Source organism: Bubalus kerabau, chromosome 7 (genome assembly GCF_029407905.1).
Source record: "Bubalus kerabau isolate K-KA32 ecotype Philippines breed swamp buffalo chromosome 7, PCC_UOA_SB_1v2, whole genome shotgun sequence".
NCBI classification, from domain to species: Eukaryota; Metazoa; Chordata; class Mammalia; order Artiodactyla; family Bovidae; genus Bubalus; species Bubalus kerabau.
In genome coordinates, this window is record NC_073630.1 from 50395427 (window position 1) to 50683784 (window position 288358).

General features: G+C 40.0%; 1 protein-coding gene and 3 long non-coding RNA genes across 13 annotated transcripts; 3 read left to right on the forward strand and 1 right to left on the reverse strand.

The window, feature by feature from the left end:
- Window positions 1-2141: 2141 nt before the first annotated feature.
- On the forward strand, window positions 2142-190815 carry STIM2 (stromal interaction molecule 2). Of its 7 annotated transcripts, none has more exons than XM_055588205.1 (12): window positions 2142-2392; window positions 78695-78825; window positions 124647-124761; window positions 155604-155715; window positions 159553-159668; window positions 164302-164479; window positions 164998-165175; window positions 170828-170995; window positions 171688-171788; window positions 172083-172321; window positions 184207-184480; window positions 189135-190815. In XM_055588205.1, the coding sequence occupies exons 1-12, from the start codon at window positions 2287-2289 to the stop codon at window positions 189610-189612; spliced, it is 2196 nt and encodes a 731-aa protein (XP_055444180.1). In that variant the 5' UTR covers window positions 2142-2286; the 3' UTR covers window positions 189613-190815. The 7 variants fall into 7 exon arrangements, with proteins under 7 accessions (XP_055444180.1, XP_055444179.1, XP_055444181.1 ...); XM_055588204.1 differs by lacking the exon at window positions 2142-2392 and adding an exon at window positions 5131-5733; XM_055588206.1 differs by lacking the exon at window positions 2142-2392 and adding an exon at window positions 8596-8644.
- Window positions 190816-197575: 6760 nt separating this feature from the next.
- Window positions 197576-210020, forward strand: LOC129657735 (uncharacterized). The gene is made up of 3 exons (XR_008717045.1): window positions 197576-198668; window positions 206204-206321; window positions 207900-210020. It is a non-coding gene; the product is annotated as an uncharacterized LOC129657735 (long non-coding RNA).
- Window positions 210021-238237: 28217 nt separating this feature from the next.
- On the forward strand, window positions 238238-248640 carry LOC129657736 (uncharacterized). Of its 4 annotated transcripts, XR_008717049.1 has the most exons (6): window positions 238238-239145; window positions 242899-242973; window positions 246216-246305; window positions 247262-247349; window positions 247756-247897; window positions 248059-248640. It is a non-coding gene; the product is annotated as an uncharacterized LOC129657736 (long non-coding RNA). The 4 variants fall into 4 exon arrangements; XR_008717046.1 differs by lacking the exon at window positions 242899-242973 and having other exon boundaries at window positions 248059-248636; XR_008717048.1 differs by lacking the exons at window positions 238238-239145; window positions 242899-242973 and adding an exon at window positions 243637-245095 and having other exon boundaries at window positions 248059-248638.
- LOC129657738 (uncharacterized) lies at window positions 242529-255390 on the reverse strand. The gene is made up of 3 exons (XR_008717050.1): window positions 253904-255390; window positions 246060-246154; window positions 242529-242740 (listed from the first exon to the last, which is right to left on the reverse strand). It is a non-coding gene; the product is annotated as an uncharacterized LOC129657738 (long non-coding RNA).
- Window positions 255391-288358: the final 32968 nt, after the last annotated feature.

Sequence of the window (288358 nt, forward strand, 5' to 3'; positions counted from 1 at the left end):
GACTTGGTCAAAGCTGCACTCCAGAATTCATATTCTTAAAGACATCATAGCTCAAAGAAGCCTCCAGTAAGGACCTGGCTTTCCTGGAACCAAGATACAGGAGCTTCTCTCTTTACAAAGAGTTTAGATTCCAAATGGCTATACTTACAGCCATGGCTTTAATTCATTCAAACTTAACACGAAGGGGTTTACATTTCCAGTCTCCAGATGAATTTCCCACAAAAGGAAAGGGAGATGGGCAACCCTTTTAAAAGATGTCTACTTTTCTCGTCTTTGCTCATATATGTCCTATGGCATCTCTTTCTTTTTTTCTGGCCACTCCATGTGGCAAGCGGGATCTTAGTTCCCCAACCAGGGATTGAACCCATGCCCCCTGCAGTAAGAGCAAGGAGTCAACCACTGGACCACCAGGGAAATACAATAGTGTCTCTTTCTAAAGGAGACATGTTTTCTATACTTTGAAATTGAGGGCAGGTAATTCCCTCCTAGATAATCTCTTCAAGTGTGAAGAGGAACTATTTAGCAGCTTTGTGCCCACAGATATTTTGAACATTTGATTAGTGCTTTGAGCCTATGGAACCACATTTTGCCCCAAAACACAAATTTTACCATCTTAAATTTTAGTTCTAGAACCAATACTTGGTTTTAACTAACTCGAGATTAGGTTAGTAAGCATCTGACTTAGAAGCTTATCTTTTGGATTATACTCCAAGGTTTTTCCATTCCATCAATCACTTTCCCAGTCTCCTACTGTCAAGAGCATAGGCATATCATGTTTTACCTGTTGCATGATTTGCTTTTCACCTTCAGAATTGTCAGTACTATCCAAGGAGTCATCTGTGTGCAAATGAAGCAATTCTCATTCTCATCAGTTTCAATTGTAAATATCTCCTCTGTTATCTCCATCACAATTCTATTCCTCTTTTTTACAGGACCTATCAGCACTACTACTGCTTTTGTATCTATCAGATACTATGTGATCATTATTATTCATGTAGCGCCTCAAATTAAGCAGTAGCAGAGCAAACATCTTTAATAAAAAATGACTCCAGAGCCTGCTGACTCTCGGGATTTTGGTGGGGAAAGATGACTTGCTTTTGCTCTGATTCAGTTCAGTTCAGTCGCTCAGTCCTGTCCGACTCTTTGCTACCCCACAAAAACTGCAGCAGGCCAGCCCTCCCTGTCCATCACCAACGCCCAGAGTTTACTCTTAAACTCATGTCAGTGATGCCATCCAACCATCTCATCCTCTGTCGTCCCTTTGCTCTGATGGGTGGCTTTTAAAAATATGTTAATAAATTAACAGTTCTTAGTTTTTTATTTTTCTACTCTGGATGCTTGACATCTTTTAGGAGGCTTCCTTCTTCCACTCAAGGAGAAAGATGTAATAAGGTTTACCACGTTCATTGAACTAGTTGAGTAATACTCCATGCCTTATTGGCTTATTGACTTAAGAAAGAAAGGATCTTGCTAACTAGTTATCTCCCTTTTTTATAGTGCTTTAATTTATTGATCAATTTGAAGCCCATGTTTATATGCGGAGGCGTCACTGATCAGATCCTGGGGCCATCACATAAGCAGTTATCACTTTGGACATGTTTCCAAAGTTCTCAGGACATCGAGTCCCTTGCAAGCTAGTGTGGGGAGTCGGTGGGAAAACATAAAAAAGAGTTGTTATGCAAAAGGGTTTCCACCAACGGAAACTCTTTGAATTTCTCTGAGGGGCTTAAACAGTATGAGCAAATGAAGCAAGCTCTCGGATGATGTTCAGTCAGTCCCCGATATTCCAGGGACAGGGAGTAGAAGCTGAGAAATCCAGATCACAGGCGGACAGGATAAATTCCGTGCGTGGAATGAGTCGCAAGACTAAGCCCCGCTGGGTGAACCACAGGCTGGAGCGCCCCACTTCTCCACCTCCATCCCTGTTCTCGCTCCACGCCCACCCACAGCCCGCCAGCATCGGAACGTCATCTCCGGGTGGCCGGGTGCCGGGTCGCGCAGCCCACGGCGTGGGAGCCGGAAGCCGAGCGATCAGGCGCGCGGCGTCCCGGAACCGCGGGAGTCTGAGAGCTCGAGCACCTGGGGAAAACCGGCAGGAGACAGCGGGCATGCGCGAGGCTGCCGGGCGGCGCAGGCGCGCTGGTGACCTCGCGTGAGGGACTAGATCTGGTTCTCCGGGTTGGAGTGCTTTGGGGCGTCGTGGGTTGTCGTGGCTGCGGGGGAAGAAAGGGGAGAAAAAGGAGATGCGATTGGAGCCAGACTCTTGAGACGGGCGGATTTACTTCTATGATGGGGAAGGGCCGAGTGGACGGATCCTGGTGTGCGTCTGTGCTGGACGCGCACTACAGAGTTAGGGATTTGTCGGAAGATGAAATCAAACTGTTCTGCAAAGGTGCGATGAGATTTTCCTAAGCCAGGAACACGCTCAGATTCACGCCCAGATCCTGGGGATAGTGCTCCTTCGGGTTGACTCTGTATCTGTGTGCCGGCACCGCGCGAAAGCTGACCTGTTATTTCAGTCTCTTGTCACCAACGACTGCGGGGCTGGCTTTATTACATTACTCCTCAGTTTCCCTTCTGGAAACCTAGGACAGATAAAAGTTGTCTGTAGGTCGCACAGCTGAAGTCATGGAGTTGCTCTTTCCACCAGGTTTGTCTCCAAAGCTCACCTGCTGGCTATTAGACGGTTGGAAGTCGTGAAGTGAAGTGAAGTCGCTCAGTCGTGTCTTTGAGACCCCATGGACTGTAGCTTACCAGGCTCCTCCGTTCATGGGATTTTCCAGGCAAGAGTCATGAATAGGTGATAATTAGACAAGAAAGACATTCTGTAAATAAGTGGTAAATCGTGAGGTTTGAACGTTAAAAGGTATAAATCAGGCTGTAGGAATAGTTAGGTGTCAGGGTAAAGGGGTCACAGTGGATTTTGAATAGAATTTGGCTGGAAGTAAGGAAAGGGAAAGCATAAACTTGGAGGTGGAACCGGAAACCGGAAAAGAAAAGGAAAGAATTGCCTCAACTGAAACCTTGTGTTTACATTTGGCTTGCAAATTATAGCATCTGTAATTCTAGAGATTCTTCCAAAGCAGTGGACTATCTCTTTTCTGTACCTAGATTTATGCTAGATACATAGTGCTAACTATTCCTCTGTTCAGCCAGAAGATGCATTACCCATTTAACAGTCGGAAACGTTGGTACCCATCACAAAAATAATAGGAGATGGAGGGTTTCTTGCTGAACTCTGACCTGCCTCAGAGAGGTCTCTTTAACGCTTGCAGGTTTTCTAGCTCCATAACTCTTTTGTGGCTCCAGTAAGAGGAATAAATAATCATAACTCCCAATCTAGTATCATCTCAGTGCCAACATCTATTTTTAAAGACAGGAAGAAGCCCATATCATCTTTGTTTAAAGAAGCTTGGAACCAGTGATTTGTTCATTTGTTCGTGGTTTCGTACTGCTGTTATTGCTCTAACAGCTTGCTCTGCCCAATTTAACAACTGATTACTACCTTGTCTTAACCTCTCATTGTTTAATGGGTATAAATTTTATCTCCCAAGCAAGACTGTAAGATTCCCCAGGCAGGAACAGTGTTTTCTATCTTATATCTGAATACTGACTTTAGCTTTGCCTTTCATTCCCACTACTGAGCACACGCGAGGCACTCAGTTAATAATGAATAAAACGTTGCCTTCTGAAGAGCAGGAAACAAGCCTGTTATGTCTTTATATTTTGCTGGCCCTCTAGCAGAACTATCTCCTTTTGGAGGACGTTCAGCAAGTATGTGACTTGACTGCTGTGCCTTTCAGCAGAGGAAATATAATCTCCCTGTTGCCCTATAAAGAATTGGCACCTAAACACCATGTTCCCAAGAAGTCTGTCAAGAAATCATTGTTGATAAATTGATTAGCCTCAGAGAAATTCTTAATTCCTTTCAGAAGTGTGCATCTGCCCTTCCACAGTGAAATTCATGGTCAGGCTGCCCAAGAAATTCTTTGGGAGACTGTGTAATTTGAGTATCTTCTTGATTGAGAAAATAAATAAACCAATAAAAACCCCAACCCAACAACGGAAACCCAATACCAAACAAGACCTTTGTGCTTAAGAACCGCATCTGCAAATCAAACAACTTCGTGCCGCTAGGGTGGGGGAAGGGTGCCGGGGGGGAGAGTGGGGCGGGGATGCGGGGGAGAGAGTTGGGGGAGCTGGGAGGGAGAGAGTAGGGAGTCGGCGGGGGGAGAGAGAGTGCATGTGTGTGTGTGTGTCTCGTGCTTCATTTGAGGTAGCAGAAGCCAAGAAAAATCTGAAACACCGTTTTTCTGTTAGCCTATTCAACTGACAGCAAAGACTCCATGGGGTGGGGTGCGGTTAGGGAGGCGATGAGTTCAGGTAATGTTTGAGCACAGGAGAGTCAGAGGCTAGACCAAATCCTTTTCAATATTTACATCCAGTGGCGCTAAATCTGGCCCTTTCTCCCATTTATTAGCTGTGGAAATTGGGAACATTTCTGAGCCTTAGTTTCCTCTTTTGTAAAATGGGCATGAAAACGATACCACCATTTAAATTTTGTACTCACAATGTGTAAATTTGTAAAGCGCTCAGGACAGTCCCTGACACACGAGTACTTAGCAAGAGCTTTAAGTAAGTAAAATGCGATGACCTCGACTTCCACACTGCTAGCCTCCTGTAAACCCCACCTGTACCAAAATACTGGAGACGCCGCAGTTTCGGATTACAAGGTTTTCTGACCCATGCAATTATTTGTCTGCCGTCTGCTCGGCTAAAACTCGCTCAAACGATTTGGGATGTTGGTACTCTCCTCCTCGCCTCCTTGGTTCCCGCTCCTAGTCCCCTGCCGTCTCAATCGCGGTGGGGGCGTGAACGGGGGAGGAGGACATGCCGGTCTTCCTCCCCACCCCCAATCTTCGCGGCTCTGCGAAAGCCTTGGAAACCACTCCGCGGCCCTCTTCCTCCCTGGAACGCCCCAGGGGCGGGGCTCGGGGGCCGCGCAGGCCCAGTGCAGCCGCTCCGCGCCTGCGCAGCGGAGCAGCTGAAGGAGGCGGGGGATTAGTATCCGAGCTAATGTGTGAGGGGAGGAGGCGTCCGGGCCGAGCGTGGTACTACGACGGGCGCGGGCCGGAGGGGGCGGGGGGATGCGCCGCGGCGGCGGCGGCGGCGCGGGCGCTGGGACTGGTGTTTGGAGGCGCCAGAGCAGCGGATCCCGGTCTCGCTGCCGCAGCAGCGCGGCTGTCGCGCGCGGCCTGAAGACGCCGTACCTTTTTGCTCCTCACCTTTTTTTTTTTTTTAAATAACCGGAACCAATGAACGCAGCCGAGACCCAAGCTCCAGAGGCCGCCGGTGCCGACGGGACCAGACTGGCGCCCGGCAGGAGCTCGCGTCTGGGGTGGCGGGGGCGGCCAGAGGAATCACAGGCGGCGGCGGCGCCTCTCGAAGCGGGCGAGTGGCCGGCGGCCGGGGCGCTGCCGCGCTTTCCCCCCGCTCCTCCTCCTCCTCGTCCTCATCCCGCCACGACGTCTGGTCCGGCCTCGGGCTGGCTGCGGCGGCGGCTCTGGGCTCCGCTGCTGTTGCTCGGGCTGCTGGTGGCCGGCGCGGCGGACGGATGCGAGCTGGTGCCCAGACACCCCCCCGGACGGCGGGCGGCGGGCTCTGCTGCGGCGGCCGCCTCCTCTGCCCCTGCCGCGGCGGCGGCGGCGGGCGACAGCTCGGTGCTCATGACAGGTGAGGGCCCGGAGGGCGGCGGGCGGGGCTATGCCGGGCACTGCGGGACCCCATCTTCAGGAGGGGCCCGCGCCGCTCCCCGACGCCTGCAGTTCGACGGCCCGGGTCAGTGTGTGATGCCCGGACGCCAGCGCCCTGGTCGCTGCTTGGTCGCAGTCTCCTGCACTCCGGATGCCTTCCCTCTCCCCCCTGACACCCCGCCCTTGCCAGAGCCTCCCGACGGCATTCGCTTCCCCGCCCTTAAGTCTGCTCCCCGGTGTTCCACGCTGAGCAATGCAGTGGTTTCTCTTCCGTGCTGCAGAAAGAGCCAGCGGGGTCTGCAGGGTACTGGGCTGATTCTTTTTTTTGAAGCTGCTAGAAGTCGTCAGCAACAGCAGTGCAGTATGGAGTTCGCCTCTGGTGCTGCTTTTGCAAAGGCAGCTGGCAGCGAGTCTCACCGGTTCAAAGCCCCGCTGAGCAAAATGTCCCAGGGGAGACTGCTAGAGCGGATTCTTTGAGAGCCATAATACCTAGTGGTATTAGTGGTTCCTTGTTAGTATGGCAAACCTCTAGTCTAATGTGGATTTCTTTCTTTCTTTTTTTTTTTTCTTTTTGAGTGGGAGGAAGACCCTTTTGAAGGATGGATAGATAGTATTTGCTGGTAGGATCTTCACAGTGCAAAGAGTGCAGAAAGCTCAGTAGCTAACCAGCAAGATACCGAAAATTTACCAGTGCAGGATATTCGGTGCTTGTATTTGAGCAGCATAGTCCTTACAGACTGCAATAGCACCTTTTAGAAATATGGAACGTTCTTGAAATTTGCGAACATGTATGGTAAGGTGAGGTACAAAATTAAATCCTTTAAAGCTTTCCGTTTTCGTGTGCTACTGATAGGTTGTGGTTTAAGCAATGATGTAAGGATCTTGAAATGCTTTCTTCTGGAAAAGTAATGGCGTTAAAGTGAGCTTTTTTGTGTGTGTGTGAACTTTATTTTTAAAAGTAATTTGTAGGTTTTCTATATAATTGCAGGACTAAAAAGGAAACAGTCAAGTGTAACAGAATGACCCATCATTAATTTAACCAAAGAGATAGTTGAACAGGCGTTTGAAAGTTACTAACAGCTGCTGTGAGTGGTGCTCAGGAGGTAGAGTTCAGAGCAAAGCAGCTATTCTCTGGGTTCTATGACAGGATGTTTACTATTCTAAAGAGGAGGGTGTTGGTAAACTTTCCAAGCTCTTTGGAAGTTTTATGAAACATAATGATCGGAATATTTAACTTGCTTTACCCTAAAGCTTATCAGGCCCTTTAAATGGAACTTCAAACATCAGATCTCCATGATTTGATAAAAAGATTACAGAATGGTCAGTATTAGGAGTGTAATAGAGTTTGAGTGAGAGAATAGATTGGATACTTTTATGCTTGAATAGTCTTAGTAATTATTAAGAAGGTAGCAAGATAAAACTAGAATGTGGAGTTTTAATGCCTCATGCAGGAAGGGAGGGGGTGAAACTCCTTGGGTTTCTAGAAGCTATAGGAGTGTGACTCTTAGTTTCTTGAGTAGAAAAGTTTGGTTAATAAATAATTGACTACTGTTTTATCAATATGTAGTTGGTAGAAAGGCATATGATTCAGAAAATTTAGAATTAACCGCTAATGTTGTGTGTCATGTAGATTACATCAGGAAAATTACTTAAGATGGGATTTTATTTTAATAAGCAGTTAATAATCCTTCCTTTTGAAGACCTAAGTTCCTGAGTTATTTATGGCATTGTGAAAAAGGCAAGGTGATTTGTGTTGGATGAAAAGTATGATATATCACACAAAAGGAGTTTGAGTGGTAGTGCTTTAAGTTTACTAAAATAATATTAACCTTGAAATTTGTTTTTAATATTCTTTCCCTTTGTTAGAATATTAATTTTGAAAAGTTGGACATTTCTGTTTAAACTTTAAGATAATCAAACTACACAGTGCACAAGTTAAATTGTCATTTTAATAAGTATGTAAATACAGTCAACAGAACTGGTAGCTGGGAAAAGGTAAATTGAAAGGTCACAGGAAGGTTAGAGAATATTGAAAATTTCATTGGTTTATATGGTCTGTATGGGGCTCCTTCCTATTCTTCTGATTGTATGAATAGTGCTGTCTTTTATGGTTTCCGTTTGTAAATGTTGTGCTAAACTCAGAACATAATTATTGCTATTGTACACTTCAGGAAGTAGAACCATAGACTGAAGCAAAAAAATACAGCATTATCATAATCTAGTCAGTGTTAATGGATAGAAATGGAGTAGAGAGTTTCAGTAGTAAAACTAAGTTTTATGTAACTTTTGAAAAGTGGAAAATTCTTGTAAGAATTTGGAGACAGTTGTTCTCTCTGACTCTGTATTAATGATGTCATGTAACTGTGAATTCTTAGTAGATCTGAAAAGGACAATCAGAGTCACTATCTTCTTTTCCTCTTCAGATTAGTATTTTAAATACTTAGCTTTAGCAACAAGATGAGTTTTTCTCTTACTAATAAAATCGAGAGAGCATTCTATTCCACTGAAGTTTTCCTCTCAAGAGTTTTACTTTAGAGGTTTAGTGTATTTTGAGAATAAATTGCCTTTCAATCATCTATTGCGTGCTTAGTTTTGAGTAAGCAGGTGTTCTTTTAAAGAGACTGTGTGTGCATGTGTGCTCAGTTGCTTCAGTGGTGTCTGACTCTTTGCAACCCCGTAGACTGTAGCCCACCAGGCTCTGCTGTCCATGGAATTTTCCAAGCAGAAGTACTGGAATGGGTTGCCATTTCCTCCTCCAGAGGATCTTCCCGACCCAGGGATCCAACCCCCATCTCCTGCTTTGCAGGCGGATTCTTTACTGCTGAGCCACTGGGGAAGCCCTTGAAAGAGAGAGACTATGTCAAATCATCAGGATAAACAGACCCATTGTCGTAAGAATATTGATTTTTCTTTTCTTTTTTTATATTACTGTTTTAGGATTTAGTGTGTGCAAATTTTTGATAAGATGAAACCATTAAATGTTTACAATGCTTTGTAGTAAGGGTTTAATTATATATGTGTATATGTATATGTATATATGTATGTGTGTATATGTATATATGTATGTTTATATATGTATATGTGTATATGTACATATGTGTATATATATGAATACATATGTATATATGTATATGTATATATACACACATATAACTTAAACCCTTACTACAAAGCATTGTAAACATTTAATGGTTATGTATATAAGATTTTAATAATAATTTTAACTTAATAACGGGATGTATGCTTAGGGTTCTTTGAAAGCGATTTTGAAATTTAAAGCAATTTAGGGATGCACTTGTTGATTATAATCTAAAGCCGTGCTTGAATAATTTAAAATATCATGTTTTTTTCTCTTTTGCCTAACAGATTCATAGTCAATGACTTGATCTCAATCAAGTCTGAGTGATGGATCTCATCCAGATATGGTCTCTGAGAAACAGTTTATGAAAGGGCATTGACAGAGGGCATATACGTATATATACACACATATATGTATGTTTGTGTGTGCATAATGTACATACATAAACATATTGCATGTATATAGAACACAATTATTCTGGCAAAATATGCAGAACAATTGAAATATTAGAACATTTTCAGAGTCTTTTAAAACAAATTTTATCTTAAAAAAATTTGCTTCTATCATTCTTTTATGAATTAATGTAACCCTTTTTAGTGTTTCTATAAAGGTTTTAACTGTAATACTTTTCACTAGTTTGGCATACTAGTAAAAATATAAAATTCATATTTTTAAACATGTCTTTTGGAAGTATTAACATTTCATTGAAAATTTAAAGTATTATTTTTTGAAAGTATAATACCATTTAGAAGAGCTACTACTACTTTGTAGTGTTAAACATATCTGTATTGTAGGGCTTTCACTTAGATGAAAATATCTCACATGAGCATGATTGTCTTTGGGAAAACATTAAACTTCACTTTTTTCACCTTGCCTCCCTAACATTTACCCAGCAAGTGCTGTCACTTTTTTGAAAATTAGCAGTTGGCTTGAGTGTAGTGTATATATGTATATATATTACTCTGAGTAATATTTTGTGAATTTACACGTGTCAGTGGTTTCATTGTGACAGTAGTTAAATTCATAGTGTAGCTCACATAGTAATAGAAAGTGTTTTTACTCCTTTTGTGAAGTTACTCTTTTTGGATTTAGGATTTCATGAAACCACTTTTTGATGGCTAGCTCTTCTGCTGTATCCTTTTTTTCCTTTCCCATGGTTAACATTTACTAGTCCCTTTCTTTACTAGTCTTTGGCCATAGCTCTAGGTTGTTTTTTTCTTTTTCCTGATTGCAGAATTAAAGAATATACTCATATCCCTTTGATCTAGTGTATTCTGACCATTTAAGAATTGGTAGTAATATCATTGATCTGGAAACACTGCATCCCTTGGTGCTCTTTGAGAATACTGTTGCAGAACTGATTGGTTTCTGTTGCGAATCCTGTGGTACAGGAAAAACTCAGAGGGCCAGCTGGAATAGTTCAGGATTTAGCTTAATTTTAACAGTAGGAGGATCCACACAGAAATTGTTTAATTTGCTAAAGGCTTGCTTTGTGACTGGATACATGCTGATATTTTTAGATTAATTAAGACTTTGGAGTAACTATATCAAGCATTTTAGATATTGCCCTGCTCATTGATAATAATGCAGCATGGAACACTTTGTGTATATGGTAGCTAAAGTATAAACTCATTAAGCTAATGTTAAAATTAACAACTAATAATATGATTAGCTGATTAGCAAGCCATTTTTGATTTTTGCCAGAATTTGGACCTTACCTGATTAAGACCTACCTAGGAGATTACTTCGGAATTGATCAGATTTCATCAACCAAGTAATTATCAAGCGTACGCAGAATACCACAGAGTCGCTAAGTCGTGTCCAATTCTTTTGCAGCTCCATGGACTGTAGCCCTCCAGGCTCCTCTATTAATGGCATTTCCCAGGCAAGAATACTGGAGTGGATTGCTATTTCCTTCTCCAGGGAATCTTCCTGACCCAGGAATTGAACCTGCGTCTCCTGAATTGGCATGTGGATTCTTTACCACTGAGCCACCAGGGAAGCCCGCCATGTAGTAGGAATGGGAAAAAATAGAAAAGAGAGTAAGACGTGGGTTTGCCCATTGGGAATAATACTATTATTTGGTGGACAGTATTTTGCTGAGTGCTTTATGTATATCACTGTTTTTGATTGTGAAATTAATTCTGTTAGATAATTGCTTTCTTCAAATAAGAGATGAGAAAATTGAAGCAGGGTGATCTTAAGTAAGTAACTTGTCCAAAATCACAGTAAGTAGCAGAGTTAGACATTGATGTGGGTTTCTCTGACTCCAGAGCTTTGTTTCTTAACTGATATGTTGTATGCATCATTGTATACTCAAGTAGGCATAATAATAGACTGTGATTAACTGTAACAGAATCCTCTCCAGTGTTCTTGCCTGGAGACCGGGGACCGGGAAGCCTGGTGGGCTGCCGTCTATGGGGTCACACAGAGTCGGATACGACTGAAGCGACTTAGCAGCAGCAGTAGGAGCAACTGGAACAGACTTCAAAATGTTGGGGAAAGTAAGGCTACTGGAGACTGTGCCTTGGAGCAGGGTTGGATTTGAGCTTGACCTTGATGTATTATAGATAGGACTTCTTGTGGAGATGAGTGAAAAGGCTTTCAAGAGGGAGGTGTATACAGGAATAACTAATAAGTGAAATAGTTTTCTTTAATGTTTAAGCATGACTCAGACAGTAAAGAATCTGCCTGTGATGCGGGAGACCCAGTCCTGGGTGGGGAAGATCCCATGGAGGAGGAAATGGCAACCTATTCCAGTATTGCCTGAAAAATCCCATGGACAGAGGAGCCTGTTGGGCTACAGTCCATGGGATCGCAGAGTCAGATGCGAATGAATAGCTAAAACTGATAGGGTGTGTGTAGAATAGTAGAAATGCAGGAAGAAAGAAGGTTTGCCAAATTACCAAGGACTTTAATATTCCCTGATGTCAGGACTTCTCTGATAACTCAGTTGGTAAAGAATCCCCCTGCAATGCAAGAGATACCAGTTTGATTCCTGGGTCGGGAAGATCCACTGGAGAAGGAAAAGGCTACCCATTCCAGTATTCTTGGGCTTCCCTTGGTAAAAAACCCACCTGCAATACAGGAGACTGGGTTTGATCCCTGGGTTGGGAAGATCCCCTGGAGAACAGAAAGGCTACCCACTCCAGTATTCTGGCCTGGAGAATTCCATGGACGGTATAGTCTGTGGGGTCACAAAGAGTTGGACACAACTGAGCAACTTTCACTTAATATTCTCTAGTTTATTCCCTGGCTATTGAAATGTCAAGACATCTAAAGCTGGGGTATGCAGCCATGTACTGGGGAGTATGGAAGGCCACAGGGAAGTTTTGATACATTTTCTTGGTATATTCATTTTACTAATATTTTGAAAACAAACATTAAATATTTAATAGTACTTTAAAACATTTAACAATACTAAACATGTATAGGTTATGGGAAAAATAGGTTTATTATAAATTTTGAGGTTGAAAAAAAGGCTTAAAAATGTATCTTGAACTTTCAGAATGTTTTGTTCATGAACTGAGTTCTAAATCTATCATCCTGTCAGGGGTTGAGAAGCCCTGTGGTTTTTAAACATGGAAGTGAGATGACCTCAGTGTTTGAAAAGCTAAGCATGGGTGGATGGAAGTGGGGAGATAAGAGAGATAAATAAAGAGGCCAATTAGTAAGCTATATAGAAGTGGAGGTCTTGAGAGTTTAAATGATGCAGTGGCTATGAAAATGTTTAAAGGAAATTTTATAAAATTTAATGTTAGATTAGAAAGGAATCTATTTATAGGAGGTCTGAGAAATAAGTTACCTTTAATCTTTTAACTCCTAGAACTTGTAGAATGATTTAAATTGGTACAAGTCCTTGAAAGTTGGGCAAGAAGAAACACTTGGTTGTAGAGGGTCTTCTTTATTTCAAAGAAGTATGCCTTTTTAATATAAAATTATTTTTGTATATGATTGGACTTATGTGTTGATTTCCTAAGTATTTATATGAAACTTTTTAGTATTCTGTATTTAGAAATGGATGTCTATTCCTTAACAAAGGATAACTTTATAGATTGAACTAACATTACAGTGCTTCAGAGTTGAACCTCCCCCGCCACCCTTCTTTGAATGAATAACAGTGCCTCAGAGTGCTGACATATTGTTTCAGAATTAATTTTTGAGTTTCATTGTGTGAATTACACATTTGATCACATGCCAAATCGAAATGATTTTTTTCCGTATTCTTCCAGATCTTTATATGAGTAGGTATTAGATATTCAGTCCTTCTTGACACTTGCTAATCCTACCTTCAGCAACTATTCTTGACTGGTTTTACTGTTGCAGATTTAAGGCTGGTTCTCTCCTAAGCCTGAGTGCCCAGTCCTGTGTTCCTCTGGTCTAGCTGAACATTTCCTCCTCAGAGAACTTCATTACTAGGAAAGCTCTAAATTGGGGGTGGGGAACCCCAAGCCAATGATTGATTTGACTTTTGACTTTATTTCATTTGGCCCTTGAGGTGATACTGCACAGTTATCATAGTTGCAGTCCTGAGAGTAATTTCCTTTTCTGCTAGGCTTCATCAGCCATCTGGTCTGAAATGAAACAACTTTTAGGATTAAGGCTAAGATTAGTTGTAGAACAGTGCCTTTTCAGTGTTTTCTTAAGATAGTGGCAACTTCCCCACCCCAGGACCAGGGAGCTAGCGTATGACAAAGAGAGTTTACTTGGACTGATTCATTTCAAAACCAAGTGCCTGTATGTGTCCCAGTATTTCCTTCTAATGAATTTGTGTTGTTGTGTTCTTCTGGATCTTAGCTTCTGTAATTTGCAGTTTACTTTTTTCCTCTAGTCATTTTCACTTTCTGTACCTCTCTTTGATTTCCCTAAATGTGACATTATATGGAACTGAAAATGTTGAAGACATTTTACAGAATTAAATAAAACTTAAAATTGACTATCTTATGTTTAATTAAAAAATACTGAGAAACCTCATCACAAACCCCCACATTAATGAAGATGATTTATAATTGTTTTTTAAGCGATTCTCAATAATTGAAAAGGTTTTTAAATCCTGATTTGATTTTTTTCCCCTGCTATCACAATGTACATGTTATTGTACTCATGTTTTCTTTACACTGTTGTTTTTCTTTCCTTTCAAAAATATACGATGTTGAGTAATAGATAATCTTAGTTCCCCTCCTTTTTTATTCCTTTTCTCCAGCAATAAATCTTTTAACTTTTCCATTCGTGACAAATACATTATTTTCCCTGTTTTCCTGTTCTCTGTCATCTTCAGCTGTTTCTACTTTGTCACACAACTTCAGACTGTATTAATTCTTGATGTTTCCTCCTTCTGTGTTTCTGGGTCCAAATTAAAAAAAGAAAACAAAAGACTACTCGAAATCTTTGTCCAACTGTGGTATAGGTATCCTTTGCTGTTTCTTGGCTGCCGTGAATGTAGGATCCTAGATCCCTGACAAGCAATGGTACCCTCGTGCCTTGGAAGCACGAGGTCATAACCACTGGACTGCCAGGGAACTCCCCTCCTTTGCTGTTTCTTGAATTTGCTTTTTAAAATATACCTTGTGCTATGCATCCAGTGTTTGGTTCTAGTTCTGTCAAAATGGATTCTGAAAAAACCCATAGAGGCTAAAAATGAGAAAGTCAGATTTCAGTGAATGTGTGTGTTCACATAAGTTTTGAACATTTTTAAGTGAGTGTTTTGTGCCAGACATGATACAAAGAACTGGGGATATAAAATTTGACCATTTTTATTGTTGCAAAAACAATGTAAACTTGAAAATTGCCAAAGTGTTGCATAATTTTAAAAAAATGTTATAAATGTTATATCATTCTTTAAAATTGAGGTATAGATGTACAGTAGTATATAAGTTTCAGGTGTACAGCACAGTGATTCACAATTTTTAAAGGTTATACTCCATTTATAGTTATTGTAAAATATTAACTGTATTCCCTTTGTATCCTTGTAGCTTATTTATTTTACGCCTAGGAGTGTGTACCTCTTAATTCCTCACCCCTTTTTTGCCCCTTCCTACTTCTGTCTCCCCATTGGTAACCATTAGTTCTCTATATCTGTGAGTCTACTTCTTTTTTTTTTTGTAATATTCACTAGTTTGTTTTGTTTTTTAAACTTCCACAAATAAGTGATACCATACAGTATTTGTCTTTCTCTGTCTGACTTATTTCACTTAGCATAATACCCTCCAAGTGGCAAAATTTTGTTCTTTTTTGTGGCTGAGTAGTATTCCAGTATGTATGTATGTATGTATGTATGTATGTATGTATGTATGTATATGTGTGTGTGTGTATACATGCCACATCTTTCTTCATTCATCTGTTGGTGGACACTTAAGTTGCTTCCTATCTTGGCAATTGTAAGCAATGCTGCTGTGAACATTGGGGTGGATATATCTATTTGAATTAGTGTTTTTTTTTTTTTTTAATGTATATAGGTGTGAAATTCCTAGATTATATGGTAGTTCTAGTTTTAGTTTCTGAAAAATCTCCGTACTGTTTTCTGCAGTACCCGCACCAGTGTGCATTCCCACCAACAGTGTAAGAGGGTTCCCTTTTCTCCACATCCTTGCCAACATTTGTTATTTGTATTCTTTTTGATGATAGCCATTCTTAAAGATACCTCATTCATAATGAGGTGATATCTCATTATAGCTTTAATTTGCATTTCTCTGATGATTAATGATGTTGAGGATCTTGTCATATGCCCATTGGCCATCTGCCTGTCTTCTGAAAGAATGTCTATTCAGGTCTTCTGCCCATTTTTTAATTGGGTTGTTTGCTTTCTTGATACTGAGTTTTATGAGCTGTTTATATTGGATGTTTACCCATTATTGGTCATAGCATTTGCAAATATTTTCTCTCATTTAGTAGGTTGTCTTTTTCTTTTGTTGATGGTTTCCTTTTTTGGGTAAAAGCTTTTAAGTTTAGTTTGGAACCATTTGATTATTTTTGGTTTTATTTCTTTTGCTTTAGAGGACAGAGCCAGAAATTATTGCTATAATTTATGACAAATTCTTCTAGGAGTTTTATGGTTCCTGGTCATACACTTTGATCTTTAATCTATTTTGAATTTATTTTGTATATGGTGTTAGGGAATGTTCCAATTTCAGTCTTTTCACTTGTAGCTGTCTGGTTTTCCTAGCACCACTTATTGTAGAGACTGTCTTTTCTCTCTTGCATGTTCTTGCCTCCTTTGTTGTAGATTGACCATAAGTGTGTGGATTTATTTCTGGACTCCCAGTTCTGTTTAGTTGATCTGTGTGTCTGTTTTTAATGCCAGTACCATACTGTTTTGGTTACTATAGCTCTGTAGTATAATCTGAAGTCAGATTCCTCTAGCTCTGTTCTTTCTCAAGATTGTTTTGTCTATTTGGGATCTTTTATGTGTCCATACACATTTTAAAACTACTTGTTCTGATTCTGTGAAAAATGCCTTTGGTGTCTTGATAGAGATTGCAGTGAATTTGTATATTGCCTTGGGTAGTACAGTCCTTTTAATAGTATTAATTCATCTAATCTAATCCATGAACACAGTGTATCTTACCATTTGTTTGTGTTGTCTTCAGTTTTCTTTCATCAGTCTCTCACAGTTTTTTGAGTACAATTCTTTTACCTCCACAGGTAGATTTCGTCCTAGGTATTTTATTTTTTTGATGCTATTGTGAATGGGATTGCCTCCTTAATTTCTCTTTCTGATAGTGTCTTGTTAGTCTGTAGAAATGCAACAGATGTCTATTTGTTTTTTAAAAGGAAATGACTATATATACTAGCTTATTTAGTAGCATGCCTGCATTTATTAAAAATATCAGAATATTTGTTACAGGTGCTTGTTATACATTTGCAGTATTAAGAATAAGCCTCCCCTTTCTTTGGGAAAAGTTATATAAAAATAAACGTTCTTTTTTGTTTACTCTTTTTTGTGTTACTTTTATCCTTTATTAACAAAGAAACTAAAAAATGCAAGCAAACAAAAAGCTTCAGTGAGTTTTATGTGCCACTCACCAAGGATTAATAAACTATCAATCCTTCCTGTTTTTCCAGGAGGGGATATACCCACTGAAAAAGTGATGCTCTACTGTAATGGAGGTATTTGAACATTTGGCTATGTACTATATTTAATAGAATTACAAAGATGGAGTTCCTAACTTTGATTTGGTGAGGTGGGTTATTAATGAAGGTGTTCCTGCTTCTCCACAGTAGAGGTATATCCTGAGAATATATGAGAGTTTACCAGATAGGGAAATTTACAGTGGTGTGAGAGGCATAAGCTGGGTGGAGGGGGAAATGACTCTGGTCATGGACATTGGCATTTGAGAATGCTACATGGAGCTTGTGAATTACCAGATACCCAAGATGGCAGAGTCAGTTGTGAGCCAGCTTGTAGTGTATCAACATTTGTATTTGAATGTGAGATTTAAATTTATACCTGGCATTTGTGTATTTTATCTCACTTAAACTTTACAGAAGCCTTGTGAAATTATGGTCTTCTCTATGATAATTATTCCACATAATGGAGAGATTTAGGATTGCTGTCAAATAGTTTATATGTTAAAAATCCTCTAGTGCGAAGGATTTTTATGATAAAGCCCAGGGTGTGATTAGAAGTGAATTAGAAAATGAGGCTGGAGAAGTAGTAGAATTAAACTTTTTGATTAATGTTAAATTCTAGATCTTTATTGTTTGAGGACTTTTATAAATTCCTTCTTCATTTATCTTTGGTTCGGTTCGGTTCAGTCACTCAGTCATGTCCAACTCCTTGCAACCCCATGAACTGCAGCACGCTAGGCTTCCTTGTCCATCACCAACTCCCAGAGCCTACTCAAACTCATGTCCATTGCGTTGGTGATGCCATCCAACCATCTCTTCCTCTGTTGCCCCCCTTCTTCCTTCTCTTCCTGCCTTCAGTCTTTCTCAGCATCAGGGTCTTTTCCATTGAGATGGTTCTTCTCATCAGGTGGCCAAAGTATTGGAGTTTCAGCTTCAGCATCATTCCTTTCAAAGAATACTTGGGACTGATTTCCTTTAGGATAGCTTCCCTGGTGGCTCAGACGGTAAAGCGTCTGTCTACAATGTGGGAGACCTGGGTTTGATCCCTGGGTTGGGAAGATCCCCTGGAGAATGAAATGGCAATCCACTCCAGGACTATTGACTGGAAAATCCCATGGACAGAGGAGCCTGGTAGGCTACAGACCATGGGGTCGCAAAGAGTCAGACACGACTGAGTGACTTCACTCACACTTACCTTTAGGATAGACTGGTTGGATCTCCTTGTAGTCCAAGGAACTCTCAAGAATCTTCTCCAACACCACAGTTAAAAAGCATCCATTCTTTGGCGCTCAGCTTTCTTTATAGTCCAACTCTCATCTATACATGACTACTGGAAAAACCATAGCTTTGACTAGATGGACCTTTGTTGGTAAAGTAATGTCTCTGCTTTTTAATATGCTGTCTAAGTTGGTGACAGCTTTTCTTCCAAGGAGCAAGCATCTTTTAATTTCATGGCTGCAGTCACCATCTGCAGTGATTCTGGAGCCCCCCAAAATAAAGTCTTGTCACTGTTTCCATTGTTTCCCCGTCTATTTGCCATGAAGTGATGGGATCGGATGCCATGATCTTAGTTTTCTGAATGTTGAGTTTTAAGCCAATTTTTTCATTCTCCTGTTTCACTTTCATCAAGAGGCTCTTTAGTTCTTCTTCACTTTCTGCCATAAGGGTCGTGTCACCTGCATATCTGAGGTTATTGATATTTCTCCCGGCAATCTTGATTCCAGCTTGTGCTTCATCCAGCCCAGCATTTTGCATGATGTACTCTGCATATAAGTTAAATAAGCAGAGTGACAATATACAGCCTTGACGTATTCCTTTTCCAATTTGGAATCAGTCTGTTGTTCCATGTCCAGTTCTAACTTGCTTCTTGACCTGCATACAGATTTCTCAGGAGGCAGGTCAGGAGGTCTGGTATTCCCATCTCTTGAAAAGTTTTCCAGTTTATTGTGATCCACACAGTCAAAGGCTTTGGCGTTATCTTTGGTAAATAACCAATTTTTCCTTCCTTAAAGTTTTGCTATTAAATATTCTGAGCTCTTAAAAATGCTCATTTAAAATGTACATTTCTGGGGCTTAAGACAAACAACTTTAAAAAAAATTGGTATTCTCAATAAGTGGGTAATTCCTGTTTGTGCTTTGTTTTCATGGCTATTTAAGGATGAAACGTAATTTTTAAGAAACATAGCATTTTATATCTTGAATTTTTATTTGGGCCATAAGTCAGTTCCAGCTTTTGTGAAGAGTAGTTAAGAGCATAGTCTCTAGACTACAGCATGATTTCCTGGGCTTGAGTCCCAGACTGACAGTGGTATTGTAATTTAGGGTAGATGGTTTAACCTATTAGTACCTAAATTTCCTTATCTCTAAAATGGGTTTTAAAGTACAAATGAGTTACTCTATGTAGAAGAGTGCTTAGAGTATGGCAAGGGTAAGTGTTCAGTTATTGTTGATTTTTTTTTTTAATCAATAGATAGAGATGTAGGAAAGTTGTAGAAATGTGCAGTGATATATTACATATTGTTAAGATGTTTTACATACATTTAGAAAAGTAAGAAGACATAGTTTGAGTCACTTCTGTAATCTCAACAACCATTAACGGCCTGTTGTTCTTCCATCGCTAAGTCATGTCCAACTCGGCGACCCTGTGAACTGTAGCATGCCGGGCTTATTGTCCTTCATGGCCTGAGATTAGTTAAAACTTTGCCGAAATAGAAAACTAAGTATAGACAGAGATTGAGGAGTACTATGGTATTTTTAAGAAGTTGGTTGTATTGTTAGCTTGAGTTGTTCTTTACCTTTATTTTATATAATTAAAAGATGCGTGTAACAGCTGAAATATTAGTCTTAAAAATCTTAAATTTCCGAGTGTAAAGATTTATTACAGGAAATTTAGAGCATGTTGAAAATTATAGTTAATGTATCTACCTCAATAACTAGAAATAATAATTGTAGCATCAGTTACACCCTTTTAAAGATCTGTATGTATGTTTAATAACAGGCTCATAGAATGATTTTTTCCTTAATGTGGAATTAATAAGTATTTAAATGTTAAGTATATAACAGGCATATGATAAATATTAGGGACATAATGATGAACAAGACTGATGAGGTCCTTGTCCTGATGGAGCCTGCATTTTGTTTGGGAAGATAGGGAAAAAATAGTTAATTAGAAATGCCATCAAGGAATGAAAGAGACAGAAGACAGAAAATAATGTGGATGATGTGGGGACACCTATTAATTTAGGTAAGCTGGTTAGGGAAGGCTTCTGAGAAGGTCACATTTAAGGTGACATCTGAAGGATAATGGAGAGCCAAGACTGTGAAGGATTTGGGATGAGCATTCCACGCAGGGGCAATAGAATGGACAAAGACCTTGAGGCAAGAAAGGATCTGAATTGTCTGAAGTGAGAGAGTATATTTTGACTGAGCATCTTGAAGGGAGGAGGAGAGTAGCCTGTGATCTGGCTGTATAAGCAAGAAGGACCAGATGGTACAGAGCCTCATAGACCTTGTTTGAAGTTTATCAGTGGGTGATAGGAAGCAGCTGAAGGATTTTAAGAAGAGTTAAGTGATAGGATTTATTTTTGTTTGGCCTGATGTGTGTGTATTTTATACTGTGAAAAGAATGCTTCACATAAAATTTGTCTTCTTAACCATTTTTAAGTGTACAGTTCAGAAGTGTTAAATATATTTACTACCATTCTACCTATTTCTGTGAATTTGACTACTTTTGATAGGCCCTGTAAGTGGAATTATGTTGTATTTGTCTTACTGTGACTAGCTTATGTCACTTAAAATAGGGTCCTCACAGTTCATCCTTTTTGTATATAATACAGAATTTTCTTTCATCTGAAGGCTGAATAATATTCCAGCGTATGTTTATTCTGCACTTTCTAAAAAGAGATTTATTTTATTTTTTGGCTGTGGGTGGGTCGTCATTGCTGCACATGGGCTTTCTCTAGATGCGGCCCGTGGGGGCTACTCTTGACTGGGGTGTGTGTGCTTCTCTTGTTGGGGAGCATGGGCTGTATGTGCCTGGCTTCAGTAGCTACAGTGTGTGGGATCAGTAGTTGGCGGCTTGTGGGCTTAGTTGCTCTGTGGCATGTAGGATCTTCCTGGGTTAGGGATCGAACTGGTGTCCCTTGAATTGCAAGGTGAATTCTTAACCAGAGAAGCCCTCTACTGCATTTTTTTTTTTTAATGTCCTTTCATCTGTTGGTTTTACCTCTTGGCTATTGTGAATAGTGCTTCTCCGAATGTGGGTATGCAAATACCTCTTTGAGACTCTGGTTTCAATTTTTTTGGATGTGTGTGTGTGTGTGTGTGTGTGTGTATATATATATATATATTAGTGTTTTGAGGAAACTAAACTTTTTTTCGTTTCTATGGTGATATCTTTTCGTTTGTACTCTTTTCTATGGTGGTTGTACCATTTTACAATCCCAGCAGCAGAGCGTGTGTTCAGTTGCTCCATGATTTATATTTTAAAGATTTCTTTGGCTGCTCTTCGGGGAATGAATTGTTGGGAGCAAGAGTGTCCACAGGGAGATTGACTAGGAGAGTAATTATTAGAGTCCAGTTGAGAGTTAATAAAGGCCTGGAATAGGATGATAGGAGAAAAGGGTTCATGAGATATTTTGTAACTAGAATTGATTTGACTTGGTGATGGATTGGAAAGCAGGGATAACTGTTAGATTGGTAGCTTCAACATCCGAAATGCTAATGCAGGTAGAAGAGTTCCCCAGAGCCCTCAACGTATTTCTTCTCATGCCTCATAGGTCAGGCCTGTGTTATTGGACAATGGAAATAGGATTTCCCTTGTTTAGAACAATCAGGATTCATTGTCCCTGGGCTAGGGGAGTGGCCCACCTTCCTGAGCACATTGCTGGCCCATATTTGAACAAAATGGAGGTTGTCTTAGGAAGGAAGAAGAGAGGGAGTGACACATAAGTAATTAGCTTTGTGAGTTTTGGGGAAGCCTCTTGACCTCTTTGCTCCATTTGTAAAATGGGAGTATAACTATCTCACAGAGATGTTTTGAAGACTAAATAAATAGTGTATTTGAAATGTTTAACACGGAATAAGTTCTCAACAAACGTCATTTTCTTTATGTGATTCTTCCTCCCACCCCTACCATCTTGTTTTGGACTTTGTATTTCCTTAAATTATCCTACTGTTTTTTGATCAGCCAAACTCAGATTCTTAGAATTACATTTCACCTTTCCCCCACTCCTTTCGTTCTTATTGCTACCACAGTGGTTCTGAACTAAATCGTTTGTGTTAGAGGAGGCAATAATCTTATAACTCACCTTGTATTCTCTTATATTCTAGTTTCATTCATAAAACTTATTATTTTTGGTTATACCAAATTAAGTTTAAACTTGTTTTGAAATTCATAGTGGACACAAACTCCTCCTGATCTTCTGCACGTTATAAATATATGCCACCAAAATTAGGCTAATTCTTGTTCTTTGAAACACATCTTTATTTCCTCCTTTATTCTTTTCCTTACATATTTCCCTCATGCTAGAGTGTTCTCTCAGTCTCTCAAGGTCCATTTTAAATGTTGTGTATTCAGTCAGTAAATATTACAATATTCTGTGTTCAGCGCACTGTTTTAAGAGTTGGAGATACAGTGGTAGGCAAAAATTGACGTGGTTCCTGCTCTTCTGCGTTTATTTAGTCATAAGTATTTTCAGAGTCATCGTCAATTTGAAGACATGACTTCTTCTACCTTCAAACTATGTTAGCATTCTTTATACCCTTCTTATTGCAATTCTTGCAGGCAATATCTGTCTGCTTACATTGTGTTAGAGTGGTTTTTCTTTCTTTTTTACTCAGTTGAGAGGCATCTGTTCTGGTATCTTTCTCTTAAGAGTTGTATCATAGTCTTGTAAATGCTTTTTGACTTGAAGCTTTGTCTTTGTAATCTGTTATAGTTGATTCTTTACATCTGTATAGTGATTTATGGTTTATAAATATCACTTTGCTACATTGTGGTCTAACACTTTAAAATATATGCATAGTTTGGAATACTGTATGATTTAATCATTGACACCTGATCTAACATGTATTTGTTGATATTGAAAAGTTTTGTGTATCAGGTATTTTTGGGCAGAATTATAGCACATCTTTATTTATGCCTGTAATTTCTAGTGGAAAAACATTAACAGGATTAACTTTGCTTTTCACTTTAAAAAACTGAGCAGTTATAATTAATATGTTACTCAGTTGTCTTAACACTTGAACTCTTTAATTGATAATTTCACATCTTTTTGAAAGTGTTTAGGGGAATTAAAATGATGTGGTTATTAAAAGGAATGGAATTTATTCAGTTTATAATCTTACAGACTTTAAAAACTTTTAAAAAGTGCTGATTAGAATGAAATTAAGAGTAGTAAAGTCAGTAAGTATTCGGCAGGGATTTACAGTGTGTTACTTAATTGGGGAGCATATTCAGCAGATGTTTGAATGCCTACTTCAAACTACTAGACATGTTTTACATGCCAGAGGAGTATAGAAAATAAACAAATGAAGTCTCTGGTCTCATGATTTCACTTGTCATGAAGCTGTAGTTTTGCTGTGTACAGTATCTGATCCTTGAACAGATTGACACTTTCCTCATTTTGTGATTGCCACTGATCCCAGTGTTCACTGGTTTCCACACTCCTTTGTAATCGAAGCTGGGTGGCACATTGATTTTATTTGTGCTCATTTATAATATCAGTTATACAAGTCATAATAAATCTCTTTTTGAGTTTTATGCAAAGCGTGTATAAATATATGTTTTCTGAAGTCAACTCTAATATAATATAATAGCTCTAGAACTGGAATTCAAAATCTATTAATTCCTGGTTCTGTGTTATTTTTTTGCCATATGCCATATCATATTTCTTTATGGGACCTATTTTTTCTCACTGTCCTCGGCTCTCCCCACCCTCCATCCCTCTGCTTCCTCCTGCTACAGTGCACCCTTTGCTTGATGCTGCCTCCTCTGCCTGACATGTCCCCAGTTGCTCTCTTCGTGCCTGCTCCTGCCCTCAGCTCATGCTTCTGCCTTGTTTAAAGGTGTGTACTAACTTCACTCTTGATGCCTCCTTGGGAGCCTTTTTCTGGGTAGTGCCAACTGTGTGTAAGCCTCAGGGCATCCACTTTTCTGAGCCTATCTTTGTCAATTTTTGTGTTTTTATTTGCAGCTCTTGGAGTTTACTTATAGATCTTTTTTTTTTTTTTAAAGCTTGCATTAAGCTTTTTTTTGTATTTGTATGTTTGTCACCATTTGTAAAATCTTAAAAATAACCAAAACAAAAATTCTTAATGTGTATTTTAAAAATTTTACATTTTAAAACTTTTAACCCCTAGAAACATGTAGATATGTTGGCCCTTTGAATTTAGTCGAAACACATATGAAAATCTCTGAAGTTTTTTAAACTTGTTTATAAAATTATCAACTGGCTTTTATAGTGTATTAAAATTTAGTTTTACATTTTGAAGTCTAAAAATTTTGTTTTTAGGTAGGTGGCTGGTGATTATGATATATTCATCAGAAGCCTTGAATATTGAACTGTTAGTAATTAGGACTTTTTTCCTCATACTCTAGATTAGTAAAGGGATAAAAAGTTGTTATATTCTAGGACCTCTAATTTATAATGAAATGACATGGGAATAGACTCTGCTTAGGAAATAAAAGATAAGTCATTTTTTTGTCTTTAGTGTTTCAAGATTTCCAGATAAATAGCAGCTGCTTTTGGTTAAATACAAATTCCAAAGCAAGACATGGTATGTTTATAGATAATTCTTTTCTAATGATGCAGAAGATGGTCCTGAGAAGTCTTAACCCTAGCACAATTTGAAATTGAACTAAAATCTTATAGGAAAAGTGGGCTTTGAAGTGAGGATCAATAGACATGTCAAAGTGTATTAGTATTTATGTTTGCTGAAAGAAAATACCATAGTGAAGAGTCGTTGCATGTTCTGACTTGGTAATTCAGGAAAGTGTCTTCCTTGGAGGCTCAGATGGTAAAGCCTCTGCCTACAATGCGGGAGATGCACGTTCGATCCCTGGGTCGGGAAGATCTCCTGGAGAAGGAAATGGCAACCCACTCCAGTACTCTTGCCTGGAAAATCACATGGACGGAGGAGCCTGGTAGGCTATAGTCCATGGGGTCGCAGAGTCAGACACCACTGAGCAACTGTCTTGAACACCTTGAATTTCCATTTATCATCTTTTCATTATGAGGAGGGTTCAGAATTTCCTTCTGTAGCTTGTGAGGTGCTTGAAAACTCGTTTTAAGTTATAGTAGACTATCTGGTAGTTTGTGTCACTAGTTGAGCTGGGTGTGCTTTCCTGTTACTAATGTCACCTTCAGTGCACCACAGACCTAAAATTTCCCCACTGGAGTATTGCTGTTACTTGGTGTTCTGTGTGGCCTGAATAATGTTCTGCTTCACTGGCAACTGTCTGCAGCACGACTGTGCTGTAGAGGGGGCCCTCTGTGTGTGCTGGGTTTGCGGTAGGAATGGAGGAGTTCTTGATTCTCCTGAGGGCCCTTCAGCTTTAGGTAGGGCTTGTGAGCCTGGGCCTTGGTAGTGGGTCTTTCTAAGTCTTCTCCCCTTTCTCCTAGTGGAAGCTAAACTCTGTCTTGTGTCTGAGGGAGTACTTAGGCTAGAGAGAGCTTCCTCTCTTTTGCCCCGTGATAGCTTACTGCTTGGTTGCAGCATGGGATCCTGGGCCAAGTGGGTTTCTTGTCTTTCTCTTAAGGTAGTGTGATTTTACTACTGCTCTGTCTTAGGAGCAGTGAATCTGCCTGGGCCCTGGGGATGGGAGGATTTCTCAACTATCCTGCTGGTAGATACCTACTTCTCCCAGTCTATGCTTATCTCTCAGACTCTGACTAATAGTGGTTTTTGGTATATGTATCTGTGCATCTGTGCTAATTCTTTCCTTCCAGGTTTTGGATTCTGTTCTCTTATCCTGGTACTCACTTGTCTTCCCTCTCTCTGTCCTGACTTCCTATTGATAATTTTTTGCTGTCCAGACCCTCATGGTCTAACTAAATTCCTAGTCTTGTGCAGTGTCTTCAGGTTGAGTCATCAACATTACTGAAGTAAGGTACTTACTGAAAAGCCAGGAAGTGTTTCAGTTAATTTTGTGATTCAGAAATTGCCAGTTATTCTATAGTTAATCCACTTGACTGTGTATTATACTTAGCCCTCTGGGCCTTGGACTGTTGTGTAATTTGTACCAAAAAGTCTCTAATGAGGATTCCATCCATTCTCCTTAGTTGATTTCACAATCTAACAGTTGTTACAGGTTTTATTCTTCATTGCTCACCTGTGGTATAGACTGTATGGTTTTGTAGAGTTTGAGTCAGATGACCTGGGTTTAAATTCCTGTTTCACCATTTCTTTTATCTGCCTGTCTGTTTATCTATAAAATATTTATTGACTACCTTCTTTATTCTGGGTGCAGAGTCATTACTGTGACTTCTGGCAACTTTAACTTATTGAGCATAGTCATTATGTTAAGTGCTTTTTATAGGTTCACATTTAATTTTCCAACAGCTCTATAACAGCAGTAGTTTTTTTTTTTTTTTTTTTGTAGTAGTAATTATTTGAGGATTTTTTTTGTAGTAGTAGTAGTAATTGTTTGAGGAAATATTGAGTAATTAATTTTAGGAAACTCAAGGCTCAAATAGTTAAGAATCATGCCTACTGCCTCTGGATAGTAAGAGAAAGCAAACCTTCCACAAACATTAGTAATGTTTATCTGATGGAGTCTTTCATAATATACTTAACTCTTCCTCTATTAGAAACACGCTGTTAAGTTTTAGTTTTGTAAATAATGATTCAGCCAGACTTCTAGGAGCTGTACTTGATTGTTCTGATTTCTCATTTCCCACATCCTGACCATCTGTCAGTAATACTATAGGTTCTGACTACCCACATAAGTTTTGAGTTTCTCTACTTTTCTCTATTCCCATTGCCGTCATTCTAGTCCAGGCCATCATTACCCCTCGCTGGGGTTCCTGCAGTAGCTTCCTAACTTCTGTTTATTGCTGTTAACCTTCGACAGTCTCTCCTCTCTGAAGCCTGTAAAAATGCACATAAGATCATTTCCTTCCCATTTCAGTGGCTTTCCTTTGTAATTACAATAAAATAGCAACTTTTTACCCTGGCCTGCAAATCCCTGCTTGTTCTGATTTCCTTTCTGCTGCTAAATATGCCAAACTCTTTCCCTGTTTCTGAGTCTTAGTACCTGAGGTTTTCTGCCTGTTCCTCATCAGCTTTTTTTTTTAAGTTTTATTTTAATCGGAGGCTAATTACAATATTGTAGTGGTTTTTGCCATACATTACAGTCAGCCACGGGCGCACATGTGTTCCCCATCCAGAACCTCTCCTCCCCATCCCATCCCCCAGGGTCATCAGTGCACCAGCCCTGAGCACCCTGTCTCAGGCATCCAGCCTGGATCATCAGCTTTTTGCATGGCTGACTTTAGTGTTTTGTTTTGTTTCTTTTTCCGTGACCACCTGTAGGATCAGCCTGTTTCCTTCCTCTCTTCAGTATATACACAAATCACTTAATAGTTTGATACACTTATAACTAGAAATTATATCTTAATATATTTATTAATTTGCAGTCTGTACTTGCCCATAGAAATGTAAGTTTCTAAAGAATTGGACCCTTGTCTGTCTTATTTGTATCCTAAGTAGTGTCTAATATGTTGTTGGTAATCTATAAAACTTTCTGGAAGATGAATGTCATGATTCATGCCTTTTGTGCATAAGTCTTTTTCTGTATTTTGATCTTTTCCCTTTCTGACGCTAGAAAGCCAAAGTAGAATTAAGCTAAGGGAAATGTTTAATGTATTTTTGTAACTGTATATGCTAATTTAAACATTCAGTAATAATTTCCTTTCTATTTAGATCTTATGATACTTAAAATGGGTGCTGTATTATCTCAGTTTTCATTCTTCTTTTAATACAGTTTTTTTTTATTATGAACTTGAGACAAGTGTAGCAAAGAAAATAAATTTCACCCTCAGAACCACTTTGTTATTGTTCTTTTTAAATATACGGAGTTACTGTATATATATAGTTGCAATTCTTTTAGATGCAATTTTGCATCTTGCTTTTAAAAGTCTTAACATATTCTGAGCTTTTCCTAACTGTTAAATGAAATAGAAGATATATTTGCTTGTTCTTATTGTCGGATAGTTTCCCATTTTTAAGTAGACTCTCTTCAGTTTTTCCATTAAAAATATTGTTACAAACATTTATGTGCATAAAGCATTTTGGCATTTTGGGCATTAAGGGTGAGTTCCCAAAGGCATACTATTAGATTAAAAGGTATGAATGTTTTAAGATTTAAAAAATATGTATTACTGGCAGTAATTACTGGCATATTTTTGCCTAATGCATATATTACTGCCAAATTGCATTTTGGAAGGATTGTGTTTTTGAGTGCCCATTGGTGTTTTCTGAAACTCCAATACTTTGGCTACCAGATCCGAAGAACTGACTCATTGGAAAAAACGCTGATGCTGGGAAAGATTGAAGGCAGGAGGAGAAGGGGTCGACAGAGGATGAGATGGATGGATGGCATCACTGACTTGATAGACATGAGTTTAAGTTCTGGGAGTTGGTGATGGACAGGGAAGCCTGGCGTGCTGCAGTCCATCAGGTCCCAAAGAGTCGGACACGACTGAGGGACTGAACTGAATTGAACTGATTGGTGTTTGCAGTGAAAAAGAATCTTTGCTGTTTGGGGTGAAATATCATGTTTCATTTCTATAATTACTAGAGTTTGAATGTTCCCCCACGGTGTATGTTTAACACTTTATCCCTTGTGAGGGCTGGGGTGGATTAGAGTGGTCCTGACAGCAGATCTCTCTTTTTTTTTTTTTTAATTTTATTTTTAAACTTTACAAAATTGTGTTAGTTTTGCCAAATATCAAAATGAATCCGCCACAGGTATACATGTGTTCTCCATCCTGAACCCTCCTCCCTCCTCCCTCCCCATACCATCCCTCTGGGCAGTCCCAGTGCACTAGCCCCAAGCATCCAGTATCGTGCATTGAACCTGGACTGGCAACTCGTTTCATACATGAAATTTTACATGTTTCAATGCCATTCTCCCAAATCTTCCCACCCTCTCCCTCTCCCACAGAGTCCATAAGACTGTTCTATACATCAGTGTCTCTTTTGCTGTCTCGTACACAGGGTTATTGTTACCATCTTTCTAAATTCCATATATATGCGTTAGTATACTGTATTGGTGTTTTTCTTTCTGGCTTACTTCACTCTGTATAATAGGCTCCAGTTTCATCCACCTTATTAGAACTGATTCAAATGTCTTAAACTAATGAGAGGATGAAGCTTGATTCTTTCCTGACATTCCATTATTGTGATTTTTGTAACAGTGTGATGTTAAAAAGGCTGAGCTTTCCCATAGATTATTTATGCTTCTTTTCTCCAATTTTGTTGACGTTTGAGCTCTTGGTAGTTTTTTTCCCCTCTTAATTCACATTTAATCCAGCAATTTAGTTTCTTGAATTTCTTGAATTTAACAACTTAAATTTCTTACCAGTAAGACCAGATCAGTCGCTCAGTCGTGTCCGACTCTTTGCGACTCCATGAATCGCAGCACGCCAGGCCTCCCTGTCCATCACCAACTCCCGGAGTTCACTGAGACTCACGTCCATAGAGTCAGTGATGCCATCCAGCCACCTCATCCTCTGGCGTCCCCTTCTCCTCCTGCCCCCAATCCCTCCTAGCATCAGAGTCTTTTCCAATGAGTTAACTCTTTGCATGAGGTGGCCAAAGTACTGGAGTTTCAGCTTTAGCATCATTCCTTCCAAAGAAATCCCAGGGCTGATCTCCTTCAGAATGGACTGGTTGGATCTCCTTGCAGTCCAAGGGACTCTCAAGAGTCTTCTCCAACACCACAGTTCAAAATTTTTGCATCAATTCTTTGGCGCTCAGCCTTCTTCACAGTCCAACTCTTCACATCCATACATGACCAGAGGAAAAACCATAGCCTTGACTAGAACCTTTGTTGGCAAAGTAATGTCTCTGCTTTTCAATACGCTATCTAGGTTGGTCATAACTTTCCTTCCAAGGAGTAAGTGTCTTTTAATTTCATGGCTGCAGTCACCATCTGCAGTGATTTTGGAGCCCCAAAAAATAAAGTCTGACACTGTTTCCACTGTTTCCCCATCTATTTCCCATGAAGTGGTGGGACTGGATGCCATGATCTTCGTTTTCTGAATGTTGAGCTTGAAGCCAACTTTTTCACTCTCCACTTTGACTTTCATCAAGAGGCTTTTGAGTTCCTCTTCACTTTCTGCCATAAGGGTGGTGTCATCTGCATATCTGAGGTTATTGATATTTCTCCCAGCAATCTTGATTCCAGCTTGTGTTTCTTCCAGTCCAGTGTTTCTCATGATGTACTCTGCATGTAAGTTAAATAAACAGGGTGACAATATACAGCCTTGACGAACTCCTTTTCCTATTTGGAACCAGTCTGTTGTTCCATGTCCAGTTCTAACTGTTGCTTCCTGACCTGCATACAGATTTCTCAAGAGGCAGATCAGGTGTTCTGGTATTCCCATCTCTTTCAGAATTTTCCACAGTTTATTGTGATCCACAGAGTCAAAGGCTTTGGCATAGTCAATAAAGCAGAAATAGATGTTTTTCTGAAACTCTCTTGCTTTTTCCATGATCTGGCAGATGTTGGCAATTTAAACTCTGGTTCCTCTGCCTTTTCTAAAACCAGCTTGAACATCAGGAAGTTCACGATTCACATATTGCTGAAGCCTGGCTTGGAGAATTTTGAGCCTTACTTTCCTAGCGTGTGAGATGAGTGTGATTGTGTGGTAGTTTGAGCATTCTTTGGCATTGCCTTTCTTTGGGATTGGAATGAAAACTGACCTTTTCTAGTCCTGTGGCCACTGCTGAGTTTTCCAAATTTGCTGGCATATTGAGTGCAGCACTTTCACAGCATCATCTTTTAGGATTTGGGATGCACTGGTCATAACAAACACCCTCTTCCAACAACACCAGAGAAGACTCTTACCAGTAAGTTACCATAAATATTATAAATGTTGATTGCCTTTATTTTCTGTTGCAAATTCCCCTTGATTGTTGACTTTTCTCCAGGTGGTAATGTCCATAGTACCTCATTGCATAGTCTGAAGTTTGTGTTATTCATCTCTTTTTATGGCTTGAAATAGAATATGTAAGTCTGGGAACTGTGTGTCTCTTTCACCATGGGAACTGGTGATGAGAGAAAATTGCAGAGTGAGAAACAGGGAGGGTAGGAAGTAAAGACAGGCTTGGAATAAAGGAAAAGCTAGCATTTACAGTAATGTAAACCTGCATTTTAATTGTGTCCCATTTACTGATTTGAAGTTTCGGTGCCTCAGTTTCTTTCTTGGGGAGAAAAGGAGATGATGATTTCTATCTTAGGTCACATTAAGGATTAAATTTTACACACACACAGCATGTATATTCCTGTGCTGTATAGTATGTTATGGCATTCAGTAAATAGCTGTTTTTTTCCCTTGGGAAATAGAGGGAGTGTCATGATGTCTGGGAAGACCATATTGTTCAAACACAGGTGTGAGTTGTATGAGCATGTGTTAAGACATTGTCTCAGATTCCGAACATATGCAGTAAGTTACATTGTGGTGAGCAAAACTCTTGAGCAGGTTTGTTCTCTGTAACCAAGCTGTAGTGGAAATGGAATTGTATACTTAAAATAGGGTATGAAAAAAATTTTAAACTTTAATTTAAAATGAAAACTTCCTGCTACATTTGTTAATTTTTTTGGAAGAAGACTTAATGTTTTATCAAATAATGCTCTTTTTATAATTGAAGAAAGCAAGCAGCATGTGGGATACTGGAATACTCTCGCCTTATGGTGAGTCATATAAATCTGCAAGATTGTGTCTTTTGATAGGATGTTGGTAATTTCATAGTGGATGCCCATCAGATGGATCCTCAGGATTTATCTTATTCTCTGAAAAGTAGTTGTTTAAATAGGATTATCAGATTGTCACCTGAATTAGCAATTGGCAAATGGATTGCCTTCTCAGTGAACCAAAAGCCTTACTGTATCTCCAGTGGGATTGGGATAATGGGATGAGATACCTGAGTTCTTTATATTCCTCTGGAAGAAAAGGTGCTGCTGTGGAGTTCACTTACATGCAGTTGGGCTTAAGAGTTACAGCTTCTCACCTTGTAATGAGCCAGTTCCTGGAGAGCACCCCCCAGTCCCTTCTTTGTGCTGTTCTCTGTACCAGCTCTGGGAATGGGGAAAGTGAAAGTCACTCAGTCGTGTCTGACTCTTTGTGACCCCATGGACTACACAGTCCATGGAATTCTGCAGGCCAGAATACTGGAGTGGGTAGCCTTTGCCTTCTCCAGGGGATCATCCCACCCCAGGAATTGAACCCAGGTGGATTCTTTACCAGCTGAGCTACCAGGGGAGCCCAAAAGTACTGGAGTTGGTAGGCTATCCCTTCTCCAGGGGATCATCCTGACCCAGGAATTGAATCCATGTCTCCTGCATTTCAGGTGTATTATTTACAGGTGAGCTACCAGGAGAGCCCTGGGAATGAGGAGTTGAGGTATTTATAACCTAGTGAGGAAGAGTGGATATAACTATGAGACACTGTAATTAACAGAGGTATATATAAAAATAATTGTGAGAGTAAAGTGAAGGAGATAAATGTAATAACATGGGCTCTGAAATAAAATGGACTTAGGAGAAGGCAATGGCACTCCATTCCAGTACTCTTGCCTGGAAAATCCCATGGATGGAGGAGCCTGGTGGGCTACAGTCCATGGGGTCACTAAGAGTCGGACACGACTGAGCGACTTCACTTTCACCTTTCACTCTCATGCGTTGGAGAAGGAAATGGCAACCCACTCCAGTGTTCTTGCCTGGAGAATCCCAGGGACGGGGGAGCCTGGTGGGCTGCCGTCTGTGGGGTCGCACAGAGTCGGACACGACTGAAGCGACTTAGCAGCAGCAGCAGGCTGTTTTAATTAGGATGAATAAAAATAAAATGGGCTTGTGTCATTTTATTTAGTGGAATTGTTTTGAATAAATGAGAGCAGTATAGGAAAAATGTTTGACATAGTGTTTGCCACATAGTGACTTTTATAAAGTGTTAGCTGTTAGTATTACTTTCAATTCCTTTTTTAAAAATAATATAAATTTATTTATTTTAATTGGAGGCTAATTACTTTATTTTTTTAATTTTTTTTATTTTTTAAATTTTATTTTATTTTTAAACTTTACATAACTGTATTAGATTTGCCAAATATCAAAATGAATCCGCCACAGGTATACATGTGTTCCCCATCCTGAACCCTCTTCCCTCCTCCCTCCCCATTCCATCCCTCTGGGTCGTCCCAGTGCACCAGCCCCAAGCATCCAGTATCGTGCATCGAACCTGGACTGGCAACTCATTTCATACATGATATTTTACATGTTTCAATGCCATTCTCCCAAATCTTCCCACCCTCTCCCTCTCCCACAGAGTCCATAAGACTGCCAGGCTAATTACTTTATAATATTGTATTGGTTTTGCCATACATTGACATGAATCTGCCACGGGTGTACATGTGTTCCCCATCCTGAACCCCCCCTCTCATCTTCCTCCCCATCCCATCCCTCTGGGTCATCCCAGTGCACCAGCCCCGAGCATCCTGTATCATGCATCAAACCTGGACTGGTGATTCGTTTCACATAACGATATTATACATGTTTCAATGCCATTCTCCCAAATCATCCCACCCTTGCCCTCTCCCATAGAGTCCAAAAGACTGTTCTATACATCTTTGTCTCTTTTGCTGTCTCGCATACAGGGTTATCGTTACCATCTTTCTAAATTCCATATATATGTGTTATTATACTGTATTGGTTTTTTCTTTCCGGCTCACTTCACCCTGTATAATAGGCTCCAGTTTCATCCACTTCATTAGAACTGATTCAAATGTATTCTTTTTAATGGTTGAGTAATACTCCATTGTGTATATGTACCACAGCTTTCTTTTCCATTTTTCCAGGCAATAGTACTGGAGTGGATTGCCATTTCCTTCTCCAGGGGATCTTCCTGACCCAGGGGTTGAACCCCGGTCTCCCGCATTGTAGACAGATGCTTTACCGTCTGAGCCACCAGGGAAGTCTGCTGATGGGCATCTAGGTTGCTTCCATGTCCTGGCTATTATAAACAGTGCTGCGATGAACATTGGGGTACACGTGTCTCTTTCAGTTCTGGTTTCCTCCATGTGTAATTCCTGTTGTTTCTTTCTGTGATGATGCATCTTAAAGCTATTTGGAGTAGAGAATTAAAAAAGGACTGGAATGGGACTGGAGTGTGATTTGTTGCTACTATCCCAGCTTCTTTAGGAAACTCAAATACAAGGAAAGCTAATAATTAATGATCCTGTGTTTCAGAAGGGCTTCACTGATAGCTCAGCTGGTAAAGAATCTGCTTCCAGTGCAGGAGACCCCGGTTCGATTCCTAGGTCAGGAAGATCCCCTGCAGAAGACATAGGTTACCCACTCCAGTATTCTTGGGCTTCCCTGGTGGCTCAGGTGGTAAAGAATCTGCCTGCAATGCAGGAGACCTGGGTTCAATCCCTGGGTTGGGAAGATCCCCTGGAGAAGGAAATGGTAACCCACTCCAGTATTCTTACCTGGAGAATCTGCATGGACAGAGGAGCCTGGCGGGCTATAGTCCATGGGGTCACAAAGAGTCGGACACGACTAATTATAGCTTTTTAGAAAGTACAGTGCATGCTGTTTTAAGAAGGGGCTTTTTGTTGTATTCTAGCCCCCATCTGTCATTTGACTGTGGTGGAAACACCCTGTTTATTTAGCATCATTGGAAGATTAAGTATGCCACTCGAGTGAAAAGCCAGGATTTATTGAGCATGCACTGTGTGTCAGGTGTAGTTCTGAATGCTCTGCATAGGGTACTTCATTTAGTCTTCACTGCAGGATTGCGAGGTAGAGCTCCATTTCACAGGTGACGTAATAGAGGCCCAGAGAGGTTAGAAAACCATTCATAGGGCTTCCCTGGTGGCTCAGTGGCAAAGAATTTCCCGGCAAATGTAGAAGCCACAGGTTCAATCCCTGGTCAGGGAAAATCCCACATGCAACGGAGCAACTAAGCCCGTGTGCCACAACTGCTAAAGCCTGTGCTTTGGAGCCTGGGAGCCGCAACTGCTGAAGCTGCACACTCTAGAGTCTGTGCTCCGCGGCAAGAGAGGCCTGTGCACCACAGTTAGAGAGTAGCCCCCGCTCACTCCAACTGGAGAAAAGCCCAAACAGCAATGAAGATCCAGCACAGACATAAATAAATAAGTAAAAAAGAAAACATTCACAGGGCTGCTAAATGGTAGAGACAGGATTCTACCAACAGCACTCATATCCTTAATCAATCCTCTTTTGATTCTTGAATAATTAATTGCACTTTAACTCTTTTGAATTATAAACTTCCTTTATTTCAAGTGTTTTGGAAGCAGATTATTTCTCAAATTTGTTACTTCTCTGCCTTGTACTGAATGTAAATCAACAGGCACATTGTTAGTGCTCACGCAGAAGCACAGGTATTTTTCAGGACTGTTGATTTGTATAGATTTGTTCAACTTTATCTTTCATGGCTTTGAACTGCTGTAGTATTTATTTCTTCATAAGCTTTTTGTTTGTTTTTTTTTTGTTAGCTGCTTAGGCTGGAATGCAAAAGGAGAAAGGAGTGGCAGAAGGTGAGATGGTTCACTGACTCAGTGGACATGAATCTGAGCAAATTCTGGGAGTTAGGACAAACCTGAATCTGAGCAAACTCGGGGAGTAGAGGACAGAGGAGTTACAGTCCACGAGGTTGCAAAGAGTCGAACGTGACTTACCGACTGAACAACAACAACAAAGGCTGGAAGATGGGTGTCTAAAAGCTTGAGTTGCCATAACTATTGGTAGTGTAAGGGGTCCTCTGAGTACAGGCTGTAGTTTTTACCGTGTGATATTTCTGATATCTTTTTCATTTCTGAGGATATATTTGTAGTTTTTCAGGTTTATCTGTGTTTTGCCTAGGTGAAATCAGAAGGAAGCTTTCATATAATTCTGCTTATAAGACTAAGGAGTTTAGGAGCAGAGAAGTGCAAAATTGGTAAGGTTCACTGTTACTTGCATTATGAGAATGTAGCTAAAATTATCACCTCAGATTATAGATAGGGTGTACATACATGTAATATATATATATATATATGTTACAGTGTTGACTTATCCTAAGTACTGAGAGATTTCATGATAATTTATTGAAAAATTTGTGTGAACTTTGCTTCATACCTGATTTTCAGATGCTAGATTTTTGGAAACTGATTACCATGGGCCAGTTCCTCTTATTTATCAAATAAGGAAGTTGGGACATTGAAAGCTCATAATTTGTGGTTAAGTGGAAAAGAAGAAAAATATGACAGGTGGAACATTCGCTTTCTTTTTATGTTCATTGTGAAACCAAATCGTAAGAAGTGTGGAAGAGTGGAAGGAGAGCTAGGAAAGTATATCAGATTTTCCTGCTTAAAACTTTTATTATCTAACAGCATATTCACATAATTGAGAAGATTGTTTTAAATTTTAATTTAAGGCTAATGTATTAAATCAACATATTTATTGAGCATTTATAGACATTGTTCTAGGCTCTAGAGCAAAGAATAAAAGAGAATAAAACAATGAGCTTACCTTTAAGTGGGTAAGACATAGTAAAGAAGTAGACAAACAAGTGTGTATTAAGTCAGTTCAGTTCAGTTCAGTTGCTCAGTTGTGTCCGACTCTTTGTGACCCCATGGATTGCAGCATGCCAGGCTTCCGTATCTACTACCAACTCCCGGAGCTTACTCAAACTCAAGTCCATTGAGTCAATGATGTCATCCAACCATCTCATCCTCTGTCGTCCACTTCTCCTCCTGCCTTCAATCTTTCCCAGCATCAGGGTCTTTTCCAGTGAGTCAGTTCTTCACATCAGATGGCCAAAGTATTGGAGTTTCACCTTCAGGATCAGTCCTTCCAATGAATATTCAGGACTGATTTCCTTTAGGATGGACTGGTTGGATCTCCTTGCAGTCCAAGGGACTCTCAAGAGTCTTCTCCAACACCACAGTTCAAACGCATCTGTTCTTAGGCACTCAGCTTTCTGTATAGTTCAACTCTCACATCCATACATGACTACTGGAAAAACCATAGCTTTGACTAGACAGACTTTTGTTGGCAAACTAATGTCTCTGCTTTTTAATAAGCTGTCTAGGTTGGTCATAGTTTTTCTTCCAAGGAACAAGCATCTTTTAATTTCATGGCTGCTGTCAACCATCTGCAGAGATTTTGGAGCCCCCAAGAATAAAGTCTCTTACTGTTTCTGTTATTTCCCCATCTATTTGCCATGAAGTGATGGGACCAGATGCCATGATTTTAGTTTTCTTAATGTTGAAAACTAAATATTAAGTCAAGCAGTATTAAATTCTTTGGAGGAAAATTAAGTACAGGGAATTAAGAATGCCAGGGCAAAGTCTAAGTGTATTTGCTGTTTTGTATACAGTGGTCAGAGAAAGCTTGGGTGACATTTGAAAAGAGGGAAGAGAGGGACAGAGTGATGTGAGTCCTACTTAGGTGGAGGGAACAGCAGATACCATGGGCCCTGAAGTGGATGGAGTGTGTTTGGATGTTGCAGGAACTTCCAAGGAGATCTCTGGACTGGTGGGTGGAGTAAGATATAGAGAGAGGAGTAAGAGATTAAGTTGGAGAGGTAGATAAATCTAGAATGTTTAGAGTCTTATAGATTGATGTAGGGGTGTTGGTTTTTCTGTGAGATGGGGACCACTGCAGGATTTGAGGAAAGTTGTGACATGGTCTAATTTGTGTCTTAAAAGCATCCCTTTAGTTACTTCATTGAGATGAGACTGTAGAAGATCCTAGTCTCAGGGAGCAGCGAGACCAGTTAGGAGGCTTTTGTCCTTGTGGGAGGGAGTGGTGGCGCTCCAGTGCTAGCTGTGGAGTTGGTGGGGGGTGCTGTGTTGCTGCTGCTGCTGCTAAGTGGCTTCAGTCGTGTCCGACTCTGTGCAACCCCATAGACGGCAGCCCACCAGGCTCCACTGTCCCTGGGATTCTCCAGGCAAAAACACTGGAGTGGGTTGCCATTTCCTTCTCCAATGCATGAAAGTGAAAAGTGAAAGTGAATTCGCTCAGTCGTGTCTGACTCTTACCGACCCCATGGACCGCAGCCTACCAGGCTCCTCCGTCCCTGGGATTTTCCAGGCAAGAGTACTGGAGTGGGTTGCCATTGCCTTCTCCAGGGAGTGCTATAGGTGGTTCTATATGCAGATACTAAATGCAGTGAAAGCCTTTCTGTTCTCCCGCCCTCAAAATCAAGTTCATGTAACATAATATTGTGATGTAAAAACATGAAAGCTTCTGCTGCTGCTGCTGCTGCTAAGTCGCTTCAGTAGTGTCCAACTCTGTGCGACCACATAGATGGCAGCCCACCAGGCTTCCCCAGCCCTGGGATTCTCCAGGCAAGAACATTGAAGTGGGTTGCCATTTCCTTCTCCAATGCATGAAAGTGAAAAGTGAAAGTGAAGTGAAGTGAAATTACATAACTGAAGGAATTAAGAGATTGCAACAAACTTTGTAGTTTTTCAAATGTTGTATATTAGCATTAATACAAGCCAAATAAACTTTTTTTTTTTTTTTTTTACTGTTCTCTATGTCCTTGATCCCTTTAAAACATAGTCTATTGTAGTTTTTCCCATTACTCTTTTTGTTGATATTGCTTTCATTTCTGTTGTTTCTGATTTTTAGCTTTCCTCTTCTGCGGTGGTGTAATTACAAATACCTCATCTTTTTTATTTATCCATACTTTAACCAGTATTCCTTTGGTAGTTTATTAGATTTTTGACTTTTCTTTCTTGATTTGGATGATCTTTTAAATTCTCTTGAACTTACATCATTGTCTCTGCTACCTAACCTGAAGTTATTTTGCTTGATCATATAATTGGAGTTTTTTCAATTCTGAAAAGGCGGTAGAGAGATAAATGTACTAAGTAAATGCTCAATATTATTTTGCTTGTTCACTCTATTAGTTGCTTGTTATTTGGTTCATGGTTTACTTATCTGTTTCAAACTGTATTCATTATGTCATGAACACACTTAAAAATTTATACATATGCCTATTTCAGTAATTATAGTCTGTGGTAAGTATCCAGGCTTTACAGTCAGGCCAGTATGAGTTAGAATCGCGGTTCTGCTGCTTATTAGACTTGCAGGGTATGCTAGGCCCTTCTTATACCTACCTGTGAAATGGGGAACACAGTGTCTTCTTCCAAGAATATGAAATGCATAACTGTGTCTGGCAGTACTAATAATAGTCCTTCAAGTGGTTATTGCCTCTTTTTTCTTTATAAGCCATTGCTGTTGCTTAGTCTCTAAGTTGTATTTGACTCTTGTGATAGAATGGACTATAGCCTGCCAGGCTCCATGGGATTTCCCAGGCAAGACAACTGGAGGTTGCCATTTCTTTCTCCAGGAAATCTTCCTGGATCACGGATTGAACCAGTATCTCCTGCATTGGCAGGCGGATTCTTTACCACTGAGCCACTGAGGAAGCCCTTATAAACCACTGGGGTAATTTTTAAAGAGTTAACAAGTGATAAATATGAAGTATTTTTTTTTTTTTTTTAAATTTTCTTTAAGCTGGAATTCCCTTTGCCTTCTTTCTTCTTTCCTTTTCTTTGTTCTTACCCCAGTGCATAGTCATCTTGCTAAAAGGCTGTGGATCCTTTTGGGAATGGCTGGGACAAAGATAAATAGAATGAAATTTTTGCTGTGTAGGAAGGTTTTTCCTCAAGGGGACCTATTCTCCCCTTCAGCCATGAGGTTCTAAGTCTGTAAGCTGGGAGGGCCTTGACTCTATTTTGGTAATTCAAGTTAGTCTTGTGTTCACTTGACCTAGAACTCTTTTGCGCATATGGATCAAATAAGAATTTAGTAGACAGCTGATATGTTTCTCTTTTACAGGTACCATGATCAACTGGCAAAGGCCATATACAGTTTTCTGAGTCAGACTATTGTGATTTCTGTTTTCACCCTGCTGTGCATTGTGGTAACCAAGTCCACTTTGTCTTTGGTGATTAAATACTGTCTAGGCCCCTGCCTCCCAGGATACACTTTTGCCCATTGCATTTGGGGAGCCCAGTTCAGTGGTGGAAGTTCCCACTGTAATTTCTGACCTGCAGAGAAGAGCAACCATGGAGTTCTTTAGTGATGCTGAGGCTCACCTCACACATTTATTTCTGACAGTTGTCCAGAAAGGTATGTCTTCTGGACTGTCCTGGGGTGGTTCAGTATGTTTTACATGATAAACCATTTTAAATGTTTCAGGTTCTCACAGCCTTTGAATACCACCTTCTACATTATATTGGTATTCTACCATATTATTATTATTCTACCAGTTGAGCTATTTCAAATCCTGAAAGATGATGCTGTGAAAGTGCTGCACTCAATATGCCAGCAAATTTGGAAAACTCAGCAGTGGCCACAGGACTGGAAAAGGTCAGTTTTCAGTCCAATCCCAAAGGCAATGCCACAGAATGCTCAAACTTCCACACAATTGTACTCATCTCACACGCTAATAAAGTGATGCTTAAAATTCTCCAAGCCAGGCTTCAGCAACACGTGAACTGTGAACTTCCAGATGTTCAAGCTTGTTTTAGAAAAGGCAGAGGAACCAGAGATCAAATTGCCAACATCCATTGGATCATGGAAAAAGCAAGAGTTCCAGAAAAACATCTATTTCTGCTTTATTGACTATGCCAAAGCCTTTGACTCTGTGGATCACAATAAACTGTGGAAAATTCTGAAAGAGATGGGAATACAAGACCATCTGACCTGCCTCTTGAGAAACCTGTATGCAGGTCAGGAAGCAACAGTTAGAACTGGACATGGAACAACAGACTGGTTCCAAATTGAAAAAGGAGTACATTAAGGCTGTATATTGTCACCCTGCTTATTTAACTTCTATGCAGAGTACATCATGAGAAACGCTGGACTGGATGAAGCACAAGCTGGAATCAAGACTGCAGGGAGAAATATTAATGACCTCATATATGCAGATGATACCACCCTTATGGCAATAAGTGAAGAAGAACTAAAAAGCCTCTTGATGAAAGTGAAAGAAGAGAGTGAAAAAGTTGGCTTAAAGCTCAATATTCAGAAAACTAAGATCATGGCATCCAGTCCCATCACTTCGTGGCAAATAGATGGGGAAACAGTGTCAGACTTTATTTTTCTGGGCTCCAAAATCACTGCAGATGGTGACTGCAGCCATGTAATTAAAAGACTCTTACCCCTTGAAAGAAAAGTTATGACCAACGTAGACAGCATATTAAAAAGCAGAGACATTACTTTGCCAGCAAAGGTCCGTCTAGTCCAGGCTGTAATTTTTCTAGTAGTCATGTATGGATGTGAGAGTTGGACTATAAAGAAAGCTGAGTGCTGAAGAATTGATGCCTTTGAACTGTGGTGTTGGAGAAGACTCTTGAGAGTCCCTTGGACTGCAAGGACATCCAATCAGTCCATCCTAAAGGAGAAAAGTCCTGGGTGTTCATTGGAAGGACTGATGTTGAAGCTGAAGCTCCAATACTTTGGCCATCTGATGCGAATAACTGACTCATATGAAAAGACCCTGATGCTGGGAAAGATTGAAGGCAGGAGGAGAAGGGAACGACAGTGGATGAGATGGTTGGGTGGCATCACCGACTCAATGGACATGGGTTTGGGTGGACTCTGGGAGTTGGTGATGGACAGGGAGGCCTGGCGTGCTGCAGTCCATGGGGTTGCAAAGACACGACTGAGTGACTGAACTGAACTGAACCATATTATATTGAGGCAGTCCTGGCATTTCAAGTTCTGTTAGTGTATACTTCCTTTTAGTACATGTTTTATCCCATTGAAACCAGAGCCTTTTCTATCCAGCCCCTTGAGGTACAATATTGAATCTAGAAGAGCCATTTGGTTAGTCTCATAACAACAAATTCTCCTCATACAAGTTTGTCATGTCCATATTAGCCCACATCCATAATATTAAATCCCACATGTATTACTCAGGTTTTTATCTGTATAAATTGGAAAAATCATACTGTTCTTTTTTTTTTTTTTTTTAATTTTATTTTATTTTTAGACTTTACATAACTGTATTAGTTTTGCCAAATATCAAAATGAATCCGCCACAGGTACACATGTGTTTGAATTGTAATACTAGGGGTGTAGACGTAGAGGTCACTCCTTGTATCACACCTTTCAGGGCCAAGGGCCAGTTGGGGCTTTTGGGTCTGGAAGGAAAGGGTCTCTCTAGATCCTGAAGAGAATTAGCTGTGTCTGGCAAGGCACCTACCTAAGGGGAAGTTATTACAGAGTCTTCATGCAAACCAGGGTTCACCTCTGTCAAGGGTCTGTGTCTTATAGCAAAGAAGACCCAGCAAAATTTGGAGGTTCAGTGTCCTCAGCTTCATTGAGATTTGTGTACATGTTGTCACTCCAGTTTGCAAGGCCCCATTTCTTCCTAGCCAGTGCCCTTTAAAAGACAATATCTTGTGAGGTTGAGAATTCAATTTGTGTTGGAATTCAGCCACTCACCGGATGACTCTGGGTTTGGTTTACAGAAATCTCAGCTCTGAGGCTTCAGTAGATAAGAGTTTCTTTCAGGGAAGACAAGAAACTTGTAGGTCATTTATATAGCATTTGAGCTAGGCATGTGAAATGCTGAGCTTATCCTTTTACTTCCCTATTTTACCCAGCACAGGAGTCACCCGCTAATCTCATTGTAATTTTTAGTTTGACACGTGTTGTAAAGTATCAGTTGCATGTTCACCTAGAACCTTGATTTCTGTAAGTATTTGATTAAGAGTATCCAGTGGTTATATATCTTTTTCTGTACATCTCTTTTGCTGTGTCACTCTATGGATTGGCAGTGCCTTCTTTGCCTGTCCACTGGAAATGGAGTCATTAGTACCTTTAAATTTAATCAGAGTAGAGAACCAATTTCATAAACCCCAGAACAAATTCAGAAAGCTCATGTTTAAGCATCTGTTCTTATAGAACTACTTTTGATACCCAGGTCAGTATCAGGTAGGGTTCTTTAGAGAAACAGAACAAGTATATATGTGCACACACATGTACAGATGACTTCCATGGTAATAATTTTCTTCCTTTTGTTAAGTAATATTAGTTTTGTCTTGAAGTATGTATAGAATCATGTACCTTTTGTCTCTCTTGCCAGTGCTGAGAAGTATATTTTGTTCATTTTATTCTATGTAACTTCATTTTATTTCTGTATTATATTCCAGGTGTGAATACTCCACAGTTTAACTTTTTAAATGAACATTTTTTCTTTCCAGTTTCTGCCCTTTTGCGAGCAGTGCTTCTGTGAATATCCTCTTATTTACATCTATGTGAGTTTTTCAGGGTGATGTAATCAAGGAGTTTGCTGAGTCAGATAGTATCATCTTTACTTGTTAATACCTAATTATTTGCCCAAAGAGGAAATGTTAGTTTATTTTCCCAGCATCACCAATATTGGTATTATATACACTTAAAAAAAAGTTTCTGGGGTGGATGTGAAAAATGGTATCTCTTTGTGTATTTAATTTGTTCATTACTGTTGAATGTTAGTTGCTCAGTCCTATCTGACTCTTTGTGACCTCATGGACAGTTGCTTGCCAGGCTCCTCTGTCCATGGAATTCTCCAGGCAAGAATACTGGAGTGGGTTGTCATTTCCTTCTCCAGGGGAACTTCTTGACCCAGGGATGTAACCTAGGTCTCTTGCATTATAGGTAGATTCTTTACTGTCTGAGACACCAGAAAAATTAAGCATTATTTCATATTGCCGGTTATTTCAGTTTCTTCTTTTGGAGATTGTCTATTCAGGCCTTCTCTATTTTTTTCTATTGGGTTGTTGTTTTTTTTTTAATAATGTTTTTGGAATTCTTTATATTTCTATCCTTTTTTACAAACTATTTTGTAATTCTTTGTATTTCTATCCTTTGGTTACAACTGCAGTATTTCTTCTCAGTTTATGGCTTGTCTATTTATTTACTTATGGTGGGCTTAATATTAGTTCTTATAGTTAGTATTGTCAAATTAACTGGGCTTTTCTTTTATTGTTAAATGCTTTTTGTGTCTTAGTTAAGAAATTCTTGCTCACTCTGATATATAATCTTACATTATCTTCTCAAAGCTGTGTAATTTGTATTTCAGTTGAGGATTTTAATTTGCCAAGAATTGATTTTTGTGTATTTTGTGAGAATCCAGTCTGATTTTCTTTTTTTTTTTTTTCTGAATGTAGATCCTCAGCTAATTCCAGAACCATTTATTTTACAAGTTTCAGTTTTCCTCATCAATTTGTATTGCTCATTCTGCCATTTATCAAGTGTCTATATACATGTGTGGATCTGTTTCTGAGCTCTTTATTTCTTCCACTGATTTGTTTGTCTGTTACTTTGATAATACAGTTTTTTAAGTTACTGTCACCTTAAGTATAGCAGGTTTCCTCATTTTTTCCCCCCAAACTGGCTATTCATTGTCATTTTGCATATTCATATTCATTTTATAATCAGCTTGTTCAGCTCTAGGGGGAAAAAAAAAACTGTTGGGTTTTGACTGGAATTGCAAATTGATTTGGAGATAGTTGACTTCTTTGTAACATTGAGTCTTCCAATCTGAAATTTTGGTATATATCTCTCTTTTAATGGCTCTCATAAAGCTTTATAGTTTTTTTCCTTAGAGGTCTTACATGTTGTTGTAATTATTCCTAGGTACTTTGTTTCATTCTCCCTCTTTTAAAAAAATATTCTAGTATCTATTTTAAAAATGTAATTGTCAGTTCTCCTGCTTTAGAATAGCAAATACTGTGGATTCACGGTTGTCTTGAGTTGGTTGTTTTTTTATTTCAAGAAGCATGAACTTGTAAATTTTCTCTTTTCCTGAAATTTTTTAGCATGGGTAGGAAAAGGCAAGAGTTAGGCCTTAAATTGGGTTTTGGAAACCCTTTGTGTATGAGAAATGTGAAAAAAACAAAACAAAACAGAAATTTGACTCTAACCAAATTTCATCAGTTTAAGTCTTCATTTTGCTCTGTTGTTCAGAGGGTCAACTGAAGTTGTAATCCCAACTAAGTAACTCCTTGGATAATTTATTCTTATGAAACTTTCAGCTAGGACATGAGGGCCTAAGGTTCAGACAAATTTTGAATTAGTTTGAAAAAGTAAGTGAGTCTATTTTAGGCTTTATCCACTCCTCAAAGTAATAGTCTTTTTAATCACTTTTGAGGAATAATTGTCAAACTCAGTGTATTATCTGTATTGCTGCATAGTGCATTACTACAAACTCATCTACTTAAAACATGTGAATTCATTATCTTAGAGTTTCTCTTGGTCAGGTATCTTGGCGTAGGTTAACTGGAGTCTCTGCTCAGTCTCCCAAGATTGAAATCAAGGTGTTTGTTGGGCCACATTCTCACCTGGAGCTTGGAGTCCTCTTCCAGGCTCATTCAGTGTTGGCAAAATTCAGGTCCTTGTGGTTATAGTACCAAGGACCTTGATCTCCTGATGTCTTTTGGCCCTTTGTTATTCTCTCCACAGCATGATGGTTTGCTCCTTCTAGGTCAATCTTTTTTACATGTTGTGTCTTTTTGACCTTTTTTTTTTTTTTTTTTAAATGGGCCTTTTTAATGTGATGAGGTTATCCTACCCCGGATAAAATCTCTTTTAAAGTGAAGTAAAAGTCAACTGATTGACTTAACCTTAAAGACATCTACAAAATCTTTTCTGCCAGGTATATAACAAATCACACTAGGGATATCTCATCATATTCATAATTCCTCACATTTGAGAGAAATGGATTATGTAGGTTGTATACACCAGGGAGACAGCTTAGAATTATGCCTGTCACAGTCTGACTCATACAAGAAGTTTCCAGTTTCTCGTATCAAATGATACCTTGATTGTTGTTCACACATGATTTATGTTCACACATAAAGCTTTTTTTAAAATGTGCTTTTATTTTGAACTAACTATAGACTCAAGTTGCAAAATTTTTACAAAGAGGTTCTCTGTATCCATTCTGATAAACTGAATTTTCCAATCTAAAAATTGAAAAAATTTCCCCAGTGGTGATGCCTTACATAAATACAGTACATTATCAAACTCAGGAAGCTGATACTGGCATAGTATGAATAAGTAGACTACAGACTTTACTCCAGTTTCAACAGTTTTTATGTCATGAATTTTTAAATTTTGGTATGTCTTTGTGCATAATTATATGTATAGATTCTTAATAACAATCTCATTCAAGACAGAACTGCTCTGTCATCAGAAAGGAATTTCCTTGTGCTCTAGGCATATAGTAACACATTACTTCTGAATCCCTGGCAGCTGTTCTGTTCTCCACTTCTATACTTTTGTCATTACAAGAATGTTATATAAATGAAAATTTAGATTATGTAATTTCCTGAGATTGATGCTCTTCACTCAGCATAATACCCTTAAAGGTCAAATTGCTGAATGTATCAATAGTTGATTTCTTTTTTATGGCTGAGTAGTATTCCACTGTATGGATATACCACAGCTTGTTTAGCCATTCATACCCATTAAAGGAAATACGTTTGGCCCTGTTAACAAATAAAATTCCTACAAATATTTCTGTTCAGGATTTTGTATAAATGTGTTTCTGTTTCTCCAGAATAAGTGTCTAGGAATGCAGTTGACCGGAGAAGGCAATGGCAACCCACTTCAGTACTCTTGCCTGGAACATCCCACGGGCAGAGGAGCCTGGTAGGCTGCAGTCCATGGGGTCATGAAGAGTCAGACATGACTGAGCAACTTCATTTTCACTTTCGTGCATTGGAGAAGGAAATGGCAACCCACTCCAGTGTTCTTGCCTGGAGAATCTCAGCGATGGGGAGCTTGGTGGGCTGCCGTCTATGGGGTCGCACAGAGTTGGACATGGCTGAAGCGACTTAGCAGCAATGCAGTTGATGGACTATATGACAAGTATGTGTTTAACTTTTTAAGAAACTGCCAGACTGATTTTCAGAGTGATTTCTGTACTGATTTCCAGAGTTCAATTTTACATTCTCAGCAGCAAAGGATAAGTGATACAGTTTCTCTGCATCCTTGCCAGTATTTAGTTCTATTGGTATTTTTTATTTTGAGTGTCCTAATAGATGTATGGTGGTATCCCATTGTGATTTTAATTTGCCTTTTTCTAATTGCTAACAGGGTTCAACACTTTTTCATGTGTTTATCTGCCATCTCTGTGTTCTTGTCTTTGCTCATTTTCTAACTGGATTTTGGTTGTTTTTCACTGTGGATCTTTTAAAATAAAGTGGAGACAGTAGTATAATGAATCCCTATTATCGAGTTTCAGCAGTTATTGCATTTTGTTCTTTTGAGTATGTCAAAGCAAATCAGGTATGTAAGTTTCATGTCATTTCACTTGTCTTAGTATCTAATACTAATACCTAATTGTATTAGTGTATACCTATTATATATTAGTAATAGTATATATTAGTAGTTAGTATATACTTAGGATATGTCAGTAATGTATAATATATATCTAATACCTAATACTTAGTCCATGTTTACATTTTTCTGTTTGAAAGATGTATTTTTAAAAATGGTGAGTCTGAATCAGAATTCAAGTAAGATCATTTAGTTATGTATTCTTTTTTGATCACTCTCCTTGCTTTTTTCCCCTCAAGCATTAGATTTGTTGGAAAAGATGGGTCATTTGTCTTCTAGACCAATTTGGATTTGGCTGATTTCTTTCTCTTTGTGTTAGTTAACTTGTCTTATCCCCAGTTTCCTCTAAATTGACAGTAAAATTTAGTGTATTCGTTAGATACAGGTTCAGATTTTTAGACAAGAGTACTTCAAAGGGCTATGGCGTATTCCCCATTGTATCACATCACAAGACACATAATGTTTGATTGTTCCGCTTTTCAGACTGCTAAGTTCGATCAGTTCAGGCATTGTCAGCCTCATGCCTCCATTTAAGCACTTCTCATTTATCTTTTACTTAATGGTTATGGCTTCCATTGAGGACTCTTGCCAGTATTTCATTTAGGGTTACAAAGTGATGATTTTCCAATTCAGTTGTTTTTGCATTTGTTTGCTGGATTGTTGAAAACTTTTATCAACTTTTTGATTTTCATGAAATACATTCATACAGGAAAGGTAGTAAAAAAAATGCTCAATTCCCCCCACTCCTCTTTAATTATCAGTTCTCAGAGTAATGACTTGTTGTCCAAGTCATCTACAGAAGACACCAATGAGGTGTTTCCCTTCCTGTCATTTTCTTTGTGTCATTTTGAATTTGTAGTTTTTTAAAAAAGTATTTTATACTTTTCAATGACATTTTCTTTAAAATTTCACTTTCTAACCATAGATGTTTAGAAGTGCAATTGATTTTTGTACACTGATCCTTTTAATCCAGGAACCTGGCTAAGTTCTTGTTCATTTAAATTTATTTTTAGATTTATAATTACAAGTTTTTTATTCTGCTTTTCACATCTTTATACCATTTTTTTGTTCCTTACTGTGGTAGTATAATACTCTATTATTGTTTGAATAGAAATGGATAATATAACCCTTCTGTTATTCCTTACATCAGGGGCAACATTTTGAATATTTTATTATTAAGAATGTGTTTTGCTATAGATTCTTTATCTGATTAAGGATGTTCCCTTATATACCTATTCATTTTATCATGTACTAGTGTCTAATTTTGTGAAATGTTTTACTGTATTTGTGATTCTATGAGTTTTCTGCCTTTAATCTGTTAATGTTAATATATTAATTGATTTTCATTAATGTTCAACCTTCTCCAGTGGACCACATTTTGTCAGAACTCTCCAACGTGACCCATCCATCTTGGGTGTCCCTACATGGCATGGCTGTTTCCTTGAGTTAGACAAGGCTGTGGTCCGTGTGATTAGCTTGGTTAGTTTTCTATGACTGTGGTTTCAGTCTGTCTGCCCTCTGATGCCCTCTTTCAGTGCCTCCTGTCTTACTGGGGATTCTCTTACCTTGGATGTGGGGTATCTCTTCACAATGCTCCAGCAAAGCTCAGCCGCTGCTCCTTTCATTGGATGTGGGTTATCTCCTTAGGGCTGCTACTGACCTTGGACCTGGAGTATCTAACAGAAGAGGAAGATATTAAGAAGAGGTGGCAAGAATACACAGAAGAACTGTACAAAAAAGATCTTCACGATCCAGATAATCACAGTGGTTTGATCACTCACCTAGAGCCTGGCATCCTGGAATGTGAAGTCAAAGTGGGCCTTAGAAAGCATCACTACGAACAAAGCTAGCGGAGGTGATGGAATTTCAGTTGAGCTATTTCAAATCCCAGAAGATGTTGCTGTGAAAGTGCTGAACTCACTATGCCAGCAAATTTGGAAAACTCATCAGTGGCCACAGGACTGGAAAAGGTCAGTTTTCATTCCAATCCCAAAGAAAGGCAATGCCAAAGAATGCTCAAACTACCACACAATTGCACTCATCTCACACGCTAGTAAAGTAATGCTCAAAATTCTCTAAGCCAGACTTCAATAGTATGTAAACTGTGAACTTCCAGATGTTCAAGCTGGTTTTAGAAAGGCAGGGGAACCAGAGATCAAATTGCCAACATCCACTGGATCATGGAAGAAGCAAGAGAGTTACAGAAAAACATCTATTTCTGCTTTATTGACTATGCCAAAGCCTTTGACTGTGTGGATCACAATAGACTGTGAAAAATTCTTCAAGGATTGGGAACACCAGACCATCTGACCTGCCTCTTGAGAAACCTGTATGCAGGTCAGGAAGCAACAGTTAGAACTGGACATGGAACAGCAGCCTGGTTCCAAATAGGAAAAGGAGTATGTTAAGGCTGTATATTGTCACCCTGCTTGTTTAACTTATATGCAGAGTACATCATGAGAAATGCTGGACTGGATGAAGCACAAGCTGGAATCAAGACTGCCGGGAGAAATATCAATAACCTCAGATATGCAGATGACACCACCCTTATAGCAGAAAGTGAAGAAGAACTGAAGAGCCTCTTGATGAAAGTGGAAGAGGAGAATGAAAAAGTTGGCTTAAAACTCAACATTTAGACGACTAAGATCATGGCATCTGGTCCCATCACTTCATGGGAAATAGATGGAGAAACAGTGGAAACAGTGGCAGGCTTTATTTTTATGGGCTCCAAAATCACTGCAGATGGTGACCGCAGCCATAAATTAAAAGATGCTTACTCCTTGGAAGGAAAGTTATGACCAACCTAGACAGCATATTGAAAAGCAGAGATATACTTTGCCAACAAATGTCCGTCTCGTCAAAGCTATGGTTTTTCTAGTAGTCATGCGTGGATGTGAGAGTTGGACTATAAAGAAAGGTGAGTGCCGAAGCATTGATGCTTTTGAGCTGTGGTGTTGGAGGAGACTCTTGAGAGTCCCTTGGACTGCAAGGAGATCCAACCAGTCCATCCTAAAGGACATCAGTCCTGGGTGTTCATTGGAAGGACTGGTGTTGAAACTGAAACTCCAATACTTTGGCCACCTGATGCAAAGAACTGATTCATTTGAAAAGACCCTGATGCTGGGAAAGATTGAAGGCAGGAGGAGAAGGGGACAACAGAGGATGAGATGGTTGGATGGCATCACCGACTCAATGGACATGGGTTTGCGTGGACTCCGGGAGTTGGTGATGGACAGGGAGGCCTGGCGTGCTGCTGTCCATGGGGTCACAAAGAGTCAGACACTACTGAGCGACTGAACTGAACTGAATGTTCAACCAGTCTTCCATCCCTGGTATAAACTCTGGTTTGTCATGATGTATTATTATCCCTTTTCTGTAGTTTGTTTAATTTGCTAATATTTTTAGATTTTTATGTTTTAAGTGAGGCTGGATTGTAATTTTCAGTTTTAGTACTGTTTTCTTGGCTTTGGTACTAGTGTTAAGCTGTCCTCATAAAATGAGTTAAGGAAGTTTCTGTTTTCTTTTTGTGTTAAAAGTAGGATTCCTTTTTCCTTGATTATTGTTAAAACTCAAAAATGAAAACAACTGGGCTTGGATTTTTCTTTGTGGGAAAAGTTCCTAGGTAGTTTAGTTTTCAGTTCTTTGAAGACTGTAAGGTTAAAGTAGTGTCTTTCTGTAGTGATAAGCTAGTAGTTAAAAGTGAAAAATTCCGTATTTTTATTTTAGGAGTTATTAGGCTTCCGTGATAGCTCAGTTGGCAAAGAATCCGCCTGCATTGCTGGAGACCCTGGTTCAATTTTTGAGTCGGGAAGACCTGCTGGAGAAGGGAGAGGCCACCCACTCCTGTATCCTTGGCTTCCCTTGTGGTTCAGCTGGTAAAGAATCTGCCTGCAGTCCGGGAAACCGGGGTTTGATCCCTGGGTTGGGAAGATCCCCTGGAGAAGGGAAAGGCTACCCACTCCAGTATTCTGGCCTGGAGAATTCCACGGACTGTATAGTCCATGGGGTCGCAAAGAGTTGGATACAACTGAGCATTTTTCACTTTCACTTTTTTATGTATATATGTATTTATTTAGCCTCCGTAGAGTCTGCCTGCAGTGCAGGAGATGTGGGTTTGATCCCTGGATTGGGAATATCCCCAGGAGAAGGAAATGGCAACCCGCTCCAGTATTCTTGCCTGGGATAGCTCATGGACAGAGAAGCCTTGTGGTTTACACTCCAGTTATATATTTATTTAAATTGTGGTATAGATGATCTACAGTGTATTAGTTTCAGATGTTTGAAAGTGAAAGTGTTAGTTGCTCAGTTGTGTCCAACTCTTTGCAACCCCATGGACAGACCCCATCTAACCCCACCAGATGTATAGCAAAGTGATTCAGTTAAACACACACACACACACACACAGAGTAGGTCTTTAATGGTTATCTATTTTGTATGTAGTAGTGTGTATGTGTTAATGCCAAACGCCTGCTTTATCTGTTTCCCCCTTCACCTTTGATAAACATGTTTGTTTACTTTGTCTCTGGGTCTAGTTCTGATAAGTTTTTTTCATTTTTAAAGATTCTTTTTTTAGAGTCAACATTCTTTGATTAATGGTTTGAGATATGCTGTTTTGTCTCCATTTTTTGAGGTATTGCTTGCATACTTTTTGTCTGTGAGTAACAGTTATTTTAAATAAAATTACATTAAAATTGATTATCTAGTATATTGTGCTTTAATACAGTTTCAGTTGAGTTCAGTTCACTAGCTCAGTCGTGTCCGACTCTTTGCGACCCCATGAATCGCAGCACGCCAGGCCTCCCTGTCCATCACCAACTCCCGGAGTTCACCCAGACCCACGTCCATTGAGTCAGTGATGCCATCCAGCCATCTCATCCTCTGTCGTCCCCTTCTCCTCCTGCCCCCAATCCCTCCCAGCATCAGAGTCTTTTCCAATGAGTCAGCTCTTCGCATGAGGTGGCCAAAGTACTGGAGTTTCAGCTTTAGCATCATTTCTTCCAAAGAAATCCCAGGGCTGATCTCCTTCAGAACGGACCAGCTGGATCTCCTTGCAGTCCAAGGGACTCTCAAGAGTCTTCTCCAACACCACAGATGAAAAGCATCAACTCTTCGGCGCTCACCTTTCTTTATAGTCCAGCTTTCACATCCATACATGACCACAGGAAAAACCATAGCCTTGACTAGACGGACCTTTGTTGGCAAAGTAATGTCTCTGCTTTTGAATATGCTATCTAGGTTGGTCATAACTTTCCTTCCAAGGAGTAAGCGTCTTTTAATTTCATGGCTGCAGTCACCATCTGCAGTGATTTTGGAGCCCCCAAAAATAAAGTCTGACACTGTTTCCACTGTTTCCCCATCTATTTCCCGTGAAGTGATGGGACCAGATGCCATGATCTTCGTTTTCTGAATATTGAGCTTTAAGCCAACTCTTTCACTCTGCTCTTTCACTTTCATCAAGAAGCTTTTTAGTTCCTCTTCCCTTTCTGCCATAAGGGTGGTGTCATCTGCATATCTGAGGTTATTGATATTTCTCCCAGCAATCTTGATTCCAGCTTATGCTTCTTCCAGCCCAGTGTTTCTCATGATGTACTCTGCATGTAAGTTAAATAAACAGGGTGACAATATACAGCCTTGATGTACTCCTTTTCCTATTTGGAACCAGGCTGTTGTTCCATGTCCAGTTCTAACTGTTGCTTCCTGACCTGCATACAGATTTCTCAAGAGGCAGGTCAGGTGGTCTGGTATTCCCATCTCTTTCAGAATTTTCCACAGTTTATTGTGATCCACACAGTCAAAGGCTTTGGCATAGTCAATAAAGCAGAAATAGATGTTTTTCTGGAACTCTCTTGCCTTTTCCATGATTCAGCAGATGTTTGCAATTTGATCTCTGGTTCGTCTGCCTTTTCTAAAACCACCCTTGAACATCAGGAAGTTCACGGTTCACATACTGCTGAAGCCTGGCTTGGAGAATTTTGAGCCTTACTTTCCTAGCGTGTGAGATGAGTGCCATTCTGCGGTAGTTTGAGCATTCTTTGGCATTGCCTTTCTTTGGGATTGGAATGAAAACTGACCCTTTCCAGTTGTGTGGCCACTGCTGAGTTTTCCAAATTTGCTGGCATATTGAGTGCAGCACTTTCACAGCATCATCTTTCAGGATTTGAAAGAGCTCAACTGGAATTCCATCACCTCCGCTAGCTTTGTTCGTAGTGATGCTTCCTAAGGCCCACTTGACTTCACATTCCAAGATGTCTGGCTCTAGGTCAGTGATCACACCATCATGATTATCTTGGTCGTGAAGATCTTTTTTGTACAGTTCTTCTGTGTTCTTGCCATCTCTTCTTAATATCTTCAGCTTCTGTTAGGTCCATACCATTTCTGTCCTTTATCGAGCCCATCTTTGCATGAAATGTTTCCTTGGTATCTCTAATTTTCTTGATGAGATCGCTAGTCTTTGCCATTCTGTTGTTTTCCTCTATTTCTTTGCATTGTTGGCTGAAGAAGGCTTTCTTATCTCTTCTTGCTATTCTTTGGAACTCTGCATTCAGATGCTTTTATCTTTCCTTTTCTCCTTTGCTTTTTGCTTCTCTTCTTTTCACAGCTATTTGTAAGGCCTCCCCAGACAACCATTTGGCTTTTTTGCGTTTCTTTTCCATGGGGATGGTCTTGATCCCTGTCTCCTATACAATGTCACGAACCTCATTCCATAGTTCATCAGGCACTCTATCTATCAGATCTAGGCCTTTTAATCTGTTTCTCACTTCCACTGTATAATCATAAGGGATTAGATTTAGGTCATACCTGAATGGTCTAGTGGTTTTCCCTACTTTCTTCAATTTAAGTCTGAATTTGGCAATAATCATGGTCTGAGCCACAGTCAGCTCCTGGTCTTGTTTTTGCTGACTGTATAGAGCTTCTCCATCTTTGGCTGCAAAGAATATAATCAGTCTGATTTTGGTGTTGACTGTCCGGTGATGTCCATATGTAGAGTCTTCTTTTGTGTTGTTGGAAGAGGGTGTTTGTTATGACCAGTGCATTTTCTTGGCAAAACTCTATTAGTCTTTTCCCTGCTTCATTCCATATTCCAAGGCCAAATTTGCTTGTTACTCCAGGTGTTTCTTGACTTTCTACTTTTGCATTCCAGTCCCCTATAATTAAAAGGACATCTTTTTGGGTGTTAGTTCTAAAAGGTCTTGTAGGTCTTCATAGAATTGTTCAATTTCAGCTTCTTCAGCGTTACTGGTTGGGGCATAGACTTGGATTACTGTGATATTGAACAGTTTAGATTTGTGTTTTAAGCTTCTTAAATTTGTAAGCTTTCCAAATAATGAATCTTCAAGGAATCTTTAGAGGACTTTGAGCTAGATATCTAACTTCAGCTTCTTCCTCTGCTACTTACAGTCATTGAATATATCTCTTACTTTTGGGGCTTCAGATTTCTCATTTGTAAAAATATCTACTTATGAGGAAAAACTGAGAAGTGCTTTATAACCATACACTTTTATATATATGTATATATATGTATATATGAAAAGTTTAATAAAAGATCATGGATATAGATAATATGTTTGAAGAGAGAGATGAGAAGGAAACTTTTTACTGAGGTATAGTTGATTTACAATATTGTATGTTACAGGTGTGCCACATAATTCACAGTTCTTAAAGGTTACACTCCACTTACAGTTATTATGAAATCCTGGCTGTTTCCCCTGGGTTGTGCAATATATCATTGTAGCTTATTTATTTAATGCATAATAGTTTGTACTGCTTAATCCCCTACCCCTGTCTTGGCCTTACCACCTTCTTCTTCCCACTGGTAACTACTGTTTGTTCTTCATAACTGTGAGTGTGTTTCTTTTTGCTATATTCACTAGTTTGTTGTGTTTTAAAATTCCACACAGAAGTGGTATCATATAGTATTTGTCTTTCTCTGTATGACTTACTTAACTCAGCATAATACCCTCTAAGTCCATCCATTTCACTCTTTTTTATAGCTGAGTATTATTCCATTTTGTATGTATATATATGGGTGTGTGTATACACACATACCATATCTTCATTATCCTTTCATATGTTGATGAACGCTTAAGTTACTTACATATCTTGAAAATTGTATAAATGCTCCTGTCAAGATTGGGGTGCATGTATTTGTTTGAATTAGTGTTCTGATTTTTTTTGTGTTTTTTTTTTTTTTTTTTTTTTTTTGCATATATATACACAGTAATGAAATTCCTGGGTCAAATGGTAGTTCCTTATTTAGTTTTTAGAGAAACTTCCATACTGTTTTCCACAGTGGCCGCTTCAGTTTACATTTCCACCAACATGTTGGGAGGGTTTCTTTTTCTCCACATCTTCACCAACATTTCTTATTTGTGTTCTTTTTGATGACAGGCATTCTGACAGGTGTGTGGTGATACCTCATTATGATTTTAATTTGCATTCTCTGAGTTTTACTGTTGGTGAGCATCTTTTCATGTGCCTTTTGGCCATTTGCATTTCCTCTTTAGAAAAATGTCTGTTAGATTCTGCTCATTTTTCATTTGGGTTGTTTTATTTTTTTGTATTGAGTTGTGTGAGCTGTTTATACATTTTTAATATTAACTCCCTTATTGGTAATATCACTTGGGAAATATTTTCTCCCTTTCAGCTGCTTGTCTTTTTGTTTTGTCAGTGGTTTCCTTTGCTGGGCAAAAGCTTTTAAGTTTAATTAGGTCTCGTTTGATTATTTTGGTTTTATTTCTTTCCCTTTAGGAGACAGAACCAGAAATTATTGCTGTGATTTATGTCATAGAGTATTCCATCTATGTTTTCTTCTAGTAGTTTTATGGTTTTGTCTTATAAGTAGGTCTTTAATCCATTTTTAGTTTATTTTTGTGTGTAGTGTTAGAAAATGTTCTAATTTCATTCTTTTACATGTAGCTGTCCAGTTTTCCCCAGAGAAGGCAATAGCAGCCCACTCCAGTACTCTTGCCTGGAAAATCCCATGGATGGAGGAGCCTGGTAGGCTGCAGTCCATGGGGTTGCTAAGAGTCGGACATGACTGAGCAACTTCACTTTCACTTTTCACTTTCATGCATTGAAGAAGGAAATGGCAACCCTCTCCAGCGTTCTTGCCTGGAGAATCCCAGGGGCAGTAGAGCCTGGTGGGCTGACGTCTATGGGGTCGCACAGAGTCGGGCACGACTGAAGTGACTTAGCAGCAGCAGTCCAGTTTTCCCAGCACCATTTGTTGGAGAGACTGTCTTGTATATGTCGTGTATTCTTGACTCTGCGAGTTTGTTTCTGAGCTCTCTCTTCTGTTTCACTGATCTTCTGTGTGTCTGTTTTTGTATTGGTACCATACTGTTTTGATTACTGTAGCTTTGTAGTATAATCTGAAGTCAGGGAGCATGGTTCTTCTAGCTCTGTTCTTCTTTCTCAAGATTGTTTTGGCTATTTGGCATCTTTTGTCTGTCCATATAGATTTTAAAAGTATTTGTTCTAGTTCTGTGAAAAATGCCCTTGATATTTTAGTAGAGATGGCATTGAATCTGTAGATTGCTTTGGATAATATCATCATTTTAACAACATTATTTCTTTCAGGCCATGAACATGGTACATTTTTCCTTCTGTTTGTGTTGTCTTCATTTTCTTTCATCAGCGTCTTACAGTTTTCTGAGTACAAGTCTTTTACCTCCTTGAAAGTGAAAGTGAAGTTGATCAGCCATGTCTGACCCTTTGTGACCCCATGGACTGTAGCCTACCAGGCTCCTCCGTCCATGGGATTTTCCAGGCAAGAATACTGGAGTGGGTTGCCAATTCCTTCTCCAGGAGATCTCCCCCACCCAGGGATTGAACCTGGGTCTCCCGCATTGTAGGCAGATGCTTTTCGGTCTGAGCCACCAGGGAAGTTCTTTACCTCCTTAGGTAGCTTTATTCCTAGATAGTTTATTCTTTTTGATGGGTTTGTTTCTTTAATTTCTCTTCTGATAGTATTTTGTTAGTGTTAAGAAATGTAAGATTTCTGTATATTAATTTTGTACCTTGCAACTTTACTAAATTCATTGATGAGCTCTAGTAGTTTTTTGGTGGTGTTTTTAGGATTTTCTGCTTACAGTATCATGTCATCTGCAAACAGTGATAGTTTTACTTCTTTTCTTCCAATTTGGATTCCTTTTATTTCTTTTTCTTTTCTGACCACTGTGGTCCAGTATTACGTTGAATAAAAGTCCAATATTATGTTGAATAAAAGTGGTGAAAGTGGGCATCCCTGTCTTATTTAGATCTTAGAGAAAATGCTTTCAGCTTTTCACCATGAGTATGTTGTTTGCGTGTTTGTCATATATAGTCTTGATTATATATTGAGACATGTTCCTTCCATGCCTGCTCTTTGAAAAGTTTTTTTTTTTAAATCATAAATGGATGTTGAACTTTGTCAGAAACTTTCTATGTCTATTGAGATGATCGTGTGGTTTTTATTCTTAAGTTTGTTAATGTGGTGTATCAAATTGATAATCTTCAGTTATTGAAAAATCCTTGCATCTCTGGGATAAATCCCACTTGACAATGGTATGATCCTTTTAATGTATTGTTGGTTTCAGTTTGCTAGTATTTTGTTGAGGATTTTTGTATCTTTGTTCATTAGAGATATTGATGTGTACTTTTCATTTTTGTGTGCACTGTCTTTGTGTGATTTTGGTTAAAAAAGTAACCTTTGAGATCTGGTTGAATCCCTCCATTTTTTAGATAATAGAAGGTACTAGAGGATGTATAGAGTTCTCTGCACGGCCTGGGCTTTTTGTTTCCCAAATTATTGGCTTTTTCTATTTTGTCTCCCCTCAAATTAAATACTGGGTGCTTGAGAGAGACTGACTTCTTCAGGCACATAGATGACTGTATCATTCCTAAGAGGTCAGGTAGAAAAGTACACTTGATATTAGGGAGAAAAAGGAATGTTAAGACTTTAGTTTCTTGAGTTACAAGTAATTAAAACTGCTTCAGAGGAGTTATTGATCTTTTTTTTTTCCACCACAGTTTAGACAAAGAGAACCTTGTTATACTTTTCAGGGATTAAAATTGATGTAATTCAGTAAGAAGTAAAGCTCTTTGTGGTTGCTGCATAACTTTGTACTTGAAATTCAGTTGAAATTTTACTTAAAAAACCATTACTTCAGAATAATTTTAGTAAAATTTTACCTTATGTTTAACATGACTTTCAAATCAATTGTGTTTATGAGATAGTTTCTTGAAATCTAATTTGTCTACTTGATTCTTTATTCTCACTAAACGTGCTTGTGCTAAGTTGCTTTAGTCATGTCCAACTCTTTGCAACCCCACGGACTGTAGCCCACCAAGCTCTCCTGTCCCTGGGATTCTCTAGGTAAAAATACTGGAGTGGGTTGCTGTGCCCTCCTCCAGGGGATCTTCCCAACCCAGGGATCGAACCTGTGTCTCTTACATCTCCTGCATTGGGAGGTTGGTTCTTTACCATTAGCTCCACCTAGAAAGCCCCTCACTAAATATAGTCTTGAAGAAAATTGTTTCCTTCAAATTTAAGTTGAAACTGATGGTGGGAAGGGTTTGAGCTTTGAAGATGCCGTATATTGTATCCCATTTGTGGGCTTCCCTTGTGGCTTAATGGTAAAGAATCCATCTGCCAATGCAGGAGACATGGATTCCATCTCTGGGTCGGGAAGATCCCCTGGAGGATGTAATGGTAACCCACTCCAGTATTCTTGGTGGGGAAATTCCACAGACAGAGGAACCTGATGGGCTATAGTCCACAGGGTCACAAAAGAGTTAGACACGACCTACCAACTAAACAACAACAACAGCATCCTGTTTGTGGGGGCTTTTTCCTCCCTCTCACTGCTGCAGTAACTGAAGACCCCAGACCACTCTCCTCTCCATTCCTCCAGCTTAACCTCCTCTTGCCCCATTGTGTGTGCATGCTAAGTTGCTTCAGTCGTGTTGGACTATTTGCAACCCTATGAACTGTAGTCCTGTAGCCAGGCTCCTCTGTCCATGGGGGTTCTCCAGGCAAGAATACTGGAGTGGGTTGCCATGCTGTCCTCCAGGGCATCTTCCTGACCCAGGGATCGAACTCACGTCTCTTATGTCTCCTGCATTCTCAGGCAAGGTCTTTACACTAGCGCCACTTGGGAAACCCCTCTCCATCATTAGTACGGCACGTATTTCAGTTGCTAATTATTATCTCCAGTTCCAGCTGTCTGTTCTTGTTTGAGAATTTCCTCTTTCCTTCCTTTTTCACCCCTCCTTTCCCAGGAAATTTATTACTTGTGAAATGATGAGGTACATGGGGACTTGTTAATGGGAGGAGTCCAGGTTTGCTAAGGCAACTTTAAAATCCCGAATGTCTTGTAGAAAATATGTGACCCATATTTTAAATCAGTTACATGCTAGATTTGTTAATAGTTATTTTGAGTAAAAATTTTCTAGAAACTGAGGCTGTGTTGCTTATGTATGAATAGAAATTTCTCTGAGGAGTTAGGTATAGTTGCTTAGTTGTGTCCGACTCTTTGCAACCCTGTGGATAGTATGCAACCCTGTGGATAGTAGCCTGCCAGTCTCCTGTGACCGTGGAATTCACCAGGCGAGAATAGTGGAGTGGTTTGCCATTTTCTTCTCCAGGGGATCTTTCTGACCCAGGGATCAAACCCAAGTCTCCCACATTGCAGGCAGGTTCTTTACTGTCTGAACCACCAGGAAAGCCCCTGAGGAGTTAATAAGGATTTGTATAAAGTTAATGGTAATTTTGTTTAAAGTAACTTTGATTTAAAGTTGAAGGTGACATTTAACACGGCTTATGACTTCTTTGTTCTGAAAAACAAGACATTTTATTCAAATAAAACTCATTACATACACCCTGTCACAAAGGTAGTGCTTATACCTCCATAGAGAAGGTTTATTTCCTTTATGTAATAAATGTGAGTTTCTTTTTAGGTTTTATGAGTGTTATTAGCTGCACTGTAGTTCTTCAAGTTTACTAAAGTGAAGTATTGCTTTTTACTTGTATTTTTCAATGCTACTCATAAGAAGTCATGAGGATGAGTATTTTATGCTAATTTTGTAGCTAGGGAAACTAAGAACCAGAGATGTTGAGGTTTGCTGAAGGTTACATGGTTATTGTGATAAAATTGAAATTACGGCTTACGTCTGATGCCGAAGTTGAAGGTATTGTGATTATTTAGGAAATTTTGGCGTTGATAGGTAGACTACTACTTGTAATTATAATAGTTAATGTATAAAAATGCTAAAAGACTGAAGAATAGGAAGTACCTGTTATGAAATCAGGGCGTCTTTATAGAGGAAGGTAATCACTAGTGAAGAGATCCTTCAGGGATCAGAATGTGTCTTCTATTTTGTGTTGTGGAGATTGGGGAGTCTGGGGAGTCTCTATGGGAGACTAGGAAGTACTGAAGGATTTCAACAGGAGGGGAAGATGTGACCATTATCTTATCCTAAAGATGTGGTGACCATAAAGGAAGATACATTTGTAGCGCGGTGGTCCTGGAGATAGGGACCATTACAGGAAGGCTGTGGGTGAAGCATTGAGGTTCTGTCTGATGGCAGTGATGGAGAGGTAGAGAGGCTGGAACTGGATTTGTGCTTTTTTTAAAAAAATTATTTTTTATTAAAAGATAATTGCTTTACAGATGGATTTGAACTTTTGATAGACTGACGACATACAATTGTTGTTCACACTTATTCTACTCCCCTCCTCACCACCAGTGTCAAAAATAGAGCTAAAAGTTTGTGTTTAGAAAACTGACCCAGTTCTGCAATCTTCAGATTGCTAATTTGCAAAGAGCCTTGCTGTAAATTGTTAAGAGTATAGCTACATTTAGGATAGAAATCGTCTTTTAGTGACAAAGCTGTTTCTTTGGATGAAGGCTAAATTTATGCCTGGATTATGGTAATAGTGCAAATAAGACTTCTCAATATAGGATATACACAGTCATTTCAGGAAGCAAAGCTCATATTACTTAAAGTGATCAGTATTATTTTATGAATGGCTTCTTTATTCCCTTCTAGATCATTTCTTAGAAATATCTGATTGAGTTCTGTAGGCAGGAAGAATGCAGTAATTGTCCATCTTTTTGACATCATATCCTTCTAAGCCAGATTCTACTTAATTGATGCCATCCTGCATCTTGTCCTTTCTTCATATCCTGAAGTGCAAGGGACCTGTTGCAGTGTTCCAGCCTGTCATGTGGTGGAGTTTTCTGAGGTTTTCTGTCAGAACAGTCTTCCTGTTGTTAACTGTGCCAAAAAAAAAAAAAAAGGTTTATATGAGCTTAGTTTTTAGTCTCTAATCATTCAGAAATTTAGGTTATTCATCTAGAGTGTCTTTCTGTAAAATTATGAAGTACAGAGGAAAATGATTCATCGTTATCTTTGTGCTTGATAATCAATAAAGTCTTTTATTTAATGGAGACTGCATACCATAGTGGAATTATTAATGAAAGTTCTAGGAATTAATACAGTTTATCTTTTAAACACTTTTGTAATCTGCCTCATTCTGTCTCACCTTATAAGCATAACCTTAGTTTAGACCTTGTGGCTTGGGATAATAAAATAACTTGTCTCTCTGCCTCTAACTGGTTGTCCTTACATCCACATACTGGAGCTACCTGAGTATTCTATTCCAAACAAATCTGACACCATTCCACCAGTGTCTCTATGAGTTTCTCATTGCTGTTGAGTTTCGCTAAACTTTTGAAGTTGTGGTGTAACTAGAGTGGTTTCTTGAATATTTAATTTCCATGAAGTCTTGCTATCTCTGATGGTTTTACATGTCCCCCCCCACATATTTAAATTTTTGTTAAATATTTTAATGTATATATTTCTTTTCATGTTTTAAGTACTATTTACTTATTTACTTAATCACTTACTGGTAGTATTTATTAAAATACTTGATACAGGTTAATGTTAGTTGAGACAGGGGTATAAAATTATGAAAAGATAGAAAATAGGACACATAGCTGATAGTAAATAAGAAAGTGGCACAGATCTCTGGCAACCATCTTCATAGTTCTTAAAGGCCAAATTTAGCTGAGGATTGCCAACCCTGCTAAGAATAATAAGAGACATTTTGAATGTTTGGAGAAAAATCCCACTCCAGTGTTCTTGCCTGGAGAATCCCAGGGATGGGGGAGCCTGGTGGGCTGCCGTGTATGGGGTCACACAGAGTCAGACATGACTGAAGCGACTTAGCAGCAGCAGCAGATTATTTCTGACCTTGTAATCAAAATGGATGACACTAGAGAGTCAAACTCTTCACCACCCGTTTGACTCTCTCTTTTGTTAGTAAAGTAATTTGATTGAAAACGGTAGATCCAAGTTATTTTGAGAGAATAGGATGGGAAAGGAACTAACTGTTCTCAGTGGCCGGGATATTTTCATTCTAGGGTCTAAAAACAACTTTAATAATCCTGTTGTCATGATCTCTGAGCAGTCTGAGAGACCAGAAATAGTATGTGAAAGCTGACGGGGTTTTTTTGAGGTATAATTGACGTATAATAAATGGTTTCTATTAAAAGTGTACAGTTGGCAAAGTGTTAGTATATGTATATATACTTTGCCACAGTTAGAATATGTATATAAATCTTTGCCACAGTCAAGATAATTTACATAGCCATCAGCCCCCCAAATTTCCTTTGCCCTATGGAAGAGAAGACAGAAAAAGCAGTCCATGAGGAGGAGAATGACAATACCATGTTGTCCTGAAATCTGGAAAAAGAAGAGACTGATCAGCTGTGGCAGATACTTACTGATAGGCCAAGTAATATGAGAACTGAGAATTGACTACTGAATTTAATAATGTGGAGATCACTGGTGATTTTGACCAGGACTGTTTAGCTGAAGTGGTAAGAGCACAAACCTGACTGGAATGTATTTTAAAACATTTTATAAATTCAATTTTTTAAAGGTTACTTTCCATTTTCAGTTATTACAAAATGTTAGCTATGTTTCCTCTGTTGCACAGTATTGGGTTGGCCAAAAAGTTTGTTTGGGGTTTTCATTACATCTTACGGAAAAACCTGAATGAACTTATTGGCCAACTCAATACATGCTTGATCCTGTCTTATACCCAGTAGTTTGAACCTCCCATTTCTCCACCCATATATTGCCCCTCTCCCCCAAGCACAGTTTGCTTTCTATATCTGTGAGTCTGCTTCCTTTTTATTTTTCATTCTATTCACTAGTTGTATTTTTTAGATTCCTCACGTAAGTAGTATCTTATAGTATTTGTCTTTTTCTTTCTGACTTATTTCACTCAGTATAATACCCTTCAAGTGTATCCAAATTGCTGCAAAACTTCATTCTTTTTTATAGCTAAGTAGTATTCCATTGTATTTATATACCATATCTTTTGTTGGTGGACCCTCGGGTTGCTTCCATTACATATATTGGCAATTATAAGTAATGCTGCTTTGAACATTGAGGTGCGTATATCTTTTTGAATTAGTATTCTGATTTTTTTTTTTTTTGTCTTTTTCAGGGAGATATATACCCAGGAGCAAAATTGCTGGGTCAAATGATAGTTCTGTTTTTAATTTTTTTAGAAACCTCCCTACTGTTTTCCATACTGGCTGCACCAGTTTACATTCCCGCCAACAGTGTATGAGGGTTCTTTTTTCTCCACATATTCTCCAATGTTTGTTATTTGTGTTCTTATTGATGATAGCCATTCTGATAGTTATGAGGTGATAATCTCATTGTGTATTTGATTTGCATTTCTCTGGTGATTACTGATGGTGAACATTTTTTCATGTACCTACCTGTTGGCCGTCTACATTTCCTCTTTGGAAAAGATGTTTGTTTTCTTCTGTACATTTTTAAATTGTTTGTTTTTGATGTTGGGCCATATGAGCTTTTTATATATGTTGGATATTAATCCCTTATTGGTCATATCATTCGCAAATACTTTGTCCGATTTGGTAGATTGTCTGTTGAGGGTTTCCTTTGCTATGCAAAGGCTTTTAAGTTTAATTAGGTCTCATTTGTTTATTTTTGCATTTATTTCCTTTACTTTATGGAGACAGATCCAAAAAAATGTTGCTGTGATATATGTCAAAGAGTGTTCCACCTATGTTTTCCTCTAAGAGTTTTATAGTATCTGTATCTGGTCTTATGTTTCGGTCTTTAATCCATTTGAGTGTACTTTTGTATATGGATTGGTGAATGTTCTGATTCCTTTCTTTCAGATATAGCTGTCCAGTTTTGCTAGTATCACTTATCTGAGAGACTGTCTTCTCCATTGTATATTCTTGCTTCCTTTGTTGGAGATCAGTTGACCATAAGTGTGTGGGTGTATTTCTGGACTCTGTGTTTTGTTTCGTTGATCTGTATGTGTTTTTGTGCTAGTACCATATGCTGTTTTGATTACTGTAGTTTTGTAATATAGTCTGAAGTCAGGAAACTTGACTCTTCCAGTTTTGTTCTTTCTCCTGGTTGTTTTGGTTGGAGTGTATTTTAACAGAAAGGGAGGAGAGAAATTAGAGATGGTATATTAACAGTGTTTTCAAGGAGATTTTCTGAAAGAGGAGTAGTGAAGTGAAATTAAAAGAAAAATATTTTGCCTATTTTTTTTTAAGAATGAGAGAAAAGGATGTTTATATTCTGATGCTAGTGATCTGCTGAGAACAAAATGTTAAAATGTTAAGGATGAATACTTGGAGTAGTGCTATTGAGGAGTTCATTGAGGTGAGATTTAGTTCACAAGGGTAGAGATTAACATTATATAGAAAGTTGGATAATTCATCTGTGTCAGTAGATCAGAGGCACAGTATGAGGTGCAGACACTGGGAGGTTGATTGGTCATGAGAGTTTATGGAAAATCTCTTTTAATTGCTTCATTAAAATTTTTTTTTTTCAGTGAAGCATGAGAAGCAGAGTCATTGCCATAAATAAGGATGAGGATAAGACATTAAGAGTTGAGGATCAGGAAGGTGTGAAATAAACTGGGAGAGTGAATAGACCAGATAGTTACAGTATGATTACCTGACAACATTAGGGTGCCATTGAAGTCTGTGGTTATGAATTTCAGGCATCATGATCAGCCTTGTTTAGATGCATGGGTATAGAGGTACAGTAGGTGGAGAATTAGATTTTTATCAAGGTTGTGGCCTGGCTAACCAAGTGAGATAATAGAGAAGGAGGTGAGGGTGTTTACAGAGGGGTGATTATCGTGGGTGGCCATGGATTTAACAGAAGGAGACAGAAGACATTAAAGATGAGGGACAGTAATCCATGCAACAGATAGTGACCCTGAATAGGGCAGAGTCTACATAATGTTTCAGAGGGAGAACCAGCAGGTTTCTTGAGGTCAGATGTGATGTGTATGAGTGTCGTCAAGAATGACTTTAGAGTTTTTGACCCTTAGCACTTGTTAAGAGTGAAGTTGCTGTCAGCTCAAGTGCTCAGTTTGGTATCACATTTGGTGGTTTGGTCATACTTTGTTGATATGATTATTCCATATAAAAGAGAAAGTTTTCTAGTGTAATTAAAAGTTAGGCAAATATAAATATAAGCCAGTCTACCCCATGACCACTCATTAACTTTCTGTATTGATTCACTCATTCAGTATATACTTACTGAGTGCTTGTTATGTTTCAGGTGATGAGAATATTGCACAAAATATTCTTTTTGGGTATTTTTAAAACTGAGAAGTCTTTTTCTTTTGACAGATTGTGGGATATAGGGGAAAAATTAAGTTCTTTGGATTTGGACAGATCTAGGTTGAATTTCAGCAAAATGATTAAAACTTTTGACCTAGGAGTAAATTATTTTACATATGAGAGTCTTGGCTAATTCATCGTGAGAAGCTCTAGTGTGTTTCCAACTTGGTAGGGTTGTTGAGAGAAGTAGAATTAGCCAAGCAAAGCAACTGGCATGTAAGTTATCCAACAAACTCTCTATTCCTTCTTTATCTTCTCTTTTTATATTTTAGGGTGTATTTGGTTTTGGGATCAGGCAAAAGATATTCAGAGTTAAGTCTAATTAAAAACTAATGCTTTTGCTGTCTGTTAAGGTAATAGCAGTATAATAGGAAGAGTACACTTAGATTGCAAGAGACTTGGCATTGAATTCCTGCTGTGCTGTTTACTTTCAACGGGCACTTTACCTTTCTGGATAATAATAAAAGGTATCTATTGCATGTTGTTTGTTGAGTTCTAAGTATGTGCCAACATTGTGCTAGATGTTATACATAGATATCTCATTTAATCCTAACAACAATCTTGTAAATATACTGTTATTCCCATTTTATAGATGAAGTAGTTAAGGCAAAGAAGTTAAATGACTTTCCTGAGGTTGTATAAGTGACAGAATGAGAATGAATTGAAAGTTCTTTTTTCCCCTATAGAAATGCTCAACCTTTCTCATCAGTAAAATTGGGATACTGTTTTTTTCTTATTGTTGTTGATTTCTTGTGCTGAGAAAGAAGTGAAACAGTGTCATGCTCTTTGCAGTACCAGTAATGTTCTTTATTTCCCAAAGTGTTGATATAGACAGAATGGTTTTAATAGTCTTTGTTTTCTACTTGTTTTGCTCATAGCTTTTTAAAAAATTGTAAAATATATATTACATCAAATTTATCATTTTAACCATTTTAAGAATATGAATTAGTGGCATAAAGTACATGCACAATGTTCTGGTTGTAATTTTGAATTACCATTTTCTTCCTTCAAAACAAACGAAAATAAGCAAAGCTATTCCATTGCTCTGTGCACATAATATTGCTAATCGTCATTAGTGTTCATAGCATCCTGGGAAACCAGTAGTCAGTAAATAAGTGTATACATGCACCTATTTACTTCTGTTTTTTTCCACCTAGTCAGCAGTATTTTCCTGCATATGACAGATACAACAATGTCATGTACAGATATAGTATTGCTTTCTAGGAGGTTATAGTATAAAATACAATTGGAAAAATTAGGCAGCTGTCAGTGAATCTAGAGATAAATACAGCTGCATAAATACTCCTGCTCATTTATTAATATTTATTAATATTAATATTTTAAAATTGATTATTAAAATCAAAGGAACATATTGGTTAACTATGAATATAAGTGTAGATATTTTTGGATTGAGGAATGTTTGGTAAATGAATTGCATATTAAGAGTTTTGAGGCAGAGGGGATTACCTTCTGTCTCCTACGTTTGAGAAGATTAGTGGGAACTTCTTGAGGTGACAAGGACAATATGTTTTGTGTGGGCGGGGGAATAAGTGGGAGTAAAATAATCAGAGATGGTAAGTTGAAAGATGTCCCTGGAAAGTGAAAAGGGACCTAAGTAACTGAGTTTGTATCCAATAGTCTGTTTAAAACATTTGGAAGGTATTTTTGGACTTAGCAGTTTTTAAGGGAAATTTTTAGCTAACAGATTGGGGAAAGTTTTTTCTCTTTTCAAGAGTCAGAGTACTTCTTTGTCAACAAAGTCAGTCATTCAGAGCTCCAGTCATCAGTCAGAAGAGATTTCAAAGAACAGGCCCTTTATTTTTTGTTCAGTATAACACTTAAGCCATAATTTGATAATATCAATGGATGTTTCTCAAAAAAATAAATTAATCCTCCTATATGGCAGGTTTTGGTGATATGCTTGACACTGGGAAAATAAGGGAAAATAGACTCTGCCTTAAAGAGGATATCAAAAAAGAAAGAAGGCATTATTCTCTTTCTTTTTGAATTTGAATCAGATTGTTGGTTTATTGGAAAATGACACTGAATGGTAATCTCTGAAGATTTTAGAGAAAATGTCTCAAAATACTCTGATTAAAGTATTTGATTTGATAAGTGGCTTGAACCATTAATGAAAGTACTAAGTATGAACAATAGTTGTTTAAAATTTTTCTCTCAGTGGTAGTAATTAAGAAAATCCTAATCATGAGACTCATAAACAGTCGCCAGTGTGGTAAGTCAAGTTCTTGGCAATATATGATGTTACACATTGTTAATGGGCTTCAGTCATTGGTTTGTGATTAAAAGTCAGCTGGCTCTCCTTCTTAGTTGTTATGAAATTGCTGACCTTCAAGGTTTTGTAGGAGGGAAACTAGCTTTAAAGACTGGATTTGCTTTTTCAGGTTCATTTATTTCTTAAGTTCTTATTTTTCTTACATTTCTGAACTGTACCCCTACCTGTATCAATTGACTGGGACAAAAAAATGAAGAATATGGCATAAACATTGGTTTCTAGTAAAGGCTTAATGCAATCACTTTTGATGCATTTTGTAACTATGTTGTTTGGTTACACTCAGCCAAATAGAAGTGTACCTTTGTTTTACCTAGACTTGTAGTTCAGAAATGTCAGTCATAGTTGCCTCCTTTCTCTGACTACATTTCAGTTGTCACTTCAGTCTGACCTTTTCCATCCGACCAACTGCTGTGATGGTGGTTTATGTTCTGTTACTTCCTGCCTGCAGTTGGAATAGGCATTCAGTGGTGACAAGCATGTTAACTGAGACTGTAGTTTTCCTCTGTAGATTAAAATGAAACTGACTATATAGGAAAGCATTTTTTTAAACTTGAAAGCACTATACAAAATATAAACTGTGACTTATCTCTGTTATAGTTACCAACAAGTCACAGTTCAGTTCAGTCGCTCAGTCGTGTGACTCTTTGTGACCCCGTGGACTGCAGTACGCCAGGCCTCCCTGTGCATCACCCGAGTTTACTCAAACTCATGTCCATTGAGTTGCTGATATGATATGATATGATATGAGGTAGTCATCCAACTACCTCATCCTCTGTCGTCCCCTTCTCCCACCTTCAATCTTTCCCAGCTACTTAAAACTTTATCAGTAGTTTCTTGAATATTCTATTAAAATTTATTTTAATTCTTGGTTCCTTGTCATTCACTAACTAATAGCTCCAGGCCACCAGATTCACATCCTACTGCTTCTCCGCTTGCTAGTGTTTCCTTCCTCCTCTTAGGGAGGAGTGTTGTCTAGCAGAGGACAGTTCCTTGTACTGTGGGACTGACCTCCCTGCCCCACTCTTGTGAAGGCCAGAGGCAGCATCTGGGAGAGGTGAACAGGGAGGAGCACTGAGTAGCACTCTCTGCTGAGAGCCAGTCTGCCAGCAGACTGCTCTTTGTGGGTCCCAGATCTTATCTTACTTCCTCTTTGGGTTTGTTGTTTTCTCTTTTTTCAAAACCCTGCTTATTAAAATCCAATTTCTTTTTCATAATACCACCAAAAATGCAATTGCTTGCATGTAAAAACAGTCAGGCATAATTATTTATTAGGAGTGCTGATCCCTTGGAGGAAGGCATGGCAACCTACTCCAGTATTCTTGCCTGAAGAATTCCATGGACACAGGAGTCTGGTGGGCTACAGTCCATAGGATCGCAAAGAGTCAGACACAACTGAAGCAACTGAGCATGCACACACTGTATAATAATAATATACATACATCATAACATATATAATAATAGTAATGTATAGTAATCAATAAAATGGGGCTTCTCTGGTGGCTTAGTGCTAAGGAGTCTGCCTGCCAGTGCAGGGGGCGTGGGTTTGATCCCTAAGTTGGGAATATCCCCTGGAGAAGGAAATGGCAACCCTCTCCAGTATTCTTGCCTGGGAAATCCCATGGACAGAGGAGCCTGGTGGGCTACAATCCATGGAGTTGCAAAGAGTTGGACATGACTGAGTGACTAAAACAACAATCAGTAAAAACAAGCTTAGGCCTTGCCTTCATGAAATTTTATCTTTACTGCTCAAGTTTTAGAGCCTTGAATCTTAAATATTTTAAAGTTCTCTTTCCATTTTTTTATAATGTGTTATATATTTTGTTCATTAAGTATTTATACAGCTGTCTTTGACAGTGGATAGATAAGATTTCATACTTCAGGCTCTTGGAGGCTACTGATTAGTTTTCATGAAAGGAGGAGTAATATTAATAGATTTCAACTAACTGCTTAGACTAACGTCAGTGTCGTAAAGAGGTAAGGGATTTTTATTATCATTTTCTACATCTTAGTTTTCTAAGCAGCCAGGTAATTTCGTGAAAAGTTTTTCTCTTCCAAACATTTGTATTGGAAACCAGTTAGGTAAATAATTCAGTGAACACATTTTTTGAGTGCTGACTGTGTGCCAGGCCCTGTTCTAGGCACTCAAGGAAGAGCAGTGCCTATAATCTCATGATTGCATTATAGTGGAGGAGTGGAAAGTAAGAAAATAAATACATAATATATGCACTGTGATTAAGTGCTGTGAAGAAAAACATAGCAAATAGAAAAAGCGAGGAATATTTTAGATGAGGAAAGAAGATGACCTCTGAGGAGAAACATTTGTGCTGGAATGAAAAGAGTTACCCACAATGGGTGTACTTGGGAAAAAGAGCTTTGCATGTTGGGGAAACTGCAAATAGGGGGTTTCAGTGAGTAATCTATTAATATTTTTTCCCCTTTTTGGCACTTTATAGTAATCTGTAGATCCCTCCATAATCTGGCCTTCATTGATACTGTCAGTCTTATCTCTTAATTATCTTGTCAAATGGTAATAATAGTGCCTATTTTATAGGCAAAGTGAAATGTATAATATATAACAGATTTATGTGATGTGTAATAGATACTCCATAATTGCTAGCTATTGTCATCATTAGTTTGTTAGTATAATAACTATTAGCAGCTTATGTTCTTGCCTATTGATGTCTTCCTAGAGAACACTTGCTCATCTTTCAAGATTCAGTGTGAATATAACTTTCTTCTCAAATCTTTTTCTTGCTGTACAGGACTACGTTCTAAGTTTTGCTACCATTATGTATTTATTACATGTCTGTCATTGCATTTGCCATGTTTAACTTGGTTTTTACCCTTTATGTACCTGGCTTCTAACCTGAAGCCTGGCATTCTACATTTTTCCAGGTAAATAACTTAACTTCAGAAGTTTATTTGGCTTCTGATATTTATATATGTTTAAGCTTTCAGTTCTTCCCTGGTGGCTCAAATGGTAAAGAATCTGCCTGCAATGTGGGAGACCCGGGTTCGATCCCTGGGTCAAACAGATCCTCTGGAGAATGGAATGGCAACCAACTCTAGTGTTCTTGCCTGGAGAGTTCTGTGGACAGAGGAGCCTGGTTAGCCACAGTCCATGGGATAGCAGAGTCAGACACGACTGAGCAACTAACACTTTCATTTTCAAACTTTTAATATATGTCTATCACTGTGGTAATATAGTAAAGGTTTGTTCAAGGGGAGTGTGAGTTAAAGGTATGTTATTATCAAAAGGAGAAAGCTAAGAAGTGTAGGTCTGTATTTTAGATTGTGTCTGTCATTCATGAGGTGTCTAATGATCCTCTTCCATGGGACACAATTGTGTTTCTTGGTTTTCTCTGCTTCTCAGCCAGGTTTGGGCGTGATCTATGATAGCGATTCCTTATTCTTCTCTGACACGGGAAACACTGATGTATTTATATTCATTGTACTGACACTCAAACATGAATTTGAGTCTTGAAGACTGGTGTGAATCCCAAGTCTGTCATTTCTAGGGGTGTAATCTTTAGCAGGTTACTCATAAGTCTCATTTCCTCATCTGAAAAAGGAATATGTTCTTCACACAATGTTGTAGGGATTATATTACGTACATAAAATAGCTTTGGCTTCTAGAATATATTAGATGCTTCTTATTAGGTAAAATCATTTTAATTCATTAGTTATTTCTGCAGAATCAGACTGAGCTTTTGTTTGGGTAAAGGAAAGCAAGATAGAACTTAACAATGGTGTTGATTGCTGACTTTGGTTGGTTAAATCTTTCTCTGTTTCAGCTGATTTCTTTTTTATTTTTTTCTCACTGGAATGTGCTGCTCTTGATCCAGAGAAGAGAAAGGAATGCTCAGCATAATGCTGAAAAGATACATTGCTTCATGTTGCTTTTAACAGAAGATGAGGGCACTGAAAGCTTCCCAGGTGGCGCTGGTGTTTAAGAAACTGCCTGCCAATGCTGGAGACAGACACGGGTTCATTTTCTGGGTCGAGAAGATCCCATGGAGAAGGAAATGGCAACCCACTCCAGTGTTCTTGCCTGGAGAATCCCATGGACAGAGAATCCTGGCAGCCTACAGTCCATAGGGTTGCAAAGAGTCGGACATGACTGAAGCGACTTAGCGTACACACACACACACACACGAGGGCACTAAGGGGAGGAAATTTATTTTCAGTGGGTGTCTGCACCAAGCACAGGGCCTTCCAGGGACAGGCACTCCTTATCATGTGTAAATGAACAGGTGATTTTTGTTTAAGTGAGAAACTGGTTATAGAGTACATGGTGCATTTTGGGTAGCTAAGGTAGATGTCTGTATGATGTTGGCAAAGGATACAGATTTTGGTATTTTAGCAGTTGTCTTTGAAATTTGTCTATTAATCCTGATTCATTAACTGGATAGTTCTTTTATATCAGTTTGTATATTTTAAAAGAAATTTAGATCACCTACTTTGAGTTAAAATGGTCAGTTGTGCTGAATTAACCTAGAAGGAAAAACAACTGAAAAAAAAAATGAAAAAGACGTTGGAACAGGTTCAGTTCAGTTCAGTCACTTAGTCCTGTCCGACTCTTTGCGACCCTATGAACCGCAGCACGGCAGGCCTCCCTGTCCATCACCAACTCCCAGAGTTCACCCAAACCCATGTCCACTGAGTCAGTGATGCCATCAAACCATCTCATCCTCTGTCGTCCCCTTCTCCTCCTGCCCTCAATCTTTCCCAGCATCAGGGTCTTTTCAAAATTAGTCAGCTCTTCGCATCAGGTGGCCCAAGTATTGGAGTTTCAGTTTCAACATCAGTCCTTCCAATGAACACCCAGCACTGATCTCCTTTAGGATGGACTGGTTGGATCTCCTTGCAGCCAAGGGACTCTCAAGAGTCTTCTCCAATACCACAGTTCAAAAGCATCAATTCTTCAGTGCTCAGCTTTCTTTATAGTCCAACTCTCACATCCTTACATAACTACTGGAAAAACCATAGCCTTGACTAGATGGACCTTTGTTGACAAAGGAATGTCTCTGCTTTTTAATATGCTGTCTAGGTTGGTCATAACTTTCCTTCCAAGGAGTAAGCGTCTTTTAATTTTGGCTGCAATCACCATATGCAGTGACTTTGGAGCCCCAAAAAATAAAGTCAGCCAAGAGGCTCTTTAGTTCTTCTTTCTGCCGTAAGGGTGGTGTCATCTGCATATCTGAGGTTATTGATGTTTCTCCCGGCAATCTTGATTCCAGCTTGTGCCTCTTCCAGCCCAGCATTTCTCATGATGTGCTCTGCGTATAAGTTAAATAAGCAGGGTAACAATATACAGCCTTGACGTACTCCTTTTCCTATTTCGACCTAGTGTATTGTTCCATGTCCAGTTCTAACTGTTACTTCCTGACCTGCATACAGATTTCTCAAGAGGCAGGTCAGGTGGTCTGGTATTCCCATCTCTTGAAGAATTTTCCACAGTTTATTGTGATCCACACAGTCAAAGGCTTTGGCATAGTTAATTAAGTAGAAATAGATGTTTTTCAGAACAGGTAATGGAATTCAGAATTCACAACTCATCTAAGTTAGAATTCAAAGGCCGTAAGACACTGTACCAAACGGAAACAGAATTTCATGTGGAAAATGGATCACTCTTGCCGTATCCTCAGCTCCTGTCTTTCCTTTCTTTCTGCTGTTCCATCATGGCAAAACACCAAACCTTAGCACAGTCTTTGTCCTTTACCTTCCCATTCCTTGGGAGCATGGGCTCTTGAGTGCTGCCAGGATTCCTGCAGCACTTCCTGATGATTGTGCCTCCCAGTCTTGTCTCCATTTGTCTTCCACTGTCACCAGATTGATCTCTCTATATGAATCTGATTTTGTTGGTCTTCTCCTTGAAATCCCTAGTGGGCTTCTCATAGTTTTCAGAGTAAAAAATCCAAATTCTTTAGTATGGAAAAACTACTTTTAGAGTTTTTATCCCTTCTTACCAATCTCCTATTTGATCTCTTGTTTATTGATTTTCCCCCTCTGATTGTAATTTGTGCTAGTCATATCAACCAGTTGCATTTCTGTGAGTGTTTCGTGTTCTTTTCATGACACTGAATGTATGATGCATGTATTTTTCTCCTTCCCAAGGTCATCAATACAGTTCTTTAAAACTCCCTGTTTACTTCTAGAAAAGTTCTGCCTCTTCTTTCCCAGTCTGGATTAGGTGCCATCCCTCCATGCTCTCACAGCAGTCTACAGTTAATGTTCTCAGTGCCAACAGCATGCCTTTTTCCCTAGACTGCGAGCTTTTTCAGGTACAGGATACTCTTATTATCTCTTTAATGCTGGCCAGTGGTTTGCACAGTACAGAAGACTAGAACTTTGTGATTTAGTTAATGTATGAAATAGCAGAATTTACAGAGGTCCAGAATGTGTCCAGCTAAGTTGTGGGTATTATGAGCATGTGAGAAATGGAAGAACATGGCCCCTGCCCTTTTCATAAGCTTAGTCATATGGACAAAATCACATTAAGCAATTAGAGGTTAAAGTGAAAGTCGCTCAGTCGTGTCCGACTATCTGTGACCCCATGGACTGTACAGTCCATGGAATTCTCCAGGCCAGAATACTGGAGTGCGTAGCCTTTCCCTTCTCCAGGGGATCTTCCCAACTCAGAGATCAAACCCAGGTCTCCTGCATTGCAGGCGGATTCTTTACCAGCTGAGCCACAAGGGGAGCCCAAGAATACTGGAGTAGGTAACCTATCCCTTCTCCAGCAGATCTTCCTGACCCAGGAATCGAACCGGGGTCTCCTGCATTGCAGGCAGATTTCTTTACCAACTGAGCTATCAGGGAAGCCAAAAGCAGGACCTGTTGTACCAGAAGTGGGTTCAAACTCATGAGGATATAAATCCATTGGATCTTAAGTCTAACGCCTTAACCACTCGGCCATTCTGGTACAACATTAAAGAATGATTTGAGAATAAAGATACAGTTGAGAATTTCAAATTCCTTGACATTTCATTATCTGCTTTGTTCTGTTGTTCCTTAATACTTACCACTCCTGACATGCTATTCCAGAGAAGGTACTGGCGACCCAGTCGAGTACTCTTGCCTGGAAAATCCCAGGGACAGGGGAGCCTGGTGGGCTGCTGTCTATGGGGTCACACAGAGTCGGACACGACTGAAGTGACTTAGCAGCAGCAGTAGCAGCTACTAGTAAAAGTTGAGGTTGTTTCTAATATTTTGTTACTAAAAACAACATGCTATTCATTTTGCTTATTTATCTTGTTGTGCTCATCTCCTCCATTAGAATGTAAGTTTTGTGAGAAATTTTTCTCTCTATTGTTCACTGCTATTTCCAATGCCTGACATATGGTAGTGCTCAGTAGATATTTGTTGAATGGATTGAATGGCGTTCAGAGAAAGAAGTACTCAGAAGTTGGTTTTTATGAAATACGTCATGAAGAAGTTACATTCAGAGGTAGATTCTGATAGTGTTTTATTAATTTAAGTTAAAAAAATACAATTTTGTTTACATATGAGTTTTTTTCCAGATTCTAGGACTTCCTCCTTTTCTCTGCTTTTGAACATTTCTACCGTCCTCACTGTTGACTTTGCTTAGAGAGTTTAACAACAAAGCCTATTTAATCAGAGTGAGTGATGCTGAACCTTTCCTTATGTGCTAGTTACAATAAACTTTAACTTCACATGCTTATTTGCAAAATAAAATATGTATAAAAATATGTCTGAGAGGCAATAACACATTTTACACATAATCTTCTTTATGCCATATGTGGTGGTGATACCTGAGAGCTTATATTTTATTTTGCATCCATTCAGGAAAAGTTGGGGCATCTCAGGGTTCTGGATTGTTTTGTGAATTAGGGATTATAATTGACCATTATTTTTATAAGTTCTTAGATTTTTAGCAAATGTTAATCAAAGTTTTAAATATTTACACATTTATGTCAGATAACTTATAATTTCATTTTTTTATTTTTATAGGCTTTTCTGTTTCCTTCCTTTTCAAGACTAAAGGAATGAAAATTAGGTTTTGATTTAAAACTGTTAAAAATGTTAAATTGCCAAAATGGTCTGTAAGTAGAACATGTAGGTAATAGAGGCTTAAATTATTTTGTTTTGTTTTTAAAGGAAGTTATTAGTTGATCTCCACAACTGACTTCTTGTTTTTTTTCCTCAGTGCAGAATTAGATACTCTTAGGCCATTATAGTGAAAGTGAAGTCGCTCAGTTTAACTTTTCACTTTCATGCATTGGAGAAGGAAATGGCAACCCACTCCAGTGTTCTTGCCTGGAGAATCCCAGGGACGGTGGAGCCTGTTGGGCTGCCGTCTATGGGGTCACACAGAGTCAGACACGACTGAAGTGACTTAGCAGCAGCGAGCCATTATAACTGCAATCAGTTCAGTTCAGTTCAGTCACTCAGTCGTGTCCGACTCTTTGCAACCCCATGAATCACAGCACGCCAGGGCTCCCTGTCCATTATGAACTCCCGGAGTCCACTCAAACTCATGTCCATCGAATTGGTGATGCCATCCAGCCATGTCATCCTCTGTCTCCCCTTCTCCTCCTGTCCCCAACCCCTCCCAGCATCAGGGTCTTTTCCAGTGAGTCAACTCTTTGCATGAGGTGGCCAAAATATTGGAGTTTCAGCTTCAGCTACAGTCCCTCCAGTGAACACCCAGGACTGATCTCCTTTAGGATGGACTGGTTGGAATAGAGCTTAGTAAATATCTAGTCTACTTGCTTTATTTTAGAGGAGATGTAACTGAGACAAAAGGACAAGTGATTTGTCCACAGTCAGTTAATTTGTAATAAGACCAGATGATAAACTAGGTTTTTAACTATTGTTGATAACCATTTTAAACTGTTGTTGTTGTTCAGTCACCAAGTCATGCCTGACTTTCTGCAATCTCATGGACTGCAGCACACCAGGCTCTTCTTTCCTTCACTGTCTCCCAGAGTTTGCTCAGATTCATGTCCATTGAGTCAGTGATGCTATCTAACCATCTATCCTCTGCCACCCCTTTCTCCTTTTGCCTTGAATATTTCCCATCATCTGGGTCTTTTCCAGTGAGTCAGCTCTTCACATAAAGTGGCCAGTATTGGAGCTTCAGTTTCAGCAAGAGTCCTTCCAGTGAATATTCAGGGTTGATTTCTTTTAGGATTGACTGGTTTGATCTCCTTGCAGTCCAAGGGATTCTCAGGAATCTTCTCCAGCACCACAATTCAAAAGCATCAGTTCTTTGGCTCTCAGCCTTCTTTATGGTCCAACTCTCACATCCATACATGACTACTGGAAAAACCAAAGCTTTGACTTTAAAAACTTTAAGACCACACTATTTGTGGAAATACATGTGGATTTGATGACATTTTAAGAGGATATTATTTTACTATTTTAGTGACTTGGTATAAATCAGTTCTTGGAATTTGTCAATCTACCAGTCAGCCAGATTGGGTATGAGTGAAGCTTTGATAGTACTTTTCCATTTTGGTGTATAGGCTGTTTACTATTTGAGGTCAGCAAGAGGTAATTTTTATTAATCTCATTTTAAGTCATGAAAAATTACATATTCTCTCTAAATTGTTATTTTTTGACAATCTACATGTGAGGATTCACTCATTTCTGTACAAAATTATTTAGGCAATAAATTTATGTTAAGAAAAATATGAAGAACAAGGTTTTTAAAATTCAGTTTTTCCTTGTTGAATCTAAGAAGTTACACATTTAGATAGTCATATGATGGACTCTTAGAATCTGTTAGAAAAATGATAAAGACATTTCTAAGGATCATGTCAATGTTCTACATTTCTTTTTCTTGTATTCTTTGTGATGTTGCCCTAAGGACTTACATTTTAAACTGGCCTATACAAGAAAACCCCTTGTGCTCTGTGATTTTTTTTTTTTTAGTTTTTAAGGAGGGAGTTTATCTGTTTTATTGAGGGGGTTAATTTACAAATATCATGAGTTGAATAAGAAGATGATTATTGAAGATGTGTAAGAATGTGGACAACTTGAATTTAGTATTGGTTGTAGTTTGATATCAATTAAGTTGGATTATTTATTTTTAGACAGTATGTTCATATACTATACTTTTGATGTGAAGAATACCCTACTAGATAGAATTCTTAAAGCATCTTAGTTTGACTTAGTCTGAAATTTAATTTGTTGGTTTTGTTTGAAATTCAACTGTCTTGACTATAGCCTGTGTTTGGGGTGGCAGGTTAGTAATTGCCCTTTGTTTTATTTCAGATCCGTGCATGTCACTGAGTCCACCATGCTTCACAGAAGAAGATAGATTTAGTCTGGAAGCTCTTCAAACAATACATAAACAAATGGATGATGACAAAGATGGTGGAATCGAAGTAGATGAAAGTGATGAAGTAGGTGGAGACCCTTTTCACTGATACTCTCTTGTAACAGCGTGACCAAGTTTATAGTCTTGAATTTTCCCATTATTCCTTGTATGACTCAACTCCATTTTCCTCGTTTTTAGTTTTTCTTTATGCTTTAATTTTACCCTTTGTATTTAGCATGATTTTTTCTTTTTTTCATGCATATATGTCTTCCTAGTCTTATAAGAATCCTTGGCCTCATGTACTTGCATTTCTCAAACATATATTCTGTTCTATGTCACCTATTTCTGTTTTATAAACCACCACCACATTTTGTCGTCTAAAACAACAACAATTTGTTATTTGTCCTGGTTCTCTGGGTTGACCGGGCTTTGCTGGGTACATTTTCTGTTCCCATAGTTATGGCCCAGCGTCATGGTGGCAGTTGTATTCAGTTGTGATCTCTTTTGGGCTGAAATATCTCAAATTACTTTTTTCCCTTCAGTCTCTCCATTTGGCAATTACTAATGTGTCATCATTCAGGGGTCTAGCTCAGACTTCCTCATGACATGACAGCTGGCCTTCCAGGTGGCAGTGTTCCAAGAAAACAAGTTCCCGTGTGAAAGTGCTTATCATACCCCTGCATGCCAATACCTGTTAATATCAAATTGGTTTAAAACAAGTTAATTGACTGAATTCAGAGTTTGTGTGGGAGAGGATTATATGAAAATATGAATGCCAGCATATGTGGTTTATTGGGGGTCACCGGCGTCATAGTCTACTGTAACCACTGTACAAATAAATAATGCTTTTTTTTTTTTTTGCTTTTTTTTTTTTAAGGATTCTCACCTTACCCCTGCTCTGGTGTCCCTTTTAGTTTTCTTCATAGAAATTGTTTTCTTTATTTGATTGTGATCTCATTCTTACCAAATTTCCTGGTCATCTTTTAGGTCTGTTCAACCTTTTTGTTGTATTTGTCACTGTTGACACTGCTTCTTTTTTAGTTTATATAATACTAAATTACATTTTTTTCTACATTATTGTCTAATGTTGTATAACAGGGACATCTTCTCATCACACTGTTGTCTAATCACATTGTTATGTAACAGTAGCATTCTCTAAAGATCAATTTTTGACCTGCTGTATCCCTGGGTGCTTAAATGGTAAAGAATATGCCACCAGTGAAGGAGACCTGGTTTCGATCCCTGGGTCAGGAAGATCCCCTGGAGAAGGAAATAGCAACCCACTCCAGTGTTCTTGCCGGGAGAATTCAATTCACAGAGGAGCCCCGAGGGCTACAGTCCATGGGGTTGCAAAGAGTTGGATATGACTGAGCAACTAACACTTTCAGTACTCTCATAAAACATTTACCTTGAAACTCCTCATCTGTTTTTAGGTTACTCTTATTTCCTTCATCTCTAAGTCAGTCCAGATTCTGACCTACATGTATGGCTTTCTGCCTGATGTCTTTTGAGGACTCGTGTTTTCAGCTTAGTTTATCTAAAACAAAATCCCAGATCTTTGCTTTGAAATCCTCAATGGCACGTGTCGACCTATTTCTCCTTTTTTTTAAGTCTTCTAAGTCAGGAGTTGGCAGACTTTAATGTAAAGGACCAGGTTAAGGGTTGAAATGTATCCCACTCCCTAAATATTTTGAAGTCCTAACCCTCAGAACCTCATAGTGTGACCTTATCTGGAAATGAGTTTGTTTCAGATGTAGTTATTTAAGAGGAGCATATGGAGTAGCATGGGTCCTTACTCCGGTATGACTGGTTTCTTTGTAAGAGAGGAGAAAACCATGTGGAAAGGCAGGTGTGGGGGGAAGATTATCATGTGACAGTGGAGGCAGAGATTGGAGTTATGAAGTTAGAAGTCAAGGAATGACAAGGATTGCTGATGACCCCAGAAACCAAGAGAAAGGCATCAAACAGGTTGTCCCCTAGAGCTTCAGAGAGCATGGCCCTCCTAACACTTGATTTCAGATTTATAGCCTCCAGACCTGAGAAAGAATAAATTTCTGCTATTTTAAGCCATTTAGTTTATGGTACTTTATTACAGCAGCCCTAGGAAACTAACACAGGCTAGCTAATAAATATTTCAGATGTTTGTGGGCCATATAATCTCTGTTGTATCTACTCATCACTCCCATTGTAGTGCCAAGCAGCCACAGACAGTATGTGGAGTAATGGTCATGGCTGTGTTTCAATAAAACTTTGTTTGCACAAAAACAAGTATCGGGCTGTAGTGTGTCAACCTCTGCTATAAATGAAATTTTGTGTTTTTAGAATTAATTCCTCCCCCCCCCCCCCACTTATCTGTTATAGTTATTGTTCCATTTTAATCTAGGTATTTATTATTTTATGGATAGATTATCACTCCTACATTTTTCTGCTCTAATTCATCATGCATATCACTTTGAGAATGTTTTTCTCTAGCTTAGAAGTTTAACAGTGATTTCTTAGTACTTATTAGATCAGATATTAACTCTTTAGTCTTTTTTTTTTGACTGTCTCTGCATCAACTGATTTCTGCTTACTAAGATAATAATCTCTTCTCATTCGGTTTAAATCATTTTGAATTGAGTTCAGTTCCAGTAATACCAAAATCATGGCTTCAGTTCAAAATAGTCAAATTTATTTGTTCACTTTTAGAACTACAGATGACAGGATATTCCTATTTTACATTGTTCTCAACTTAAAAAGTATCTGAAGTATGTAAATATATTCTATTGGTCAAAAAGTAGAGTAAATGAAATGAAGTTGATGGATTGTTAGTTTTACTTACTAGAATGTAACAAAGTAGTTGTCATTTATTAAGGGTCACTTTATTATACTGAGTAATTCATTCTCTCAGCATCACCATTTTTTCTCTCTTCCACTACAAAGACGCACAATATACACAACAAAATTAAGCTATAAAACTACTTTTAGTTTTTTAGTAAAGCATTGAAAAGTAATGCTCTAGATTATTAGTGATCAATTATTCATTCTAATCCTCTCAAGATTGTCTAAATGGTTTATTTAGTTGCCAGTATATTTACTTAGGATCTTGAAGATCAGTATTCTAACATAAGTTTTATTTACTCCATAAATTATTACTATCCACATGAATTATGGAATAAATAGCATTTTATGTTCATATATTTGATACTCTTTGTAAAGGAAATTATATTCTCTAGACTGAATAGATTTCCTAAAAATATTGTTGTACATTTTCTTAATCGTTTTACAGTATTCGTTTGATCAGACTCAGTGTCAGCTCAGAGTGTCTAGTGTTAAGTAGATGAGTGCCCTGTTCAGTTTCATAATTCAGTCCATCAATTAAATTGGAAATAACTTGTAACACTAAACCTTGTACTGTGTTGAAAGGTTATAATTTTAAGTTATTACACTAATGGTGCTGTTTTCCTCTGATTTTTAGTATTACTGAGGAACTAATAATTGTTTAACAGTGTTTTAGTTTAAGAAATATATTAATTCAGAGGGATTATTTCAGGGAGAGTGAGAGGTGGGACTAGAAGAGCCTATGTGGTTAATTTGGAAAGTTTTGGTATTATAAAATGTTTCATAAAAGATTAGTGTGCACTTTCACTTTTTAAAACTAGAATAGTTTTATATAGCTACATTTCAGAACTTCTAAATTAAGATTGGTTCATTTTTAGCTTAAAAAAGGTTAGATTTTTTTATATTAAAAATCTACATAATGAAATTAGTCTTGTTATTAATTGATATATCACATTATAAATATTATTACTCTGGGGTGTTTTCTGACACCAAGCAGTTTTTCCGTTTTCTAACACCCAACTGCATTTCCAGGAATTCAGTTCTGACACTCTCTACCTGGAGATAGTATCAAATCCTATGAGTTAAAGGACTCAGTCCCATTATACTGCCCTTACTTCAGATGCCAGCCACAAATCTCTGGTTATGTTTATGAATTTTAACTGACTGGCCTTGAATCTGAGATTCCCATGGCTCTTTCCTCAGATTTGAAAATTTGCTGGGTATGTATCTGAATAAAACGAAAACATGAATTCAAACCATACATGCACCACAGGTTCATAGCAGTATTATTTAAAGTTGCCAAGATATGGAAGCAACCTAAGCATCCACCAATAGATGAATGGGTAAAGACGATGTGGTATACAATAGAATATGACTTAGCCGTAAAAAGAGTAAACTTTTGCCATTTGCAGCAACATGGATGCACTTTGAGGGTATTATGCTGCTAAGTGAAATAAGTCAGACAGAGAAAGACAAATACTGTATGATACTGCTGACGTGTGAAATCTAAACATACAACAAATTAGTGAATAATACAAAAAAGAAGCAGAGTCACAATATTGAGAGCAAACTGTGATTACCAGTGGGGAGAGGGAAGTGCTGGGAGGGGCAAGATAGTGGGCATAGGGTACTAAAACTGTTAAGCTACAAGGATATATTGTACAACACAGGGAATATAGCCAATGTTTTGTAATAACTATAAGTAGACTAGGGCCTTTAAAAATTGTTAGTCACTATTGTACACCTGTAAGTTAGATAATATTGTTTATCATCTGTACTTCAATAAAAAAAGAAAATTTGCTTCAATGGCGCACAGAACTCAGGAGAACACTTTACTAATGTTTACTGGTTTATTAAAAAGAATACAGCTCTGGAACAGCCAAATGTAAGAGATGCACAGGACAGGGTTTGATAGAAGGGGCATGAAGCTTTCATGCCCTCTCTGGGCATGCCACCTTCCCAGCACCTCCCACACCGTGATGTGTTCACTAGCTCTCTGAATCTCTAAGTTCAAGAGTTTTTACAGAGCTCAGTTTCCCCAGAGGTCAGGTGAGAGGTACTAAAGTTTCCAATTCTCTAATCACTTGGTCCTTTTGGTGACCAGCTCCATCTTGAGGCTGCCTGGAGGCCCCACCCTTACTCATCTCATTAGTGTGAACTCAGGTGTGATCAAAGGAGAAAAGAACACTGTCACTGAGGAAATTCCAAGAGTTTTAAGAGCTCTATGCCAGGAACCAGGGATGAAGAACAAATATATTTGTTATTCTATCACAATTATAAAAATATTTAAATATGAAAAAACAGCAAAAACTCATTTAATTATTAAAAGTGCATTCAATGGGAAAGATCTATTCTAGTAGTGTGTTATATATAGGCAGGTATTAAGTAAGCTTATGCAGATAATTGACAGCCTATTTGAATGTATTTGATTGCATAATAGTTTCTAGAATTACAAGTTATTTTAATCTTTTTACCTCATCATAAGATACTAAGTGCTCTAGTGTGTGAGGTGTTATCATTATCACTGTGCCAAACAAAGTAAGCATGCATGGCTGTATAATTTATACTTCAGTGGAATTCTTATTCAGTCTTTTAAATTTTAATGGAATTCCAAATATTTTGTAATGAAAATAAAAACTATAAAACAAAGCTTACGTTTAAAGAACCTAGAATTCTATTAGTGTGATAGTTAACCTTTAATGTTTAAAAACAGAAGATGATAACTTTCTCTTTGTATTTCTTTTAATATTAATATTTAAAAGCAAATATAGCATGCTTCTGTGTTTTAATAGTACCCAAAAGAATCTAGAAATTCATTGTACAGTATGGTAGCTACTAGTACGTTTGTGTATTGAGCACTTAAAATTGAAGTGTGTTATATGTGTAAAATGTACTTCAGATTTGGAAGATTTATATAAATATAAAACATTTAAACTTTGAAATCTTGATTACCTGTTGGAAATGGTTATATTATGGACATACACACTGAGTTACATGAAATACAAAATTTGTTTTACTTGTTTCTTTTTACTTTTTAATGTGACTCCTAGGAAATTTTAACTCACAATTTATTTCTATTGGACAGGACTGATCTTAGAGACTATAATGTATTGTAAATGTTAAGGAATAGGTTTTAAATTCTGAGTTTTTGGACCAGTTTGCTGTCTTCAGTTCATTACAGCCGTGTCTTGATTTGTATTTCTTCAGTGTCTCTTTTTTAAAGTGAATATTAATACTATTATACATCTCCAGTGGGCATCATTAGGAAACTTCCTGAGTTTCTTAGGGAACCTTACTCAGAAATGTTAAAATACTTGATTTCTTGTGATTTTTTGAATCAAAGTATTGCTTTTAAAAGTATTTTGAATTAAAGACTTTTTACCACAGTATAGTTTCTTTACAATGTTGTGTTAGTTCTGCTGTACAGCAAAGTGAATCAGTTAAAGTGTACATAGAGCCACTCTTTTTTTGATTTCCTTCCCATTTAGGTCACCACAGATAATTGAATAGAGTTCTTTGTGCTATACAGTAGGTCTTCATCAGTTATTATTTTACACGTGTGTGTTAGTTGCTCAGTCGTGTCTGACTCTGCAACCCATGGACTATAGCCTGCCAGGCTCCTCTGTCCATGGAATTCTCTAGGCAAGAATACTGGAGTGGGTTGCCATTCCCTTCTCCAGGGGATCTTCCCAACGCAGGGATTGAACCTGAGTCTACTGCACTGTGGGCAGCTTCTTTACCCTCTGAGCTACCTGGGAAGCCTGTTTTATATATAGTGGTGTATATATGTCAGTCCCTATCTCCCAGTTTGTCCCATCTCCCCCTTCCCTTCTGGATAACTGTAAGTTTGTTCTCTACATCTGTGACTCTATTTCTGCTTTTTTTCATCTGTACCGTTTTTCTATATTCCACATATAAGCAATATTACACAGTATTTGTTTTTCTGACTTCACTCTGTATGACAATCTCTAGGTCCATCCATGTCTCTGCAAATGGCAATATTTTCATCCCTTTTTATGGCTAAGTAATATTCCACTGTTATGTATGTACCACATCTTCTTTATCCATTTCTCTATAGATGGGCATTTAAGTTGCTTCCATATGCTGGCTATTGTAAATAGTGCTGCAGTGAACATCGGGGTGCGTGTATCCTTTTAAATTGTGGTTTCTCCAGATATATGTCTATGAGTGTGATTGCAGGGTCATATGGTAGCTCTGTGCACCTTAGTATCAAAAAAAAACCTAATCAAAAATGGGCAGAAGACCTAAACAGACATTTCATCAAAGAAGACATACAGATGACCAGCAAACACATGAAAAAATGCTCAACATCACTAATTATTCCTGGAGAAGGTAATTCTTTAATTTTTAGAGAAATGCATATCAAAACTACAATGAGGTATCACTTCACACTGATCAGAGTTATTAAAAAATCTACAATAAATGCTGGAGGTGAGGAGAAAAAGGAACTCTCCTACACTGTTAGTGGGAATATAAATTGGTGCAGCCACTATGGAGAACAGGATGCAGGTTCCTTAAAAAACTAGCAATATTGCTTAAAAAAAAAAAAAAAAGTTTAGCATAATATTTAGCATTTGAAAATGCTGATTGGAAGCTTAATTTTTTTCTCACATGCCCTTTGTTTTTGGTCATATGAGAAAGCATTTTCTTTTCTAGTTTATTCATTCATTTGATATTGAGCTAGTGTTGGATATCTGCTGTATGCCAGATACTCAAGTAGACCTTGAAATACATTAGGAACAAAACAGACAAAATTATATAAATCTTCAAGCGCTTGCTAACATTCTAATGGGGTTTGTGGGAAGGCAGACTAAACAAACTAAGCAGGGAAAGGGGGATCAGACAGGTAGATAATGGATAGCCACAGCTGTAGCTTTAAATAGGATGTCATGGCAGAACTCATTAAGAAGGTAGCACTTAAAGTGTATACTGTATGCAGTGCTTGGACAAGAGAATAAATATCTGGCAATTTTCCAGAGCTGTTCTAAAACTGAAATTGGAGGACTGGGGATGTTTTAGATTAGGAACAGGATGTATGGCTTTTGCTGTCTAGGTCATTGTCTTCTGACTCAAGATCAAGGAGACTAGGTGTCAGTATATGCTGAATTTGTGATCTGCTTAGATTGACGTGTTGATTACAGTTAAGTTTGCATGTTCTGTTAATACTGAAGATATTTTGGACAGTGAAGGTACTTGATTAACAGGTAATTTAAATGAAATTATTGAATGATTTTGTGGCCCTGAGCTCATCAGTAGCAGGCAGTGAGAATTGACATTATTATTGCCTATTAAGTGGCTGGAAATTTTATTAAATTTCTAGTGTATGTGAACTTTGTTTTCTGTTTTTACTTTTCCTCCTCCTCCTTTTATATTTTAAAAAGTTTTTTACCTTTTTCTACTTTCTCTTCCTTTTTATCTATTCTTCCTTTCATTCATGTGATTTTGACTAGTTTCAGTTTTTGTTCTTAATCAGTTTTATATGTATATAAATATAAATAATTTATATATATATAAATTTATTTCTTTGAAAAATCTGATTGTACCTTGTATTTCAGTTTTTCTTAGCTATTCTACCTGAAAAACACCTTTGTCATCATTTATCTGTACCCCTTTCAGAAGACTTAGTTTTAACTACACAGATATATCTGTCTGAAACAAGGAGAGTCACCTAAGAAAATAGGCAAAAGTAGGGTCAGAAAAAAATAGTAGATAATACATTTTAAAAAAGGATCACTGAGTTTTGAATTTCATGGAGTACTGTTTCTAAAGGAATGTCGTTGTTGGTGGTGTTTAGTTGCTAAGTTGTGTCTTACACTTGCGACCCCATGGACTATAGCCTGCTGGCGCCTCTGTCCATGGGATTTCCCAGACAGGCATACTGGAGTGGTTGTCCTTTCCTTCTCTAGGGGGTCTTCCTGACCCAGGGATCAAACCCACATCTTCTTCATTGGCAAGCGAATTCTTTACCACTGAGCCACCAGGGAAGGTCTTCTGAAGGAATAACTGCATGCATTCTTCTTAAGTTTTCTAAGTTAAAATTTCAACTTATGTATTATTATCTATTATATAATACATTTTCCCCAACTTAATGGTTTACTAAGTCGCTCACGGTTTTACCATCTCACAGTTTCCATGCATCAGAAATCCAGGTGCAGTTTAGCTGGGTTTCCTGGCTCTGAGCCTTTCACAAGCTGCAGTTAAGATGTCAGCTGGTGTACTTCCTGGAGGTCCAGTGGTTATGACTTCATGCTCCCAATCCTGGGGTCACAAGTTTGATCCTCGGTCAGGGAACTAAGATCCTGCATGCTGAGTGGTGTGGCAGGAATAAAACAGAAATAAAACAAAAAGATGTCAGGTGATATTGCAGTCATCTCAAGGCCTGATTTGGGGAGGATCCACTTCAAGGCTGACGTATGTGGCTGTTGGTCCCCCAGGTCCTCACTGGTCATTGGGTTGGAGATGTTGGTTTTCTGTTACATGGCTGTCTCCATAGGGCAGTGGGTTTCGCTCATTGAGTGAGAGGGGAGCTGAAGGGGGCAGGGAGAGTGTAGGGTGGGGAGAGAGAGGAAGCAGGAAGAGTGGACAACATGGAAATCAAAGTCTTTTTGTAACCACATCTTGGAAGTGACGTTTCATCCCTTTTTTGCTTTGATCTGTTTGTCTAAAATGAGTCCTTAGGTCTAAAATGAGTCCTTAGGTCTAGCTGATCCTCAGGGGAGGTGGTTACATTGGAGCAGAAATAAGAGGATGTGGGGACTATTATGAGCCACGTTAGAGGCTGCTTACCATGGTTTGTTTTTCTTTTCTGCTAACTAGAGATATTTGACAGGAACTTCTCAAGCCACAGGATTATAAAAACAATAAAATTATATAACTTCCTTCAAAAGGCTTCGTTTTATAAGCGACCCACAATAAGACTTTTCATGTTTATCTTTGTAATGTGTGTGCTAAGCTCACAGTTGTGTCTGACTGTCTGCAGCCCCATGGACTGTAACTTGACAGGCTCCTCTGTCCATGGGATTCTCCAGGCAAGAATACTGTAGTGGGTTGCCATTCCCTTCTCCAGGGGACCTTTCTGACCCAGGGATTGAACCCTGGTGGCCTGCATTGCAGGCAGATTCTTCGCCATCTGAACCACCAAGGGAAGCCCAATTTTGTAATAGGATACATCTAACATTTTAGAGCATGTTAAATTTGATTAAAATGATCTATTGAGTAGCGCTTTACGTGCACAAATGTACAAGTACAACATAATTTGACTGAAGGATCACTTGGCATTCACCCAAAAGGACAGGTGGGACAAAGTAAACTGAAGAGAGTAGGTGCGAAAGAATTCTTGCTGTTAAATTATAATTATTGAGGTATTTTCCTGTATGTTGAGATTTTTCATAGTTTCATAGTTCAGTTATTTAAAGACTTGATGCTGTAAAAACAAGCTTTAGTTCTTTCTGGAAAATAGTAGCAATAAGCATACAACTAGAGTAGCGGAGAACATTAATAGTTATTCCATAGAAAAAAGTTTTTCTATGGAAAAACTGGGAAATAGCTAATTTGCTTTTGTTACTGTAGGACTTCTCAAGCTTCTATTTGTGGATTTATATACTAAAATAATAGAAAACATTTATTTAGCATTTACTTTTTCTTGCACAATTGTAAGCACTTTGCACACACTCTGGTATGGACTCCTCATAGCAACCCTAGGAGCTAAGAATATACAATAATTATCTATTTGCAGACAAGGAAGTCCATTTAGGGAGATCAGGCAAATGCCCCGGACCACTGGCTTAAAAGTGATAAAGCAGACTGAACCCGTGTTCTTGATTTCCAGTCTGTGTTGCCTTTCTGTGTTAATGTGTATCATTAATCTCTATCATCAAGCCCTCCCTGATACAATTTATAAATAAATAGCTGTATATAAATAGTGTGTGTATAAAAATATTTTTACTATACAATATATACATACATGGGCTTCCCTGGTGACTCAGTGGTAAAGAATTCGCGTGCCAGTGCAGGGGATGTGGAATCGATCCCTGGGTCAGGAAGATCCCCTGGAGAAGGAAATGACAACACACTCTAGTATTCTTGCCGAGAAAATTCCATAGACAGAGGAGTCTGGTGGCCTGTATATAGTCCATGAGGTCACAACAGTTGGACATGACTTAGTGACTGAGAAACATATACATACATGCTACAATATCAGTGTTACTGTTTTTAAAAGGTTTACAAAAATATAAGTTAAAAATGATATAAGATTAAATACAAATGGAAGCTCTAATATTTCCTTCCTTTAAAGTGGATTAGATTTTATATCCCTTTGGTGTCTGGGCAACCAAATTTGGAGACCACTGCAGTAATGAATTGTAAAGCAGTGTCTGTTATCTGTCACATAGGCTTCACTCCATTTTTGTAAGTACCAGCAACTGTGAGAATGTTTCACAAAAGCAAGTTCCTGAACACCAATAATGCTAATATTCTTCTCTAATTTCCCACTGTTCATTGTATACAGGTCTCCTTACTATATAGCACATCAGTTACTGATATTCTTATGGTGACTGCCCTGTTTCTTATGATTGAAATTAGCTCTGATACTATGATACCTTTCAGAAATTATATTGTGACTGGGCTTCCCTCGTGGCTCAGCTGGTAAAGAATCTGCCTGCAATATGGGAGACCTGGGTTTGATCCCTGGGTCGGGAAGATCACCTGGAGAAGGGATAGGCTACCCACTCCAGTATCCTGGCCTGGAGAATTCCATGGACTGTATAGTCCATGGGGTTGCAAAGAGTCGGACACGACTGAGCGACTTTCACCTCACTTCATTGTAAGAACGGAGGAGAGGTCACACTCTTTATACTAATTTAGAAAAAGGCAGAGGATGATTGAGACAGAAAATTTAGATATCGTTTTGATGAGTGAATCAGTGACTAAAATCTATACTTTATTTCCTGTGAACAGTATGCTTTTTGTAAATTTATGATTTTTCATTTTAGATGCAAATTCTTTTAATTTTTAAATTGAATTTTTACTTGGCATGTGTCTAATTATTGATCTGTAGAGATCACAAAAGAAGTAATGATTTTGAACGCCTTTGAAGAGGAGTCTGTGCAAGAAATACCCTTCTCTTATCAGGAAGAAGTCATCTGTTTGGGTTTTTCTGCACAGTACTGTTTGGGTTTTATGCACAGTATTGTTTTTAAATTTTATTTTAAATTGGAAGATAATTACAATATTGTGATGATTTCTGCCATACACCAACATGAATCAGCCATAGGTTTACATATGTCTCCTCCCTCTTAAACCTCCCTTCCACCTCCCTCCCCATCCCACCTCTCTAGCTGGTCACAGAGCATGGGCTTTGGGTTCCAAGTCATACAGCAAATTCCCACTATCTGCTTTACGTATGGTGATATACATGTTTCAGTGCTACTCTCTCAAATCATCCCACCATCTCTCTGCTTCACTGTGTCCAAAAGTCTGTTCTTTATGTCTGCATCTCTATTGCTGCACTATAGATAGGTTCATCAGTATCATCTTTCTGTATTCCATATATATAATTAATACAGGATATTTGTCTTTCTCTTTCTGACTTACTTCTCTTTGAATGATAGGCTCTAGGTTCATCCACTTCATTAGAACCTACTCAAAGCATTCCTTTTTATAGTTGAGTACTATTTCATTGTGTATATGTAAGATGTTCAAGCTGGTTTAAAAAAAGGCAGAGGAACCAGAGATCAAATTGCCAACATCTGCTGGATCATCGAAAAAGCAAGAGAGTTTCAGAGAAACATCTATTTGTACTTTATTCACTATGCCAAAGCTTTTGACTATGTGGATCACAATAAACTGTGGAAAATTCTTCAAAAGATGGGAATACCAGACCACCTGACCTGCCTCTTGAGAAATCTGTATGGAGGTCAGGAAGCAACAGTTAGAACTGGACATGGAACAACAGACTGGTTCCAAATAGGAAAAGGAGTACGTCAAGGCTGTATGTTGTCACCCTGCTTATTTAACTTCTATGCAGAGTACATCATGAGAAATGCTGGGCTGGAAGAAGCACAAGCTGGAATCAGGATTGCTGGGAGAAATATCAAGAACCTCACGCAGATGACACCACCCTTAAGCCAGAAAGCGAAGAAGAACTAAAGAGCCTCTTGATGAAAGTGGAAGAGGAGAGTGGAAAAGTTGGCTTAAAGCTCAACATTCAGAAAACTAAGATCATGGCATCTGGTCCCATCACTTCATAGCAAATAGATGGGGAAACAGTGGCTGACTATTTTTCTGGGCCCCAAAATCACTGCAGATGGTGACTTCAGCCATGAAATTAAAGGCCCTTACTCCTTGGAAGGAAAGTTATGACCAATCTAGACAGCATATTAAAAAGCAGAGACGTTCCTTTGCCAACAAAGGTCCATCTAGTTAAGGCTATGGTTTTTCCAGTAGTCATGTATGGATGTGAGAGTTGGACTATAAAGAAAGCTGAGCACCGAAGAATTGATACTTTTGAACTGTGGTGTTGGAGAAGACTCTTGAGAGTCCCTTGGACTGCAAGGAGATCCAACCAGTCCATCCTAAAGGAGATCACTCCTGGGTATTCATTGGAAGGACTGATGTTGAAGCTGAAACTCCAATACTTTGGTGAAAAGTATTGACTCATTTGAAAAGACCCTGATGCTGGGAAAGATTGAGGGCAGAAGGAGAAGGTGACGACAGAGGATGAGATGGTTGGATGTCATCACCGACTCAATGGACGTGAGTTTGGGTAGGCTCCAGGAGTTGGTGATGGGCAGGGAGGCCTGGCGTGCTGCGGTTCATGGGGTTGCAAAGTGTCGGACACGACTGAGTGACTGAACTGAACTGAACCACAACTTCTTTATCCATTCATCTGGCAACATCTAGGTTTCTTCCATGTCCTAGCTATTGCAGATAGTGCTGCAGTGAACATTGGGGTGCATGTGTCTTTTTGAGTTATGGTTTCCTTAGGGTATATGCACAGTAGTAGGATTGCTGGATCATATGGTAGTTTAATTCCTAATTTTTTTAAGAAATCTCTTTACTATTCTCCATAGTGGCTGTATCAATTTATGTATGATTTTTGATACCTTGTGACACATCAAAATCTGTTAAGTACCAAATATGTTTGTTACTTTGCCTCATCTCTTCTCTGTTCTCATGTTCCTATAGCCTGTGTGCTGTGCTGAGTTGCTTCAGTTGTGTCCGATTCTTTGCGACCCAGTGGACTGTAGCTTGCCGGACACCCCATCCATGGGATTCTCCAGGGGATCTTTCCAACTCAGGGATCAAACCCACGTCTCTTACATCCCCTGCATTGGCAGGCGGGTTCTTTATCACTAGTGCTACCTGGAAAGCCCCAACTATAGCTTGCTATTCAAAATGATTTGGAGGCTATAGACATGTTTTGGAAACAAGGCAGAAATGAGGTTGGGGCACTCTTCTATACTTTGCATTTAGCCTACAGAGTGAGGAAATAAAGGCAGTGAACCCTTAGGACAAAGGGATCACTGCAGCCAAATCTGCAGGCCTCAAGGGAGAGAAGTGGATTGAAAACATTTTTTTATCTTTTGAAAGGTTGCTGTAAGGAATAAATAGAAGGGTGTCCCAGGATAAGCAGGAGCTTGTTAGAAATGCAAAATTACAGGCCCCATCCCAGCCCTCTGGATCAGAAACTTGGGGATAGAGCCCAGAAATCTGTTTTAACATGTTCTTCCTTGATTCTGATGCCCACTCTGTACTTAATAAATCTTGATAGTTTTTGCACTATGCTTTTTTTTTTTAACAGTTTTTATAATATCAGGCATTATATTTGGCTGCTGTGATAGTCTTGGTCCCTGAACTTTGTGATTTCACTTTGGCCACGTTCCACCTTAAAGAAGTTACAGACCTGCGGTTACTATGAAACAGGGCTGTGTGTGTTTTTTTGGGGAGATTCTTTGCTTTTGTTAAGGTAAGGTGGTTCTATAGACTACAATAGTTATGAATCATTGTATAAATTATTTGGACAGATCTTAAGAAAACGTCTCATTTTATAGTTATATAAATATAATTACAATGTTTCTTAGGTTCTAAATTTTCTATCCTGCTGCAGCGTGTGTTTACTTGAGTACCTGGGCTCTTATATCTTTTCTTGACCATTATATTAATATTACCTATTTACTAGACTTCCTCTTCTGTCTCTTACTTTTGCAGTTCATTTACCAGCTGCTGTTGTTATCTTTTTATGATAGTTGATAAGAACTAACTCTCCTGCTGCTGCTGCTAAGTCGCTTTAGTCTTGTCCAACTCTGTGCGAGCCCATAGACGGCAGCCCACCAGGCTCCCCTGTCCCTGGGATTCTCCAGGCATGAACACTGGAGTGGGTTGCCATTTCCTTCTCCAATGCATGAAAGTGAAAAGTGAAAGTGAAGTCGCTCAGTCGTGTCTGACTGTTAGCGACCCCATGGACTGCAGCCCACCAGGCTCCTGCATCCATAGGATTTTCCAGACAAGAGTACTGGAGTGGGGTGCCATTGCCTTCTCCGACTAACTCTCCTAGAATGTTTCAGTTCACAAACCTCCTTCTCTTTCAAAGCAAGTGCCATAGAAACCAGAAGACTTCTCTTTTATAATCATCCAGACTGTCTCACCTCTGTGCCTTCCATCTCTGATTTATTATAGTAGATTCCCTCTTGATGATTCCTTAGTCACAGGTCATTTGAGAATACCATTGGTCCTATGTAGTTCAGTTATATATAGATTGAATATTAGGCTTTGTTGTACGACCTTAAATACAACAAGAATTTCTGTGGAAAGGTGGGTTTCAAACGGCAAATAAATGCTCTTACGGCAAATAAATGCAACTGGGAATTAATAATTTGTGGCACGAGATCTGTATATAAAGAACACGAAACTTCTGAATTATTTTATGGTTTATGGTGTTGAAACTTCTGAAATTTTTGTCTCTTTCTTGGAGTTCCCACAACTCCTGCTTCAACTGGTAAATATTTTAGCCTTTTCCTCCAAATAATATCTGCTTTAGTATTCCGTCATACCAAATGATAATTATGTGTTTTAATTTAATTGACTTCTCATTCCTGTTGATTAATTGTTAAAGTGCCTTGCAGAGGGTTTCGTGTTGAGTACTGTTACAGACTGGAAGGGGGCAGCAGCGTGGGAGTGTGCATCAGGACCTGCATCTGTGCTCCTTCAGTTCCAGCCCGACTGTACTGCCAGTCCTGCTCTCTCGTCCCCCTCCTTTCCTGGGCACTCGCTGGATCACAGCATGGCACTGCATTTATGTAAATTTTTTTTTTTTTTTGAGAGTTTAGCATCCTTCACATTATTGTAGAAGATCTCTGAGTTCCAGTGGGTACAGAACCTATTTATCCCCATTTCACAAATGAATTAGATAAAATTGTACCTTTGCTGGAACATTAACTCTGTCTGCTCTGTATATGACCATATGATTCATCATCCACACTGGAATCCTTTTCAGAATGAAAGGAGGTCATATGAGTGAACTACACGAGGATGGCAGTTGTGAGCGAGGGGTGCCCCTGGCAAGTGGGGCAGCGTAGTCACCTCACTGTGTGTCTTATCACAGGTTCCCGTTGTGCTGCTTATCTTTATCTTCGTTTTGCTCCTTTACTAAGTTGTTGTTAAGTTGATCTAAGTTTGTGCCAAGGTTTGTTCTGTTAGCAAAGCTTGATTGGATCTATTTCAGTTTCGTTTATCATCTTAAGTACTTTTACATGGGTATAATTTGTTTTCTAGTAACATGGCAGAGACTTGGGCGTTTTTCTATTACTTTTTCTTAGAATTGCATGATTTCTCTCTCTCTCTCTCTCTCTATTCTTTAGAAATAATGTAGTGTAACAATATTTTCTGTATTAACTTAGTACTTGCTGACCCTTTCATTGCTTTTTAGTTATTTTTTTTAGTAGTTTCCTGGCTTTCCCTCATTTTTATATGTGAAGAATTCAGTCTAAATTCTCATATGGACTTATCCAGTTTTCAGCCTGCTAGGCAGAAAGGAGCAGAACAAAAATGCGGATTGGTTGTGTCAAGGTCGCTTTCCTTTAAAAGGAGACAGTAGGTGTCTGTCAGACAGCTTACCTCGGTAGTGCTGACTAGGTGACTGACTGACTGAATTAAGATTCCATTCCTGGGAGAGGGTGAAACGGGAATTAAGTATTGTCTTGGTTTAGTGATGTGGGGGTTAGTGTAAGTGACTCCATTATGGGCCTGTTGTCTTTGTTTTTAACAGTTCTCCCCTTTTGATCAGACCTTCGGCCTGAGAGGTGTAATCAAAATTTAAGGTATTAGTAACCCTGCCAGCTACTGCTCTGAAATTCTAGCTGTTTTTGCTGACCCTCTGTGTGGTGTTGATGGGTCATGACTTCAGGTTCACATTTTTTAAGTTGGTCATTCTCTTCATTCCTTTTCTGATACTCCAGTCTTAGGGAGAGCACTTGTTTAGTGGTTAGTAGCTATGAACATTCACTTAAAGCTTTTGAGAGAATGCAGCATACCAGGGAGACACTATGGTTATTATAAGGATAATTCTTAGTATCTGGAGTTCATTTTGAAGCCATGGTCCGCAAGACCCAAACCACTCAGATTCAAATAAGTCAAAGACAGACTTGGTTGAAAGAGTCACTTTGTTAAGCCTAGTGGCTTGTTCAGTGATCTTATATTGTTGAGTTTTAGCTCCCCCAGGAGTGTTAACCCAGGTTCAGCAGGTGGTGTTAGCCACAGCACAGGCACCTTCTTGCTCAGCTAAAAGATAACCAAGGGCTATCCCATTACCATGAACAACTTGGGCCAGAGAATTAAGGATTTTTGTTGGACACCTTCAATCAAACAACTTTGGCTAGAGAGTTAAGGATTATTGTTGGACACCTGCAGTCTGCTTTTGCAGCAGATTCTGTAGTATCTTCAAGAGTAAAGGAGAGGTTCCTGATCAGAGCGTCAGATTTGCACTCACTTCTAACCAAGGTGGCTCAGACAGTAAAGGGTCAAATGAGGGAGACCCGTGTTCGATTCCTGGGTCGGGAAGGTCCCCTGGGGAAGGAAATGGCAACCCACTCCAGTACTATTGCCTGGAAAATCCCATGGACGGAGGAACCTGGTAGACTGCAGTCCATGGGGTCGCAAAGAGCTGGACACGACTGAGCGACTTCACTTTCACTTTCTAACCAAGGAAGGAAGTAGGGACCTGCCAAAGGAAGCAAATCCTGGCTCATGAATGCCTCCTGTTAGATTCCTTCTAACTTGATGTAAATTCAGGGGAGTTGACCAATGAGGTATTTCACTTTGACTGTGGACGGTTAGGGCTGCAGTTAGATCACCTAAGGGGCATTGCTAAGTTATGTGCCAGCCATCTAGGCTTTCATAAGTCTAAGGAGAATGATAACCACCACAGACAAAGATAAATCCTGTCAAGGCACAGACTACTCCTGTGTAAGTGGTACTGTTAATGGATCAGTTTGTCTGTTGCAAGCCATGGGTCAGTTAGGTTTCCAGTGAATTTGAGACGTAAATCTCCTAGCCTGAAATTAAAAAAAAAAGTTCTAAATTCCTTGCAAAGGTGGATGCTGCTGGTAAGATTTTTTCTGTGATTGAGAGTAGGTCCAGTTTAAATGATCCTAAGAACATGCAGGTGCAAATGTACCGTGATTTGTATAGGTATTTGTGTCTAATTGAGAAAGTACAGTTTTAATTGGAGAAAGGTTAGAACACGGTCGTGGAGGTTAGAACACGGCCGTGGATGTTCTGGCTATAAAATGTGCACTCTAACTTCCAGGGGGTTTGATTGTAGTTTGTTCGTTCCCTCTCTTCTTCCCTCCTTCCTTCCTACCATCCTTCTTTCCTTGTTTGTAGTTTATGTTGACATTGGGAATAGACAGAAAATTGGGAGGACAAGGGGATCTCTAGCATCATGGACAAATTGGAATTTTTTGATATGAAATTCAGCAGTCTGAAAGGTTACCTCTCTTAGCAGTGGCTTGGGAGATATGGATGATGGCTTTATCTTTCCAGGCCAGTACCAGAGTAAAGGAAAGAAAGAGAAGAAGAAAGGGTTTCATGTTTAGTAAAGTATGAAGTCTTGACCCAGCAGCTTGGATGGAAGTAGTCTACCTTGATGTTGGCAACTTCTCTAACTGGTCAGTTTGATTTGTAGATCTCCGGTGCTTGTACAGGACCTGATGTCAGGTGGAGCCTTCAGCCGTGAAACGTGTACCCACGTTTTAATGCTTTCTAGTTTCACTGTAGTGTCAGGGCTCAGAAGCACTTGGTAAGGTCCCTTCTAGTGGGGCTCAGAGGTTGTCTTCCTCTGATGCTATTTCCAAAATACCCAGTCATCAGGCTCCAGACTATGACCTACAGTGTCCTTTAAATTGGGATCTGGGAAAGCTTTTTTAACCTGTTGATAATAGGCTTTAGCATAAGATATTATAATAGGTAATCATATTTGCATGTGATAAAGGGGTCAAGAAGTTGTATACCAATAGTTTATATGGAGTAGTTTGTTGCCTAAAAGGAGTACAGAAGCAGACCCTGACCGAGAAGCAGTACCTTAGGCCAAAGGAGGCCAGTAGTTTCAGTGAGTTTTGCAGTGTTTTTTGTTCAGGGTTGTATAATTTGCCTAGTGAAGTGAGTTCCTTGATCACTGGAGGTTGTGGGAGGTAGACTCAAGTGGGACACATGTTTTCTAACAGTTTCTCTTCCACTGTGAAGACCTTAGCCTTGTGGCTAAGAAAGGCTTCAAGTCGTCTGAAAAACATACATACACTAACACAAACATACTGATAAGTCATTCAAGGCGGCAGTTGAGTTGTTTTCCCAGGAGTGGACCTGACGGGTCCGACACTGGTGGTGAGCTGTTTCCACAGTTTTATAGAAGTGTCCTCATGCATGTTTGTTCATAATTTGAGTCACCATAATTGTACCATGGTTGGTAAAGGGATGTAAAAACCAAAAGATGGGGTTTGCCAGGGAGTCAGGAAGAACCAAGCAGCTTTGCTTCTTGGTTGGGTTTCCATAGCCCCAACTAGTCATTCAATTTGTAACCATTATTTGCCCATTGTGGTTTCTCCTATTTAGGAACAGATTGTTTCCATGTTGCAAGGACATCAGGGTGGCAGAAATAGGGCAGCATGTGGTCAGTTTTTGCATAAACAGAATGGACTTGATCCACATGTACCGTGACCTTTATAGACCTTGCTGCTGCCTGTACATGAAAATCAGCCAGAACATTTCCCCAATAGCCAGGTTTAGTCCTTTTAGTGTGAGCCTCAATTTTGATACAATTTAGAAGGTAAGAGAATAGTAGCAAGAAGGTCATCTACTTGTTGTCCATTTTTGATTAAAGTCTCAGTGGATATAAGAAAACCCCTTTGTTTCTATAATGTCCTCAAATCATAGATGATCCTAAAGGCACAGTAGCTGTCAGTATAAATATTAATAACTTGTCCTCCTGATAATTTGCGTTTTTCTGGTAAGGGCGTGGACCTCTGCTTGTTGGACTGATTTAGCCTGTGGGAGGTTTCCCCTCTCAAGTAATTCGTATCAAGTAGTAATAGCATAGCCAGCTGGGAAATTCCCGCTTTCATTTTTACAGTATGATCTATCAACAAACAAAATTAGATCAAGATTAGTCAAAGGAGCATCTCATAAATTGCTGTCACAAAATGGGATGTTATTATCTCATCGTCATGGGGTTCACTCTTGTCAGGCAAGGGTAGTAATGAAGCAGAATTAATAACACTGTAGCATTTAAGATGCAGATTAGGTGATGAAAGCAGAAGGCTCTTGTAAACGGTTAGACTGCTTGCAGAGAAATGCTGAGTCAATTCAGAATTAAGAAGACTTTGGACAGCATGTGGAGTTTGTAAGTAAATGTCATTTCCTAGGATTAAATCTGAGGCTTCTACTGACTTTACTTCTGCAGCTGTACCCTTAAGGCAGTTGGGAGAGGCACGAACAACTGAATTGAGTTCTATACTATAATAGGCAATAGGCCTGTGTTTATCGCCTTGGTCTTGCACGAGCATTTCCAGGGCTTGGTTGTCTTGTTCATGTACAAATAAGGTGAAGGACTTTGAATTGTTAGGTAGCCCTAGGGCAGGTGGTTCTTACAGGCTTCGTTTAAGTCTTATGATGGCCTACTCATGGTTATCTTCCCAAAGAAGGAATTTAGAGGTTGAAATTTTAGTTCATAGAGTGGGAAAGCTGATAGAGAAAAATTAAGAACCCATAGTCTACCCGTAGCCAGGCAGGCCTAGGAATCCACAAATCTTTCCCTTAGTTGTGGGCCTACGAAATAATTTGTGTAATTTAGTTCTTTTTGAAGATAGCTGGAATCCTTTAGCACTTAAGATTATGACCTAGATGATGAATAACGTTCAGGATCTTTTGCAGTCTGTTCATTGTCTACCCTTTTCTCCTTACCATTTGTCATGCAGCTTCTTTACACACTCTTTACTCTTGCCAAAGTGAGCTATTGACAGACAGCTGTCTTGTACACATCCTGTATTCTTATGCTTACAAGGCACTTCACTCATGATTTTTCACAGTCTCTTCTTGTTCTATTTTATTTTGTTTGTTTGTTTTAATCTTTTGGCTCCACCACGTGGCATGTGATATCTATTTCTCTGACCAGGGATCGAATCCATGCCTCCTGCATCGACAGCACAAGAATCTTAACCACTGGACCGCCAGGGACGTCCTCTTGTTCCATTTTGCATGTCAAACTATATCCAGTTTCTTAAGATTAGTTTTAAGATTTAGCTGAAATAGGACTTAGTCCGTATAAAGTCTTTCCTGTTCCTTTTCTTTTTTTTCGTATTTTTTCCTGTCCGTTTTCTAAGCCAGAATAATCCCTTTCATTGCACTGTGTTTTTCCCTTGGGGGTACTTGTTGGCTTATAGTTTAGCTTGATCCTTATTTTCATTTTATTTCCTTCTTTCAGTCAACTCTTTGTGTTTTACCTGTCCCATATTAATTACTTAGCATATGTCGTTGAGGGAAATTGAACTCTTTCTGTAGGCTATTAAAGGATGCCAAAAAACCCAACATTTTCTGAGTACTAGTATAGGATTGTCTTCATCAAAAGAAATGGATTACAGTTATGACCCTGAGTCTCACTGATGGAAATATTTTTACCTCTTCCTCTACTCTCTTTTCTACAGTTGAAAACCACAAATGATAGAAAAAGATGTTTAAAAATTATAATATATTGCAAATTAATGAAATCTCTTAAAGGTTGGTTTTCTTAATGATCCTGAGATATCAGAAGTACATTTAAATCTTTTAAGTGAGTAAAATTGTGCATATAAATATAAAACAAAGAGTTTCCTAACATTCTTGATGGTTTAAATATTTGAGGTATGTTTTACATTCAGTTCAATGCAGAGATTTTAAATATACACTTTGATGATTTTTGACAACTGTGTGATAACCCAGATAACCATGGTGGTGTGGTCACTCATCTAGAGCCAGACATCCTGGAGTATGAATTCAGGTGGGCTTTAGGAAGCATTACTACTACCAATAAAACTAGTGGAGATGATGGAATTCCAGCTGAGCTATGTAAAATACTAAAGGACGATGGTGTTAAAGTGCTGCAATCAATATGTCAGCAGATTTGGAAAACCCAGCAGTGGCCACAGGAGTGGATAAAGGTCAGTTTTCATCCTAATTCCAAAGAAGGGCAATGCCAAAGAATGTTCAAACTATCATACAATTGCACTGATTTCACATGCTAGCAAGATAATGCTCAAAATCCTTCAAGCTAGACTTTATCGGTCTGTGAACCAAGAACTTCCAGATGTACAAGCTGGATTTAGAAAAGGCAGAGGAACCAGAAATCAAATTGTCAACATTTGTTAGATCATAGAGAAAGCAAGGGAATTCCAGAAAAAACATCTACTTCTGTTTCATTGACTATGATAAAGCCTTTGACTATGTGGATCACAACAAACTGTGGAAAATTCTTAGAGATGAAAATACCGGACCATCTTGCCTGTCTCCTGAAGCCTTATATGGGGGTCAAGAAGCAACAGTTAGAACCTTACATGAAATTACTGACTGGCTCAAAATTGGGAAAGGAGTAAGACAAGACTGTATATTGTCACTGTTTGTTTAACTTATATGTAGAGTATATGATGTGAAATGCCTGGCTGGGTGAGTTAACAAGCTAGAATCAAGATTGCTGGGAGAAATATCAGCAGCCTCAGATATACAGATGATACTGCTCTAACAGCAGAGAGTGAAGAGGAAATAAAGAGCGTTTTGATGAGGGTGAAGGAGGAGAGTGAAAAAGCTAGCGTAGAACTCAGCATTCTAAAAACTAAGATCATGGCATTTGGTCCCATCACTTCATGGCAAACAGAAGGGGAAAAAGTGGAAGCAGTGACAAATTTTCTCTTCTTGGGCTCCAAAATCACTGCAAATGTTGACTGCAGCCGTGAAATTAGAAGATGCTTGCTTCTTGGAAGGAAGGCTATGACAAACCTAGTGTGTGGGTGCTTAGTTGCTCAGTCGTGTCAGACTCTCTGCAGCCCCATGGATGGTAGTCCACTAGACTCCTCTGTCCATGGAGATTCTCCGGACAAGAATACTGGGGTGGGTTGCCATGCCCTCCTCCAGGGAATCTTCCCAACTCAGGGATTGAACCCAGGCCTCCTGAATTACAGGTAAATTCTTTACTCTCTGAGCCACCAGGGAAGCCCAAGAATACTGGAATGGGTAGCCTATCCCTTCTTCAGGGGATGATCTTGACCCAGGAATTAAATTGGGGTCTCCTTCATTGCAGGCGGATTCTTTACCAGCTGAGCTACCAGGGAAGCCCACGACAAACCTTGACAGTGTATTAAAAAGCAAAGACATCACTTTTCCCACAAAGGTCCGTATAGTCAAAGCTATGGTCTTTCCACTAGTCATGTACAGATGTGTGAGTTGGATCATAAAGAAGGCTGAGTGCCAAAGAATTGATGCTTTCAAATTGTGGTGCTGGATAAGACTCTTGCAAGTCCCTTGGACAGCAAGGAGCTCAAACCAGTCAATATTAAGGAAAATCAACCCTGAATACTCATTGGAAGGACTGATGCTGAAGCTGAAACTCTAGTACCTTGGCTACCTGATGCAAACAGCTGATTCATTGGAAAAGATCCTGGTGCTGGAAAGATTGAATGCAAAAAGAAGAGGGTGGCAGATGATGAGATGGTTGTGTGGCATCACTGATGCAATGGACATGCACTTGGGTGAACTCTGGGAGATGTTGAGGGACATAGAGGCCTGGCATGCTGCAGTTCATGGGGTCCCAAAGAGTGGACACAACTTAGCAACTGAACAGTAACAGCAAAAATACACCCATGTATTTACCATCCCATTTGAGATACAGAACACTTTGATACTCAAATTTTGGAACTCAGTTTCTTTTGTAGAAGATGAGAAATCTTTGTGCTGCTTTAAATCTATTAAGTGTAATTGGCCAGTAATTTTCCTTTAACTCCCCATTGCTAGTTTATTTCCCACACTTTGCAGTATATTTGAAATCTCATTCTAGCAATTCAGTGATTAACCAAAGATATTAGAAATCATGTAGGGAAGATTTTTCCTCTCTCGTCAACGACCACATAACATAGGGGGAGGGTTCATCCACCTGCATTCATATCTACAAACTCTATCTCTCTCCTATTACTGTGGATTCACTGTTTGTGCTCTTGGAAAAAATTGAATTTGTGCACTTAGGCATTCAATCTCATCAACTCTTTCTCACTCTTCAGCATTTTTCTCTCTTCTTCAAGAACCGTATTTTCCATTTTCTACTGGATTTTTCTCATCTGACTCAAACCTGCCGTTATTTTCCCACCTTATAACCACAGGAAAATAAAAACTTCTCTTGACTCTACTTTTCCCTTTGGTTACTGCTCAATTACTTTCTCCTTCGTTTACAACAAGATCCCATGAAAGGACTTGTGTAGTACTTCTCTCATCTTGTTGTTTCTTGAACTCATGTAAACTTTAACCTCTTGCTCACCAGAGATGTCTATATTGCTATGCAGTGGTCAGTTGTCAATCGTTACATCACTTTTTGGTATCATGATATAGTTAAACATGCTTTCCTTTTTAAACATGAAATTTTCACTTGCTTCCATGAAGCTATACTTTGCTTATTTCGTTCTGTATTAGTTGCTTTTTTTCACTTTCTTTGCTGATTTTCTCTTCATCTCCCTGACTGCCTAATGTTGGAGTGCTCTGAACTTAGTGTTTATACCTCTTTGCCTGTTCATACTTATCCCTTGGTGGTAAAGTATACTTACTTCCTCATTTCAAGGCTTTCAAATACCTTCTACTGATTGGTATCCTAAGTTCTGGTTTTATATATCCGACTGCATCAATACCTTTATTTGAATGTCTAATAGTACATTCAGACTTACGTTTTTGTTCAGTTGCTAAGTCGTGTCTGACTCTTGTGACCTCATGAACTGCAGCATGCCAGAATTCCCTGTCCTTCACCATCTCCCTGAGTTTGCTCAAACTCACGTCCATTGAGTCAGTGACGCCATGCAACCATCTCATCCTCTGTCGTCCCCTTCTCCTCTTGCCCTCAGTCTTTCCCAGCATCAGGATCTTTTCTGATAAATCAGTTGTTGGCACCAAGTAGCCCAAGGATTGGAGCTTCAGCTTCAGCCACAGTCCTTCCAATTAATATTCAGGGTTGATTTCCTTTAGGATTGACTGGTTTGATCTCCTTGCTGTCCAGGGAGACGCTCAAGAGTCTTCTCTACCACCACAGCTGGAAAGCATCAATTCTTCAGCACTCAGCCTTCTTTATGGTCCAACCCTCACATCCATACGTGACTACTGAAAAAATCATAGCTTTGACTATACAGACCTTTGTCAGCCAAGTGATATCTCTGCTTTTTAATATACTGTCTAGGTTTGTCATAGCTGTTCTTCCAAGGAGCAAGTTTATTTTAATTTCGTGGCTGCAGACACTGTCCCCATTGATTTTGGAGCCAAAGAAAATGAAATCTGACACTGTTTCTACTTTCTCTCCATCAATTTGCCATGAGATGATAGGGCCAGATGCCATGATCTTAGTTTTTTGAATGTTGAGTTTTAAGCCAACTTTTTCACACTCCTCTTTAACCTTCATCAAGAGGCTCTTTAGTTCCTCTCACTTTCTGCCATTAAAGTGGTATCGTCTGCATATCTGAGGTTGTTGATATTTCTCCCGGCAGTCTTGATTCTAGCTTGTGAGTCATCTGGCCCAGCATTTCTTAGACTTCAGTTGTTCAAAATTTATTACTGATTTTCTGCTTGACTCAGATCTTTTCTCAGTTGTCTTCATTTCTAACAATGAAATTATTGTTTAAGCAGTGTATATAAGAAGCATGGACTGGCCTCCCAGAATTTGCATCATCTTTAATGTTTTGTGATTTTTTTCACTATCACTGTTCATATTTGAGATCCTTTAACCTATTAGAGGCTGCAGAATGCTGATTATTTTAATGCCATTCTCCTTTCTTGCTAGCTGGAATACTTCTTTAGAGAAAAATTTCAGTATATCAGTTATTGGAATTCCTGTTTATGTGGGAAAGGCTGGATAAATCCTTGATTCCTTCCTCTTATTTATAGATTTTAAAAATAACTAGGTATTTTCCAAGAGTTCTCCAAAGGAGATAAAAGAGAAGTATGTGTGTGTATGTGTGTGTGCATATGTGTGTGTGTAGTATCATGAATTCATAGATTTAAATGAATTTCAGGCTGTTATTATTGTTATCATTTGTTTTATTGTTTAAATTGTGCCAATATTTGACCTTATAAATATTTGAAGCTTATTTAAGCTTGCATTGGGTCTTTTTGCCCCAACCTGAGTAGGCTTCTCAGGTGGCACTAGTGGTAAAGAACCTGTCTGCCAATGCAGGTTGTACGTAACAGGCATAGGTTCTGTCCCTGGATCGGGAAGATCTCCTGGAGGAGGGCACGACACCCTATTTCAGTATTCTTTCTGGAGAATCCCATGGACAGAGGGGACTACAGTCCGTAGGGTCGCACAGAATCGGGTTGACTGAAGTGACTTAGCACACGTGCACGAGTAGACTTGGATAGGTTTTTTGTTTTCTGCTGTAATTTGTTCCAGGCTCTGCTTGTACATAGCTGGTTCCAGAGTTCCACTTTCTTTAGCCATTTCTTTAGGGGACTTGATTGTTTTTATTGGAAAACAATTTCTGACAGACCATAGTTAAGGTGCTAGCAGTGCCGTTAGTCATTGTTCCTAAATGTTCTTTCAGTGGACAGAGTAAGAAACATTTTATTGTTTTTTTTTTTTTTTTTTTTTTTTGCTAAAGGTGATACTATGAATTCAGCCTGAGACTTAAGATTCAAATTTAGTACTACAGGGTTTTTATTTTACTTTATTGATTTTACCCCTGTAATCCCATTGAAACTCTTTGTGCTTAATACCAGCATAATTACTCACTAGAATTAATCCACAGTAGGTACCCACCAGTCTCAGGATAATAGTACTAATATTAACTCCAAGATGTGATTACTAAAAGCAGTTTAAACCCTTTCTCTTTTAATTCTTGTTTTTGTCCATAAGGTATATCCCACTGGAGATACATGATTAAAATCATTGGAAGATAGTTCCTATGTTGTTATGCTACTAACTAGATATAATAGATTCGTTTTATTTTACTTGTGATTTTTGGGTTTACATTTTAAAAATCATTTTTTAATAATTATAAAAGACATTTATTTGATTCTACAGTAATATCTGTAAAACAAAGTTTATACAAAAAGTATAGCTTCTATCTCTGTGTCAAATATCATTTTTCTTTCTTTTAGAGGTAACCCCTCTGACTTTATGGTTTACTTGCCCTTTAATTTTTTAAAAATAAGTAAATATTTACATATTTTTCTTCTCTTCTTAAAAAGTCAACCTTGTTTCAAGTAACAGTATACTTTTAATTTTATCTATTTATTTCTGGGTTCCATATGCTAGGAGGTATATTCTTTGAGGGTAGGGATTTTTGGTGGTTTCAAACCTCTATGTTCTCACCACTCAGAACAAAGTCCAGTTCATAATAGATACTCAATAAGTATTTATGTGAATAATTGTTTGCATTGTGCTTTCCTGGTGTTTTATCTTAATACAAATTAAAATTTCTGTGTTCATTAAAATACATTACTTTATACTCTGTTTAAGAGTGATAATATACTTAAGAGCTCAAATTAGTATTCTGAAAGTTTATTTTTACTTTTGTGTAGTAATTTTTCCCAGTAACTAGTGAAAACAGTTTCTTAATAAAAGTAACAGGACATTGTTTGTAAGTAACAATCACTGAATATGTTTTTCTCATTGATTACCCAAATAGTATTTCCCCTCGTAAAGAATCTGCCTGCAGTGTGGCAAACCTGGGTTTGATCCCTGGGTTGGGCAGATCCCCTGGGGAAGGGAAAGGCTATCCACTCCAGTACTCTGGCCTGGAGAATTCCATGGACTGTATAGTTCGTGGGGTGCACGACTGAGTGACTTCCACTTTCAGACTCTGTTAACTCTATGCATGTGTGGTGCATATGTACTGATTTGTAATATTTCTCAGTATAGATTTTTAAATCTTAACAATGTATGGAGAATGTTTAAATGAAAAAAAGCATGTACTGGGACTCCCCTGGTGATCCAGTGGCTAAGAGTCCGTGATCCCAGTGCAGGGGGCCCAGGTTTGACCCTGTTCAGGGAACTAGATCCCACATGCTGGAACTAAGAGTTTACATGTAGCAATTAATAATCCCAAATGCTGCAATGAAGATCGAAAAGCCCATGTACTACAACGAAGACCCAGGGCAGCCAAAGAAATAATTGAAAATAAATATATATATATATTTTAAAAGTATGTACTACAGGGGCAGAGGTTATTTGGGAACTCTATACTTTTCTGCTAAATTTTCTGTGAACCTTAAACTGTTCCAAAAAATAAAGTCTTAAAAAAAATAATGTACTATTGTAGTACTACTACTACTATTTTAATTGGAATCCATGGCAGATTTTAAAAGCTACAGTGACATCAATTTTGTGCCAGGAGCCATGTATAAAATAGTTGCATTTGTCTATGATATTATTATAAGTCGCACATGCAAAAATCATCATTTTTCTATTAGTATTAGAATGAAACAAGTAATGCATTAATAGACTAAGTGTCTCAGAAATAGAACCATCTATGTGTATGATTAGTTGAACACTGTGAAAATACTGATATTTAACTGTTTGCATTATATAAAGGTAGCATTGTAGATCATTGGGAATATTAAAGTTATTACAGTAAGTTATACTTGGATAACTAAGATTTAGAGAAAAATAAAACTAGATTCTAACTTTTCACCTTACATCAAAAATAAATCAAATTAAAAAACTTAATAAAAGTGAAACCACTTTGAAATTAAAAGAAAATATAGATGAATACTTACCAGAAGTCACTAGAACTTATGACTAAGAACCTGTCACTTCCCTTAATTAGTCTGATTAAAACTTGGTTTTTAAGTTTGACAAGGGAGAAAGAATATTAGATGGAAGGAACTGTTCAGTTTATAGCACTGACTTTTATCTCTACATTTTTTTTTTTCCTTAGAAAGGTCTCACTGTTTGCTGCTGTGATTGCCTGGCATGCTTGTATATGTGTATGCATGCATACTTTTGTGCATTTGCACTTCTCTGCACTCCTCTTTTTTCCTTTTATCTAACTCTAATATTGGAGAAGGCAATGGCACCCCACTCCAGTACTCTTACCTGGAAAATCCCATGGACGGAAGAGCCTAGTAGGCTGCAGTACATGGGGTCGCTAAGAGTCGGGCATGACTGAGCAACTTCACTTTTCACTTTCATGAATTGGAGAAGGAAATGGCAACCCACTCCAGTATTCTTGGCCTGGAGAATCCCAGGGACGGGGAGCCTGATGGGCTGCCGTCTATGGGATCGCACAGAATCGGACACGACTGAAGCGACTTAGCAGCAGCAGCAGCAGCAGCAACTCGAATATGGAAATATGCCTTTCTCAGGTGGCACTAATGGTAAAGAACCCGCCTGCCAGTGCAGGAGACCAAGAGACGCCAGGTTCGATCCTGGGTCGGGAAGGTCCCCTGGGGGAGGACATGGTAACCCACCCCAGTATTCTTGCCTGGAGAATCCCATTAACAGAGGAACCTGGCAGGCTACATTCCATAGGGTCGCAAAGACTTGGACACAACTGAAGTGAATTAGCATCCACAAGTTCCCCCAAAGCTGAAACAAATATGGCTTCATGTCTCTTAATTAAAAGAATATTGAGATACAGTAAAATGCAGTTGGATAATCAGTTTATGAAGTCAGTTTTCAGTTTAATTTTGTGGTTCTTTAGAGCCAGACATCCTGGAATGTAAAGTCAAGTGGGCCTTAGGAGGCATCACTATGAACAAAGCTAGTGGAGGTGATGGAATTCCAGTTGAGCTATTTCAAATCCTCAAAGATGATGCTGTGAAAGTGCTGCACTCAATATATCAGAAAATTTGGAAAGTGGCCACAGGACTGGAAAAGGTCAATTTTCATTCCAACCCCAAAGAAAGGCAACGCCAAAGAATGCTCAAATACCGCACAATTGCACTCATCTCACGCACTAGTAAACTAATGCTCAAAATTCTCCAAGCCACGCTTCAGCAGTATGTGAACCGTGAACCTCCAGATGTTCAAGCTGGTTTTAGAAAAGGCAGAGGAACCAGAGATCAAATTGCCAACATCCGCTGGATCATGGAAAAAAGAAGAGAGTTCCAGAAAAACACCTATTTCTGCTTTATTGACTATGCCAAAGCCTTTGACTGTGTGGATCACAATAAATGTGGAAAATTCTGAAAGAGATGGGAATACCAGATGACCTGACCTGCCTCTTGAGAAACCTGTATGCAAGTCAGGAAGCAACAGTTAGAACTGGACATGAAACAGCAGACTGGTTCCAAATAGGAAAAGGAGTACGTCAGGGCTGTATATTGTCACCCTGCTTGTTTAACTTATATGCAGAGTACATCATGAGAGACGCTCGGCTGGATGAAGCACAAGCTGAAATCAAGATTGCCGGGGAAAATATCAAGAACCTCAGATATGCAGATGACACCACCCTTATGGCAGAAAGTGAAGAAGAACTAAAGAGCTTCTTGATGAAAGTGAAAGAGGAGAGTGAAAAGTTGGCTTAAAGCTCAACATTCAGAAAACTAAGATCATGCATCTGGTCTTATCACTTCATGGCAACTAGATGGGGAAACAGTGGAAACAGTGGCTGACTTTATTTTTTGGGGGCTCCAAAAATAACTGCAGATGGTGATTGCAGCCATGAAATTAAAAAGATGCTTACTTCTTGGAAGCAAAGTTATGACCAACATAGACAGTGTATTAAAAAGCAGAGACATTACTCTGAAATTAAAAGATGCTTACTCCTTGGAAGCAAAGTTATAACCAACCTAGACAATGTATTAAAAAGCAGAGACATTACTGTCTAGTCAAGGCTATGATTTTTCCAGTGGTCATGTATGGATGTGAGTTGGACTGTGAAGAAAGCTGAGTGCCGAAGAATTGATGCTTTTTGGAAGTGTGGTGTTAGAGAAGACTCTTGAGAGTCCCTTGGACTGCAAGGAGATCCAACCAGTCCATCCTAAAGGAGATCAGTCCTGGGTGTTCATTGGAGGGACTGATGTTGAAGCTGAAACGCCAATACTTGGGCCACCTGATGCGAAGAGCTGACTCATTTGAAAAGACCCTGATGCTGGGAAAGATTGAGGGCAGGAGAAGAAGGGGATGTCAGAGGATGAGATGGTTGGATGGCATCACTGAGTCAATGGACATGAGTTTGGGTAAACTCCAGGAGTTGGTGATTGACAAGGAGGCCTGGCGTGCTGCGGTTCGTGGGGTCCCAGAGTCGGACACAATTGAGCGACTGAACTGAACTGATACACCAAATTCCTTGTATGTCTCTTGCTTTATTTCCTGTGTCAGAAGCCACCTTTGCTTATTATTGGTCATTAAATGAGTCTACACTTTGGGTAATAGGGACCTGCAAGCTACAGAAGTTTTGTTATTTGAGGACTGTATATTTTAGGGTGATGTAGCCTCAAGTTATTCAATACCTGAATTAAAGTAGCTGTAAAAACAAGTGTTTAGTATTCAGAATTTCCATAAGTCTCAGACCAGATGGTATCATGGTTAGTTCACAAGCTCAGTGATGTGTAGCTCCGAGCTTTGTGTGTCCTCCCATGGTAATATCAAGAGTGAGGAGGTTTGTCCCAGTCTCTCTTTGTTTTATGAGAGAGGAGTCTAGTACATATTCCCTTGTAAATTATACTTGTAAATTAAGTATATAATATTTCATAAGATAAATACAGTGGTTAATAAACATATGAGAATTTTAACCTCAATAAGATTTTGGGAATGCCTAATTTAATTGTGTTGTTCTTGGGAATTATCAAACACTGCCTTGGTGAATCTAGGTTAACACCTTTCTGCATCAGGATAGGAGTTAAGAGACACTGTGAAAATGTCATCAGAAGCTCTGATTGATTTGTTATAATTATATTTTTTAATATATTCAATATATAGCTTCTAGTCAGTATAAAAAATATACAAGGAAATCATACTCAGTGGACATAATTTTATTAAATATCAGATTTATTAAATGTAAGCTGCTTTTTTTTATTAAGGATAAATATGCCTCATTTTAAGTTTTGCCATGGTAGTGCCATAATTTGTGTAATAATTCTAATTGTTGACAGTTTGGGTATTTTCAAATTTTTATTATTGGTAACAATATTGTAATGAAAGTTCTTACCTTTCCTGAAAAGTGGAAATTCTGGTATAAAAGCAGTTACCATTTAACATTTTAATTGTTTTGCTAAAATTATCCTCTAAAAAGGTTGTACTAGTTTTTACTCTTTTTTAACAGATGTGTGAATGTGCCATTTCCTTTATGTCCTGTAGACTATGTATTTTTTTCCAGCCAGCAGCTTTATTGAGGTAAAGTTGACCTATCATAAATTGCATGTATTTTCCCGTGTAGTTTCATCTCCAGCAATCTTTATTCCTTTATAAAGATTTTGATTTTCAGCTGGTGACATTTTTCTTCTGCTTATAGGGCTTTAAAAACATTTCTGATGGTACAGGAACAAGCTCTTTTGGTATTTGTATATAGGAAAATGTTTTTTTTTGCCTTCATTTTTGAAAGATGCTTTTGCTAGGTGAGAATTTTAGGTTAAGAGTTTTTTTTTTTCCTCTTCTTATTTCAAATATGCTGCTGAAGTGGTCTCTGGATTCTTTGTGTCTGATGAAAAATCTGCTGTCTTCCTTTTCTCTGTCCCCCAGTTGTACTTAATGTGCCCTTTTTTCCCTCCTCTGGTTGCTTTTAAGATACTCTGTTTATCCCTGATTTTAAGCTAGTTGACCATGATATGGATTGGTGTAGTTTCTGTCTCTTGTCTTGAGGTTCACTGATCTTATGGAATGTGTAGGTTCATAGTATTAGTAAGAATTGGAACAATTATGACCATCATTTCTTCAAATAAACTTTTTTGTTCTTCCTTCTTGGCTCCTTGGGGACTCCAGTTATACCTGAGTTATAGCTGCTTGAGGTGGGCCCACAGCTCATTATCCAGTTTGGGTAGTTTCTGATGCTTATTGTTATAAGTTTGCTGATATTAGTCTGTCATGTTTAATCTATCATTAATTTCATTTAGTGTGAGATTTTTCATTTCCTTCATTATAGTTTTAATGTTTAGAATTTTGATTTGGGCCTTTAAAAAAGAACTTTAATTTTTCATGTCTCCATTAACGTGTTTAATATTTACCCTAACTTTGAATATCTAGAATACATCTGAAATGACTATTTTAATATCTTTGTTTACTAATTCTCCCTGCCATGTTTGGATTGGTTTTGATTGATTTTTATCCTAAATTTGGGTTTTAATTTTCTGTATCTTTGCATGCCTGGTATTTATTGGATGCTAGACATTGTAGATTTTACCTTTTTGGGTCTGAGTATTCCTATTTATGGGCTTCTCTGGTGGCTCAGACAGTAAAGAATCTGCCTGCAGTGAGGGAGACCAGGGTTCAGTCCCTGGGTGGGGAAAGATCCCTTGGAGAAGTGAACGGCAATCCACTCCAGTATTCTTGCCTGAAGGATTCCATGGGCAGAGGAGCCTGGCAAGCTACAGTCCATGGGTTACAAAGAGTCAGACCTGACTGAGCTACTAACACTTAATGCTGTTCCTGTTTATTCCTGTAAATGTTCTTAAGCTTTGTTCTAGGTCAGGTTGAAATTACTTGGAAACAGTTTAATCTCTTTGGCTGGCACTTTTAAGCTTCTTTCCAATGAATATTCAGTACTGATTTCCTTTAGGATTAACTGGTTTGGTCTCCTTGCAGTCCAAGGGGCTCCCTAGAGTCTTCTCCAGTACCACAGTTCATACTGTTCATGGGGTTCTCGAGGCAAGAATACTGAAGTGGTTTGCCATTCTCTTCTCCAGTGGACCATGTTCTGTCAGAACTCTCCACCATGACCCATCTGTCTTGGGTGGCCCTACACGGCATGGCTCACAGTTTCATTGAGTTAGACAAGGCTGTGGTCCATGTGGTCAGTTTGATTAGTTTTCTTTCATTGTGGTTTTCATTCTGTCTGCCTTCTCACTGATAAGAGGCTTATGGAAGCTTCCTGATGGGAGAGACTGATGTGGGGGAAACTGGGTCTTGTTCTGATGGGCGGGGCCACGCTCAGTAAATCTTTAATCCAATTAAAGATTGATATGGTTGGATGGCATCACCACTCATGGACATGAGTTTAAGCAAGCTCCAGGAGTGGATGATAGACAGGGAAGCCTGGCGTGCTGCAGTCCATGGAGTTGCAAAGAGTTGGACACAGCTGAGTGACTAAACTATAAGCTTTAGACAGGACCAATGTGGTGTTTAGTCTAGGGTTAATATTTCCCAGTACTGAGGCACTCTTAGTATTCTATATGGTGACTCACATATTATGGTTTTCTACTCTGTCTTGTTGGAACAAGCACCGTTCCTTGCCCTGCATAATCTTTAGGGATTGTTTTCTCTGGTTCTTTGGCATGTCTTTTTTCCTTGCATGCATGAGCTGATTAGTAGTCAGCTAGAGACTCAAGGCACTCTTTTGAGATGTCCAGGCTTCTCTCCTCTGTGCAGCTCACTCTTCTCTGGTACTTAGAGCCCATATTCTCTAGCTTCCCTTAGTCTCCCCAACTTTCTACTTCCATCTCTTCAACTCAGAACTGCTAGTCTCTGCCTGGGTTCTCTCTTCCTGTACCTTTTCCTGGAAGTTCTCTCCAGGAACTAATTTAGGGCAACCATAAGGTGTACTTTGCTTCTTGTCTCTCAGAGATCACTGTAGTTTGTTGCCTAATGTTCAGTGTCCTGAAAGCTGTTGTTCCTTATGTTTTGTCTTATTTTTTAGTTGTTTGGGGAGAGGATGGTAAATCTGGTCTGTATAATTTCATCTTGGCTGGAAATATAAATTCTGACTTACTAAGTTTTAGCCAATAAAAACAGAATGTGATTTTTTTGTTTGTTACGTCTTGAATGCTTATCACTACTTAAAGTGAAATTCACATATTTATGTTAAATTTGAATGACTGGCCTGACGTATTATTGATTTTATGCTGATTGTATAGAAGTTTAATTTTTGTGGTCTTATGAGTATTGGTCACACACAAATTCATGGATGACAGAAAGATGTGTAAGTAGCTTTTTGGGTGTTCAGAGTTCTGGAATCTGAGACCATATCCTAATGGTAGATACTGACAGAAGAAATGAAGGCCAAGACTTGGCTTTGGTGATCTAGTTGCCACGAAACCTATCTGTTTTAACTCCAGTAAAAGCAATAAGTTTTCACCATATATTTGTAAAGCTGTCCTCTTTTCTTTTTTAAGTCATTATAATTTGTGAAATAATTTTTACCTTTTATTTCCTAAATGAGGATCCAAAAGGTGAGTCATTTGGACCCTATCTTAGTGTTCTTTTAAATGATAGTACAGTGCCTTTTCTTTTTTTTAAACTAGTGGACAGACTGATAGAATCATGCATAAATACTTTCGTTAGAGATTTTTGGATTATAATCAATAATAATACTGAAGAGTAACCAAGATACAGGTCATGCATTGGTTTCTGTAAAACAAATGGCAGGCCGACTTCGTTCACAAAAACATTGGGTTTCACAAGTTTCTTTGTAAATTACTTGTTTGGCTCTCTCCGCCTGTCATTTCTCTATTAACTGATCAGTCAGTTGCACCAGTATCACAAATAATGGTTAAGTTCTACAATTATCTTAAAAAAGGCTGTGATCTAGGTTAAATGGTGTTGACAGTAATTGTGCAGCTCAATTGAACCCTGGAGTTGTTCAGAAAACAAAATCCTAAGGAGGTCACTGTTGGATTTACTGTAGGTAAACTGGGGATTGCTGGATAGATTTTTGATGTTGGAAACTCGGAATGGGATTAAGGGCCGAAGTGGTTCTATAGCAGTACTGCAGGGAGTTACTGTGGTGGGGGGTGGAGCCAAAGTGTGAAGTTACGCTTGTGTAAAATGGAGACTCTTTTCGAGGTCAGCTTGCAGTTTTCATTAGCATAGAATTTAAATTTTTGAATTTAGGATCTGAAGAAATTTTTTCAGATGTTACATAGTTTACCTTTAAAAAAAATTCTTAGTTGCATGACAACATGCTCCACTTTGCCTGTATTCTCTTGTGTACTTTATGTCAGTGTCATCAACCATCTTAGATAATAAGATCAGTTTTTAAAACAGGTTCTGTCTTCAGTACTATAAATGGCTGACATTGTTGAGTGTTTACTATATGCCAGGTACTGTTCTTTGCACTTCATATGAAATAAATTAATTTCACAACCCTTTGATATATGACTTTTATTACCATTTGCTGATGAGAAAGCAAGAGCACAGAGGATAAAGTAACTTACTGAGGTCAAATGACAAATGGTAGATTTGGGATACCTGCGTGCTCTGGGGACCCAGGCTGTGCTGTCATCCACTGTGCTGTTTGCTTTAACAGTTTTGGGAAGAAGAGAGAAACATAGGCAGCTCATGCTTAATTAGCATGAAGGGAAAGGCTACCCACTCCAGTATTCTGGCCTGGAGAATTCCATGGACTGTATAGTCCATGGGGTCGCAAAGAGTTGGACATGATTGAGCAACCTTCACTTTCTGAGACATTATTCTAAGCTATTTTAGTATTATTTTCAAGACAGGAAGACCCTGAAATTTTTTTTTCAAGGAATGAATCCGCTTTGACTGACACATATCAGACCTTGGACTCTGTTGTTTTCTTGACAGGTGTCATTTGGGGAAGTCTCTGCTTATATTGTTATGAAAAAACTATGGTTTTCCTCTTCATCTCTAGGTTGTGTGTTTTGTTTCAGTATGTCTGAGATGGCGCTTTAAGAGTACTGGGCTTGGATAGGAGGTGGGAGGGAGGTTCAAGAGGGAGGGGGTGTATGTATACCTATGGCTAGTTCATGTTGATGTATGGCAGAAACCAACACAACATTGTAAAGCAATTATCCTTCCATTAAAAATAAATAAATAGCATTGGGCAGTCTTTTCCTCATTAATGTCCGAATTCCCCAAAATCCTAACATATAGTCAGGATGAAACGCATTTGTTTAAGCTTTAAACAACAGTAATAACATTGACATATAAAAATCAGTCATTTTGGGTCAGAAATATTTTTATTGTCTAACACTTCTGTGTACTATGAATGCCTTTTTAATTTATTCATTTTCATGGCTGTATATAATGGGCAGTTTTGTTTTCCTCACTGTATAGAGGAGAAATTTGAGATCAAAGAGAACATAAGCAGTAGAGCCAGATTTTGAATATAGTCTGCCAACTTCGAGAGTCTTGAGTGCTTAACTGTGATGGTAAATCACCTCTCCTGGGGTTTGAGGCCTTTAAGTGGTGCATTTAAAAATAAAAGAGAAAACACAGATCTGTCATTGTATGTCATAGAAATCAGGGCCAGAGCTGTGTAGCCCAGGCCTCCTGAGACACTGAGGCAGTCCTGGCACTATTTCTTTCTGTCTCTGTGTTCAGTCCTGTCTCTTTCATCATTTTCTTTCTCTCTCTGCATTTTGGCTTCCTCCTTTCTCCTTACCACCTGGCTCACCTTGACTGTTCCTAAAATGATACCTTCAACACAAGTGTCTTTACCACCTTGAAAATGCAGACCCTTGGCCAAGTGACCCAACTTTTCATGATCAGATTTATAGTTTCTCGTGAGATAGAATTCTGTCGTCCTGGTCAGGCTCTGGATTATTTTCTTCAGGGCCAAGTGTCCATCCTTCGATCACGTATCTGTGGTGGGGCTGATATGCTGCAGGACGAGTGAGTGGACAAGACAGTCAAGGATCTGTCTACACGACCACTGGTAGGTAGTTCTCAGGGAAAGATTAGTACCCCAGAATATGTCTATACTAGTACATATTGGGTTTTATTAAAGCAGTATCATAAAACTAACTATACATATATAAATATCAATACAGATGCAATAAACACATCATAAAAATTAAATGAAGCGATAAAAAGTAAAACAAATAACTTCACAAATATAAATATAAAATGCAAAATAATATATATGTTATAGGTACAAGTTTTTTAAAAGATGACTTCCTTTTAGGTTGTGAAAATCAAGGAAAGATTGATGAATTGTTCTAAATTGAAGAAGACAAAAGGACATCTGGGGCTTCCCAGGTGGCTCAGTGGTAAAGAATCCACCTGCCAATGCAGGTGATGCAGGATTGGGAAGATCCCCTGAAGGAGGAAAGGGCAACCTAATCCAGAATTCTTGCTTGGAGTTCCCATGGACAGAGGAGCCTGGTGGGTTCCTGTCCATGGAGTTACAAAGAATCTGACTAGACTTAGTGACTAGGTGTGATGCAAAGGGACATGTGGACTAAATGTAACACATGGTCCTGGATTGAATCCTTTAGCTGCAAAGATTTTCATTGGGACAACAGCACATATGGAATGTGTTCTGTGAATTAGATAGTGCAAAATAGAGACTATCAGGATTAATTTCCTAATTTATATGGTCATACCAATACTATACAGGATGAAATCATGTTTATAGGAAAACATGCTGAATTATTCAATGGTAATGGGACAACATGCCTACAACTTATTACTAAGTAATTCAGTTGGGGATAGGGGAAAGCTTTTTGTTCTGCAATTTTTGAAAATATTTCAAAATAAAAAGTAAGAAAAGATAACTTCCTGCAACTGCACATATAATTTCTTTAATGGTACATGCTAGAAGAATTTATATAATAGAATCATCTGATAAATGTTTTTGAAAAGAATATTTGAGTCATTTATTTGCTGAGCACTCCTTTATTTGTATTGTCAATGCAGACTTTCCTGAAGTATGTTTACATAATTGGATAGGTTTACCAAGAAACTCTACATTATTTGCTATATGTTATTTGAGGGTTTACTTCATAAGATTTCAAATTCTGTTTTCAGTTTTCAGATTTCATAATTTACTGGTCTTACTGAATAAGAAGTACCTCCCTGGTGGCTCAGTGGTAAAGAATCCGCCTGCTAATGCAGGAGACTTGGGTTCAATCCTTGGGTCTAGAAGATCCCTGGAGTAGGAAATGGCACCCATTCCAGTATTCTTGCCTGCGATATCCCACAGACAGAGGAGCCCGGCAGGCTGCAGTCCATGGGATCACAAAAGAGTCAGACACGACTTAGCAACTAAACAACAACATGTATTTTCACTTACTGGTGACTCTTTAAATTTTTTTCTTCTAGCATCCCCCATTTCGAAAATACACAGTTTTCTGTGAAGTTTTAGAAAAGTGTGAATAGTCAGAATTGTCTTCTCCTCTCTAGGATATTGAGGAGTTAATTGAAGCTGTTGGTTTGTAATTTATTTGTTTTATTTTCCAACTTAGTGTCAACATAAAGTAATTCTAAATATAGTACTTTCTCATCATCTTTCATGATCAAAATGTTGAAGATATATGAAATGTAGAATATACTTTTGTTATATGAGTATACTTTTGTGTTATCCTGAAGGTCATATTTTAAAGCAGAAATATATATATATATATATTAATTTTTGAATGATAATTCCACGGAAAACATAATTCAGTGTTACTTATTCAGTTTTTGCCCAACTTAGGAGCCAGATAGTTTTTTTACTCCAGATAGTTACTTTAAATTTATAAGCTTTTTTAAAAATTACATTTTGATACCTTTATTTTGTTAAGCACACATTTTGGTAGATATCTATACACTCATTTTAGGCTTTCTAAAATAGTTTAGTATTTGGAATGTCACATCTAGTTTATATGTGGTAAATAGCTTTATTTTCTGAAGTGTATTGATCCTAAAGCCACTGAACTCTTTTTTCTGTTTTTTTTTTTTTTTTTTTTTTTTTTTCTGGGTTCTCTGTGTTCATTGTGGTAAGAAGAATTTCCTAGGACATTGTTTTTTTAATGTATCACATAAATGAAACACTTGCCATTTGTTCCAACTGACTGGACCATTTCCAAGGCAGGCTTCCTCTCTGCCATGTCAATCATCGTATTTTTCAGTCTAGAATTTCTCTCTAGCTCTTGGATCTCTTCCAAGATAGGGAGGGTTTCTGAGCATCTCAGCAGCAGTGATTTTTGCAGGTATATCCACAGGATTCTGAAAATGTCAGTCAGGAAGAGGAAGTGGGATGGACAGAAATTGGGAAATAGAAATAGACAAGAGAAGTAGAGGCAATGAGGCCGGTCGCTTTAAAAATAACTTTTTTTTAAAGGAGCATTTAGAAAAAAAAGAGTAAGGCACTGTTTAGAACAATAGAATATACAAGTGCTAGAGTGGACCTTCTAGAATAGTGCTTTCCAGATTATCTAGATTAGTGTTAACCTGTGGTGAGGGACCAGATTTTTTGTTTCCAATTCATTGTGGATAGGGTCTATCCAGTAAGTCCATTTGCCACATGATTGGTTAGGATTCTTTGAACACATTGTCTAATTGCTATAATGGATTCTAAATTCTGAAATTTCTCCATTTCTGTGTGTATTGAATGCAGCTATCAATTTGCTGACTGATACTAGTCTGCTGACCACATGTTGAGTAGTGATTTTTATTTTCCTAAAACTTTGTTTCCTCATTTTACACCCAAGGTTATTTAACTCAGAAAAGTGAAATGATTTTCTTTATATTATATAGCTGTTAAGTTTTCTTTTGTAGTTTCAGTAGACAACAGTTGTACTCAGAAGCAAACGTTGGCCTTTGGTCGGAAGGCGATATTCACAGTCAGTACATTGCTGTTGTTCATTGTCAGTCCTGTCTGACTTTGTGACACCATGGACTGCAGCATGCCAGGCTTCCTTGTCCTTCATTATCTCCTGGAGTGTGCTCAAATTCATGTCCTTTGAGTGATGCAGTCCAACCATCTCATCTCTTTTGCACCCTTCTCCTCTTGCCCGCAGTCATTCCCACCATCAGGGTCTTTTCCAATGACCCAGGGTCTTTTCCTGCTCCTCACATCAGGTTTCCGAAGAATTGGAGCTTCAGTTTTAGCACCAGTTCTTCCAATGAATATTCAGAGTTGATTTCCTTTTAGGATTGACTGGTTTGATCTCCTTGCTGTTCAAGGAACTCTCAAGAGTCTTCTCTAGCACCAGAATTCAGAAGGATCAATTTTTTGGCACTCGGCCTTCTTTATGGTCCAACTCTCACCATCATACATACATAACTACTAGAAAAACTATAGCTTTGATTATATGGACCTTTGTCAGCTAAGTGGTGTTGCTGCTTTTTAATAGGCTGTCCAGGTTTGTCATGGCTTTTCTTCCAAGGAGCAAGCTTTTTTTAATTTCATGGCTGCAGTCACTGTCTGCCATGATTTTGGAGCCCAGGAAAATAAAATTTGTCCCTGTTTTCACTTTTTCCCCATCTATTTGCCATGAAGTGATGGGACCACATGATTTGATCTTAGTATTTTGAACGTTGAGTTTTAAGCTAGCCTTTTCACCCTTTCACCAAAAGTCATAAATATATGCCTCTGTGGTTTGGGGCTGTAAGAGATTTCCACTTTCTGCATTATGGATTTCTTAAATAATCTTTTGTATGCCATTATAATTTTAGAATCAGGAAAAAAATCAATAAAGATGCCAAGTAAACAATACTGAACAAGAAAAATCAGAAATATTGAGATAGAAAAAGCATCAGTTCAGTTCAGTTCTCAGTCGTGTCCGACTATTTGTGACTCCATGAATCACAGCACACCAGGCCTCCCTGTCTATCACCAACTCCTGGAGTTCATTCAAACTCACGTCCATTGAGTCGGTGATGCCATCCAGCCATCTCATCCTCTGTTGTCCCCTTCTCCTCCTGCCCCGAATCCCTCCCAGTATCAGAGTCTTTTCCAATGAGTCAACTCTTCGCATGAGGTGGCCAAAGTATTGGAGTTTCAGCTTTACCAGCAGTCCTTCCAATAACAACCAGGACTGATCTCCTTTAGGATGGACTGGTGGATCTCCTTGCAGTCCAAGGGACTCTCAAGAGTCTTCTCCAATACCACAGTTCAAAAGCATCAATTCTTGGTGCTCAGCTTTCTTCACAGTCCAACTCTCACACCCATACATGACCACTGGAAAAACCATAGCCTTGACTAGATGGACCTTTGTTGGCAGAGTAATGTCACTGCTTTTTAATATGCTATCTAGGTTGGTCATAATTTTCCTTCCAAGGAGTAAGCGTCTTTTAATTTCATGGCTGCAGTCACCATCTGTAGTGATTTTGGAGCCCAAATAAATAAAGTCTGACACTGTTTCCACTGTTCCCCCATCTATTTGCCATGAAGTGATAGGACCAGATGCTATGATCTTAGCTTTCTGAATGTTGAGCTTTAAGCCAACTTTTCACTCTCCTCTTTCACTTTCATCAAGAGGCTTTTAAATTTCTCTTCACTTGCTGCCATAAGGGTCGTGTCATCTGCATATCTGAGGTTATTGATATTTCTCCCGGCAATCTTGATTCCAGCTTGTGCTTCTTCCAGCCCAGCATTTCTCATGATGTACTCTGCATGGAGTTAAATAAGCAGGGTGACAATACACAGCCTTGATGTACTCCTTTTCTTATTTGTAACCAGTCTGTTGTTCCATGTCCAGTTCTGTTGCTTCCTGACCTGCATATAGGTTTCTCAAGAGGCAGGTCAGGTGGTCTGGTATTCCCATCTCTTTCAGAATTTTCCACAGTTTACTGTGATCCATATAGTCAAAGGCTTTGGCATAGTCAATAAAGCAGAAATAGATGTTTTTCTGGAACTCTCTTCCTTTTTCCATGATCCAGCGGATGTTGCCAATTTGATCTCTGGTTCCTCTGCCTTTTCTAAAACCAGCTTGAACATCTGGAAGTTCACTCTTCACGTATTGCTGAAGCCTGGCTTGGAGAATTTTGAGCCTTACTTTACTAGCATGTGAGATGAGTGCAATTGTGCAGTAGTTTGAGCATTCTTTGGCATTGCCTTTCTTTGGGATTGGAATGAAAACTGACCTTTTCCAGTCCTGTGGCCACTGCTGAGTTTTTTCTGGCATATTGAGTGCAGCACTTTCACAGCATCATCTTTCAGGATTTGAAATAGCTCAACTGAAATTCCATCACTTCCACTCGCTTTGTTAGTAGTGATGCTTTCTAAGGCCCACTTGACTTCACATTCCAGGATGTCTGGATCTAGGTGAGTGATCACACCATCGTGATTATCTGGGTCATGAACCTCTTTTTTGAACAGTTCTTCTGTGTATTCTTGCCACCTCTTCTTAATATCTTCTGCTTCTACTAGGTCCATACCATTTCTGTCCTTTATTGAGCCCATCTTTGCATGAAATGTTCCCTTGGTTTCTCTGATTTTCTTGAAGAGATCTCTAGTCTTTCCCATTCTGTTGTTTTCCTCTATTTCTTTGCATTGATCCCTGAAGAAGGCTGTCTTATCTCTCCTTCCTATGCTTTGGAGCTCTGCATTCAGATGCTTATATCTTTCCTTTTCTCCTTTGCTTTTTGCTTCTCTTCTTTTCACAGCTATTTGTAAGGCCTCCCCAGACAACCATTTTGCTTTTTTGCATTTCTTTTCCATGGGGATGGTCTTGATCCCTGTCTCCTGTACAATATCATGAACCTCCATCCATAGTTACATAATAATCTATAAAAACTTTTCTTTTTGCATAGAGTAATGGGTTTATATGTAGAAATTGTCAAGGGATGAGGCCTAAAAGATGGTCAGAAACAAGATTAGGAAGTAGTACATAATTCGTAAAAATTTGCTTTTTATTTGGTAGACAGTTGAGGGCAATTGAAGAATTTTATATAATGAGGCAATACAGACTAGGTTGGTTTTTAGCAAAGAAAATTTTGGTGTTTTCTTACTATATATTTTAAAGTCAGATTAAGTTATATCCAACCTAGATAGCATATTGAAAAGCAGAGACATTACTTTGCCAACAAAGGTCCGGCTAGTCAAGGCTGTGGTTTTTCCTGTGGTCATGTATGGATGTGAGAGTTGGACTGTGAAGAAGGCTGAGTGCCAAAGAGTTGATGCTTTTGAACTGTGGTGTTGGAGAAGACTCTTGAGAGTCCCTGGACTGCAAGGAGATCCAACCAGTCCATCCTGAAGGAGATCAGCCCTGGGATTTCTTTGGAAGGAATGATGCTAAAGTTGAAACTCCAGTACTTTGGCCAACTCATGCAAAGAGTTGACTCACTGGAAAAGACTCTGATGCTGGGAGGGATTGGGGGCAGGAGGAGAAGGGGACAACAGAGGATGAGATGGCTGGATGGCATCACTGACTCGATGGACGTGAGTCTGGGTGAACTCCGGGAGTTAGTGATGGACAGCGAGGCCTGGCGTGCTGCGATTCATGGGGTCGCAAAGAGTCGGACAGGACTGAGCTAGTGAACTGAACTGAACTGAACTTCAGTTTTGTAAAATACTTTAGTTCTAAATGCTGTAATTGAATGTCTTTCAACTAGAAGAAATGAATTAAAATGTAGAAGAACAAAAATACGATGTAGTGATTCAGGCTGTTTACTGTGTTATGAAATATCCCTGTCACTAAGTATTTGGTCAGATTGTGGCAGCATATTATACTGTTGAGCATAACCAAACTGCTTGGGCTGGAATCTCAATGCTCGTGTTCTTTTTTCAACATTGGAAAATTACTTAACCTCTTTGGGTCTTGGTTTCTTCACCTATAAAATAGCGATACTTGATACTTTGCTTATAGAACCATCATGAAGTTAAATAGTTAAAAGACTCTGTGTGGATGTGTGTGTTGATGTGACATGTTTATTCTATAACGTACAGCAGTATCTGATAAATGTGTGTGCTTAGTTGCTCAGTCGTGTCCAATTCTTTGTGACCCCATGGGCTGTAGCTTTCTAGGCTCTTCTCTCCATGGAATTCTCTAGGCAAGAATACTGGAGTGGGTTGCCATGTCCTCCTTCACAGGGGAGCTTCCCAACCCAGAGATCAAACCCAGGTCTTCCACCTTGCAGGTAGATTCTTTACCGTTTGAGCCACCAGGCAAGCCTAAGAATACTGGAGTGGGTAGCCTGTCCCTTCTCCAGGGAATCTTCCGGACCTAGGAATCAAACGGGGGTTTCCTGAGATGCAGGCAGGTTCTTTACCAGCTGAGCTACCAGGGAAGCCCACCTGATAAATAATGAGCATTCAATACGTACTTTTAACTGCTGCTGTTGTTGTTACAATTAGAAGATATCTTATTAAATAAATTTGATAAGCATTTGAGAATAATATGAGTGTAAAATACCGAAAATATGCCAGTTGTTATGAGAAAATTACCAACTGCTGGACTTCAAATTTTACTTTTTTCTGTTTATAGAGAAATGTGGAAAACTATTCTATCAATGCTCAGGATTTTTATTAATGTGTGAGAAGATTTGCTTATATTTTTTGTTTTCATTTAAGTATACTTAATATTTCTCTTTTACAGTTTATCAGAGAAGATATGAAATACAAAGATGCCACTAATAAACACAGCCATCTGCACAGAGAGGATAAGCACATAACTGTTGAGGATTTATGGAAACAGTGGAAAACATCAGAAGGTAAGGCTGTTTTAGTGATCTGGAGCTCTCAGCTGCTTTTCTGCACTGCTCACCCATTTTTAACATATGATTTACAAAAAAAATCCAAATAGTACTTTTGTGAGGATGTTTATATTTTAATAAATACTTGTTCCAGTTTTGGTTTTGAAATATGATTTTCATTTTTCTTAGGATTAAAGGGTCAGCCTGTTTTCAGATAATTTGATACCTTATACTAGAATAAAAAGATAATACATGTCTGAGAGCTTAAAATTTTAGAGTGTTGTTTCATCTATTAAATGGCATTATTATAAAAGGTTTGTCAAATAAACATATGGATCACAAAGTTTTCCTTTTACTTATGGAGGACAGTTCATAAAGTTTTTAGAAGGCACAGAACTTTTAAGCTTTTTCTTAAGGAAACTGTTCATGAAGTCATCTAATAGTTGCTTGGTAAAGTGTAATTTATATTTTATTCCTTTCTCTACACTTAAGTCCTCAAACTGTCTTATGGATAGTAATTGTTTAGGGCAGAAAAGATGTGTGACATAAAATTTCAACTAGATCTCGAGTATTGGAAAGCTACTTTAAAAAAAAGTCTTCCAAGTTTTTGTCTTTTTTTTTTTGGTAACAGAATTCAATAAAATGTCTTTTTTCTAATGTTTCTATTCACTTATCAAATCACAATTATATTGTAGTTTATTTTTTCTCTTCAAGTTTGAATAGTGAAATGAAATTAAAAAGAAGCTAGGACAGAGTGCCAAGTAGGAATATGAAGAAATTATGAAGCTTACTAGACTGTCAGTGGTAGCATTTGGAAATCAGAAAATACAAGAAACTATTTCCATCAGTGCTTCATATTTTTATTCATGCTTAAGATTTGCTAACATTTTTGTTTTCATTTTTTAAAAATAATTCTGATGAAATACTCTGGGAAGAAGAAAATGAAAGAAGGGAAAAAATACTGTTGACCTCAATGAAAGATACATAGATTTTAAAAAAAAACCAGTTTGTCTCCATTCCCCTTTCCCATACCATTTTAAAGTAATACAAACTTGAGTAGGAATAGGAATGAAAGTGAAAGTGTTAGTTGCTGAGTTGTGTCTTACTCTTTGCAACCCTGTGGACTGTAGCCCATCAGGCTCCTCTGTCCATGGAATTCTCCAGGCAAGAATATTGGAGTGGGTTGCCATTCCCTTCTCCAGGGCATCTTCTTGACCCAAGGTTGAACCCAAGGTCTTCTGCATTGCAGGAGGATTTTTTTTTTTTTTTTTTTTTTTTACTATCTGAGCCACCAGGAAGGAATAAATGAGTATAAATTTCATGGGCAAAAGTGCTAGAATGGTCAAACTCAGTAAGATTTAATCAATTTATATGAGATATCTCAGTAGTACATAGATATTAGTAAAGGACTTGGTGATCCATTAGGGAGTTGATTGCTACTAATATCTTTTAGATTTGGAGTTTGTGGTAAGTTGAATGGAGCCCACTTAACTATGTTTGAAGGAAGGAAAAAAAGACTTGACCACTTCTCACCACCTGTTGTGCTCTCACCATGGTTCAGCCCCCATCTCTTTCCTAGATATCACAGTAATTTTCTGATAATGGTGGAGGGTCCTTAAGCGTCTCCCTGTGGATGCTTGTGTTCTGTGGTAGTCTGTGCTCCACTTGTAGAGTAATCGATTTACCATATAAATCAGATTTGCTCAATATCCTGTAATGGCTCAGTCAGTTCATTTCAGTTGCTCAGTCGTGCGACCCCATGGACTGCAGCACAACAGGCTTCCCTGTCCATCACCAACTCCTGGAGCCTACTCAAACTCATGTCCATCGCGTTGGTGAAGCCATCCAACCGTTTCATCCTCTGTCGTCCCCTTCTCCTCCCGCCTTCAGTCTTTCCCTGCATCAGGTTCTTTTCCAATGAGTCAGTTCTTTGCATCAGGTGGCCAAAGTATCGGAGTTTCAGCTTCCGCATCAGTCCTTTGAATGAATATTCAGAACTCATTTCCTTTAGGATGGACTGGTTGGATCTCCTTGCAGTCCAGGGGACTCTCAAGAGTCTTCTCCAACACCACAGTTCAAAAGCATCAGTTCTTCGGCACTCAGCTTTCTTGATAGTTCAACTCTCATACATGACTACTGGAAAAACCATAGCCTTGACTAGATGGATCTTTGTTGGTAAAGTAATGTCTCTACTTTTTAATATGCTGTCTCGGTTGTAGAAGGAACAAGCATCTTTTAATTTTATGGCTGCAGTCACCATCTCCAGTGATTTTGGAGCCCCCCAAAATAACATCTCTCACTGTTTCCATTGTTTCCCCATCTGTTTGCCATGAAGTGATGGGACAAGATGCCATGATCTTCGTTTTCTGAATGTTGAATGTTAAGCCAACTTTTTCACTCTCCTCTTTCACTTTCATCAAGAGGCTCTTTAGCTCCTCTTCACTTTCTGCCGTAAGGGTGGTGTCATCTGCATATCTGAGGTTATTGATATTTCTCCCGGCAATCTTGATTCTAGCTTGTGTTTCATCCAGCCTGGCATTTCCTGTGATATACTCTTCAGGTAAGTTAAATAAGCAGGGTCACAATACACAGCCTTGACATACTCCTTTTCCTCTTTGGAACCAGTCTGTTGTTCTATGTCTGGTTCTAACTGTTGCTTCTTGACCTGCATACAGATTTCTCAGGAGGCAGGTCAGGTGGTCTGGTATTCCCATCTCTTGAAGAATTTTCCACAGTTTGTTGTGATCCACACAGTCAGACTTTGGCATAGTCAATAAAGCAGAAATAAATGTTTTTCTGGAACTCTCTTGCTTTTTTGATGATCCAACAGATGTTGGCAATTTGATCTCCAGTTCCTCTGCCTTTTCTAAATCCAGCTTGAACATCTGGAAGTTCATGGTTTACATACTGTTGAAGTCTGACTTGGAGAGTTTTGAGCATTACTTTGCAAGTGTGTGAGATGAGTGCAAATGTGTGGTAGTTTGAACATTCTTTGGCATTGCCTTACTCTGGGATTGGTATGAAAACTGACCTTTTCCAGTCCTGTGGCCATTGCTGAGTTTTCCAGATTTGCTGGCATATTGAGTGCAGCACTTTCACAGCATCATCTTTTAGGATTTGAAATAGCTCAACTGGAATTCCATCACCACCACTAGCTTTGTTTGTAGTGATGCTTCCTAAGGCCCACTTGACCTCGCATTCCAGGATGTCTGGCTCTAGGTGAGTGAGTACACCATTGTGGTTATCTGGGTCATGAAGATCTTTTTTGTATAGTTTTTCAGTGTATTCTTGTCACCTCTCTTAATATCTTCTGCTTCTGTTAGGTCCATACCATTTCTGTCCTTTATTGTGCTCATGTTTGCATGAAATGTTCCCTTGGTGTCTCTAATTTTCTTGAAGAGATCTCTAATCTTTCCCATTCTATTGTTTTCCTCTATTACTTTGCATTGATCACTGAGGAAGCCTTTCTTATCTCTCCTTGCTATTCTTTGAAACTCTGAATTCAGTTGGGTATATTTTTCCTTTTCTCTTTTGCCTTTAGCTTCTCTTCTTTTCATAGCTATTTGTAAGGCCTCGTCAGACAACTGTTTTGCCTTTTTGCATTTTTTTTTCTTGGGGATGGTCTTGATAACTGCCCCCTGTACAGTGTCATGAGCCTCCATCCATAGTTCTTCAGGCATTCTGTCTATCATATCTAATCCCTTGAATCTGTTTCTCACTTCCACTGTATAAGGGATTAGATTTAGGTCATACCTGAATGGTTTAGTGGTTTTCCCTACTTTCTTCAATTTAAGCCTGAATTTGGCAATAAGGAGTTCATGGTCTGAGCCACAGTCAACTCCTGGTCTTGTTTTTGCTGACTGTATAGAGCTTCTCCATATTTGGCTGTAAAAGCTAAAGTCTTTAGGAAGACCTCTAAAGGTCAGTGATCTGCCCTATCCTAGACCCTCTTTTCCATTTTCTGTCCTGTCCATCTCATTCTCATTGGACTCTGTCCCAGATGGACTTCTTGCTGCAGGAATGCAGATGTCCTCCTGATTACCTCTTTTATTGGGCTGTTCTCTCCTTAAGGTCTATCCTGACCACTCTGTTTAAAACAGCAAATTGCAAACCACAACCTCCATTGTCTCTACCCTTGTTGATCCCTCTTCGGTAGTTTCAGACTTTCTCCACCACCATGTATCAGCTTCCAAGATATAATTGATTAATTTGTTTTGCTTGTCCTTTTCCTTCTCTCCCCTGCCCCCAAAAAAGTTAGCCGCAGAGAAAAGGGGTATCGTGGTCTATTTTTGTTTATTATTGTGTCCCAGATTTGATGGGTTCTGTCCCTAAACCCTATTTTGATTTCTCACTGTAGTGAGGGATCTTTTGTGAGAAATGAGAAATGTCTGTTTGGTTTTAGTTGGAAGATTTTTTTAAGTTTTGAATAGCCTCTTAAATCTCTTTTTCCCTAGGCTTTCAACTTAATTTCCATGCCCTGAGATTTTATCATCATGGTGGTGTGAAGATTGTCCCCTTAACTCTTCAAAGAGTTGGCCCAAATTATCTACTCCATGCTTCTTTTTCTCTGAACTCCAGTCTCTCACATAACAACCTCTTAGGGGTTAGGGTTTGGGAGGAAGAGTCTTAGGTTCCTACTGCAAGAACTGCATGGGAGGGAAGAGAGAGGAGCTAAATGAAAGAAATGTTTATTAGAAGTTCCGTAGTGACCGAATTGATTTTTTCAGTGTCATTTCTCTCAGTTGATTTGACCATGTGTGACTCTTTCCAGTTATTAAAGTGCTCATGTGAAAAGGCAGGGCATTGTTCTTAAGTCAGTGATTTTAATCATAACCTGATAGGCCCCTGGTTTCCTGGAGGCATCTCGGGGGACAGGGCATGCTAAATGTGTAGGGTTCTGCTTTTATCTGGTGTATTTTGTTTCTCTTAAAGATTTCTTTTCTGAAACAAAAAGTAATTCTTCTGAAAAGATTTGAAAACTGCTGATAAAGTGACTAGAATGCAATAATATGTAACTTAAGTTTGTTTACTTGAATATGAATATAGATACATACACACGCACATGGACATACACACAAACATCCAGTCATACCTGTGCCCATCCTTGTGTCTCCAGTGCCTAGAACAGTGCCTTAATTACCTTGATATTGAGTAAAGATCTGTTGAATGAATGAGTGTATAATGTCTGATGAGTGCTGGATACTCAGTAATTCAGTTCATACTTTGAGTACAGGCATTTCTGTTGTAATGAAATATATGCATTCCTGGAAAACTTATGCTATTCAATTATTATGCTTAATGATTGGAATTTATGGAAGAAAATTGGGGTTGGAGCCAACTACTCAAAACCTATGCAGCTTTGTAATCAGAGCACTAACAGTACTAATAAAAATACTAGCACAGGTTAAAAGAGATGTTGAATTTCAAACCAGTAAATACTATGCTTACTGTAACTTTACCTTTAATAATACATAAAGATAACTTAATAAAAGGAATGTTAGATAGGGCTGAACTTGCTAAATGACGATAAGGGCAATGTATGCAAAGATGAGAACTAAACAGCAGGCATATCTCAGAGGCTGTGGCCAGGCTGAGCTAAGAGGAAGAAGGAATGGCAAGCAGACATCATTTTCATGGCTTTGTTGTTCTGTCTTTATACTTTGTATCCAGTTCCTGTTACTTGGTGGTGTAAAATGATAGCATGTGAGGAAAAGTCACCTGTGAGATGATATGACTTTTATGTTAACACGATTTCTTTTTATCAGTTGCAGGTAAGCTAATTCATTCTACAGAAGCAGTGTAGCCTAATAGGTTATATCTATTTTGTGTTAAGCAGCCAGTGGATCCTGGGTATTAAAGATAACTTAAATGCATTCTGTGCTATTAATATGAGAAGTAAGTAGCTGAGTGGAAAAAAACAAAGTAAAGAAATAATTACAACATATGGTGATAGTGTATAATAATAGAAGTAAGTGTAAGATATGAGGTAGCTCATTGGAAGGTCTAATGAACTCTCTGATAGAATTATACCCAGAAGCGGGTGTTTGTAATCAGCTGTGAAGATTGACCGGGAGTTCTGGAGGGGAATAAGGAAAGTAAAAGTTGTTCACTCGTGTCTGACTCTTTGTGACCCCATGGACTATACAGTCCACGGAATTCTCCAGGCCAGAACACTGGAGTGGGTAGCCTTTCCCTTCTCCAGGGGATTTTCCCAACCCAGGGATCAAACCCAGTTCTCCTGCATTGCAGGTGGATTCATTACCAGCTGAGCCATAAGGGAAGCCCAAGAACTGGAGTGAGTAGCCTGTCCCTTCTCTAGCAGATCTTCCTGACCCAGGAATTGAACTGGGGTCTCCTGCATTGCAGGTGGATTCTTTACCAGCTGAGCTATCAGGGTAAGGAGGTAGACCATATATTGGAGCTCCCTTATAGCTCTTCTTTCAATTACCTGACAATTTGCTATAAGTGGAGGTAGCCTGCTTTAGGTGGTGTGTGGGTTTTCAAGCTGTATAAATATACATCATGGCCCTTCTGTTTATAAACATTAAGACATCTGGCACATTTTAAAATGCACTTCAAAATGGGTCTCTTGTGTCATATAAATGAGTAATGTAGTAAAAGTGCCTGGCATACTTCCTGGCAACACCTGATAGGCACTTAATAAGTGTTGACTTACTTACGTTTGTAATAATGCTGAATGAACAAAAATGTTCAGCCCTATTTAAAGTTTTGTAAGGTTTTTTGCTTCAGTCTCATAACATTCATCAGTAAAATGAACAGATATATTAGACTAAAGACTCACCATTTTAGTGTACAATTCTCTGGGTGGTGAAATGTAACTAAGATCTTTATGGAATGTTGTCAAATGGGGGAAAAGGTAGAATTGTGTTCCTCAGAAATTGATACTGATCTCATATAGAAAAATTTCAGTGTGACCTGAATGTACTGGTGAGTGTATATGTGTGTGTGTGTGTGTGTGTGCAGGTAGAGAATCCTTGGTTAGCTTGCACATGGCAAAAGTCCAATATAAATAAAAGTCACTTAAAAAACTAATATTAGATTTCAGACAGATTTTGATAAACTGGATCAGTTGTTAAAACTAATGAATGCAGCAGTTAGATAGTAGCTAGATACCTAATGAAGGAAAATATATATAGAAAATTATTGATTATGTATGAGATCTAGGGACTCATGTTAGATATAAAACTGATTAAGTAATATACTGTTTTTAAAAATAACTCATTGGGTTAAATAGTTATTTTAACATGTGACAACCATGAGGTAATCTTTCCATCCTGTTCATGTTCAGTATGGGTCTTATCTTACATAAGGTCATTGTATAATTTTGGTCTTTACACATTGAATAGACATTTGGAAATTTTGCTGAAGGTTTAGTGTTGTTTTTTTGACTAGGAATTTAAAGAATCTGAAATTGCTGGAGAGAATGAAAGCTGTCAGCCTTTAATAATGTATGTTTTAAAGTGTGTCCAAAATCTAGCTAGAGAGAAATGAGCAAGAGCATTTTCCTTCTGTTTAGCTAAGAAAGCAAAAATGTCAGTGTTGCATGAAGAAAATATAAAGGAAAAGAATTCCTGATGATAGGTGTTAAATTTCTAAAAGTAAGGAGGATTTTAAATCTTTCTTTATGTAGATCCTTGATATTCCTAAGGATATTTTTCTGGGTGTAAAAGTACAAATGGATCTCTAAATGTCAATAAAATTACTTTTTCGTGTGTATGCTGTTGGTTGCAATGAGACTGGAATGAAATAAAATGTAAAACAATCAATGCATATTGTTTGACATTATCAGCAGAGTAACTCAAAATGTAGACCTTGTGGATAGTAAGGTAGCCAGTTATCTTTGTGGCATCCATCAACACAATATTGTACGTTTACAGTATGCATAGCACTCACTATGGCAGGATACAAGTATAAGATAAGGCCTTTTTCATCCAGAAGTTTACAGTATTGTTATATGTGCACAGATGAAATGTTAAACAACAATACATGAAGATTTGATTAAATAGTAGGTAAGTGGTTCTATTGTGGGACTTTAAAAGAATGGATAGATTTATTATGAGGAAGTCTTCATTAGAGGATGACTCTTTTGCAAGATTTTGAAAGATAAAATTTTCCTAGAATTGAGAAAAAGAGGCATATACATACAGGTTAGCATATTAAAATGAGTACTTGTAATTTCCATTAGTCCTAAATCCCTCAAATAAGCATAGTTTTCAAGTCAGAAATGTAATTTTTTAGTGTATGAGATAGAGTAAATCACTGTTTTAATATTTGTCTTTTGCTATTAACATGTAGTGTTTAACCTTTCTGTGTCTTGGTTTTGTCATCTGTTAGATAGGGGTAAGGCTGTCTACTATCAGAATGTTGAAGATGAAATGAATTTGTAAATGTAAAGTGCTTAGAATAGTGCCTGCCACCTCGCAAGTGCTCAGAGACTAAGATAAGTGTGAGCACAACACATATAGAGGACACTGGAGATTAACGTTTCTGAGTTGGGGGCCGTATCACTTAGTAAATGATACTGATTACCTGGAGCACTTATTAAGGATGTTTGATGTGTGCCTGATCTCAATAGCAAAGGAGGATATTATTGTAGAAATTATGAGTTGGCAGTGTTTACAATATTTTAACCTTTTTAACATCATTATACTAATTAGGAGCTACTACAGCTTCTTGTTTTAGAAAGTCATATAATATAGAAGAGATATAGGACAATGAATTCACTATAGTCAAGAAACCCTGCTTTGAGTTTAATGTAATGTGGATTTGAGTAGGAGGAATGATAATACACAGATACTGAAGATACACAGGTTCTGAAGAAATACAGATGAAGAATGTGTTTTCTGTTCTCCACCTGCCTACAGTCTGCTATTGGAGGAAGTTCTATTGACAAGTAATTAAAGGATGTGCTACTGTCTACTATCTATAATCATGATAGGCAGTAGGCACTGTGAGTTAATAGAGAAAGAAGTATGCTGGTCTGCCTGCAGAAGTCAGGTAAGGCCTGAGGAGTTAGTTGCATATAAAGGGACATTTATCTTTTATCTTTTGTCACTCTTTCAGTGGGAGGCACTCTGCTGGATTAATAGCTTTCAGGGTGTTTGTAATTAATATAGCACATTTTAAAAACGTAAGACTCTTAATATGCTTCAAATGCTTATCTGTTTTATTAATCCAGGTGTGTAACACTTCAACTTTTATATCATACTTTTAGTTCTAGGAGTTGTTGTTGTTAACTATCTATAGAGGTACTGGGTTTTCATAGCCCACAGAAAGTGGTTTATACAAAGGAAGCCCTGTTCTTGAGGTAGAGTCTAGTTTCAGAATGACAAATGTCATTATTTGCACCACTAACAAAAGTCTTTTATAGTCAAAGTTTCTTTTATGTAGAGAGTAGGTAAGACAAGCATATTGTTCATTTATTCTGTCAACCAGCATTCAAGTGTGTTAACATGGGCTTTTTCTATAAGAATAGAATAAATATTACTTGATCAGTGTGTAAATTACTTGATCATTTTGCAAAAACAGTTTTGTATTCATCAGAATGGATTTTTATACTTTATATAAAGTGTGGTTTTATTCTTTTACAATCAGATAGCTTTCTTTGTATTGTGTCCTTATCCAAATGAGTTCAGAGCACAATAAATTGCTAATGTTTCTTAATCTTATCCTGTGTTAGTATTTCGGTCTCTGTTCTCTGAATTTCAGATCTCTTTCAGGGATAACTATTTTAGTTATTTTAGTTGTCTTCTATTTCTCTTTTCTTGTTGGGACTCTCTCTTTTACTTCAGGATACTTGACCTCTGGAGATTTAGTCATTGCATATGCTGATTTGCTAGGATGAATTATGACTTTTTAATGTATAGTGGATACTTGACTTTGAGACAGCTCTGTGTTCCTTTATAGTTCTTTCTTGGTTTTGTTCTGAAATAGAGACCACCTCTCAATATGAGAGGCAGAGACCCACTGCTTATTACATCTCTCTCTACACTGGGCTCTAGAAAACTTGATCGTTTCTGTTCTGTGCGAACACGTGCATTAGATGTATTGTGAGCTTCATTTTTTCCTCAAATAATGAACTTTTATATAGTCATCATGCAGCGGAGCTTTTCTTATCATTTAAGGAGGTACTATTCTAAAATTGTTTGTGAATTTGCCTTGTTATGGTTTTTTATATACCTGAAATATTCTACATTTCTCCTCTGCTATGTTCACAGACTCAAGGGATACCTCACGTTTGGAGTACAGTAACAGAACCTTCTGCAGAAGGTAAACATAAGGGCTGTCCACTTTTCACTGTGATGGACTATCTAGAAAACAGGCTTTCTTGAACATCTTACTGTTCTTTCTTTCCTTACCCCACCAATTGGGAACCAGTTCCATATGGATGTGTATTAAATTTTGCTTTACTAATCTTTTGGGAAAGGGGTGGGTAGGAGGGACTCTGGTTCAAGTTCTGGTTGTTAAAATTACATGATTATGGAAGACTCACTATGTCAAATTCTGCTTTAGGTGGAACAGATGTTTTGTTCCTGCTCTTTTGGATACAGAACTTGTTCATTGGTAATAGTATATTCTTCAAAGGTGGCTAGTTTTACAAAATCTTTTTTCAAGCAAGTCTTAGGTTTACTTGGGTCTCTTTTTCAATTCTAGTGAATATTAGCAACTTAGAAGCAACTGTAATAGAAATAATGCAAATTATAAATACAAAGAAAATAAAGATTTCAAAGATACTAGATAACAATTTCAATTTGAATATGAACATGACTTATTTCTAAAAATTCTAAACATTTCTGTAATTCTGGAACATATGTATATACATATATTACATATATAAATATGTTTCAGAGGGAATGTATCATAAAACACAGGATAAATCACATACCACTTACGTCTTATGCTTAAAAATCTTTACACTATGAATGGCTATGCTATTGAAATGGAGTACTAAGTACAAATAATGTTAATTGTCTAACTTTCTCATCTGGTTAGGGTGCTCTTCAATAAGAGGGCCTTAATACACATTCTTCTAACATTTGGCTAGTCTTCTGTTTCTCTTTCTCTTTGTATCGGTATTAATTCTTCCAGGAAGTTGAAAATGATGGATCATTTAGAAACTTTTGATTAAAATTGTTTAAAATCAGCTGCATGCTTAAGTTATTAAACTAGAAGGTCATTACATTTCTATGTATCTTCACAGAAGATAATGTACAAAAAAGATTGAAGATTCACATTTGAAAATAAAATATTTCATGGTTGAGAAAAAGTCTCGATCGATCTGACAAAATGAAACAGCAAGTGTCAGTTGCGTTGAAGGAAATTTAATTTTTACTTCCATTATCAATTTTCTTACCATGTAATCAGCTAAAAAAAAAAAACTATCAAACAGGTATATATCACTAGGAACTTATGGCTGCTTAAGGGCTATGTTTCAGAACAGAATTAATGATGTAGAGTTGTGCTTCACTCATATAAAGGTATCATCGTTAGAGTCATATGAATTAAGAGTTCACCGAGAGAAGGAAAAGGAAAGAGAATAGCTCCTTGGGAATACTGCTAATAAGACAAAACAAATGCGTAGCTAATGAAATAAATATGGCCATCAAGACATGGGGGATGAATCAGGAAGGTACAGTTTCTTGGAAGTCTGTAGAGGAGAGTTTTCAGAAAGTGACAGATGGTTGTATAGTTGAGGGCATAGTCCACCTATGCCACCAAAGGATATGCTGAGAGCCTTCATGAAGAATCCTTTTTTTAGTTCTCTGTAACGAGAACAGTTGTACTTATGAGGAGATGATTTGTGCTTATTTTGTGAACCCTTTCAGTGATTTCATTTCCTTCTTTGTCTACTTTTTGTAACTGTTAAGGGTCCTCATGTATATTTTGTGTATCCTTTTAGTTTCATTTTATTTCTCTAGTTCACTGATGTCCTTCATGTTTTATGTCTTTGCATTATATGAATCTTTGTAAGTAATTTCTTCTTTCTCTCTGGGGCATAGAGAGAGGAAATGAAAAGTGGCCAGTAGTACTAAATAGAGAAATGTGATGTATTGGAAAAAAGCCATTAAATATGGTGAGAAGACAATCATTAACCTACAGATAGCAATTTAAACATTGGTATGGGAAATTGACTCACATTTGCACACAAAATAAATCTTAAAGAAGGTGTAAGTAGAGCAGCCCGAATGGTTATCAACAGATAAATAGATAAACAAAATGTGGTATACAGGGAAATACTGTTCAGCCTTAAAAAGTATGGAAATTCTGACAAATGTTGCAACATGGGTGAACCTTGAAGACATTATACTAAGTGAAATAACTCAGTCACAGAAAAGCAAATACAGTATGATTCTGCTTACATGAGGTACCTAGAGTAGTCAAAATCAAAGACAGAGAGTAGTATAGTAGTTGCTGGGGGCTAGTGGGAGGCGGAGAAGGCAATGGCACCCCACTCCAGTACTCTTGCCTGGAAAATCCCATGGACGGAGGAGCCTGGTAGGCTGCAGTCCATGGGGTCGCACAGAGTTGGACACGACTGAGCGACTTCACTTTCACTTTTCACTTTCATGCATCGGAGAAGGAAATGGCAACCCACTCCAGTGTTCTTGCCTGGAGAATCCCAGGGACGGGGGAGCTTGGTGGGCTGCCATCTATGGGGTCGCACAGAGTCAGACACGACTGAAGCGACTTAGCAGCAGCAGCAGCAGCATTGGGAGGAGACGGAGAAAGCAATGGCAGCCCACTCCGGTGCTCTTGCCTGGAAAATCCCATGGATGGAGGAGCCTGGTAGGCTGCAGTCCATGGGGTCACACAGAGTTGGACACAACTGAGCGACTTCACTTTCACTTTTCCGTTTCATGCATTGGGGAAGGAAATGGCAAGCCACTCCAGTGTTCTTGCCTGGAGAATCCCAGGGATGGGGGAGCCTGGTGGGCTGCCGTCTATGGGGTCGCACAGAGTTGGACACGACTGAAGCGACTTAGCAGCAGCAGCAGTGGGAGGAGAATGGGGAATTATTGGTTAATGGATACAGAGTTTAAATTTTGCAGGATGAGAGTTCTGGAGTGGATGGTGCTGATGGATGTACAACAATATGAATACTTAATACCATTGATCTATACACTTAAAATGGATAAAACGGTAAATTTTATGTTATGCATATTTTGCCACAATAAAAACTGATTTATGAGAATAAGTAGATATGACATAGGTAAATGAGTGACTTCTTATTTAAGGCGTAGGTAAGAAAATGGAGGAAACTAAATGGCAGTTACAAATGGGTAGTTTGATGAGGTAAAAGGCTTTCTTAAGAAACTGGTAGATCTGATTATGCTTGAAAAAAGGAAGTACTTTACTGACATGTTAAAAAGTTGAACATTTAAAAATTTTTAATTCAACAAGGATTTTGTTCAAAAAGTAGTACCACCATGTATTAACATAAGAGTTGGAAGTTGGTATTACACCTTATTACATCTTTTTTATCCACAAAATTTTATTAGAAATATTATACTCTTGACAATTATATAAGCAAGCAACAGTCTATACCTTATTACATCTTAATGTAATATGTATTTCTTTCTTTATATTTATGTTGGTTTATGGTTTGAAAACATAGGTTAATAAAAAATGCATTTAGTGTGGGCAAGAAACTGGTTGACAGACTAATTTTCCATTGCTAGATGGCACTATCACTAGCCATTTTCAAGCCCTTTATAGAATTACTTCCTATGAAGAATTTGAATGACAGTTCTCTTAAAACAATCCGCTGAACTTTTTGGAAGGCGATGGAGATGGGCTGGGCTGGGGAAAGGGAAGATGAGAGGATGAGTAATGAGAGAGGGGAGATGCAAGAAATTCTTACCTTTAAAATATGCTTATTCGTTTGTTTGGTTTCTGAAGTATATATCGTAAGAATGTAGAATTCTAACATCCTTATTTTCCGTGTTTTGACCAGTACCAAATATTTTGTGGCAGGATTTTAATGATAGTGCTACAGCTGTACTACAGTGAATAATAATAGGTTTCTGTGTGCTAGCTGCATACCCACTGATCCAGAGCCTGTGGCCCTAGCAAAGGTAAGCAAGCATATCCCAGATTGCAGTGTGAGATAGTTGAAGACTGATCTGCTTTGGTCGCTGTTAAATTTCTCTCATCTGTTTTTAATGAGCATGCCCAATTGCATGAATCTGACCATGACTTTAGACTGCATTTTCTTTTAGATGTGTAATTTTGAAAAAGAGAAGATTAAGTTTTAAGTTAGTCGATATATGTTTTTAGGCCTGTGTCTAGATTCTTTGAGTGGTTTTAAAGAATGTCCCCTCAAAGTAATCACTCTAGTTTCTAATGGAACCTGCACTATATTAAATATTGGAGGCTGAATTTATCACAAGACTAAACGCTTAATAAATTACTGTGCATAACTGACTGTTCAACATGCTTTGTTGATTGGCTTGAAATTACAGTATACCATGTCTTCTTCTTTACTCTAGAGCTTTCTTTTAAAGTTTGAGCAGTTGATATGTTTTAGTTAAGTCTTTTTTTTAGTGGCAGAAGATAAAGAGACTCAAAGTACTTCAAGTAATGGGAAATTTGTTGTAAGAATGCTTATCATCAAAGATGTTATTTATTGCAAGTGACAAAAGCATACCCATTTGCTCCATTCATTAAGTCATTAAAAATTGATTCAATTCCTCCTGAAGACTGGCGTTATTCCGGGTTTTGGAAATAGAGCATTGATCAAAATAAATATCCTACCTTCATGAAGTTAGCAGTCTTAGGAAGACAGGTAATGAACAGGTTTGCATGATCTCAGAAGACCTTGTAGGGCCTAATAGAGTTCAGGATTTAAGTATAAAGTCATTATACTTACTGCAATTCTAGCTCCATTTAGGAGTTTTGAGCTAAGCAGTGAGGTGTGATCTGTCTTTTGAGAAGATTATGTAGTTACTGTGTGGCTGTTAGACTCTGGAGAAGAGAGGAGTAGAAGTAAAGGGTCTGCTCTTGGAGTGACCTGGGAGAGGGAGGTAGCAGAGGGGTCTGATTCCTGGTATAGTTTGAAGGACTAGCTGACAGGATTTGCTGTTGGATTGGATTTAGGAATTTGATGGGGGGAGGGGGGTTGGAGACAGGAATTAAGGATCATGCAGTGCCTAGGTTTTATGTACCTGTGGTGTTAAAATTTCTTGGAGGCAGTTAGGGGAAAAAAGGTTGAAAAAGGCTCAGTTGAGGGATCAGTAATGGTCACATTTCAAAGAGGTGAAGAACTGAGTGCTGAGAGGTCAAGATGCAGCGAGGGATCCTGGAAAGAAGAAAGAGAAGTGAGCAATAAGCTTATGAGGGGAACTGGGAGAGTCTAGGGTGCTGAAGTATATGAAGGAAATATTTTTTTTTAAAAGGGCATAGACAGTGTCAGATGCTCCAGAAGTTTGAGTAAGATCACAACAGAGAACCACCCTTGGGTCAGCAAAGTAGAGGTTGAGGTTGTGCTGTAATGGTGGAAGTGAAAGTCGCATAAGAGTGGATGAAAGAGGAAGTGAAGACAGTAAATACTGACTTTCAAAAGAAGGGGAAGAGAAATGGGACTATGATACCTGAAGATAGATATGATGTGAGGGGCAGTTTTTATTTTTTTTTTAAAGGTGAAAGATTTTAAATGTGTTTACATATTAATGGAATGACCCAGTTGAGATATAATTGATGTAGGAGAAAATCAATTAATGAAAGCCATCTTTATTTAAGGAGAGTATAGGTATGTAGTAGGGGCTTAATCCACTCTGGTCATCTGTATTTCTGTCTGTTTCTTTCTGGATTTTGCTTTTATTTTCGCCTACTGTATTTCCTAAAGGCTAACTCTGTGGCTGCGGGCAGTTGTAGACTTACCTTTTCCCAGGGTCATGACAAAAGAGAAAAGAATTTTTCCTGCCTCCTCTAGTTAGAAAAATTTCAGGAAGTAACTGGCTTTAGGTCATGTGGCCATAACTAGACCTGTCAGTGTGACCTCCAGAATGATGCCCTCTGATTACTTCCTTCTCCGACCCCCTCTCCCTGGTGATTATGAGTCTTGTCTCAGAAGACAGCAGAGAGAAAAGGGGTACCTACTTGACAAACAGCTGTAACAGATAGATGAGCAAGAGAAGGTAGATGTTGACAAGAGTAGATTGAAGAAAAGCTTAAAAGGTTATTCTGGATCCAGAAGTAGGTGAGTGAAGTCTGGCAGCCTGGGTCACAAGATACAAAATATAGTTACTCCTTCAGAAAATCTGATACTTTCTTGACATTTTCAGTCAAAAACTTTTGGATTACAAATGGATTTTTCTCATAGACCTCTTTTCTTCCCACTCTGGATTTTATGGTAAGAGCATGTTATTTCCTAAATGTAAATGCTTTATTAAATCCCATTTTGGTATTTTAATTAAATGAGCTAATATAACTCTCAACACTGGACACTATCATTAAAGTTTGCTTCACCTCTACCCTTTCCAAAATTTTTCTGGCTGTTACAGATTTTCACTATTGCACAGCAGTTTTTTCATTGATGAGGTGAAACCCTGACTGTGTTCACCTAGGATTGCTAGAAATGCCTATACCGTGCAGGAGGAAACATAGGTGTTTTTAAAAGCATCATTGGAGGATCAAAGAAGTGAATTTGAGGTGTCAAAAAGTAGGTGCTGTCCATTCCGCGTTAGTTTGGAAATGTTGAGAAAGTGATGCCCTCCAGATACTTGTCAGTGTAAGGAATAATATGATTCTTGGAGCATGACACACTCCCTAAAGGCAAATAGTATTCATCACACTTCAGTAATATCTAAAAATACCACCTGCTGTTTGCAACTACTGTAAAGAGCTTGAGAATATGGAATACTTTTCCCATGCTGAGTCTTCATCATGTCCTGGAGTTCTTGTCAGTTGTGTTACTCATCAATTTTTGCCAAGTGAGGTCTTCTCAGCAGGGAAAAGAACAGACATAACATTAGAGAATCAATGAATATAAAGTTTATAAAGTCATCCTTAGTCAGTTGTCTGGAAAGATACGCTTTTGTGAAACTACAAAGAGTTATTAAATTAGTAGTAGTTATGGGTAATTTCCTGCTGTTATCAATTCTAGGAAAAGCAATACTTGTATGAGTTTAGGCTACTAGAAGAAATGGAAGTTTTATTTAGTTTACAATGCTGTTTTCATTTTCTGTATTTTCTAATGGAAAATTTGGACAGCTTTTTTTTTTTTTTCCCCAAAAATTGTCATTTTGGTTGTCTTTCACTTCTCTTTATATTAATAGGAAGCAAGGAGCAGAACTCTCTGAAATAGCAAATTGGTGTAATATTTTTACTAGTAACATTTGTGTAGACTGAAAACGTGTATAAGCTACAAAATAGATAATGTATTGTCTTCAGGAATGTAAGAATTCATTTGAGGTCACTTCTAGGGTTTTGGTTTGTCAACAATTCCATTGAAATAAATTATCATTACTTACTAGATAATAAAGTATTCTGTTTATGTGGAATAAGAGGGCAATTTATAATTTAAGAAGAATTCTGAATTTAATAATTTGGTAATAACTGTTCATTTGTCTTCAACACTGTTTCACCAGAGTGAGCAAAATTACTTTTTTCCCCAGTGACACAGCTGGGGCCTGAAAAAAAATTAAACAGGAAAGCACTTTTGGATCTTGGAAATAAGTCAATTGAAGAGAACAAGGAAATATAAATGTGAATTATTGAGTAGACAATTAGAAAAGTAAAAAAAAGAAAGGTTATTTCAATTCTAGCTGTGCTTTTATAGTAGAGCAATATGTATGGATGTGAAAGTTGGACTGTGAAGAAAGCTGAGCGCTGAAGAATTGATGCTTTTAAACTGTGGTGTTGGAGAAGACTCTTGAGAGTCCCTTGGACTGCAAGGAGATCCAACCAGTCCATTCTAAAGATCAGTCCTGGGTGTTCACTGGAAGGACTGATGCTAAGGCTGAAACTCCAATACTTTCGCCACCTCATGCAAAGAGTTGACTCGTTGGAAAAGACTCTGATGCTGGGAGGGATTGGGGGCAGGAGGTGAAGGGGACAACAGAGGATGAGATGGCTGGATGGCATCACCGACTTGATGGACAAGAGTTTGGGTGAACTCCAGGAGTTGGTGATGGACAGGGAAGCCTGGCGTGCTGCGATTCATGGGGTCGCAAAGAGTGGACACGATTGTCCCAGATATGACTGTTGGTAAACCTTTCAAGCAGACTGTTGTAAACCTTTCAAGCTGGCTTTTCTATTCTTTTATATGTGTGTCTCCATAGTTTTTTAAGCCTTCCTTATATTCTGGCACAAAAAGTTGTTCTAGGCTTATTTTGTTATTTCTTAGCTCTCCCCCTGGAAACAACCATTACTCCAAGGAGTTCTGGTTACTTCTAGTTGAGGTAGTGTTTAGAAACCAAGATTTGCACACTAGGTCTTCTCATTGCTATTAAGGTATTATTCCCAGGCCCTCTCAGTAGCGAGACTTAAGAAACACACTCCTATATTTACTTCTCTCTGTATATTAAAAGTCATGAACTGAATTGAATAGTAAATCTTGTTTTAAAAGTGTCAAAGACATTTTTGCAGTAGTTTATTATTAGTTTTTTTTATTTTTCTAAATAAACAGCATAAATCTGTATGGCAAGCTTTCCAATATTATGAAGATAGGATCTTAGATCTTTTCAACCTGGTACTAAGTGAATGTTGAACAATTAGCTTTTTTAAAGATTCTGAGTCTTTATAATCACTGAGTCTCTCACCTTTTGGATACTGATATCTTGAGAAACTCCAAGGTACAGCTATCCTTTCCTAGACAGACAGTATTCTAAAGAAGGTGTGGCACTTGACTGCCTGGATTCAAGTCTTTGTATAGATTTTTTCCCCTTGGGCAAGTGTATTAATCTTTTCTGTCTTTAACTTTCCCCATCTGTGAAATGTAGGTAGTAATAGTACCCTCTTTAGAAGTCTCTGTTAAGGATTAATCAATCAATATACAGCTTAGAACAGGACTAGACAGCTAATAAGGACCTGGTATTTGCTATAACCATTGTTAGTGTTAAAAGATTGCCATACTTTCTCGAAGAAAACCACAAACTACAAAGTAATGAAGAAGTTAGCAATTATTAGAAGTCTATGCCTATATAATGGAAAAAGAAAGATTATTAATACAGTTTTTAATTTCTTTAATTGAAAGCAACTTCAAATTTAGTGAAAATCTTCAGGACCAAAACACTTTGCCTCGAGGCCCTCATTCCAGCTTTGCTTTTGGTCCTGATAATGAGTATGCAAGTATACCCAGGTGTCCTCACTTTGTAGTCTTCTTTAATCTGGAACAATTCCAAAGTATTTCCTGGCCTTGCATGTCTGTGGCCAGTAACTGTTAACAGTGTCATTTTGTAGGTTGTATCTAAATTAGGATTTGTTTGATATTTTCTATGATTAGATCCATGCTAGGCATTTTGGGCTGGACTGTCACAGAAATGATTCTTTTCATTAGAGCCTTTTGAGTGCCACCTGGTGTTAGTTTGTTATGCAGTATTACCTGTGATCACTTGATTAAGATAATGTCTGTTCTGCTTCTGTAACTGTAAAACTGCGTTTTTCCCCTTTGTAGTTAGTATTTTTTTATGAAGAGAAACTTGGAGGCTTTGTAACATCACATCCCTCATCTCTTTTCACCCACTGATTTTAGCATACATGACTATTTTTTGCCTGAATTAATTGTTACTCTGATGGTTGTCAAATTATAGTTTTTAAAATCCCGTCATTCCTTCTATTTATTAGTTGCATTCTAATATAAGGAAAAATTAAACAGAGTATATTAACATCTTGTCCTGTGAAGATGGTGGGAGATAAAAGGCATATCTTGAAAATAGAAGTGGGAGAAATAATGAATATCAAAATCTTATGACTGATCTGAAAATTGATCTTCTGTATTTATTCATTTATATCAGCATGGTGCCTGGATATCAACGTTATTCAGTGAGTTTGTTGCTTTGGTTATTTTGATGCTTTAATTGTCCCAGATATGACTGTTGCAAACCTTTCAAGCTAACTTTTCTATTATTTTATATGTGTGTCTCCACAGTTTTTTAAGCCTTCCTTATATTCTGGCACAAAAAGCTGTTCTAGGCTTATTTTGTTATTTCTTAGCTCTACCTCTGGAAACAACCATTACTCCAAGGAGTTCTGGTTACTTCTAGTTGAGGTAGTGTTTAGAAACCAAGATTTGCACACTGATATTGAGGTATTATTCCCAGGCCCTCTCAGTAGCGAGAGTTAAGAAACACACCCCTATATTTACTTCTCTCTGTATATTAAAAGTCATGAGTTCTCACTGATACCTGATACTAGTTCACACTGATAGCAGTCTAACACTACTGGATTAATTCTAGCTGGTTTATTTAGTTGACTTCATGTCCTATTTATCTCTCGGTTATGTCCGACTCTTTGTGACCCCATGGACTATACAGTCCATGGAATTCTCCAGGCCAGAATACTGGAGTGGGTAGCCTTTCCGCCAGGGATGGAACCCAGGTCTCCCGCATTGCAGGCAGATTCTTTACCAGCTGAGCCACAGGAGAAGCCCAAGAATACTGGAGTGGGTGGCCTATCCCTTCTTCAGCAGATCGTCCCAACCCAGGAATTGAACCGAGGTCTCCTGCATTGCTGGCAGATTCTTTACCAACTGAGCTATCTCTTTTCACCAATCACGAAAAAACTAGCTCTGTTATCATCAATGTATTTTCTAGTTAGCTCAGTCCGCCTGTACATTTTCAGTCTCTTGACACCATTGGGCTGTTACCTCACTGAGGAGCTTGCCTTGTATGGACCTAGTATTCCCATGTCCTCATATGCAGACTCTGACCACCAGTAGTCTACCTTCCCCTCCTCATATGGAACTCAGCTACTGTTGGGCAATATGAGAGTTAAAAAACAGACCTTGGAGAGAAGTTGAGTGAGCACTGTACAGTGACATGGTGTTCAGGAGTCCATCTTTATGAATTTATTTTTATTATTGAAGCACATTATTTTCTTTATGAATTTATTTTTATTACTAAAGCACATTATTCACATTTTTCCTTTATCACATAACTCTAGCTATTGAAAAAGTCCCCTGTAAATGGGGGTGCCATTTAGTATTTTAATGTTTTAATCATTGTGTCAGTAGTACTCAAAAAACAAGTAAACTTTTCCTAAAAGTTGTTTTGGTGTTAGTAATGTATATAGTAGATGAAGCCTAAATTGGAAAATGCTGTATACCAAATGCAGCTAATATAATTTGTGAACTGTTTCAGATGCTAGATGTCCTAGAAAGAGTCATATCAAACAAATTTCCTGAGTAACATTATCTTGAAAATGCTTTTACCATGGAAATTGGTGAATTTTTCTATTCTGGAAGAAATAAGGATTAACACGTTTCTCATGTAATGTCTCTTCTTGCCCAGAGATGTGTGACATGAAACTGTGAAAGCTCAATTTTTATCTGACCTTTGATTTAATACTCTTTAGAAATAAAGTATGTATTAACTGGACGTTGTGTTCATCATTTGTTGAACTCCTTGAAGTCAATACATTTTCTTACATTAAGCTTTACATTAGTCTTAGTAATAATTTCTTGTCTCTGATGTTTTATCTAGTGCCCGCTAGTAATTACTGTGCACTCAGTAAATATTTGTTGAATAAAAAAATCCCAAGTCACCTGTGCAGGTAGTCTTTTGAAGAGACTTTCAAATTCCAAGAGAAAAAAAATGTGAGCATTTTTGAACTCTTAGCAGAAAATAAAGCAAACATTTGTAAAGCTGTAATTTAGAATTGTTTTTGTTATTTTGTTATTAACATATTCTTTGAAAGTATCATTCTCTCTTTTTTATGAAGTTTAACCATACTTTTGAAAAGTTTGTTGCTTTATCTAGAAATGCCACTCTAAGAGTGAATGCAAAGGTGACATTTTCCTGGCAGCTTTGGTTAATAAATCATTTTATTATTCACTCACTTATCCAGCAAGCATTAATTGAGTTCCTAAGAAACACCTGCCATTCCACATTTGTTAGTGCGTGTTATATTTTTGGCATTGTATAGCGTGTTGTGAGTATAGAAATGAACGAGAGGTATTGTTTGCCCTTAAAGAACTTGTTTTCATTTGATGTGAATTACTCTTTATAGCCTCAGTTTGGGGTTTAAAAAAAAAGGTCAAGGGCTGAGTGTAAAATGGAAGATACGTAACTAGAAATTCATCCACTCAGTCCCTAAGGTGATGTCTTCAATGATGCCATAATGAGATATTTAGGAAAACTTGACTAAACATTTAGTTCCTTTATAGCCATTGAGTCCACTATTTTATTGACTGATACATAAAGTAAGTAGACTCCTTGAACTTACTTATTTGTTATAAGTAATGATACTTACTATTTACCATTCCTAAGAGTTATTTCCTCATACGTTTTGTTAATTTTACAGTCATACAATTTTGAGATTCAGTGTTTCTGCAGTTTCTGTTTTTAGATATGTCTTTGTTATCTTTCATAATCTTCATGAAAACAGGTGTTGATGGCATATTCTTGTTTAAATGATAAGAATGCACTTGACAATACGAAAAGTATTAAAATCTTCTCTTAGTGTCCATTGTACCACTGTTGGGAAGAGAACAATACCCTTGTAATTTTTGAACTCTGAGCATTGAGACATTTACCAATATTTATCTAGGATGCCTAAAAATTACATGTAATTCTTGAATGATGAAAGGTAAGGAGCTCCTGAGAGAAAGTGTGTAGTTATTTCTCTTGGATACAACTACTGATATTTAGGCTTCCCAAGTTCAGGGTGTGGCTCTTAGGTGTCCAAATATAGCATAGTGCAGGAATTTAGTCCATGTTACAGAGACATGCCCCGCTGACCACCATGCATCCGAGGCGCTCACATGCTTGCTCTGTTCTAAAGATAAGCCTCTCTTGATGGTCCTGAGCAGCTGATCAGCTAAAATCTCACTCTGAGCTCTGGACACCACAAAGTCTGTAAACCGCCTGAGTTAAGATGGAGTGTGGAAGGCTTTACATTTTTTCATTTTTTATATTTGAAAAACTTATTTTTTATGTTTATATTATATTTCATTAAAGTTGCTTTTCACCAAAGTCTTGCTATGTTGAACCTTCAGTCAGTTGCATTTTCCCATAATAAGTTATGACTGTCACTATAAGAACTTCTGAGTCTTTTGTAACTTGAAATTCTTAGTTGAAATAGACTTTGGAAAAGTTGTGAATACGGGTTGCACCTATATTTTAGAAATTAGCACTTCACATAAACATGACAATAATTGAGATATTTTTCAAATGACAATAGTTTTTAGGTTGTGTATCTGGGTAGCTTCAAAATATAGAACTTCTTTCACTAACCATTTCATATAGCCAGCTTTAAGGATAGTTACTTTCATTAACAATATTTTTACTTTCTCCTTCCTGACCCTCCTACCATACCTTTTGATACTTACAAAGAAGTTTTCATACTTTATTAGAAAGTAGTACATGTGTAGTAACTGTAACGTGTTTAGCTGTACAGTACTGTATTAGGATATTAGGAATTGATTTTTCTAAAATACGTAGTTTGCCAAAAGAAACTGTTAAGCCAGTTGCTTTCTTAATATTAAGAACGTTAGATATGGTATCATAAATTTAGAATGTAGGACTTTTTAAAAAGTAGTAAGAAAGAAAGATATTAAGAAATGAAATGCAGAGTAAATGTAAATGATGTGTTATATGTATTATATCCATGGTGTAGATATAAATATATCCAAGGTGTGACACAGCTAATTGTGAATTTGGAAAATTTTGAAATATTCTCATTAATACAGAGGAGAGGAGAACAAGGAGTGTAATGGTGAAGAGCTGGGGCTTTGAAGTCAACAGATACTGTTTTGAATCCTATCTCCACTGCTTACTTTGTGTGTGAATTTAGACAAGTTACTCATACTCTCTGAGCCTCAGCTTCCTGATCTGTAAACCAAGATTATATTACTCCTAAAACCTACTTCATAGGATTTCATGAGATAGTTCACATAAAGCATTTAGCCCAGTTGCTGGAACTTGCTAAGTGCTTATAAAGTGTTAGGTGCTGCTGTATTAACATGTCTCTACATGCACACTAATGCTTTGTAATTAGTCCCCCGCCCTCCCCCCCACCCCCCAACAGAATTGAGGTGATTTCACAAATCATATTTGAAGGCTTTTAGGACAGCTTGTACTTATATTAAATATAACAGATGAAAACTTAGGTGGTGGTACTTCACAAAGCTGTTTTGTATTTTTAGGCCTATAACTTAATGAACTGAACTGAACTGAACACAAGTATATGGCTAACTGCACTGGGTGCATTCAGTTCAGTTCAGTCACTCAGTCGTGTCCGACTCTTTGCGACCCCATGAACTGCAGCACGCCAGGCCTCCCTGTCCAACACCAACTCCTGGAGTCCACCCAAACCCATGTTCATTGAGTCGGTGATGCCATCCAACCATCTCATCCTCCATCGTCCACTTCTCCTCCTGCCCTCAATCTTTCCTAGCATCAGGGTCTTTTCAAATGAGTCAACTCTTCACATCAGGTGGCCAAAGTATTGGAGTTTCAGCTTCAACATCAGTCCTTCCAATGAACACCCAGGACTGATCTCCTTTAGGATGGACTGGTTGGATCTCCTTGAGTCCAAGGGACCCTCAAGAGTCTTCTCCATCACCAAAGTTCAAAAGCATCAATTCTTCTGCGTTCAGCTTTCTTTATAGTCCAACTCTTATATCCATACATGACCACTGGAAAAAGTTTTATAAGATTGCATTTTATAGATGAAATGAGCAAGTAAATACATGTATTTTAATCTCCTGAAGTTTCTCTTTCACAGTTTTTGTTTCTATCACATTTGCTTGAGGCAGGAATGGACAGGAAGCACACAAATTCTTACCTCATCCTAATGTCACATACATGGCTATAAACTGGCACCTTCTAACTTCCAACATGTTAAAAGTTCCTATGATCTTCTTTTGGAGTCAGGGATTCTCCATTGTTACTTTGAAATGTGATATTGTGAAAACAGTATCATATGTCTTTCATACAACTATGGGATAGCAAGTGGACACAATTAAAAACAAAACAGGTTCTTTAAGGAAGAAAAAAGTCAGTTATATATTCAGCTAATACTTAAATGGCAACTTTATGCTGAGCTGCTGGAAACTTACAATATGGTAGGAACATAAGATGTAATTAAGCAAATAGTTACAAAATAAGGCAGCACATATGATATGCCATTTGGTAGGAATAGTAAGTACTATAGAAATTCAGGGGAGGGAGACATTGCTTTCAGTTGGTGTTTCTTCTCCTTATAAGCTCATTTGTTCAATTGAGGATGTACCTATGCATGACTCATGCATCTTTTTTGGAAGCCTGCTTTTGTTAAATGGCCACAGGAATGTTCCTTTCTTTACTCTGTTGCTGGGTATTTCTAGCCTTTCCTATCTCTTCATTCTCCTCATTACTACAGCTCCTGCTGCTGTCTAAAAGCTTTCTCTTCTTAAGCACAGTTATAATTTTTCTCTTTAAAGTGCTGATCCAAAATAATTATGTGGAGGTAGGATTGATAATAACAGTTAGGATAAGGGGAAGAAAGGGAAGCTGTTCTGGTACAGAACCAGGAATCTCATCCCTTATTACAGAAATAGCTCTTTAGCTAGCAGCAAAGGGAGATAATGGAAAGGAGAATCCTCATCTTGCCTGTGATCCTGTGAAAAATCCATAAATGTGCACCCCCCACACCCTCTTATCTCCTGGAGATTTGCTTCTAGTCACCATCCTGTCCCCATTCTCCCCTGTCTCACAGTACTTCCTTTGGTCCAGAGCCCTGCTGCAGCTCTGAATCTCCTGAAATCTCTTTGAAATCTTACCCTTCAGCCTGGTAGAGCCCCCTTTTCAAGTGGTAGAAGCCAGTGCCATGATGAAGAACTGGCATAGCTCCACTGGGCTATTGTGTTACTATTGCCGGGCCTTCAGTAGGCCCTGGTGCTTACTTGATGTCTCTAGTGGAATCCTGACTCCATTAACACAATTACCCGTGGCAGATTGCTCATATGTAATGTTTAACTCTTGAATTACTATTAATGCTATATGTTCAGAAGCTTTGATTCTAAGAGAAAATGTGTTTTGAGTTTTAAAGTTAAATAATGAGCACTTCTTTTAAATCAGGAGCCACCTATATTGTCAGTGAACTTGGGGTCACAAGATTAGAGTCAAATTCTAGCTGTGTGACTACATTACAGTTATATGGCCTCTATTGGCCAAGGTTCTTGCATAGACTGTAGAGAAGCAGCTGTCTCACAGATGTGGTTTGGAGATGTTAAATATAGTGTATATTAATATGTAAAATCCTAATCAAAGGGATGTGGCATTATGGTGTTAATAATCACTGTGTTAGGCAGAACAAGTTCCTGCCCTTGAGGAACTCATCAGCCAGAGGGTAACACAAGCACGGACGATTTCATTAGAGCACATGGATAAATCCTATGGCAGATATATGTACATGTGATCAGGGGCATGAGGAAGAGCAACTGTAATCTAGAAATGGATAGACAGGGAAAACTTCATGGAGGAGTGAGTTCCTGATCTGGGTCTCAAAGGCTAAGGAAGAGCAGCCTGACAAGGAAGAAGATGGGCATGCCGTTCCAGGTTAAAGGAATGACATGTGGGAATATGGCAGATTTAGAAAGCTACATACATGGTTGCAAGTGTGGAGCATAAACTGTTTACTTGAAGTGCCTAATTTGATTATGAGGGCCATTTACCTGACTCTAAAGAGGTAACGTTATTGTACAGTGGTAAACGATTCTAGACATGGACTTGTTCTGAAACCTGGTTTGACCATTTAGTAATCTGTTTTAGCTAATTAAGAACTTCACCTTCATAAACTAACAGGTTCAGTATGATGATGAAAGTACCTACTTCAAAGAGTTGTTGCAGTGGTTTTGGAAATAAGCTTTGCAAATCTCCCAGTGTTTAATAGGAACAGTTTTGTTGCTGTCCTGAAAGTCCTTAGAGTTAATTTTCCCCCTCTCATCATTCTATAATCTACTGTTCTAGGTTAACAGTCTAGCAGTATTTTAAACATCATCTTTTGTTCATTATAATGAAATCAAAAACAAAGAATTTGAATGAATTTTAAAGATGGTCTAGCTCAGTTTCATTATTTTTTGTGCTGAGAAATTGAGTTCCTGGGACTGGAATCAGGTCTGTTTTAATTCCAGAGTTCTTTCTGTTGATATTGGGATAAATTGTCCTAGATCACTCAAAGACAACAACCTGTAGCGCTGGTCGCAGTTTCTAGCAGAAACAATAGAATTTTAACAGTGTAGAAACTGACATTTCCATAGCTTTGCAGATAGACTAAAAGAAAAAAATCTATATTTTTAAAGAAATACATTATCCTCCTCTGTCTGCCCTCTGGTGGAAATACTGTTTAGCAAGAGCGCATGAGGCAGTGAGACTTGGATAATAAAGAACTGGATAATTTTTTTAAGTTTACTTTTTAAAAATTGAAGTATAGTTGATTTCCAGATAATTCTTAATAACTCTTTTGCCAACAAAAATTTCTTACACAGAAAAGTTCCTCTTTCTGTTTGAATCTCCTTTCTAAAATGTAAAAATAGATTTTCATAGTAGTTGTCAATTACAAACACAGTCTGCTTCATTTATTTGAGAGAATCTTGTTGAGCACCTTTTGTGTACCAAGTGCTAGGGATAGAAGAGTGAGCAAGAAACTTATGCTTGAGAGGTATAAACAGATGTTAAAACAATAATCATAGAAACAAATAATCATAAATGCTATGTTAAATGCTACGCCTAAAAGTACAGTGTGATGTATGATCGTATAGCAGTGTTTGAGAAGGTTCCCCAAGGAATTAAAGTTTTATCTGCAATATGAAGGCTCAATAAAGTAAATAGGTAAAGGTGAGTCAGAGGGGTGGAGAAAATGAAAGAGGAAACGCCATGTGTGCAAAGACCCCGAGGAAGGGCATAGTATTATCTGTCCTAAGAATCAAAAGACAGTTACTGAATTTGGAGCAGAGAAAGCTAATATACATACAGTACAGGTCCTGGTCCTGAGAAGATACTTACCGGACATTACCAAAGAAACCAAAAAGCATGAGAAAAAGACAATGAAATGAGCCCCCAACCCCCCGCACCCCAAAGCAAACTGTGTGCTCTGTGTTAGAATTTTGTAGTTTTACAGATTCATTGTAAAGAAAATTACTTTAGCACCAGTGTAATTCTCTACTTAGCAGATGGAATAATACTAGAATTTGGGTACTTTAAACATGTCTTCTTCTTCATTTGATTTTTCTTCTTTTCTGTCTTATTTCATTGATAATTGAGAGAATATTTTGATGCACTGGAGTGTTTAGGCTTTTGCTGTTGATCAGATGAACAGCCATGGACATGACAGCATCTTATCCTGTTATCTTGGCTGAAGTTTTCGTGTGGGTGTGTGAGGTGCAGCTGTGCTGTCGGTTTCTTGGCAGAGTCTCAGACCAGGCAGTTCTCAGTGCAGTTCGTCTTGAATAGGAAGAAACTTAAAAAAAAAAAAAGCTACTTTGCATGTATTAAATTCAGTGGAGAGCACCCAGGGCCTGAACCTTTGGCTGATATTTATTCTAAGTTATTTGGCTAAATGGGTACAGCAGCCTCAGGCACATGCCCAGTCTTAACGGCAGGAACACAAGAAGGAGAGCTCATTTAAAAAAATTGTCAAAGCTGTCTCAGTATAAAATTATCAAATGTTGTATGTTATTTATGAGTTAATTTTTGTTAATGTTTTGTTTCTGATTTACTTAATGAAAAATGCAGATTGTGAACATCCAGCCTTGCTTGTAAAAGTAAGTTCATACTCAGGAAGATCTCATCTCAGGTTTATCACAGATGGATTCCCACATCTGCTTTTATTGCTCACTTTTTTCCTTTCCTCTCCTTTGGCCTTTTCTGTGATCTGTAAGCATTTTGTTTTTCCACATCTTCAAAGTATGTATGAAGACGAATATGGAGCTCTTCTTTTTTCCAGCACATTCATATCCTTTCCTTTGGATAAACTTGTCTTTGTTCTTCTTGAAGTAGAATGTCTTTAGCTGCTTCCAGTATTTAACTGCTTGTTTATCTCTACTGTTATTTAATATTATTCCTCTCACAGTAGCATAGAATCAGGTCCTGAGGTCAGTTGGCCTGAGTTGAGATCCAGTTCTGCTATTGACTGTCTCGATCCCATTAACTTCTCAGTTTCTTATCTCCAGAATGGAGATAATCATGTTGTGTAAATTTTTGTTTGTTTCTTTATTTTTAAGGCTTAAAGGGAAAAATGCATATAAAGGGCTTAATTCAAAGTAAGTGTCTAGGAGAAGAGATGTTAGTTGTCCTTTTCTTCATGATTTGGAGCCAGTCTCTTAGAATCCAGTAATAGCTATCTTTAGCTCTTTTGGGTGATCTCATTCAGTCTAAAGACCATCTGTATGCTCATGACTCCTAATTTATGTCTCTATTCCTAACCTTACTTTTCTGTAAGCTCAAGATTTGTATATCTGACTGCTCTTGTCTATCTGCGCTTAAATATCTGATACATACTTCAAATGTTTAGACATGTTATAATGTCTAAAAGTAGAACTTTTGGTCCCTATCACCTGCCCCTACTTGCCACCCAAGTCTAGTCCTCCTCACTCTTTCCTATCTTAATTAGTGGAAGCACTCTCTGTGCTTCTTTAGACTTTCTTCTGCCTACCAGCTTCCATCCATTTCATCAGAACATCTAAAAGCATTTTCCCCAGAATACGTCCTGAATCTGGCCACTTGTCACTATATCCTCTATTAGAACCTTGGTCCAAGACAGTAACTCCTTTTGCTTGGATAAGGACTGGTCTTATTTCTCTTTGTTTTCAGTCTTGTCTCCCACAATTCATTCTCCACAGTGGAGAGTGCTATTTTAAAAGCATAGATTATTTACTTCTTCCTCTTCTTATTGAAAGATATCCAGAATTCTTGAAAATCTTTTTTGGACTGGCCCTTCTGACTGCACTCTATCCCTCATACACAGCTGGTTCATTCCGTAAGGTTTTTACACCAGCTTTTAAGTCTGTTTGGATTGTTTTTTCTCCAAGATCATCACAGTGTTGGCTCCTTGCAGTTTTTGGGTCTTAAATCAGGTAACAGCTCCTCAGAGAAACTTACCCTGACATCTTTCCTTTCTTTTGTAATAGCTGATCATTATCTGAAATTCTTCCTCTTTTCTTCCTCCTTTTATTAATTGCCCCTGCCTACTCCCAAAAGAATTTGTTTTATGAAGGCAAGGAGTTTATCCGTCTTCTTTACTGCTATATTCCCAGTGCCTAGAATGGAATCTGATACTGAGAAGGTTTATAATGTTATGTGGATGGATGGTTAAATGAAAGGAAGAATGAATATATATCTGGTAAGTTTTTTTACAGCCAGGGAAATAGTAGATTATTTCATCCTGTTCAAATTTGCATAGATGCTTATTTTAGAATTAAACATGCTAATGTTTTGTTCTCTTTTCCTTTATGTGTCCTCTCTGTTCTAGATTGTAAGCCCTTAAGGGTAGGAGGTATGTCTCCATTGTTTTGAGCTTCTCATATAATGCCAAACATTATTTTAGTACTTATTAGTGATTAAATTGAAAATTCAGTCTAACATCGTTATTTCCTGTGAAGTTACAGTAGTGTTATATATGTATGTATATACATATATATAATTTTTATAAATTCTGAAAGCACATGTGTTTAAAATATTCTTTGTTTTTATCTTTTGTAGTTCATAATTGGACCCTTGAGGACACACTTCAATGGTTGATAGAATTTGTTGAACTACCCCAATATGAGAAGAATTTTAGAGACAACAATGTCAAAGGGACAACGCTTCCCAGGTGGGTCTTTATTATCCAAGTGTTTTTTTTTTTTTTCCTACTCCTCGAGAGTAAGGTCACTTTTCAATTAAGTTACTTCTGTGGCTAAGGACTCAAAGAAAATATTATAAATATATCCATTCTTTGACACATGTAAGGTATGAATTTGTAAGTTTTAATCAGTTTTTCTTGCTTGAATAATCAGGTCTTTGAAGAAAATTATTTCTAGAGAAAGTAATTTGAGAATTAGAAGATGGGTCAACTATATCTTTTTTGCTGCTGCTGCTACTGCTAAGTCGCTTCATTTGTGTCCGACTCTGTGCGACCGCATAGACGGCAGCCCACCGGGCTCCCCCGTCCCTGGGATTCTCCAGGCAAGAACACTGGAGTGGGTTGCCATTTCCTTTTCCAATGCATGAAAGTGAAAAGTCAAAGTGAAGTCGCTCAGTCGTGTCCAACTCTAGTGACCCCATGGACTGCAGCCTATCAGGCTCCTCCGTCCATGGGATTTTCTAGGCAAAAGTACTGGAGTGGGGTGCCATTGCCTTCTCCTTAGATAAATCAAAGAACCAACCTCTGAACCTGTGGTAAAAGTAACAAAACTTATTCATTTGATATGAGAAAACCTATTTGAATGGATTAATATACAGATATCTCTTAATTGTTGTTCTTTTAATAACGGCAATAACCACTTAATATTAGAGACAATAAGTTAAATCTCAAAAAAAAGTTTTATTAAACTTTTTAATTTAAACTAAACATTTACTAAAGGTAAATGATAGTAATTATTTTTGAATGTATATTACACAGAGATGCTTTGTATTATCTCATTTAAGCTTCAGGTTAAAATTAAGTATGTACTATTATTCCCATTTTATAGATTGAAGAAACCAAGTCAGAAAGAATTTAGATATTTTGCCCAAGGTAGTATTTGAACCTGGATAGATCTGATACCAAAGTATAAGATGCTAGTTTATCCCTTAGATGTCTGGAATTAATTGTCACTACTTTTCTAAATTATATTTAAAAATTCCGTTAGTTAACCTAATAATCACTAAAGATTTAAATGTTAAAATTTGCAGAAATTTCACTGAAATTTGACCCTTACAAGATTGCTCATGTTCCATTCAAACTTAGATTGTTTCTGTATCAAAAAAGACTTTAATAGTGTTGTCTATTATTATATGCATATTTCTAATCAATTTGCCTGCCTGTATCTTATTTAAGTATACAGCTTTTTTTTGCTTAGAAGTTGGTATTTTAGATCGAGTTGAAAGTTTCCATATCTCCTTAAATGTATTCTGAGCATCAGTATTTCTGATTTTACTGTGCACATGACTATAATGATGAAATTAATGGGGTTAAGAGTCAAATCAGTAAGTTTATATTAAGTATTTTTTATATTCATGGTGCAACTAGATGCTGGAAAGAAGAAAAAAAATTGAGTTCTTGCTTTTTAAATAAGACACATTTCTAAGTTAAAACAGAATAGTAGAGCATTAAGGTGGGATTAGGGTTTTTTAAGTTGTTTATGTTAACCCTGTGACTTATACAACTTTTCTTATGTGGTCCTTTGGAAAGTTTCTTTACATAATAACAACATGAAATAAACAGGCTGCTCAATATTTTGACTGTACATGTTATGGCCACTTTTTTTGTTTTAGTGAAGTAAACATTTTCAGTTTTTTAGTCACTAAGTCACGTCAGACTCTTTTGTGACTCCATGGCCTGTAGCCTACCAGGCTCCTCTGTCCATGGGCTTTCCCAGGTAAGAATACTGGAGTAGGTTGCCATTTCCTCCTCCAGGGGACCTTCCAGACCCAGGGATCAAACCTGCATCTCCTGCATTGCAGGCAGATTCTTTACCACTGAGCCATCTGGGAAGCCTGAAAGTTATCAGAGATAACCTCAAATTCTGGTAGAATTGTTGAGATAACATCACACTTAATCAAGATAAGTTTTTCAAAATAGTGAACATGTTACTACAGAAGAAAACTTATAAATGTAGAAGTTCAACTTTTAGGTCAGCCTACTGGTGCCTTTTTGAATGGAGGGGAAAGAAAAACTGGCATAGTCTTCATCAAGCCCCTTTTATGTGGTGATAGAGATTAGAGGAGTCCATTCAAAGGGGCAGTAGCAATTAATTACCTAAGTCACAAAGCTTTTTGTAGTGTAACTGTAGATATAAGAGCTGTTTGTAAGAATGTATAAGAAATGTATTACACATTCCAGATGTACACATACCTACAGTAATTCATTATTTTGTTTCCTTTCTGTGACCTTAAAATACTATTACATGTGTAGTAGGTAGGTAAAACTATGTTCGTTTTCATGTCATGGTTATCTTAAGCCTTTTACTGTATTTTCTATATTCTGTAATTCTGTTACCAGAGCTTATACTAAGGCTCTCTTCACCTGACACATGCCTCCTCATTCCTTTCAGACCTGTGTGAACTTCCCTGACATCCTCACCCACTCAGGTAGAATCCCTTCCACCTCTGGACTCATATTGAACTTTGCATAAAATTCTCTTTTATAGTTTCGTTTTTACTACATCTCATTGTCTCTCTTAAATTTTGTGTACTGATAGTATTGCTATTCATTCTTGCCCCCATCCATGCATTCATTCATCTATTACATAAACATTTATCAAGCATCTACTTTTGCCAAGCACCATGCTAGGTTTGGGGATAAAGAGATAAGACACAGTTTGCCTTCAGGCACTTTAATAAGTGTCATATTAAAGATGTGACAAGAGCTTACACACAAAAGGTTACCCACAGAGATGATGAATGTAGGCATTTTCTATAGGGAAAGTTAGAGTTCTTTACTCTCTAAAGTTTTGTGGAAACCTCATAGGAGTTCTGTAACCTGAAATCTTCCTAAATAAAAGGTTCAGAGTTCAGTCATTGGAATCATAGATAATTGGGATTGTCTTACTTACTAATTGTCTTCTTACTAATTATGTCATCTTGGGCAAGTTACAGCTGCCATAGTTTCCTCATTTATAAAATGGCAATTTTACATATATTATAGAATTTTTTGAGTTTGAAAAGTTCTTGGCACAGTACTCAGCACATAATACATGCTTATTTTTTTAATTGTCATTGTTATTAACAGTTTTATTATTATTATTATACTTTGTGTCATAAAATTCGTCTTTGTATCCCACTTGGTTGATAAGACATCTTAACTACTGGCCTGCTTGGATTGGAAGTCCAAAACAAAGAAATTTTATTTCCTTATTTCCCCTGAGCCTTTTGGCACCCTGCAGACTTTCTTCATTGCTAGTGAAATGGTTCTATACTTCTTATTACAAATATTCCTCAATTTATTCCCCCAACCAGCGATGACTTTTTACTTTTCATTTATGACTTCAGTGAACTTTTAAATAGTTTAAATATTAGAATGTAAAGGTACAGGTTTTTAAAATGATATTTATAAAGAAAATGAATATGATCTAAATTGAGAATGATTAAGTCTGCTGTGTTAATAAGTAAATTGCTTACAATTTTCTTGTTGTTTATGAAATGATGGTAAAATGCCAGAGGTAATTTAATAATCATAAAATATTTTGAATTTGATAAATTTCTGAATCACATTAATTTATAGCATAAAGAAACCTTAGAAAAACAAAAACATCAATATAGCAATGAAATTATTGACATACAGAAGTCTTTGCACTGCTGAGCTTGCACTGAAAAGGTTTTTGTTGCATATAGTAAAGTATTAAATTGCACTTGGGTGAACTCTTAAAGTAATCATCACTAATATATATAAGTATTAAGTGTGTTGCGGAAATATTTAAATGTACCTCCTAGTAATATTTTTAATATATATATTTTTTTAAATGAACAGGATAGCAGTACATGAATTTTCATTTATGATCTCTCAGTTGAAAATCAGCGACCGGAGTCATAGACAAAAACTTCAGCTCAAGGCGCTGGATGTGGTTTTGTTCGGACCTCTAACGCGTTAGTATTCTCTCGCACAAAATATGATGAAAAAGAGTAATCAGATCATCTGTTGTTATTTAAAGAAGGAAAAAGTAAGAAAGGTAGTAGACCAGAAGAATCCTCTGTTGGGTATAAGAGTATAATACTATCTTAAAAGATTTATAGGATGAGATTTTCTGTCATTGAAATATCCCATGTGGTATTTTCAAAGCTGGTTACTGATGTAGAAAGTTGTAAAACTGTATGTAAGTTGATTAAATTTCTAGATTTAAAACTCTATAGCAGTTTTAATGTTTGTTATTATAGTTCGATATTCACTAGAGTCCTTGTTTTAAAAGGTGCATTCCCACTATCTTGATGACATGAAATAATAAATCCCAACTGGATTTGATTAATTACCAGGAAAAGGATTTTTAAGATACAGATCAAAAACAGTGGCCCTAGAGGCCTGCTTGAAACTGTATAAAGGAACAGACTATTCTGGCAGAAGCACAAGGTGGAGAATATTCTTTGATTGTTCTGAGGAAGAACATTTAAGAAATTGCTTTGTCATATTTGTAAGGAAAATAAGCCTTCTTCTTTACCTGACAGGAATACTTTCTTCCCAGAAGGGAAGTTTAATTTGTTTACGTCATTTAATTTCAGATTTCAGAAAGCTTTGGGGGAAAATTGTTTGAAGAGTACACATTTTAGAGGAATTTTATTTTTCAAAACGGAACAACTGAGTTAATTCTGGAAAAATGGTTTTCACAAATTATAAATGAAGAAACTAATGTTTATTTTACCTCAGTTTTTAGTTAAGAGGCTTATAGATTTCTATGATACTGCATTGGGGGTGCCCCTGCTAGGGTTACTGGAGAGGTTTGATGCATTCCATGAGTTTACTGGTGGTTCTGTTTTGGCTCAGGCTAAAAGAGCAGCTGGTGAAACAGCTGGAACCCCCTTTGTGAGAGTTGGTGGAAATGCACTGTTGGTGGGAATTACAAACCCTAGGAAATAGAACACTATTGAAATGCCAAGCATTCCATGGAGATGACACCCTTTCTAACCTTTTCCTTGTCCTGAGTTTTCAACTGAATCTATTGGGGATTGTCTTCTGTGAGAGTCACTCTAGTTTTTTCATGTGAATTATTGGTTAAAATAGGAATTAAACTATAGCATTTGTCTCTATATACAGGTTGATTGGGGATATTTTTATTTTATTGATCCAAGAACAAACTATTCTGTAAGCCAAACAGTATTATCATTTGTAAAGAAACCAAACTAGTCTCAAAGAATGTTGAAAACAAATGTATTAATAAACAAACCAGTTTAGAAGTTAATGATGCATTACCTTTTTAATGTGTTTGTCTTAGAATTATTACTTGAGTGAATGAACCTTATGGTTGGAACACCCACATTAAGATTATTTAAAAAAAAAAAAAAAAAAAAACTAGCAGTATCCAGTGAATAGAGATACATTTTAAAGGAGTTTTCACTGAAATCCTTACCAGTTCATGGTATTTGTTGTATAGTTTGAGACTTGTCCCTCTTTTTATTATTATTTCTGGTGATTATAGTTCAGCCTGAATAAGTCTCATATTTGAACCGGAGCCTGAGCTGAACCTCTCAGCCTGAGGCAGAATAAAAACAAATCCTTTTGAAACTTTAGCCTTCTGCCAAAGAGTGAAGAGAGAATCTCTTTCACTGTAGGTGAGGGTATGAAAATATGTAGCGCTGAGGATCTCTGGCATGGAGCATGCTGTTTATCACACCATGTAAACATACACAAACCCTAGGCTTATAAGCATGAGAACTTTTCATTTCTGTGGAGCTTGTCATCTTGTCGAACATGGAAAATATCTCCTTCCTGCCAGAGGTATGGGCAGCTAGGCAGTTTTTCACTGAACACCTATAATCTCTTTGCAATACATCAAATAATACATCATGTTTTATTAGTTACCCTGCATCCCTCAATTGAGCCCCTGCATTCAGAGATAAACTAGGAAATTATTTGACTAGTGGTTTCTGTGTTTTGTATTACTGAAGACAATAGGCCCTGGCTCCTTGCTCCTTACTTTAGAAACAAGTAAGTGTGGGGGTTACATCTATCCCTGGCACCTGTTTCCCTCGAGTCACCCAGATCTCTCTGGCAAAAAACCACCTAAAACATGGCTTGTCATGATCATTTGACCCGTGATTTCTCAACCTTGCCACTATTTGCATTCTAGGCTGTATAATTCTTTGTTATCACCAGAGTGGGAGCAGGAAAGAGATTATCTTGTACATTATTGGGTGTTTAGCAACATCCCTGGCCTCTACCTACTGGATACCAGTAGCAAATAGCCCTACTTCCACTTCCTGAATTGTGACAAGCAAAAATTGTCAAACGTCTGCTGGAGGGAAGTGTCCCTCTCAGTTGAGAATCACTGATTAATCCTAACTAGTTATGTGGCTACATGCTTGGGAAGAAAGCTTTCTGGTGAATGATTAGGGTTTCAGTTTTTGTATTAAAGCATGGCCACTACCTAACTGTCTGAAGGAAGGGAGTTGGGCTGGTGATGGTGATACTCGTTATGACTCTTTACCCCATAGAGGACCATTCCCTGTGTATGTGATTGGAGATACTGTGCTTTTTCAGAATGCCCCAGGATTTTTGTCACTAACTCCTGTACCAGCAGGGGCATAGTGCATCCATGTGGGGTTATCTCTGCCCCCTGTTGTTGTGGTTTAGTTGCTCAGTCATTTCCAGCTCTTTTTTTTTTTTTTTTTTAAATTTTATTTTATTTTTAAACTTTACATAATTGTATTAGTTTTGCCAAATATCAAAATGAATCCGCCACAGGTATACATGTGTTCCCCATCCTGAACCCTCCTCCCTCCTCCCTCCCCATTCCATCCCTCTGGGTCGTCCCAGTGCACCAGCCCCAAGCATCTAGTATCGTGCATCGAACCTGGACTGGCAACTCGTTTCATACATGATATTTTACATGTTTCAATGCCATTCTCCCAAATCTTCCCACCCTCTCCCTCTCCCACAGAGTCCATAAGACTGTTCTATACATCAGTGTCTCTTTTGCTGTCTCGTACACAGGGTTATTGTTACCATCTTTCTAAATTCCATATATATGCATTAGTATACTGTATTGGTGTTTTTCTTTCTGGCTTACTTCACTCTGTATAATAGGCTCCAGTTTCATCCACCTCATTAGAACTGATTCAAATGTATTCTTTTTAATGGCTGAGTAATACTCCATTGTGTATATGTACCACTGCTTTCTTATCCATTCATCTGCTGATGGACATCTAGGTTGCTTCCATGTCCTGGCTATTATAAACAGTGCTGCGCTGAACATTGGGGTACACGTGTCTCTTTCCCTTCTGGTTTCCTCAGTGTGTATGCCCAGCAGTGGGATTGCTGGATCATAAGGCATGTCTATTTCCAGTTTTTTAAGGAATCTCCACACTGTTCTCCATAGTGGCTGTACTAGTTTGCATTCCCACCAACAGTGTAAGAGGGTTCCCTTTTCTCCACACCCTCTCCAGCATTTATTACTTGTAGACTTTTGGATCGCAGCCATTCTGACTGGTGTGAAATGGTACCTCATAGTGGTTTTGATTTGCATTTCTCTGATAATGAGTGATGTTGAGCATCTTTTCATGTGTTTGTTAGCCATCTGTATGTCTTCTTTGGAGAAATGTCTATTTAGTTCTTTGGACCATTTTTTGATTGGGTCGTTTATTTTTCTGGAGTTGAGCTGTAGGAGTTGCTTGTATATTCTCGAGATTAGTTGTTTGTCAGTTGCTTCATTTGCTATTATCTTCTCCCATTCTGAAGGCTGTCTTTTCACCTTGCTAATAGTTTCCTTTGATGTGCAGAAGCTTTTAAGGTTAATTAGGTCCCATTTGTTTATTTTTGCTTTTATTTCCAATATTCTGGCAGGTGGGTCATAGAGGATCCTGCTGTGATGTATGTCAGAGAGTGTTTTGCCTATGTTCTTCTCTAGGAGTTTTATAGTTTCTGGTCTTACGTTTAGATCTTTAATCCATTTTGAGTTTATTTTTGTGTATGGTGTTAGAAAGTGTTCTAGTTTCATTCTTTTACAAGTGGTTGACCAGATTTCCCAGCACCACTTGTTAAAGAGATTGTCTTTAATCCATTGTATATTCTTGCCTCCTTTGTCAAAGATAAGGTGTCCATATGTGTGTGGATTTATCTCTGGGCTTTCTATTTTGTTCCATTGATCTATATTTCTGTCTTTGTGCCAGTACCATACTGTCTTGATTTTGTGACCCCATGGACTATAGCCCGCCAGGCTTCTCTGTCCATGGCATTTCCCAGGCAGGAATACTGGAGTGGGTTGCCATTTCCTCTTCCAGGGGACCTTCCTGACCCAGGGAACGAAACTGCATTTCCTGCATTGCAACCAGATTCTTTACCACTGAGCCACTGGGGAAGCCCCTGCCTCCTATAGGTCTAGTATATCAGGTAGTTATCATAAACTCATTGATTATTTGAAGAAAAAAATTTGTAAAAGGCTGGGGCTTATATATGGGAGGAACATCTTCATATTTTGTTTTTAGATATCTACTACTTTTTAAATTAAGTGGCCATGTGTATTGAGATTTTGTGATACTCAGATTAATTTGCCATCTGTAATTCTCTTGATAGGCCCTCCTCATAACTGGATGAAGGATTTTATCCTTACAGTTTCTATAGTAATTGGTGTTGGAGGGTGTTGGTTTGCTTATACGCAGAATAAGACATCAAAAGAGCATGTTGCAAAAATGATGAAAGACTTAGAGAGTCTACAAACTGCAGAGCAAAGTCTAATGGACTTACAAGAGAGGTGAGTAGATAAAAAAAGCTATAAATCTTATGTGGGACCATACAGTTTGTGAATATGTAATATGGGCATGTGCTTATGCATTTGTATTTAGATTGATATATATATCAGGAATTGTGCGTACACTTCATTTCACATTTTTAGAAAGGTCATAATTACAAATTTATTAAAAAGGTATGCATTAGGGAATAAATGGGTAGAAGACAAGTGGAAATCAAATGTAGGTAGAATTACATGTGTAGTTAAATTTTATTTTAAACATGACTTAAATAATTATCAATTTTTGAAAAGTCTTTTTCCTGAAGAGTATTTCCATGCTATTTCTGTATTTTTAGGCCAAGATAAACCAAATAGCTATCTAGTACGTTACCTGATTTTTTTTGTCCAAATTTAAGATTAATAGAAATGGCTGTGAATTTTGATCAAAACATGTATATTATTACTTGATACATATTTATTCTTCACTAAAATAATGAAATTTTGGAAACTTTTGTGAGGAATTTTCATGTTTATTCTGTAAGGCTTGAAAAGGCACAGGAAGAAAACAGAAATGTTGCCGTAGAAAAGCAAAATCTGGAGCGCAAAATGATGGATGAAATCAATTATGCAAAGGAAGAAGCTTTTCGACTGAGAGAGCTGAGGGAGGGAGCTGAATGTGAACTGAGTAGACGTCAGTATGCAGAGCAGGAATTGGAACAGGTATTTACATTTTTAAGAAGAGTTTGTGAGGAAATTTGTATTGTTACTCTGAGGATTTTTTTTTTATTTTGTTCAGTCTCCTACATTTTGTTCCATCATATATTCTTTCTTGGTCAGTAATAGGGTCACCTGTTCATATTGTTAGCATTGGGCAGAGTTCATACAGCAAAATACAAAGAACCAACTAAAAGATAAAGTTAGCATTATGTTCACTCATTCATGAAGTCCTAGCCCTTGCCATGTTGTCTTGAGTAAACCCAAGATGTTTATTTAACATCTGTAGTATGTCTCAGTTTCTGACTATAACCTAGTAGTAAAGTATTAGTATGTGTAATGTTAAACTTCTCTGCTCATGTTAATAATCTCTATTAAAAATCCATTTGAATCCTGTTAGATGGTTTTAGAACATTCTGTGCTACAGATTTTGAAGTTGTCCAAAAGGTATCCTTTCCAGTATCTGCTTCTACTGTGCATTTACTCAGGATGGAATTCAGGCGTTGCACTATCCTTCAGAGAAGGTGGGGAGGTTGCAGGAGAATATCTTCATAGGTAGATGTATTAGTTTTCTAATTCTGCTACAAAAAATTACCACAAACTTAGTGGCTTAAAACAACACATCATTATTATCTTAGAGTTCTTGCAGTCAGAGTCTAAAATAGGTCTACAAGGCTGCATTCCTTCTGGAGGCTCTGGGGAGGATCTGTTTCCTTGCCTTGTCCAACTTCTAGAGGCTGCCTGCATTTCTTGGCTCATGGCCCCTTCCTTCCTCCTCAAAGCCTGTCCCTCCAACCTCTGCTCCATAATGTCATCTCCTTCTTCTGACTTTGACCCTTTCTTTACTGATAAAGAATCTGAGGAACAAAATGAAGACAAAAAAGTGTGTTCAAGTTTAGAGAGTGACTCGTAAGACAGGGCCAAGAACTTAGGTATTCTGCCTCCCACTTTGCTTTATCCACTGTTGCCTTCTCAGTCAAGTGCTAAATATGAAATAAAAATTAAGTAATGAATGAGTTTTGGTTTAAACTAAAACTCATCAGAAAATTTTCAGTGTATGGTGCTAGTTCCTTCAGGATTGTCATTTTTGGTAGGACTTCTCTGACTGAATGCAGCTATCTCTTTTGTTAACTGTTAACTTTTCTTTCTCTCATACCCTAGACATTGTCTTTTGAGTCTTTTCCCTGTAAGGAGTTTGTTCTCTAAAATGACTCCTAGACTTATTTTTCAGTCTGGTCCTGTTTACCTGACAGAACCTTCTTTCTACAGAATGTAGTAAAGAAGCAAGGAGTTCACAAAAAAGGCCTAGCTAAAATTACCCTGTGTTTGAGAATTAATTTTATGTTTTTTACTTCTGTGACAACTCCATACCTCTTCTCAATGAGAATTCAAGTCTTGGTTTGTTCCCAGTGCTAAACTAAAAAGTTTGTTAACTATTTTTCTGATCTTTGCAGATAAGAAAGAACAAATCAGAAAGCAGTAGAGGGAAATCTTCTATAGAGATATAAACTGATAGCATATTATAATGGAGACTGCCTCTCAGTGAGAGGAAAAGACACCATGTAAGGAAGGACCTCTTAATCACAAGTATTCTAGTCTGGGGCTTGGAGCCTCGAGGCCTTGCACTCCATGGCAGAACCTAAGATTACCAGGATATTACAACCCAGCACAAACTTAATGATCCTAATGAGATCCTCAGTCAGTAAGTGTAAAGGAGAGAATTGGGTATTTAAAAAGAACTCTATCCAATATGATTATAGTAACAAGAAACACAATTTTATGAGTGCTTACTGTGTGCCAAAACTTGATGCTGTGTACATCATTGCAAATGGTTTGCTCATAAATTTTAATCCTCACTGTACATAGATACATTCTCATTTACAGATGATATGTGTACGCAGAGAAGTTAAATAACTTGCCATAGGTAACACAGCTATTATGTGGCAAAGGGAAGATGATTACATGCGTCTTATTCCAAAGTCCATGTTTTCCCATACTGCTATTAAAAGCTTTGTTTATATAAGTAAGTTTAACTGGGAAATTAATTTACATATTATGTCACATAATCCACAATTCCACATAGTTTAAAGCTTTATTGTATTTTATGTGATGGGTAATGAACTCCTCAAAATTAAAAGGCAGAAAAACTGGTACATATTTTGTTAATTTCCGTTAAACAAGAGCTTTTGGATGAATAATAGTACCACTTTATATTTTGTGTGGTTTAAATACATAAATTATTTTGTTCTTAAAGTCTTAAGAAACTTAAAATCAGGACAAATCATAGTACCCCTGTTATACACGAAACAATAAGCCTCAGAAAGGAAAGAAAGAAGCTCAGTTCAGTTCAGTTCACTCGCTCAGTCATGTCCGACTCTTTGCGACCCCATGAATCGCAGCATGCCAGGCCTCCCTGTCCATCACAAACTCCCGGAGTTCACTCAGACTCACGTCCATCGAGTCAGTGATGCCATCCAGCCATCTCATCCTCTGTCGTCCCCTTCTCCTGCCCCCAATCCCTCCCAGCATCAGAGTCTTTTCCAATGAGTCAACTCTTCGCATGAGGTGGCCAAAGAACTGGAGTTTCAGCTTCAGCATCATTTCTTCCAAAGAAATCCCGGGGCTGATATCCTTCAGAATGGACTGGTTGGATCTCCTTGCAGTCCAAGGGACTCTCAAGAGTCTTCTCCAACACCACAGTTCAAAAGCATCAATTCTTCGGTGCTCAGCTTTCTTCACAGTCCAACTCTCACATCCATACATGACCACAGGAAAAACCATAGCCTTTACAAGATGGACTTTTGTTGGCAAAGTAATGTCTCTGCTTTTGAATATGCTATCTAGGTTGGACATAACTTTCCTTCCAAGGAGTAAGCGTCTTTTAATTTCATGGCTGCAATCACCATCTGCAGTGATTTTGGAGCCCAGAAAAATAAAGTCTGACACTGTTTCCACTGTTTCCTCATCTATTTCCCGTGAAGTGATGGGACCAGATGCCATGATCTTCGTTTTCTGAATGTTGAGCTTTAAGCCAACTTTTTCACTCTCCTCTTTCACTTTCATCAAGAGGCTTTTTAGTTTCTCTTCACTTTCTGCCATAAGGGTGGTGTCATCTGCATATCTGAGGTGATTGATATTTCTCCCGGCAATCTTGATTCCAGCTTGTGCTTCTTCCAGCCCAGTGTTTCTCATGATGTACTCTGCATATAAGTTAAATAAGCATGGTGACAATATACAGCCTTGATGTACTCCTTTTCCTCTTTGGAACCAGTCTGTTGTTCCATGTCCAATTCTAACTGTTGCTTCCTGACCTGCATACAGATTTCTCAAGAGGCAGATCAGGTGGTCAGGTATTCCCATCTCTTTGAGAATTTTCCACAGTTTATTGTGATCCACACAGTCAAAGGCTTTGGCATAGACAATAAAGCAGAAATAGATGTTTTTCTGGAACTCTCTTGCTTTTTCCATGATCTGGCAGATGTTGGCAATTTGATCTCTGGTTCCTCTGCCTTTTCTAAAACCAGTTTGAACATCAGGAAGTTCACGGTTCACATAATGCCGAAGCCTGGTTTGGAGAATTTTGAGCATTACTTTTCCTAGTGTGTGAGATGAGTGCAATTGTGCGGTAGTTTGAGCATTCTTTGGCATTGCCTTTCTGAAAGAAGCTCACAGAGGTATAAATCATAAAGTCAGGTCCAGAAGCCATGTTTTCAGATACTTAGGTTGTTTTTATGTGTGATACCATGTTTTTAGTACTGTTTTAGTCCTAAGACACAAAAATTATATAATTATTGTATTTTGAAAGAACTTAGTTTATTGTTGTAAAAACTATTAATTATTCAATTTTCACTGCATCTATTTCCCTCTTTATTGAGCTCTTTGGGGGAAATACATTTATGGACAGAACTTTAAGGAAAATCTTAATGAGAAAAACATGAGTGAATTTGTTCAGATTATCTGTATACTTACCTGACAATGAAAATGTACAGAAATTTTAGCTTTATAAGAAAACGGGCATGTGACCTTCACTTTGTAGTGTTACATGGAACTCTGTGTCACAGGACCTGAGCTCAGCTTCTTTCTTGAGAGATTAGCAGGGACGCCGCAGGGCTCTGCCAGCTGTCTTATTAAGCACAGTATTGTCCCAAGCATATTGCATAGCTAATCGCGTCAGGCAAGTGTTGCTTATGATTTGTCTTAAGTAAGTGTTATTTTACTTTCCCTGTTAATGTCTATATTTTGAATTATTTACTTCCTGTCTGATGGTTTTAGAGTTTTAGAAAGTTTTTAGGAAACTTGAAAAAGTTTTTAAAAATATTTTTCTACATTTTTTTTCTTGTAGTATCTGACAGCTGTTCTCTTTATCAGAAATTTGTGTCTAGTATTCTAGTTTACTCTGGCATGTAAGATTTATTTAAATAAATTAGATTTTATCAGATCAGACATTCCTATGCACGTTAGTTTAGGAATGAAGTTTCAGTTTACTTAACTTTGGAAAAGTTAATTTGCAGTTTTGGTGCTCCCGAAGGATGTCTGAAGGTCTTGAATATGTGTGCATAATTTCATAAATTCCATCATGTATCTTTACACATCCTTAGCTTGAGCTCTTGCTAGTTTTTAAATGAATCATTCCTAGAATAGCTTATCTCTTCCTCTGTGTCATTTTCTTAGACTGTCCCTAAGAGGTTTTTTGTTAGCACTTGATGCCACCTCACAAACTCACACACTAAGCATTTTAGTTTTCTGTTTGTTGTCTGGCTTCCCTAAAAGTTGACTAGAAGAAAAACTTGCACATTCTGACACTGAAGCTATTCATAGTTTTACTTGGAAAAATCAAGATGAATCTCACTCACAGTCTGTTTTCTTGAAATTTACATTTGGTCTGCAGGTGTTAATTTATCTACTTTTTGATATGTCAGAAGCAGGAAAAAATTAAATAGAGGTGATATAAAACAGACTATAAGAGTCAGATGTGCTCATAACAATGAGAAATAACTGGCATAAAGAAGATTTCTGAAAACCTTTTTTAAAATGGTATAATTACTTTAAAAATGAGTGTATAATTATAGTTTATAGTTCCCAGCAGAGTCTATATAGTGTATAGTTCCCAGCAGAGTCTTCTGGGAACATTAGAAGGGGTAATAGGACAAGTATTCACCCTTTTTTGGATACTTCTTCATATCCTGTCCATAAACAAACAAAAAAAACATGTTATGAGAAAAATACTATCCATTTCAGTTGGTACATGCCCTGGGTTTTTGTCTCTCACTTGAGTCTGGCTATTGTAAAATGTGAAAATGCAGTATTGCAACCTAAGAGAGATGTAAGCTCCCTTTTACCCTCTGGCTTTTTACAACCTTGCTTAGTGAGTTTAAGATGTACTTAAACCTTTAACTTTTGTTTTAATGTTAGAAATATCATTTTAGACTGTGATTTTACAAAGAGTATAATTCAAATTGCTTTTTTCTTTTAACTCTGGTACTTAAAAAAAATCTTAATTTCTTTTTTTTTTAAACTTAATTTAAATAGTTTTAAAAAAGAGAAATTTCTCTTTCTGTCTCCAACTTCTGCCACTTGCCTTTGCATCTCTTTCTACCTCCCTCTCCTCCGCTCCTCCTCCTCTTTTTTTTTTTTTTTTTTTTTCTCCCTCCCTCTCAGGTTCGAATGGCTCTAAAAAAGGCAGAAAAAGAATTTGAACTCAGAAGCAGCTGGTCTGTTCCAGATGCACTTCAGAAATGGCTTCAGCTAACACATGAAGTGGAAGTCCAGTACTACAATATAAAAAGACAGAATGCTGAAATGCAGCTAGCTATTGCTAAGGATGAGGTACTCGACTATATTGACTAAACTTACTAACATTTCTAAAGGGATTAACCAGTTGGTGTGTAAAGGCCTGAATAAAATTTTTAGTATCACAGATTCTTTCATGAATTGGAACTTAGTGGGTAGATTGACTCTTGTAATCATAGGCTGAAGAGTAAAGTTACTTTTTTGAGAGAAGGGTAGACCTTTCTGAATGACCTTAGTATCATTTAAAAATCATCCCTACTATCATGATCATAAATGTTTTATACAGAGCTTTTCTCCTCTAGGTTGCTGCTTCATATCTGATTCAGGTTAGTAGTTACTAGAAATTAATGTCTGACTATTAATAATTGTGTGAAATTATTGAGTCTTATTCTGATTTCTAGTGAAAAAGAACAATAAAAAACTCAGTGCATTCACTAACACCGCCATTGCAGTAGGATATAGTTTATTTTCTTCTAGTTTTAAATAGAAGAGTCAGGTCTTTCTGATCCATGGAAATAAAGAGAAAAAATTCTCCAGAACAGAGTTTGGCTTAGGAAAGCATGCTTTCTCCCTCATCTGTTTTCCTTTTTTAGAAAATAGGGCTATGTCTTGGCTAATAATTCTCTATTGATTTTATAATTATTAATATATTCAAGACAAAATAAACCTTATTAGTGTGTGTTTTTTTCCCCAAACTGAGCCTTATTTTTCTCTCCTTGGGCTTGTAGGCAGAGAAAATCAAAAAGAAGAGGAGCACAGTCTTTGGAACTCTACATGTTGCACATAGCTCCTCCTTAGATGAGGTAGACCACAAAATTCTGGAAGCAAAGTAAGAATCTTATTGCAGTTATCTGTCTGTCTATTGTGTAGAAATAGAATTTATAGACAATTTGTTTTAATTTGTAATTATAGACAATTTTTCATTTTAATTTGTTATATATAGACAATTTATGTTTTAATTTGTCATTTAATCATGTTCTATTATATCCTTTATGCTCATTCTAAGAGGGGATAATTTCTTCTGGAAATTGGTTAACTGCCTCTGCTGATATAGTTGCCTGTTTTCAGTGCTGTATTAAAGACTTTTTGATGCAAGAAGTAATTCCTATATTGGCTTTTCCAGGAAAGCTCTTTCTGAGTTGACAACTTGTTTACGAGAACGACTTTTTCGCTGGCAGCAGATAGAGAAGATCTGTGGCTTTCAGATAGCCCATAACTCGGGACTCCCCAGCCTCACCTCTTCCCTTTATTGTGATCACAGCTGGGTGGTGATGCCCAGAGTCTCCATTCCACCCTATCCCATAGCTGGAGGAGTAGATGATTTAGATGAAGATACACCCCCAATAGTGTCACAGTTTCCGGGTAAGTGGTTAGTTCAAAAAAGAGTTGATACAATTTGACAATTAACTTTGTACCATAGCTTTTATGAATCATTTGCTTTGAAATCTGTAATAAAAATTTAGTTAATTCTTCATTTTTTTTCTTTTTGTTCATTGTGTTTACTGTTTGAGAATACTGTATAAGGTATGTGTGGTATGCATATGTATGTACACATATATAATAGCACATCATACATGCTAAGTCATTGTATGAATGAAATGCTGAACTTTGAGGCAAAACATCCTTTCATATGATAGCATTATCTATAGTAGAAACTAAAAATTAGTGGAAGGCCTTAGAAACCTAAGTTCCAGTCCTAGCTCTGCCACTCACTAACCAACTCTGTGACTTTGAGCCAGTCAGCTTATTTTAAATTGAGTTGCTGTCCCAATAGGCATGTTTCATAGTATTTTGTTTTGCTTTTCCAATTCTGTCTTTTTATTTGAGAATATTATCCTGCTGTATTTAACTCATAAAGCACTAAATCCATTCAACTTTAAACAAAGTTAAATGTGTTTATGTTTATAAAATATATCTTTTTGTTGCTAGAAAGTGGTGCTTCTCCCAGAGGTGGTTTTAAAATGTACAATTTTCATTATAATTGCTTTGTTATGCTCTTTTCTTTGAAGATGCTTACAATGTTTCTACATTTTGGTAGAAAGGTGAAGTTTTAATATTTTATAATTTATTAATATTTGGAATTTTTGCAAAGTTACAGAGATTACATTTAAAATATATATTTCTTACATTAGAAATTATTTGAAGAACTATTTATCCTTATTATTGCTTGTCTGATACATTTTCCCAATCTTTGTAACCCTTTTGAAACAGTATATATAGAACAAGATTCCAAAGAATGGAGCACAAAATTTAATCATTGATCAGTTGAAAACTTACACAGAGATTTGAGACAAATCATGATATATGACGATTTTCCAGTTTGAATTTTTCTGTCAGTTGTTAGAGCTTTCCTAAAAGTTAAGATTTAGAAAGTGTTCTAATTTTAAAGCAATTTTATGAAATTGAATTTTTCTGTCAGTTGTTAGAGCTTTCCTAAAAGTTAAGATTTAGAAAGTGTTCTAATTTTAAAGCAATTTTATGAAATTGAATTTTTCTGTCAGTTGTTAGAGCTTTCCTAAAAGTTAAGATTTAGAAAGTGTTCTAATTTTAAAGCAATTTTATGAAATAAAGCCCTAAATTTGCAAATAATTAGTGACCTATTTGCTTGTGTTCATATCTGTGATTTTAATTATCTAGTTTAATGGTAGACAGGTAATACAAGCAGACTGGAGAGACACTAACCTCTTACAAGAGGAACAGGGGAGAGGGCAGATTGTATGCAGTATTCACTGCACTTACATACTGCAAGTGTGTGACCTCAGTCACTTCACCTGCCACATGCTGCAGAATAGTGAGGATTGCAGAGTTTTATCTAGATGTGGGCCCCTCTGCTGTCAACTTGTGTTTATCAGAATTATGTTCCCTTAGGCTGCCTTTAAGCTTGCCATATGCCATACTGATTTGTAAGTATATGGTTTTGTTTGAAAATGATAGCTTTTTAGTTACAGTTCTCCTTAGAAACATTACTCAATATCAGAAGTATGTATATATGTATTCCCTAAAATTAACCAGTTTTTTTCTTTCCTTTTTTTTTTAAAGTATTTTTTGATTAGGACAAGATATCTACATGTGCATTTAAAACAAAACTTACAACTAAATGTGAATAATTTCTTTATGATTGTGATATACAGGGAAATCTGAACTTTTAAAAATAAGAAAGTACAAGAACTGATTTTAAATTCAGTATGATGTTTTAGAAATGCTGAATTTTATTATCTGTGAAAAATAAGTTATACCAGAGATTACACTTTGAGAGCTCTGTCTCCACCCAGTGGCACAAAAGTAATACTTTGTTTAGTGACAGAAAGCATAATTTCTAGACCTGATAGATAAACTTGGCAGCAGTACTAGGGTCTAGGGTAGAATGAAGGATCTTCATTATATATTCTTTAAAGCAGTTTTAAATCTGCACCATGGATGTGTGGTAAATTGTCTAAGTGTGAAGTAATGACAAGGAGACCTGCCTATGGTATGTTAAGTGCCAAATAAAAGATTATAAAACCATATACAGAATAATATTGTATATGTTTAAGTATGTACAAATAAAAAAACAAAATATTATCAAAGGTTAGCTCTGTGTGGATAGGAGAACGGGTAATAGTTGTTTTCCTATGGCCTTTATAGTATCTAGTAAATATTTATAGTAGGATTGTAGTAGCAATTTATTTAAAATTTCTTACTATAAAGCTCTTCCGATATGCTTAAAAATGCTGAAAATAAATTACTTATTTACTATGAAGATAACATTTTGCTTTATTCATCTTTCTTTTTCTCTGAAAAAAGAAAATAAGTCATCTCCCCTTCCTACTAAAGTTGTTATGTGTTTTCTAAAGCCTTTTGTACTTTTATTACGTGCAGCTATAGCTGTAAGCAGTAGATACAATTGGTTGTTTAAAAATGTACATAAATATTATCACGCTGTAGGTATCATTTCACAACTTTTTGCTCACCAATATGTTTCAGAGAATTTCCATGTTTATATACAGATTAATTAAATTCACTAAAACGGTTTAATATGAGTTAACCACAGTATATTTATTTATGTATTGTAGTAATAAACTAAGATTGCGGCATCCAGTCCCATCACTTCATGGCAAATAGAAGGGGGAAAAGTGGAAGCAGTGACAGATTTTATTTTCTTAGGCTCCAAAATCACTGTGGATGGTGACTACAGTCACAGAATTAAAAGATGCTTTTTACTTGGAAGGAGAGCTGTGACAAACCTAGACAGCATATTAAAAAGCAGAGACATCACTTTGCCAATAAGGTCCCTGTAGTCAAAGCTGTGGTTTTTCCAGTAGTCATGTACGGATGTGAGAGTTGGACCATAAAGAAGGCTGAGCGCTGAAGAATCGATGCTTTCAAATTATGGTGCTGGAGAAAATTCTTGAGTCCCTTGGACTCCAAGGAGATCAAACCAGTCAATCCTAAAGGAAACTAACCCTGAATATGCACTGGAAGGGCTGATGCTGAAACTGAAGCCCCAGTACTCTGGCCAGCTGATGTGAAGAGCTGACCCATTGGAAAAGACCCTGATGCTGGGAAAGATTGAAGGCCAAAAAAGAAGAGAATGGCAGAGGAAGAGATGGTTAGATAGCATCGCCAAATCTATGGACATGAGTTTGAGCAAACTCCAGGAAACAGTGAAGGACAGGGAAGCCTGGCATGCTGCAGTCCATGGGTTTGAAAAGAGTCGGACACACCTTAATGAGTGAACACACACAAGGTAGTAAACTACAGTTTATCCATTTTTCTGCCAAGATAGGTTCTTTCTGCTAAGTCGCTTCAGTCATGTCCGACTCTGTGAGACCCCATAGACGGCAGCCCACCAGGCTCCCCCGTCCCTGGGATTCTCCAGGCAAGAGAACTGGAGTGGGTTGCCATTTCTTTCTGCTCTTACGCTCTTGCAAACAACACTGCGGTGAGTATCCTTATCTCTGTCTCCTTCTTCCTGACTTGGAGAGTTTCTCTGGGTGGACACCTAGAAATCTCTTAAGTTGTTGGGAAGGCATTTCTTAAGAGTTGTTGCCAAGTTGTTTTCAAAATGGTTTATGAATTTTCAGGCCTCCTATTTTGCTAATATATGATTTTATGGCTATAGATTTCCCTCCGAGAACCACTTTAACTGAACCCTACGAGTTTTGATATGTGTAGTTTGATCATCATCTAGTTTTAAAAATGTTTCCAACTTTTAACATGTCTCTTCCTTGAGATATTAATTACCTGGGAGTATATGTTTTCATTTCCAAATGTAGTGTGTTTGTTTAGTTGTTTATTTGGTCCTTAATTTTTTAAAAATATCTTCACTTATCCATTTCTAATTGTATCCTGGTTAGAGACTTGCACCTTTATAACATTTATTCTTTGGTATCTCCTGAGACTTGGTTTATAACCTAGCATTTATTTGATTGAATATTTAAAATTTTGCACACATATATGAAAACTATTTTCCTAGCTAGTGGAGGTGATGGAATTCCAGTGGAGCTATTTCAAATCCTGAAAGATGATGCTGTGAAAGTGCTGCATTCAATATGCCAGCAAATTTGGAAGACTCAGCAGTGGCCCCAGGACTGGAAAAGGTCAGTTTTCATTCCAATCCCAAAGAAAGGCAATGCCAAAGAATGCTCAAACTACCGCATAGTTGCACTCATCTCACACGCTAGGAAAGTAATGCTCAAAATTCTCCAAGCCAGGCTTCAGCAATAAATGAAGGGTGAGCTTCCAGATGTTCAAGCTGGTTTTAGAAAAGGCAGAGGAACCAGAGATCAAATTGCCAACATCTGCTGGATCATCGAAAAAGCAAGAGAGTTCCAGAAAAACATCTGTTTCTGCTGGATCATCGAAAAAGCAAGAGAGTTCCAGAAAAACATCTATTTCTGGTTTATTGCTATGCCAAAGCCTTTGACTGTGTGGATCACAATAAACTGTGGAAAATTCTTCAAGAGATGGGAATACCAGACCACCTGACCTGCCTCTTAAGAAACCTATATGCAGGTCAGGAAGCAACAGTTAGAACTGGACATGGAACAACAGACTGGTTCCAAAGAGGAAAAGGAATACGTCAAGGCTGTATATTGTCACCCTGCTTATTTAACTTCTATGTAGAGTACATCATGAGAAACACTGGGCTGGAAGAAGTATAAGCTGGAATCAAGATTGCCGGGAGAAATATCAATCACCTCAGATATGCAGATGACACCACCCTTATGGCAGGAAGTGAAGAGGAACTCAAAAGCCTCTTGATGAAAGTGAAAGAGGAGAGTGAAAAAGTTGGCTTAAAGCTCAACATTCAGAAAACAAAGATCATGGCATCTAGTCCCATCACTTCATGGGAAATAGATGGGGAAACAGTGGAAACAGTGTCAGACTTTATTTTTTGGGGCTCCCAAATCACTGCAGACGGTGACTGCAACCATGAAATTAAAAGACGCTTACTCCTCGGAAGGAAAGTTACGACCTGAATAGCATATTCAATTATGCTGAATAGCATATTCAGTTATGACCTAGATAGCATATTCAAAAGCAGAGACATTACTTTGCCAACAAAGGTCTGTCTAGTCAAGGCTATGGTTTTTCCAGTAGTCATGTATGGATGTGAGAGTTGGACTGTGAAGAAAGCTGAGCGCTGAAGGATTGATGCTTTTGAACTGTGGTATTGGAGAAGACTCTTGAGAGTCCCTTGGACTGCAAGGAGATCCAACCAGTCCATTCTAAAGGAGATCAGTCTTGGGTGTTCTTTGGATGGACTGATGCTAAAACTGAAACTCCAGTACTTTTCCCACCTCATGCGAAGAGTTGACTCGTTGGAAAAGACTCTGATGCTGGGAGGGATTGGGGGCAGGAGGAGAAGGGGGCGACAGAGGATGAGATGGCTGGATGGCATCACTGACTCGATGGACGTGAGTGTGAGTGAACTCCGGGAGTTGGTGATGGACAGGGAGGCCTGGCATGCTGTGATTCATGGGGTCGCAAAGAGTCGGACACAACTGAGCAACTGAACTGAATTGAACTGAGACTTGGTTCATAACCTAGAATTTATTTGATTGAATATTTAAAATTTTGCACACATATCTGAAAACTGTTTTCCTAGTTGTTAGTTATAGGGCACTACATTGTTAGTTAAATCATGTATTAGTTATGAAAAATCTTCTATATACCTACATTTTTGTCTACTTTTCTATCAGTTACAGAAAGATGTGTTAAGAATGCTCATATTTATCAGTTTATTCTTGTGATTCTGCTCATTTCTGTTTTATATAGTTTGAACCAAGTTATGTGGTAAATACAAGTTCACTGTATCTTTTTAGAAGATCAGCTGTTCTTTTATGATTATGCAGAGACTGCTGTACAGCTAGCTAACAGTACTTTTTGCCTTCAAGTTTGTATTATTTGATATTAAAATAGCTAAAGGAGCTTTCTTTTCATTAATATTTGCCAACATAATCTTTTCTCTTTCTTTACTTAATCCATCATCAGACTCTAGAATATGTCTGTATAAGAAATAGCAGTAACTGTTACTTCATTGCATTCTCTTTGAGGATTTCTGTTGCCAGCTGTGGTCAACTTAATCTAATTACATTTAATCTGCTTGTTGATCCATTTGGATTTATCTCAGGCATATTATTTTGTCTATTTTCTACACCTCTTCTCAGCTTGTCTATCTTCAGATCCTTTAATTTTAGACATTCCCCTCCCCATCTTATATATTAATGTTGTCTAGTATTTTCTTTTGAATACCCTGCAAAAATCATTTTTTATTGTTTTATTCCATCATTGTTGAGAAATATTTATGTGTTTCTCTGTTCATTGTATTTTCTTCATTCTTTCCTTTTTTCTTCTTCCTTAAAAATATATTTTTTGGTAAAAGTTCTTTCAGGGAGTGACTGGGAGTGGTAAATTTTTTCTTAACCTGAAAATGTCTTTTTTTTTTCACTCTCACTTTAGAATAGTTATTTAATAGGATATCAAATTCTAAATTAATAATTGTTTCTCCCATAGTATTTTGAGAGCATTTTCTGGCCCCTTATTGTTACTGCTGAGAAGTTCTAGTAAGGTAGATTGTTCTCATTTCTTTTTAGTTAATCTCTTATTTCTCTCATTGCCTAGAGAATGTTTTCATTTTCTTTTATAATATAGTTCTATTGTAATATAATTAGGTATAGAATTTTCCCCAGATACTTGGTATGCTTTTGAATCTGAAGATGTATATCTCTCTTCAGTTACGGAAAATTATTAGTAATATTCTCTTTGAATATTATTTTTTTTCTGTTTACTCCTACTTTAATATTAGCTGTATAGAAATATAAGACTAATATTAGCCTCTAGTTACATGTTGGATTTTATTTTATATTCCATATCTCTTAACCTTTCTTTTTATCTAATTGTGCTGCATTCAGAGAAATTTCCTTAGATTTGTCTTCTAGATTACTTATTCTTTCTGCAGCTCTAATTTTGTTTAACCTGTTGCTTGAATTTTCAATTTCAGTGAGTTTTCATTTCTGTTCTCCTTGATTCTTCATAAAATCTACTTGTTTTTTAATGCTTTTACTTTTCTCATATTTTCAGTTTTTATTTTATAATTTAATGATCTTAAACATCTTATTTTTTAGTTTTTTTTGATAATTGTATTACTTGGTGTTCTTGATGAATTATTGCACCTGTTTCTTGAGTTTGCATAGCAGATGGCTTCTCCTGTTTTAAAGTGCTTTACTGAACTATCTTAAAGGGATTTGCTTTTTTTTTTTTCTTCCTCCTGGGAAACATTTGTGAGGAGTAGGAGTAAGAACTATCTTAAAGGGATTTGCTTTTTTCCCTTCCTCCTGGGAAACACTTTGTGAAGAGCTCCTCAATATGATTTCTTTTGCTCTGGCAGTAGTTTCAAGGGCTTCACCTACTCAGAACGATCCTTTTTTTTGTTTGTTTGTTTGTTTTGGTTAACTTCTTGAATTTGAGTTTCACAGACTTTTGTGGTAGTAAAAACTTGGTCTCCAAGGTAGTATGAGTTAGCTTGTACTGAGTTTGAGTATTGAACACCCAGAGTACTGATGTTTCCACAAGAACCTTTTTAGATTCCTGTATCGACAGAACTTGCATTGAAGGAAGTTCCTTTGTTCGTTGGTCAGATTTTTTTTGCAATAATACACCCTCCCACTGAGGAGGGTGGTGGCCCTTCCAGGACCAGGCTTTTATCCAGAACATTCACTCTTGATTCCTTTTCCTCCCCTTATGTGGGCTCTAGCTGTCACTTATAGCCCCAAATTAAAACCCAAAGCCTTAAATTACTGAGACTGAGCCCCTCCCACCGCAGTTCCCACATCACTCACAAGCCTGTTAGCTCTGGCTTTGGTCTTTCTGTTTGGCATCTGAGAATTTTCTCTTCTTCCTTTCAAACTCAGCTATGCACTTAAAACTATTGTTTTATTTTATTCCACGTATTGAAGTATTTGAGGATATTTAAAATGTGTGGTTAGGGGCTGAGGGGTTGGGAATGGTGGTCAGGTTATCTTTGACTGCCATATTGCTAGAACCAGAAATCCATATATTACTTATTATTTTTGGTTGGTGGTAGGGGGATCCCCTTATTCACAACAGAGTTTTACCTTCTTTGTCATAAGGAAATACAGTTTGCAAAATAGCGTCATATTAAACCGCTTTGCTTCTGTATGTAATTACTGATATTAGAATGAAAAATTATCTCAAATAAATTTCTGTATAGTAAACTTCAGTGTTTCACTCAACTACTCTGATAAATCACAGGATGGGATGGCTGTAGACTTTCATTGAGAATTAATAATTGCCTGGAGATATTAAACATACTCACCTATGTATAGAAGAGTTTGTTACCAAGGTCAAAGCAAACTGCTTTTTAATTCTCCTTGAGTTTTACGGTGTTAGAACTGAGTGCAGGCTTCTGTAGACCTCATTAAGCCACAAGGAAGAAGGACCCTCAACTCGGTAAGTATATATACCTCTAATGGAAAGATTTGTACATTTCTTTAAGTGAAAGAGATGGCAACATATGTGAGAAGAAAATTTTTCAAAAGAATTGTAGAGTTGTAAACAATTCCATATGTGACCCATGTACTGGTTCTTATCTTTGTGTTATATTTTTTATTGGATTACTTAGAATTTTCCTCATGTAATATATTTCATTTTTTTCTTAAACCTTCTTAGAGACACATCTTTCCATATTTGTGAGTAATACTCAATTTTTGTAAGCAAGGAACCCTAATTCTTCCCAGTCTTTCTCATCACTCCTAGTCATGGCTGAATGTGGCTACATTTTACTGTATATACCAAATAAGCAGTGGCTGATGAGAATGGCTGCATCATATGCTAAGAGTTGTAGAACTTAATTATCTGTGTCAGCCTGGATACATTCTTTTAGTATTTGTAGGATGTTCTTTCTTCTTTGGCGAAGTGATATTGGACTTTGGAAGATTCCGATATTGCAAATCTTCTAGTTCTGTAATATATGAATCATAAGTAAGTAAAATTCTAACTGTTGGCCTACTAAATTATAAGTATTTCTTATTGTATGATTTGTGCTTCAAAAAAGCCTTATATGGAGGTAGTCCATTATGGAGGTAGTCAAGTATTATGAAAATAGTCCCTTCAATTTCACCTTCTTTTTTTTACTCCATCAAGATATTTCATTGGCTGTTTCTGTTTGAGTTGTTCATTGATTCATTCACTGAATTCAGCTTACTGATTCACTCAGTAAATACTTATTGTACATCTGCTTTTTTGCCTGGCTCTGTGCTAATTGTTGTGATGCAGTGCCGAACATTTTACACAGTCAGTTCTTTCATGAAACATGCAGTCTAGTGGAAGACCTACAAGAGCAATGCAATGTGAAAAGTTTTATGATGCGAAAATACTCTGTGGTATTGCCATGTGAGAACAAGGAGGGAAATGCTGACCTTAAATTTGAAGGGGCTAGGAAAGTTCCTGGAGGAGCTGCTTTTTAAGCAAAAACCTGAAATAAAAGGTCAAGGGAGAGATGGGATGAGGAATGGAAGTGTGAAATGAATATCTTTCCCTAGTATTCCTATAACAGAGAAGAGGGACACCAGTTCCAAATTAGAGGCTAGATAAATAGGGCATTCTAAGCCATGTTAAGGTGTTTGGCTTTATCCTAATCCTAGAATTAATGGAAATCAAGTGTTCTAGGCAATAAAATGTCATATTCCTTTTCCATCATAAAGAGATTGTGCAGGCTGCTGCATGGAGAGTAAGTTGGAGGAGAAAGATCAGTTATTAGTCTGGTACAGTAGTTCAGCATAATGCAGTGGTGGTGGAGGGTGGAGTGGACAGATGTGAGAGATATTGAGGAGGTAGAATTAGAAACACTTTATGATTAACTAGATGTAGATTATGATGAAGGAAGAAGAGTATCAAGAATATCTGGTTTGTCCAATTCATATAACTAGGTGAGGTGTAATGGCTTTTTTTTTTTTTTTTAAACCAAGGTAAAGAACAGAGAAGGAGGAGTGTGTTTGGGAGGAAAATGTTGAATTCAGTATGGACATCTGTGGAATACTTAAATGTCCAGTAAGCAGGTGAATGTGAAGTTCCAAAGTTTAGAAAAAAGATGAAAGCTGGAGTCACAGATTTGGACTTCTGTTGACTGCAAAGGATAGTTTGAAGTAATGGGAGTGGGTGAAATTCGTTGAGAAGAAAAAGTGGAACAAGAATAGAACAAGGCCTAGAATAGAACTTTGAAGCGGTGAGTAAAGGAAGAGGTGAGAAGATGGTTGGAGAAGTCGAGGAAAGGACAAACTAATAACGTCACGCGCTGATTCGATGGTAAGAAAGGGTGGAGATACTCACTGAACCTAGCAGTGAGGACGTTTATCATAACTTTGTTAACAGTAGTTGTAGCGAAATCATATGGGAGCACTTTACCATTTCTTTCCTGAGTGAGTGAAGATAGAGTAGAGGAGAAAGCAACTCTGATCATTTACATGAGAAGGAATAGCGATGTTCATTGAAAACAGGCTGAGCGTAGAGGAGGCTTTGTTGTCACTGTTGTGGTTTATCTGTTTCTCGGGTTTGTTTTTTCAACTTTTATTTTTAAGTGCTGATGGGAACTGGAAGAGAAGATGAAAATAAAGTCAGCAGAAGGGACAACCAGTAGAATAGGCTTATGGAACTGAGGGACAGGTAGTGGAAGAAACAGGACGTGTGAGCTTGAAAGGTAGAAATGTGATCAGAGTCTAGATTATCTGGTATCTTAAACTTACTATTTCAAAAATGGGAGTTTTGAATAACAGTAAGAGCAAGGCCTGAGAGTGGGTGGTGGAGTAGAATAGAGGTGAATGTCTGGTGAAAAGAGATGAGAAGCATGATTGGTTAAGATGATGGTCTTACAGATGAGATGGCTCAAGTTGATGAGAGGTTGGATGAACTGGGAAGAAAATGACTAAACAGCAAGTGCCTAGTGAGTTGGAAGTGAGAAATTCATGTGTGAGCTGAATAGTGTGAGCAGTGAAGAAACACGTTTTTATACAAGGAGTGAGAGTTTACAGACAGTATTGGGGAATGAGAAGGCCATCAGTGTGATGTGCTGATGCCACAGATAGGAGTTGTGTAAGAAGGAATAGCTTCAGCTTGAGCAGGGTGTTCTTAGGAGAGCTCTGCTTCCATTAAGGCAAAGAAATGAGGTGCCCATTCAGTGAAGATTTAAGCATATAGGGGAAGTTTGTCTACAATCAGCATAGGTCTAGACTGAGACTAGGAGCAGGTAGAAGGTAATCTAAGACTTCTGGTTAGTTCCACAATAGTCAGTGTTTAAGAAACAAGTTTTTATCTAACCTTTGTCTAAAAAGTAGTGAGACTGTATATACAGTATTTAATGATTCTTGATTTAAAATGTCTCAGTGTTCAAACAAGTTGTGCTGTCTTTATGCTATGCTGATTTTTAAATATAAGGATTTGTTATCATAGGTAAATATTTAAGCTTTTATGTTAGTAATGCCAATCATTATATTAAAACCTCAAGTGTTTATGTTCACGTCTGTTTATTTTTCAGACCTGTTTTTATTTTTGTTACATTTTTTCACTCCTTAGCTTTCCTGAGAATCATAGGTGAGCGAGGATGGCAACATGGGTACAGTCACTTCCTGCAGTGACGGTAGATTCGCTGCTGGCAGTGCCACCAGCTCCCGTCAGTGTGTCTGTGTAGCATGCAGGCAGGGAGCAGTGGGCTTTATGAGCATTGCCATTTGTTTCTGCTTGGTTTTCAGGGACCATGGCTAAACCTGCTGCACCACTGGCCAGAAGCAGCAGCTTGTGTCGCTCCCGCCGCAGCATCATGCAGTCCTCCCCCCAGTCTCAGCGAGCTCAGCTTCCTGCACACACTCCACATCCGTCACACCCGCGGCACCCCCACCATCCACCACACACGCAGCACTCGTTGCCTTCCCCTGACCCAGATATCCTCTCCGTGTCAAGTTGCCCTGCTCTGTATCGGAATGAAGAGGAGGAGGAGGCCATCTACTTCTCTGCAGAAAAGCAATGGTACTGGCAATGAATGAAGTACAGTCTGTGTCTGGCTGGGTGGGTGGGAGGAGGTGGGTGGGAAGGAGTGGTGTGTGGTATTGATTTTCTGTTGCTGCATAACACATTACCACAGGGCTTCTAACAACACCCCATTTATTAGCTGTCAGTTCTGCATGCGAAAGTCCAAGCTTGGTGTGGCTAGGTTTTCTGCTGAGGGTCTCACGAGGTGAAAATCAAAGTGTTGGCTGGGCTTTGTTCTCACCTGGAGCTTGCGGGGCCTCATCGAAGTGCACTTGGTTGTGGCAGAGTTTGGTTCCTTGTGGAGCTAGGACTGAGGTGCCGGTTTCTGTGTGTGCTCTCAGCTGGGGCTGCTCTCAGTTTCCAGAGGCTGCCTGCTATTCCTTGCCATCCACGTGTGGCCTCTGTGCCTCCTTTGCTTGGAATCTCTGCCTTCCTTTATCTCTGATCTCTAGACCCAAATTTAAAAGGCTTACCTGAATAATAATCTCTCTAAAGATGAACAGATTTGGTCCTTAATTGTACCTGCAAGATCCCTTCATAGCAGCACCTGTGGTAATGTTGATTAATAACTAACTGGGAGAAGATGTGTGTGTACCAGGGCTGGGAATTGGGGAACCATCTTAGAAATCTGCCCACTGCAGACCTAGGATATTTTGAGATATAACTATTAGAGGCCATTGAACACAATTGACTCAAGTCTCAGAATATCAACTTGTCTAATGAAGAGTTGACTCATTGGAAAAGACTCTGATGCTGGGAGGGATTGGGGGCAGGAGGAGAAGGGGACGACAGAGGATGAGATGGCTGGATGGCATCACCGACTCGATGGACATGAGTTTGAGTGAACTCCGGGAGTTGGTGATGGACAGGGAGGCCTGGCGTGCTGCAGTTCATGGGGTCGCAAAGAGTCGGACATGACTGAGCGACTGAACTGAACTGAACTGAATGAACAGTTTTATATGTAAACCGTAAAGGCATGAACCTCAGTATGCTTGAGCACAAAGAAACATTAAATATGAATGCCTCAGGTTTTAAAATATTTGTTGTCACTTAATGATTTGTTCTGTTGCATGCTAGTACTTGCTAGTAAGCATGCAGTATCAGATGCTTAAGGTGTAGGAACTTAAAGGAGGAACTTATATTCACAACAGTTTCTTTTTCTATAGAATGGATATAGTAGCAGTGTGTTCTAGTCCATTGAGACCTCATGTTGTTGGGATCTCTCTTTCTAAACCTTATTCCTTTTTTGGAGGAGGAATAAGTGACAGGAAAACTGTTAATAGTTTCTGATCCTGCTACTTAATAGCTATGTGGCCTGACTTCTTCCTGCCCTCCTAAGAGAAACAAAGCCAGAGAGAATGGTCTGGACATTTTCCATGAGCCCCGGTGGCTCTCTCATGATTTTTTTTTTTTTCTTTAACATATCATTATTTTACTTACTAGCAGAAGTAAAATGTATGATTAGCAGGTGATCAGTATGGCATATTCCTAAGGAGATAGAACAGATTTTGTATCCTCATTGCTACTGAGCATTTGATGCAGCTTTGCTTGGTTAACACTTTCTAGTTAGCTTTTTTTGTCTAGCCTTTGCAGTGTAATGGTAGTCACCAGTAAGATGGCTTTACTGACAAAACTAATTCTGTGTGGCTTACAGAAATTGGTAGGAAAACTCTAGAATTAAAAATTGTCTAGAATTTTTTGCAGGGATGAAAATGTTCAGTCCTTGTTTCAAAGCACTGTCAGAAATTCACAGCTCACTGATAAATATGAGAAGAATTAGATTCAGAAAACGTCCTCTTCTCTTAGTCTTTTTAAGTGTTGAACCACCAGAATCCTTACAAAATGGTAATAAATAAAGCATTTACTATTTACTGATCTTTTTATGTCCTACACATTATTACATGTACACACTCATTTAAACCTTACTTTAAGTCGTGTTGCACATGCATTAAACTTACATAAATTCAACTACATGTCAATATGGGGGGAAAAAGGTAGAAAAATGACATAAATGGTATATACAATTAAGTTCAACATTCCAAAGAATATATGTTGTAGAAAAAAATGGGAGATTTTAAGGTGCACTGGACCTGTATTCCAAATCTGACTAAGTTATTACAGAAGAAGCAACACTTCAGATTATTATTGTTTTGAAATTAGGATGTGAGAACTAGAAGAAATATTAGAAGTTAATCAAATTCTCTTAGTTTGTCAGGAAAATTGAGATCTGATTAAGTGATTTGCCCAAGGTTGTACAGCTGATTAATGGCCGGACCAGGACAGGAATCTAGGTTTCCTAACTTAGACTGATATTCTCTTTACACATTATTTAGATTTTAGAAACTAGATTTTGGAGTATTTTTAACCTAGTTTAGAATTTCATACACAAACCAGCCAAAGAACATAACAGAATAAAGAGTAAATTCATAAAATTTTAACTAAATCAGCTTCTGATTCTGGAAGCTGAACAGCTTCTAGGAACAGTGACATGTATATATATATATATGTATGCACTATTTGATTAATGGACATCTACTCCAGAAAAAAGCCTTGCAGAAAAGTCCTTACCAGTGATTGATTTCTGAGTCATTTCTTGCTGTCTGAACTGCCTCTTGCCCCCTGTTAGCACTATCCATTATCAAGTTGTAAAAGCATTTGAAAAAGTATGTAGTACATGTAACTATATAAAATGAAAGCATCATTTAAATCTCTTATTTTCCCAGGAGATTTTCTGCCTTCTGAGAGCTTGTGGTTGTAATAGACAATCTGCACATACATGTATGTGTAAAGTTCATAGAAAGACTAAATACATTTAGCAATCTAATATATATCTAAAGCATGATATTAAAATGCATGTCAGAAGCCATAAACATGCATCCATAACGTGAATCATGATAGTAATCATAGGTCCTCCACGGTGAGAGATGATTCACTTCATTCACTCCATAAATACGAATTTAGTCCTTGCTGTGTGTCGTGTACTTGCTAAAAACTTGAGCTGCCAAGACAGGTGAGACAAGGTCCTGGCCTAGTTCCAGCTGGTGGGTGATGATCATACGTGTTCCTGCCTTTCTGTCTTCAGTTCTTTTCCTTCTCTCACCTTATTTCTTTTGCCAGTTACTTTTTTACTCTGACCCTACCCTGACTGTACTTTTCATTTCGTAGTCATTCCTTTCATAGAGTGAGTGCTGTTCATCTCACCTGGATGGTACATACGAAAATGAATATAACATGATCCCTATTCTTCCCTCCCTTTCTCCCTTATTTATTAAATATCCCCATTAGCTTGTCCCTATTCCAGGAAAAAACAAGTTAGTAAGACTCCCTATCTTCATTCAGTCTCTTTTCTTCTGAGGAAACTGACTGTAAACAAGTTAATATAAAATATTTTAGGTAGTGATAAGTTCTGGGAAGCTAAACAAAGACAGGTAAAAGGAGAGAGAAAGCTGCTTTGAATAGGGTGATTGGGGAGACATCTCTAGGAGAGAACATATGAGCAGTGATGTGAATGACAGGGAGACATAAGCCATGCAGAGAAGAAGAGGGGAGAAAGATGAGGCAGAGGGAACAGTAAGAGCAGCAGCCTTGAGGGGGTCACAAGGTCGGCATGTGGCAGGAACAGGGCAGAGGCGGAAAATGGTACGGCGTGCAGCCGGAGGGACAGCCGAAGGACTGACCGTGCTGGTCTTAGTGGACTTTGTCAAGGACTTTGGATTCTAGACTAAGCAAGTGAGGAAGCATTGGAAAGTTTCTTGAGTAAAGGAATGATGTGCTCTGGTTGAGTTTTTAAAAACCACTTTAAGGGCTGTTCAGAGAAGTAACTGAAAGGGAGAAGCAAGAATGGAAGCCAGGAAGCTACTGCAATCCTGAGGTAGGGCAGGAAGAGGGGTAGTGGCAGCAGGGCAGGCAGAAAGAGGTAGGTGTGAGGCATATTTGGAAGGAATAGCTGATAGCATTTACTATATGTTGGCTTTGAGGTTGTAAACTTTATTTTCCTAGTCTTCTTTATTTCTCTTTCAACTATGGAGAAGGTGAGGGAAATCACAGAGGAATAAAGTGAGAATATATGAAATAGCACTGTATCCTTACCTTTCATCTTACCTTTCACTGTATCCTTTACCTTACCTGCCATCCACTCCCTACCCCGATCTCCCCTTCTTTTTTAAACTTGGGAGAGGTTATATTTTAGCTTAGTATATTCTTTTCTTTCTTCCTTAGGAAGCTATATTCAGTCAATTTAATGACTAAAAAATAAAGGGAGAGGCAGTGACTATAATTCGTCTTTTCAACTATATGTCAAATATATGATTTCGTAAGAAAAGTTTTCAGTATGGAAACAAAACACAGAAGTAGCTAAATGATAAAAGTCCGTAAAAATTAAACATTTTCATTTCTCTAACAATTGAAGGAGTTGTAACTTCAGTTATGATGTTTTTTTAGATTGTTCATAGAAACAATCATAGTTTATGTTAAAAATTAAACAATTTTGATAAGTATATTATTTAGAGTAGCAGTTTTCTAATTTTGTTGCATTGTGTACAGAATGATAGCTTAAACTATGGAAGCTGTTTTGGTTAGGATTCCTTGGAACATCTGCTGGTACCTTAAGAACATACTGACAGAATTTTACCTTTGCCTTTCTCTCATCCAGGGAAGTGCCAGACACAGCTTCAGAATGTGACTCCTTAAATTCTTCCATTGGAAGGAAACAGTCTCCTCCTTCAAGCCTTGAGATATACCAAACGTTGTCTCCTCGAAAAATATCACGAGATGAGCTCTCTCTAGAGGATTCATCGCGAGGAGATTCACCCTTAACTGCAGACATCTCGCGGGGTTCTCCTGATTGCCTGGGTCTGACGGAAACGAAGAGCATGATCTTCAGCCCTGCCAGCAAAGTATACAATGGCATCCTGGAAAAATCGTGTAGCATGAACCAGCTCTCCAGTGGCATCCCTGTGCCTAAACCTCGCCATACATCGTGTTCCTCCGCAGGCAACGACAGCAAGCCAGTGCAGGAAGCCCCGAGTGTTGCCAGGATAAGCAGCATCCCACATGACCTTTGCCATAATGGAGAGAAAAGCAAAAAGCCATCAAAAATTAAAAGCCTTTTTAAGAAGAAATCTAAGTGAACTGGCTTGGCTGACTTGGTGTAATTCCATTCAAGTGACATCTTTAAACTTTTATCTCCCATCCTTCACTCCCCCTTTTTTTGTTTTAATTTTAGGAATGTAACTCCGTTGAGGCTTTCCAGACTGGATACCATAGTGGAATGTCCTTAAGGGCAACTGTCTACTGTCTGCTTATTTAAATGACTATATAATCAATTTTTCAAGCCAGTTATTACTGAAAAATCATTAAGAGATGAGACAGTTTACAGTCTTTTTTGCCTATTTATTTCTGCTTTGTTATTAGTGATGTGTATATACAACATTTTGTTGAAAGCCACTATGGACTTACAAGCTTTAATGGACTAGTAAGCCAGCATGGGCTTGCAAAAATTTTCTTGTTTACCAGAGCATCTTCTTATCTTTCCACAGAGCTATTTACACCCTGGACTGAAATAACTTTAAAGGAGTAAAACTAATTGCACTACTGTTTTCCAGACTGGAAAAAAATCCCTGCAAGTGAAACTGTATAGAGTTTATAAAATGACTACGGATAGGGGACTGTTTTCACTTTTAGATCAAAATGGGTTTTTAAGTAGAACCTAGGATTTCTAATTGACTTGATTTCTGGAAATGGAAACCCGTGCTTTTATTATGGGATGCTTCTTTAAATGCATTTAACATTGTAAGTGTCAGGTCCTGCTGTAAAGATCGTGTTGTTTTGTTTATCCCAGGGCTTTCACTGTGATTTTCTGCATTGCAGGCTGTATGATAAAATATAAATAATTTAAAGAGAGAAGGCTTTTAATTCCTTACACAAGTAGAAGAGTTAAAAAACTTGATTGACGGACTTAAAACATTCACAAGCATATCCTGAGGTGGGGGAATGTGGGAATTCAGGCACTTGTTTACAGACTTAATAACTGCAAAGGATTTATGGTTTGTGAAAAACTTGTACTGTGGAAAAGATAATAAATCTCAGACATTATTGTGTGGGACTGTGCTGATTTTTGTTGACAACACTCCACTAAGAACACTATATGTTTTCTGGAGAGCTGTGTAAACTGTCTTCTTGCTTAATTGCAATATAAGAAATAGTGATGTTTTGAAAGCAAGTTGTCAACAAATTTCTTTCTATTTTATATTGTTTGTCATATTTTTATGTAGTTTGAAATGTTTAAATGTTCTAATATCAAGATTAACAAATATAAATTTATGGTGCATTTAGATTGTGTTGTATTAATTTGTAAAGTTTGTTTAAATGATAGCATATGATAAAGGTAACTTTTACTGTGAAGATTGTCACGTGGAGCAACAAAGTAATATCTGAGGAGTTTCTGCTTAAACAAATTCTTTTAAAAATTCAGTCAAAATGATCTGGTGAATGCAGTGTGGGTGGATGTTTGGTGGCATATTAACTAGAATGGTTTTTCAGCTTTATGGCTGTAACTGGTAATGTCCAACTCAGTCCTGTTTAGATGAAAATGCTGATTAAACAATCAGCATTTGAGACTTACTCCAAAGAAATACTTTAGTGAGAATATTAACAGTTTCCCAACAACGCCTATAAATTTTGCATACTTTAATGCAGTTGTTAAAACTGTTAAGGTCTTGAATGATTTTTATATATACACAGATATTTATATATTTAGTAGACTGTGGTATAAGTTAAATACTTTGATTGAAATTAACATAGCGTTTTGGACTAATTATCAGGTAAGTTAACCTGAAAGGTCAAGAGTTGAGGAACATAGGCCCGAAAGCTGTTGAGGAAGGGGAAAAACTGCATAAAGAATTGAAAAGCGTTCTGGAAACTTTCTTCAGAATGAAGGGAACATCTTCTTTCTTCTTACAACCAGGCAGAAGTTCTTCCCTTTGAAAACTGCAGAAGGAATGAGAACTTTTCAGTTGAATGAATAGAAAAGGTAAAAGCTGCAGTGTGGAGTGGGGCTGGGAGGAGGAAGGGCTCTAGGAACGCCCAGCAAGGCCCTTGCTCAGGGTTACAAGGGATCCTGGATCAGAAACACCTGTATGCTAGAACTTGTGGTTGGGAGTGGGAGAGGCCAACCTAAGTAGAATGTGGGCTGTCGTAAGTCAGAGAATGCATTGTTTGTGCTAGATTTCATACACTTTTTATAAACAGATTCAACCAAGGAATACTTGTTGCTGCTCCATGTTGCTTGTAATATTTACTTTGCATTAGTACAATGCTCCATATTCATAAATTTGAAAGATAATTTGAGTTTTGGAAAGCCACAGTAATTCCATATCACACTATTTACACATGAAGAGTTGGATGTTAGTATATATTTTTGAACTTAACCTATTTGTAACCTTATTTTAAGCTTATAAAAACCATGGTATTTTCCTGATTTTAAAAGTTATTACTTATAAAAAATGTTTCATGATGGAAAAGTATGAAGAAGAAAAACAACCAAGCAGGTCAAATTCTACTGCCAAAATAATCCTTTTAATATTTTGGCATGTTTTCTACTAGATCACTTTCTATATATTGATAAATACTTTACATAATTGAAATCATACTATATATCTTTATATTATACTTTTCCACTTAATATAAGGATTTCTCCATCATTAGTAAAAACTCTTTAACAGCAACATTTTATTGATTGTATGATTTCAGGAGCAACATTTTAATGATTGTATGATATACTGTTGCATTGATTTATCATTATCTTTTTAAACATTCTTTTATTATTAAACATTAGGCTGTTTCCAGATTCCTAATATATGGAATGCTAGCATTTAAGATTTGTTGAGCGCCCCGTATGCCAGGCACTATTCTAAACTCTATATTCTCATTTAATTTTTACACCAACCTTCTAAGGTCTGATCTTTTTTTTTTCTTTTTTTAAAATCATCATTTTACTGAAGAGGAAGCTAAGTCCAAAAAATTAATTCTTTGCTGACGATCATTAGCAAGTGATAGAATTATGCTAACTTCTAAGTCATACTGCATAAATTCTAAGGAACATTCTCATTCCTTGGAATACATATTTTTAGAAAAGCATAAAGATTTAGTTTATGTACATGCATATGTTTTATGTATACACATGGAGTCTTACATGTATACCTTGACGGTGACTGGAAATTCTTTCTCCATGTAGCTGTGTTTTATATTCCCCTAATATCTGAGTGTACAAGTGCCTTTTTACTTCACATCATCATTTCTGAATTACCATTTGGTTAAACTTCACTATTTTAATACGTATTTTTTTTACTAGGTAAATAATGTCTAGTGTGGATGGAAAGGTTATTTTATGCCGTGTGTTTTTAATTTCAGTGAATTATTTCTTCATGTCCTTTGCCCATTAAGTGCTTGGGGTCTTGGTGTTTTTCTCAGTCTTTTACACAGTCTTCAAATGCTGTTGTATTCTTTACTTACTAACTAGAACAGTGAATTTTTTTTATCAAATAGCGTTTTACAACTTTATTTTTAAAAGTAAGCTGAAGAAAACCTACCTTTAAGTTTTAGCCTTACTGCTCTCCTGTTTTTAGGTGTTGAATGAGAAACTACGTTCCCCCCCTCCTCCTCCAATAGCAGGTAAGAAGCATTCAGAATCTGCTTAATTCATTCAGCAAGTATCTAATTGCTTACCATGCACCAAACATTATGATAAGCTCTGGAGGTATCGAGGCTAATGTGACAGGTACCTCCCCTAAAGGAACTTGATATTTAATAGGGGAGACAGGTCATAAACCCTAACATAAGGGCAGTAATAGAAATACAAACCAAATGTTGGGAAGAGGGATTATGGAACTCAAAAGTATTTATTAGATCGAGGGTAATTTGATGGTGTTAATTTGCTAAGGATGTGGAGAGGTTTGCTATGGCTAAAATATGCCAAGTCCAAAGGCAAGTTAGTTTTAGGGCTTCTACTAAGTAGGAGTCTAGTTCCAACAAGTGAGCTTGCAGTTATTGAGTTCCAGCAAAACACTTTGTGCTAGCTGTGAGGGTGCTCATTGTGGGGTAAGTTGTTCACCAGAGAGAAACACAGCTGCTGCACCAGAGGCCTGACAGTACCGGAAAAGACTTTCCCTCCCCACCCTCTCAACCCGAAAACAAAGCAGTCTGTTGAAAGACACTCCAGATTTTCCAAGGAGGCCTGATCTGATCTTTCCGTAACTCATTGTTTTGAGGAAACTCCATACTGTTTTCCATAGTGGCTGTACCAGTTTACATTCCCACCAACAGTGTAGGAAGGCTCTGTTTCCTCCACACCCTCTCCAGCAGTTTTTATTTGTTGACTTTGATGATGGCCATTTTGACAGGTGGAAGGTGATAACCTCATTGCAGTTCTGATTTACATTTCTCAATTGGTATCAGAAGGCCAGTTTTCAGAGGTTGCCTCAGTCCCATCACTGGGCTTTCCTGAGGTTATCTATGGGTCTCTGACCCCCAGGGTCCTATTTATGACATTGTGTGTTGTGGGCCCAGGTAGGACATTGTAGGGAGGACTCAGTCCAGATCTTGATTTCTTATCTGTGAGAAAGGATTGAGGCAATGCCCAGGATTCCTTCATGAGCTAGTTTTGACTGCCAGGGTCTCCATTATCCCGATGTTTGATCTTTTACTGCTTATGTTGCAGTATCTTCATTTGCCTCTAAAAATGAGAGAGCAAGCAGGTAAGGAGAGCAGTTGTGCAGTTTGCGGGAGTCACAGTGACTTGGCCCCTCCAAATCCCCAGTCTTTAAAGTAGCAGGAGAGTCGCCCTCCCCTTCTCACATCCTGCCTGGTTGGCCTGGCAGGTTCTAGTCCCCTGTAAGTAGGGCTCTAAGAAATCATACCTGAGTCAAACTTGTTCTTGTCTTGCTTCCAACTGCCACATTTTAGTTTCAAATAGTTGTGTGACATAGCAGCCATTCCAGTGTTGTGGTTCTGTTGAGAATACCTGGTGTCTATTTCTGGTAGAGGTCCATCACCTTTTTAATTGGAGCATCTTAGTTCTAAAGTATCCACATGGGCTAATTTCCCATGTGTGAGAACATTAACTTCTGGAATCTCTCACATACCTCCAGTCCCTGGGATTTGATAGATCAGAGGGAGATTAAAGGGCAATACCACTTAGGAACTGGAAAAGGTTTCTAGAATAAGTATGTGGCATTTTTGTTTTGTTTTTGAAATACCAGCTATTCAACTTTGGTGCTTCTCCTTGAAAAAGCCTTCAATTAACACTCAAGATGTGCATCTGTAGTCAAAAAGTTGTGTGACAGGAAGTTAAAACAAAGAGGGGCTGGTTGAGGGTGGGTGGGGCATGAAGCCTGGGTGCAACAGTGACCCAGACGTTTCCTTTGACCTATAACGTAAAGGTAAGATGGTGAACCCAGGAATACGACCAGGGCATGGAACATTGGGAAAGGAGAGGACAAGTAGGGAGAGAAAAGGTGCATTTATTGTCAAGTCACCAAATCTTGTTCATTTTAATTCCTGAACATCTCAGCTAATGCCTCTGCTGCCCCGGGGCCTTGCTTTCTTCATTTCTCATCTTATTAACTTTAAAGGGCCTTAGCATCTTTCATCCACTTGGCGAGTTTTCCAAGCCGCAGGATGGATTTGTCTCTGATTAAAATCTCTCTATGCCTCTCTGTTGCCTGTACGATAAAGTACAAACTTAAACTAGCAAAAGACCTCGGTGTTCTGGGCCTGTTTGCTTCTCTAGCCTCATGGCTTCACGAGGACACAGCCATGTGTAACCTACAGTTACACAGAACCATATGGAGGTTTCTGAAAAGCCAGGCTACTGCTTTTGCCTGGAATGTCCTCTCCTGTTTTGGGCCATAAACTAAAGTTTTAACTCGGCTCAGGTATCTCCAGGAAGCCTTCCATACATGCCCCGATCTGAGCATGATAGACCACTTCTGTGAATGTCCAGAACTTGGTGTTTATTCTAGCGTTTGTCACATCAGATTGTTAATATATGGAACTATTGATTTGTTTTCCCAATAAACTGAACTGCTTAAGAGCAGGAACTCTGCCTTATCTTGCTTTGAAGTCCCGAGGACTGGAACTTCAGTGACTGAATACATTATATGCCTGACGAATGAATAAATGAGTAACAGACATTACTGCTGCCTTCACGTTTCAGACTGTTAGGGCATTCACAAGTTTAATGATTAAAAGGCAATTCAAGACTATTTCCTCATACAAATGAGCATGATATGGCTGTATTTCCATTGTCTTATAATGCAGATTCCAAAGAAGGAAGAGAACAAGATGGCATGGGGGTAATGAGTCTGTTTTCTTTATGAGATGTATTTTTAGAGCTGGGTTCTATCCCTGGGTCAGAAAGATCCCCTGGAGAAGGAAATGGCAACCCACTCCAGTATTCTTGCCTGGAGAATTCCATGGACAGAGGAGTCTGGTGGGCTATAGTCATGGGGTCATAAAGTTGTACACGACTAAGTGACTAACTTTCACTGAATGAGGAGTGCTGTCTGGATAGCTCTAAAAGAAATGGTGTCAGAATGGCTGGCTTCTTTCCTTTCAGGTTCTGTTCAGGTGTTTCCTCTGTGCAATTGCTTAGCTTATCAGTCCTGCTCTTCACTTGAGCTTTTAATGACTGTTCTACATATCTGGTAATTAGTAGGATTCTTGTATCATTAGATCTTATTCTTATAGTAAGTTATATAGTGAGAGCCTATACTATGCTGAGTGCTGAGCACAGGACAATAAGATAAACATAGTCTTCACTTCACTTGTTGAACGAATCCATAAATAGCTGTTTAAATCACCCTGTTTGTTATTAGGGTGCTCCCCAGGTGGCACAATTGATAAAGAAACTGCTTGCCAATGCAAGAGATGTAAGAAACATGGGCTTCATGGTCCCTGGGTCAGGAAGGTCCCCTGGAGGAGGGCACGGGAAGCCACTCCAGTATTGCCTGGAGAATCCCATGGACAGAGGAGCCTGGAGGGCTGCAGTCCATAGGGTTGCAAAACAGCCAGACATGACTGAAGTGACTTGGCACATTTAGTTTGTTATTGGTGCTATGAAGAAAATGGTCACAGAGCCAGGCAAGTATTTAAATAAGCTTTAACTCCATTAAAGGGCAGGAAGGGCTTTACCAAGGAAGTGATTTTGTGCTTAACCCTGCAGAGTTAGTAGGAAACAGACAAAGAGGAGATCCAAGTTTTTGAATGGCCCAGGCAGTGGTAATATAGAAGGACTTGGGAGGAAAAGCATCAGGTGTGTGTAAGAAACTGAAGGAAGGCTGGATGGTGATGAGGAAGCAAGAGACCCAGAGAGAGCAATGCCTTGCAGGTCATATTGAAGATGGTAGACGTGCTCCTGAGACCGTGGGAAATCATTGAAAGGGTTAAGTGTGGGGGAAATGATTCTTCTTAAATTTATTTTACATTTCTATTGCTTCCAGATAGCTTGAGGGGTAAACACTGTTGATTTATGTATCTTTATATTCTCTGTTAGCACTTGTCACTAAATCAAATAGTAAATATTTAGCAACTTGGTTTCCAAGTGGAGGGAGACAAGTGCAAGGGTGAGGCTGAGCAGGGTAATTCTGGAGACTGATAGAGACTGTAGAAAGAGCCATGGGAGAGTCACGGGGAGCCTTGGGAGTTGGGTGGTTCTACTTCCCTTTGGTTAGAAGTCTGTTTTATAATAGCTGGGATTGCCGTGGCAAAACACCATGGACTGGGGGCTTCAACAACAGAAACTGATTTTCTCACAGTTCTGGATGCTGAAACTGAGATCAAGCTACCAGCACGACTGGGTTCTGGTGAGGCCTCTTCCTGGCTTGCAGACAACCAGCTGCCTTCTTGCTGTGTCCTCACAAGGCAGAGAGGGAAGCAAGAGATGGGGAATGCTCAAGTTCTATCAGGTTAGGATTCCATTGTGTGGTTTCACTGAAACTTAATTAGCTCCTTGAACTTCCCTGGTGGCTCGCTTACCAATGCAGGAGACACAGGAGATGCAGGTTCAATCCCTGGGTCGGGAAGATCCCCTGGAGAAGGAAATGGCAACCCACTCCAGTATTCTTGCCTAGAGAATCCCCATGGACAGAGGAGCCTGGCAGGCTATAGTCCATGGGGTCGCAAAGTGTCAGACATGACTTAGTGTCTGAACAACAAGACTCTGTCTCCAAGTATAGTCACAATTGGGGTTAGACCTTCAACAAATGAATTTAGGGAGGACACAACTCAATCCTGCACAGTTTTTATACTGTGAAACCACCGAAGCAGTGGTTCTCAACCTGCATGCAAGTCAACAGCACTAGGGGAGCTCTCTCAAAGTTAATGCTGAGGGGACCTATCTTGGGAGTTCTGTTTCTTTTAATTCTTGCTAGGGATTCAATTGACATTTTAAAACTATATCCCGGGGATGATCCTAATTGTATCAGAGAACAATGACTGTATCTATGTATTGTATTCCTAGCCTGTAAACTGAAGGACTTCACATTTAATTCTGTCTGTTCCTCTCTCTGAATTTTTTTCCTGATTAGAAAAATTTGAGAGAAACCAACCTTTGCTAGGTCTGTACAGGAAAAGCAGCCAGCTTTTCACTGTCTTGTGCTTGGTGTTATTTGTCTTGCCACGACTGACTGCATCGTTAAACAGCAATTGTAATCTCCATATTGTTGGCTGAGGGGGTGCCAAGCACACCTAACTTTCCCACAAATGGATCACGGCAAAGTTAGATTTGAAGGAGGGGAAAGCAGGAAGCACAGTTCTGACCTTAGTGGTTTTTAACCAGAATGCTTCAGCTTCAAGTCACAGAAAACATGACTAAGCAATGGCTCAAAAATTTGAGGCTCTATTTTCCCTCCTAGGATTAGATATCCAGAGGAAGGTGGTCCAGGTGGTCCACGTAGTGGCTCCTTCCCTCTTTCCACTGTATCCGTCCTAGCTGCCTAATGGCCCAGGACAGTTGCACTGCCTCTCACATCACGTGTCCATGCCAGGCAGGAAGAAGGCAAAAGCTAAGCAGTGTATGCCTGTTGACGCCTCTACCTTGTAAAGAGCTTTCCAGGAAGCTTTGCCGAGTAACACCCCTCTTCACTTCATCAGCCAGGACTGTGGCTCACAGCATCATCCACAAGAGAAGGTGGGAAATAGAATGGTTTAACTTTTATTTATTTATGTTTGGTATGCTGCTGCTGCTCTTAGACACAACTCTATTGATGATAGAGAAGGGGGCTGGATTTTAAGAAAAGAATTAGAAACATCTGCCACAGGTCACTGGGCACTTGCTTGACCTTGAGATAAATTTTAAAATGTTAGAGTTTCCCACGACTAGAACATAGCCCCTGCTGCTGCAACTAGACAAAGCCCTCGGGCAGCAATGGAGACCCAGCGCACCACAAATAGCTTAATAAATAAAATTATTACAAAATAAAATGTTTGCATTTCTATCATGTGCCAGGAACCGTTCTAGATACTGGGAGTACAATAGTGAAAACAAAAATGAAAAAAACAAAACAGAAAACCAGACAAAGCCAAGTCTTCAGTCTCATGGGGTTACATTCAAGTGGGGGATACAATATACAAATGAACTATAATATGTTAGATGAATGGAGTGAGGACTGAGGTGGGTGGTTGCAGTTTTCAGTTGGATGCTCAGGAAGACCAGTGTTTGGAACCTGGTGTATGAGTAATAACATGAAGGAAGTGAGGTATGTAAATTCCTTGGAATATAAATACCTTGAAAGGAGCCTCTAAGGCAAGGCAATAGGGAACAACAGATACAAAGGCCCTGCGTTCCTCTTTGTACTTCTGGTCTATGTTTGTTTTATGGGTTCTCATTATTTTTATCTTTTGGACATTTTTATCTTCATATGGACATTGGTATATACAGTTGAGGTATAAAGGGCAATTCTAAGGTTTGTCTCGATACTTCTTCCCCCTTTGGAAAAAATAAGGTGCTTGAATGTACATCTTGAGAGATTGTTAAGTGTCTTCTCCCACTTCTCTCCCCCTCCTGAATCCTGTTCCCTTATTTCCTTATCCTTCCAGAGATGATGCTGTAGAAATTGTGAGAATGGATTTGGAGTCTTGATAGCTTTGAGTATGAGCCCTTACATTTCCTAGCTGAGATACTGGGCAAATAGCATATCCTCCTAGAGCCTATCAGCTCATCTGAGAAGCTGGGATGGATGCTAATGCCCCCCTCACTCTTGCTATACTGAGTGAGGTGAGGTGGTGAAGGGCCCCATTGCAGAGCTGGGTACCTATTGGTTATCTCTACTCTTCTCTTCCTTATGGTCTTCAGCTTCTGGGTCATATAGAATATCTGAGGTAGGTCAAGCACTGTTCTATGAAAAAGGACTTCATACTCTTCACCAGTGTGCGAGAATCTAGAGTCACATATATATTCCTCAGTGAAGTTATATTTACTAGCCTGTCCCTACACCCAACCCCAAAGTCTTCTGAGAGGTTGACTGCAGACCTTTACTTACTGAATGTCAGACACCGGTGCTGCTGACACTGTGAAACCTCATCATCATCCGGAACCATCCACCTGCCCTGTGTGTCTTTGCTGCCGATTCCTTTGCTGCATTTTGCCTCACCTGCTTTGACAATGTTGTAAAGAGTGGTTCATTTCAGTTTGCAAAAGCATAGTCTAAAATGGGATCAGCAAACTTTTTCTATAAAGAACTGGACAGTAAATGTTTTCAATTTTGCAGGCCATGGGTCTACCACAAATTTTGTGCTCAAATCTGCCATTGCAGCCTGAAAGAAGCCACAGATAGCATGTAAGCAATGGCACATAGATTAGATTTGACCTGTGGTGAGCTGGATTTAGTCCATGGACCAGAGTTTTCTAATCCCCAATTTAAAATAAAGGTTAGGCATTGATCAAGAGGAAGAGCTTCATCATGCTGCTGCTGCTAAGTCGCTTCAGTCGTGTCCGACTCTGTGCGACCCCATAGACGGCAGCCCACTGGGCTTCCCCGTCCCTGGGATTCTCCAGGCAATAGGCCCATAAAAATAGAACATTAAAAATAATTCACAATAAGAAATAATTGCTAAGTCATGTCCGACTCTTGCAACTCCATGGGCTGTAGCCTGCCAGGCTTCTCTGTCCATGGGATTCTCTAGGCAAGAATACTGCAGTGGGTTGCCATTTCCTTCTCCAGGGGATTTTCCCAACCCAAGAATCGAACTGGGGTCTCCTACGTTGCAGGCAGATTCTTTAGCGACTGAGTTACAAGGGAAGCCCTAAGAAATAATATCCCAGTACAAATAATCACAATTCATCCAATCAGTTCATTCACTCCCATGTAACTAATTCTTGCTGCACTGGATGTTAGGTCTGCAATCTGCTTTTACAAAGTGGGTGCTTCTGGACTGAAATAAAAGTCCTGGAGATCCTGACTCAGTCCCTTGCTGCCATCTGCAGTTGCCTGAGTGGTGTCAGCTTGGAAGTTAGTGATGTGTCAGTGTGTCTATGAGAAGGTGAGGTGGACCGTAAAGGTGTCTTCTGGATCCTTAGCTGAGAGCTTGGCTGAAATCCACAGGGTGAGGCTTCATGAGGCTTAGGGGAGAGTGACAGTGATGAGCCAGCAGGTGTCCGGTGCTGTGAGACACTGAAGTCTGACCAATCCCAAAGGGAATGTCTTCAGTAAGCACTGCAGGGGTTCAGGTAAGGACTAATAAAGGCCACATGCTAGGATTAGGGGACCACACCCAAAAGTAGGGGTCCAGAAACTATGGCCAAGTCTGGCTTTTGGCATGTTTTAGTGTGGGCCATGAGCTAAGAATGATTGTTATTTTTTAAAAGTGTTGTTCAAAAGCAGCAGGAGCTGGAAGAAGAGGAAAGGGGAAAAGAAGGAAAAGGAAACTGAGACCATACATTGCTCACAAGAATTAAATTAATTACTACCTGGCTTTTATAGATAACATTTGCCAAACCCTCCAATATGAGTAAAAGCCATATCCTGGGACTAAGAATAAATATGAGACAGAACCACCCTAACAAAAATAAAACCAAGCCAGGGTAAGAAAATTTCACAATAATTAGCTGCTTTGCAGAACAAAACCAACCTTCTTTAAAGACAATAACATAATTCAGACTTCTTAAATATCATCCACAATGTCCAACATACAATAAAAATTATCAGACATGTGAACAACATGTGTTACCTCTGATCAAGGGGGCAAACAGCAATCAATGAAATAGACTTTGATATGATTCAAATATTGTACTTAGAAGATCAGGACTTTAAAAGTACCATTATAAAAATGTTCAGAGACTTAATAAAAAAAAAGATGGATGCAGTAAGTCAGCAGATGTGAGATCTCAGTGGAGAAATAGATACAATAAAACGGAACCAAATGGAAATTCTATAACTGAAAGGCATATCAGAAATGAAAGGTTCAGTGAATGAATTTAACAGCAGATTGGAGACTTCAAAAGGAAAGGACAGTAAAATTGAAGATTAGTAGAATTATCCAATCTGAAGAAGAAAGATAGAAAAAAGTTGGAATATGAAACTAATGTAGAGAGTCTCAGGGATCCTTGGTGATCTGTGAGAGATATTAAAATGTCCATTAAGAGTCTGAGAAAGAGAGGGAATGGTTCAGAAAAAAATATTTGAGGAAACAATACCTGAAAATTTCCAAAATTTGGTGTGTGTGTGAGTCGCTCAGTCGTGTCCGACTCTTTGTGACCCCATGGATTGTAGCCCTCCAGGCTCTTTCATTCATGGGATTTTCCAGGCAAGAATACTGGAATGGGTTGCCATTTCCTTCTCCAGATCTTCCCAACCCAGAGATCGAACCTGTGTCTCCCACATTGCAGGCAGACTCTTTATCATCTGAGCCACCAGGGAAGCTCCAAAATTTGGTAGAAAAGTAATTAATCTATCTAAGAAGCTCAGCAAATTCCTAACAAGTACAAAGAAAACCACACTTAGCCACATCACAGTCATTCTTTTGAAAACCAAAGATTAAAGAGGAAATCTAAAGATAGCCAGGGAAAAAATACTTAAAAGGGAATAATCATGCATATGACAACTCATTCTCATAAGAGACAATGAAGTCCAGAGGAAAATGGGGCAACATTTTAAAAATGTTGGAAGAAAGCAAAAACTCTGCAAACCAAGAATTCTGTATCCAGCATGAAAACTCTTCAAAAATTAGAATGAAATGAGTTTTTAAAAGAAAAACTGAGAAAATTGCTTGCCAGAAGACCTGCACTATAAGAAATGCTAAAGCAAGTTCTTTAGTCTAAAGGGAAATGATACTGATGAAAACTCAAATATACTGAAAGTAATAAAAAGCACTGGGAATGATAAATGTGGATAAATATAAAAGATGCAATTTTTAAACTTTATTAAAAAACATGGCACTTTAAAGCAAAGGTAATGTAGCATTTTGGAATTTATAACACGTGAAATAAAATATATGACACTAATAGCTTAGGGGAGAAGAATGGAATTATTCTCTTGCAAGTATCTTACATTTCACAGGAAGTGGCTTAATATGAACGCTCTGCAGTATGTAATTAGCAAGGATGAGCAGTGTCATCCCAAGAGATAGCTAAAACTTCCGTGAAAGTAACACACAGAATGCTTGAAATATGATTAATTCAAAGAGAATGGGCCAGGTGAGATGGAGAAACCATAAGAACAAACAAGAAGGATTCAAAAAATAGAAAACAAATAGCGGGATAGTAGAATTAAACCCAATCATTTTAATTACTTAAAATGAATTGACTAAACTCTTCATTTAAGAGATAGAGACTGCCTGCACAAAAATGGGAGACTCTACAATATGCTACTTACAAATGAAGCAATTTAAATATATGTATGCATGTAGTTTGAAAGTGAAAAAAGGATGCAAAATAATGTACCCTGGATAGTGAGCATAAGAAAGCGGCTGTGCCTATCAGTTTCACACAGAGACTTTTGGACAAAGATTATTGTTACATATAAATAGAGACATTTCATAATGATGAATTAATTCATCAGGAAGGCACAGAACTCCTAAATATACAGAGACACACATAATGCAGCTTTAAAATACATGAAGCAAAATCACAGAATTGAAGCAAGAACTAGACAAAGGCACAGTTACAAATGGAGATTTTAACACCTTGTTTTCATAAATCGATGGAACAAGGAGATTAAAAAAATCAGAATAGAAAGAGGAAGGAAAATTGGAAAGGAGATGAACCCCCTTCACCCTCACTGACGATGCATGCCCCTGCTTCCTCTTAGGGTCTTGTGAACACAGTTCTGTAATGTCCTTCACTCACCCCTCTGTTTAGCAGAAGTGTGTGGGATCAGCTGAATAAATTACGAAACATATGTCATGATTTTCTTTGTGACAGTGTAAACCTGCTATTATTTATTGGGAGGAAAAACAACACACACAGCACCTCAGTACAAGATAAATGAACAGAGCAAATCAATTGCAACATTCCACCTTGCCTGGTGTTTGCTGGCTACCCGCAAACACGTATTTGCTCAACAGAGACAGTGCAGACCTTTGCCTCACTCTGTATACCATTTTTTGTTTTACCCTCTCTGAGTTATTTGATACTGAGCCTGTAGTTAGTTATGACTTTTGCTCATTGCAATGATTTGAAAACAGTATCAAAACAGAAGCCTCATGTTTCCTTCTTTGGCAGTTTCTCTCTGCCTTGGGCATTTTCCCCTAAGCTTTCTCTCCTTCCTTTCTTTCCCATGGCATCTCCCATCTCCTGGGTCACAATTCTTGGGGGAGCTTTCTCAGCTGTAACCAGGGTTAAGACTGGCCTAACACAGGAATGATTCAGCGTTATGAACACTTTTCCCTGGGTGATGAGGTGGGGGAAGAGCTCATTGCATTAGCGTGTGTGAGACTGCGTATTTCCTCAAGTCCTATTCACTGGATTGCCAGGAAATTCCCTACTTTCTTTATCTTGTTCAGACTTCCAGCAGCATTTATCATACTCCTTCCTCCTCAGAACACTTCTCTCCATTTCTGTACCCCACACTCTTCTGAATAGTCAGGCTTCCCTTGTGGCTCAGACTGTAAAGAATCTGCCTGCAATGTAGGGGACCCAGATTTGGTCCCAGGGTTGCGAAGATCCTCTGGAGAAGGAAATGGTTACCCACTCCAGTATTCTTGCCTGGAGAATTCCATGGACAAAGGAGCCTGGCAGGCTATAGTCCATGGGGTCTCAAAGAGTTGGACACAACTGAACGAATAACACTTTAAACTTCATGCCGCAGAAGTCCTTGAATTACAGAGTTGGAGAGGGAATGCCACTGTTACCTTAGACTCTTGTCTTCCTACTTGATGAGTCTCAGGGTGTGGCCGCCAAATCCTTTTTAATACATTTCCAAGCTGGTAACAACGTCCTCAGTTCTCTCTTCCTTTCTCCTTAGGTCAGAATTTACCAGTAATATTTTTTCTTTCTTTCCAAATGTCACAAACCCGCTACCCTTTGAGCCAAAGTTGAACCCCAGACATGTATTCATAGTGAACAGTTAATTTTTTTTTTTTAGTTGCCAAATTAAAAACATCTGGAAATTTCACATACAAATACAAATTTTCAGATTTCCTTAAACAAACAGAAAAACAGAGAAGGAGGAGGAGTCATTGCTAAGCTCCCTCCCGCTCACCTCTTCAGGTTCCTGACCGGCCAGGCAGCAGCCTCCTCGTCAGGTCAGCAATCACGCCCTCTCTTCAACTTCCCAAATACCCCAGAGTCCAAAGAAGTGAAAAAAGTTTGGAAAGCTCTGCTCTAAGTCATGTAGGAAAATAGGAATCTCATTATTTAGAATCCCAAGTCTCCTTTTTCTATCCTTATCGGCTATTTTATTTCTCTGGAATAAACCAACCTGAAAAAAAAAAAATTTTTTTTTGAACTGTAGTTTCCTCTAGATGGCAGTATTGTACTGACATTCTCTCAGCTATCCCCATTCCCGCGGCCTTCAAAATGTTAATTATCTAATTTTTCAGTGCGAATAATTTTTGTTTCTAAATTTATTTCAGTATTTTTCCAATGATGTCAATTTATCAGTAAGCAGGTATAGTCCACAAGCTACAATATTTAAAAGAACAAAACGACAATCTTCTTTTTTTTCCCCCCTCTTGGAGCTTCCTGGGTTGATTAGTAGAAACAGAACATATTGCAACGTGTAATTGTCATGATTATGCAGGCTGTTCATTTAGAGTTTGTGTGTGCACATGAATTCAGCTGCCGCATCTGCAATGCATGCTGGAAAAATAGCCCCTTTCTCTGTGCACTTGGAAACATCAAACATTTCTCATTTGGAGCAATTTCTTTATTTTGTTTTGTGGATACTGAATGTTACCCACAAATACGGGAGGCGAGGGAGCATAAACTAGTGTGTACTACAAGGAGGGGGCTCTTAGAGATACACATGTACATAAGTGGACACATGTGAGCTGTGTGCCGGCCTCAGACATAAACGAGGCGAGTGCCGCAGGAGGGAAGTTGTGTATGTTAATTAGAGTAATGGTTTGGGAGCACTTCCATTTCAGAGCAACTAATTAAATATTTCATTGGAGTTGTTTTATATAATTTGCTTTGGTATGCCACAGGCAGATATTAAGTATTTAATTTTATCTTCAAGTACAACCAACTAATATTTCACTGATTTAATTCTTTGGTTTTGGTTTCAGGTTTTCAAAGTGCTACCTTTTTGGTCCTGGTTAATCCACTTGACAGCTAAGTGTGACACAGGGAGCCTGCAGTTCCCTTTTGTAAAAGCTTGGTCAGTTGCACCTTGGACCAACCCAGGTAGGATTTAAGCCCTCCGGTTGTCATCACTTTGATTACTCCCTAAAAGGTTAGAGTTGGAAGAACTCCATGAGGGCTTCTCTCATTCAGTGTTTGAAGGTTACAGTTTCCTTGATGGACGAGCCCTCCAGTCCCTGCATGAGCCCTCTCAGGGATGGGACTGTCTTGGGCAGCACTGTGCCAATATTGGCCCCACTGAGGGACAGAGGTGACTCTGGGGACCTTTTTTCTTCATTCTGAGCTGGGGGAGGGCAGCGGCAGGAAGGAAATGCAAGCAGACAGGTGAGCAGGGCTGTGCCCAGGGAGTTCTGCAGGCTACATGTGGAGTATGGGTCCCAGGCAACACAGCCTCCAGGAAGTTATCATGATTTCTTTGGAAATGGCACAGAGAGGGAACCCATCTGACTGGGCAGGCTTATTCTATATGCAGCGTGCAGAGTCCACTGTGACCTCTCTCTGTTATGTGTAGACTATCTTACTTCTATGGTTCCTGACTCCTCCCCACCCCTGAACTGAATGCCTTGACTCTTAGAGCCAAATGATGGATTTTACCTTTGTTCCACTACGTGGCATACTCTTTCCTTCTTGGAGTCTGGCTTTTGGATCAAACTTGGCAGCACCCATGGAAGATCTTTAGAGAAAAGGTCATCAGTAGTTTTGGCTTTCAGGCAAAAACACCCATGCGGGTGAGCGGATTCCTCCCTGTAAAGTCATAACAGTGGCCTGACCTCCTCAGGTATAGCTTCTACTCTGCCGGACAACCAGCTCCTCCCAAACACCCTTCCTGACTCCTCTCCTCCTCTCTCTTCCTTTTGTGTCTTCCGGACCATAGTTAAGACTGAATGTCTTTCACTAAGCCTTCCTGGACACATCTGTTTCCACAACAGAATTTTCCCTCTCTCTAAATACTTCCAGATCCTGAGTCCACCCATTTGGAAGGAGTTAAGAGAGAGATGTGGTCTATCTTTTCATCCAGATTTTCAGCGGCTCTAACCCTGGGTAAATCAGTATTACCACACATAAAATCCAACCTTTTCTGAAGCATTTAAAATTCTGACAACCTTTCTAGTTTCAAGAAAAATTTCAAGACAAGTCAGTTTTTATTAGCAGCATGCATTTTCAACACCATAGCCTTTGGCTAATGGGATCTTGTTATAGGAAGTGTGAGGTCTGCATTTCCCCTTGGGACAGTCTCATCTTGCCCCAGGTCTGGAAGCCCTGTGCTCCACCTGGCTCTCTGTCAAAATGCTCACCTTGTAACTGACAGAGTTTGCAAAGACTGAACGACTTGAGGGAGCAGAAAGGAAAGAGCTGAGCTGAGAGGTGGGGCTGGTGGGGTATGCCCCAGCTTTAGATTTTGAAATCCTTCAATAAAAAATAGGTGTTTTCTAAGATGAGATGATGAGTGGGTTCCAGGCAGAGGGAATAGAAGATGCAGAGATATGGAAATAGGAAACAGCTAACTACATACATCCCTGTGCTTCGGGGCTTAACTAAATTCCTATCTTCTTCAGAACTCTTTCACTGATAATCTCAGACCACAGAGATGTTCACTGTGGTTGCCTGTTGTCCCTACAGAGCAAGACTGGAAGCTTTTGGAGACCGGAAGCCCCAAGAGACCAGTTCCATCCTTTCTGACATCTGATCCAGTCCTCAGGACTATGTTCCCGAGCTGCTCAGACACTGATGTCCTGTAGGGGGAGTCCAGGATGAATACAGTTGAAATTACTGGGTTTGCAGCTTCTTACTGATTCTGCAACAAAGAAAAATCTTTCATCAAATGTATAAGGTGAAAAAAAATGCTTGAGTTTCTCTTGGTGGAAAACAAAGGGAAGTTTGCATAACTCAGACTCTGTCTTTTCAGCATGTAAAGTGCTGTTTTTCTGCAGAATAGGGTTTTTAATATTTGATAAGTCTTTGAGAACACTGCACGATATCAACACTGAATGGTGGGGCTCAGTTCAAAGGCTTGTACAAATATATCTAAAGAAGAGCCATATTAAAGAGTCCAGTTTCCCTGATCTGTGCTTTAAGTTTATTGACACATAAATCTTCAGAAGAGTTCTTGACCTCACGTTCCTCCAGACTCTAATGCTGGCCTTTTTATGGACCAGAAATCTGGCCACTTTGTATTTCTCCAACAGCTACAACAGTAAAGCCACCTTCGTGAGGGAATAAAATTGAAAACTGCCTCCCAATTGAGCAGTTGATTTGAATGAAATCTGTTGTTTGTCTTAGGAGGTTGTAATCAGTGATAGATGTTGAGGGGCGTTTGGGGGCTTCTGTGGATTCTGACACAAGGCCTAATAACTGGAGCTGCACCCATGCTGGCATCCATCATTCTGAGCAGTGTGAAGGGCTTCTCACCAAAAGCTGGTACCCACCACTGGCCGCGATGGGGTTTGGGCTTGCTCTGATTTGTCACACGATGCCTCCAAGGCAGAAGGTCAGAGAGGTTCAAATTTTGTTCAAGAAAAATCATAGTTCTTCATTTGTGAACATCTCTTTAAAGGAAATACTTTCCGTGAGTGAGTGAGTAAGTGAGTGAGTGTGTGTACGTATGTGTATGTCCCAACCATCGCACCAACAAGGACACCACATTTTGGTTCTCACTGCCCACCGAGTGTATTGCTTTTGTGGCTTCATTTGTAATCTGCCTAGCCCTCTCTCCCTGGTCAAATACCAACACAGCTCTCTGAACCCACAGCTGCTGCTTCATGCTTTCCCTGCCTCTTCTTAAAATCAGAGAGGAGTCACTTTCCCCTGGTGTGGTGACCTTCAGCTGGGCTTGCTTGCTCTCAGTTTTTCCTGATTGCTGCCTGGTGAGGGAACGTGCTAAGCTGGGACTGGCTTAGAATTCAAACATGTTGTCTGTCCCCAGAGTCATTACTGTCTTAATTAAGCCATAAGACGTTGTTGAGGAATGAGGGGGAGCAGTGAATAATCATCTCTTTTTGATTTGCCTGAAGTGTATTTGGCTCAAAATAAAATGCAGGTAAAGGTACGTTTCTTTCCCTAAGAGCTTGGAATAATAGAAATATTATTGTGCTGAGCAGGGCTCGAAGCAGGAAGATATTTGAAGAATTTGCTTCTGGTTTTGCTCCAGCTGGTCCCAGGAAGGGGGTGATGGACAGTTTAGGGGCTGGCCAGTCCTTCTCTGGACCTTGTGTAGCTTCCATGCTTGGTGATGGTATAGACCAGGTCATAGACTGTTCTAGTAAACAGCTAGATTTTTTTCTTCACTTCTTATAGAATCTTCTTTTGTATCCTTCATTTACAAATAGGTCAGAAAAAATAGGGTTTTCTCCAGAGGATGTGTTAACTCATTATCCACTAGCTGTTATTTCACAGATGTCTGCCAAACTTTGCACTTTATGTGGTACATATTTTATTAGTTTGCACATAGATGGATGTTGGCAGTTACTCAAGGATCTACTCAAAGCAAGCAAATCCTTTACCAACATCACATGTTTATTCTCTTGTGTTCTTTTGTATCATATTTATATCCCCTCTTGATAGCAACGTATTTTATCGTCATCTATCATTTCCTTTTGTCTCCTTAAATATAGAGTGAATTTCTGCATGGTAAATTTCTGGAAGATTATCGTTTGAAATATGATTGTGTTGATTTGATAAATGTTTTGTAAATATTTTTGGAAAACATGAGTTTTATAAATTATAGAGTTTGATAGTAAATAATGAATGTTTCTGACTTACTGATGATTGTGCATATGAAAGTCAGTTATGATTTCTGTCTTATCCCCACTTCCCGAGCCCCTCAAGCCTATGCCTCTTCTTTCTTTGTTACTTTTGTTAGTCAGTATTGATTCTATTTCCCTTTTCTTTTTATTATTCATCATCAATTTAAAGGACAAATTGTCACTAACTTTTATATAAGCAGCCCATCACCTAAGTCAAATGTTTGAGCAAAGTGCCTTGGAACACAGGGAAGGAGGTTTGAAAAGGGAGTAAAAAGAGAATGAACTTACTGTAGACTCTGTGCCAAGTGCTTTACATAAGTTATTTTATTTCTTGTTCACAGTGACCCTGTAAAACAGATATCAGATGCAAGGGATGAGACTCAGAAGTTAAATCTTTCACCCAGGGCCATGCAGTGATGGAGATGAGATTGGTACCAGCCAAATATGGCTTTGGAACATAATCAAGAGAATTCAGTAGGTGAGGGCAGATGGGAGGGAAAAGGATGGTTTGAAGATAATAAATTTCACCCACTAATAAGCAATTAGTTAAAACACATGTAAGGACATATGTTCACCTGTCACACACAGATACACAAAATTAATCTCGGGACTCCGGGACAAAAAAGGAGAGAGAAATGAGAGAAAGTATGAAGGTGCTGGGAGGGTCCAGCAGGAACTTTCGGCTAGGAGACCACAGCTGCAAGTGCCGGCCAGTCCCCAGACAGGATAACAACCCTCCCCGTGCGGCTCTGCATTGGTGGGTGGATTCTCTACCACTGTGCCACCTGGGAAGCCCATGTGCACACTGCTATATATAAAATAGATAATTAATAAGGATCTGCTCTATAGCTCAGGGAACTCTTCTCAGTACTCGGTAATGATCTATATGGGCCAGGAATCTAAAAGAGTGGAAAAAGTGTATGTATAAGAGATTCACTTTGCTGTACACTTGAAGCTAACACAGTGTTTAAATCAATTATACTCCAGTAAAAATGAAAAAAAAAAAAAAAGGAAATGCTCAAACACCTTTGATGAAGGAAGGAAGGAAAAAAAGGAAGGAAGGAAGGGAGGAGTTCCATCAGATGGCATAACTTTGACTGTATCCTAGCCTCAATGTTCCTGATATTACAATGCTCTCTTCCATTAAACTGATCCTGGAAAGCACCATGCTTAATGACTCCTTCACGGCCCTGGGTTTTCCTGTCATCCAAGGTGATTAATCTCAGGTGCCAGCAGTGACTGCAGCTGGTCTTGAAGCGCTCAGAAGGCTGGCCATGGCTCTTGGTGCCTCATCCTTGGAGTGTTTGCCTCACAGTTTTTGAGTTTTCCAGATACTGTGTAGCTCTTTTTTCGATGTGACGGGTTCTCACTTCCTTGTACCAAAACAATCCCACTCTGGCTGGTTGCATTTATATGTGTGGAAAAACAAATACTTAGGTAAGAGATCCTTTAGAAAACAAATTGGAAAGGATGCCTGAAATTAATCTCAAAGCCTTTTCTGTGGCTGGCAGCTTTTTCTGCAGATGTGTTCATCTGCTCAGGGATGTGGACTCTGGTTTTCTGAGTGTTAGTGTAAGTGCAGTCTGTTTAGAAAAGCAAATCTGCGTTTATCTCCTAATTAGACATTGCTGTGAAACTACAAGGCCCTGGCAGAGGTGACGCATGCTCCCTGCTCCTCTGCCAGGCCCCCTCTCACACTCCGTGAGCTGTTACATGTCCCCTTTCAGCTGGGAGAACCCACATTCTCTTGCATACGTAACATGCCCGAACAAAGTGTGGAAGCAGTGCGCTTAGAACCAACTCTTTTTGGACACCTAAGTGGTGGACCTAAAACCGCACATCAACACCAAAACCAAATACATAAGAGGAAAACATGAACCCCTCCATCCCCCACCCCCAGCCCGTAACACACAAAATGGAGTAGCAAAATCCTCACATCTGATCTTAAAATCTCAGACTTCTCTGAAATGGCTGGCACCAGCCCCGAGGAATTCCAGTGCTCCTGTGGCAGAGGCTTGCAGCATGGATAGCGAGGCTGATGGAGCTGGGACAGGATCTGTGAGTCTGGCAACACAGTGACCTTGGGCAGAAGCTTAATGTCACTTGGGCTCCCTCTGGCCACTTCACACATCTGTCAAAGGCGCATAATAACCCATCGTCATCTCATGTGGGGGCTGAGGATTAATTAATAAGTGATTGTAAATTACTTGGCACTCCTCAGAGTCCAGGCATTCCATAAATGCAAAGAATCGTTATTATCCTTCAATTCAGCTGGCTCTGAAGCACTAATGACCTCGGGGAAGCTGCTGGAACACGCGATGTGGTCTTTCCAGTTGGAAACCAAAGGTGGAGGACTAAATGGGGCTTTATTTCCCTGTCAACCCTCCTATGAAACAAGACATTCTTCCCCACAAAAATGTCTGCCCTATGGCATTTTATCCCCTAAATTATGAAAACAGGTACCACCCTTGTTTCCAGCTTTGAATTCACAGCAGGAGTGCGGCAGCTCCCAAGGCCAATTCTCAGAGCACCAGGCTCTCAGACACACAAAACCAACAGGGCTTTGTCGGGACACCACTCATAATGCACTCTAGTGTGTTAACGACCGGCAAGGGCTTTATAAGAACATGTTGAATTTTTTGTTTGTTTTGTTTAAATTTATTTATTTTTAATGGGAGGATAATAAAAAAAAAAAACAACAATATTGTGTTGGTTTCTCCATACATCAACATGGATCAGCCACAGGTATACATATGCTCCGCCCTTCCAGGTTGTTACAGAGCCCTGGTTTGAGTTCCCTGAGTCATTCAGCGAGTTCCCTGAGTCATTCAGCAAATTCCCATTGGTTATCTATTTTCCATATGGTAATATGTTTCCATGCTACTCTCTCTACTCTCTCCTTTCCTCCCAACCTCACCTCCTCCCCTCTGCCCACGTCCATAAGTCTAGAACAGGTTGAACTTTATCCTGCTCCTCAAATTGTTGGATAAAGTCTCGCAGATGTTTGTAAAAATTGCACACTCCAGTCTGTGTGCCTCCCTGATTGGAACGTGACTTTGAGGCTTTTTTCATCGGTGGGTGGGGCTGTTTCCGGGCCTTTGAGTCATCTGGGCAGGCCTGGTAACATACTGTGGCCAATAGGATGTATCCAAAATGACATTGTAACAGTTCTGAGCCTGGGCATCAGGAGGTTTTGCAGCTTCTATTTCCACAGTTAGAACCCTGCCAGTCTCCACAAGATCCAGCCCAGGTCCTTCTGCTGGATGATGAGAGAGATGTGGGCCCAGCCAACTACCAGCCAACAGCCAGAGCCATCCAACTTAGTGGAAAGAATCCGATCACAGACATGTGAGAGCGACCAGCGGTACACAGCCCAGATTGTTGGGCTTGTGAGCCCAGATAATCCACTAGTGTTGCTTTAACCCACTAAGTTTGGGTGGTTTGTATGCAGCAATAGATTCATAATACAATAGTGGCATCCATTTAAAAAATCCTTATACTATTCCCAGGGATACAAATTGGAGTTACAAGTTGGCAATGCTTAGACTAGCATTCGGCCGGGTTGGCTGTGATCAGCTCAGGATCTTTGCTGCCTCTCTGTCTGTTTTTTTCTATGTTTGGAGGAAGAAGTAGGGACTTATATGTCCCACAGTTCCTGTCCTCATATGGTTCTGGAATATATTTAGCCAATCAGAACCACTTGAATGAGATTTGGAAAGTGAATGAAAAGAAAAAGCTATCGTCCTTGGGTAATTGTGAGCAGGAGTGTGGGCAGATGTTGGTGAGAACTTTGTAACAGCTTCTGGGTGAGTGCCTAGGAATCATCCCCAGAGTCCTTCTACTTCTGAGTTTATGAACTCAGGCAGTTTCTTCCCCAGATCTTTCAAAGGTGTGTAAACCTCTGATGGGGAGATTTCCAGTTACATTTGGAATTAGAATGGGATGGCAGCTATAAGGGCATTTCCAGGGTGTAGCACATGCCTGTGGCTGATGGCCCAGGGGAACCACACTCCAGCTAAAAGCTCTACTTTGCTATCTTTTAAAAATAAACATTTACTAATGTATTATAAGGGACTTCCCTGTGGCAGAGGTATAAAGAATTCTACAAGGCAGGAGATACGGGTTCAATCCCTGGGTCTGGAAGATCCCCTGGAGAAGGAAATGCCAACCACTCCAGTGTCCTTGCCTGGAAAATTTCATGGACAGAGGCTGGTGGGCTGCAGTCTGTGGGCATCACAGAAGACTCGACAAAATTTAGCAACTAAACAACAACAACAATTATCAGAGATTCAATTCGGTAACAGCCAAATGTTAGTTGGTGATGGACAGGGAAGCCTGGCGTGCTGCAGTCCTTGGGGTTGCAAAGAGTCAGATATGACTGAGCAACTGAACAGAACTGAACTGAACTGAACAGCAAAATGGGAGAGATGTTTATAGGAAGAGGGAGCTTCTATTCCCTCCTGGGCCACACCACCCTTCCCAGCACCAACCTGGAAGCTCTTACTCCTTTTTAGTTCAGTGACCTAGGAACCTTTCTGGACATTTTGCCTCATTTTACTTGTGTAAAATGGGAATGACAATTTTTATCCTAAAGAGTTGTGAAGAAAAGACACGGTCCAAATGTGCAAATCTATGGGATATGGTTGCTCTCTAAATGGCACTTGTCTATTAGTTCAGGCCAAGTCCAAATGTTCAATTAATGGAGGCTACATTACTGAATTGTACTCTTCAAGTGGCTCCATGTTTCTCCCTTCACTTTTCTATTAAACATGACACATTAGTACATCTCAAGGAATCCTCAGTAACTTCCCCAGTATCTCTTTTGGCCTCTCTGCTTCCCAATCTCTGCATCTTTTGCACGACTTGCTCCTGTTGCAAAGATTGTTTTCTAATAAGCAAAAGCATCGACTCAGGTGAATTAGAACGCAATTGCTGTGATATTTCCCAGGGATTTGCATTTGAAATCAACAAACAAATCAAAATATCTCATTCCTCTGAAAGGATCTCAATAGGATTGTATTAAAACTCCAAGGCAAGGTGGGCGGTGCAGGAATGAGAAAAGCAGCCATCCATTCTCACTGTATAGTAGCTGCTGTGTTGTGAGAGGCCCACAAGGAATCAAGACTGAGTTAGAAACAAAAAAAATAAGAAAAACTTTGTCTGGTGTCTTGCTGTTTTAGCTTGTTGCTTGCTTACTTGTAGGGAGGCGGGGGTGGGTGTGGGTATTGGGCTTCTTGAACTTTTTTATGGAGGAAACTTCAAGTGCAACCAAAAGGAAAGTCTTCTCCCCAGAGATCTGCATGTGTGTTCCAGCCCACAAACCCATGGCATTTATTTGATCTTAACAATGCATATTAATTTTCCCTAGCTGTAATAATCTATTTTAATATTAAAATGGTATTTCCCCCTAACTCTTTGTAGATAACTGATACTTCAGGAAGATGTGTGTACCAGGTTTGCTTCTTGAGTGGTAATACTGTGAAGAGAATGGACTCCGACTCAGATATGGGTTTGAATTCTGCACTCCCCATTGTAGCTGCATGAGCTGTGGAAAACGAATTAATTTATCTGAGCTGATTATCTCATCTGGGGAAAAAAAAGATAATATATCTTTTGCAAGGTTGTTGTGAGGATAAGAATTAAATAAAACAATGCATGTAAAGTGTCTAACAAAGTAAGTGATAATATGTGCATAGCAAACATTAGCTGTTATTTTTATTGTTATTTATTCTTTTGGGGGGGCTTTCCTGGTGGCTCAGTGATAAAGAATCCTCATGGGTTCGATCACTGGAAGATTCTCTGGAGAAGGAAATGGCAACCCACTTCACTATTCTTGCCAGGGAAATTCCATGGACAAAGGATCCAAGAGGGCTACAGTCCATGGGGTCGCAAAAGAGTTGGACATGACTTAGTAAACATATACACATACACACACATTCTTTTTTTGAATACTTTAAAAAAAATTGAAGTAGAGTTGAATTATAATATTGTTTTAGTTTCAGGTATATAGCAAAGTGATTAGGTTATACATATATATGCGTATATCTATATTCTTTTTTCAATTCTTTTCCTTTATAGATTATTATAAGATTTGAATATAGTTCTCTGTGCAATACAGTAAATCCTTGTAGTTTATTTTATATATGGTACTGTGCATGTGTTAATCTAATACTCCCAATTTATCCCTACCCCTCTTTCTTCTTTGATAACCATAAGTTTGTTTTCTATGTCTCTGTGAGTCTGTTTCTGTTTTGTAAAGAAGTTCATTTAGCTGATTTTTTTTTAGATTCCATGTGTAAGTGATATCATATGATATTTGTCTGTCTCAGCCTGACTTAACTTCACTTAGTATGATAATCTCTAGGTCCATCTGTGTTGATGAAAATGACATTATTTCGTTCATTTTATGGCTAAGTAATATTCCATTGTATATATATGCCATATCTTCTTTTTGCATTTATCTATTGATGGACACTTAGGTTGCTTTTATGTCTTGGCTTATTGTTACTAGTGCTGCCTTGAACATCGGGGTACACGTATCTTTCCAAATGACAGCTTTGTCTTTTTCAGATATATGTCCAAGAGTGGGACTGCTACATCATATGGTAACTTTATTGTTAGATTTTTAAGAAATTTCAAACAATTGTTACTTACTCTTAGAAGCAAGAAAGTGAAATTTTCCTCATCTACTTGATACCGGAAGACCACTTAAATTTCATCTTATGGCTGAGATCTCACAGTGGACGTTGTGAAACTTTTGCTGATGTGGAGTTGAATAAAGAGCCTGGACTAGCCAGAGAGAAGGAAATACACGTGTGTAAAGATGGACTGCATGTGAACAGCAACTTTGATATCCTTCAGCTGATGGTAGCCAAGGGTCTCTTCCTGAGAGACTTGCCTATGTTTATGTAGATCTAAACCTTTACTCAAATAGTCATGTCCTTGGGACCCTGGAGTTTTTACGGCATGTTGAGCTGCCTGTACCCGTTCATTTGGTTCATTTTATCTGCTTGATTTCTTTGCCCAAACATAAATTTCAGACATTCAAATGCCTTGTCAAGTAAGTATGATAGGATAAAATGAGAGGATAATAGCCAAGGTTTGCCTCTTGGTTCCTTTTTTGGTTTTTGCTATTTTCTTTTCTCTCTCTCTTTTTTTTTTTTTTGGTCACAAAGTATTTATTGCCTCCAGGGGATGAGGGGAGCGCTAAGATATCTCTGAATAATGGTTTCAAACAAGTTTCTGAATGGAATTTAAGAGATAGGATGAGATGAGGGGAGTGCTAAGGTATTTCTGAATAATGGTTTTCAGACAAGTTTCTGAATGGATTTTAAGAGACAGTGGTACACAATTGTCTTGATAGCGTGGGCTATTAAGAACTTTGTTTTTTGGTTTTATTTTTGACAAAAGGTATTTTGCAGCCAGTTTGTCATAAGTCTTAGAGTGATGTTATGGTTATAATGCCACACTTTAAATGGAATACAGCATGTTAGATCAGATAGAGTAGAATATGGCAGCAGTGATGAGATGTCACTTGGAGAAAGTGGCTTTCATCTCGGGAGCTGTCCCTCACTCTCTCTCAGCATGCTGGCTCTGGGGGAAGCCAGCTGCTACATCGTGAGGTAGTCCTGTGGAGAGGCCCTTGTAAGTGAGCTGGAAGGCGGACTTCAGAGGCCCGCCATATCACGTGAGGGAGCCTGGAAGTGAATCCTCTCTCAATCTAGCCTTGAGAGAACTGCAGTCCAGCTGATGAAAGATTGACCCTATTCTCAGGAGACACCTTGAGGCAGAGACACCCAGCTTAGTCACGCCCAGGTTCCTGACCCATAGAAACTGTGAGATCATCAATGTTTGTTTTGCTGAGCTGTTAAGTTTTGGAATCATTCGTTATACAGCAATAGATAACTAATACAAGTGGCCAGTTCATGGTGTTATAAAATCAGTTTTTCTTCCAAAGAGGTGATAAAGATTGATGGCTTGTTGGTGGTAACGAATGAGCAGAGTGAACATCACTAGGGTTAAGGGCATGCTGGATTTCCATCTGGGAGCATCGACAAATGCCTGTCTTAGTAGAAACCCTGGGTAAGTTTGAGGGGTTCTGCAAAGTAGAGAGGACTTAAGACTTGCTTCCTGAGGAGGCAGCAGACGTCCTACAGGAGAAAAGAATGTCTGCTGTGCTGAAATAGAAAGTAGAAGTAATGTCCCATGTGTCTCCGCCAGGGGATGGCAAACCTATTCTGTAATGAGTCAGATAAGTATTTTTGCTTGTGGGCTGTTCATTCTCTGTCACAACGACTTAACTCTGCCCTTGAGAGGGAAAGCAGGCAGCCTCCTGGACCTGGAAGTGCTTCTCTGTGATCATGAAGAGATGCAGAAGGGGCTGTGTGGACCAGAGGGCAGAGAAGGCCCTCACGTTTCAGCAACATCTATAGACAGATGAGGACTGAAGGGTAAAGACAAAAGGGAATGGTACATCTCAGTCAGCGTGGATGACTGTTCATGTTGGAGCCAGGAATTTCTTCCCAGATTTTAATCCCTCCCTGGGGAGGTGTGGAGTGTGTTGTGTGTGTGTGTCTGAGAGAGAGAGAGAGAAAGAGAGAGAAAGTTTACAGGGGACAGTATCCTGAATTGAGTTCAAACCCCAAAATCACTGCGCTTCTTTGAATTGGAAAATTTTTTCCTCCATCGGTGGTAAATGGCATCTCAAGAACTAAGCTTACATCAGTCATGGGGAAATTAAAAAGGTGACATTTTTGCTCACTGAGCTCTGTGATTATGTAAAATCTGTGTATGCTGTGTGCATATGAATCGTTATAAGAAATAATATCAAGGAGATCCAGATTTTGGAGTTGGGGAAAAGCCAAAAGTTCAGAGCACCTAAGTAGAAATATCATTTCCTGCAATTCCTGGCTTATTCTAGAATTGAGTCAGCTATGTTATTTGCAGGGTCCAGCACAAAATGAAAATGCAGGTCCTTTTCTTCAAAATGTGGAAAACAAGTACTGTTTAAAAGTGGTACAATATAAAACTTTTTCCTTTCTTCCATGGTCTGTCTGTTTTTCGATTTGTGATGGCATTTTGTATTTGCTCTTTAAGGTTGTTTTAAGTAAAGACAAATTAAAAATTTAATTATTAATAGGACTTTTACTATTCATCTGTATATTTTGCAATGCCTCTTTTAAATGCAAACATAAGAGCATTTAACTCATATAATCACCTAAATTACATAATTCATATTTTGCAGGCTTGTACCCACATATAAATATATATGTGTGTGTGTGTGTATATATATATACATGCATATAAAATGTATATGTGTGTGTGTATATATATATAATACATATAAAATATATATACTTTTTTTCTTACCAGAAGAGTCAAAATGCTGCACCAAATGTGCATGCACTAAGAAGTGAAATTTAAAGCAGTTTTAAAACAGCTGGGTTCATGCACATTCCACCATGACTCTATATTTGGCTGACGATGAGTCAGGAAGGACAACAGACAGGAAAAGGGATTATGAGTTAACCATCTTTCCTTTTCCTTCTGTGTCTTCATTTTCAGCATCTGTGGTTGACTAACAAAGGTGAGTAAATGAGGAAGAGAAGATATGGTAGGGTTCAGGTTTCCTTCGCTAGAAATGCTCTAACAAGGAACCACAAACTGAGGAACTTAGTTGCTCAGTCATGTCCGACTCTTTGCGACCCCACGGACTGTAGCCCATCAGGCCATGGAATTCTCCAGGCAAGAATACTGGGCTGGGTTGCCATGCCATGGCATGTATCAGAAATGTATCATTTCACAGCTCTAGGGGGGGGAGGTCTAAGATCAAGGTGCTGGCAGGGCCATCTCCTCTGAAGGCTCTAGGGAAGGCTCTTCCAGATCTCTCCCCAGCTTCTGGAGCATGCCTGGGCTTGTGGCAGCATGACTCCAATTTCCACATGCCATTTTCCCTGTACATGTCAGGGACCAAATTTCCCCATTGTATCAAGATACCAGTCATATTGGAGTAGGGCCTGTCCTACTCCAATATGACCTCATTTAAGCTAATTAGCGCTGCAATGACCCTATTCCCGAATGAAGGCACATTCTGAGGAGCTGGGGATTAGGACTCCAAACTATGAATCTGTGGGCAGAGACGCAGTTCAACCCACAGCAATTTCCTTGGCTGTTCGTGTTTCTTAGAAGTCACAGCTGCATTTGGAGCAAGTTCTGGTTTGACCTCTCAGGGCTGGCAATGTACCCCTTCCCGGTTATATACATGGATCATGCTGAATTCCCCCTTGTTGGCCACCTGCTTTCTGTGCTCCTCGGGAGCCTAAACACCATCTGGGAGTGTGATGGCAGGGGAGAGAGAGGGACACACTTAGTGTCTATCGCCTCTGCTCATGTATGTGTTTCATCGTCCCATCAGACTTCACTTACAAAACCCAAGTTCAGAGGGAAAATCATTAAGGACCCAAAGATGGTGACACTTGAGCATTAAAGCAAGCAGGGGGCTCTCTGAGCCTTGGGTCCTGTGGACTGCATGGTTTGCACCCGCCAAAGTGAGCTGTCTCAGAAATGTGGCCCAGATCTCTTACCTGAGCTTCATCCTCTGTTCTATAGAACCTTAGAAACTTGTGGGTGACCAAATGCAGCCACTGACTTCCTGGGGTCCACGGAGGTTAAGCGCCTGTCCCAAGTTTCCCAGCGAGAACAGGCAGAGCTGGAGCCCCTCTGACAGGTTCTCAGGCCATCACTGTGTTCTCCATCCATCACCTGGCCACCTGCTTCTCAGCTACCTTGCTTATTAAGAATTAGCTCACTGTGGATACCCAGAGCACAGAGCGTTCTCCAGGTTCATTGTTCCCAGGATGTGCCAAGATGCTCCTCAGATGGGTCTGAATAGGGGCCTGACCCACTTTGCCTTCTTAGATGGCAGTGGAGGCAAGTGGCAGCTGTTACCATTGTTCAGGGCAATGGGACAGTGAGCAAAGCTGAGATGTTGGAAGGATCTGAATTTTCCTGTTCACTGCTCAGTGAGAAGCTCTGAATTTTAAGTGGGGTGCTGGAGAGTGAGGAAGCCAGAAAGTGGCCTTATCACACAGCAGGGGCTCAGTATTTAGACCTGGCCTAGGGCAAAATGCTCCAATGATGGAATTGAGTTTTAGGGTTCCCTGGACACCCCCTGGCCTCTTTCTTGTCTCAGTTAACTTTTGCTACATAACAAGCTACCCAAAACTTAGTGCCTTGAGAGAATAGCCATCCACTTGGCTCAGTATTCTGCAAGAAATTTGGGTTGGACTCCGCAGGACAGTCCTTGTCTGGCCTATCTTGCTCAGGTATTTGTGTCTATGGCTGGGGTTTGCTCGCTTGTAAAGGATTAGAGTAGCTTTTGACCATGTCATGCCACATTCTAGAAACATTCTAGAATAAGCCTGCTATGTTCTGTTGATCAAAGTGGGTCCCAGGACAGCTCAGATTCAAGAAGTGGAGAAGAAATAGATTCCACTTTTTTTTGTGGGAGGAGCTATCAAGTATTGTGGCCGTTTTGTACTTTACTTCATAGACCCCAGGGCGCCTCTCAACATCTCGTGCCTTCCATCCAAGCCTACTACACTTCATCTATCCTTGGTCTCACTGCTTTTTACAAATCGCCACCCTCCTTGTTCTTCCAGGCTATTTATTTGAAATCTTTTATGGGAAAGAACCAGTTTATTTTGGAATGACTTGTGACAGATAATAGGTAACAGAAGTGGGAACACTAGTAGGTTTTTCTGGGACTCGTCTTATGATAGAACTTTTGGGCATTTTGGAAAACCAGGCCTTATATCTATCTTAAACTTTCATGATCATAAGAATTATCTGGGGAACTTGTTGGAAAATGCAAATTCCTAATTCCAAATTTTCTGGGAGGAACTTAGGAGTCCATGTATTTCAAGCTTCCTGGGTGTTTCCTTTTAAATAACTAGTTTTGGAAATACAAACTTATTTCAAAAGCATAAGAAGCATCTTGGCAGGAGGCAGGGAAGGTGTCTGAATCCCGGAGGGATAGACTGGGTCTTATTTATTTCTCTGTCCCCACAGCGCCTGACACCTGTGTAGTTGTCTTTCCATGTTTAAGTGAATTGAGTGGAGCCATGGTTCCCATGGGTGGTTTGTGTTCCAGAAGTATCACTTTCTTGTGAACATGTTAGGAGTGCAAATTTCCTGAGCCCACTCCAAGCCCACTGAACCAGAGACTCTGAGCTGGGGCCACAGTCTGCTCTAAGAGCCTTCCGGGTGGTTGTGATGATGCTCTCTTGAGTGTGAGAGTTGCCAGGTCGGAGCTGTGTACCCGTGAGTAGGGCCTCCTGGGCATATGCACAGGGGAGTGAGAAGGGCCCACCCAGGCTTGGAGGGAGTGACTGTGCCCGCTCTCCCTCCCTGCCCACCCCCCACCAAGCCGGACCCACTCGCTCTTCAGTGGAATATTCCCGCCGCTCCCAAGCTTGAGTGAGCTGGCCCTTGGGCCTGTCCTCACCTGTGCTAACAACACTCACAACTTGCTGAATTCTTTCTTTTGCCTTCTGGACAGGGCCTCTGGCTTGTTAGTTCAGGTTTCTGGGCTAAGAGAAAAATGATGGTTCCTGCTGGGCAAATAGAGCTTTTAAGTTGCTGTCAAGATTTCTCCCCCTTTCTTGAGCAGTTAATAAAACTCTATGCCTTAGGGGGAGACCTGAGGGATTAGGAATTAAAAAGGAATTGGCACAAGAAAGCCGCTATTTCTGCAGAGTTTCAGATGCCCACTTAATTATAAAAGTGGGTATACCAGCATACACACACACACAAACATACACACACACAATCTAGGAGTCAAGTTCCTTAAAGCCAAGTTCTGCTTCATTACAGTTTCTTGGATAGCCTTCAGCAAAAAGGAACCTGAAAGTCCTCGTCAGCCTCATTGGCCACTGGACATTTTGTTCTCGGTACCAGAAGGACCCCCTCTCCCCTCAAGAGAAGGAGGAGACTGAAGAAGTGAGAAGGACATTGGTGTGGACGTTAGGATTTGACTTCTAACCCAGATAGCAGCACACATTCTTGAACTCATTGCTTCATCTCCTCAAGGAGTAGCCCCTTCGCTGTAAAACAGAACATACAAAATAGAAAGCCCAGAGATAAATCCACGCACATATGGACACCTTATCTTTGACAAAGGAGGCAAGAATATACAATGGATTAAAGACAATCTCTTTAACAAGTGGTGCTGGGAAATCTGGTCAACCACTTGTAAAAGAATGAAACTAGAACACTTTCTAACACCATACACAAAAATAAACTCAAAATGGATTAAAGATCTAAACGTAAGACCAGAAACTATAAAACTCCTAGAGAACATAGGCAAAACACTCTCTGACATACATCACAGCAAGATCCTCTATGACCCACCTCCCAGAATATTGGAAATAAAAGCAAAAATAAACAAATGGGACCTAATTAACCTTAAAAGCTTCTGCACAACAAAGGAAACTATAAGCAAGGTGAAAAGACAGCCTTCAGAATGGGAGAAGATAATAGCAAATGAAGCAACTGACAAACAACTAATCTCGAGAATATACAAGCAACTCCTACAGCTCAACTCCAGAAAAATAAATGACCCAATCAAAAAATGGTCCAAAGAACTAAATAGACATTTCTCCAAAGAAGACATACAGATGGCTAACAAACACATGAAAAGATGCTCAACATCACTCATTATCAGAGAGATGCAAATCAAAACCACTATGAGGTACCATTTCACACCAGTCAGAATGGCTGCGATCCAAAAGTCTACAAGTAATAAATGCTGGAGAGGGTGTGGAGAAAAGGGAACCCTCTTACACTGTTGGTGGGAATGCAAACTAGTACAGCCACTATGGAGAACAGTGTGGAGATTCCTTAAAAAACTGGAAATAGAACTGCCTTATGATCCAGCAATCCCACTGCTGGGCATACACACTGAGGAAACCAGAAGGGAAAGAGACATGTGTACCCCAATGTTCATCGCAGCACTGTTTATAATAGCCAGGACATGGAAGCAACCTAGATGTCCATCAGCAGATGAATGGATAAGAAAGCTATGGTACATATACACATTGGAGTATTATTCAGCCATTAAAAAGAATACATTTGAATCAGTTCTAATGAGGTGGATGAAACTGGAGCCTATTATAGAGAGTGAAGTAAGCCAGAAAGAAAAACACCAATACAGTATACTAACGCATATATATGGAATTTAGAAAGATGGTAACAATAACCCTGTGTACGAGACAGCAGAAGAGACACTGATGTATATAACAGTCTTACGGACTCTGTGGGAGAGGGAGAGGGTGGGAAGATTTGGGAGAATGGCATTGAAACATGTAAAATATCATGTATGAAACGAGTTGCCAGTCCAGGTTCGATGCACGATACTGGATGCTTGGGGCTGGTGCACTGGGACGACCCAGAGGGATGGTATGGGGAGGGAGGAGGGAGGAGGGTTCAGGATGGGGAACACATGTATACCTGTGGCGGATTCATTTTGATATTTGGCAAAACTAATACAATTATGTAAAGTTTAAAAAAAAAAAAAAGATTTCACCTTTCCAGAAAATATTTTTGAAGGCACTTACAAATATAAATGCATGTGAAACGGCACTTAGAGATACATAAACAAAACTAGGAATTTGGTAGGATATTTGAACAAGACAAGTGGAAGGAAACGGGAAAGAGAAAGTCTGAACATTAAATTTGATTCTGAAAGTTTGGACAGGCTGGGAGGCCTGGGAGAGGTACAATCAAAAGTTATTTCTCACCCTATCAGGTAAAGAAGGAGGTGGGTGAGCATGGGTAGGGAGTACAGTTGAGCTTGGGGTGGTCCGTGGGGTGTCTGTTTTCAGATGGGACTTCAAACAGGAGGCGAGTCTTTCAACTCAAAGAAGTACAAAGTGTCCCATCCTTTGTTGGATTTGCAAACTGAAAGGGGAGAGAGGCTACTAGTGGTTTAGAAAGTCAGGCAGCAGCCGGTGTTGTGTAGACTGGCTGGAGGGAGCCAGATGGGAATGGGGTGTCCCCATACGTCATGCTGTGCTAACAGACACCTCTGAAAATGAATAACAAGATGGGGGATTCTCCCTGCCAGCTCCCAAGACAGATCATGAAGCTGTAGTGAGGACAGGGTGGCACTGGCACAGGCAAATAGATCACTGGCAAAGGATAGAGAGCCCAGAACACTCCAGGCATGTCTGGCTGGCACAGCAGCTCAATGAAAAGAATGACACTATTCAGTCAACTTACTTACTTATTGGCTATTGGTTATTACTATGGAGAAAAATACAGTGACATCCCCAGCATCATATGGGCTGAAATTTTAATTGTAGAAAGACTAAAATATAAAAGTTTAAAAGCTTTTATAAGAAAATAGACCGTCTTTATGAACTTGATGGAAAAAAGAATTTCATAATGTTCCAAACTCACAAACCATCACAAAAACCAAAAAGTTCAATTTGTGTTAAAACAAAAAAATTTTGTCCATAAAAAGATACCTTTAAAAAAAGTTAGGAAGATATAAAGAATTAATATCTAGATTACATAAAGAACTTCTCTAAATTGAAGAGAAAAAGACAGGTTAGTAAAAGCAGGCAGAAAAGGTATAATTTACTGAAGTGAAAACATCAATTGCTAACAAACACATGAAAAGATATGAGAAGATACTTAACTTCATTATTAATAAGGGAAATGCAAATTAAAACTAAAATTAGATGCTGTTTCACACCATCAGATTAGCAAAAATGCAAAGCCTGACAGGATCAAGTTTTGTTAGGGTATGGAGTGGTGGGACCTCTTACACACGCTGTTGGAAACTGGCAACGATAAGCTGAAGATACATGTACACTATTGTTCAGAAGGATACCACAAGATGGCTTCCCAGTGGCTCAGTGTAAAGAATCTGCCTGCAATACAGGAGATGAAGTTTCAATGCCTGGATCAGGAAAATCCCCTGGAGAAGGAAACGGCAACCCACTCTAGTATTCTTGCTTGGGAAATTCCACAGACAGTGGAGCCTGCAGGGCAACAGTCCATGGGGTTTCAAAGGAATCAGACACTACTTAGCAACTAAACAACAAAAACACCACTAGATATATATCCTAGATGAATTAATATATACACATACATACATATACGCAGGCATGTACCTACACATGTATGTTAGAAGACATGAAAAATAACAATCATAGAAATATTATTTATAATAGCAAAATATTGGCAACTTTCCAATGTCCATGCAGAGGAGAAATAAACTGTGTTATCTCTATAATGGAATTCACATAGCAGTGAAAAGGAATGAACTAGAGCTACATGAATCAATATGGATTAATTCCACAAACAGAGTATGGATCAAAAGAAAGCAATTTGCAAATGAATATTTGCAGTATGATATCTACAAGAAAGTTCAATATACACCATAATTCTATTAATTGAACAGGGAGAATTATATATGCAAAGGAAAAAAAGAAACATAAATAAATGAAAAATCTCCAAAATCTGGGCCAAGGGTTCCTCCTGGGCAGGAAGAAGGGAGCAAAGGAATCTTGGTGGGCTCTGTAAAGGGGATTTAACTATGTTGGCAGTGAGTTTCTTTTTTAAGCTGGATTACGAGTTGTTATTCTTGATGCTGTTTTTTTGCGTGTGTGTCAAGCATTAAGGCAATGGCAATCCACTCCAGTACTCGTGTCTGGAAAATCCCACGGATGGAGGAGTCTTGTGGGGTGCAGTCCATGGGGTTGCGAAGAGTTGGACACAACTGAGCGACTTCACTTTCACTTTTCACTTTCATGCATTGGAGGAGGAAATGGCAACCCACTCCAGTGTTCTTGCCTGGAGAATCCCAGGGACGGGGGAGCCTGGTGGGCTGCCGTCTATGGGGTCGCACAGAGTCGGATGTGACTGAAGCGACTTAGCAGCAGCAGCAGCCGCAGCAGCAAGCATTAATAATAAAAGGTGTGGCCCTGTTGGTTACTGACCACGCACCCATCCTCAGAGATAAATCGGCACTGTGCTAATCCAGGCAAGGCCATTCCATTTCCCTTTGCCAGAGATTCACTTACCTAAACCCTCAGATTCTCCCTTACATGTGGGATTGGGCACATGACCTATCTTCAGATCTAAGACGAGGTCGGCTGGGGGACTTGGTTCTGGAAAACTTTTATTTTCCTCCTTTCCTTCTTGGGGCATCAGATGAGGATGTGACATCAGCTACTTGTGGCAGCCACCATGGTGGGGTGACAAGCCCCAGGGCGGAAGGCCAGTGCTCAGAGGATGGGAGAAGAGAAGAATCGTCAGAGCAGGGCTTATATCTGATGACATAACCAAGTCACAGAATGACCCTTGAGCCATTCAGAACCCACAGAGTTTCATGAAGTAAACAATAATTACCTTCATGGCTCAAGCTACTGGTGGTCTGGCTTTCTGTTACTTGTGGAAAAAGCTTCCTTTGTATTTGTTGATACAGAAGCCAACAAGACATTCTCCTTTTACCCTTAGCATTGGGCTTGCCATTCTATGAAAACACTAGGCACTTTCCTTCAAATCTCTACCCTTTTTTCCCACATACAAGGCCCCTTATGTCCTGGCGAACTCCTCAACCTTAAAAGCCCTCCTGAAACGTGTTGTCTGTAATGCTTTCCCAGCAAGCCCAGTCAGCAGCACTCTTCCTTTTTTCTGGCCCCGCATCCCCTTCTCTGTGTTATAGTCCTTCCCTCGTGCGCCTGTGCATTGCACCACGAGTCCTTTTAAGGCAGGACCCTGCTGCCGTCATTGCTGTGTCTCCAGTGGCTGACATAGTTGTGGGTGCAGCATAGAGACCTGGTAAAAGTTGGATAGGATGAATGATTCTGCTTGTATCTATATCTTAGAGGGAAAACAGATTAAGTACTGAAATGGATAATTTCACTACCAGGAGGAGGAGAGGTATGGGGAAGGAGGAATTTGAATGGCTTTCCCAGAAATGAACATGCCAAGGGAAACTTTTTCTTAACAGCTCTTGATGCAATACTCCATCAGTCACATTCACATCTACTAATGATTTGGTGTGCTCGATAGAGTCACATTTAAGCTCACCAGCCTAGTAAAATCCTAGTTTCCTTTCATTTCCCTATCCTAATCAGTTTTAAGCAACAATTGTAAGGACTTATTTTCTAGGAGAAAAATGAATGCGCAGGTGATGCTGGGCACTTGCAAAGCAATTGCCATCTCAGGACTTGAACTACAAAAATGTGGGCGACCTTTATTATTAAACAGAGACAGTGACACTCTTTATTATTAAAGAGATACAGTAACACAGCAATGCATTATTAAATTTTAATGAGTTTAAACATTTCCTCCAGTATACTTCTCTGTGTGAGTAATCATGAGAATAGAACAGGGATTACATTAAATGTTGCTTACTGCTTCTGAAAGCCTTTTTCTTTTTAAAGTAGCTGGTATGTATGTGTGAATGTGGAGGGGACTCAGAGAGAAATGAAAGACAAGGAGCAACAATATGCAGAATAACCTTGAGAACAACTTCAATGCATGGAAAGGTCGGCATTAGCTTTTGATGTAACCAGGGCCCTGGGACCATTAATTGGTGCACGTGTAGATGAGAGCAGCCCTGGTTCAGAGAAGATTCCAGCTGCAACAGGAGTGGACTGAGACAGACTGTTTAAACAGATGTTCATTCTGCAGAGGGTCATTTGAAACACCTTATTTTTGGAAATGTAGGTGAATTATGATAGCAACATTTTACAAAATATTTATTATCTATCTGCATGTGCATGCTCAACGCGTTATATGCATTCTGTCATTTAAATTTATAAAAATCACATGAGGTTGATACTATTAAGATTTTCATTTTGCATAAAACAGAAAACTCATCCAGGAATCATAGAACCAGTAAAGCAAAGAGCTTCCCATTTTCCTGGGAAGAGGGTATAGCTCTTATTTGTGGGTTTACAAATGTTGTCTCTCCCATCAGGTCCTAGGAGAACCAGAACGAAGAGGGCCCCAGGAGCAGTCAGGACATGAGATGACCCATGTCTCAGCCACTAAGGCACAGAAGTTAACATTAGAACAGGGCGATCCTAACCAAGGCTGGGGCAGCGAAGGCCAACAGAGTCCTTGGCGGGTTTACCATCAGACTGGAGATCTGGGACTTTTCTCTTGTCAAATAGGATGCTGACCACCCAGAATCAGTGAGATTACAAACTATAAAGCTCTCCTGATACTATTTTCAGTCTCTAAAGTGGGGATAACAGGAGCCCTGCTCACTGGATTGCAGGGAAAAGAGAATGAGAGGCCTTATGGAAGTCACCAAACAGAGTCACCTCCTGCCATGGTTCCCTGTCACAGAGGCCGTGGAGGCTCAGAGGTTTCTAGTAATTCTCATATTCTATACATCTCTTCCGTGCAGGGGGTGGTCCTTCCAGGGCTGCCAGATGTGATGACCTCCATTCAACACAGCACAGAGGAAGTCTCCTGACACCCAGACCCTTCGGTCTGCCTTGGGGTAGACTCATAACATCATCCCACCCCTATTCCTGGCTGCTCCCATGGCTGCTGGCCTCCTTTCTCTGGTCCTTCTTTTCTTTGCCCATCAAGATATATCTGTTTTGTTTCTCTTTCCCTCAGGGTTCTCTCTCTTTCAGTGTTAAGAACCTCCGTAATATGCTTTGGTGATTTAATTTAAAAAAGCTGTCATTGGATGGGGCCCAGGAATCTAGGAGCAAAATATCAGAGTGAGGGGGCTCTTTCCAGGACGCCTGACAAAACATTGATGGCAACGTCCTGTTTTGTGCACTTCACGTCCAACTCTAATGAGCATCTGTGCAAAATGAGGTAGGACGGGACCTGACCGTGCGATTCTCCTTGTGGTCCCCACACTCGCAGCCTTGGCCCCTAGACATGCAAACTAGGGGCACAAGATGGGGCAAAGAGCTTAGCTTTTGTCTAAACAGGTTTTGGGAAGGAACTGATTTTCTGATGTTCAACCCACAAGTTCCTCCCAGTGGAAAACTGGAAGAGAAGTGAAGGCAGCTCGGTTAGAGAACAGTGAAATTGGTGTGCACCAACAGGATTTGGTGACTGGAGGTGACAGTTCTAACTTTTCATTGGCAAGAAGGGGTATATGGTCATCTCTTAGCATCCAGGGAGGGACTGGTTACAGGGCCCCTCTTTCCTCCCACTGATAACAAAATCTTTGGACATTCAAGACCCTTCAATTAAAAGGCCTAGTACAGTTGCTACCTGCCTTATCCATAGGTTCTCCGTCTGCTGATCAGAACATGCAGATGCAGAGGGTGACTGTGAATTTCCATAGACATATTTTCCAGTTCATGTCTACATCTGGCCAGTGCTGCTCATCAATTTGCTCAACTCGACTGAACAACCCATGACTCCAGTGGCACCAACCAGCTGGAACAGGCCTGGGGATTTGTCTCTATTTTAATTCCGCTAAAGTGGAGCGACTGTTCCTCTGCTCTGAAGACTCCACCTGAACTTCCTAGAGGAAGGTCACTACAAGTTTTATTCCCAAGTCCAATGTGTGATTTCTTTTTTTTTTTTTTTTACACCAAGCAATTCTCAGATACCAGCTGGGTGTCCTACAATTCAACTAAATTCCAACACTGAAGAGATGGCATCAGATTCCACAGGTTAAAGACTCAGACCCACAAGACTTGCATTCCCTCCCCCTTCAGACGCCAATGTCACTTGTGCTTCTGAAGTGCCCATATAGATAGAGGTTCTCCTGACCCCCTCCTTGGGCTCAATTAACTTGCTAGAGTGGCTCAAGGAGCTCAGAGAAACATTATACTTGCTAGATCAGCATTTTATTAAAAAAGGATAGAATTCAGGAACTGCTAGCTAGAATAGATGCCCAGGGCAAGGCATGAAGAGGGGTTGCTGAGCTTTAATGCCTTCTCCCAAGATCTCCACATGTTCACCCATCCAGAAACTCTCCAAACCCCACCCTATTGGGCTTTTATGGAGGCTTCATTATGTAGCCATGGTTCTTTAAATTATTGGCCATTGGTGACTGAATTCATCCTCTGAATTCATCCTCCCTAGAGGTCTGGCTGGGTCTGAAAGTTCCAATTCTCTAATCAGTGGTTGGTTCCTCTAGGTGGTTGATCAATCACCTAGCCCCTCAGTTCAGTTCAGTTCAGTCGCTCAGTCGTGTCTGACTCTTTGCAACCCCATGAATCGCAGCATGCCAGGCTTCCCTGTCCATCACCAACTCCTGGAGTCCACCCAAACCCATGTCCATCGAGTCAGTGATGCCATCCAGCCATCTCATCCTCTGTCGTCCCCTTCTCCTCCTGCCCCCAATCCCTCCCAGCATCAGAATCTTTTCCAATGAGTCAACTCTTCGCATGAGGTGGCCAAAGTATTGGAGTTTCAGCTTTAGCATCAGTCCTTCCAAAGAACACCCAGGACTGATCTCCTTCAGAATGGACTGGTTGGATCTCCTTGCAGTCCAAGGGACTCTCAAGAGTCTTCTCCAACACCACAGTTCAAAAGCATCAATTCTTCAGCGTTCAGCTTTCTTCACAGTCCAACTCTCACATCCATACATGACTACTGGAAAAACCATAGCCTTGACTAGATGGACCTTTGTTGGCAAAGTGTGTCTCTGCTTTTGAATATGCTATCTAGGTTGGTCATAACTTTCCTTCCAAGGAGTAAGCGTCTTCTAATTTCATGGCTGCAATCACCATCTGCAGTGATTTTGGAGCCCAGAAAAATAAAGTCTGATACTGTTTCCACTGTTTCCCCATCTATTTGCCATGAAGTGATGGGACCGGATGCCATGATCTTTGTTTTCTGAATGTTGAGCTTTAAGCCAACTTTTTCACTCTCCTCTTTCACTTTCATCAAGAGGCTTTTGAGTTCCTCTTCACTTCCTGCCATAAGGGTGGTGTCATCTGCATATCTGAGGTGATTGATATTTCTCCCGGCAATCTTGATTCCAGCTTGTGTTTCTTCCAGCCCAGCGTTTCTCATGAGGTACTCTGCATAGAAGTTAAATAAGCAGGGTGACAATATACAGCCTTGACGAACTCCTTTTCCTATTTGGAACCAGTCTGTTGTTCCATGTCCAGTTCTAACTGTTGCTTCTTGACCTGGTCTAGGTGATTTCCAAAGTCACCTCATCCAAATAAAAAGTTATGTTTATTACTCTCATCATAGGAAATTCCAAGGGTTTGATAAGAAAGACAGTGAAAGTGTTAGTCACTCAGTTGTGTCTGAGTCTTTTGCAACCCGCCCACCAGGCTCCTTTGTCCATAGAATTCTCCAGGCAAGAATACTGGGTTGGGTTGCCACTCCCTTCTCCAAGGGATCTTTCTGACCCAGGGATGGAAACTGGATCTTCTGCGTTGCAGATTCTTTACTGTCTGAGCCACCAGAGAAGCCTCAAATACATATATCTCATTAAAAGTTACTCTATCACAGTCACAAAAATTTAAGTTTCAAGAGGGGAGGACTTGGGAACTCCTCTCCCTAGGCCTGTTGGGGCCTGCATGTTGAAGACTGGAGATCTTGGCAAAGGGATGGTAAACTTCCCATAAGTGCGTTTCCTAAATCACTATGAATTCCAGCACTGAATGGGGGTTAGGAATAAAAATCTCACCTCTCTGCCCATCAAGAGTTGGTTAATCTTCATCTTCACACACAAATGAGCAAAATTGTTTTATGAAAGAAGCAAAGAGAAAATAATCCTATGGGCTGTTCTTATAGCTGGCTGTTGTCCTTTTGAGAGAGACTTTTCTGTTTGTAAATGAGGAGCTTGGCTGTGAACCAGCAATTCATTAACTGTGATTCACTGAGCACTTACTATATCCCAGGCTAGTTTCAGAGAGAAAAGTGAAAGTGTTAGCCCACCAGGTCCCTCTGTCTATGGAATTCTCCAGGCAAGAGAGAATTCCCACTGGAGTGGGTAGCCATTCCCTTCTCCAGGGGATCTTTTTGACCTAGGGATGGAACTCGGCTCTCATGCATTACAGGCAGGTTCCTTAGCATCTGAGCCACTAGGGAAGCCCAGTCTCAGAGAGAAGAGGGATGTTATTCTTTCACTGCCACACTCTGCTTTGTTTGGTTGAGTCTGTTCGCCTTTCCTTTTGTGTCTGTGTTTTCTTTTCCTTGACCTGCTTTATTTACTCCTCCTCTTGGCTTTACTTACTGTTGCAGGAGGGGAGAGGAAACAACAGTAGCACTGCTCAGGGACTGGTGGGCAAATCCTAACCAGGGCTTTCTCGCGGCTAATAGTGAGATGGGGGCACATCCCTTTTCCCCTTGAGGCTGATTAAGCATCAGTCAAGTGAGCCCATTGAATCAGACAACTATTTCTTCTTCCAGTGCTGACACTCCTGGCCTTCCTCTGCCAGTTGGAGCTTTTTATCTGCAGAAGTTCTTTCAAGAGGATATTTATTTGTTGTAATTTAATGTAGCTTCATTATGATAAATGCCTCTAAGTAGTTTTGTTCTTACTGTGGGATTTTTTTTTTTTTTTTAATGTGGCTTTCCCCTGTAGTATATTCATTTCAGCAAGAGCCTGAGTCTCTGGCATATACTCATGGGACTGATGGGACTGACTTCACTCTTAGTACTTTTCAAGGGGAACACATATAAGTCTGGGAGCATTAGGACTGAGCAGGGTCCGACCTTCAAAATCCACTCTTGTGCACTGACTGGTTGTCCATTTACAAGACTGGCAGCCAGTGAGGATGTGGCAGCTCCAGAGATGCTGGGTCATTCAGATGCTTTAGACAGTATAGGACACTCAGAGTGGCTGCAGCAGGTACCTCCTGGGTTATCTGCTCTGCCCTCTGCTCTAAGAACTGCGAAGGTACGTGACTCCTTATAGCCATGTTTGCCCCTTGCCTCTGACTGATAAAGGTGGGCATTTGATTCAATGTGGGCTCACCATAGAATTTCCCTGAGAAAACAGAGTTAGGGTGGAGAAAGAGATTACTCTTTAAGGTAGCTGGACCGCTCTGAAGGAGATGTGGGCGGATTTCCCCAGGCAGAAACAGAGACAATTGTGCTACAGAGAGAAGGATGAAGTAGCTTTGTGGGTGGGGCTGTGATGGGAGATGGTGATGGCTGTTTCCCAGTTTTTCCTTTTGAGTCCTCTGAGGCTTGGCTACATTTCTATACTTCAGACATGGCCACATAGCTTTGATTAGTCTCATCACTAACAAAGGACCCTTTCCAATAGGGTATTTAGACAGATATAAGCTGGAGGCTCATATTGAAGAAAAATATTTCTTCCTATACTATTGTGCCCTTCATCATTTGTCCATTGATTAATTCATTCATTCACTCATTTAATAAGCATATATTAAGCTATACTACATACTGGGTATGTGCTCTGTAGGGACTGATGAGTGATACGGACACAGGGCCTGACCTCAGGGAGCTTATGGTCTGCTCCTGTGGCTGCCCTAGCAAGTTACTATTAGTACAAACATGGTCACTTAAAACAACAGAAATTTATTCTCTTGCAGTTCTGGAAGCCAGAAGTCCAAAAAAAGGTGTCAGAGTCTTCACTCCCTCTAAAGACTCTAGGGGAGAATCCTTCTTTGCCTCTTCCAGCTTCTGGTGCCTCCAAAAATCCCTTGGATTATAGCCACATCCCTGTCTCTGATCGCACCTGGTCTCTCCTCTTCTCTCAGTGTGTCTCTCCTCTGAGTGTCTCTTGTAAGGACACTTGTCATCGGATGTAGGGCCCGTCTGGATAATCCAGGCTGATCTCACCTCCATTTCTTTAACTTAATTATACCTGCAAAGACCCTTCTTCTAAATAAGGTCACATATATAGGAACCAGAGATTAAGACATGAACACAACTTTTTGGGGGCTATCATTCAAGCTACTACAGATTGGTGAACCAATTTTAGGAGCATGAAACATGTTACAAAGGGAACATGTAAAGTCCTCAAGAAAATGGTGCCACAACTTTTTGGAGGTACCAGGGAAAGCTTGTCAGAGGAAGGGACATCATCTGAAACGGGAAGGAAGAACATTACAGAGGGTGGAGCCTTACAAAGGAAGGAAGGGGGAGAGTTAGGAGAGGACGCACCTTCCAGGGAAGAAGGGGGAGGCACGGTGGCTGGGGTGGGGCATGCAGATAGAGTGGAGAGGCTGTGTGTTCCCACTGCACAGCCTCAGGGCTGTCTTGTGGTTTTATCCGGAGGAAAGTGATTTGATTTGCATTTGTAAAGAGATTTCTTGGTTCCTTCCCTTTTTCTCAGCAGCCTCCAACTCCCTAATTTTCTGCTGATGGCCAACGACATCATTGGTGGGAAATCCATGACAATCCAGAAAGGCGCAGGAGAGGGAAGCCGCCTAGGTTGAAAAGTATCAAAAGCCCCCAATTAGCATCTAATGTGCCACTCTCCCCACCTCTCATCCCCTCCTGCCTTAATTTTGGTTTTGCAAATTGTAAGTCAGTAAACTGTTATTTACCTCAAGGCCTAAGATACCAATGGCAATTTAATATTGTGAAAAATAAGAGGTGTCTTTGCTATTCTGACATTTATTCTTTCAGAGCTCATTCTTATTATTATTATTTTTCCTAATGAACGTTTCTTTCTGTCCTTCCTCTTATCGGTTTTAACACATGCCATTTACTACCTCCGACCTGCTGATTACAGGGCTGGGCACAGGCTTACATCACTGTCAGGGGAAGGAGAGGAAAAATGGCAAAGTAAATGGCAAGATGTCGGGGCGATAGCGAGCAGCAAAATTTGCAGCGCTTAGGAGAACGCGGCACCCAAATGAAATTCTGGGCTCCGGGCCGGCGAGGTGCGGCTGAGCCCCAGGCAGGTGCCTGGGTCACGTGACTGATTATTCAAATAGGCCGATGATTAACTCGGTTTATATTGATGCAAATAATCTTGCCGGAGCCGGCAACAGCTAATGCATTTTGGAACTGTGGTTTTCCATTGATAGCACGAAATAGTGTAGAGGAAAGCCATTTTCATAATATTAATAATGGAATTACAGAATCAGGTCACTTAAAGGAACGGCGCTGACTCAGCGAAAGCAGCGTCGACTTGACTGTGGAGATTAATACTGAGCAAAATGAAGCACAAACCTTGTGCAGCTGTCTCATGGCATGAAACACACGTCCCTTACCGTTTTCTTTTTGAAAGAGAATGAGCTTGAAAAATGGTTCGCGCTAAGTACAGTTCTCAGACGAATTTATTGCTCCCCCAGCGTGCTGAGGGAGCCTCTTCTGAGGTGTTTGTTCCTTTTTTCTTTGATCAAATATTGGGTTTACCTTCCTCGCCCATGCCCTGGTTTAATGCCCGAGTCTTAGAACAACTGAATGAGTGCTTAAAATTGCAAATGAAGATCCACAAATGCCCTCTAAAGAAATGAATACATTTACCAGTGAAGATCTTGTCCGGTTGATGAGATATACTGGGATGATCTCCCAGGATCTTCTGCTGGGTAGAGTGAGCCAAGATGAGCTCCTGGGAGTGTTGGAGGGCAGTGTGGGGATACAGTGGCGGGGACAAAGGAGGTGGCTCTATCTGTGAATTCTAAACAAAACAAAATAAAAAACCTTGAAAATATTTGGAGGAGGGCACAAATGTGTACATAGGGTGAGGTTCACTGCAGTGCTCTTATGAAGATGAAGCAACCAGAGATGGAATACTATGCAGATGTTGAAGATCACAGTGAAGGGACAGGAAAAATGTTCATGGTATATTAACGGAAGAAGCAGGTTACAAACATTTTAAAAAGAAAGCCAAGGGGTTCCTGTCATGATTATTTATCTAGCCCAGTTCATCTTTCTAACAGCTTGATGACTGAGAATAGGGTAAGAGGCACCTGGGTAAGAAGCCAACTGCTTCTCCTTCAGAAATACCTCTTCTCAGGCAAAAGAAGGGACTGGAGAAGAATTATGGGACAAAACGTAACTTGGAAGGGAGTCAAATGCTGTTAGAAGTTAATGCATGTCATGTTCTTTTTAAACAAGGAAAAATTGTGGCAAAATATGCAGAACAGAAAATTTAGCATTTTAACTGAAGTGTACAATTAGTGTTTTTTTTTGAATTTTCCATTCACAGTATATAAGCATCAACATTCTTTCTCAGTTCTGAGGTTTCTTGCAAACTGAGAAACTTTCGTTTCACATATGTATGCAAGGAATTGGAACAGGGCTGAAGACCCATTAAGCACAGGCTAGAGGTTGTCTGCTAATCTAGGCTGATCTCCATGCATCAGCCAATAGCTGGGTTATCACACCATGAAGCCCCTGCCAGCGGTCGCAGAGCCGTGCTGTGGCAGGATCATAGGGTGGAGAGTCAGATCAGTCTTCTTGGTTGTATCTGTCTCTCTGGTACTTTCCCGGGTTGTTACTACAGCTGGATCACTTACAGTGTTGGAGGAGGTCATGAAGAGAACATAATTGCAGGTTGGACCTCACCAGTTGGACCTGTCCTCGGAATGTACTTCCTGCCCACTGTTCTCACAGTGGAAGCCCTTTGCAAAGATGCAGCCTTGAGAGAGCAAAGCGGTGCTGAGGCCATCTTTATGGTACACATGACTGAATCCCATTAAGGCCTCTAGATAAACTTAAAATTCTGACTGGGGGGTACTGAGATCTATTCAACTTGTGGCATCCAGTCAAGTCTCCTATATAAGTTCCCTGGCTTATTAAAACTGTCACCTGCCAGTCTGGAGTGGGTTGCCTCTTTCTCTGGTCTCTCCTTGCCCTCTGTGAATGGGGGTTAGTGATGCCTGTCTTTCTTTTCTCTGTCAACAAATCTCAGGCCAGGATCTGAGCTGGGTGCTATGCTCCTCCAGGAGATAGATGGGGAGAGGGAGTGGTAATCAGTGGAGTTTTCTTGTCAAGATACACATTGATCAGGGGAATTGGGGGAACTCTATACCCACCAGGATTATGTGAGGGGAATAGGGCAAAGAGTGGGTGAGAGGATAATCCAAAGGTTAAAAGAGGAGGTTCAACTTCTAGGAAATATTCCTTTTGGTGTCCTGAACAGAGGGAAATTTTTACATTAAGGATGCTTTTATTATTATTTTTTAAACCACAGTATCTTCTTTCTTCCTTCCTTATTGTGATCTATGGTCGTTGTTTTGTTTTTGTCAAGGTGCCTGTTGGGAACACTATATAAGCATTTCACCTGGCTGTGCCCCTGGTACACTCTTGGGTGCAACTTAGTCCCCTGGCAGCTTTGCTAGCACAAGTTTAACCACCTTCAGGATAACGAGAACATTGGGCTCCTTATTTTTAGCAAACAGAGGGGAATGCAGTCAGCAGAGGGTGATAAATACCCCTTTATACTAAACATTTCACAGTAATGAAAAAAACAACCTCTGCCTTAAAATTGGACATTTTTTTCAATGTAATTTTTTTTTCAGGGCAGACAAATTGGCTAAGTCGGGGTGGGCAGATGTAGCTCTCATCAGCCCTGGATAGATTTCCTGGTGACTGGCCCAATGGGGCGTGCAGAATTTCTGCCTGTGGTCCTCTGCTCACATTCATCAGGGAGCAGGCGAGGGGAATGTTGCTGGCAGAAGCAGCCCAGGAGAAAGGATTCACCTTTGTGAGCAAATAATTTTCAGCCCTGGGAGCAGCTGGGATGTAAAAATCAAAGCCCCCACCTGGGATCTCCACTGGGCTGGTTCATTTACACTTGAATATGAGCCTAGAGGGAAGGTAGCAAGCTCTTTGTGATTAAGGAGGGGCCACAGGTGCTCTGATGGCAGGGGCGGAGTGCTGGCAGCTCCACCTTGGGAACCTGGTACTGGGGGCTGGTGGCCTGGTTGAGGAGTCACCACACTGGGGCCTGCGAGGCACAGAGATTAGATTTTCCAGGCTGATGTTTGGTTCTCACTGTGGTGGTTTAGGCTTTATTTCTTTCATTCCAAGTGTCAACTGAAAAAAAAAAAAGCACAGTGTGAGAGTTGTGAGTTCAGTTTCTCTGGGGCAATATGAGAGGAGCCTGGTGCATGCATGGGCCATGGTCTGGTGCTGCTACTGCTGCTAAGTCACTTCAGTCGTGTCCACCTCTGTGCGACCCCATAGACGGCAGCCCATCAGGCTCCCCCGTCCCTGGGATTCTCCAGGTAAGAACACTGCAGTGGGTTGCCATTTCCTTCTCCAATGCATGAAAGTGAAAGTGAAGTCCGACTCTTAGCGACCCCATGGACTGCAGCCTACCAGGTGCCTCCATCCATGGGATTTTCCAGGCAAGAATACTGGAGTGGGGTGCCATTGCCTTTTCCGATGGTCTGGTCCATAGGGTCACAAAGATTTGGACACGACTGAAACAACTTCGCACTCATGCATGTGAGGACTGCAGCCTGGGAGCCAGCACCTCAGATAGCGCTGAGAAACTGCTCCAAAGAGGCAGTGGGGAAAAGACAGTATACATGTGATTCTGGCAAAGGGGGAGTACATGCAATCAAGCACGTATTTTTTGTAGAAAGTTTCTGCTGGTTTCATAAAGCTTTTGCTAGTCACGAGAAACAATTGTCACCATGAAGGATTTTAGTGCTTTTTTAGAGATGAGGAGATATAAGAATTGGGCTCAGAAAATCAGCTCCTGAGAATATCTGACTATCTAAAGGCCTGTCCTGCTAGTTTTCCAGGAGCACAGAGTGCCTCAGTTCTGCTCTCCACCCTGAAATCCTTCAGGGGGTGTTGGAGGTCCGCAGCTGCAGCAGCATATGATTAATCCCTATAAAGGTAGATGGCAAGCCCACAGCAAGTGCTGATTTGTGGTTGACACAGGGAGAGTCACAGGGTGACTTTTTTTTTTTTTATTAATAGACTTTATTTCTTAAAGCACTTTTAGGGTTATAGAAAAACTACGCAGAAAGTACAGCAACTTCTCACAGACTCCATTCCCTGTCCCATACCCACCAGTTTCTCCTGTGATTGACGTCCCGCATTAATGTGCTACATTTGTTACAACTGTTGAACAATTAACTAAAGTCCATATTTTACATTAAGGTCACTGTGTTGTTGGGCTCCCTAGTGGGCTCAGTGGTAAAGAATCTTCCCACTAATGCAGGAGATTTGGGTTGGATTCCTTGGTCAAGAAGATCCCCTGGAGAAGGAAATGACAAGCCACTCCAGTATTCTTGCCTGGAAAATTCCACGGACAGAGAAGCCTGGCAGGCTACAGTTGGTGGGGTTGCAGAGTCGACAACACACTCTCTTGTACAGTCCTATAGGTTTTTACAGTGTCCCATGGGAGCCAGTGATTTTCCCAGAGCGTTTACTCCTACAAGCAGTGCCCAGGCTCTAGTGGAGCCCTTGTGGGCTAAGCAAAGGGGTCACGAGTGTCAAGCTGTCTGAGAACAGTGTTGCTTGTCTCTGTCCAATGGGAAAAGAAGAGCTGCTCTCAGGCATAAGGATGAGTGTCACTGACCCTAAGAGAGGTCACTTGGAGAAGTGTTAGGTTTGCTGTGCAACAGGTGAGGAGTCTGCCTTGATCCCCCTCTCCCAGCTGGATGTCCCTTCCCATCAACTTTTGGGTTCACATTTTCTTGGGCTATTGGGATGGGTGGTGTATTCACGGGGCCCATTGGATGATGTCAAGAGGTCCTGTGACCCCCCCCTCCCCCCGCCCAGGACCACTGGCTTCCAAAGGCTCAGGTTATCCCGCTGCATTTGATGATTTCTTGTGGCTCCATGGGAGCAAAAGAGGTGGGATGTTCATTAGGCCTTAAAAATGGGGTTAATGAAATGAACAAAGATACAGAAGCTGGACATAGTAAGATCCAGCTTATTATGTGCTCAGTCAATGCTGAGCACTGACTATATCCTAGGAGAGTTCCAAGAGTTTTGCTCTCCATGAATTAACTCATTTAATCCTCAAAAGAACTATGTTGTTCATTATTACTACCCCTATTTTATGAGAAAACAACTTAAGAAAAGTTAAGTAACGTTGCTCAGGTGAGTGGGTCTAGAGTCTTATTCTGAGTTACTGGAAGCTTAGTCAAGGCACTGTTGCTGTTGACTGAGCCCCACTGCACGTGGGGCCAGATACCTACACACACTCTTAAATTTAAATCTAACTCCAACTCTATGAGGGAAGGCATTTGTCTTGGACAGAAAGACTGAGTCTCAGAGTGGTCAAACAACTTAAGCTCAGCCACACAGCTCTAAAGTAGCAAAACTGGGGCTTGAACTCAGAATTCCCTGAATTGAAACTCTGACTCACTTTCTCATATGTTAGTAGCTGTTGTACCTGGAAACACATCTGAATAACCCAGGGAGCGTTCATAAATCCAAACTCCTCAGTCCTCTCTCTGGAGACTGGTTTAGAAGCTTGGGGGCAGGTCTGGGAATCTGTATTTTATAGAAGCCTTTCTTGGTGGTATTGCCAGCTTATCAGGTGTCCAAGTCCATGCCTAGAGGGGACACTCTGCCCCCCACAGCAGCACCACGGTCTGGTTGGGGTACAGGTTGCACAGCAGCATTGCTTTGTGGCACATTTCAGTTAATGAAATCACTCTAATAATTTGAGTGGACGTGGGGATCTGAATCACCCCATGAGCCACTCATCTGGGAAGTCAATCCAGAAGCAGATGCTACTTTACTGACTTGCTACAAGGGTCCAGGGGGCAAGGAACCTGCAGGCCCATTCCTTCTGCATGGTGAGGCTCTCCTATCCCCCTGCCTATAGTGGATGGACCCCAAGAGAACCCAGATCACCAGCCAGAATGTGCCTCGGTGAGATCTAGAGTCTGAGCAATGGCCGTCATCTCAGTCAGTCCTGGCTGCACATAGCCTTGCTTTGGGGAGACTTTTGAAAGAAGACTGATGCCTGCTACTGCTGCTTCAGTGGTGTCCGACTCTGTGTGACCCCATAGATGGCAGCCCACCAGGCTCCCCCATCCCTGGGATTCTCCAGGCAAGAACACTGGAGTGGGTTGCCATTCCCTTCTCCAATGAAAGTGAAAAGTGAAAGTGAAGTTGCTCAGTCGTGTCTGACCCTCAGTGACCCCATGGACTGCAGCCCACCAGGCTCCTCCGTCCATAGGATTTTCCAGGCAAGAGTACTGGAGTGGGGTGCCATTGCCTTCTCTGAGACTGATGCCTACTCCACCCTAAACCAATCAGATTTGAACTTCTGAGGGTGGCGATAGGGGATGAGTATTTTATAAAACCCTCTAGCTAACTCTGATGCAGGGGCCAGGTTGTAAACTGTTGATTGGATGAAGCTGATGTTTAGTTGCCTCTCTGATGTTTAGTTCTTTGAGTGATTTCTTTCCTTTACCAAGTGCTGCGGGTTAAATTTTTTTTTTTTATTTAACTAATACACTTTATTTTTTATTACAGAGTCCCCATAGATCCTTACCTCCACACATGCATGACCCCCATCAAATGCTATTTTTGGTACAAATTTGCAAGACTTTAAATAACCAAAGGACAACTCTCAGATTTCCTATCCTGAAAAGATGCTTCCTAAAATCGCTCAGGCACAAAATTGACAGAAGTTTCATGGCAATGGCTGGAGTGACTGGCTGAATCTCCAGCTCCTCTGTGGTCACAGTGTTGAACGGGGCGGCTGTTCCTTCTGCCTTGGTGCAAGCAGGCTTGCAAGTTTTCTCTGGCGGAATTTCTGTCGGTGAAATCTGCCTGTCTCAGGGACCAGTCTGGCAGGCACTCCACGTGAGTGAGCGTATATCAACAGAAATGGGCTGCCAACTAGATTTTAAAATGATCATGTTCAAATCCCCTTGAAACAAGGGAACAATTCCCCTCACCTCCACTGTTGCCCCTATTTCTTTCTAAAATTCTCTTCAGCTCTATGAAAATCTTTGCAGCAGTTTCTCAGCTTATTAAATACAAAAACATTTCACTAGGGGGCACTTCAAGACTGAGGAAGGAAAAAACTCTATCAACTTGGCGACAAAGGATTTCACTTCATCATTAACTAGGTAAATAGTCCTGCACAAAGCAAAATATAAAAAATACATAAGGAATTAAATATGTATTTAGCTGAAACTGTGATTCAATTTCTGTGGGTTGTTTCCTTGAAACCGGACATGGGAGGAAAGTGGCATTCTTGGGCTTACTGATAATTTTGACTTGAATATTAAAATGATAATAACAATAGTCCCTTTACCTGGTTTAAGATGGACACTTTGCCTACTGCAGTGCTTTAGTGTAATAGAGTGTTTAAAGCTTTTATTCCAATTTATGGTTAAGAAACGTCTTTTTTTGTTGACATTCATGAAGAGCATTAACGTGGTTCCTAGCAAGTCCCTGCTGTAGGGTTGACAGAGGATTGTGTGTGGAGGAGAGAAGGTCTACAGGTGCATCAGGACCTGAGTTCTGGACCTGGACTCGTTCTGTCCAGCAGTATGACTTTGGGCCAATCACTGCCCCACTTGGGACCTCAGTATCCTCATTTAAAAAATATATCTCTTTCTGATGGAACATGCTATAAGAATCTCCCAAGCTATCTCTTTGTGGTTTGCTTTTCTCCTGAACAGGTTGTGCCCTGACTACATCCTGCCCAGGTGGGATTCTGTAGGCAGCTTCAGTGCATTCCTATCCGGAAGCCCCTTTGGGGCCAGGTGTGGACACCCGCATTCTTACCACAGGGTTCCTGCCAGCACTGGCACCAAGATTTTTGTTGCTTATCCCTCTGCTACAACCATGTGTCTTGGGGTGTATTCATTTCCTAGGGCTGGCTGCTGCATAAATTACCACGAACTGGGAGGGTTAAAACAGCAGACATGTATTTTCTCACTGTCCTGGAGGCCAGACGTCTGAAATCAAGGTGTGAGCTTGCCATGTTTTCTTGAAGGCCCTGGGGGAATATCTTTCCACATCGCCTCCACCTTCTGGTGACTCTCACAGCCCTACGTGTTCTCTGGCTCTGGTAGCACAATGGCAACTCTGCCGCTCTCTTCACGTGGTCTTTTCCATGTTTCTGAGCACCACCACATCTATCTGTCTTTATTAGGCCACCAGTCATTGGAGTAAGGCCCACTCAAATCCAGGATGACATCATCTTAGCTCGATTACGTCTGCAATGATTCTGTTTCCCAAGGAAAGTCAGAGCAAGGAGATCAAACTAGTCAATCCTAAAGGAAATCAACTTTGACTATTCATTGGTAGGACTGATGCTGAAACTCCAACACTTTGGCCACCTGATTCGAAGAGCTGACTCATTGGGAAAGACCCTGATACTGGGAAAGATTAAGGGCAGGAGAAGAAGGGGGCGACAGAGGATGAGATGGTTGGATGGCATCACTGACTCAATGGACATGAGTTTGAGCAAACTCCGGGAGATAGTTAGTGAAGGACAGGGAAGCCTGGCGGGCTGCAGTCCATGGGGTCACAGAGTCAGACACGACTGAGCGACTGAACAACAGCAACGAGGTCACAGTCACAGCACTGCCTTTATTCACAGGTATTGGGGGTGAAGATTTCAGCATCTTTTAGGGAGACGCTCAGGCTCTGATGCGCCTGCAGACCTTCCCCTCTCCTGTGCAGAAAATCCCCTGTTAATCCCACAGCAGAGACTCGCCTGCTCTACATTAATGCTGTGTGTTACGTTCCTAGTGTCTTCTTGAGAAAAGACATTTCTTGAACATAAATTTCTGAGTTTAAGCTTCAAAAAACACTGAAGTAAGCTAAGGATCCTTGTTAAATCAGATGAGAATATTATTAACCAGCATTAACATCATTATTCTAATCCTCAAGTCGAAGTCACCAGGAAGACCAAGAACCAGGGGTTAGAGCTTCCATGTGTCTTTTTGGGGGACACAACTCAACCCACAATACAGGCTGTGACAAGCAGAGCTTCCTTGGGAGGGTCGTAAGCCAGGCTCCCTCACTCAGGATAAGAAGCAGAGCTCCCAGTGTCTCCCAGCATTTCTCAAGCAGTTAGGGTTCTCTCTGCAGGCTTGGTCCCTGACTTCAGAGATGGGTCTGCTGGGTCAGCTGACTGTCAGGATATGGAGGTGAAGGACAATGACAACCTTGTTCTGCTTTCCACATTCCTCTTTTGCAGATGCTGGCTGAGTTGGCTGGACAGTGAGCGGCAAGGTGGGGGTGCCTGATGCGTTTGAGTATATCATACATTCCCGTTCTTGGGTGGTCAGCTTTGTTCTCTGCACCAGCCCTTTCTCATTTCACTGTTTGGTTCCAAGTGGTGCCTCTGGATGAAAAGTAACCCACAGGCACATGGGGAGGCTGAGATTTAGCCGGCAGGGCTAGGAGCTGTTTTCTGACTGCAGATCAGTATTAGGAGAAGCAGAGATTTCTCTGTGCTGACTTGAGATCCCAAGCAAAACAAAACAGCTACCAAGCACTGCTGCTCTGATGTGCAGCCTGCTGCCCCGCGGCCTAAGAAAGCAATGGGTCAGATTGATCGCTGTGCTCTTTCTAGAAATTTCTAGGAAACGCCTGGGATGGTACAAGTGGCCTGAAGCCAGAAAGTATTTTTGCTTCTCCGAGTTGAGTGTTTATCAGATGTTTTTCCCCCATAAAACAAACTCTGTTGATTTGAATGCCGTGATCTTTCCTTAAAGAGTGTCTGGTCGTTATGGATTCAGTTCTGTGAACATCCACTTCTCAGTCTTTCTCCTGAGCAGGGTGAGCTGTGGGTGAAAGTTTGAATCTAACTCGCCTTAGCAGTGAGCAAGCACATTTCCTCTTAGCGAAGCAACTTTTTAATGTGTCTCTGCCAGACACTGCTCAGAACACCTCCACCCAGGCACTTAGGTGCCGCGCTGAGATGTTAAGTACGGAGGATGGCGGGGTGTTTTTGTTGCTGTGCTCTGCAAAGCCGACTGCTTTTTACAAACACATTAAACATTAATATCTACAGAATGGGCAGTTTTAGAGTGCACAAGCACGAGTTTCCTGGACACGGATTTATTTATTTTTTATTAATGTAACCTTAGCATGCTACATATTTCTCGCGGAGCTCCAGATCTGAAAAGGCCTTGGCAAGGCCCAATGAATACTTCATGATTCCATTTAAGACCAAGGGAGCCAATAAACTCACCTCAATTTACATTTCAGCAGAGTCTTATAAGTAATGCATGTCGACCGCCTCCCAGCTGTCTCCTGGGCCGCCTAACATCTCAGCACATTCGTGGCCTTTTTGGGAGATGGAACAGAGAAGTACTCTTTTCAATCTGTTTTCTGTTTCTTTTTTCAGGTTCTCGAATCCCTGCTCTGGTGGTCGTGACTAGATGATTGGAAGGAGCTGGTCACGGAGAGCGCTGTGGTCTCTCTCCTCTCTTCCTGGGTCAGCCAACACCCCTCCCCTTCCCTCCACCCACATGGTTTCAGCATCACCCGCTGAGCCAAGCCCTTCAGATGACAGCGCAGCCCTGGGCCCATGGGTCAAGCTTGTCCTGACTCTCCAGCTATTCTGATTCAAGCTGGTTGAGCAGCTTCCATCTCAGACCTGACTTTCTTAGATCAGGAGCCCCATTTTGCTGTCTTCATGTCAGTCTCACAGCTGACGCTGCTTGTTCAGCTGGCCTGGCAAGCACGGGCTACCCTGCCTATGCCCCTTCGTCTGCTCCCTCCAGACTCCTGATCCAGGAGCTGATGACTCGGGGCCGCCCTCCTCCAACCTGCACCCTGTCTACACGGGGTGAGTCAGAATGGCACTACCCTGCAGAATCTTCCAGTGGTTTCCAACTATTCAAGGCCCACCTGAGTATCCAGCTAACAGCTGCCTTATGGGCTTCAGACTTGCCACTTCGCACAGTGGGCAGAATTGGCATAATTGCATGTGCCAATCCTTGAAATAGGCTTCCCTGGTAGCTCAGACGGTAAAAAGTCTGCCGGCAGTATGGGAGATCCGGGTTAGATCCCTGGGTGGGGAAGATCCCCTGGAGAAGGAAATGGCAACCCGCTCCAGTATTCTTGCCTGGAAAATCCCATGAACTGAGGAGACTAGCAGGCTACAGTCCCTGGGGTCGCAATGAGTTGGATACAACTGAGCAAATTCATTTTCTTTCACTTTCAATCCTTGAAATAAATATCTCTTCCTATGTATGTGTGTATGCATGTGTAATATAAATATATATAATAAATATAACTATATGATAAATACAAATATGTATATATTTATATGTTATGTGTATAAATATATATGTGTGTGTGTGTGGACAGTCACTTCAGTTGTGTCCAACTCTTTGTGACCCTATGGACTGTAGCCCACCAGGCTCCTCTCTCCTTGGGATTCTCCAGGTAAGAATATTGGAGTGGGTTGCCATGCCCTCCTTCAAGGGATCTCCCTGACCCAGGGATCAAACCCACATCTCTCCTGCATTGGCAGGTAGGTTCTTTATCACTAGTGCCACCTGGGAAGCCCATATGTATATGTTTATGTCAATTTATATGTATAGGTATATGTATATCTCTTCCCTCTGTCTCTCTGGAGAACCTTGACTGATGATTCTGGAGCACCCCTTTTACTAACCATCTGGTATAAGAGGCTATCCTCCCACATGGCTCTCTGTGATGTCTACACATCCTTTGATGTTCTTCTCATAGAAATGTAGAGACTAATTCCTCTCCCTTCCAGTACCAGCCAACCTTAGTGACTCACTTCTGTGAATAGTACTCATGAGCTCTGAGGCTGCATTAGGAAAGGTGATATACTGTCAGCCTCACGCTCTCTTTCTCTCCCTGTCACTCTCTGTCTCTTGCTCGTGGAACCTTCCCACCACTTTGTGAGAAAGCTCAGGACATGAAGAGAAGCCATGAGAAGGTGTTTCAGCCCATGGGCCCATCAAAGTGGCGGCTGCAACCAGCATCATCTCCAGATGTGGGAGAACAGCCTTGGGTGACCCAGCCGCCCACCTGGGAGCTGCCCCGGTGACAGTGAGTGGAGCGGAGACACTGTCCCCACAGAGCCCAGCCCAATGTGGAGAGTCAAGAGCAAAACCTCACGATTATTACTCTTTAAAGATATATATATATATATATATATATATATATATATATATATATATATTTAAATTTACTTTCTTTTGCTGCTTCAGGTTCTAGCACACGGATCTTTCGCTGTGGCACCTGGGCTTTGTTGCCCCCCAGCATGCCCCTGAGTGAGGATTCAACCAACCCCTGCATTGCAAGGAGGATTCTTAACCACTGGACCACCAGGGAGGTCCCTGGCGGTTGGTTTTTATAGTGCAAAAGATAACTGGTGAACATTCTCCCTCTGTTTATGCTGATGGCTTCTTATTTTGCTTACTGCTCACTATTTGGAATAAAGTTATTTATTTCTTAACTTGTTTATTTTCTACCTCCTTTATTACACAGAAGGTCCATGAAGGAGGGAACCTTTTCTATCTTATCCATTTTTCCAACCTAGTGCCTGTAAGAGCTTTTGGCACAAAATAGGTGCCCAGTTAATATTTCTAGAGTGAATCGACTCTAGAATACTCTTGAATCTACTAAATTACATTCTTTTTGATTTTCCTTCTTCTCTTCCTCTCTCTCTTCTCTGCCTCAGTCGTTCTCTTTTTTCTTTCTTTACTTTCTTACTTCTGCCTTTTGCCCTTCCTTTCTGATAATTTTATTACCTCTTACCACTCAAGTACTACATGAGATAATTTTCCTTGTAAAAAAGTAAAAATATTTCAGATAAAGCTGAATTCTCCTTCTCCCCATGCCTGGCCTCTTTCTTCCTCCCCCAACATCCTCACCTGTGTACTGCCTTGGCTCTCAGAAGAGAGGAGAAGCCTCCCCGACCCCTCACCCAACATCCAGTGCTACAGGGGCCTGGTCACTCCTCTGCCTCCTAGCCTTACTCTCCTAACACCACCTTCATTTCACTGGATCACTGTCCCCAAGCTCTGCCCTGAGGGGCACTTGTGCCTGAAGCATTCAAAGGGTCGGGCCTGTGCTCGATAGCCCCTTTCTCCCCGCCGCTCTGAGGCTGGGATCTTAGACTCTACGGGCAGGTGCGTCAGAAGAGTCACTGTTGATAGCAGAGCCACAGCTGCATGACTTTGATGGGGAGCAGTGGGAGGGCCTGGCACTGAGGAAGGGAGAGGACCCATCTGGACTCAACTGGATATGAGTGGTTTTCCCAGAGCCTTATGCCTTCGATTATAGATCCAACACATTCGATAGGTATTTATTGAGCAGCTGCTGTGGGACCCACGCTGTGCTTCATGCGAGGGCTGCAGTGGTAAATACAGCAGGCGAGTTTATGGGCTAGTGGGAGAGACAGGCAGAGAAGTGGCAAGTAAACAATTCTAATTTGACATGATCAGGGTGCTTCTGGAGATAAGTCAGGAAATCATGGTCATATCAAAGGGGCATAGGTCTAGTGTCGGAGGCTAGAGGAAACCTCTTTAGAAAAAGGAACGTGGAAGGTGAGATCTTAAGGCCAACGAGCAGCTCACCAGATGCAGGTGGGAGGTGGGGGAGAGGAAGCACAGCACAGTGTCTGGAGGAGAGAAGAAAACAGAGAGGATACGACCTCAGGCCGGAAGACCAGCAGAGTGACAGGAGCCTGGGACCTGTTTACCAGGGCTACACTTACCAGATGGAATTGTTATTAGAACTTCAGCTTGTTGCCTTAAGGAGCCGGGAGGGAAGGCCAGCAGTCCTCAGCTTGGGACACCAGCACTGGGGCCCTGCTGGGCTCCCTGCGGGTGTGACCTAAGGCCTGGAGTGGGGGTCATTTCACATGTGGGTGCCAGGAACCCAGGTCAGATGTTGCCCCCTTGTCCAGGTGGTCAGGCTCTTCACATTCCCCACTCTGACCTGGACACAAAATCTCTTCCCTTTCCAGGTTTCTCCAGGAAGGCCACCTCTGTGGGTGCAGGGGAATTGAATTGCTGCTATTTGTGAAGGATGTGTGGGGTTGGGGATGGGTTTGTGCTCACATAGCAGAGCCCAGGGCACCACACACCCTCAGACATGGGTCTTTTTTCTTCCCAGGCTTCTTTGAATGTGCCGTTGACATGGAGTCTCCTCTCTCTGCTCCTCGTTCTCCCCCTTCTTCCCCTCCTCCACCTCCCTCTTACCCTCCTTCTCTAAAACAGAGCAGTCACTTTTCTTATCTTATGCGGAGCAGCCCCACCTGTGTCTCTAATCCCAGCCCCGGCTGACCTGAGCCTGAGTGGTTTATTAAAGCATTTGCCTGATGAAAGTGGGTCACTCCCTGGAGGAGAGATTCTCATGGCAGCTGCTAAAAGGAAAAAAAAAAAAAAAAAAATATATATATATATATATATTATTGCAGGGGAAGATAAAATAAGCCTGGAAACACTGGTAGCTTAAGCACGTAATCGGTGTGGTCAGAGCTCCCCACCAGCTGAGAGTCAGCTGAGGGTAAAGGCACCCGTGCTTCTAAACACACAGGAGTGACTTTCCCCTGGGCTCTCAATATGCTTTTGTAGGTGGTGAGCTCACCTGCAGGGAAGCTATGTCACTTTAACTGGAATCATGGCCAGACTGGCTTTTTGTCTATTCTCCTTACTTCCTGTCTTTTAATTCCTCCCCCCCAACCCTTTTTCACTCTTGACATTCATAACTATTTACTGAAGGCCTCCATGTGCTAGGATTTAAACTAGGCGTTTGCTAAGGCGAGAAGTACTTTCTAGATGAATGTAGGGAGCCTTAAGGGAACTGCTGCCCACTGTCCCCTTCCCCCAGGAAGTGCTCGCCTCCAGTCCCCATGGCTACCACTGGCAGCTTGTGTCCATCACAAATGGTCTTCTTATTGAGATTTTTGGTCTTGAGGTTAAGAGGCATTAGTCAGCTCTCCTGATCTAGAAGCTACACAATGTCAAGCTCAGGTGCTTTAGGGAGGGCCACGTTTCCCCTCAAGTGTGGAGAAAAGCAGGGGTATGCTGAAGAAGAATAACCAATACCTAGAGAGAAAGGGGAAACTTGTAGAAGATAATCCTGGTTATAATCGTTCTCCAAGCTCCCGCCGTCATAAAGCTGGGCTGCATCTCTGCCCATCCCACAGTCTGGCTTCTTAGTTTTTCTTTGCAGTTGAGCTAATAAATCTCTGATTTTGCCAAGACTGGTTTGAATTGTGATTCTGTCACTGGCATCCAAACTAATAAAGGAGTCATTAAAATTGGACACATAAGGTACTTTGCAGTAAAAGGGCTTCTCTGAAAACTAAGAGAACAAGGCCAGAGGATTGATGACTTCACGTCATTATGACCCAGCTTAAGCGAGAAGTTCTGTGAAGTGTCTGGGTGTAGCGTCTGACAACATAGCAGGTCCCCTACCAATGTTAATTTCCTCCCTCCCTCCCATCACCTTATCTTTTCTTCCTGGAAGCTTATTTCAAGTTAGACGCCAGAAAGCAAAAGACATTTTAAAGCAGGTTTTGTGTGCGCTTTTAGATTGCTGATCTCCTAGGTGGTATGAAGTAGCCTGGGTGAGCCAGTGCTTCTCTGATGTCCTACTTTTCCATGGGCTCAAGCTGAGTCTGTACTTAATATACAACCAGAATGATATCAAAAAAATATGAATCACAGAGGCATATAGATGGGGAGCTCTGTTACAGGGAAAACATGGCTTTAAGAGAATAGTTTTTATAGAGACTCCCAATCCTGGGGTTCATAGCATCTTAGTTCGATTATTCACTTTAATTATAAACTGTTGGATTTAACATTCATCAACTTCCCAGCTATTTATCTTTATCCACAGTGACTCACTGACCAGTTTCTAGATTACCCTAGCCCCTTACCTTTAGAAATGCTTTCTTTGTTCTTATGAGGTTTGCTATTTGTTAATTCCTGACTTCTATCAAGACTGTGTATTTTGAATACTTTTTCACACAAGACCATGGTTTGTCTTTGAACTAAATCTCCATCTTGCTGGATAGTTGCTAAGTTACAGACTTTACAATATAACTGTTTACTTTCACAATAGAAATATTTATAACAGAAGGGTTAATTGATAAAGGAACCAAGAACACTGTGTATGATAAGAAATAGCTTAGAATATATACATATGCAAAGTTGAGGGCCATGCTGCCGATTCTGAGTGACAACTATCACCAGAAATCCAAGGATTCTGATGCCTGCATTGAAACCCCCACAAATGTCCCAGTTTAAGCTATGGTGGTGGTTTAGTTGCTAAGTCTTGTTGCACTCTTTGTGACCCCATGGACTGTAGTCCACCAGGCTCCTCTGATTTTCCAGGCAAGAATACTGGAGTGGGTAGCCATTCCCTTCTCCAGGGGATCTTCCCCACCCAGGGACTGAACCTGGGTATCCTGCATTGCAGGTGGATTCTTTACCAACGGAGCCACTAGGGAAGCCCATTTTAACAGTGCAGCAGTTCTAATTGGTATGCATGGCTTGCACATGACATAAATAGTTGTAACCTTTCTGCAAAGTGCCAAGTCAGGAGATGTTAATCCACAGGGAAAGCATGGTGAGGCTGCAGCTCCAACCTGATCAGTAATTCCTGTTCTCTGATTTGAAAAAAGAGATTCCTCTCCCTACAGTAGCCCAGCCTCTATTATGCTGTGTGTGCATTAGTAAAATTGATCTCCATAAGAGTTCTTCAAACTGAATTACTTAACAGCCTTGTTGAGGGATGTTGCAGAGGGAGAAAAGTCAGCGGAACCAGGCCTTGAGGAAGCCGCTGACGTTAAGGCTGATTAAGGCTTCCGCACTTGGCTAAACGGGCCATGCTGTCGATTAGGGAAGCCGGCTGCACTTTACACCTGGAAAACAGGCCCTCTGAGCGAGGCTCCTTTTGCATTAAGACTACTCATTTGGAGGTGGTGTGAATTTTCTGTATTCATTTCAATTCACTCCTCTGGTTCCGCAGGGTAATGACACAATTCGGGCTGATTTTCAGGTGGAGAGCTCTCAACTGTTCCAATTCTAAAGTTTTCTTTTTCTTTTTTAAAATTATATAAAATTCATAATAGGGTGGGCAAAAAAAAGGGGGAAAAAAAAAGAAGAGAAATCAAGTGAACTCAGGTATTACCAAGCCAGGAGTTGTTTTGTTTAGAGTCTTAGGGTCTGGCACAGGCTAGGGGGTCCTGCAGAAAAAGACCTTAAGGTGAAAGTTGGAACCCACAAGGGATGCTTACTAGGGGCTTTGCATGGAAATACCTGAGGAGGTGCTGGGGGAGGGGAACGAGCAGTTAATTTGCTTTGGGCACAAACTTTAAGGAGGTGCTAAAAAGTTTGAGAATCAAGATACATAATATATTAACACTTTCTTTTTTTAATAAAAATTAGGGCAGAAAGAGCTATGATGAACAAAATACCAACATTTTAAATGGAGATAGGATACAACTCTGCACTTTCTGACTTCACTCTCCTTACTGGTGTCCCAGCCCAGGTACCTTGCACACACAGCCATGTTTTCTGCCAGCAGCTGCCACCCCCATCATCGCCACACTGCCCAGGTGATAAGAGCAGGTCAGAGTTACCCTAGTGGAGTTCTCACTTTTTGTGATAATTATGACATCCTCATCCAAGGTTATATATTGTGGACTCATCTTCCACTCCACACACTGTATTGAGTGCTCTACACCAGTAATTCATTTAATTCTAGCAGGTAAGGTAGGTGTTTTTCCAGTAGTTATGTATGGATGTGAGAGTTGGACTATAAAGAAAGCTGAGCGCCAAAGAATTGATGCTTTTGAACTGTGGTGTTGGAGAAAACTCTTGAGAGTCCCTTGGAGTGCAAGGAGTTCAACCAGTCCATCTGAAAGGAAATCAGTCCTGAATATTCATTGGAAGGACCGTTACTGAAGCTGAAACTTCAATACTTTGGGTTCTTGATGCGAAGAACTGACTTATTGGAAAAGACCCTGATGCTGGGAAAGATTGAAGGCGGGAGGAGAAGGGGATGACAGAGGATGAGAGGGTTGGATGGCATTACCGATTCAATGGACATGAACTTGAGTGAATTCCGGGAGTTGATGATGGGCAGGGAAGCCTGGTGTGCTGCAGTCCATGGGGTTGCAAAGAGTTGGACACGACTGAGCGACTGAACTGAACTGAACTGAACTGAAGGTAGGTGTTAAGAGCCCACAGGTGTGGAGACCAAGGCTCAGAGAGGCGGTGTCAATCAAGACCGAGGATTCTCACTAAACTGGTGCGATTTCGAGGCCACGCCCCTAACCTTGCAAACACTCCAGTTCCACTGTGAGCCGAGCTTGAGAGGGAACACGTTAAGGGCTGCTAAAGAGTCTAGGCAGAATTTAACCTGATTGTTCTCTTATTGATGCAGTGCTGTGTACGCTCTCCTCAGACCTCTCCAGTAGTGGAGGATCCTTGCTTTCTGCAGCAGTGTTCTATTTTGGGGACGTTTATGTTTTTATTGTGGAGAAGGCAATGGCACCCCACTCCAGTACTCTTGCCTGGAAAATCCCATGGACGGAGGAGCCTGGTAGGCTGCAGTCCATGGGGTCGCTAAGAGTCGGGCAGGACTGAGCGACTTCACTTTCACTTTTCACTTTCATGCATTGGAGGAGGAACTGGCAACCCACTCCAGTGTTCTTGCCTGGAGAATCCCAGGGACAGGGGAGCCTGGTGGGCTGCCGTCTATGGGGTTGCACAGAATTAGACACGACTGAGGCAAAACTGCCCCCTCATCACCTCCATACATTGTTCCCATATTTGTCTTTTGGAATAACTGTTTCTTTGCCTGTAATACCTTTTCTTGCTATTATCTGCTCTCTGAACTTCTAGTCATTCCCAAAAACCCACATTAAATATCCCCTTATTTATGTATATTTGTCAGATTCTCTAGATCAGTTGTTCATCCCCCATCTCTGATCGTATGGCATTTCATACTATTTTAGGTTCTCACATTTACTACATTTTTGGGTATAGTTATTTCTTTTCACATTTACCCCCCACTAGACTGTGGGCCTTCAGTCTTGTTTATCATCGGTTCCCAAACACTCAGCCCATTGTTTGGTACACACTAAGGCCTCCAAGAAACACCTGGAGTAACAGGCAGATTTGGCCTTGGAATACGGATGAAGCAGGGCAAAGGCTGATAGAGTTTTGCCAAGAAAATGCACTGGTCATAACAAACACCCTCTTCCAACAACACAAGAGAAGACTCTACACATGGACATCACCAGATGGTCAACATCGAAATCAGATTGATTATATTCTTTGCAGCCAAAGATGGAGAAGCTCTATATAGTCAGCAAAAACAAGACCGGGAGCTGACTGTGGCTCAGACCATGAACTCCTTATTGCCAAATTCAGACTGAAATTGAAGAAAGTAGGGAAAACCACTAGACCATTCAGGTATGACCTAAATCAAATCCCTTATGATTATACAGTGGAAGTGAGAAATAGATTTAAGGGCCTAGATCTGATAGATAGAGTGCCTGATGAACTATGGAATGAGGTTCATGACATTGTACAGGAGACAGGGATCAAGATGATCCTCATGGAAAAGAAATGCAAAAAAGCAAAATGGCTGTCTGGGAGGCCTTACAAATAGCTGTGAAAAGAAGAGAAGCAAAACGCAAAGGAGAAAAGGAAAGATATAAACATCTGAATGCAGAGTTCCAAAGAATAGCAAGAAGAGATAAGAAAGCCTTCTTCAGCCAACAATGCAAAGAAATAGAGGAAAACAACAGAATGGGAAAGACTAGGGATCTCTTCAAGAAAATCAGAGATACCAAAGGAACATTTCATGCAAAGATGGGCTCGATAAAGGACAGAAATGGTATGGACCTAACAGAAGCAAAAGATATTAAGAAGAGGTGGCAAGAATACACAGAAGAACTGTACAAAAAAGATCTTCACGACCCAGATAATCATGATGGTGTGATCACTGACATAGAGCCAGACATCTTGGAATGTGAAGTCAAGTGGGCCTTAGAAAGCATCACTATGAACAAAGCTAGTGGAGGTGATGGAAGTCCAGTTGAGCTATTCCAAATCCTGAAAGACGATGCTGTGAAAGTGCTGCACTCAATATGCCAACAAATGTGGAAAACTCAGCAGTGGCCACAGGACTGGAAAAGGTCAGTTTTCATTCCAATCCCAAAGAAAGGCAATGCCAAAGAATGCTCAAACTACTGCACAATTGCACTCATCTCACATGCTAGGAAAGTAATGCTCAAAATTCTCCAAACCAGGCTTCAGCAATATGTGAACCATGAACTTCCTGATGTTCAAGCTGGTTTTAGAAAAGGCAGAGGAACCAGAGATCAAATTGCCAACATTCGCTGGATCATGGAAAAAGCAAGAGAGTTCCAGAAAAGCATCTATTTCTGCTTTATTGACTATGCCAAAGCCTTTGACTGTGTGGATCACAATAAACTGTGGAAAATTCTTCAAGAGATGGGAATACCAGACCACCTGATCTGCCTCTTAAAAATTTGTATGCAGATCAGGAAGCAACAGTTAGAACCGGGCATGGAACAACAGACTGGTTCCAAATAGGAAAAGGAGTTCGTCAAGGGTGTATATTGTCACCCTGCTTACTTAACTTATATGCAGAGTACATCATGAGAAACGCTGGACTGGAAGAAGCACAAGCTGGAATCAAGATTGCCGGGAGAAATATCAATAACCTCAGATATGCAGATGACACCACCCTTATGGCAGAAAGTGAAGAGGAATTCAAAAGCCTCTTGATGAAAGTGAAAGTGGAGAGTGAAAAAGTTGGCTTTAAGCTCAACATTCAGAAAAGGAAGATCATGGCATCTGGTCCCATCACTTCATGGGAAATAGATGGGGAAACAGTGGAAACAGTGTCAGACTTTATTTTTCTGGGCTCCAAAATCACTACAGATGGTGACTACAGCCATGAAATTAAAAGATGCTTACTCCTTGGAAGGAAAGTTATGACCAACCTAGATAGCATATTCAAAAGCAGAGACATTACTTTGCCAACAAAGATCCGTCTAGTCAAGGCTATGGTTTTTCCTGTGGTCATGTATGGATGTGAGAGCTGGACTGTGAAGAAGGCTGAGCCCGGAAGAATTGATGCTTTTGAACTGTGGTGTTGGAGAAGACTCTTGAGAGTCCCTTGGACTGCAAGGAAATCCAACCAGTCCATTCTGAAGGAGATCAGCCCTGGGATTTCTTTGGAAGGAATGATGCTAAAGCTGAAACTCCAGTACTTTGGCCACCTCATGCGAAGAGTTGACTCATTGGAAAAGACTGTGATGCTGGGAGGGATTGGGGGCAGGAGGAGAAAGGGACGACAGAGGATGAGATGGCTGGATGGCATCACTGACTCTATGGAAGTGAGTCTGGGTGAACTCCGGGAGTTTGTGATGGACAGGGAGGCCTGGCGTGCTGTGATTCATGGGGTCGCAAAGAGTCGGACACGACTGAGCGACTGATCTGACCTCTGATCTGAAGGCCTATTAAAAAATGCTTTTGTGAAAATCATAGAGTTAAACAGATTAGCCGGGAACACTCAAAGTTTGTTACAAAGAAAGGAAGTCTGAGTCTGAAAGTGAGTCACTCAGTCATGACCAACTCTGCGACCCAATGGACTATACAGTCCATGGAATTCTCCAGGCCAGAATACTGGAGGGGGTAGCCTTTCCCTTCTCCAGGGCATCTTCCCAATCCAGGAATCAAACCAGGGTCTCCTTCATTGCAGGCAGATTCTTTAACAACTGAGCTATCAGGGAAGCCCATAAAGAAAGGAATTTGGAGTCAAATAGAACCATGCTTGAATCTAAGTTCTGCCTCTTCTGTTTCCTAGATGAGTGCCCATGAACCAATCATTTAAATCCTTGTTTTCTTCCCTGCCCTATTCTCCTTCCTTATCTCTCTTTCCATCTTTGCTCGTTACCTGTCCACAGGTAGCTTCTTGCAGTGCCATAACAGAGCCCAGGACCTGGCTAGTTCCTACAGACAGTTCTTGGAGATCCCATGTTGAGGGCTATTCCTGAAGTTTGAGGATGGACTCTGCAAAGAGAAAGCTATGAGATTCTATGCTGCTGCCCTGTACTTTCTCAGGGGGTGTCAAATTGACCCTATAAAACCCCTCCCCAAACCCAGCATTGATCTTTGATTTTAATAATGCAAACTGTGGCAGAGAGAAATCCTTCTTCTAAAGTGGAGAAGCCTCCAGTGATGTGGGGAAAACCAGCAGCAAACGACAACCCCTGGACGCCTGGAACTTTGGGGCCAAGTTTGCTTATCGCTGCCACTGGCTGGAGCACAGTGAAGGTTGAAGATGAATCTTTTCCTCTCTTCCTTCCAGGTGGCGCTAGTGGTGAAGAACCCGCCTGCCAATGCAGGAGACTAAGAGACACGGGTTCCATCCCTGGGCGGGGAAGATCCCCTGGAGGATGGCATGGCAACCCATTCCAGTATTCTTGCCAGGAAAATCCCATGGACAGAGAGGAACCTGGAGGGCTACAGTCCATAGAGTTGCAAAGAGTTGGCCAAGACAGAACCGACTTAGCACACACGCATGTGCCCCCACCCCAAGTTTCCATTATGTTAAGAAAAGGGCTTTAAGCACTGGCTCTATTTACAGTTTTATTAGATATACTTGATTGCGTCTGTGATATGAAGCCTGGGGCAAAGCACTGAATTAAATGTCAAAGAAACAAATACACAGAAAACTTCAGTGAATTGCTGAGATATGTGCACCCACATATCTCAGTGGGCTCTGTGCTAAGAAACAGACACCCAAATCTGTGCGGGAAGCACAGAGCAGCTCTTATCCTTTAGAAAATTCTGAGCCTGAGTCCTGTCATTGCCAAGGTCAGCATTTTAGGAATTCTGCATTTTCAAAACTTGCAGCCCAGGTGATGGAGGGCATGAAATTCGCATCTCTTGTTCTACCACCTCCTGCTGCTTTTGAGCTCAGTAAGAATTTCAGAATGCCATTCTTTTTTATGCCTCCAGTTAATTCTGCACCACAACCTGAGGCAGTACCGACATGTAAAGGATGATTCCACAGATTGTAGCCACCATGCTGTTTCCCATGTCTGACAAGCCCTGGGCAGTGAGCGACTGCAGGAGGCGGGGAGGGGGACAGCGGGAAGAAGAGGAAGGTGAGCCTCCAAAGGGGCCAGGGGGAGGTTATGGGAAACGAGACTCTGTTTTTTGTAAATCTGTATGCATGGTGGAAATATGTTGTTTTTGTTTGTCTTGTATGTATCATTTTGGTGAATAACTCCTCTGCTACTATATGGCTTTGAAAGTTTGGGGTGGGGGGTAAATAACAAGTGAGATAACATTGTTTCTGCAGATCTGCACTCCACCCTTCTCTGCCTCTCTGCCTAAGAGGCTGAGCTGCAAGACCTTCATCTCCAGGGTTCTGGTTGGTTCATCCATTGAGAAGTGCTAAGAGGGGATAGGAGCTGGGAGAGTGAGCCCCCTCCCTCCTGTGTTCATTTCTCGATAAAGCTCTGGTCTCTGCTTCTTCAGGTGCCTTCGACTTACTCTGGTAACATAGCCTGGTCTTGTCTCCCTTGATGTCCTTTCTGTCTGGGGAAGTGAAACTCCTGGCTGTGCCCAGGGTAGGACGCCATCCCTTGTCAATTTCCCCACTCCTGCCCACATCTTTATAAACTGCCCCTTTGTTTAACTCTCCTCGAGCTTCCCAGGTGGTGCTATTGGTAAAGAACTCACCTGCCAGTGCAGGAGACAATGCAGTTTCGATCCCTGGGTCAGAAAGATCCCCTGGAGGAAGACATGGCAACCCACTCCAGTATTCTTGCCTGGAGAAGGCCATGGACAGAGGAGACTGACGGGCTACAGTCCATGGGGTATCAAAGAGTCAGACACGACTAAAGTGACTGAGCGTGCGTGTACCATTGTCCCACTGAGTGTGCTGTTTCTTATTGTCACCCTGACAGATACACAGCATGTCTCATTTCCCCTCAGTATCCCTCTAAAATGAAAACAAAACACCACGGACAGGCAGATCACCCAGACTAGTTCCTTCATTTCTTTAGAGATTGCTGTCGATGATTTCTTATGATCCAGGTTGTTCTGGGGGTTAGGAACACCAGGATGAAGGACAGACCCTCCCTCTATCCTCATGACTTTTATATCCTAATGGGAGAGACTAAACAGAGACAGACCTGAGGTCATCTCATACTCTAAAGAAAAGGAAAGAATGACATTAGAGCCTAGCTGGGAGGGTGTCGGTGGGTGGGTAACATCAGATGGGGTGGCCAGGGAAAGTTGAGAGGCACCGTGAATGACAATAAAAATGGTGACAAGTGCAAATTACATGGAAAGGACAGCAAAGTGCCAGTGAATAGGAGCAGAAATGAGCTTGGTCTGGTTCAAGATGAGAAAGGGGTCAGTGCAGCTGAAGTTCAGAAAGCCAGGACGTGCGGGTAGGTGCTGAGGCCGTAGAGGTGCTGGCCCTGATTATGTGACCAAGAAAATCAGGGGTTAGATCTTATTCCGAGTGGGACAGGGGCCATTTTAAGATTTAAAGATAGAAGTGATGTAATCTTTTTTTACATTTGTAAAAAATCCCCATGGTTGACATCTCAGGAGGAATGCTTGGCTGTACAACCTGCAGCCCCATCTATGTGTGTCTTTGACTGTCATCCTTCACAGCTGGCTGCCCTGGCTTGGGGAATGGTGTCCTGTGTACCACGTGATCAGGTAGGAAGCTGACCGTCCTCTTTGACTGCTCCATCTCATTTATCTTCATCCATTCAGTTGCCACATCCATCCTTTCTGCCTTTTTTGAAATTCCCCTCCTGGCTTTCATCTCCTCTGTCCTTACTTAGATTGTGAGCCTCAGCTTTCTCACCCTGGATTTCTGCACATCAGCATCTCTGCTTTCAGCCTCCTGCCTCCCCTGTCCATCTCCCACTTCTCTGACAGGGTTATTTTTATCAAACACACTCCCCAGATTCTTGGTTTTCCTTGACACCTCACTGCGTCCCTGGCCAGCCAACACTTAGCCTTTGCCCGTGATGCTAACAAGTGCTCTGTGATCTTGTGTTTCCTCAGAGGATATGCTACTTCCTTCACTCTACACCTTACCGCTGATGTTCCCTCTCCCTGGGATGCTGTTTCTCTGCTTGTCTCAGTCATAGCTGGTTTTCGCAACACCTCTTGGGTAAAGCCAGTTGTGAAACCCCAGCCATGAGGTGGAGTTGGCCCTGTCCTCCTTACTTCTGTGAGCAGCACTATTTTGGCTCTTGTCACACTGTTTGGCAACTCACTGTTTGCTTGTTCATCTTCTCCATGTCCCTGGTGGCCCAGATGGTAAAGAATCTGCCTGCAATGCAGGAAACCCGGATTCAATCCCTGGGGGGTGGGGGAAGATCCCCTGGAATGGCAACCCACTTCAGTAATCTTCTTGGAGAATCCCATGGACAGAGGAGCCTGGCAGGCTACAGTCCATGGGGTTGCAAAGAGTTGGACACAACTGAGAGACTAACACTTTCACCTTCTTCTCCATTAGCCTGTGGAGGGGGAGCATGGTGGAGTTTTCAAACACTAGCAACCAGGAGTGCAGGGGTACCAGCCCTTTGGAATGGAAGCCTTGGAAGGGGTCCTGGGGACCAATGATTCTGCAGAAGCCCCAGAGCAGGAGTGGCAGGAACACTTGTCTTGGGCCTTGCATAGCAGTTATTTTCCAAGTGTTATGGTATTGACTTTCCAGCACTTTAGACGCTGTTCAATAAATCTTTGTTGCATGATCGAAGGATGAATAACACCCTACCTTCCCATGAAGCATCCTCCAGTCCTTGCCCAACAGCTCTTTCCCTGTTAGAATGGAAGGCTTCCTGAGAGGCTTCCCTAGTACTCTCATACCACCTTGCCTGGGGGCGAGGAGCTACTATTTATTGAGCATTTGCTATAAACACAGGGCACAGTGCTAAACACATGTCTCCTTTAAACATCGTAGACTTCAGTGAGAAAATAAAGACAATATCGAGCACTTCCATGTGTCATACCCAGTTCCAAACATGTTTTAACTCAACTATTCCTTATATTAACTCTAAGAAGTGTGTATGTGTGTATGTGTGTGTGTGTGTGTGTGTGTGTGCTCAGTCACTTCAGTCATATTCAGCTCTTTGCAACCCTATGGACTGTAACCTGCCAGGCTCCTCTGTCCATGGGGATTCTCCAGACAAGAACACTGGAGTGGGTTGCTATGCCCCCCTCCAGGGCATCTTCCTGACCCAGGAACCAAACCAGCATCTCTGAGGTCTCCAGAATTGGCAGGCGGGTTGTTTACCACGAGTGCCACCTGCGAAACCCTAACTCTAAGAGGTGAATATTATTGTCTCCACTGACAGATATTGAGATGGGGGCCCAGAGAGGTTAAGCAGCTTGTTTAAGGTCACACAGCTGGCTGGTGGGAACTCTTGTTAGATTCTCAAGCTCATGCCTTAATGACTGAGCTAGTCTCCCTCTACCTGACCTTGGTGATTGATGGATAGGGTAAAAGTTGGAGGTTCCCCTGGGGTTCAAGATTCCTGGACTTCCTTTTAACCTCAGTTACACACTTCCCACTTGCCTGAGAGGAGCTGGCATGGTGAAGGTTTTCACAGGTGTGTCCTGGGTGATGGAATGAATGAAGGGAGGGGCAGAGGTGGCAGATGCTTGGTTTTCTATCAGCTGTGGGGCTTCTGCTCCGTCTGTACTCTTTCCTGAGAATTCTTGTTCTTCACTTTGGATTTTTGCTCAGCGGAGAACATTTGAAGGTGTTGAACCCTCATGGGCCATGCATGTCAGGCAAACTCCTGAGCTATTATACAGCTCTAAATATGTACCCGAAATGGTCCCCTGTGTTTTATGTACAATGACTCATCTAATCCTCAAGACCGCTCTGTGATAGAGGGGCTCAACACATCCCCACTTTACAGATGATGAAATGGAAGCACAGAGAGGAGAGTTCCTGTCCCAGACCTCTCCTCTTGTGGGGGCCAGTGTTGGGATTGGAACCCAGGCAGGCTGGCCCCAGAGTCCACTCTCAGCAGACACTGCAGGGCAAAGGGGAGCCTCTGACCACAGCCCATGCTGCTGCCTGGGCAGCCCTCATGGGCCTGGCTGCTGCCTCTCCTTTGGGACAGAGTGATTTGGAGCTTGGACAGACTGAAAACTCAAAACGGCATTTGCTTTTGTCTTCCACCTCCTTTTTAAAGTTACTTGAAATCTTTTAAAGACAGTGCCAGTGACATTAAAAACATGAGCAATACCAGGGAGAGTAACCTTGGGCCCAGCTACTTGACATCTCTGTGCCCCAGTTTTCCTGTTGATCAAATGGGGATAATAACAATACATGTTTCACAGAGTTGTAGGGATGAAATGAGTTAATACGTGCTAAAGGCTTACAACGGTGCTGTGTACACAGTAAATACTCAATAACTCTCTTTTTGTTATCTCCTCTCTTTCCTCCATTTTCCTTCTTCATTTCCTCAGGGAGATCTTTCTTAAACCCTAGATAAGGTCAGGTATCCCTGAGAAGCTTTTTAATAATGCTGTCCTTCCTATTTTGTAACGCTTTTTGCAATTGTGTTGGCATATTTATATATATATATACATATATATTTATACATTTAAATATGTATATGTATTTAAGGCATTATTCTAGATCATCAACTCTGCAAGTGTAAGGTCTGGTCTCCTGTTCATCACTGTACCTTACTACTTGGGCTTCCCTGGTGGCTCAGTTGTAAAGAATCCACCTCCAATGCAGGAGCCATAGGAGATGCAGGTTTGGTCCCTGGGTCAGGCAGATCCCCTGGAGGAGGGCATGGCACCCATTCCAGGATCCTTGCCTGGAGAATCCCATGGCCAGAGGAGTCTGGAGGACTGCAGTCCATAGGGTCCCACAGAGTCAGACACAGCTGAAGCAACTTAGCATGCATGCATGAACCCTAATGCACATCATTGTCCTCAGCGCAGAGCAGACACTCAGTAAGCATTTCCAGAATGGGTACTGTGAGAGAAGTTCCCCCACCACCCAGGACTGGATGCTGGCCTCCAGTCACACTTAGTCTTCTTTTCACTACAGCCCAGCACTATTGCTCCCATAGCCCCTGCCAGCCTCTCTGGAAGGAATCTGGAGAAGTTGTGTGTACCATGAGCTGGACTCAGGGCCCCTCCCCAAACATCTCTTTCCTGAACCTTCTGCCCACTTCCATCAGGTCCATTCTCTTCCAGCCTTCTTTTTTTTCTTTTTCTTTTCGGCTGCTTGGGGTCTTAGTCCCCAGCCAGGGATTGAACTCGTCGCCCTTGCATTGGAAGTATAGAATCTTAACCATTGGACCACCAGGGAAGTCCTTTCCATGGGACTTCTTGATCTCATCTTGTTCCACGTGACTTCTCTGTTCTTTTTCCTAGTTTCATCTGTTACTTCCTCACTTTTAACTTACTCTTTCAACATAGCATTTTGGGGCACCTCTTCAGGTGAGTTCCTGAATGTTTTATTGTCAGAAGTGCTGAACAGAAAATGCCTTTCTACATTCACTGGCAATATGAGAATGGATCTTTTGCTTTGGTTCTTATCAGACTTACCCTGCAGACCCCTCTGTGTATCCTCAAGGTTCTTCAGGCAGGAAGTGTATTTAACAAAACCTTCATTTGAGGCCCCAGAGACCCAAGCAGCAATGAGCAAGGCTTGGTCACTCTGTGAAGACGACTTCAGAACAAATGGATTGAAAACTTGGCAAGCCCCTGGTTCCTGAATCTCTCCTTTTCCAACATGTCTTTGATTCAGAGCCATTCTATATTCATGAGGGTGGTAAGAAATACTGTTTGAAAACATCTCATTTCACTTTTCAGTACATTTGCTTTGAACCCCCCTTAACTTTCCGACATTTTCTTATCTACATTGTACCAAAGTTTAATTTCTTCCCTCCTTCACAGAGATGGATGGGCACGAGCTCTCTGCTGACAGGATGGTAGATGGATTTATGCCCGTAATAAGAGGTAAGAACAGGAGGGACTTTCTTTGGCTTGTGAAGAAATCAATGCCTCCTGAGAACCAGCCGAGACCTCTGGTGTTCCAGCACAGAGTCTGTGGCCAGTGGCACCTTGGATGAGGCTGGAGGAGAAAACAGGTGCATCTTCCTGTCTGGACTCGGCTGCCCGGCCACAGTCAGGATGGAGTCGGGGAACCTGTGAGCTCCTTCCTGGGTTTCCATCCCAGGCTGACTCCTGTGAGGATGCCAGAATTTGGGAAAAGAAGGAAAACAAAATAAAAAAAGGAAATATAGGCTTCACAGGACATTCAGGTTTAATCCTGAACCTCAAGGTGTCCCAGCTTTGGGCTCTGTGTGCCCCGTCCAGCACATATGACCCATCCCAAAGCATTTCTCTGTACTGTTTATCTCTGTTGATTCAAATACTGTTTCAGTGCAGCTTTAAAAAAGTAAGAGGGCGGATGGAAGACACCGGGGTGTTTTCTTCAGTCTCAGACAGGCTTGCAAAAGCAAATGACAAGCCCAATCCAGCTCTTCCATTTCCTCTTCTCTTAGTCTTTTTTTTTTCTCCTGTCCACATTTTTTTTTTCCTGTCCACAAAAAAAAAAAACCAAAACAAAACCAAAAAGAAAAACCACATTCTTGTGACTGAGTATTGGAGCGGCTGGTACAGGTTAAGTTTTAGAGAAGTGTGGGCATGCTTGGTATCGTAGTCAATCTGAAACAATTTTCAGAATGCCAGGCCCTTTCTGCACTTTTACTTTCTTTCAAATGAAAATAGCTTTATTGTTTTGACTGATTGGAGAGGTAAGCAATCTGTGTGGTTTCCTGGGTTAGAATTCAGACTGAGGTCAAGTTTCTTTTTATATTTAGGTAAAATGGCTTGGCACCAGCTTGCTACTGCAGAAATGCATCGGCTTTCCTGGGGTCTACTTGTTTTTCTCCTGTGTCAAGTCCAAGAATCCAGGAACTGACTTGATTCAAGCTGTCAGTCCTGGTTACAGCTGCCTGGCGTGGGGAGGCATGGGTAGCCTCTAGTCGGGTCTGTGGATTGTGGCCCCCACACCAAGGCGGGAACCAGAGTGCTTTCCTTAGTCACTGCGGTGATGTCAGCTGGTAGGTCTCCTAAGGGTGTCTCTTTCTTCAGGGAGTTCTTGAGATTCTATGAAAGTAACCTGCCCACTATTAGAATGACCACTAAAACTACAGCTTCTTTATTTCTCACTTGTCTGATTCTTACCACTGACCCCTTCTGTCAAAATATGAGCCTGCCTATGCGCATACCACACACATATAGACATACATACAGACACACACAGACACATATACACAGATACACATAGATACAAACAAGACATCTGCACCTCCCGTTACCCCCACAGAACTCTACTTCCTAACCCTGGCTCCACCTCCTGGTATTTAAAGTGTGGTCCAGGGCCCAGTAGACCACAAGCTTGTTAGAAATGCAGAGTCCTAGGCCACACCCAAGGCCAATTGACTTGAAATCTATCTGTACGTGATCTCTACTGATTCATATGTGCTTCTCTCCTTCTGCTGGGAAACCTTGCCTTTTCCAGCCATCAAAGGCTCTTTGGATGTGGCTTGCCTTGCATCTGGGCCAATACCCAGGGTCTGTCATGTTCCAGACTGCCCAATAGCCTCCATCCTGCTGTGGTTCCCCCTCGGAAGGTCTTCTGGACCCTGGAGGGTGAGTCTTGTGTCTGTGTTTCAGATTCTCTTTGGTCTCTGATTCAGCACAGGTGAGGAAAGTGGTTTGTCTTTAGAAGACTGCTCTGGAGCTTGAACTCGCTCAGAGCCGTCTCTAGATGCTTCCAGGATGCACCGAATTTAAGGGAGGGAATCCAGGCATCCAGATTGAACCCGTCTGGTGTCCTGCATCCTTGGGCTTTGGCCCAATGATCTTCCCTAGCATGTCTGTCTGTATGCGCCATGGCATAGCAGTTACCCTCCAGAAGTCGAGAGAGGGCAGCCCTGAAACCTCTCACGAGATAGTGACCTACCGGTCCCCCAGAGCCTGATTCTCCCTTTGTTTTCAGATGATACACTTGGAACTAAAGCCTCCTGTTGCTGCAGGTGAATGAATTCCCCAGACTCCTTGCTTTGGTGAGGACGTGTTCTGCTGCTTTCAATAGAAATCCAGCGACACTGGTGTAACCAGATAGAGGTTTATATTCCTTTGCTAACAGTGTGTTCAAAGGGGGGCTGTCCAGGGATGCTCTGGGGGCTCTGCGATGCCATCAGAAACCAGGCCCCTTCCAGCTCCATGTGCCACCATCCTTAACATGTGGGTCCACCCCCAGGCACCCCCGGGCATGGGATGTGTACCACAGGCAAAACGAGACGAAGATCTGGTGCCAGATGAGTCTGTTACTGTTTGTGTCAGAAAAGCAATGGCTTTCTGGGAAGCCATACCCTGTGAACCCAAATTGGGTCATGGGGATGTGTGAATAAGGGAGAAGCGAGCCTGGGGTTGGATAGATATTGAGCAGAGTCTTCACAGCTGTAATTCAGGATGTATTGCCAGGTGGTGGTCTGAGTTGATCCGATGTGGGAGTGATTGGGGAGTACAAAGGAAGAATTCAGAGGCTGCTCTGATAGTCTGGGCAAAAGTGAGGAAGATGTCCTTGTGGATGGGTGAAGCCCACATGGGCCAGCTACAGGAAGGACCCCCATCTTCATGGTGACACCCCCAAGCCCCCCGCTGCCCTCATGTGGACCCTGTGGTTGCCTCTGGGTTCATTTCTGCTTTTGTTTGCCTTCTACACAGCAGCCGTAATGATCTTTAAAAAATACATACATCCAAACTAGGACAAGTGACTCTCTGTGGAGAAATTAACTGACAATATGTATTCAGTCAGGCTCTCCTGTCCCACTCTCTCATGACCTCATATCTTATGTTCTGTAAACAATGATATTGCTGAACTTGGTAGCACTGGGCCTGTGCACCCACTTGGCCATGGGCCACTTTTGTCTGTCTTAGTATATCAGTAGTCTTTGAAGACTCGCTGCTGCTGCTGCTGCTGCTGCCGCCCAGAAAGAATAAACAGGTCTGCAGTCCCCACACCTCCTTGAGTCTTTTCTGTCTTCCCTGATTGTACCTTATCTACCCTGGGATCAGGGAACAATTTGAGTGGCAAGACAATTGGCTCAGTCAGCAGGATATCCAGCAGGTAGGGGAGCCTGAGGCTCCAATGGAAGGAAGAAGCCACCACAGTGCATTGGGTACCCGGTGGCCACTGTCCTCTCGGCATGGGTCCCAATGGAAGACTGGGAGGCGGTGAATGGGTCACCGGATGATATTGAAAAGACATTATAGGTGGTGAGCTCTCGCTTTCTGGACAAAGCAGCCGTACATACTGCTGCTAACATCGTGAGGTGGGTTTTATTGACTGCCTTGAAGGCGAACATGGAGAATGCTCTCCCTGATGCTGCGTGAGTGTACAAAAAGTATTGAAAAAGCCTTATAAGTGGCGAGGTCTCGCTTGCCAGATAAAGCAGCATGCGCTGCCACCAACACTGTGGGGTGGACTTTGTTGAACATGGAGATGCTCTCCGTGATGCTGTGTGAGTGTGTGAACTGCAGAGATGGGCAGAGGAACTAGAGCAACAGGTGCAGTTGCTAGAACAAGAGCTGCATGGCCTTGGGGGCTATGGTGTCTTGGACTGGGATTACAGAATGCCAGGTGACTCATGCAGGGTGCACCTAATCAAACACACAGCCTGATGAAATGGATTGATGCTGCCATCTGCACCATGTGGACGAAAGCAGGAGAGTTCCTGGATTCCGTGAGTAAATGGCACACTTATGCTGAGTTAACCCAAGTGGTGAGCGAATTGGGCATGAGACAGGGCATGTTTAACCTAAATGCCCAGAGCCCAGATGATGAACGTTTTACTGGCTGTATTCAGGATGCTGTTTTAACCAATGCTCCGCCCACCTATTTTGGATCCTTGCCTGCTGTACTTACACCCTATTTGGGGCACCCCGTCTGGCTAGCTTGAGAAACACAAAGGGGCCGTGTCAGGCTAAAGAGGTTAGGGCTGTGAAAACCCTGAAGGTCAGCCGAGCTGACAAATGCCCCATCTGGGTGACACAGGCGCAAATGTGGGCTGATGCACTAGCAGCAGGACTTGACAGAAATAAAATTGACAAGCAACTAATGCTGTACTCCTAGAGCTGTGGAAGCAATTGAGACCAGAGCAGCAGTTTACTAAATGTGGAAAGTGCCCACAGCATGAGGAACAGGCGGTTCAAATAGAGGACTTTATGCCAACTGGAGATATCTCTGCTGATGCCCTGTTCCATTTTGAATAGGGCTCAAACCAAGGTGCCTGCCTAGAGAGCCCAAGTGGGGACTGGAGGCTCCTTGTGAAACTTGCAATTCCCTGGTCACCAACCAAAGTACAAAGAGTAATGGCCCTGGTTGACACCGGTGCTGGATGCAGCCTGGTACCTGGCAAACCAGAACAGTTTCCTGGCCGCAATGCATATATTGATGGCTATGGTGGCCAAAACATTGAAGTAAAGGTTGTGTCCTTGACATTGGAAATTGGGTGACTTTTTGTGCAAGTGTACACTGTGTACATGTCCCCAGTTCTGGAATATATTTTGGAGATAGAAATCTTGCAAGGTCTTGTGCTGTGGACCTCTGTGGGGGAATTCCATCTCCAGTGCGTGCTGTGAAGGCAGTCATGAGGGGATATGCCAAGCATCCCCCACAGGTGTTGCCGACACCCCGGAGGGCAGTGACTGTGAGACAATATCGTCTACCAGGTGGCCACAAAGAAATAGATGCCACCATTGCCGAGCTAACAAAAGTGGACATTTGTATGTTCTACACAAAGCCCATTCAACTCGCCTATGTGGCCGGTCTGGAAGCCTGATGGCTCTTGGTGGATGACTGTGGACTACAGGGAACTGAATAAAATGGTGCCACCTGTGCATGCTGCTATGCCATTTATCCATGGCTTGATGGACCAGTTAACTACAGCGCTGGGCACTCATCACTATGTGGTGGACTTACTAATGCTTGTTTCTCCATAGTTATAGCTGCTGAGAGTCAAGATCAGTTTGAATTCACTTGGGAAGGGTATCAGTGGATGTTCCAAGTCCTTTCCAAGGATATCTGCATAGCCCAACAATATGTCATGGTTGCAAGAAATTTGGAAGAATGGAACTGCCCTGCATCAGTGAAACTGTTTCATTATATTGATGATGTGCTACTAATTAATCTCTGATTCTTTTGCAGATGTAAAACAGTGTACTGTAAAGCTGTATCCTATGATGTAGACAGTGTACTGTAAAGGTTGTAACCTCAGATTTAAAAAAATGTAATCATGTGGGTGAAACAAGCTCTTCCTAATGAGGTGATGCCTTGGCTACACAGGCACCTACCATCAAGCAGGGACAAAAGCCAAGTAGGCAATTGCCAGAGGGTGGGATCTTCCTATTTCTTGGAGAGAAATAGCAGATGCCTGCCATGATTGTTCCACACATGCCCGGGAAGTGCTTCACCCCTGCAGGCTGGCAGCCACTGATGGACAGGTGGTGAGGGGAGAGTTCCTTTGACTCGGTGGCAAGTGGACTTTGTAGGGCCTCTGCCACTATCAGAGGATGCCAGCTTCACTTTAATAACTGTAGATACAGCTACAGGTTTGCTGTTTGGCCATGCAAGGCCGCTGACCAATGCTGTACACTTAAGGTGCTTGACTGACTGATAGCCATGTATGGCTGTCCTCTGATTACAGACAGTGACTAGGGTACTCATTTCACCAGAAAGGAAGTGCAAGACTGGGCACAGAGGCTGGGAATTCAATGGGTATTTCATGTCCCATATCACCCACAGGCATCAGGCATGAGTGAGTGATACAATGGTTTGTTAAAACAAGGCTTGCGGCTGTCTATTGATTCCCTCCCTCCTTAAAGTGGTGGACCTGATGTCTATGGGGGGTTTTACGGGTCCTCAATGAAAAACCATGCAGCCTCCCTGGTCGAGGCTCTTCTGAATGGAGCTGCTGCGCTGATACAACTGCAGATGGCAACAACAGATATTCTCCGAAAACCTGGCTATGGAACCCAAGGTAATATCTTGTTGCCAGCCCCAACGGAGATTGCACAAGGACAGATGGTGGACTGGACTTGGCCATGGAAGATAAAGGCCCACCCCATGCGTTGGGTAGCTCTCCTAGCCCCATGGGGGCAGAGGCTGCAACATGACTTTCAGGTTTACCCTGGGTGACAAGCCCCTGGCCCCTTCATGTGCATGTGACCTGGCCAGGACCACAGGGAGCTGCCTCAGTGTTGAAAGGTGCATTTGTACTCTCCCTGTGGCCTGTCATGAATTTCCCTATTATGCTCCACGTGGAACCACAGGATGTAAGCAATCCATGACGTGCAACGCCTAGCTGGAGACACACTGCAGGAGAGGTGGGCCAGCCTGTCCAGTACCCGGCACTGGGTTTTGCTCTGTAGCAGCTGTGCAGCCTGCACTCTAGTGGTTTGTTGTTGTAGCCCTTACTGTTGTTGTGGAATGTGCAAGCATTCTGGTGCAAGCAGCCGTGTGCACCAGAAAAAAGCCACAGGGGGTCGAGTCTGTGTAAACAGTGGGACAGAAGACCCGAGGAGTGGATTGTGGAGAAATTAACTGACAACACAGGCTCAGTCAGGCTCTCCTGTCCCACTCTCTCATGGCCTCATACCTTATGTTCTGTAAACAACGATATTGCTGACCTTGGTAGCACTGGGCTTGCGTGCCCACTTGGCCATGGGCCACTTTTGTCTGTCTTAGTGTATCAGCAGTCTTTGAAGACTCGCTGCTGCTGCTGCTGCTGCTGCTGCCTGGAGAGAATAAACATGTCTGAAGTCCACGCAGCTCCTCGAGTCTTCTTCCAGCTTCCCTGATTGCGCCTCATCTACCCTGGATCAATGAACAGTGTGAGTGGCAAGACACTCCCTTTGCTTGGTTTGAGTTTCTTCCCATTTCATGTATAAACCCTAAATCCCTACCATAGCTGAGGAGGCCCTAGCACATCTGGTGCCTGAGGAACTTCTCACCTTGTCCCCTACCAGTCCCCTCTTCCCTCTGCTCCAGCCACACAAGCTCCCTCTGCTTTTCACCTACACTTGATCTGGCCCCAGGACATTTGAACTCTTCTCCCTCACTCTGCCTCCAGCACTTTGTTCCCCAACATTGGTGCCCCACAGGCTCTTTCTCATCTTACAAACGCCATCTCTTCTGAGAGGTCTTCCTTGATTCCCTATCTAAAGTCATCAGACACACCATCACCACTTCTTTTCTGTGGACCCTTCTACTGTTTATAGCACATGTGCTTCCTGGGAGTGGAAATCTCCATCTTATGCACCCATGTCCCTGGTGCTCAGAATGGCGTGGGACACACACAGGAGTGCTGAGCTGCTGTGCTGTGCTTAGTCGCTCAGTCGTGTCTGACTCTTTGTGACCCCATGGACTGTAGTCCACCAGGCTTCTCTGTCCATGGGATTCTCCAGCCAAGAATACTGGAGTGGGTTGCCATGCCTTCCAGGGGATCTTCCCAACCCAGGGATCGAACCCAGGTCTCCCACATTGCAGGCAGATTCTTTACCATCTGAGCCACCAGGGAAGCCCAAGAATACTGGAATGGGTAACCTATCCCTACTCCAGGGGATCTTCCTGACCCAGGAATCGAACCAGGGTCTCCTACATTGCAGGTGGATTCTTTACCAGCTGAGCTACCAGGGAATCCCTAGCAGCGCTGTAGCTAGTTGTTACCTGCAGGTGATGAGATGAATTAAGGACTCATTCAAACTGCGGAGGAGGAGCTGGTGTGCCTTCCTCAATGTGAGACAGGAGACTAAAAGCAGGGTCAGTGCCCGAAATGCATCCAGTGGGCTTGGCCCCTGGGTGAGAAGCCCAAGGTTTCGTAAGCAGGCATCCACCTCAGATGGGAAAATGGGAGCCTAGAGCAGGATCTGGAGAACAGGTGAGTGGTCAGAGACTGGAGCAAACGCTGGGCAGGCAGGTGCCTTCCAGGAGCCTGGTGCCATATGGCTTGGCTACTTTCTGAGCAGAACAGTCCCATTTGCCCAGTTACAAGTTGTCTTTAAAGCCCTACCTCATGTATCACCAGTTCCTTACTTAGTGGCTGATTGATTCTGAGGGATGAGGGGAATCAAGGAGGCCACTCAAGCTCTTAGCAAGGTGACAGTGACGTGGGTGATTCTGTTGGCTAAAGGGGATCACGAGGAGAAGTCATTGGTTTAAGACATATGAGGATGAGTTGCTCAGGGTATTATGGATGCTTCTCCAGGCCTCCTGTTCCTGGGAATGTGAGTGTAATGAGGGGTGTTTGCCTAATCACTCTGTGATCCCGCTTTCCTTTCCCCTCTTGTGGTCTGGCTGAACCACGTCTTCCTTTTCATGCTGTCTCGGCAGCACCCCCACTTCCCCCACCTGGCTCCTTCTGCCTGGTGATACTTCTCCTGGCCCCTTCTGGCTCCCTCTGGGATAGATCTGTGGGCTGTCTGTTTCTTGATTACACGGAAGCAAAATCAGGACTGATTTTTTTCCTCCAGTCGTGAATTCTGGTGCAATGGAATTGCTTCTGTAGCAAAAAATAAAGAGTACTGACGTATAAATGGAAAGCAACCCTCTGCCCACTGCTGAAGGTTTAGTCTGGTGTTTACAGGAAGCCTTGTGGCAGGACTTCACCAGGCTTTCCAGACTTTGTGTAATTACCCTCCTCGTGTGCTGGAAAGCTGGAGGAGGGCACAAACCATTGGTGCTTATATAACAGAAGGAGAAACTGAGGCTGTGTTTATTCTTGTAAAGAATCAGTGAAACAAAGCAAGGCCTGACTCCTTGCCTTGACTTATTGCTCAGAAAGGAGGGTGGCCATTCTCAGGGAGCTACCCAGCACATCGTTGGGGGTCTGTGGGCCAGGTCTGAGGTTTGCCCAGCCCCTTACCTTCATCAAGAACTTCAGGCCAATCAATCTTTGGAAAAGAGCCAAAGCCTTAACCGTGGAGCCTGACTGGGTCAACTTTTAATAAAAAGCATCTGTTCACAGCTTTTGTGGGTGATGTGCTGGTGTAGAAAGACAGTTTAAATCAAGCAAAGATGAGGCATAAACCCTGGAGAGTTCATTGGGTAGGAAGCTGGTGGCCCAGAACCAAGATTAGCTGGTACCTAGGTAATTCTAAGCACTTGGAGCAACAGAATAAAATGTTCCTTTTTTCCTGGCTGAGTTCTGCCCGCATCTGCCCTTGGCTATGATGCACTCCATCTCCATTTCCATCTGGCAACTCACTCATCCTTCAGGTTAGCTTGTGCTTCATCTTCCTGAGATTGTCCCTGGGTCCTGGTTGGAGGGAAATGCACATTTCCATTACAGGTTTGTGTACTTATTGTGCTTTCTGCCTGGAAGTTTTTGCAGAGTTATCTGTCTGACATCTTCCCTCACTTCTTCCAGGTCTCAGTTCCAATTGGACCGCCTCAGAGATGCATTCTTTGATCACTGCCTATACGAACACCTGCACTGATCTCTCTCCTTGATGCATTTTCTTTAGAGACACTAATATTACTTGATTCTCTCTCTCTCTCTCACACACACACCCCTATCTACCTACTTACCTATCATCTATCTCATTGTCTATGCAAATTTTGGTCTGTAACCTCCATGAAAATATAAGCTTCATGGGTAGAGTATAAACTTAATGGTCTTGATCACAGCTGCTCTCCAGTTGTGCTAGCCTAATGCCTGGCATAGTTTGTTCAACATGAAAATATTTGTCAGTGAGAAAACTGATGGATGCCTGAACTCTGTGTAGCCACAGCAATCTCTTTTTACTTCTATTGTAGCACTTCCATATACTTTCTATCTTCACCTTGAGACTATAAGTTTTTTTTCTTCTTTTTTTTGGAGCAGGAAATCCTATAATTTCTTTTCTAGAACTGCTTGCCCTTTGCTCAGAATCTGGCACAATGCAATGCTCAGAAGTATGATGGGTTGGTAACCGACTGACTTTCTGAATGTCCTGGTGAGAGACAAAGATGGACCAAGGTTATGGCTGTGGGGTCAGAGAAGGGCCAAGTCAGTAGCAATTAGTGACAACTTGTATAGGACGGGAAGTAGCAGAGGGGGTTGTGCTTAACTCTGACAATTTCAGCAAGAGGGGCCTTGTGGGTGGTGATATTAACTGAAATATCAAACCCAGGAGAAGGTGCAGGTAGTCAATGGGAAATGGGGGGTAACTCATCTTAAGTCATTTGCATTATCTGACCTCCAATAAGCAGTTATCTTATCGTGTTCTTTTTATCCCCACACTGAAATAAAAATAATATTTTCTCCTTCTTTTCTCAGAAGGATGCCATTAAATAATTTTAATACATAAATAATTTTGTCAAACCAATATTAATGCTTGTGATGGGCTAAACTTTATGATGAGACAATGGATAGGAAAGTTGCTTACATGCTTTGCCCCCTTTATTTTGGAGTGTCTTTTCTCTTTATCTCACTTTATTAAATGCTCTGAAAGATGATGCAGTGAAAGTGCTGCACTCAATATGCCAGCAAATTTGGAAAACTCAGCAGTGGCCACAGGACTGGAAAAGGTCAGTTTTCATTCCAATCCTAAAGAAAGGCAATGCCAAAGAATGCTCAAACTACTGCACAATTGCACTCATCTCACACCCTAGTAAAGTAATGCTCAAAATTCTCCAAGCCAGGATTCAGCAATATGTGAACCATGAACTTCCTGATGTTCAAGCTGGTTTTAGAAAAGGCAGAGGAATCAGAGATCAAATTGCCAACATTCGCTGGATCATGGAAAAAGCAAGAGAGTTCCAGAAAAGCATCTATTTCTGCTTTATTGACTATGCCAAAGCCTTTGATTGTGTGGATCACAATAAACTGTGGAAAATTCTGAAAGAGATGGGAATACCAGACCACCTGATCTGCCTCTTGAGAAATTTGTATGCAGGTCAGGAAGCAACAGTTAGAACTGGACATGGAACAACAGACTGGTTCCAAATATGAAAAGGAGTACGTCAAGGCTGTATATTGTCACCCTGCTTATTTAACTTATATGCAGAGTACATCATGAGAAACGCTGGACTGGAAGAAGCACAAGCTGGAATCAAGATTGCCGGGAGAAATATCAATAACCTCAGATATGCAAATGATACCACCCTTATGGCAGAAAGTGAAGAGGAACTCAAAAGCCTCTTGATGAAAGTGAAAGTGGAGAGTGGAAAAGTTGGCTTAAAGCTCAACATTCAGAAAAGTAAGATCATGGCATCTGGTCCCATCACGTCATGGGAAATAGATGGGGAAACAGTGGAAGCAGTGTCAGACTTTATTTTTCTGGGCTCCAAAATCACTACAGATGGTGACTGCAGCCATGAAATTAAAAGACGCTTACTCCTTGGAAGGAAAGTTATGACCAACCTAGATAGCATATTCAACAGCAGAGACATTACTTTGCCAACAAAGGTTCGTCTAGTCAAGGCTATGGTTTTTCCTGTGGTCATGTATGGATGTGAGAGTTGGACTGTGAAGAAGGCTGAGTGCCGAAGAATTGGTGCTTTTGAACTGTGGTGCTGGAGAAGACTCTTGAGAGTCCCTTGGACTGCAAGGAGATCCAACCAGTCCATTCTGAAGGAGATCAGCCCTGGGATTTCTTTGGAAGGAATGATGCCAAAGCTGAAACTCCAGTACTTTGGCCACCTCATGCGAAGAGTTGACTCATTGGAAAAGACTCTGATGCTGGGAGGGATTGGGGGCAAGAGGAGAAGGGGACGACAGAGGATGAGATGGCTGGATGGCATCACTGACTCTATGGAAGTGAGTCTGAGTGAACTCTGGGAGTTGATGATGGACAGGGAGGCCTGGTGAGCTGTGATTCATGGGGTTGCAAAGAGTTGGACACGACTGAGCGACTGATCTGATCTGATCTGAACTTGCACATTTTACAGGGTAAAAGTAGCTGCGCTTTGTTGTTGTTCAGTCGCTCAGTCGTGTCCCACTCTTTGAGACCTCATGGACTGCAGCTTATCAGGCTTCCCTGTCCTTTACCATCTCCTGGAGCTTGCTCAGACTCATGTCCATTGAGTCAATGTTGCCATGCAACCATCTCGTTCTCATTGTCCCCCTCCCCTCCTGTCCTCAGTCTTCCCAGCATCAGGGTTTTTTTCCAATCAGTTGGCTCCTCACATCCAGTGGCCAAAGTATTGGAGTATCAGCTTCAGAACCAGTCCTTCCAATGAATATTCAGGGTTGATTTCCCTTAGGATTGACTGGTTTGATCTCCTGGCTGTCTAAGGGACTCTCAAGAGTCTTCTCCAGCACCATAATTTGAAAGCACCCATTCTTTGGTGCTCGGCCTTCTTTATGGTCCAACTCTCACATCCGTACATGATTACTGGAAAAACCATAACTTTGACTTAATGGACCTTTGTCACAAAGCAGTGTCTCTGCTTTTTAATACACTGTCTAGGTTGGCCATAGCTTTTTGTCCAAGAAACAAGCGTCTTTTAATTTCATGGCTGTAGTCACCATCTGCAGTGATTTTAGAGCCCCCCACAAAACAATCTGTCACTGTTTTCATTGTTTCCCCATCTATTTGTCACGAAGTGATGGGACCATATGCGAAGAATTATGGACCATTTCAATGTTTGTTTTTTTTTTTTTTTTTTTGGCCAGATGAAGTAGAGAGAGAAAATGGAGAAAACTTTAGAGTAGGGTCTCCAAACTCTGGGATCTAATGCCTGATGATCTGAGGTGGACCTGGTATAATAATATTAGAAATAGAAGTGCGCAATAAATGTAATGCACTTGAATCATCCCAAAACCATCCTCCCCACCTCTGGTCTGTGGAAAATTGTCTTCCACAAAACCGGTCTCTGATGCCAAAAATGTTGGGGACCATTGCTTTAGAAGATAGCATTTGATTTATGTCTATACCTTCCATTTGTTCATCTTTTATACATATCTTTTGTGATCTTCCAGTTTTGCTTGTACCATTTTCTACCAGACTTTGAAAAATAACATATCTTTGTAATTTCAATTTTTTTCCCAAACTAGAACATCAAAACTGAATACCTTTCAAAATGTAAAGTTTTTATCTTATTAGTTTATATGCCAATTTTCTAAATATATAGGACATAGAAAAAATGGCTCCATGGAAAGATTTGGGCTTTTAATCTGAAGATTAGTTTCCATATAGTTTACAAAAATAAGTATGAGACATTATTCCACTGAGGGAGAGTGATCCAGATCATAAAATTTCTATTTCCATTCCTACGTTAATCATAACATATTAGAAACACAGACTTTAACTTCCCAGTTTTACCATTCTTATGTAGTACAAATTGTTTCCCAGATTGTCTAGTTTCGATTTGAAATATTATGTTCATAAAACTCCGAGGAGCACAATTTCTTTGTAATGCCTTCCTCTCATCACTGCTGCTGTGTATAATTTATGTAGCATCTCTGACAGTCTTTGTGCTTTGTGTAGCTGAGATTCCAGTGTTAGGTCTTTACCCTGAAGAACTTAGAATTCAGAATCTAAAGTTCCATGCACTGTGAACAATAAAGCCAGAAATGATGGTGGTGGGTGGAGGTTTCAAGGTCTCTCTAAATCTGCTCTAACAAGGTTCTCACATCATCATTGAAATGGGTCCTTTTTGTACTCAGTAGCCAGGATTAAAAATGGGACCTTGGGTAACCCCAGTTCTTTTTCCTGTGAAGCTATGAGAACTTGTCAGGCTCTATAGTCTTACTTTCATGAAAACTTATCAGAGTGGCAGGTTGTTTAATTCATAACAATGAATGTCTGCCCCTGGGTACCATATGTACTATTTTACCTAGCATGTAAATTTCCTGGGGGAATAGCCTATGTGTTTTGTATTTTAAAAATACTTTCACTATGTTAGAACTATGTCTAAGTCTTATTATTTCAATATTGAGTAAAAGAATCCCTAGCAAAATGTTTAAACAAACATAAAAAAGGGAATTCATTGACTTAAGAACTTAAAAAGCTAAGGGGTTGTCTGCTTCATGTGTGGCTGGTTCCAGGCTCAAATGATGTCACAAATGATTGTCAGATCCTGGTGTCTCTCCATCCTTCCATTCTACTTCCCATGGTTTGTTTTTATGGTTGTCAGCTCAGCCTTCTCCTCTTGGTGGCAACCTGGCTCCAACTAATCCAGGCCAGAAGATAAGAAGATAAGAGAGCTTTTCTCTATATTTCTCTGTCTCTGTCTCTCTGTGTTTCAAGCAAAAGTCATTAGTTTTAATTGCTTATCCATCCCTGACCCATCATGGTAGCTGAGGATGTAATGTTCTCATTAGCCAGACCAGGTATGGCATTATTATTGATATAATCTAAGCATCATCAGATGAGAGTGAAAGAAGGAGTATTTCACTGAACAAAATTGGGCTATTATTTCTGTATAAGAGTGAGGGATGCTGGCTAGTCTATCAAAAGAGATAGTTGGTAATCATTTACTGACAGATGAATCTGAATCATTTAAATTTGGACTGTCATTTGGATTTCTCAAACCCTCGTCAGAAACTGCTAAGAGGACAAAGCAACATATTTATTTCCATCAAGTCAATATTCCTAAGAAAGACTGCTAATGCAGGACTGTTCAGAAACTTTTGTATTAACAGCCTTGTTTTCAAGTCTAAATTAACCATAAGAATGTTACTCACTGATGCATTCAGTTAATCAGTTATCTAGACCAGTGTCACCCATTTAGCCAAACTTTGAGGGACAGAAACTGGTTTCCTCTGCTTTATGCAATAGTGTTTGGAACCTGGATCCTGGTGGCGTTGAACAATGCTATTGAATGAGGGTAGTTATGTAGAGGTCTCCCGAGTCTTCATTTTCAAATAGGTAACAGAACACTGCAAGGCTGGTGACAGGACACGACACTTCTTCTAATATGTTCCATCACTTGGGGAGGGTTTTTGTAAGTTAAATGAGCTCTCCTTTGCTCTTCCTTTAGGCCAATTCCCTTGCAAGGCAAGACATTTATTTCTGACCTTAAGGCGTCATCACAGGGAGCTGACAGTGCCTTCTGGGGAAGACCTAGCTTATCTCCTTTGTGTAGCAGTCTCTGAGGTCCCAATTCCCCATTCACCAGTTAAACCCAAATCCAGGTTAACTGTGCCTATTAATTTGTAGACAAAAATAACAGTTTAAGTAGCAAGAAGGAAGTTTGCCCTTAAGGGAATACCCAAATGCTATACTGGATTCTCACCAGAACCACCTGCATCAATTTTAAAAGAGTTTTTACCAGCACAGGAAGAATTTTCTGCAAACGTTTGTGTTTGTGGAGCTTGTTTACCTCAGCTGGAAATTGCAGCGGGTCGCAATTTGAAGAATGTTTACTTTTTTTCTTCTAAATCATACTCAGTGGTAATTATTGGGATCTGGATTTTGTTGTTCTCGTCTGAAAGTGGTGGGAAGTAAACTTAGATTGGGTTCAGACTCTGGAGACCTGATGAAATAGGAAAGGTGTAATTCCAAATGATTTCTGGAAGGAGAGAACAGATCTGGAAGAGTTCCTGTAGTTTGGGCCCCTCAAAATAAAGTCTTTGAGAGATATCTTTGGGATATCTTAAGATTGACCCTTAGGTATTACATGAGTCAGAACATCAAAGATTCTTTTATGTTTAATTGACTCTAGTTAGTAAGTTGCAAGTCATAATTGTCAATGGAGACTTCTTAAAGAATTTGTAGTAAAAGTTTGGCATAAAAATTTTTTTGGTCTTGGTCCTGCAATTGACAAGAATTTCAGCATCCCGGCATACCTTCTTTCTTGAGGATCCCAGGGAATCCAAGCTGTATAGTATCTGGCGGGGTGGTGGTGGATGGAATGGTTTGCACATATGTACCAGGGTGCCAGAAGTGGTAGGATGTCAGAAATTAAAGCCTCAGAATATCAGATTTTGGATGAATCTTGAGGATCTCCTTCAGTATTTTTGTACTATGAAATTAAAAATATTAAAAAGATATTTTCTTTGCACATAGTGCTAAAATAGTGGATGGTATGTGGTTAGAGAAAGCCACCTTAAGCAGCATAAGAGACATTTTCTTCAGTTTAAGAACTAACCTTCAATCTTGTAAACTTCGTTGTTTTCTTTTCTGAATCTACTAAAGGAAGAGTCTTTTTTTTTTAACCCATGTGTATTCACATTTTATGGCTTCCCAGGTGGCACTAGTAGTAAAGAACCTGCCAGCCCATGCTGGAGATGTAAGAGATGTGGGTGTGATGCCTGGGTTGGGGAGAGTCCCCTGTTGAAGGCATGGTAACCCACTCCAATATTCTTGTCTGGAAAATCCTAAGGACAGAGGGACCTGGTAGGTTACAGTCCATGTGGTTGCAAAGAGTTGGACATGACTTAGTGACTCAGCAACAACAATATTCACATTTAAAGAGTATGGCAGTAAAAGTAATGTACGCAAAATATTTCATTTATTCACCTACATTTTCCATTGGTCTTGCAGTAAGGCAAGGCCGAGTGATCAGTTTTTGTTGGTGGACTCTGTATTTTCCTCTTCTGGTTTAAGACATAGATGAGTAGGTGTGAAATTCCTGTGCATTCTCTTTTGCTGTTGTCACTCAGGAGGCCTTGTGTTCTACCACATGGTACAGTTCAGCTGGGTGGATTTTCAACTTTTGAGTTAATAAGTAAGAGCATTATCCCCACTCCACCTCCCCCCACTGCTAGCCCCGTGAACTTGTAGCAAGTTAAGGCACTTAGATATTGGGTTTGTTTATCACTGCAGCAGAATTCCACCTAATATACTAATTGTATGAGATTGTTGTATAGAAATCAAATGCTGATTGGTTAAAAAACCTTTTATTTTGTATTGGGGTATAGCTGATTAACAATGTAATGACAGTTTCAGGTGAACAGAGAAGGGACTCAGCCATACGTATACGTGTATTCATTCTCTCCTTGAATCCCTCCATCCAGGCTGCCATATAACACTGTGCACAGTTCTATGTGCTGTACAAGTGGTCTTCTTTGGTTATCCATTTTAAATATAGCAGTGTGCACATGTGCATCCCAAACTCCCTAACTGTCCTTGCCCCCAGCAACCAAAGGTTCATTCTCTAAGTCTGTGAGTCTCTATGTTTTGTAAGTTCATTTGTATCCTTTCTTTTCAGATTCCACATGGAAGGGATGTCATAGGATGCTTCTCCTCTGTCTGACTTTCTTCACTCAGTATGACATTCTCTAGGTCCATCCATGTTGCAGCAAATGGCATTCTTTCTTTCTTTTTAATGGCTGAGTAATACTGTATTGTGTGTACCACATCTTCTTTATCCATTCCTCAGTCAATGGACATTTAGGTTACTTCCACGTCTTGGCTATTGTAAAGAGTGCTGCAATGAGCACTGGGGTGCATGTATCCTTTCAGATCATGTTTTTGTCCTGATGTGTGTGTGTGGTAAGTGACTTCAGTCATGTCTGACTCTTTATGATGCTATGAACTGTAGCCGGCTAGGCTCCTCTGTCCGTGGGATTCTCCAGGCAAGAATACTGGAGTGGTAGCCATGCCCTCTTCCAGGGGAACTTCCCGACCCAGGGATTGAACCCGGGTCTCCTGTATTCCAGGTGGATTCTTTACTGTCTGAGTCACCAGGGAAGCTTTTCTCCAGATATATATAAACAGGTCTATCTATCTATTTATTTATCTATATATCTATATCTGCAGATTTTAAAGTTAGGAATGATAAATGTCAGTGTTAAAGGGCTGCACATCTGAGACCTTAGATCAGTGTTTTCTTTCCTTAAAGAAGATCAGGTGTTCATTTCCTAGGGCTGCTGCAACAAATTCGCACAAAACTGATGGCTTAAAACGACAGAAATTTCTTTTCTTACAGTTCTGGAGACTGGAAGTCCAAAATCAAAGTCTTGGCTGGACCCCATTGCCCCTGAAGGCTCTATGGGGGATCTTTACTTGCTCTTTCAGCTTCTGGTGACTTCTGGTATTTCTTGGCTCATGGAAGCATAGCTTCAATCTTTGTCCCCATCTTTATATGGCCTTTTTTTGTGTGTGTTTCAGTGTCTCAAATTTTTCTTTTTCATTATAAATCCAATGACATTAGTCACTAGAATCTAGGATTCTAGACACTAAATCCAATGACTCTAAATCCAGGATGACTCTATCTCGAGACTTCTAATTTAATTACATCTGCAAAAATTCCAATTTCCAAATAATGTCACACTTACTGTTAAGTGTGGCTGTTAGGACTTGGAAATACCTTTTTTTTTTAAATTATTGGAGTATAGTTGATTTACAATGTTGTGTTAATTTAAGGTATACATCAGAATGAATCAGTTATATATATATATATATATATTCCCTCTTTTTTAGATTCTTTTCCCATAGACGCCATTACAGAGTATTGAGTAGAGTTCCTTGTGCTATTTGGTAGGTCCTTATTAGTTACTCTAGTTATTATTTATTTTATATATAGTAGTGTGTATATGTCAGTATCTTTTTATGAGATAAAACTCAACACACTAGAGACTACATGGGACATCAAATGACAGTCAAAATATTGTTTGTTCAACATGGACTCTGAATAAAGGGAATTAGTTGCATGAGTTATTCTATTTCTTTAGGTTGACTTTGCTTATCTCTTCTCTGATCCCTTTTTTATTAGTCTTAAATTTATAATTCCAGTCTTATTTTCCTTATTTCTAAATTCTTGAAAATTTCTCACCAGAACCTCATGTACTACATGTATCAAGAATTTCTCTCAATAGTGAGGGAAACTTCTTCAAACTTGTAGCTGCTTCCTTCACTTTGTTCCTAGTCTATCCTCCACCATGTAGTTTAATAAGCATTTATTTTTACATGCCAATTCTTAATAAGGTATTGATACATGCACTGAAAAACATATTTTTTATTCACTTTTCATAGTTTCTGTTTCTACCTGAAGGTATTTAACAATATGTGAGATAACTTTTGCCTTTTTCTCTTTCTCTGTACTGCTGTTTTTTCCTTTTTTTTTTTTTTTTTAAGCAATCTTTCTAATATAGTTGCCTCTGGCATTAAAACATACCAAGACTACAGTTTTCTCCTACTTCATACTATTTCATAGAGACAGAGTTAGGAACAAAAGCCTATGTGACTAAGATTTGAAATTGAGGAGGAGGGCCCTAGGAGTGGGGAGTGGGGAACTAGGAAAAGAGAGTTGGAATTTGCACTTGGACAAAATTGTAGGGTCAGGATAGCAAAAGTCACTTGAAGTCGCCTTCTAGAAGTTGAGGAGGGAGCCAGCAAAGGCCCTTATTGGTTTTTCCAGTCCACACAGGATGAGATGGTTTGATGGCATCACCAACTCAATGAATAGGAATTTGAACAAACTCCAGGAGATAGTGAAGGATAGGGTAGCCTGGCGTGCTACAGTCCATGGGATTGCAAAGAGTCAGACATGACTTAGTGACTTAACAACAGCAACAGGACTGGGGGCAATTACTCGAGGGTGAGCAATTTTGAAGAGTGTTTTTCTTAGTTGTGGTTTGCTGGTATGCTTTGGATCACAGATCCGTGCTTTGGAGACCCAACTATTTTAACACCATTAGCATTTCTGTAATCATTTTTTTTTCTCTGTTAGATTTTAATAAAGCTCTTGATGAAAATGTCAGGCTGTCTTGGGAATGACGTGTGTATACATTTTCAGGTCACCATTTTAAAGAGAGGGCCACGGGGGCCTCTTCTACGGGAGGTGAGTCAGAGTGAGAAAACTGGAAGGAAAATAAATGCAGTTTTGGCTATTGAGAATGTTTGTTTCTGTAATTCCAACTTGCACCTGCTTTTGCTTTCAGGCATTATCACACCAAACATATATGGGGGAAGATTAGATTCTGTGTGATTCAAGTGTTCTTTTGGGAGAGGGAGGAAAAGTAACAGAATCGCTTGCGTCCCTCTTGCGGGTGATAGGAGGAATATAAGGACCAACTGCCAAGTTCTTGAGGCCTCAGGGGCCTCCTTTTGGGATCTTATCTTTGTCTGCAGGACCTGAAGGAAACTTTGATAATGGCAAGTGGTAGGTTGGGGAAGTAATTTTCCTCCATCTGGGTAAAGTCTGCGTCTGTTATACTAAACGGGGAAAGAAAACACCTAGAAAGCATGCTCTCATCCCCGCAGTCCACGTCCTGGCACATATGGCTAATTAGACTTTGTACTTTCTCATTGACTTTAGATCAAGCTTTATAATTTTCAACATAGCACTTAGCTCAACCATCATCAGTCAATAAGACTTGATGTGCTGGGGAAATGTAATTGCCATTTCTGAAATAGACTGCCTCTATTTCAGTTTCCAGAAGGCAGAAATCAAGTCTTGACCTTATTTGTATTTGTAATAGCACTTAGCTTAATTCTGAACTCAAGGTGTTGCTCAGTGATTTGTTGGGAATAGCACCGGGTAGGAGAAGGCTGAGGATGGCTTCCTAATTGCCAAGGCGGCCAAGCACAGCCAGTTCCCAGACAGCTGTGAGGCTGTCCTTCCAGATCCTGAGGTTCCATTTTGGTTGATTTCTAGTAGGAAGAGCTTCATGTTTGCACCTTGTGTCTATACCATTCTGAGGTTCCTTGTTAAAAAGGAATCATGGTAAGCTATCTATCATATATAGGATGGATAAATGACAAGGTCCTACTGTATAGCACAGGAACAATGTACACTATCCTGTGATACACTATAATGGAGAAGAATAATTTTTAAAAAAGATATGTATAACTGAGTCTCTTTGCTGTGCAGAAAAGATTGGAATAACATTGTAAATCAACTGTGTGTTGTGCTGCTCTGTGCTTAGTCACTCAGTCATGTCTGACTCGTTGTGACCCCATGGACTGTAGCCCACCAAGCTCCTCTGTCCATGGGGATTCTCCAGGCAAGAATACTGGAGTGTGTTGCCATGCTCTCCTCCAGGGGATCTTCCCAGCTCAGGAATTGAACCCAGGTCTCCCACATTGCAAGTGGGTTCTTTACTGTCTGAGCCAGTAGGGAAGCCAAAATCAACTATACTTCAACAAAAAAGAACTATGAAATATATTTCTTTTCAAGAAATATTATTTGGAAACGTTGATATTTTATTATTGCTAACAAGCAATTTTCTACTTTCCAGTCAATAGACTTGTCCACCTTTATACTCCCAGTGCTAAGTAGAGTGTCAGTCATGTAAGTGGTGCTCAATAAAGTGAATTTACATGTTGGATCTTCACATTTTCAAAAGGCTCTTGAACTTAGAATACTGGTATCTAAATATCTCTTGTCTCCCTGATGACAAAATAAGAGGAAAGTAAATTAACTGCTATGATCCTTCCATTAAACAAAAGCAGAATTCTTCCTAGGGAGAGTGGATGAAAATTGAAAGGGTTAGTGAGTGAAGGTCAAATTTCTATTTTTTGGGGGACAGCTTTTAAATACGTCTCAGCCTGAAGGTAAGAAGAGACTAAATGACCTCTCTAAGTCCTTCCAAACCTGGAGACACTGTCTTTCTAGAGAAGAAAGAAACCCTGGAGAGCATTGACTGTTCTAAGCAATTACTTATATCAAAGAGCATTGTTATCCCGTGACCAATGGCTAAATGGCAACAGAATAAGGACTCTCAGGGGCATCCTGAAAAATACAAGTGAAACCTTAAGGTCAGGAAGTTATACTCATTAAGCGTGATCTCCTGGAGATGAGTGAGTGTACTTACAACACGGCTAATATTTTATCAAGAGTTAAGGACCTATTAGCATTTTAATTTGCAATAGTGGGTTTGCCTAGGTTCTGGTACACAACTGCTGTCTCTTTGGCTGATAATATTGTGTGTGTGTGTGTGTGTGTGTGTGTGTGTATGTATGTTTTTCTTGGACTTTTATTTCCCTTTCTCATTCTTAGCCTCAATTTGGTAAGCTGTAGTGACAAAGCTTCAAAATATAGCCATTGATCTTTTCTTGATTGATTGCAATTCCTTAAATGAGAAATCTCACTTTGGGAGAGGATTGACTAGGAGAAAGATTTGTAATTTCAACTTATAAATCTCTCTCTTTTGATTTCCTGGTTTCTTGGTTACCTGGATGGGAAGCTAGTAACTTTTTTTAAAGAGGCATATGGAAGAGACTGTCTAGCTGTCCATCAAACTCATTTTGTCTTCTTTCTGAGACTGTGTTTAGACCGTATTTGCCATACTATCTCGGGCTTTCCTGGTAGCTCAGCTGGTAAAGACTCTGCCTGCAATGCAGGATACCCCGGTTTGATTTCTGAGTCAGGAATATCCCCTGGAGAAGGGATAGGCTACCCATTCCAGTATTCTTGGGCTTCCCTGGTGGCTCACATGGTAAATAATCTGCCTACAATGTGGGAGACCTGGGTTCGATCCCTAGGTTGGGAAGATCCCCTGGAGAAGGAAACAGCAACCCATTCCAGTATTCTTGCCTGGAAAATTCCATGGACAGAGGAGCGTGGTGGGCTATTGTGCATAGGGTCACAAAGAGTCAGACACGACTGAAGTGATGCACGCGCACACACAGACCCACTTGGGGAAAATATCTGGTTGGAAAGATTACATGGCTCATTCCCTCTTCTCCCCTCCTTGAGTCCTGGGAAAGTCTATTCCAAGAGACTATTCCTCCAACCTTAACATCTATAACTGGTTCTTGTAACAGAGACCTTAAAGAAAAAACTTTGCAAGAGAATAACCTTCTTTAAGTGATTCAGAAAAAAATCTTCTTCTTAGGGAATAACTGTACTGTCATTTAAATATAAACTCACTGTGGGTTTGAAAACATTAAATGTGACTAGAAGGTAAGATTTAATCTTGGGGGCTAAATTTCACAAGGACATCTTCATGGGGAAAAATAAAAAGCCCAAACCACAAGGATGCAGTAAAAGACTGAGAAAAAAGGAGACTACAAAGGTTTCTCAAGGACAACTTTTGTCTGCAGTTCCTTTAATGAACTAGAAGCTGAGGCTAAGAGAAACGATTATGTGTGTGGCTGGTGGCAGGTGGCTTTATCACATCACAGACCCACCTCCAGCCTCTAGTTTATTCGTTCTTATGCCTACAGATGTGGTTGCTCCAGGAGTTTCTTTCCTAACAGAAGGGGCAGATGCAATACCCAGCTGATGACTCGGAGGCCCTCAGAGCTGAGTGAGGGCAGACATAATCTTTTCCTTGGTGGTTTTTTTGCCAAGTGTGCTGCTATTTGCACATTTCCCTCCAGCTACCAGAGAAACAAACCATCTCCTCCGGGATACCACAGCCTCTTTGTTCAGATATTTATCATAGTGTTTGGCACTTTGCACTGTGTTATCTTTCTCCCTGCTTTGCCTCTCCCACTAAATCTGCACTTTTTAGAGGAAGGGACTCTGTCTTGTTTATGAAACATTCCCAGAGCCGAGCACAGTTCTTGGCAGGCTACAGATGCTCAATAAATATTTGCT

What these genes read in the sequence shown, in the direction of transcription:
- STIM2 (XM_055588204.1), top strand. Translation starts at nt 5,316, where the DNA reads ATGAACGCAGCCGAGACCCAAGCTCCAGAGGCCGCCGGTGCCGACGGG. An exon ending in ACAGTGGAAAACATCAGAAG is followed by an intron (nt 124,762 to 155,603) that starts GTAAGGCTGTTT and finishes TATCTTTTGTAG; the next exon opens with TTCATAATTGGACCCTTGAG. An exon ending in CAGAGCAGGAATTGGAACAG is followed by an intron (nt 165,176 to 170,827) that starts GTATTTACATTT and finishes CCTCCCTCTCAG; the next exon opens with GTTCGAATGGCTCTAAAAAA.